Source organism: Hyla sarda, chromosome 4 (genome assembly GCF_029499605.1).
Source record: "Hyla sarda isolate aHylSar1 chromosome 4, aHylSar1.hap1, whole genome shotgun sequence".
Classification (NCBI taxonomy): domain Eukaryota; kingdom Metazoa; phylum Chordata; class Amphibia; order Anura; family Hylidae; genus Hyla; species Hyla sarda.
This window is the reverse complement of record NC_079192.1, coordinates 364,639,119-364,908,927: the sequence shown is the minus strand read 5'-3', so window position 1 is coordinate 364,908,927 and position 269,809 is coordinate 364,639,119. Positions and strand designations below refer to the sequence as shown.

Below are 269,809 nucleotides of genomic sequence, written 5' to 3'. Positions count from 1 at the left end.
AAATTAGTTGGTATGGCCATATGTATTTTAGATATGGAACTGAGCAGACAGCAAAATATAAATTCTTAGAAAGGATTTTTTTTTTTTTTTTTTTACTAATGTTAGCTGTTGACCAAATAAATGCTAACTCTATATTGATTGACAAATAAAATACACTTGGTAGTCAAGTTTTGGGTTTGGGATGTTCCCGATTGGTTACTAGACACAAAGGGGAGAGCTATACACTATATAGAGAGAGGAGAGAGAGAGAGATTGTGAGTATATTGTGAATATATATATATATATATATATATATATAAATATATATATATATATATATATATATATATATATATTCTGCTTGTGAGCTTAGATTTGCCTTGGACTTTATAAAGGGAGGAATCCTGAAAGCTTATCTCTACAAAATTCTGTTAGTACAATAAAAAGGTATTAAAAGATACTGCAAAATTTTTGTAATATATATATATATATATATATATATATATACAGGGTCAGTACTTTCCTCAGGGAGAGGACACCACTTCTGGTGTAAGACGGAGATTCAAGTAGGCCATATAGCACACCGCGGGCTCCTCAATATGCAAATCAGCTCATCACGCCACTTTCACAGGTAGTGTGTCCTGCAAACAGCTCAGGCTCCAGTTAAGAAGTCTCAGAACTGAATGGGATTTATGCCAAGCCAGAACTCTCTCCAGAAGGAAAGAGGACCCATCTGCAGACAGCTGTTTTAGGGTGTTTGCCCCTCGTCAGTACAGAGCAGGGTTATCTGGCTTGGCTGAGGCGAGAGGCCTCTTCTGGAGAGAGTTCTGGCTTGGCATAAATCCCAATCAGTTCTGAGACTTCTTTACCGGAGCCTGAGCTGTTTGCAGGACACACTACCTGTGAAGGTGGTGTGATGAGCTGATTTGCATATATATATATATATATATATATATATATATATATATATATACACATACAGGGTGGGCCATTTATATGGATACACCTTAATAAAATGGGAATAGTTGGTGATATTAACTTCCTGTTTGTGGCACATTAGTATATGTGAGGGGGAAAACTTTTCAAGATGGGTGGTGACCATGACGGCCATTTTGAGGTCAGCCACTTTGAATCCAACTTTAGTTTTTTTCAATAGGAAGAGGGTCATGTGACACATCAAACTTATTGGGGATTTCACAAGAAAAACAATGATTTGCTTGGCTTTAACGTAACTTTATTCTTTCACGAGTTATTTGCAAGTTTCTGACCACTTATAAAAATGTGCTCAATGTGCTGCCCATTGTGTTGGATTGTCAATGCAACCCTCTTCTCCCACTCTTCACACACTGATAGCAACACCGCAGGAGAAATGCTAACACAGGCTTCCAGTATCCGTAGTTTCAGGTGCTGCACATCTCCTATCTTCACATCATAGACAATTGCCTTCAGATGACCCCAAAGATAAAAGTCTAAGGCGGTCAGTTCGGGAGACCATAGTTACATAGTTAATACGGTCGAAAAAAGACATATGTCCATCAAGTTCAACCAGGGAATTAAGGGGTAGGGGTGTGGTGCGATATTGGGGAAGGGATGGGATTTTATATTTCTTCATAAGCATTAATGTTATTTTGTTCCAGGAATGTATCTAATTCTGTTTTAAAGCTGTAAATTTTTCCTGCTGTGACCAGTTCCTGAGGTAGACTGTTCCATAAGTTCACAGTTCTCATGGTAAAGAAGGCGTGTCGCCCCTTGAGACTAAACTTTTTCTTCTCCAGACGGAGGGAGTGCCCCCTCGTCCTTTGGGGGGGTTTAACCTGGAACAGTTTTTCTCCATATTTTTTGTATGGGCCATTAATATACTTATATACGTTTATCATGGCCCCCCTTAAACGTCTCTTCTCAAGACTAAACAATTGTAACTCCTTTAATCGCTCCTCATAGCTAAGATGTTCAATGCCCCATATTAGTTTAGACGCACGTCTCTGCACCCTTTCCAGCTCCACAGTGTCCCTTTTATGTATAGGCGACCAAAACTGAACAGCATATTCCAGGTGAGGCCGAACCAATGCTTTATAAAGGGGGAGTATTATGTCCCTGTCCCTTGAGTCCATGCCTCTTTCGATACATGACAATATCCTGCCGGCTTTGGAAGCAGCAGCCTGACATTGCATGCTATTCTGTAGTCTGTGATCTACAAGTAGACCCAGATCCTTCTCTACCAGTGACTCTGACAGTTTAATCCCCCCTAAGACATACGACGCATGCAGGTTATTAGTACCCAGATGCATAACTTTACATTTATCCACATTGAACCTCATTTGCCAAGTGGATGCCCAGACACTTAGTCTATCCAAGTCATCTTGTAACTTATGCACATCCTCTATGGACTGTACTGTGCTACAAAGCTTGGTGTCATCTGCAAAGATAGAAACAGAGCTGTTAATACCATCCTCTATATCATTGATAAATAAATTAAACAACAGCGGGCCCAGTACTGAACCTTGGGGTACACCACTAATTACCGGGGACCAATCAGAGTACGAATCATTGACCACCACTCTCTGGGTACGATTCATGAGCCAGTGTTCAATCCAGTTACAAACTAAAATTTCCAAACCCAAAGACCTTAACTTACCTGTCAGACGTCTATGAGGGACAGTATCAAATGCTTTAGCAAAATCCAGAAACACTATATCCACAGCCATTCCTCTGTCAAGGCTTCTACTCACCTCTTCATAAAAGCAAATTAGATTGGTTTGACAACTTCTATCCTTAGTAAACCCATGCTGGTTATCACTTATAATACTATTATCCCTTATGAATTCCTGTATATAATCCCTTATAAGTCCTTCAAACAATTTACCCACAATGCACGTTAAACTTACCAGTCTATAGTTTCCTGGGGAAGACCTAGAGCCCTTTTTGAAGATTGGCACCACATTTGCCTTGCGCCAGTCCCTTGGCACAATACCAGACACCAGAGAATCTCTAAATATCATGAACAAGGGTACAGATATTGCTGAACTTACCTTTCTAAGAACTCTTGGGTGCAATCCATCTGGCCCTGGAGATTTGCTTACATTTATATTACTTAACTTACCTTGTACCATCTCCGTCCTTGTTTTTTTTGCATTTATATATCTAAAAAAATATTTAGGATTAGTTTTGCTTTCTTTGGCCACCTGTCTCTCATTCTGAATTTTTGCTGTTTTTATTACATTTTTACAGATTTTATTAAGCTCTTTGTACTGTTTAAATGTTATCGCTGACCCATCAGATTTGTATTTTTTGAAGGCTATTTTTTTGTTGTTTATTGCTCTTTTAACATCATTTGTCAGCCATGTAGGATTTAGTTTTAATCGTTTATATTTGTTCCCCTTTGGTATATATTTAGCTGTATAGTTATTTAGAGTTGATTTAAAGATGTCCCATTTACCTTCTGTATCAGTATTTGAGAACAACTCCCCCCAGTCTATGTCCTGTAGTGCAGCTCTCAGCCCAGGGAAATTTGCCTTTTTAAACTCTTAAGGACCCAGGGCGTATGGATACGCCCTCACACCGCGCGCCGGGCAGAGATCGGAATCGGATGCCTGCTGAAATCCTTCAGCAGGCATCCAGGGCAAACGCCGAGGGGGGCCATGTAGGCCCCCCATGTTGGCGATCGCCGCAAATCGCAAGGGAAATCGCCCTTGCGATCTGCGGCGATACCGGGCTGATCGGGTCTCTGGGACCCGACCGCCCGGTAATTTCACATGATCCCGGCTGTCACAGACAGCCAGGACCATGCTAACGTATAGGAGCGAGGTGGCAAGCCGGCCACCTCCTCCTATACCCTGCGATCTGTCGGTTAGTTAACCGACCAATCGCAGGAGGGGGGGCGGTTACTTCCTCCCGTCCTGCCCGGCCCCTGAAAGTCCTGAGAGGACGGGAGGAAGACCGGAGGACGCGGCGTGGGACGGGGGAGTGCTGGGGACCGGCCCCGGTACTTACCTCGTCCCTGAAGACCCGGATCCCGGCGAGGAAGATGGCGGCGGCGGCGACAGGTGAGTAGATCTTCAGCCGCGGTCGGGCCCTTTACAGCAATGCACGTCGCCGTAAAGCGACATGCATTGCTGTATTGGGACCCTGTAAACTACAACTCCCAGCATGCCCAGACAGCCCTTGGAGTCTGGGCATGCTGGGAGTTGCAGTTTTGCAACATCTGGAGGTCCACAGTTTTAAGACCACTGTGCCCTTCCAGATGTTGCAAAACTACAAATCCTCAGCATGCCCTTACTGTCCAGGCATGCTGGGAGTTGTAGTTCTGTAACATCTGGCCCTTCAGATGTTGCAGAACTACAACTCCCAGCATGCCTGGACAGTAAGGGCATACTGGGAGTTGTAGTTTTGCAACATCTGGAAGGGCACAGATTGAGAACCACTGTATTAGTGGTCTGCAAACTGTAGTCCTCCAGATGTTGCAAAACTACAACTCCAAGCATGCTGGGAGTTGTAGTTCGGCAACATCTGGCTCTAAAGATGTTGCTGAACTACTACTCCCAGCATGTTTGAGAATGCTGAGAGTTATGGTTTTGCAACAACTGGTGGCACACTGGTTGGGAAACATTGTCTGTTTCCTAACTCAGTGTTTCCCAACCCGTGTTCCTCCAGCTGTTGCAAAACTATAACTACCAGCATGCACTGATAGACTGTGCATGCTGGGAGTTGTAGTTTTGCAACAGCTGGAGGTCCCCCCCTGTGAATGTACAGGGTACATTCACATGGGCAGGGGGCTTACAAAGAGTATCAGGCTGCAAGTTTGCGATGCAGCAAATTTTGCGCGGCAGCTCAAACTCGCTGTATCCCCCCGCCCATGTGATTGTACCCTAAAAACACTACACTACACTACCACAAAATAAAATAAAAAGTAAAAAACACTACATATACACATACCCCTACACAGCCCCCCTCCCCAATAAAAATGAAAAACGTCTGGTACGCCACTGTTTCCAAAATGGAGCCTCCAGCTGTTGCAAAACAACAACTCCCAGTATTGCTGGACAGCCGTTGACTGTCCAAGCATGCTGGGAGTTTTGCAACAGCTGGAGGCACCCTGTTTGGGAATCACTGGCGTAGAATACCCCTATGTCCACCCCTATGCAAATCCCTAATTCAGGCCTCAAATGCGCATGGCGCTCTCACTTTGGAGCCCTGTCGTATTTCAAGGCAACAGTATAGGGTCACATATGGGGTATCGCCGTACTCGGGAGAAATTGCCTAACAAATTTTGGGGGGCTTTTTCTCCTTTCACCCCTTATGAAAATGTGAAGTTGGGGTCTACACCAGCATGTTAGTGTAAAAAAATAAATTTTTTACACTAACATGCTGGTGTTGCCCTATACTTTTCATTTTGACAAGAGGTAAAAGGGAAAAAAGCCCCCAAAATTTGTAATGCAATTTCTCCCGACTACGGAGATACCCCATATGTGGGCGCATAGTGCTCTGGGGGCGCACAACAAGGCCCAGAAGGGAGAGTGCACCATGTACATTTGAGGTGATTTGCACAGGGGTGGCTGATTGTTACAGCGGTTTTGACAAACGCAAAAAAAAACTAAACCCCACATGTGACCCCATTTCGGAAACTACACCCATCACGGAATGTAATGAGGGGTCCAGTGAGAATCTACCCCCCACTGGTGTCTGACAAATCTTTGGAACAGTGGGCTGTGCAAATTAAAAATGTTGTACAGAGCACTGTTCCAAAGATCTGACAGACACCAGTGGGGGTAAATGCTCACTGTACCCCTTGTTACGTTCCTCAAGGGGTCTAGTTTCCAAAATGGTATGCCATGTGGGGGTTATTTTGCTGTTCTGGCACCATAGGGGCTTCCTAAATGCGAAGTGCCCCCCGAGCAAAATTTGCTCTCAAAAAGCCAAATATGACTCCTTCTCTTCTGAGCATTGTAGTTCGCTCGTAGTGCACTTCAGGTCAACTTATGGGGTACCTCCATACTCAGAAGAGATGGGGTTTCAAATTTTGGGGGGTATTTTTTGCTATTAACCCTTGCAAAAATGTGAAATTTGGGGGGAAACACCCATTTTAATTAATTTTTTTGTTTTTTTTACGTATGCAAAAGTCGTGAAACCCGTGTGGGGTATTAAGGCTCACTTTATTCCTTGTTATGTTCCTCAAGGGGTCTAGTTTCCAAAATGATATGCCATGTGGGTATTTTTTGCTGTCCTGGCACCATAGGGGCTTCCTATATGGGACATGCCCCCGAGCAAAATTTGCTCTCAAAAAGCCAAATATGACTCCTTCTCTTCTGAGCATTGTAGTTCGCTTGTAGTGCACTTCAGGTCAACTTATGGGGTACCTCCATACTCAGAAGAGATGGGGTTACACATTTTGGGGGGTATTTTCTGCTATTAACCCTTGCAAAAATGTGAAATTTGGGGGGAATCACACATTTTAGTGAAATTTTATTTTATTTTTTACATATGCAAAAGTCGTGAAACACATGTGGGGTATTAAGTTTATTCTTAATTCCTTGTTACGTTCCTCAAGGGGTCTTGTTTCCAAAATGGTATGGCATGTGTTTTTTTTTTGCTGTTCTGGCACCATAGGGGCTTCCTAAATGCAACATGCCCCCCAAAAACCATTTCAGAAAAACGTACTCTCCAAAATCCCCTTGTCACTCCTTCGGTTCTGAGCCCTCTACTGCGCCTGTCGAACACTTTACATAGACATATGAGGTATGTGCTTACTCGAGAGAAATTGGGCTACAAATATAAGTATACATTTTCTCCTTTTACCCCTCGTAAAAATTCAAAAATTGGGTCTACAAGAACATGCGAGTGTAAAAAATGAAGATTGTGAATTTTCTCCTTCACTTTCCTGCTATTCCTGTGAAACACCTAAAGGGTTAAAAGGCTGACCGAATATCATTTTGTATACTTTGGGGGGTGCAGTTTTTATAATGGGGTCATTTGTGGGGTATTTCTAAGATGAAGACCCTTCAAATCCACTTCAAACCTGAACTGGTCCCTGAAAAATAGTGAGTTTGGAAATTTTGTGAAAAATTGGAAAATTGCTGCTGAACTTTGAAGCCCTCTGGTGTCTTCCAAAAGTAAAAACTTGTCAATTTTATGATGCAAACATAAAGTAGACATATTGTATATGTGAAAAAAATTTAAAATATTTTGAATATCCATTTTACTTCCAAAGATAGCTTCAAAGTTAGAAAAATTCAAAATTTTCAAATTTTTCATAAAATTTTCAAATTTTTTACCACTATGTTAAAGTAGAATATGTCAGGAAAAAACAATCTCGGAATCAGATTGATAACTAAAAGCATTCCAGAGTTATTAATGTTTAAAGTGACAGTGGTCAGATGTTCAAAAAATGGCCGGGTCCTAAGGTGTAAAATGGCTGGGTCCTTAAGAGGTTAAAGTTATATGTTTTTGCCTTCCCCGCCTGTCTTTGTTTTCTACATTTTAAGTCAAAAGAAACTATATTGTGGTCGCTATTACCAAGGTTTTCCCGCACAGTTACATTACCAACCAGCTCTGCGTTGTTGGAAATGATCAGATCCAACAAGGCATCACTTCTTGTTGGGTCCTCCACAAACTGGCCCGTAAAATTATCCTGCAATAAATTTAGGAATTGTCGCCCCTTTGTAGTTTTAGCCAACCCCGGACCCCAATCTATATCTGGATAGTTAAAATCTCCCATTATTACCACTGTACCTGCCCGGGCGGCCCTCTCTATTTGTTTATGAAGCCGAACTTCTATCTCTTCAGTTATATTATGGGGTCTGTAGATTACACCAAGTATTATTTTTTCAGTATTTCCCTCCTTTTGTAATTCTACCCACAGAGATTCCACCTCCTCAGAATCATCACACACTATGGCATTGTTCACACTGACTTTCATACCACTTCTTACATACAGACAGACTCCACCACCTTTTCTGTTCATTCTATCCTTGCGAAACAATGTAAACTCCTGCAGATTGACAGCCCAGTCATGCGAGGAGTCCAGCCATGTCTCAGTGACCCCAACTATATCAATATGTTCCTCCAGTATCAAGGCCTCAAGCTCCCCAATTTTATTTGCTAGGCTTCTGGCATTTGTGAACATACACTTTACATTTCCATCCTTTATGTTATTGGGGTTAATGGGATTCAAGGGTGTAAGTTTTATTTTCCTATGAAGCCTATTCCTATTAACTATTCTAACCCCTCCCTCCGCTCCACCCCCAGGTACATTTATAATTCCCACCTCTCTATCTACACTATCTTCCCCCTCTTTGCTGTAGGCTCCCTCCCCCCAAGTCCCTAGTTTAAACACTCCTCCACCCTTCTAGCCATCTTCTCCCCAAGCAAAGCTGCACCCTCCCCATTGAGGTGCAGCCCGTCCCTACGGTAGAGCCGGTAACCGACAGCGAAGTCAGCCCAGTTCTCCATGAACCCAAACCCATCCTTCCTACACCAGCTTCTGAGCCACTTGTTTACCTCCCTGATCTCCCGCTGCCTCTCTGGTGTGGCTCGTGGTACTGATAGTATTTCAGAAAATACTACCTTGGAGGTCCTTGCCTTAAGCTTGCGGCCTAAGTCCCTGAAATAATTTTTAAGGACACTCCACCTACCTCTTACTTTGTTATTGGTGCAAATATGTACCATGACTGCTGGGTCCTCTCCGCCCAGCAACCTGTCAACCCGATCCACGATGTGCCGAACTCGTGCGCCAGGCAGACAACACACTGTTCGGCGATCCCGGTCTTTGTGACAGATTGCCCTGTCTGTCCCCCTAATAATTGAGTCCCCCACCACTAGTACCTGTCTGGCCTGCCCTGTACTCCTCCCTCCCTCCTTACTGGAGGTCAGAGGCGGTATCCTGCTGCAGTTCTGCTAGCTCTGTAATGGCATCCCCCTCATCTGCCAAGCAGGCAAACTTGTTGGGGTGTGCCAGTTCAGGACTAGCCTCCCTGACACTTTTTCCCCTACCCCTCTTTCTAACTGTAACCCAGCTAACTGCCTGACTGTCCTGCAACTCCGTCCCACTGTCCTCCCCCACCTCTATTCCCGAGAGTGCCTGCTCAGTGAGCAGGAGACTCCTCTCCATGTTGTTAATGCTTCTCATTGTTGCCAATCGCCCCTCTAGATGCAGGATCTGGGCTTCCAAACGGACAACTAGCACACATCTCGCACAACAATATGCACCCTCAAACTGTTGTTCAAGGATTGCATACATTGAACAGGATGTACATTGGACTGCATTTTCCAACATGGAGGCCATCTAGTTATGGGGATTTCACAAATGTATAGGAAAAAACAGACAGTCAAAATTACACTTAAAATTTTTTGTAGACCTTGTGGGTTCAGAAATTAACACTCACAGCGATCTCAACCTCCTGCTTTCAAACTCCTGTTTTTGTAACTCTTCTTTCACGCCCCCTCTTACACAACAACACTCAGAAGAGCAAGCTCTCAATAAGAGTCCCAAGCTAAGATTTATACACCTGTGCCCAATCTACTCCTCCTCCCCCTAGAGGTGGAACAGAGAAAAAAAAATGAAAAAGGGTGTTTAAACTCTAACAGTTATCCCACTATGTGCAAAAGAGAAAGACTTACCCAAAATATGAATGTGGACTATAGGCAGTCGCACCCACTCCACAGATTCACTCCGCACAACAGATAATCACAGTTTTTGTAACTCCTCTTTCACGCCCCCTCTTACACAGCAACACTCAGAAGAGCAAGCTGAGCCTTTCAACTGGCCCACGATGACCAATCCACTTTCCAGGAAACTATTCATCTAGGAATGCTCAGACATGACATATCTTTTTTCCAGTGGCACCATCTTGCTGGAAAAACTCAGGGAATGTGCCAGCTTCAGTGCATAAAGAGGGAAACACATCATCATGTAGCAATTTTGCATATCCAGTGGCCTTGAGGCTTCCATTGATGAAAAATGGCCCCACTATTTTGTACCCCATATACCACACCATACCATAAATTTTTGTGTTCCAACAGTCTTGGAGGGATCTATCCAATGTGTGTTAGTGTCAGACCAATAGTGGGGGTTTTGTTTGTTAACTTCACCATTCACATAAAAGTTTGCCTCATCACTGAACAAAATTTTCTGCGTAAACTGAGGGTCCTGTTCCAATTTTTGTTTCGCCCATTCTGCAGCACCTGAAACTACGGATACTGGAAGCCTGTGCTAGCATTTCTCCTGCAGTGTTGCTATCAGTGTGTGAAGATTGGGAGAAGAGGGTTGCATTGACAATCCAACACAATGGGCAGCACATTGAACACATTTTATAAGTGGTCAGAAACTTGTAAATAACTCATGAAAGAATAAAGTTAGGTTAAAACCAAGCACATCATTGTTTTTCTTGTGAAATTTCCAATAAGTTTGATGTGTCACATGACCCTCATCCTATTGAAAAAACAAAAGTTGGATTCAAAATGGCTGACTTCAAAATGGCCGCCATGGTCACCACCCATCTTGAAAAGTTTCCCCTCTCACATATACTAATGTGCCACAAACAGGAAGTTAATATCACCAACCATTCACATTTTATTAAGGAGTATCCATATAAATGGCCCACCCTGTTTATGTATATATGTGTAACACTCACGTTTCAGAAGACAGGAACACCGGTGGGTGTGGATCCGCTGGGCCTGTGTGGCAGATGACTCGGACCGTAACAGGGAGTGGAGTCTAAGGTGCCACTGGTTTTCACCAGAGCCTGCCACAAAGTGAGATGGGCTTGCTGCGGCAGGCGGCACCCAGGTCGCTACCCCTGGCACAGCTCGAACACATAGGCGGCATAGTCAGGAACATAGCAAATGGTCAGTAGGCTGGCGGTAAAGGAGCATGGTCAGGTCATGGAGCAAATGGTATAATACACGGCAAGACAATCACAGGAATGCTTTCTCTCAGGGTCTAGGGAAACAAAGATCCGGCAGGGAAGTGTGGGAGTTGGAGGATTTTATCGAGAGCCAAAGGTGTTACTTCACTAATGGGCGCACTGGCACTTTAAATCTTAAAGCTCCAGCACGGGGGACACGCGCGCCGGAGCAGAGATGCAGAAGCGTCCCATGATGCAAATCTCAGTCCCGCCTCAGTGCTCAAAGCCAGCGTGTGCGGCCGGGGTTCATAATGTAACAGTACCCCCCCCCTTTGGTCCCCCCCTCCTTTTACGATTCAGAAAACTACTGAGAAGGTCACAGTCCAGGATAGTCTCCTCAGGCTCCCAAGATCTCTCCTCAGGACCGTAACCCTCGCAGTCGACCAGAAAAAGAAGTTTACCTCTCACGGTTTTAGTGGCAAGAATCTCTTTAACTTTGTAGACGTCAGAAGAGCCAAAGACACATGTGGGCAGTGGTGTACGAATGAGCGTACTGGCCCTTTAAATCTTAAAGCTCTGGCATGCGCACGCCCTAGGGGACATGCGTGCCAGAGCAGAGAAGCAGAGGCAGGAGAAACACCCAGAGAGTGACGGACTGGGGCTACAGCTGGTAAGGGGACCATGCGCTATAGTCCAACAAAGTCTCTGTTATACCCACTGGCCCTCACTTACTATTGCAAACCCAACATTTTTTGTTGGGTTGTGTGCCAGATTCTGTCGCATTGCACCAGAAATTGTGTCTGCACTAGATTTTGCGGCAGAATTTGCGCCAGAATTGAAAAAACCCTGACTAACTCTCCATTTTGCTTAAAAAAACAACATATTTACTAAGGTTTCCACAGAAAATGTGGTGCATTTGAGCTGAGGAAAACCCTACAGATCAGAGCATGTGTAAAAAAAAAAAAAAAGGAACGTGTAGGGAACGTGTAAAATGTAGGAAAACCTTAGTAAATACAGTGGAAAATTAATTGTAGGGAATTAAAACCCACAAAGAAACCTACACTCCACTCTTAGTAAATAAGGGCCACTATGTCATATTTTTCCTCAGACATCAACCACTACAGTTCCTCTGTTTTATTGGACAGACTTCTGGCATTAGCCAACATGCAATTCAAAGGTGTATGTTTTTTCTTCCTATGAAGCCTATCCCTATTAACAATTCTAACCCCTCCCTCTGCTCCACCCCCAGGTACATTAATAAGTCCCCCCTCTCTATCTACACTATTTCCCCCCTCTACATTGTAGGTTTCCTCCCCCCAGTCCCTAGTTTAAACACTCCTCCACCCTTCTAGCCCTCTTCTCTCAGAGCACAGCTGAGGTTCAGCCCTTCCCTACAGTAGAGCCGGTATCCGACAGCAAAGTCAGCCCAGTTCTCCATAAACCCAAACCCCTCCTTCCTACACAAGCTTCTGAGCCACTTGTTTACCTCCCTAATCCCCCGCTGCCTCTCTGGTGTGGCTCGCGGTACAGGTAATATTTCAGAAAATATTAGCTTGGAGGTCCTTGCCTTAAGCTTGCGGCCTAAGTCCCTGAAATCATTTTTAAGGACACTTCACCTACCTCTTACTTTGTCATTGGTGTCAATATGTACCATGACTGCTGGGTCTCTCCAGCCCCACCCAGCAACCTGACAACCCGATCCGCGATTTGCCAAACTCGAGCGCCAGGAAGACAACACACTGTTCAGCGATCCCGGTCTTTGTGACAGATCGCCTTGTCTGTCCACCTAATATTGAGTCCCCCACTACCAGTACCTGTCTTGCCTGCCCCACACTCCTTCCTCCCTCCTTACTGGAGCAGACACCCCCCTGGTGGCCAGAGGCAGTGTCCTGCTGCAGTACTGCTAACTCTGAAATGGCATCCCCCTCATCTGCCAACCAGGCAAACTTGTTGAGGTGTGCCAGTTCAGGACTAGCCTCCCTGAAACTTTTTCCTCTACCCCATTTTCTAACTGTAACCCAGCTAGCTGCCTGACTGGAACCTCCGTCCCACTATCCTCCCCCACCTCTACCCCAGAGGGTACTGAGCAGGAGACTCTTCTCCAAGTTGTCAATGCATCTCAGTGTTGCCAGTTGCTCCTCTAGATCCATGATCTGGGCTTCCAAATTATCAACTTTCACACAACAATATGCACCCTCAAACTGCTGTTCAAGGATTGCATACATTGTGCGACATGCACATTGGACCGCCTTTTCCAACATGGAGGCCATATTAGATTTGGGGATTCCAAAAATTAACAGTAAAAAAAAATCAAATATTTCAATTAAACTCCCTAAATTTAACCCTTTAAGGACAAAGCCCATTTTCACCTTAAGGACCAGAGCGTTTTTTGCAACTGACCCCTCTCACTTTAAGCATTAATAACTCTGGGATGCTTTTACTCATGAATTTGATTCCAATATAGTTTTTTGGTGACATATTCTACTTTAACATAGTGGTAAAATTTTGTTGATACTTGCATCCTTTCTTGGTGAAAAATTCAAAAATTTCATGAAAATTTAGCAATTTTCGAACTTTGAAGCTTTCTGCTTGTAAGGAAAATAGGCATTCCGAATAAATTATATTTTGATTCACATATACAATATGTCTACTTTATGCTTGCATCATAAAGTTGACATGTTTTTACTTTTGACTGACGCACGGACAGCCTCACTACCCGAACGCTGAGGGACCAGAACCATCCTACTTCTCCTGGGCCTCCCCGCCAGCCCCGGAACCGTACCTTCTGGACTTCTCCCTACCTCTCCCCTTGGGACCCCGCTACCGCAGTCTATCATGTGCCCTAGGGATCTCTAGTATCTACACCTACTCGATTTCATCTATATCAGAGTGGAGATTCTTTTTCAACATCCTAATAGGAGGAGTCACCAAGCACCCGGACCCAAGACTGATATTCATACGCAGCTGTCCAGATCAGTGTGTCACTCTCATCATATCACCATACAAGTATATCTAATGTACGCTTCTTCAATCTACATGTGATGATGCACTGCTACTATATGTACGGTCTCCCATGACCTTATTTCTGCAAGTATTCTCCACAAGAATCCCTGAGGAGCTATCTGTACTCACACGGATAAGCGAAACGCGTTGGATTAATGCAATCTCTATGTAATGCATAGGTATATCTCCACCTATGCAACACACACAATTGTGGGTTTTAAACGTGAATACTACTACATACCCCTGGCTACCCCCCTCGGGTTCTGATACTGTATTATTATTTTTACCACATGTATGTTACACCTCTAAACACCTAAGCGTGATATCTAAGATCAAATACTGTATATTGGATCTGTCGGGCTATTAGCCTCGGTCTACTGTATCTTGGCGACACCACAGTATTGTTTCAGCATCCCCTCTATAGCCCAGGGCCAATAGGAGGTTCCAGTGTAGGCCCAGGTCACTAGGACAGGGGACTTACAGTATCGCCAGGCAGGGCTAATAGATAGGGACATACTAGTCACGCCTTACTCTTGCTCGATCCTAAGTATACTATCTAATTTTTGTGCTTGTTAAAAAATACTGGCCCACACCAGTTGCAACACGATTACAGTGTTGTACTTTAATCAATAAATATATTGCATATGAAATATGTTGTTCTTGATTTTTTAGGATGTTTTTACTTTTGAAAGACATCAGAGGGCTTCAAAGTATAGCAGCAATTTTCAAATTTTTTACAAAATTTTCTAAATCTGAATTTTTCAGGGACCAGTTCAGTTTTGACGTGGATTTGAAGGGCCTTCCTATTAGAAATACCCCATAAATAATTATAAAAACTGCACCCCTCAACGTATTCAAAATTACAATCAGTAAGTGTGTTAACCCTTTAGGTATTTCACAGGAATAGCAGCAAAATGAAGGAGAAAATTCAAAATCTGCATTTTTTACACGTGTATGTTCTTGTAGACCCAATCTTTATAAGGGGTAAAAGTAGAGAAATCCCCCCAAAATGTGTAACCCAATTTCTCTCGAGTAAGGAAATACCTCATATGTGTATTTCAAGTGTTCGGCGGGCGCAGTAGAGGGCTCAGAAGGGAAGGATCAACTATGGGATTTTGGAGAATTTTTCTGAAATGGTTTTAGGGGGGCATGTCACATTTAGGAAGCCCCTATGGTGCCAGAACAGCAAAAAAAAACTCACATGGCATACTATTTTGGATACTACACCCCTCAAGGAACGTAACAAGGGGTCCATTGAGCCTTAACACCCCACAGGTGTTTGACGACTTTTCGTTAAAGTCGGATGTGTAAATGAAAAAAAACATTTTTTCACTGAAATGCAGTTTTTTTCCCCAAACTTACCATTTTTACAAGAGCTAATAGGAGACAATGCCCCCCAAAATTTGTAACCCCGTTTCTTCTGTGTATGGAAATACCCCATATGTGGATGTAAAGTGCTCTGTGGCCGAACTACAATGCTCAGAAGAGAAGGAGCGCCATTGGGATTTTGGAGATAGAATTTGTTTGGAATGAAGGTCGGGGGTCATGTGCTTTACACAGCCCCCTGTGGTGCCAGAACAGTGGACCCCCCCCCACATGTGACCCTATTTCGGAAACTACACCCTTCAAGGAATGTAATAAGGGGTGCAGTGAGCATTTACACCCCACTGGCCTTTGACAGATCTTTGGAACAGTGGGCTGTGCAAATGAAAAATTAGATTTTCCATTTTTGCAGACAACTGTTCAAAAAATCTGTCAGACACCTGTGGGGCGTAAATGCTCACTGTACCCCTTATTACATTACGTGAGGGGTGTAGTTTTCAAAATGAGGTCACATGTGGGTGTTTTTTTTTGTGTGTTTATGTCAGAACCGCTGTAACGATCAGCCACCCCTGTGCAAATCACCTCAAATGTACATGGCGCTCTCATTCCTGAGCCTTGTTATGCGCCCACAGTGCATGTTATGTCCACATATGGGGTATTTCCATACTCAGGAGAAATTGCGTTGCAAACTTTTTTCCTTTTATCTCTTGTGAAAATGAAAAGTATGGGGCAACCCCAGCATGTTAGTGTAAAAAATTTAAAAATGTTTTTACAATGACAGCTGGTATAGACCCCAACTTCACCTTTTCATAAGGAGTAAAAGGAGAAAAAGCCCCCCAAAATTTGTTAGGCAATTTCTCCTGAGTACAAAAATACCCCATATGTGGCCCTAAACTGTTTCCTTGAAATACGACAGGGCTCCGAAGTGAGAGAGCGCCATGCGCATTTGAGGACTAAATAAGGGTTTTGCATGAGGACGCAACCGGGTGCAAGAATTACACTTGCCTCCGATACCAAAAATACCCTATGGCAGGGTTTCCCAAACAGGGTGCCTCCAGCTGTTGCAAAACTTCCAGCATGCCTGGAAAGTCAATCGCTGTGCAGCAATACTGCGAGTTGTCTTGCAACAGCTGGATTCTCCGTTTTGGAAACAGTGTCATACGAGAAATGTTTTATTCTTATTTGGGGGGATGGGGGGTGAAGTGGGACTGTGTAGTGGTATGTGTATATGTAGTGCTTTACTTTTTATTTTGTGTAATGTAGTATAGTGTAGTGTTTTTAGGGTACACTCACACGACCGGGGGTCTACAGCGAGCTTTCCGCTGAGAGTTTGAGCTGCGGCGGAAAACTTGCTGCATCTCAAACTTGTATCATGAAGTTCGCTGTAGACCCCCACCCGTGTGAATGTACCCTGTACATTCACATGAGGGGGGGGTGTCAAACCTCCAGCTGTTGCAAAACTACCACAACCAGCATGCCCTTTGGCTGTCCGTGCATGCTGGGGGTTGAAGTTATGCAACAGCTGAAGGCACACTGGTTGCAAAACACAGTTTGTTACTTTAGGGTACGTTCCCACACGGCGTATTTTGCTGCATATTTGCTGCGTATTTGGTGCTGCGTATTTTCCTACTCATTGACTTCAACAGAGAAAATAAAATGCGCAGCAGCAAATACGCAGCAAATACGCCATGTGGGAATGTACCCTAACTCAGTGTTTCACAACCAGTGTGCCTCCAGCTGTTGCAGAACTACAACTCCCTGCATGTACAGTCTATCAGTGCATGCTGGGAGTTGTAGTTTGAAACAGCTGGAGACACACTGGTTGCGAAACACTGAGTTAGGTAACAAACTTCGCAACCAGTGATCCTTCAGCCGTTGCAAAAACTACAACTCTCAGCATGCAGTGACAACTGAGGGCATGCTGGGACTTGTAGTTATGCAACAGCTGGAGGCATACTATTTAGACTCCCAGCATGCCCTCTGGCTGTCCGTGCATGCTGGGGGTTGTAGTTATGCAACAGCTAGAGGCACACTGGTTGCAAAACACTGAGTTTGTTACTTAACTTAGTGTTTCCCAAAAAGGGTGCCTCCAGCTGTTGCAAAACTACAACTCCCAGCATGCCCAGACCGCCGAAAGACATGTTGGGAGTTAGTTTTGCAACATCTGGAGGGTCACAGTTTGGTGACCACTGTGTAGTGGTGTCCTAGCTGTAGCCCTCCAAATGTTGCAAAACGTCAACTCCAAGTATGCCCAGACTGTCCAGGCATGCTGGGAGTTGCAGTGCTGCAAAAACTGAAGGGCCACATGTTACAGAACTACAACTCCCAGCATGCCTGGACTGTCTGGGCATGCTGGGAGTTGTAGTTTTGCAACATCTGTAAGAGAACAGTTTGGACACCACTGCACAGTGGTCTCCAAACTGTGGTCCTCCAGATGTTGCAAAACTACAACTCCCAGCATGCCCAGACAGCCTTTGGCTGTCTGGGCTTGCTGGGAGTTGTAGTTGGCAACTCCTGGAACGCAGCAGTGAAGATCACTTACCGCTGAGCTTCACAGCTCCGTCCGCCGCTGCCTCCGCCAGTCCCGCGCTGTCTGTCCGGTACCGCAGCGGGTCCCGCTGCGATCGCTGGCCCCGGGACATGATCGCTGGTCCCTGGACCCTCCGCCATCTTCCCCCCGCTCTGCCCCGACATCCAGGGGCGGGGCAGAGCGGGGATTTCACCTTTAACCTCGCGCCCCTCCTGCCATTGGTCGCTAGTCCTAACGACCAATGGCAGTGGTTTAGGAGCGAGGTGGCAGCTGCCACCTCGGTCCTATCCCTTCAGGATGATCGGAGCGGTCTCTGACTGCTCCGATCATCGTTATTTTCCGGGCGATCGGGTCACCAGAGACCCGATCAGCCCGGAACCCCGCAAGTCCTTGTCATTAGTCAGTCACTAACTGACTGACTAATGACAATGATCTGTAGCAGGGGACCAGTCTGATTGGTCCCCAGCTGCATAGTGTCATCGGTCAGCTGTCCAGGACAGCTGAGATGACGTTTCTATCACCATGCCAACGGACATGGTGATCGAAAATGTATTGGACGTGTATAAACGTCCATTTGCGTTAAGTCACAGAAAAAATGGACGTGTATACACGTCCATTTGCGGGAAGGGGTTAAAGTACCTTAATTTTAAGTCCCTCTCACTTTTATACTTACACTCACTTTTATACTTCACACTCTTGTATACAGACACACAATCACTAGCTCAGACAACTGCTTAGAATACTTTATTTTATAGTTACCAGACACCATCTCTCTCTTCCACTGCCTAGAAATTAAGGCAAAGGGCTATCCAGCTGCAATTTAACATCTGATAATTATTTAACTACTCCACCGACTCTCCACCTGTATTCCTCCCAGACAGGATTCATTTCAAAGGATAGGGGAAAAGATGTATGATCGCAGGGGTCCTGCCTCTGGGGACTCCCGCTATTTCGGTTCATCCCCCGCCATTCTTTTGAAATCAGATACAAATACATATGTCCATCATATAGAACAATATCCCTTCCCAAAACAGATACTAAATTATATATCAGAATCTTGGCTAAAATGCTTCAGAAGGTAATCAGTAAGCTGGTCAGTAAAGATTAAAATGGTTTAATTACGAGCATATGGGGAAATTTTAATTGAGAAGGTTATGTAATAACATACAATCTTTTAATGGGGAGGAGTTCCATTCCATCCTTTCTCTGAATGCTGCACACACGTAACACACGTCACACACGTAAATACACTATATTATGAACTACACTAACTTTACAGCCCCTGTAACTTAGTCAAATCAGAAATATTCCTGGAATACCCCTTTAAGCCAGGTCAGTACATTACATGATGTGTTACCAGCACCGGCCCGCTTCAGCTCCTTCCTCGTCCTTTGTATATACAGAACAAAAGAACCCATTTAGTAGCTCTGCCTTCTCTTGATCACCAGTGACCACCTCCTCATTATCATTATTCAGGGGTCCTACATGCTCTGTCATTTTTTTTTTTCTTTGGCATTTATATATCAAAAAAATATTTTGGGATTTGTTTTACTTTCTCTTGCCACCTGCCTCTCATTTAGAAATGTTGCTGTTTTTATTACATTTTAAAAGATTTTATTAAGCTCTTTGTAATGTTTAGCAGACCCCTCAGATTTGTATTTTTTAAATACAAATTTTGTTGTTGTTTATTGCTCTTTTAAAATCAGTTGTCAGCCATGTAGGATTAAGTTTTAATTGTTTACATTTGTTCCCCTTAGGATTGTTGATTTGAAAATTTCCCATTTATCTTCCGTATCAGTATTTGACAACAGTTCCTGTTTTCTCCTGCATGGGTTGACTGGACTAAAAATGTGGTTAAAAAATAGAATTAAAAGGGAAAAAAAACATTATCAAGTATTTATACATGCTATGGAAAGGAGATGAGTTAAGATGTAAGAGTCCATGGAAATAGGAATTAAAGGCGTACTCCACTGCCCCAGCATTCGGAACAAAATGTTCCGAATGCTGGGGCAGGGGAGTGCCCCATTAAAGAGGAGGAATGGGCTCATGTATATAGAAATTTTCAGTTTAAGTAATGTAATAATTATCACCGTTTCATCCAGTTCTGTATTTTGCACAGAATTTATTATAGTCCAGTTTTCCAGTTGCCCACGGTATGGGGAAGGGGATGTGGATTTTATCCCCATGTCATGGAAATGTGTTAAGCCCCAAATATTCTGGAAATAAATATTTACTACAAAAGAGCAAATGGTGGGAAAATAGATTATCCCCTCAAATTGCTATCTTGGGTGATGATGAAAGGGTAATAGCACCAAAACAAGTTAAACATCAAATAATTAGACTACTCTTTTTATGCCAGACTATGAAGCACTGGGAATTGGCTTGCTCCTAAGGTTCCTAACACTACGTCTTTGTTGAAATCCACTAACCTCTATGAAAGTTTTTTGGAGCAGAGGTTTCTTTTTTATTCATCAGAAGTGGGTGGGTGTTGGGAATGGGTAAACTATATTACACTATATGTGATTTGTATTCCTTAAAATTAATTGAAGTTCTAATAAAACTGAATAAAAGAAAAATACAATTGAAACAAAATATCATTGCATAATACATAGAACAAGTCAGGATTAGGTCTTTAAGAGAAAATTCTGACACTGACCTGACATAGTGACCTGAATGGTTGGTGCATTGTGATAGACAGCATCTGCTTCCCAAGTGCTCTTTTACAGTGACAGCTGATCTCTTCTATTCCTCCAGTTATGTTTGCTTTGAAGTGGCCACTTGTTAGTCAGCTACTGTGTCTTTACCAAATGCTATTGATCTTTAGCTTTGATATCTAAGATCCAACAAATTAATTTCACTTATAAGTTTAAACAAACACACACAAAAAAATTATAGAGCATGCATTTAGCAACTATTTTAATAAAAAAAAAATGATTGCAAAATAATATTATACAAAAATAGAGGAACAGTTTAACCCCTTAAGGACTCAGACCATTTTGGCCTTAAGGACTCAGACAATTTAATTTTTACGTTTTCATTTTTTCCTCCTCGCCTTCTAAAAATCATAACTCTTTTATATTTTCATCCGCAGACTAGTATGAGAGCTTGTTTTTTGCGCGACCAGTTGTCCTTTGTAATGACATAACTCATTATATCATAAAATGTATGGCGCAACCAAAAAACACAATTTTTGTGGGGAAATTAAAACAAAAAATGCAATTTTGCAAATTTTGGAAGGTTTCGTTTTCACGCCGTACAATTTATGGTAAAAATGACGTATGTTATTTATTCTGAGGGTCAATACGATTAAAATGATACCCATTATTACATACTTTTCTATTATTGTTGCACTTAAAAAAAATCACAAACTTTTTAACCAAATTAGTACGTTTATAATCCCTTTATTTTGCTGACCTCTAACTTTTTTTATTTTTCCGTATAAGCGGCGGTATGGGGGCTCATTTTTTGCGCCATGATCTGTACTTTTTTTTTATACCACATTTGCATATAAAAAAACTTTTAATACATTTTTTATAATTTTTTTTTAATAAAATGTATTAAAAAAGTAGCAATTTTGGACTTTTTTTTTTTCGTTCACGCCGTTCACCGTACGGGATCATTAACATTTTATTTTAATAGTTTGGACATTTACGCATGTGGCGATACCAAATATGTCTATAAAATAAATATTTTACGCTTTTTGGGGGTAAAATAGGAAAAAATTGATGTTTTACTTTTTTATTGGGGGAGGGGATTTTTCACTTTTTTTTAACTTTTACTTTAAAATTTTTTTTTTTTTTTCACTTGAATAGTCCTCATAGGGGACTATTCATAGCAATACCATGATTGCTAATACTGATCTGTTCTATGTATAGGACATAGAACAGATCAGTGTTATCGGTCATCTTCTACTCTGGTCTGCTCGATCTCAGACCAGAGCAGGAGACGCCGGGAGCCGGACGGAGGAAGGTGAGGGGACCTCCGTGCGGCGTTCTGAATGATCGGATCCCCGCAGCAGCGCTGCGGGCGATCCGATCATTCATTCAAATCGCGCACTGCCGCAGATGCCGGGATCTGTATTGATCCCGGCACCTGAGGGGTTAATGGCGGATGCCCGCGAGATCGCAGGCGTCGGCCATTGCCGGCGGGTCCCTGGCTGCGATCAGCAGCTGGGATCAGCCGCGCATGACACGGGCATCGCTTCGATGCCCGCGGTTATGCACAGGACGTAAATGCACGTCCTGGTGCGTTAAGTACCACCGCACCAGGACGTACATTTACGTCCTGTGTCCTTAAGGGGTTAATACAATAGGATTAGCTCTCCTGACATGTCTTGTAATACTTGTATTCCCAGGAAAAAGCAATCTATGGAGTATCTATTCTGAGAAATCCTATTGTGCCCTTCCTCTTTTTTTTATTCTAGAAATTTGTGAATACAACATTGACAGCTGGATGTTACCATTCCTTATAACAAAAGCGAATGTCCCTACATGATGTGACTCTAGTTGTACAATGTTAGAGTGTGTAGCGACACACCCCACTGACAAGGGAAAATGTTATACTCAAGTTGTTATTCAGAAATTTGCAGGAGGAATAACAGAGGAAGGACCGGATGCCGAGTCCTAAAAACAGATATTCCAGAGTTGTTGTTTTAATATAAAAGTATTGACAAAAACAGACGAGTCAAGACATCTGTCAGGTCCTTTTTAGTGTCCCAAAACTCACACCAGTAGCCTATGTAAGAAATGCAATAATTTGTTTTAATCTAAGTAGTAAATTTTCATGACCAACAGACTTTCAACAAAAGTTCTAGGATTTTTTTTCTACTATGTAATCATTTTCACTACTTAAAGGGAATCTGTCACCTAGAAATATATATATATATAAAAAGAGACGGCCTGACTCACTGACTCATCAACGCCCAGCCGAGACTCTTGGACCTAGAAAGCTGAATTTTTTCACAGGTGATGTTTTTAAGACTTAGACGAGGAATAAGAAAGGATTTTTCGAAATTCAACCCTTAAGGGGGTGAAAAAGGGTTGAAAGTTTGTATGGAAGTCCATTATTTTTGAAGCTAGAAGTTGTTTGTGTGTATGTGTGTATGTTCCAGCATCACATGAATCTTGGCACACATGTTACTTATATGTCAACAACAAACATAGGATAGGTAATGTCACCCTTACTCACCCCCATTTGCCAGGGTCAGGGTTTTTGTTTAAAGTCCCATGCAAATCATTGGGAAATGTATGTTCCCACATAATTTCCATACGGCTGGAGATATTTCAATACCTGGTACACATATTATGGGTCGGGATATGAGGCTGAGATAGGAGGTCGAGATAGGAGGTCGAGATAGGAGGACGGGATAGGAGGACGGGATATCAGGACGGGATATCAGGACGGGATAGGAGGTCGGGATAGGTGGTCGGGATAAGAGGTCGGGATAGGAGGTCAAGATAGGAGGTCAAGATAGGAGGTCGAGATAGGAGGATGGGATATGAGGTTGAGATAGGAGGATGAGATAGGAGGATGGGATATCAGGACGGGATAGGAGGTCGGGATAGGTGGTCAGGATTAGTGTTGGGCGCGAATATTTGCATTTCAAATTTTTATTGCGAATAGCGCAAATTTGTGTATATTGCGAATATATTCACTATATATTTGAAATTACGTATATTCACATTTTTCCGCATATTCGCATATGCGCATATTCCTTCTTTTCACTTTTGGGCCAATTAGACTGATGCAAATACACTTGTCAGAGGTTATCAACAACATCCATAGCAACCAATAGTAAAGTTGCCCACCCCCTCACTGTTTTCTTCCTCGAATATGCGAATATTTGTATATGCGAATATTCGCATATGCGAATATAACGAATACGCAAAACTCACAAATATAATACGAATATTCGTCTTTATATTCGCAAAATATAGCGAATTCGAATATGGGCAATGCCGCTCATCACTAGTCAGGATAGGTGGTCGGGATAAGAGGTCGGGATAGGAGATCTCAAACTGAAAAAAAAAATGCTTTTATTTGCCTGCCTAAGGAGTCTAAGAAACATGTCAGTACTGAGGGCTGAAACAACTCTCCCTGCTCAGCCCATACTTAGCTTACTGACTGCAGCGGTGGCTTCATTATCTCTAAAAGCCCTGGCTGTCAATCATAGAAGGAGGAGGACATAGAAGGAAGCAAGTCGGGAGAAGCATTGCAGCCAGCACATGACCTTTTGACTCTTCATAGGAAACTTAAAGCATTTTTTTAAAAGTGGGCCCACGGATAAGCTGGTAAAAATCATTATAACCAATATTACACAACCATGCCAGCAGTTATATAGTGGATTTCTAGGTGACACATTCCCTTTAATATGCAGAAGAACAAGGAGGAGAAATGGATGAGTAATCAAACCTGTAATGAAATGTCTACGATAAATAGAAGAGAACAAAATTATGAATGAATGAACTGTTTCTGTGACATTTAGAAGCAACCAAGCTGTTCCGAATATATGGCTGCTTCTCCTTCCCAAGAGTCATATTAACATTTATAAGATATCTTTAACTTGCAGAGCTCCTGGAACTTTGACTGGCACATTGCAATTACAAACATTTGTAATGCCACAACCAGAAAAAAAGGAACCTATACTAGTAAGCAGTGATTAAGTAAGCATGTTTTTTCTATTAGAAGAATAATATTTCATTTACATTTTTTCAGCAATGGCTTCAAATCTAACTTGTTCGGTGGTAAAACCAGTCTTCTCCAAGAAGGAAAGAAAAAGAACACAGAAAAGGTGCTGCAAATGCTGTTAGCCTTTTGGATGCTAGTGAGTCGCACTGTGGGCACGACACCAGTTTAAGTCTTCAAAAGTTCTGCCAGGATGTTGCCTGCTCTGGACCACAATCCACAACGGAAGCAATGTGAACAACTGGGGGTAATGGTCTCCAGTTTACTAACATTTTTGGGTTTGTGTCTGCAACTACCTTCTTCAAAGCTTACTAAAGATTTTCTATAGGTTTGTCAGTCCAATTTGATGGTCACTGTAGAAAATTTCAGGACTTATAAAACCAAGCCTTGGTGGACATTGAGGTACTGAATGCTTGGGATGATTTTCCTTTTGGAAGGTCCAATGGTGCCCAAGCTTTAGCTTACCCACAGAAGACATGATGTTTTGTCCTAAGATTGCCTGAAATTTGATTGAATCCATCATGCCAAAGGCCAAGGCCAAAATGGGCTGTGTCCTTAAGAGGCAACCATGCCTCTTCCTATTCCAGCTTTGCAGTCACAACTACTAACAAACAATGGAGGCAGGAATTATTTACTTGTTATTTACTTGTAAATTACTGTCTTCATTGTTTGTTAGTTTGATAGCTTAAGCAATTTGAGATCAGTGACCTGAGCAAGGAATAATCCTTTGTACCAAAGAATGACTTTAATGTTTAAATTGGGTCAAGGTTCATAATTTTTCCAAAAGTTTGCTTAACATATATGTAATATCCTTCAAGACATCTTAGCTGAGTGGCCTCCTTGTTGATCTAAGTAATGGTGGGATTAGAGCTATCTGCCCTGGCCCACTTTATATTCCGAAAAATAAAAGTAATAAGAGGGAATCATATTGGGATATTTCCTGCACTGATGTAGTTAGAGAAGATGGCATTGTTGCAACTTGAGAAGGATAATTTAGTCACTTTAATGCGGTCAGACAAATTAAAAAGGCATTATAGTTAATGCAGATCAACACTGAAACATGAACATAGAATTCCTAAAATAAATTAATTGTTCTGAAATTATAGGTACAACCCAACTAAAATGTACATTAAGAAATTGAGGATGATTTTAGGACAGACAAAATTTCAAAGACTTCGACCTTTTTCACCCTCCAGGAGGTTCACAAGGACACTGCTTTCTGGGAACAAACAATGGCCGTGTTCTTAGGTAATTTGTAACAGGTTTCACATCCTACACCGGGTAAGGCTGCATTCACACTATACTGTTGCTCCGCTAACCCCTTTATTACCATGGATGTAAATGCACGTCCTGGTGCGGCAGTACTTAGCGCACCAGGACGTACATTTTACATCTTGTGCATGACCGCGAGCATCGAAGCAATGATCGGGTCATGCTGATAGCAACAGCCAGGGACCCGCCGGTGATGGGCGACATCCACGATTGCATGGATGTCTGCTATGAACCCCTCAGATGCCGTGATCAATACAGATCAAGGCATCTACGGCAGCTCAGCTACACTTTATGTTGATCTGATCAACCGCGGGGATCAAATCAGCTAACATGGCGGATGGAGGTCCCATCACCTGCCTCCGCCACCTTCCCTTCTGCTCTGGTCTGAGATCGAGCAGACGAGAGCAGAAAATAGCCGATAACACTGATCAGTGCTATGCCCTACGCATAGCACTGAACAGTATTAGCAATCAACTGATTGCTATAAATAGTCCCCTATGGGGACTATTAAAGTGTAAAAAAAAGAAGTAAAATAGAGGGATTTTTAACATACTAATTTGGTTAAAAAGTTTGCGATTTTTTTAAAGTGCAACGGTAATAGAAAAGTATGTAATCATGGGTATCATTTTAATTATTTTGTCCCACAAAAAAAAGAACACATGTCTGTCACGATTCGGCTGGCTGGAGGTGGATCCTGTGTGCCAGAGAGGGATTGGCGTGGACCGTGCTGGTGGACCGGTTCTAAGTTGCTACTGGTATTCACCAGAGCCCGCCGCAAAGCGGGATGGTCTTGCATCGGCGGTAGCAACCAGATCGTATCCACCAGCAACGGCTCAACCTCTCTGACTGCTGAAGATAGGTGCGGTACAAGGGAGTAGACAAAAGCAAGGTCGGACGTAGCAGAAGGTCAGGGCAGGCAGCAAGGATCGTAGTCAGGGGCAACGGCAAGAGGTCTGGAACACAGGCTAGGAACACACAAGGGAACGCTTTCACTGGCACAATGGCAACAAGATCCGGCGAGGGAGTGCAGGGGAAGTGAGGTATAAGTAGGGAGTGCACAGGTGAGAATACTGATTAGGCCTGCTGCGCCAATCAGTGGCGCAGCGGCCCTTTAAATGGCAGAGACCCGGCACGCGCGCGCCCTAAGGAGCGGGGCCGCGCGCGCCGGGACAACACAGACGGGGAACGGGTCAGGTACGGAAGCCGAGATGCGCATCGCGAGCGGGCGCGTCCCGCATCGCGAATCGCATCCCGGCTGGGAGTAATATCGCAGCGCACCCGGTCAGCAGGTCTGACCGGGGCGCTGCGAATGAGAGAACGCTGCGAGCGCTCCGGGGAGGAGCGGGGACCCGGAGCGCTCGGCGTAACAGTACCCCCCCCCCCCCCTTGGGTCTCCCCCTCTTTTTGGAGCCTGAGAACCTGAGGATAAGACTTTTGTCCAGGATGTTGTCCTCAGGTTCCCAGGATCTCTCCTCAGGGCCGCAATTCTCCCAGTCGACCAAGAAGAATCTTTTACCTCTGACCGTTTTGGATGCTAGAATCTCCTTCACAGAAAAGACGTCAGAAGATCCGGAAACTGGAGTGGGAGAAACAACTTTGGGAGAGAAGCGGTTAAGGATGAGTGGTTTAAGGAGAGAGACATGGAAGGCATTGGGAATACGGAGAGAAGGAGGAAGAAGGAGTTTGTAAGAGACAGGGTTGATCTGGCACTTGATTTTGAAAGGACCAAGATAGCGTGGTCCCAGTTTGTAACTGGGGACACGAAAGCGGACATATTTAGCGGAGAGCCATACCTTGTCTCCGGGAGCAAAAATGGGGGGAGTTCTTCTTTTTTTATCAGCAAATCTTTTCATCCGGGATGAAGCCTGTAAAAGAGAATTTTGGGTCTCTTTCCATATGGTGGAAAGATCACGAGTCACTTCATCCACAGCGGGCAAACCAGAGGGCAAGGGAGTAGGGAGGGGAGGAAGAGGGTGACGGCCGTACACCACGAAAAATGGGGATTTAGCAGAAGATTCGGAGACTCTGAAGTTGTATGAGAATTCGGCCCATGGTAGAAGATCTGCCCAGTCATCCTGGCGGGAGGAAACAAAATGCCGTAAATAGTCACCCAGGACCTGATTAACTCTTTCTACTTGCCCATTGGATTGGGGATGATAAGAAGAAGAGAAGTTTAATTTGATCTTGAGCTGTTTACAGAGGGCCCTCCAGAATTTAGACACGAATTGGACGCCTCTATCTGAGACGATATGCGTGGGCAAACCGTGAAGGCGAAAAATGTGTACAAAAAATTGCTTTGCCAACTGAGGCGCTGAAGGAAGACCAGGAAGAGGAATAAAATGTGCCATCTTGGAAAATCGATCAACGACCACCCAAACAACTGTGTTGCCACGGGATGAGGGCAAGTCCGTAATAAAGTCCATACCAATCTGTGTCCAAGGCTGTTCAGGAACAGGCAGAGGATGAAGGAGACCAGCAGGCTTCTGAGGAGGAGTCTTATCCCGGGCACAGACAGTACAGGCCCGCACGAAATCAATAACATCAGTCTCCAGAGTCGGCCACCAATAAAATCGAGAGATGAGTTGCAAGGATTTTTTGATGCCCACATGGCCTGCGAGGTGGGAGGAGTGTCCCCATTTGAGAATCCCGAGACGCTGGCGTGGAGAAACGAAGGTCTTCCCTGGAGGAGTTTGCCTGATGGAAGCTGGAGAAGTGGAGATCAGACAGTCCGGAGGAATGATGTGTTGCGGAGAGACCTCTACTTCAGAGGCATCAGAAGAACGAGAGAGGGCATCGGCCCTAATGTTCTTGTCAGCAGGGCGAAAATGGATTTCAAAGTTAAAACGGGCAAAGAACAACGACCACCTAGCCTGGCGAGGGTTCAGTCGTTGGGCAGACTGGAGGTAGGAGAGATTCTTGTGATCAGTGTATATGATAACTGGAAATTTTGATCCCTCCAGCAGGTGCCTCCATTCCTCAAGCGCCAATTTAATGGCCAGTAGTTCTCGATCCCCGATGGAATAGTTTCTCTCCGCCGGGGAGAAGGTCCTAGAAAAAAAACCACAAGTCACAGCATGCCCGGAAGAATTTTTTTGTTGAAGGACAGCTCCAGCTCCCACTGAGGAGGCATCTACCTCCAATAGGAAGGGTTTAGATGGGTCAGGTCTGGAGAGCACGGGAGCGGAAGAAAAGGCAGACTTGAGATGTTTAAATGCGTCTTCCGCTTGGGGGGACCAGGACTTGGGATTGGCATTTTTCTTGGTTAAAGCCACGATAGGAGCCACAATAGTGGAAAAGTGTGGAATAAACTGTCTGTAATAATTGGCGAACCCCAAAAAACGTTGGATAGCACGGAGTCCGGAGGGGCATGGCCAATCTAAGACGGCAGAGAGTTTATCTGGGTCCATTTGTAGTCCCTGGCCAGAGACCAAGTATCCTAGGAAAGGAAGAGATTGACATTCAAAGAGACATTTCTCCATTTTGGCATAAAGTTGATTGTCACGAAGTCTCCGAAGAACCATGCGGACATGCTGGCAGTGTTCTTCTAAGTTGGCAGAAAAAATCAGAATATCGTCCAGATAAACCACAACACAGGAATATAGGAGATCACGAAAAATTTCATTAACAAAGTCTTGGAAGACGGCAGGGGCGTTGCATAGGCCAAAGGGCATGACCAGATACTCAAAGTGTCCATCTCTGGTGTTAAATGCGGTCTTCCATTCGTCCCCCTCCCTGATGCGGATGAGATTATAAGCACCTCTTAAGTCCAGTTTGGTAAAGATGTGGGCACCTTGTAAACGATCAAAGAGTTCCGAGATAAGAGGTAAGGGGTAGCGTTTTTTTACCGTGATTTTATTAAGTCTGCGGTAATCAATACAAGGACGTAGGGAGCCATCTTTTTTGGACACAAAAAAAAATCCAGCTCCGGCAGGAGAGGAGGACTTGCGGATAAACCCCTTTTTTAAATTCTCCTGGATGTACTCCGACATGGCAAGAGTCTCTGGAGCAGACAGAGGATAGATTCTGCCCCGGGGTGGGGTAGTACCCGGGAGGAGGTCAATAGGACAGTCATAAGGCCTGTGAGGAGGCAAAGTCTCAGCTTGCTTTTTGCAAAAAACGTCAGAATAGTCCATATAAGCCTTAGGAAGACCGGATACAGGGGGAACCACAGGGTCACGGCAAGGAGTACTGGGCACCGATTTAAGACAGTCCTTGTGACAAGAAGTACCCCAGTTCTTGATTTCTCCTGTGGACCAATCAAGGGTTGGGGAATGGCGTTGAAGCCACGGTAATCCAAGAAGAATTTCAGAAGTGCAGTTGGAGAGGACCAAAAATCCATTTTTTTCGTGATGAGGTCCGATGCACATTAGGATAGGTTCCGTGCGGTAACGCACGGTACAGTCCAATCTTTCATTGTTAACAGAATTGATGTAGGGGGGTCTGGCGAGACTGGTCACCGGGATGTTGAACCTGTTGATGAGAGAGGCCAAAATAAAATTTCCTGCAGATCGGAATCCAAGAAGGCCGTAGCAGAGAAGGAGAAGGTAGAGGAAGATATCCGCACAGGCACAGTAAGGCGTGGAGAAGCAGAGTAGACATCAAGAACTGTCTCATCTTTGTGCGGAGTCAGCATACGTCTGTCCAGGCGGGGAGGACGGATAGGACAATCTTTCAAGAAGTGTTCGGTACCGGCACAGTACAGGCATAGGTTCTCCATGCGGCGTCGTGTCCTCTCTTGAGGTGTCAAGCGAGACCGGTCAACTTGCATAGCCTCCACGGCGGGAGGCACAGGAACGGATTGCAGAGGACCAGAGGAGAGAGGAGCCGGGGAGAGAAACCGCCTCGTGCGAACAAAGTCCATATCCTGGCGGAGCTCCTGACGCCTTTCGGAAAAACGCATGTCAATGCGGGTGGCAAGATGAATAAGTTCATGCAGGTTAGCAGGAATTTCTCGTGCGGCCAGCACATCTTTAATGTTGCTGGATAGGCCTTTTTTAAAGGTCGCGCAGAGGGCCTCATTATTCCAGGATAATTCGGAGGCAAGAGTACGGAATTGGATGGCGTACTCGTCAACAGAAGAATTACCCTGGACCAGGTTCAGCAGGGCAGTCTCAGCAGAAGAGGCTCGGGCAGGTTCCTCAAAGACACTTCGGATCTCCGTGAAGAAGGAGTGTACAGAGGCAGTGACGGGGTCATTGCGGTCCCAGAGCGGTGTGGCCCATGACAGAGCTTTCCCAGACAGAAGGCTGACTACGAAAGCCACCTTAGACTTTTCAGTTGGAAACTGGTCCGACATCATCTCCAAGTGCAGGGAACATTGCGAAAGAAAGCCACGGCAAAACTTAGAGTCCCCATCAAATTTATCCGGCAAGGATAATCGTAAGCCGGAAGCGGCCACTCGCTGCGGAGGAGGTGCAGGAGCTGGCGGAGGAGATTGTTGCTGGAGCTGTGGTAATAGCTGCTGTAGCATCACGGTCAGTTGAGACAGCTGGTGACCTTGTTGCGCTATCTTTTGCGACTGCTGGGCGACCACCGTGGTGAGGTCGGCGACAACTGGCAGTGGGACTTCAGCGGGATCCATGGCTGGATCTACTGTCACGATTCGGCTGGCTGGAGGTGGATCCTCTGTGCCAGAGAGGGATTGGCGTGGACCGTGCTGGTGGACCGGTTCTAAGTTGCTACTGGTATTCACCAGAGCCCGCCGCAAAGCGGGATGGTCTTGCAGCGGCGGTAGCAACCAGGTCGTATCCACCAGCAACGGCTCAACCTCTCTGACTGCTGAAGATAGGCGCGGTACAAGGGAGTAGACAAGAGCAAGGTCGGACGTAGCAGAAGGTCAGGGCAGGCAGCAAGGATCGTAGTCAGGGGCAACGGCAGGAGGTCTGGAACACAGGCTAGGAACACACAAGGGAACGCTTTCACTGGCACAATGGCAACAAGATCCGGCGAGGGAGTGCAGGGGAAGTGAGGTATAAGTAGGGAGTGCACAGGTGAGAATACTGATTAGGCCTGCTGCGCCAATCAGTGGCGCAGCGGCCCTTTAAATGGCAGAGACCCGGCGCGCGCGCGCCCTAAGGAGCGGGGCCGCGCGCGCCGGGACAACACAGACGGGGAACGGGTCAGGTACGGGAGCCGAGATGCGCATCGCGAGCGGGCGCGTCCCGCATCGCGAATCGCATCCCGGCTGGGAGTAATATCGCAGCGCACCGGGTCAGCAGGTCTGACCGGGGCGCTGCGAATGAGAGAACGCTGTGAGCGCTCCGGGGAGGAGCGGGGACCCGGAGCGCTCGGCGTAACAATGTCATTTTTATCGTAAATTGTGTGGCATGAAAAAGAAACCTTCCAAAATTTGCTAAATTGTGTTTTTCTTTTTAATTTCCCCACACAAATAGTATTTTGTTTCTTGCGCCATACATTATATGGTAAAATAAGTGATGCCAGTACAAAGGACAACTAGTCGCACAAAAAATAAGCCCTCATACTAGTCTGTGGATGAAAATATAAAAGAGTTACAATTATAGAAGGCGAGGAGGAAAAAAACAAAAATTCAAAAATAAAATTGGCCTGGTCCTTAACCCCTTAACGACAATGGACGTAAATGTACGTCATGGTGATGTGGTATTTAGCGCACCTAGAGTACATTTACGCGCAAACATTATCGCAAGCACCGGAGCAGTGCTCGTGTCATACCCGGAAGGTCCCGGCTGCTATCAGCAGCCAGGGACCTGCCGGTAATGGCGGACATCCGCGATCCCGCAGATGTCCGCCATTAACCCCTCATATGCCGTGATCAATACAGATCACGGCATCTGCAGCAGTGCGGTACTTTGAATGGATGATCGGATCGCCCGCAGCGCTGCCGTGGGGATCCGATCATCCAGCATGGCGGCCAGAGGTCCCTTCACCTGGCTCGGGCTGTCTTCCGGGGTCTTCTGCTCTGGTCTGAGATCGAGCAGACCAGAGCAGAAGATCACCGATAATACTGATCAGTGCTGTGTCCTATACATAGCACTGAACAGTATTAGCAATCAACTGATTGCTATGAATAGTACCCTATGGGGACATAAAAAGTGTGAAAAAAATTGTTAAATAAAAAATTAAAAAAATGTGAAAAATCCCCTCCCCCAATAAAAAAGTAAAACATCCGTTTTTCCCATTTTACCACCAAAAAAGCGTCAAAAAAAATTATTAATGCACACATTTGGTATCATCACGTGTATAAAAGTCTGAACTATTAAAAAATATTGTTAATTATCCCGTACGGTGAACGGCGTAAACGTAAACATTTTTTAAAAAGTCCAAAATTGCTGCTTTTTTGTCACATTTTATTCCCAAAAAAATGTATAAAAAATGTATAAAAAGTAAAACCTAAGCAAAAGTGCTACTGATAAAAACTACAGATCATGGCACAAAAAATTAGCACTCATATTGCTCCATATACGGAAAAATGTGAAAGTTATAGGTGGTCAAAATGGGCAATTTCAAACATCCTAATTTTGTTAAAATGGTTTGAGATTTTTTTTAAGCGGTAAAATTATAGAAAAGCATATAAAATGGGTATCATTTTAATTGTATTGACCCACAGAATAAAGAAAACATGTCATTTTTACCGGAAAGTGTACAGTGTGAAAACAAAACCTTCCAAAATTTGCTAAATTGCGGTTTTCTTTTCAATTTTCCCACATAAATACCGTAATATTTGTTTTGTTGCGCCATACATTTTATGGTAAAATAGGTGATATAATTACAAAGTACAATTGGTGACGCAAAAAACAAGCCCTCATATGGGTCTGTGGATGGAAATATAATAGAGTTATGATTTTTAGAAGGCGAGGAGGAAAAAACGAAAATGCTAAAATAAAATTGGTCTGGTCCTTAAAGGAGTAGTCCAGTGGTGAACGAGTGGTGAACAACTTATCCCCTATCCTAAGGATAAGGGATAAGTTGCAGAGATCGCGGGGGGCCCCCCGCGATCTCCTGTACGGGGCCCCGACAGCCCGCGTGAAGGGGGCGTGTCGACCATCGCACGACAGCTATCACGCCCCTCCCGTAGGCTTGCATTGAGGGGCGGAGCGTGACGTCACACGGGGGCGGAGACGTGACGTCACACGCCGCCGGCCTTGTGGTCATCAGTAATCAGACCCGGAGCGAACACGCTCCGGGGACTGATTACAAGCGGGTGCCGCGTGCAAGATCCCGGGGGTCCCCAGCGGCAGGACTTCCGCGATCAGGCATCTTATCCCCTATCCTTTGGATAGGGGATAAGATGTCTAAGCACCGGAGAACCCCTTTAAGCTTACATTTTTTTTTAGTTCTCTTCTAGAAACCACCTATGACACAGAAAAAAGGAAAATCAACAACAGAACACAAGAAGTCAAATTCACTTTTTTGACAGTTTTGACAATTTTGACTGGCAATGATTTCTGAAAAAAATCTTTTTTTTTTTTTTTCAGAAGTATGTAGTTGTTGAATCCTTCTCAGAGGAGGTGGAGGGTTCTAGTTCAGAAAAAAAGAATTCAGAAGTTGGATCTACACGTTCCAGAAGCCCAAGTGTGAGTATTTTTCTTTTTGAGTAATTATTCTAAATATTTTTCTATAATTTAACTAACCTTTTTTTGCTTATAGTCAGAAGATTATTTGTGTGAGGAATCCGAGGAAGAGATAGTCCCGCATGTGTTGACCCCCCCAGGACTCCCAGGATATGCCTTCCAAAGAGCCTGAACCAGTATGTTTTGTACAATTATATTGCAGTGTTTTCTACATGTTGTTATACCGTAATTAATATATATTTTTAAATAGTGTCCCGCGCCTCGGGCAACCAGGAGAAAAGGTGTCAGGATTCGTGGCAGAGGACGTGGTCGTGTGAGTATTTAATAAATGGATATACTTGTTTTAAGTGTACTTTGCAAGTCAGTTGCCCATAGCAACTAATCACATTGCTTCTTCATTCATTTGCTTGTTTTCTTAAAGCTTTAAAGAGCCATTGTTATTGCTTGCACAGTCAACTGAACACACTAAAGTGTTTGCAAAGTCTTAAAAATTTCAGGGTGGCGCTTGTGCTGGTCGGGCGAACATTAAAGGGGGGCAAGACGAGCAGGAGATCATCATAGACAACGGTCTCCTAATAGTGATGGTCGAGGCTCGTCCTGCTCTGGGGGATTCATCCAACCCACACCAATGTTTGCAGGCTCTTTGGAATGAGATTTATAGTGACATCTTTAACAACTGGGAGGATCTGTCATCTTGTGAAAGATGGTTTGTCGGTAAATATTTATTTATACATTTTTTTAAATGTTTTTATTATAAAAAAAATTTCCTTCTAGGCAAGCAGATTAAAAATCATTGGGCATCCATCAGGGATCGGCACATGCAGGACCTTAGGGAGGAGGAAGAGAGAGCACAGTGGATCCAGGGCCTCCAGTAAAACACCATACTGCCACCGGCCACTCCTCAGATTCCTTCAAAAGTGCCCCGAGATGCAGAAGTACGTTTCAGGACACATTCCAGTGTTTGAAGAAAAAGGGCTCAGACCATCTGAGAAACATTCCCTCACCACCCCCCATCCCCCCCGCCCCAGCTCCCGACACTGCTTATCAAGGGCAAGAACCTTCTCCCCTACCAGCTTCCTCATCGTCCGGACCAAGTCGCCAGAGGATCGAAGTATCCTTTGGAGATATGGTCCGGCTGGTGAGGACTGGTAGGAGACAGCATGGGATCCTTGAACATCTCATAAAGCTTACAAAGGAGAGCTTTATGAGATTGGATGATGAAGTGGAAGTCTGGAGTGAGGAGCATTGCCAGTTATGGCAGATGGGGGCAGGGCCGTCTACTGATCCCCCTTCGGACTCTCTACTTTATCTCCAGAGCCTGGCTCCCATGCTGTAGAAACTGTCTCAAGAAAAGAAGTGTCAGTTCCACAAGGAGTCATTCCAGCTTCTGAGTAGATTCTGCTTTGTAACTTTTCGGGGCTTCCGTTTCTACGCAGTGCATATTTCGGTAAAAATGATGCCTTATCATTATTCTGTAGGTCCATACGGTTAAAATGATACCCTACTTATGTAGGTTTGATTTTGTCGTACTTCTGGAAAAAATCATAACTACATGCAGGAAAATTTATACGTTTAAAAATGTCATCTTCTGACCCCTATAACTTTTTATTTTTCCCCGTACAGGGCGGTATGAGGACTAATTTTTTGCACCGTGATCTGTAGTTTTTATTGGTACAATTTTTGTTTTGATCAGACTTTTTGATCACTTTTTATTCATTTTTTAATGGTATAAAAAGTGACCAAAAATACGCTTTTTTGGACTTTGGAATTTTTTTGCGTGTACGCCATTGACCGTGCAGTTTAATTAATTATATATTATTATAGATCGGACATTTACGCACGCGGCGATACCACATATGTTTATTTTTTTTATTTACACTGTTTTATTTTTTTTATGGGAAAAATGACCTTTTATGTTAAATGACCTTTATTAACACTTTTTTTTAACTTTTTTGCTGTGTTATAGGTCCCATAAGGGACCTATAACACTGCACACACTGATCTCTCATCCTGATCACTGGCGTGTATTAACACGCCTGTGATCAGTGTTGTCGGCGCTTGACTGCTCCTGCCTGGATCTCAGGCACGGAGCAGTCATTCGTCGATCGGACACCAAGGAGGCAGGTAAGGGCCCTCCCGGTGTCCTGTAAGCTGTTCGGGACGCCGCAATTTCCGAAATAGTTTCACTTTCACTTTAGAAGCGGCGGTCAGCTTTGACCGCCGCTTCTAAAGGGGTAATACCGCACATTGCCGCACATTGCCGGGACCGACGCAATATGATGCTTCATATCGCGGGAGCCGGCGCAGGACGTAAATATACGTCCTGCGTCGTTAAGGGGTTAACCTAAAAAAAGATAAAAAAACAGGACAACAAAGTTACATAGTTACATAGTTAGTATGGCTGAAAAAAGACATACGTCCATCAAGTCCAACCAGGGAATTGAAGTGAAGGGTGTAAGGGGATAAGGGGAAGGGATGTAGTTTTATAATTCTGCATAAGCATTAATGTTATTTTGTTCCAGGAATGTATCTATCCCTGTCTTAAAGCTGTTAATTGTTCCTGCTGTGACCAGTTCCTGAGGTAGACTGTTCCATAAATTCACAGTCCTTATGGTAAAGAAGGCGTGTCGCCCCATTAGACTAAACCTTTTCTTCTCCAGACGGAGGGAGTGCCCCCTCGTCCTTTGGGGGGGTTTAACCTGGAACAGTTTTTCTCCATATTTTTTGTATGGGCCATTTATATACTTATATACGTTTATCATATCCCCCCTTAAACGTTTCTTCTCAAGACTAAACAATTGTAACTCCTTTAATCGCTCCTCATAGCTAAGATGTTCCATGCCCCATATTAGTTTAGTCGCACGTCTCTGCACCCTTTCCAGCTCCGCAGTGTCCCTTTTTTGTACAGGCGACCAAAACTGAACAGCATATTCCAGGTGAGGCCGTACCAATGCTTTATAAAGGGGGAGTATTATGTCCCTGTCCCTTGAGTCCATGCCTCTTTTTATACATGACAATATCCTGCTGGCTTTGGAAGCAGCAGCCTGACATTGCATGCTGTTCTGAAGTCTGTGATCCACAAGTACACCCAGATCCTTCTCTACCAGTGACTCTGCCAGTTTAATCCCCCCTAAGAAATACGACGCATGCAGGTATGCAGGTTATTAGTACCCAGATGCATAACTTTATATTTATCCACATTGAACCTCATTTGCCAAGTGGATGCCCAGACACTTAGTCTATCCAAGTCATCTTGTAACTTATGCACATCCTCTATAGACTGTACTGTGCTACAAAGCTTGGTGTCCTCTGCAAAGCTAGAAACAGAGCTGTTAATGCCATCCTCTATATCATTGATAAATACATTAAACAACAGCGGGCCCAGTACAGAACCTTGGGGTACACCACTAACAACCGGGGACCAACCAGAGTACGAAACATTGACCACCACTCTCTGGGTACGATCCATGAGCCAGTGTTCAATCCAGTTACAAACTAAAGTTTCCAAGCCTAAAGACCTTAACTTACCTGTCAGACGTCTATGAGAGACAGTATCAAACGCTTTAGCAAAATCCAGAAACACTATATCCACAGCCATTCCTCTGTCAAGGCTTCTACTCACCTCTTCATAAAAGCAAATTAGATTGGTTTGACAACTTCTATCCTTAGTAAACCCATGCTGGCTATCACTTATAATACAATTATCCCCTATGTATTCCTGTATGTAATCCCGTATAAGTGCTTCAAACAATTTACCCACAATGCACGTTAAACTTACCGGTCTATAATTGCCTGGTGAAGACCTAGAGCCCTTTTTGAAGATTGGCACCACATTCACCTTGCGCCAGTCCCTTGGCACAATACCAGACACCAGAGAATCTCTAAATATCATGAACAAGGGTACAGATATTACTGAACTTACCTCTCTAAGAACTCTTGCTTGTAGTCCATCCGGTCCTGGAGATTTGCTTACATTTATATTACTTAACTTACCTTGTACCATCTTTACATTAAGCCAGTTCAGTACATTACATGATGTGTTAGCAGCACTGACCTGTTAAATGTCAGCTCCTTCTTCCATAGTATATACAGAACTAAAGAACCCATTCAGTAGCTCCGCCTTCTCTTGATCGCCCGTGACAACCTCCCCATTATCATTATTAAGGGGTCCTACATGCTCTGTCCTTGTTTTTTTTGTATTTATATATCTAAAAAAATATTTAGGATTAGTTTTGCTTTCTTTGGCCACCTGTCTCTCATTTTGAATTTTTGCAATTTTTATTACATTTTTACAGATTTTATTAAGCTCCTTGTACTGTTTAAATGTTATAGCTGACCCATCAGATTTGAATTTTTTTAAGGTAATTTTTTTGTTGGTTATTGCTCTTTTAACATCATTTGTCAGCCATGTAGAATTTAGTTTTAATCGTTTATATTTGTTCCCCTTTGGTATATATTTAGCTGTATAGTTATTTAGAGTTGATTTAAAGATGTCCCATTTACCTTCTTTATCAGTATTTGAGAACACCTCCCCCCCAGTCTATGTCCTGTAGTGAAGCTCTCAGCCCAGGGAAATTTGCCTTTTTAAAGTTATATGTTTTTGCCTTCCCCGTCTGTCTTTGTTTTCTACATTTTAAGTCAAAAGTAACTATATTGTGGTCGCTATTACCAAGGTTTTCCCGCACAGTTACATTACCAACCAGCTCTGCGTTGTTGGAAATGATCAGATCCAACAAGGCATCACTTCTTGTTGGGTCCTCCACAAACTGGCCCATAAAATTATCCTGCAATAAATTTATGAATTTTCTCCCCTTTGTAGTTTTAGCCCAATCTATATCTGGATAGTTAAAATCTCCCATTATTACCACTGTACCTGCCCGGGCGGCCCTCTCTATTTGTTTATGCAGCCGACCTTCTATCTCTTCAGTGATATTAGGGGGTCTGTAGATTATACCAAATACTATCTTTTCAATATTTCCCTCCTTTTGTAATTCTACCCACTATGATTCCACATCCTCATAATCATCACACACTATGGCATCGTTCACACTGACTTTCATACCACTTCTAACATACAGACAGACTCCACCACCTTTTCTGTTCAGAACATACGATCCTGCTAAGACACTCTGCCAGCTTCTGTCAGGAAATACTGTGCAAAATCGCCTCTGAGACGCATGATGCCCTGGGTTGATCTTCTTGGTGACTCCTGTAGTCCAGGCAGAGCTGCTTCCACTTTTTCTGTATTACTGGTGGGAAGCTCTATGGTTGGGACAAAGTTGTGGAGAACAGCTGCCTTAACCACCTGATCAACCACGTACGGGTGCAGTTGGATTGGCCATGTGAAGATCCACCATTTGCCCGCAAAAATTCCAAAGGCACACTCCACATTATGTCTTGCATGTGACAGTCTGTAGTTGAAAATCTTTGCACACCTTGGCAACAATGTCTAGATTATTAATTTCTTTAACATCTAATGTGGAAGTTTTAATAATGTAATCGCAATGATTTCCTAGAACCATTACACATTATGCGTTTATTGCTGATTCCGCTGTTGGTGCAGGATATAAGCAACCTAACAGTTTTGATTTACAAACAAACCGAGCGGAAACAGACAATAAAGACTCTCTCATGCAATAGTAAGTTTTAAATATAACCTGTTTTTGTAAGAAGTTTTAAGGTACACGAAGGGAGTTTTACATAAGTCTTCTTGAAGCAAGTGCTCCTCCCTCTTGAACTCAGTATTTAAGAAGTGAGGAACACACAGGTGGTGTGGTGATCAAGAATGTGCATGCGTTCGAAACGCGTCCATAGGAGTAGTTTGCTGACCAGGTGAAGGTGTATGGTGTGTGCTCTGCATTTTTAAGAAAAAGTTCAATAAAGGATCTATGTTTTTAAGGGACTGCTGGACTACCTTTCTTCATTTGCTTACACATCTGGAAGGCCTTGTCCCCAACAAAAACAAAGGGCATTGGAGGTCCATCAGTCCCAGGAAAGGCCCTTGCTTCAGGAAGTCCCATCTCACCAGACTAGATCCTCCTCCCCATGGCAGAGTTCTTAAACACACAGGAGTCGTTGGTTCTTCCATATGACTCTATGTCCACAGAGATTAATTTTTACTGCGCATCCTCAATGGACAAGTATGGTGGAGAAGAACCTCTTGTAATTGTAGTACCCCAACCCAGTGTGTGCCGGCTTCTTGATCCTATTGTGTTTCCCGTCAACTGCTCTAGCACAGTTTGGAAACTGTGTGACTTCCTGGAACTTCTCTGCGATGCCAAGCCAATGTTCTGCTGAAGGATGCGGAACAAAATCTGCTAGAAGGCTATCCCAAAGGACTTCGCAGGTGGTCCGGACAATCCCAGAGATGGTGGAAATTCCCAGGCGAAACTGGAAGTGGAGCGATGAAAAACTCTCACCGGATGCCAGGAACCTGAAATTAATAGATAAAAAAAACACATTGGATGAACACTGGAAAAAAATAGGATTTTGACTACATACCTTAGGGTTACGATGAGGCATTCCTCTGGCAGGATGCTCCTTCTGAGGTGGGTGTCTTGGTGACAGATCCTTTCACTGATGCATGGTAGAAGGTCATCAAACGTTGCTACAGACATCCATAGGTAGCTTGCGAACTTCTCGGGGTGCTGGTGTAGCTCCACATACAAAGTACTGTGCATTCCATGGGTTATACGTGCTGCAGTGATAGGATGGATCCAATATTTTCAGCGACGTCTCTCATCTTCAGATCTTCTCCTTCTTCTTTGGGCATGCCACAGCAGCACATCAAAACTGTAGGAAAGGTGGGTGGGAAACATGGTGAAATTTGCAATGGTAAAGTCTGACAGCAAGAAATCCAAGCAACAGTACTCTTCCTCTCAATGCTGAAATTCAGACTGCTGTCGGATCATTGTGGCAGCTTTTTATACCCTTCCCTTGGAGTAGGAGGCGGAGCTTCAGGTGTTGCAAGGTGTGACAAGTAGGAGAGGTCAAGAAAGGGTTAAAAAATGGACGTTGTGAAAAGTCATAACAGATATAATAAGGGATAATAATGGCAAAACAGTTATCCTTTTCAATAACGGGACTTTGAACCCATTATTAGTGTTGAGCGGCACAGGCCATATTCGAATTCGCGAATATTCGCGAATATATGGACGAATATTCGTCATATATTCGCGAATATTCGCATATTCGTTATATTCTCGTTTTATTTTCGCATATGCGAAACTTCGCGTATACGAAAATTAACATATGTGAATATTAGCATACACAAAATTAACATACGCGAAAATGCGCATATGCGAAAATTAGCATATGCTAATTTTCGCATATGCGAATTCTCGCACGCCAGTCTCACACAGTAGTATTAGAGCCTTCTTTACACCACACAAGCTGGAAGCAGAGAGGGGTGATCACTGTGATGTGTTACTGTGAAAAAAACAAAAAAAAAAACGAATATTCGTAATTACGAATATATAGCGCCATATTCGCGAAATTCGCGAATTCGCGAATATGCAATATTCGCGAATAATATTCGAATTGCGAATATTCGCGAGCAACACTACCCATTATCACCAGTTATTTCATCCGTTGTTATACATCTGTTTTTTAATTATACAATTCAGATAACAGATGTATAATAACGAATGAATACACATAGGGGGAGAGTTATCAAAACCTGTTCAGAGGAAAAGATGCCCAGTTGCCCATAGAAACCAATCAGCTTGCTTCTTTCATTTTGCAGAGGACTGGTTAGAAATGAAAGAAATGCGCCGATTGGTTGCTATGGGCAACTGGGCAATTTTTCCTCTGGACAGGTTTTGATAAATCTCCCCTATAGTGTGAAAGGAGCCTAAACTAGTGATCTGTTAAATGCCCACAATGTTTTCACTACTAAGTCCTGGAATTTATATCAACAAGAGGTATAATCTTTTTTCAAAAGAAGTTTTGTAACCAGCTTAGAGGCACTGTGTGTCCCTTTGATCCTACATAGGCTAATCTGTTCCCAGGCAGGAGGGAGAAATCCGAGGTCTTTGGTTAAAGGGGTACTCCGGTGAAAAACTTTTTTTTTTTTTTAAATCAACTGGTGCCAGAAAGTTGAACAGATTTGTAAATTACTTCTATTGAAAAATCTTAATCCTTCTAGTACTTATTAGCTGCTGAATTCTACAGAGGAAATTATTTTCTTTTTGGAACACAGTGCTCTCTGCTGACATCACGCACACAGTGCTCTCTACTGACATCTCTGTCCAGAGCAGCATGTGTTTGATATGGTGATTTTCTCCTACTCAGGACAGTTCTTAAAATGAACAGAGATGTCAGCAGAGAGCACTGTGCTCATGATGTCAGCAGAGAGCACTGTGTTCCAAAATGAAAAGAATTTCCTCTGTAGTATTCAGCAGTATCAAAATAAGTGAGGGAATATAAAGCCCATAGGAAGTGCTTTTTAAGACGTAACTTTTAATTGATATTTCAATAACATACACCAGTAGTGTGACCAAATAAAATAGGAATAAATATGTGTACCAATTGTACCAATAATGAAATGCTCAACGCCTTTCCACTGCATACAGCAGCTTCCTCAGGGGGAAAGCATTGGCACAATTGATTATCAACAGTATAGTGGATATGATAATCAAATACGCATAGCATCAGTCAGGTCATCTATCACTATCTACAACATCTAAATGCCCTAGGTTGCAGATGTGCACCATTAACCCCTTAAGGACGGAGCCCATTTTCACCTCTAGGACGAAGCCCTTTTTTGCAAATCTGACCACTGTCACTTTAAACATTAATAACTCTGGAATGCTTTTAGTTATCATTCTGATTCTGAGATTGTTTTTTCGTGACATATTCTACTTTAACATAGTGGTAAATTTTTGTGGTATCTTGCACCCTTTCTTGGTGAAAAATCCCAAAATTTGATGAAAAAATAAAAAAATTTGCATTTTTCTAACTTTGAAGCTCTCTGCTTGTAAGGAAAATGGATATTCCCAAAAAAATTTTTGGGATTCACATATACAATATGTCTACTTTATGTTTGCATCATAAAATTGACAAGTTTTTACTTTTGGAAGACACCAGAGGCTTCAAAGTTCAGCAGCAATTTTCCAATTTTTCACAAAATTTTCAAACTCGCAATTTTTCAGGGACCAGTTCAGGTTTGAAGTGGATTTGAAGGGTCTTCATATTAGAAATACCCCATAAATGACCCCATTATAAAAACTGCACCCCCCAAAGTATTCAAAATGACTTTCAGTAAATGTTTTAACCCTTTAGGTGTTTCACAGGAAAAGCAGCAAAGTGAAGGAGAAAATTCAAAATCTTCATTTTTTACACTCGCATGTTCTTGTAGACCCAATTTTTGAATTTTTACAAGGGGTAAAAGGAGAAAATGTATACTTATATTTGTAGCCCAATTTCTCTCGAGTAAGCACATACCTCATATGTCTATGTAAAGTGTTCGGCGGGCGCAGTAGAGGGCTCAGAAGCGAAGGAACGACAAGGGGATTTTAGAGAGTACGTTTTTCTGAAATGGTTTTTGGGGGGCATGTCACCTTTAGGAAGCCCCTATGGTTCCAGAACAGCAAAAAAAAACACATGGCATACCATTTTGGAAACTAGACCCCTTGAGGAACATAACAAGGAATAAAGTGAGCCTTAATACCCCACAGGTGTTTCACGACTTTTGCATATGTAAAAAAAAAAAAATTTCACTAAAATGTTGGTTTTCCCCCAAATTTCACATTTTTTAAATGGTTAATACCAGAAAAGACCCCCCAAAATTTGTAACCCCATCTCTTCTGAGTATGGAGGTACCCCATAAGTGGACTTGAAGTGCACTGCGGACGAACTACAATGCTCAGAAGAGAAGGAGTCATATTTGGCTTTTTGAGAGCAAATTTTGCTCGGGGGGCATGTTGCATTTAGGAAGCCCCTATGGTGCCAGAACAGCAAAAAAAGAAACACATGACATACCATTTTGGAAACTAGACCCCTTGAGGAACGTAACAAGGGATAAAGTGAGCCTTAATACCCCACAGGTGTTTCACGACTTTTGCATGTGTAAAAAAAATAAAAAATTTCACAAAAATGTGGGTTTCCCCCCAAATTTCACATTTTTGCAAGGGTTAATAGCAGAAAAGACCCCCCAAAATGTGTAACCCCATCTCTTCTGAGTATGGAGGTACTCCATAATTGGACCTGAAGTGCATTACAGGCGAACTACAATGCTCAGAAGGGAAGGCGTCATATTTGGCTTTTTGAGAGCAAATTTTGCTCGGGGGGCATGTCGCATTTAGAAAGCCCCTATGGTGCCAGAACAGCAAAATAACCCCCACATGGCATACCATTTTGGAAACTAGACCCCTCACAGAATGTAATGAGGGGTACAGTGAGCATTTACCCCCCACTGGTGTCTGAAAGATCTTTGGAACAGTGGGCTGTGCAAAATTTTTCATTTTCACGGACCACTGTTCCAAAGATCGTCAGACACCTGTGGGGTGTAAAATCTCACTGCACCCCTTATTACAATCCGTGAGAGGTGTAGTTTTCAAAATGGGGTCACATGTGGGTGTGTTTTTTTTTTTTAGCGTTTGTCAGAACCGCTGTAACAATCAGCCACCTCTGTGCAAATCACCTCAAATGCCTTCTGGGCCTTGTTGTGCGCCCCCAAAGCACTTTGCGCCCACATATGGGGTATCTCCGTACTCGGGAGAAATTGCGATACAAATTTTGGGGGGCGTTTTTCCCTTTTACCTCTTGTGAAAATGAAAAGTATAGGGCAACACCAGCATGTTAGTGTAAATTTTTTTATTTTTTTACACTAACATGCTGGTGTAGACCCCAACTGTTCCTTTTCATAAGGGGTAAAAGGAAAAAAAGCCCCCCAAAATGTGTTAGGCAATTTCTTCCGAGTACGGCGATACCCCATATGTGACCCTATTCTGTTGCCTTGAAATACGACAGGGCTCCAAAGTGAGAGAGCGCCATGCGCATTTGAGGCCTGAATTAGGGACTTGCATAGGGGTGGACATAGGGGTATTCTATGCCAGTGATTCCCAAACAGGGTGCCTCCAGCTGTTGCTAAACTCCCAGGATGCTTGGACAGTCAATTGCTGTCCAGAAATGCTGGGAGTTTTTGTTTTGCAACAGCTGGAGGCTCCATCTTAGAAACACTGCCATACAATACGTCTTTCATTTTTATTGGAGAAGGGGGGTGGGGGGGGGCAGTGTACGTGTGTATATGTAGTGTTTTACTCTTTATTTTATGTTAGTGTAGTGTAGTGTTTTTAGGTTACATTCACACTGGCGGCAGATTACACTGAGTCTCCCGCTAGGAGTTTGAGCTGCGGTGGAAAATTTGCCGCAGCTCAAATTTGCAGCGGGGAACTCACTGTAATCTGCCGCCAGTGTGAATGTAGCCTGTACATTCACACGGAAGGGGGGTCAAAACTACAACTCCCAGCATGCACTGACAGACCATGCATGCTGGGAGTTGTAGTTTTGCAACAGCTGGAGGCACACTGGCTGGAAAACCTTGAGTTAGGTTCTATGACCTAACTCAGTATTTTCCAACCAGTGTGCCTCCAGCTGTTGCAAAACTGCAACTCCCAGCATGTACTGATTGCGGAAGGGCATGCTGGGAGATGTAGTTATGCAATGGCTGGAGGCACACAAGTACAACTCCCAGCATGCCAAGACAGCCTTAAGCTGTTCCTGAATGCTGGGAGTTGTAGTTTTGCAAGATTTAGAGGGGTTCAAGTTGTAAATCACTGTCCAGTGGTCTCAAAACTGTGGCCCTCCAGATGTTGCAAAATTCAACTCTCATCATGCCCAGACAGCAAACTGCTGTCTGTGCATGCTGAGAGTTGTAGTTTTGCAACATCTGGAGGGCTACAGTTTGAGACCACTTAGTGATCTACAACCTGAACCCCTCTAAATATTGCAAAACTACAAGTCCCAGCATGCCCACACAGCAAACAGCTGTCTGGGCATGCTGGGATTTGTAGTTTTGCAACATCTGGAGGGCCACGGTTTAGAGACCACTGTAAACTGTGGCCCTCCGGATGTTGCTAGGCAACAACTCACCTAGCAGGACCCGGAAGCCGCCGCCGCCGCACGTGGGGGATCCCCGCATGGAGGATCGCGATCCGGGATCCAGGTAGGGACCTTCGGCGCCGACCCTCCCTTGACGGTTCCCCCGTTTTGCCCGGACACCGATAGGTGGGCAAAGCGGGGGAACCGAACTTTAACCCCCCCTCCCCCGGTCTGCTATCGGTCGGTCGCTCGGCCGACCAATAGCAGGGATAGGAGGGGTGGCAACCCTGCCACCAAACTCCTATCCCTTTAGGGGGATCGAGGGTGTCTCGGACACCTACGATCCCTCTTATTTTCCGGGTCACCAGTGACCCGTATGACCCTGAATCGCGCAGATCGCAGGTCTGAATTGACCTGCGATTTGCGCGCATCGCGGTCATGGGGGGGTCTCAGGACCCCCCTCGGCGATGTGCCGGGATGCCTGCTGTTAGATAACAGCAGTCATCCCGGTCCGATCACCGCTACCGGCGACGCGGCGCTCCCGGAACCCCGCGACGTACATGTACGTCGCCGCGCTCCAAGTGACACTTCGCGGCGCCGTACATGTACGTCGCTCGTCGTGAAGGGGTTAAACACGGACAAGCAGGTACAAGCATAAGCCATCATATATGTCCCTCATAGCGCATTGTTGAAGAAATGTTTTATGTTTTTCACACACCTATCTTCAACAATGCGCTATGAGTTACATATATGATGGCTTATGCTTGTACCTGCTTGTCCATGTTTAATGGTACCCATCTGCAACCTAGGGCATTTAGATGTAGGAGATAGTGATAGATGACCCAACTGATGCTATGCATATTTGATTATCTTATCCACTATACTGTTGATAATCAATTGTGCCAATGCTTTCCCCCTGAGGAAGCTGCTGTATGCAGTGGAAACACATTTGGCATTTCATTATTGGTAAAATTGGTACACATATATAATCCTATTTTATTGGGTCACACTATTGGTGTATTTTATTGAGATATCTATTAAAAGTTACGTCTTAAAAAGCACTTCTTATGGGCTTTATATTCCCTCATTTATTTTTATATTATTTTATCTGGGAAGGTATCCTTCTTACAATACCTGCTGTGGGGTATAAACGATATCACAGTATTTCTAGTAGTATTCAGCAGCTAATAAGTACTGGAAGGATTAAGATTTTTTAATAGTAGTAATTTACAAATCTGTTTAACTTTAATGGTGCCCATATATCTTCGATTTAAATGAAAGGAAGTGGATGATTTCAACCAAAACGTTCATTCTTCAGGTGAAATTAAACAAAACCTAATTTTTTCTTCCCCGCTTTCACATGTCACTTATCTAAACTTTCCCTCCTCCTTCAAACATTCTGTCATAAACCCATTACTGAAAAAAACTGTGCAGTGCAGCTAACTACTGACTAGTCTATAATCTCCCCTCCATCTCCAAACTCCTGGAACACTTTGTTTATTCCAGTCTAATCCGCTATCTCTCTGAGAACTCGCTCTTTGACCCCTTACAGTCTGGCTTCTTCTCCATACACTCCACAGAAGCAGCCCTAACCTAAAGTTACTAATGATTTCCTGAGGGCCAAATCTAACAACAATTACTCTTTATTGATTCCCCTAGATGTCTCTGCAGCTGTTGACACAGTAGATGTCTTCTCCTTTGTAGTCTCTGCTTCATTGGTCTTAAATAGAGATGAGCGAAGTTACAGTAATTTGAATCGTCACAAACTTCTCGGCTCCGCAGTTGCTGACTTTACCCTGCATAAATTAGCTCAGCTTTCTCGTGCTTCGGTGGGCTGGATAAGGCAAGCTAATGTATGCAGGCTAAAGTCAGCAACTGCCGAGCTGCGAGGTTCGTGACAAATCAAATCACTGTAACTTTGCTCATCTCTAGTCTTAAGGACTCTACTCTTGCTTTTATTCAGTCATGCCATGACTATTGAAACTCTTTACTAATAGCCTTACTTATAACCTATATGGTGACCCATGGTGTATGGCAGGGCAAAGGGGTGTAGCGGTGTAGGTGGTGAGGCCAGATGGTATTAACCCCTCGGGGCAAGGTGTTGTTAACCCCCAGTGTCCGTGACGCCAGGATTTGGTTGTATGACGTAGGGTACCGCCGACAACCAACCCAGAAACGGCATACATTAAATGAGAGTCCACAGCAGGTTTTGATGCAACTGGAACTTTACTGAAGAAGGCAGTATAACGTGTCTTACAGACAGCCAACTTCCACAGAGGTGACCGGGACACAGGGAACCTCTCAGGCTTGCTTGGACTTGTAATGGTAATAATGATGATGCTGGCCACTGTGCTACTATTATGACTTTGGTAGGGACAGTAGAGACTTGACTTGAAAACATAGAAGAGACTTACAAATTACATGTGGCTGCAGACTGGTAGGCTTTGGCCTAGCTGTACAGGACTGAACTTGTACAGGACTTGTGCTTGCTTTTAAGAGAGCAGGAACCAAAGAGCCAAGAGAAGAGAACTAGTGTGGAGACTACAGCCCTTTATATATCAGGGGGCTGGACTCTGGGTATAAGGTGATCACATATCACATAACCATGTCCCATGACCTTAGAAAGGCCCTATACAGTTTAAACATCCAAATAACCTTTGCACATAGCTTATATCCACTGTACAATACCTATAATAAACATACATAATTAATCTATATATATATAAAACTCAACGTGTGTGTGTATGTATGTATGGATGTATGTATGTATGTATGTATGTGTGTATGTTCCAGCATCACGTCCAAACGGCTAAAGATATTAACATGAAACTTGGCACACATGTTACTTATATGTCAACAACAAACATAGGATGGGGGATTTAACCCTTACTCACCCCCATTTGCCAGGGGTGGGGTTTATGTTTAAAGTCCCATACAAGTCAATGGGAAATATATGTTACTGCATAACTTCCAAACGGCTTGAGATATTTCGTTAATACTTGGTCACATGTTACTTATATGTCCGCTTAAAATATAGGATAGTTAATTTAACCCTTAACTACTCCCATTTGTGAGGGTCGGGGTTTTTGTTTAAAGTCCCATGCAAATCAATGGAAAATGTATGTTCCCACATAACTTCTGTACGGCTGGAGATATTTCAATAACTGGTACACATATTACGGGTTGGGATAGGAGGTCAACATAGGAGGTCGGCATAGGAGGACGGGATAGGAGGACGGGACAGGAGGACGCGATAGGAGGACCAGGATAGTAGGACCGGGATAGGAGGTTGGGATAGGAGGTCGGGATAGGAGGTTGAGATAGGAGGTCGAGATAGGAGGATGGGATAGGAGGACTGGATAGAAGGTCGGGATAGGAGGTCGGGATAGGAGGTCGGGATAGGAGGTCGAGATAGGAGGTCGGGATAGGAGGTTGGGTTAGGAAGTTGGGATAGAAGGTCGGGATAGCAGGTCGAGATAGAAGGATAGGATAGGAGGACGGGATAGGAGTTTGGGATAGAAGGTCGGGATACAAAGTCGGTATAGGAGGACGGGATAGGAGGTCGGGATAGGAGGTCGGGATAGGAAGTCGAGATATGAGGACGGGATAGGAAGTCGTGATAGGAGGACGGGATAGGAGGTCACGATAGGAGGTCAGGATAGGAGGATGGGATAGGAGGACGGGATAGATGGACTGGATAGGAGGACGGGATAGGAGTACGGAAAAGGAGGACGGGAAAGGAGGATGGGAAAAGGAGGTCGAGATATGAGGACGGGAAAGGAGGATGGGAAAGGAGGACGGGAAAGTAGGACGGGATAGGGGGACGGGATAGGAGGACGGCATAGGAGGACGGGATAGGAGGACGGGAAAGGAGGACGGGAAAGGAGGTCGAGATAGAACGGGAAAGGAGGTCGAGATAGGAGGACGGGAAAGGAGGACGGGAAAGGAGGTCGAGATATGAGGACGGGAAAGGAGGACAGGATAGGAGGACGGGATAGGAGGACGGGATAGGAGGACAGGATAGGAGGTCGGGATAGGATGTCGGGATATGATGACGGGATCGGAGGTCGGGATATGACAACAATATATGAGGACGGGATATGAACTCAAAAGCTTCCTCCCCAACAAGGATTAAGAAGGAAAAACTGGGCAATGCCGGGTACTCAGCTAGCGTACAATAGAAACCAGAATAATGACCTAGGGGGAAACCCTGCAGGAGAGCTCTGTGGACTTGAGGGACTCTACCTGAGGGGACTTTAGGAACTCTATAGAACCATGTTCTGTACCGGGACACAACACCTACTAATAACCTTACCTTCTCTAAACTCTTCCCTAAATTCATTCTAAATGCCACAGCCAGATCCATCTTTCTCTCCAGCCGTTACACCGATACTTTCCCCCTGTCAGTCATTACAATGATTAATTATTCAGTTCAGAATAGAGTACAAAATCCTCACACTCATACTGAAAGCTCTCCACAGTTCTGCACATCTCGAAATCCCCACCCTCATCTCTACCATCCTTCACGTGTTCTCCGCTCTGCTAATGATCTAAAACTAACATCTTCTATAATCTGAACCTCTCACTCCCATCACAAAGACTTTTCTTGTCCTTCACCAGTTCTCTAAAATGTCATACTCCAAGCCCTCATACTTAAACCCAACATCTGCAGTTTTAAACATGCCCTAAAGGCACATTTCTTCATGAAGGCCTAAAGCATGCCCTAATTGGTCTCCCAAACTCTCACTTTATCTCCTAGAGACCTCTGGGTCTTGAAGACATCAAAAGTGCCATCACCAACCTTTATGTAACCTACTCTACTTGTAAAACATGGCTAGACCATTTAATAGATAAAGCACTTTCTGCCTTATGTCTCAACCATATTTCCTATAGTCTGCAGTCTCTCTATAGCAGTGCCCTCACTCCTCTTGTTTAAATGTTTAGTGTGTAATATTGTAATGTCTGACAGTTATTGACAGAAAGAATTCAATTAAGTTGGAAATTTTCGCCTTATAGATGGATGAGACATTTGTTCATAAAGAATCATTCATTCATGATTGCTCTTTCAGGAAAGAATATTCTCAGAATATAGGAACAGTAGAGACAGATAGCTGGCACAGAATAATATGCAATGCAAAATGTACAGGAACGCCACCAGATTTAACAATAGTGGGGCAGTATTCTATTCACAATAGGAAGAACAATTCACATGTCCACAGCAAAAACATGCAGAATGGCCCTCATCCAAATACTTGAAGCAATATTAATGCTTTATTTACGGCATCAAAGTAAAAAAAAAAAATGTAGGACAGTGCAGTTGCTTCAGTCAAGTATTTCAATAAGTGCTATTCTGCCTCTTTTTGCTGTGGACATTCTCAGAAAATTCCCAGAATATTCAAAGAACATTTCCAGAATATTCAATTATGGGTGTAGTACACAGCGACTGTGTGCTGAAGCACTGGTGTGTACTGCTGGTGTTGTGCACAAATACTTTTTTTTAAACAGACAAGTAGTGAAGAGGAGAATGGCGTGGGAGGTGGTGTTGCCAGTGTCCAGGGTCCCGGAGGAGACACTAATAGGAACATGAGGAGGACATCAGTGACATGCAGACACTTATTGATGATGATGAAGCTGATCGCAATTGGGAGCAGGGTGCAGAAGGGGTTTCTTCATCAAGAGGGTTGCAGGTTGCCCGTGAGGCAGCAGCTGAGCCAGAAAGGTGATAGAATGGTTGGCAGTCAGCATGGTGGGGGAAGTGGAAATTCTGGAGCCAAACGTGCTCGGGGGAGACCACCAGGAAGGTAGTGGAACAGGGGTTCCTGGAGACGGCGGCAGTAACAGTCAATTAGTGCGGACTGTAGGTGGGAAAATCAACTACTCTGCGGTGTGGCAGTTTTTCATCAAGCATCCAGAGGAGGTTCACATAGCCGCATGCAAGATATGTTGGCAGAAGGTGAAGCGTGGCCAGGGTCCCAAAGTTGGCACCACGGCCCTGCGTCAACATATGCTGTGCCACCATAAAGCAGCGTGGGAGAACCATGGCTCCGATGTGGTGGTCCAGCCTACTGCATCACCCAGTGGCATGCCGCTCCACCACCTCAGCCGAAGGGAGCTGTGTGTCATACCCTCCTTCTGTCACTTCAGATGCTCCTGTTCCTCCTACTTTTAGTCAGTCATTCTGTCAGAAATCCATCGGCGAAGCCATGTCCAAGATACAACAGTATGCGCCCACTCATCCAACGGTGCAGAAGCTGAACGTGCTCCTGTCCAAGTTGCTCGTGCTGCAGTCCCTCCCTTTTTAAGTGGTGGACTCAGCACCTTTCAGAGAACTGATGGCTTGTGCCGAGCCAAAGTGGAAAGTCCCAAGCCGTCATTTCTTTGCAAGGAAGACAGTACCAGCCCTGCGCAATTTTGTGGAACAGAAGGTGGGCCAGTCCTTGAGCCTTTGGGTGTGTACCAAAGTGCATGGCAGCACCGACGTCTGGAGCTGTAACTATAGTCAGGGACAATACATGTCCTTTACGGCCCACTGGGTGAATGTGGTTCCTGCACAGCCAAAACAACAACATGAACAGGTTATGCTGCTTCCTCCTCCACACTCTCAGGCCGTTAGTCCTGTGACAGTGTGCAACTCCTCCACAGTGTCCTTAGCCTCCACTGCACAGACTAGTCTCAATGCTCCTTCAGCATACCATGTGTGCAGGACACAGCGGTGTCACGCTGTTCTTCACATGGTTTGCCTTGGCGAACGGAGTCACACAGGCTAGAAACTGCTAATAGTCATTCATAAAGAAATCGGAGCATGGCTTACTCCACGAAAACCGTGGGAACCGTGGTGTCTGACAAAGGGAAGAACATCTTGTCTGCGCTGTGACAAGGAAGGCTGAGCCATGCCCCCTCTGGTTATCAAGCAGTTCCTGAAGTGTTCCCCCCATTTGCAAGACATCCTAACAATGGGAAGGAAACTTTGCATGCACTTCAGCCACTCGTACACCGCAAAGCAAACCCTCCTTGAGCTGCACCGTCAGAACGGTATCCCCCCACATAGTCTGATTTGCAACATTGCCACCCTCCATATGTTGGACCCACTATATGAACAGAGAAAAACCATCACCAATTTCTTGATGATCCAAGCGGATAGGGGGACTCCCTCCCTGTGTAACTTCAATGTCAACCAGTGTCAGCTCTTAGGTTACACCTGCCGTTTGCTCAGGACTTTGAGAAAATCACATTATTAGTAAGTCGCCAGGATTATGAGAGGAACAACGTCATTCCACTGCTTAATTTTCTACAACACGTGTTGCTTGTGCAGTGACTGCCGAATTGTCACCATTTGGCAGCGGGATGACTTCTGGCTCTCCATCTTATTGGACCCTCACTTCTGGCACAAAATGGGGGCCTTTTTTACACCCACATAGAGGAAAGACAAACTGACCTACTGCAGACACATCCTATGTAGTCAGTTGGCCGATGCCTATCTGCGCTATCGTCCATCCTCTCGCAGGTCTGATTCGTGGGGCCCCCTGTGCTCACCTTCCACTGTCATGAGTCTACAGTTGCTGTTGAGTACCTTTCTTCACCCGCATAGTGTAGTAACTCATTAGCAGCAGGTATACCTGGAGCAGGACCTGAACCAGCAGGTGGTGCATTCCTTGACATGCCCATGCCAACACACCTTGAAGATCTGCTGGACTTCTGGGCAACCAAACTTGATTTGTGGCCGCAACTAGCAGAATTTGCCCTGGAAAAGCTGTCCTGCCCGGCCAGTAGTGTACCATCAGAGCAGGTGTTTAGTGAGGCAGGGGCCATAGTCCCCCCAAGGAGAACTCGTCTGTCCACGAAAAATGTGGAGAGACTGAGCTTTGTGAAGATAAATCAGGCATGGATCAGCCAGCATTTCCACCCACCAATACCTGATGCATCAGAGTAGATTGACCATGATGCCACACCAAGACTTCACAAATATGAATAGTGCAAAACAGATTGAAGGTGCTGCTCCCCAGTTACAAAAATTCCTCCGCATCAGACCGTTTTTCACCCACCTTCGTCACCGGGTACTGGTATTGTCACCCACTGCACCACTCTGTCACCGGGTTAATTTCAGGACTCCTGATGCTGCTGCCTTCTCCAGGCTGTCTCATTCTGCCACCATATGTTCTCCTCATGCTGCCACAACCTCCAGCCTGCATCCTTCAGCTACAATATGTTCTCCTCATGCTACCGCTAACTCCAGGCTGTGTCATTCAGCCACTATATGGTCTCCTCATGCTGCCGCAAACTCCAGGCTGTGTCATTCAGCCACCATATGGTCTCCTCATGCTGCCGCCATCTCCAGGCTGTGTTATTCAGCCACCATATGTTCTCCTCATGCTGCTTGTACATTACTTAAACATTTTTAAGGTAGCACTAGCTACCATAAATCTTCAATTTAAATAAAAATATTTGACTTTTCATCTCAGGGATTGTGGGGCCCTATGGTCTCCTCATAGTAACATAGTTCATAAGGCTGAAAAAAGACCAGAGTCCATCAAGTTCAACCTATAACCCTAATGAGTCCCTACTCAGTTGATCCAGAGGAAGACAAAAAAAATCTCATACTAGAGGTAAAAATTCCTTCCTGACTCCAAATATGGAAGAATAAATCCCTGGATCAACATTCTGTCCCTATAAATCTAATATACATAACCAGCAATATTATTTTTCTCCAAAAATGCATCCGGACACCTTTTAAATTCTCTTACAGAGTTCACCATGACCACCTCCTCCGGGAGAGAATTCCACAGTCTCACTGCTCTTACAGTAAAGAACCCCCATCTGTGCTGATGTAGGAACCTCCTTACCTCTAAACGCAGAGGATGCCCCCTTGTTATAGATACAGTCCTGGGTATGAATAGATCATGGGAAAGATCTCTGTAATGTCCACTAATATATTAATACATAGTTATTAGGTCTCCCTAAGCCTTCTTTTTTCTAAACTAAATAACCCTAATTCTGATAATCTTTCTGGGTACTGTAGTCCTCCCATTCTCCGTATTACTCTGGTTGCCTGTCTTTGGACCCTCTCCAGCTCCACTATATCTTTCTTGTACACTGGTGCCCAGTACTGTACACAGTATTCTATGTGTGATCTGACTAGTGTTATGTACAGTAGTATAATTATTTCCTTGTCGTAGGCATCTATGCCCCTATTGATGCACCCCATCATTGCCTTGGCAGCAGCTGCCCGACACTGTTAACTAAGACTTCCAAGTCCTTTCCCATGTCAGTTGTCCCAAGTGTGCTCCCATTCATCAGTGTTGAACCTTATCTGCCACCTCCCAGCCCAAACCTCCAACCTATCCAGATCCATTTGTAACAGTAAACTGTCCTCTATTGTGTTTACCACTTTGCAGAGTTTAGTATCATCTGCAAAGATTGCTACTTTACTATTTAACCCCTCAACCAGGTCATTAATGAATATATTAAAAAGGACAGGACCCAAGACTGACCCCTGTGGTACCCCACTAGTAACAGTCACCCAATCAGAATAAGTACCATTAATAACCACCCTCTGTTTCCTATCACTGAGCCAGTTACTTACCCACTTACACACATTCTCCCCCAGCCCAATCCTTCTCATTTTATGTACCAACCATTTATGTGGCACCGTATCAAATGCTTTGGAAAAATCCAGATATACGACATCCAGAGATTGCCCCTGGTCCAGTCTGGAGCTCACCTCCTCATAAAAGCAGATCAGGTTAGTTTCACAGGACCGATCCCTCATAAAGCCATGCTGATATGGAGTCATACATTTATTTTTATCAAGATATTCCAAAATAGCATCTCTTAGAAAACCCTCAAACAATTTACATACAACAGAGGTTAAACTAACAGGTCTATAATTCCCTGGGTCCCCATTTGTCCCCTTTTTAAATATTGGCACCACATTTGCCATGCACCAGTCCTGGGGAACAGTCCCTGTTACTATAGAGTCCCTGAATATTAAAAATAGGGGTCTGTCTATTACATTACTTAATTCATTTAGAACACGGGGTAAATGCTATCTGAACCTGGCGATTTGTCTATTTAGATTTTTTGTAGATGGCACTTTACTTCTTCCTGGGTTAGACAGGTGACCTGCACTGGGGAGTTTACCTTAACTCGCTGTATTTCACCTGGCATTTCATCTTCCTCGGTGAATACAGTGGAGAAGAATTTGTTTAATATATTTGCTTCTTCCTGATCCCCGTTTATAATTTCTTCTTTGATGTTTTTTAAGGGCCTACACTTTCCTTTTTGACCTTTTTGCTTTTTTGTTTTTTAAGGGCCTACACTTTCCTTTTTGACCTTTTTGCTATTTATATAGTTTTGGGGTTAGTTTTACTCTCTTTGGCAATGAGTCTTTCTGTCTCTGTTTTTGCAGCTTATATCAGTTTTTTTTACATATTTAACATTTTATCTGTAGCTTTTTAATTCTTCCTCACTGCCATCCTCTTTTAGTAGTTTAAATGCTTTATTTTTGTCATTTATTGCCCCCTTAACGGTTTTATTCATCCATGTTGGTTTTCTTTTATTTCTGACCCTTTTATTCCCATAAGGTATATACATCTTACAGTGAGAGTTTAAGATATTTTTAAAAGTCTCCCATTTAGTGTTAATATTCTTGTTTTTGAGGAACTCACTGTAACACAGTCGTGTGAACGTACCCTGTACATTTACATGAGGGGGGGGGGGACCTTTAGCTGTTGCAAAACTACAACTCCCAGCATGCACTGACAGACAGCGCATGCTGGGAGTTGTACTTTTGAAACCGCTGGAGGCACACTGATTGGAAAACCTTCAGTTAGGTTCTGATACCTAACTGAGTATATTCCAACCAGTGTGCCCCCAGCTGTTACAAAACTACATCTCCCAGCGTGTACTGATTGTCTAAGGGCATGCTGGTACATGTAGTTATGCAACAGATGGAGGTACACAACTACAACTCCCAGCATGCCGAGACAGCTGTTTGGGCATGCTGGGATTTGCAGTTTTGCAACATCTGGAGTGCTACAGTATAGAGACCACTGCACAGTGATCTCCAAACTGTGGCCCTCCAGATGTTGCAAAACTACAAATCCCAGCATGCCCAGGCAGCAAACTGTTGTCTGGGCATGCTGGGAGTTGTAGTTTTGCAGCATCTGGAGGGCTACAGTTTAGAGACCTCTGTATAGGGGTCACAAAACTGTAGCCCTTCAGATGTTGCTAGGCAACTACTTACCGGCTTCCGTAGGATCGATGGAGCCTGCCACAAGTCATCGCTACCACCAAGGATCGCCGCCGAGGGTAAGTGACCTCCGACGCTGCTCACCGTCGGTTCTCCTGCTTTCCCGGACTACAGTTGGTGGGCAGAGTGGGGGAACCAAGCGTTAACCCCCCGACCCCGATCTGCTATTGGTCGATCGCTTCTGATCAACCAATAGCAGAGATAGGAGGGGTGGCACCCCTGCCACCTCACTCATATCCCTTCAGGGGGATCGTGGGTGTCTTGGACAACCCCGATCCCCCTTATTTTCCGGGTCACCGGAGACCCATATGACCCGGAATTGCCGCAAATCGCTGGTGTGAATTCACAGGAGTCTCATGACCCCCCTGGGCATTGGCATGGGATGCCTGCTGATAGATATCAGCAAGCATCCCGGTCCGGTCCCTGCCCGAAATCCCCACGGACGTACAGGTATGCCCTTGGTCTTTAAGTACCAGGGAGCAAGGGCATACCTGTACGCCCTTCGTCCCCAACAGGATAAGTAACCACATATATATGAAGGCATAGATATGACTGAAAAGTTGAATCGGGTACAGTATTGCAGAAACTGTATCCTTTCTTTGGCACCATCTGATTTTCACAATTACCCTTTCCCCAATCTGGAGGTTAGCTGTATTGGTATGCTAGCCAAAGTTTAGACCAGAACAAGACCTTAGCAACCTTGGGGATTGGACCACCAACAGTATAAGTGCAAATTCTATCTTTACTTCTAGATTCATATTATGGAGTTCAGAAAGAAGCATCTTTTTGATAGACCATATCTGATGCTAATACACTTCTCTATTATTTTCTACTGGGGCATCATAGAGCAGGCCAAAGTGTTACCTGAGCCTAACCAGATAGGGGATGCTAGGGCCTCACCAGACAGGCCAATTGATGCCTGGGCCTCACCATCTGTAGTAGAAGTCCATGCAAAAGTTTAAAAACATTGCTCAGTCTACTTTTTATTTGTCTTCTTAACAATGTATAACATTAAGATAAGCAAAGACAGTTTTCACTTTAGTGAAAACTGTCACCCCTACTGTGCCTCACAGGTGAAGCCTTCCTCATAGTTCGAGAAGCCCTGCCCTAAAGGGCTCCTAAGAGATAATCTTTGGATCTTTGGATGTTGTCACCATTTTTGAAGCAGATATAACAAGGTTAAAATGGTTGTTTTATTAAACAAGTATTTAACACTCACCGCAGTAGTGGATCCGCTGTACCTGTATGGAAGATGACATGGCCCATACCAGGGAGCGGAGTAACCAGAGGCTGCCGCAAAGCGGGGTGGATTTGCTGTGGCACCCAGGTCGCTATCCCTGGTACGATTTGTCCACACAAGTTACAGAGATGATACGTAGCACAGGAGGGATATGGCAACTCATAGTCAGGATAGCAGAAGGTAAGGGCAGGCGGCACAGGTGCCTGGTCAGGAACGTAGCAGGAGGTCAGAGGGCAGGCGGCACAGGAGCAAGGTCAGGTCACAGAGCAGGTAGGTAAGAAACATGAGTAGGGCTAGACAAAGTACACTTTCTCATGGGCACAGGGTACACAAAGATCCGGCAAGGAATAGTGGGAGATGCACATACTTATAAGGGAGGTACAGGTGCAAATCATAATCAAGGGCACACTGGCCCTTTAAATCTTAGCACATCGGCGCTAGGAGGTGGGGACAGGCACGCCGGCAATGGGAGAGCATAGGAGGGACAGGAGACAGGGAAGGTGAGAGACAGACCGAGATTCGCATGCTGGCATGTCCCGCAATGCAAATCCCAGGAGGTGGATGGAGCAGGGGAGCGCTCACGGCCAGCATGTCTGGCCGGAGTGCTAGATATAGCAATGTAGCAATGTTAAAGGGGTATTCCAGGCAAAACCTTTTTTTATATATATCAACTGGCTCCGGAAAGTTAAACAGATTTGTAAATTACTCCTATTAAAAAATCTTAATCCTTCTAATAGTTATTAGCTTCTGAAGTTTTCTGTCTAACTGCTCAATGATGATGTCACGTCCCGGGAGCTGTGCATGATGGGAGAATATCCCCATAGGAACTGCACAGCTTCCGGGACGTGAGTCATCAGAGAGCAGTTAGACAGAAAACAACAACAACTCAACTTCTGAAGCTAATAACTATTGGAAGAATTAAGATTTTTTAATAGAAGTCATTTACAAATCCGGAGCCAGATGATATATAGAAAAAAGTTTTGGTCTGGAATACCCCTTGACTGATTGCCCATTATTACAGTGCTTTGCAGTTCTGCTTTACGGGGAGGATCCTTGAATATTTGTCTTGCTGCCCCAACCAGATGGCTCATCAGTCTGTTAAAACCATAAACATTACACTGCCGTCTCTACTGCACCTGAGCATGTCTCTTGCACAAAGTAGGCTCCTATATAAGAGTCTGAGTGATGTCATGGTCACATGCTCCTCTACCCTGTGTACAAATTAGCTGATCAACTGATGCCAGAAAGTTAACAAGATTTGTAAGTTACTTCTATTTAAAAATCTTAATCCTTCCAATACTTATCAGCTGCTCTATACTACAGTGGAAGTTCTTTTCTTTTTGAATTTCCTTTCTGTCTGACCACAGTGCTCTCTGCTGACACCTCTGTCCATGTCAGGAACTGTCCAGAGCAGAAGCGGTTTGCTATGGGGATTTGCTCCTACTCTGGACGGTTCCTAAAGTGGACAGAGGTGTCAGCAGAGAGCATTATAGTCAGAAAGAAAGGAAATTCAAAAAGAAAAGAACTTCCTCTGGAGCATACAGCAGCTGGTAAGTACTGGAAGGATTAAGATTTTTTTTATAGAAGTAATTTACAAATCTGTTTAACTTTCTGGCACCAGTTGATAAAAAAATAAAATAAATAAAGTTTCCAGTGGAGTAAGACTTTAAGAAGTGACCAATCCCATTCAATTGTGATCTTCATGAAATATTTACACTTGTAAATCTCCTATAACTCATAACTATGGAATGAACAACAGAACTGGTGAGACTGTTTAGGATCTTTTATAAAATGTCTGGATTTTGGGTTATGATTACGGTATATGATTTTGGGTTATGATTACGGTATACGGTATATACATTGACACAGAGAAGAAATAAAATAATGGAGCACACTCACCCACAGAGTTCCTCTTATCTTTCTTTATTCATAGATGTAAATAACAAACAGAGGGGATCAGTGGGTAGCGTTCACTGTAACTACAACCTTTTCACGCCCTTTGGCACTTTATCAGGTCTTTGATGTGTCTTCATGGTGTCATGATGTACAGATAAGTTAAAATAGCCTGTTAGACTAGGTAGCTTCATAACCAGTAAACAGTGAAAGTGTATTAAAATAACATAATACCATAATTAAATACAAACCTATATACATAGGACTCTTAACCCCTTAACGACAAGCGCAGTAAATGTACGTCCTGGTGATGTGGTACTTAACGCACCAGGACGTACATTTACGTCCTAAGCAAAACCGCGGGCATTGGAGCGATGCCCGAATCATGCGCGGCAGGTCCCGGCAGCTGATCGCAGTCAAGGACCCGCCCATAATGGTGGACACCCGCGATGTCCGCCATTAACCCCTCAGATGCCGTGATCAATACAGATCACGGCATCTGCAGCATCGCGGTCACTTAAATGGATGATCGCATCACCCGCAGCGATGCCGCCGCAATCCGATCATCCAGTACGGCAGCCGGAGGTCCCCTTACCTGCCTCCGCTGCCTTCTGGGAGTCTTCTGCTTTGATCTTCCTTCCCGCAGACCAGAGCAGAAGATGAACAATAACCCTGATCAGTGCTGTGTCCTATACATAGCACTGAACAGGATTAGCAATCGAGTGATTGCTATAAATAGTCCCCTATAAAAGTCCAAAATAGCTGCTTTTTTATAAACTTTTATTCCCCAAAAAAATTATAAAAAATGTATTAAAAGTTTTATATAAGCAAATATGGTATCAATAAAAAGTACAGATCATGGGGCAAAAAATGAGCCCTCATACTGCCGCTTATACGTAAAAATTAAAAAGTTATGGGTCTTTAAAATAGGGGGATTTTAAACATACTAATTTTTTTTAAGCACAACATTAATAGAAAAGTAGGTTATCATGGGTATCATTTTAATCGTATTGACCCAAAGAATAAAGAACATATGTCATTTTTACTTTAAATTGTACGGCGTGAAAAGAAAATCTTCAAAAATTAGCAAAATTGCGGTTTTCTTTTTAATTTCCCCACACAAATAGTATTTTTTTGGTTGCGCCATACATTTTATGGTAAAGTGGGTGATGGCATTACAACGGACAACTGGTCCCACAAAAAACAAGCCCTCATACTAGTCTGTGGATGAAAATATAAAAGAGTTATGATTTTTTGAAGGTGAGGAGGAAAAATCGAAAACTTAAAAATAAAATTGTCTGCGTCCTTAAGGCCCAAATGGGTTGCGTCCTTAAGGGGTTAAAGGAATACATTGAGTCCATTGCACTTATTGAGCCCGAGTGGACCAGTGGTGTCAGAGTATAGAGTGCCGATCACCCCGAGCCAATAAGGGATCCACCTTCTCTAACTCTACAAAACGAATATCTCCCACATGCACAAATTCTTCTCCACTGTATTCACCAAGGAAAATGAAATCCAGGTGTAATAAGGTAAACTCCCCAGTACAGGTCACTTGTCTAACCCAGGAAGAAGTACAGTGCCGCCTACAAAAAAATCAAAATAGACAATTAAGGAATTAAGTAATGCAATAGACAGAGCCCTATTTATAATATTTAGGGACTCTATAGTAACAGGGACTGTTACCCATGACTGGCACATGACAAATGTGGTGCAAATATTTAAAAACGGCTCAAAAGGTGACCTGGGAATTATAGACCTGTTAGTTTACCCTCTGTTGTATGTAAATTATTTGAGGATTTTCTAAGGGATGCTATTTTGGAGTATATTGATAAAAATAAATGTATGACTCCATATCATCATGGCTTTATGAGGGATCGGTCCAATCAAATTAACCTGATCATCTTTTATGAGGAGTTGAGCTCCAGACTGGACCAGGGGCAATCACTGGATGTCGTATATCTGGATTTTTCCAAAGCATTTGATACGGTGCCACATAAAAGGTTGGTGCATCAAATGGGAATGCTTGGACTGGGGGAAAATGTGTGCAAGTGGGTAAGTAAATGACTCAGTGATAGGAAACAGAGGGTGGTTATTAATGGTTCTTATTCTGATTGGGTGACTGTTACTAGTGGTGTACCACAGGGGTTAGTCTTGGGTCCTTTTCTATTTTATATATTCATTAATGACCTTGTAGAGGAGTTGAATAGTAAAGTAGCAATCTTTGCAGATGATACTAAACTCTGTAAAGCGGTAAACACTATAGAGGGCAGTGCACTGTTACAAATGGATCTGGATAGGTTGGAGGTTTGGGCTGGGAAGTGGCACGTGAGGTTCAACACCGATAAATGTAAGATGATGCACATGGGGAGGAGAAATCTGGGCTGGGATTAAGTATCAAATAGGAGAACACTTGGGACGACTGACGTGGAAAAGGACTTGGGAGTCTTAGTTAATAGTAAATTTAGCTGTAGTGATCAGTGTCGGGCAACTGCTGCCAAGGCAAATAAAATCATGGGGTGCATCAATAGGGGCATAGATGCCCATGACAAGGAAATAATTCTACCGCTGTACAAATCACTAGTCAGACCACACATGGAATACTGTGTACATTGCTGGGTACCAGGGTACAAGAAAAATATAGTGGAGCTGGAGAGGGTTCAAAGACGGGCAACCAGGGTAATACGGGGAATGGGAGGACTGCAGTACCCAGAAAGATTATCAGCGACCTAATAACTATGTATAAATATATCAGGGGACCGTACAGAGATCTCTCCCATGATCTATTTATACCCAGGACTGTATCTATAACAAGGGGGCATCCTCTACATCTAGAGCAGTGGTTATTAACCTTGTTGGAGGTACTGAACCCAACCAGATTCATATGCGCATTCACCAAACCCTCTTAATTGGAAAAATAAAATATGATTTTTTTAAATTCAAAACATAAGAGGTATATATTTAAGTATATATTTATACATAGGTGCCCAAAATGAACAAAACCATTAAGCACAAAGAACAAAACCATGAAAACATGATTTTCAAACAAAAACATAATGAATATTTACTGCAAATCAGTGTGACTTCTGCTGTTATCTTTCAGAGACCAGTTCAGAAATGCGTGGCTTTACTTCATGTCATTTTCGCAACAATAGCAGTGTTCCCCCACATTAGGCAGACAGAGTTACCCCGCATTAGGCAGAGAGAATCCCCCCACATTAGGCAGGCAGTGTTCCCCCACAATAGGCAGGCAGTGTTCCCCCACATTAGGCAGACAGAGTTCCCCCTCATTAGGCAGGCAGTGTTCCCCCACATTAGGCAGGCAGTGTTCCCCCACATTAGGCAGAAAGAGTTCCCCCATAGGCAGGCAGTGTTCCCCCACATTAGGCAGGCAGTGTTCCCCCACATTATGTAGGCCAGTGGTCTTCAACCTGCGGACCTCCAGATGTTGAAAAACTACGACTGGGAGTTGTAGTTTTGCAACATCTGGAGGTCCACAGGGTGAAGACCACTGATGTAGCCAGTGTTCCCCCACAGACATACAGCCTCCAGCCATATACAGTGAATGGCTGGAGGCTGTATGCCTGTGTACTGCCCACTTCTGTGCTCCGACCACGGCTCCGGCTGTAGCAGTAGGTCTCGGGACCGGTGGTCGGAGCGCCGAAGATGATGTGAGCGCCGAAGAGGACATGCCGCTGGTCACTTACCAAGCTGGCCAGCATGTGTCTTTCTCCTTCTCTATCCTCCGGTCTCCTGCGCCTCGTTTCCATGGGCACACGCACGGGATGTCAGTGATGTCTCGGCGTGCGCTATGTCCCGGCTGCCCTGTGTTTTTAAACTTAATGCGGGGCCACAGGGTGTTAATAGTGATGGCGGGAATTGCCCCATCGCTATAGGACGGGCAAACACCGTCTCTGCTCAGTCAGGCTTCATTGTCGCAGCGCAGACAAGATATTCTTCCCGATGTCGGTCACCATGGTTCTCATTTCCAGTTTTCGTGGAATAAGCCATGATTCGATTTCTTGATGAACTATTTTTAGCAGTTCCTCCCTTGTTTGACTCAGTTCGTCAAGGCAAACCATGCGAGGATCAGCGTGACACCGCCGTGCCCTGCACACATGGTATGCTGGAGGGGCACTGAGACTTGTCTGTGCAGTGGAGGCTGAGGACACGTTGGAGGATGAGGAGGAGTCGCACACTATCACAGGTTCAATGGCCTGAGAGCGTGGAGGCAGAAGTGGCGGGACTTTTCCAAGTTGCTATTGTGACTGTGCAGGAACCATATTTACCCAGTGGGCTGTAAAGGACATGGCACATGTAGTTACAGCTGCACACGTCGGCGCTGCCGTGCACTTTGGTACACACTGACAGGCTCAAGGACTTTCTCACATTCTGTTCCACAAAATTGTGCAGGGCTGGTACTGCCTTCTTTGCAAAGAAATGACAGCTTGGGATTCTCCACCTTGGTTCGGCACACGCCATTAGTTCTCTGAAGAGTGCAGAGTCCACCATTTTAAAAGGGAGTGACTGCAGCACCAGCAACTTTGACAGGAGCACATTCAGATTCTGTGCCATTGGGTGAGTGGACGAATATTGTTGTCTCTTGGACATGGCTTCGCCGATGGATTTCTGGCAGAATGACTTACTCGAAGTAGGAGGAGCAAGAGCATCTGGAGCGACATGCGGAGCTGGGCGTGCCATTGGATGATGCAGCATGCTGGACAACCACATCGGAGCCACGGTTCTCCCAGACCGCTGCATATGTTGACGCAGGGCCATGGTGCCAACATTGGGACCTTGGCCACGCTTCACCTTCTGACGACACGACTTGCATGTGGCTATGTTAACCTCCTCCGGATGCTTGATGAAAAACGCCACACTGCCGAGTAGCTGATTTTCCCACCAACAGTCTGCACTGATTGACTGCTACTGCCGCCGACTCCAGGAACCCATGTTCCACCACCTCACTGGAAGTTAGGCTGCCACGAAGCAGCTGGTCTACCTCGGGCACGTTTGGCTCCAGACTCCACTTCTGCCACCATGCTGACTGCCAACCATGATACCACCTTGATGGATCAGCTGCTGCCTCACGGGCAACCTGCAACCCTCTTCTCCTGATGATGATGAAGCCCCTTCTGCATCCGGCTCCCAAGTGGAATCAGCTTGATCATCATCGAGTTGTGTCTGCATGTCACTGATGTCCACCTCAGGTTCCTTAACAGTGTCTGCTTCAGGAGCCTGAACGCTTGCAACACCACTTCCCACGCCCCTCTCATCGTCACTACTTTCCCGCCTAGCGGAGAAAGCGGTGGATGTCTCCTCCACTTCTTTGCTGGGCAGTAGCTGCTGACTGTCCTCTAGTATATTGACCTCATAGAATAGTGGAGTTGAACCCACAGCATAAGATACTTCTGCGGGGGAGGAAGCAGCATAGGACAGAGGCAATGGGAGGACAAGGACTGCTCATGGGCCATGCCAACTGAGGGTTGTGTCTGAGGAACCCACTGACTGTTGACTGGGGGTGTCAGATGTCACTTATGAGGAAGTGGATAACCATGTTAACTAATCGATGATGGCAGATGGGTTACTGGTCGAGACATGACCGATGATACCGGGCGCTCAGGCCTCTCGCTGCGACTCCTGCTGCCACTTGCCTCTTGTCTGCTGTGACCTCTGCCTGATGAATTTAGGCATCTGCCACTCCTCTGCGCACATCCTGGCACTTCTCTGCTGTACACACTTGCGTATATGAGGGTAGTACAATACGCTCCACTACGCTTTAAACAGTATTTGTCTACAACACCAGCAGGTGTGTACTTTTGCCTGGCCTTTCACAGTATCTAGAGATTCAAAGTTTTGTGTGCCAGCAATAAAATCGGGACTTTGTCCAGGCGCTTCCCCTCAGATGTAGAGATCACGGAACAACCAGTTGGTTATAACGTGGTTCTTTTTTATTTTGTGGTTCTCTTTCACAGTATCTAGGCCCTTAAGACTTTAACAGGAACAAAATGGTACACTACTTAGATGTACGTATGTGGTATGCACTTATGAGGGGAGGACAATGCGCTCCAGTATGCTTAAAACAATATTTGTCTACAACACCAGCAGGTGTGTACTTTGGCCTGGCCTTTCACAGAATCTAGGCCCATAAGACTTTAACAAGAACAAAATGATATCCCACTTAGATGTACGCACAGGTTACACTTAATAGAGGACAATATGCTTTTAGTGCTCTGCTCAATCTAACTGGCTGTCTACTATTACCTTTTCAGTTGTTGTACACACCAGTGCTGCAGAAAACAGTGGCTGTGTACTGCACCCAAAATTGAACTTTTTCTCTCAATCTCCCTCCCTTCCCTATCACACAGAAGAAAAAGTCTTGTCCACAGCACCAAAATTCATGAAAAAAACACACATTTTTTTCATGAATTTTGGTGCTGTGGACAAGACTTTTTCTTCTGTTTGAAAGATGATCCCCTAACCAAGGATCCAGGAGCTGCGTGCACCCCCCTACGATATTTTTCTTCCATTGGTTGTGCTGTTTTTCTTCTACTACTCCCTTCCCTATCACCCTATCAGGCTTCTGGGCTGGATTTGGTATTGAGGTGAATCGTTGCTGTAAAAAAGCTTTTCTGTGCAAAACACACTGCTGTCTGTCCCTCTTTCCCTGTAATAGAACGCTGATGTGAATGGCCCCAAGATGGCTTCCGATTATCTAGGGCTGTGACATCACAGGGATGGCTGGATGCTGATAGGTTGCATGCTGCATGTGATTCAGGGTCATCCCGCCAACCCTTGTCCCAGACTTCCCAGGATTCCTTACCCCATGTCCTCACATGTGGATCTGCCATTTTAGATGCCCTGAAGCCTGGACTGCTCTAAATGGAGTTTAATGAAGCAATTTGCACAATTGAATCTCGGCGATATTCACATTCGTTATGAATCTAATTTTACCTGAGATTTGTAACAATTTCGGATTCATCAGATTCGCTATTTATGTTTATGAGTAAAGAAAAATAAGAAAACTTCTGTGAGTGAGTGTTCATCTCTTCTCTATGTATTTGGAGCCTGACGTTTTCTAATATGTAGCACTACTATATCATGGAGAAAAGTTTCCCAGGAATATTATTTGCTTCCATACAAGTGACTTTACTGGTGGTGCCAGGTGTATTTATAGAGATGTGGTATGTATATACATTATTGTCTGTGTCTCACAGAGTCTAATGGTGACTTCTTTACTCTTGGAGCTTTATACTGTGTATATATTGCTGATCTGAGTTTGCTACATGTGTTTATATATTTTTTTTTTTACTTAATATTAAACTTGAATTTTTCATTATTTAAACTCTTGTTAATACTAATTCCACTTGGTGTTTTGAGGAAGAGATTTATTTCCTTGGGGCTATTGCTGTAAATTCTATAGAAAATGCAGGACAATAGAAACAGGTGACTTCTGCTGACATTCCTACAGTGACATTCTTTTACTCAGCATGGATTTTGTCGGCCTGCCCATTGCCATTACCCATGAGTTAGTAGGTTTCAGCAGGGGGGCTTCTGCTCTTCCCTTTCCCTTTTTTATCCCAGGGTCAGCAGGTGCCGGCAGCTCAGCCTTTGCTCCCTCCTCACTTTAGCCAGTTGCTGTGGAGCACAGGCAAAGGGAGGGGGAGCTGCAAGGAGCAAGACAACAATAAGCATCCCGAGGTTGCTTAGCATCCAGGCTACAGTGCATAGGCTCTGCTACACCATGGTTGTCCTGCAATTAAACACAGAAGTGTCTCGGTGGGCTCTGCTCTAAAGGGTTTACTTTTTACAGGCAGCCTTTATTTATCTCAGGCTGCCCTCTAAAGTGCTTGTTTTCCATGGACTGTGAAAAAAAGGATGTTTGTCAGTCCTGCGTAGTTAATCTGCATTCAGTGTGAGGCACAGATCGGCTGTGTGCTTTCTCCTTTCTTCTCTACGTTTTTAGCTCCTTTTCCCCTCTGGAACTGGTGCATGAGCTGTCGATACTGGAGGGGGAGACCAGAAGGGGGGGTTCTGCTGCCACAAGACTTGGATTCTGTTTCTTAAATATTAATTCTCCCAGCCTGGCGGAATGTATCATTACAGTCAATGCACCTGGTAGGGGGTGGGGGGCACAACGGGACTATTCCATTTGCAAGAAAGAGAGGAGATTGAGGGGGGAATGGCAGAGATGTGTTCACTAAGGAAGCCAAATGTTGGAAACAAGGCGTTATTGCATTTAAAATTTTGTCATCCCAAAATGATCGTGTGGATATTGCTGCTTCATTCATTCATCCAATGGTAAGACCCATGTGTAATCTTTAATTATTTTTTGTCTTTATGATCTGTATATCTGTCCAGAGAAAAGGACTGTATAGTAGTGTAGTATACATGCATACTATATATACATGTTTATATTGCAATCGTTCTGTATACATGTATCGTGATATGTCTTGTATGTAACATCATTGCTGCATTCAGTGCTGGAATACTCTGAGTGACACAGATGATGCATTCTGCCATTAATTGACTACATGTGTCAATGTACTGTGAGCACCTTCAATGAACATTTACCACTCATTATAGGAAACAAAACAGGATACAATCATGGATGGAGCTTGATGCATTTCTCATGCCTGGTTATCCCATCATGGCTTTACCCTTAGATCTCATGTGAATTCTGCAGATTGATGTCGAGAGATAACATCCATAAACAGCATTCTGTGATGCATCCATAAAAGCACAGGAACGTTTCAGCACCATGGACAGCTCAGCTGTTCACTATGCATTCTTTACAAGCTCTGTATTGTCTCAGAGCCTGCTGGATACCCTGTATCTGTTCATTGTGGGTAATGGAACAAAAGGTCTGAGTGTATTTTCAGTTTCTCCCTTTACATCTGCCATATTCCCCCCACCTTTTCCTCCTGGCTAACTGCAGTGATTATAAATCCTGCTGAAGCAGCGAACACTATGGAGAGTGGAGAATACTTGGGCAGGCAGGATGTGCTGTGTAGCTGTATTACACCGCCAGATCATTAATGTGCTGAGCGCAGTTAAAGCTGGTCTTTATTCTATGAGTTAATTAATGCTGCCATCCACATTCCTTTAATTAAGGCTTACCATAGTCTTTAGGGCACTGGTCACATTACGCTGTATTGTGCAGAATGGCTGCCATGTTGAAATGTTTTTTTGTTTTTTTTTTATTAAAGGAAATGAGACCACCGTTTGTAGTGGTTGTCCAGTGGTTATGATGTGAGCACATTATGCATAGGTTGACAATGCATCTCTGAGGCTGCTTAGCAAACACAATGGGTAATACAGAAGCAGGAAATACGTACATTACATATGCATGAACCTGGATAATAGTTTTTTTCCTAGGGAGTATGTTTTTTTTTTATTTTGTTTCAATTCTATCTTTTGCACTAACCTTTTATTTAAATGTATAGATCTTAAAATCATGATATTTTTTCTCTAAATTGTATCTGCAAATATGTTTCACTTCCATAAGCTAGATAGCTTAAAAAACTCTGCAATCCATGCATTACAATTCATTTAGCAGTCAGATGTGGTAAAAGCCCCAGTATGTGTTAATAAAAAATATAAATAAAATATGTATATAAATCAGCATAATCATATAGACAGTGGTTGGATAGATAGATAAATAGATAGATAGATAGATAGATAGAAGAAAATTTGCAGTGAACATACATGATTGGATGAGGCCTGTTCTGATACAAGGCCAGTGTGTTTAGTATTCTCTGTAAAACAGCATGGATGCCTTTGATTTTAAGGGACTTGTCAAATATTTGCATTCTATGTTAGCAGATAGAAGTCTTTTATTTGGGACTTCCACCAACTGGTTATGGTACAGGCTGGTTTTAAAGAGCATATCTGCCTGAAGGACTGGGACGCTCTATGAATTACATATACAGCCTATTGATTTCCATGGGTATCATGTAATACCTAACAGTACCTGCAGTGGTGCTGCTAGGGATTCCAACATGTGATTCCAGGTTTCCTCTCAATAGTTGGTGATCACTTGGGTCTCATCAGCAAGACGCTGTGATCAACTTAGGGGTATTTGTTTATGCTTATACACGGAAATTATAGGCAATTAGGCTTTGGGTAAATATGCCAATTCTAGAAATCTTTTTACTATTACTAATCAAAAACACATTAAATGGGACCAGAGGCATAGCTTGTAGATTTTGGGCCCCAATGCAAAATCTACAACAGGGTCACATATGCCAAATGTTATACTGGTCTCTTATGGGACAGCTTTGGGGCCCCCTTAGGCATCAGGGCCCCGGTGCGAATGTTACCTCTGCTACCTCTATAGCTATGCCCCTGAATGGGACAATACTTGATGTCAATGGCTGTTCCCCTGGGATGCTACAAAGGAATTTCTTTCTGTAGCCTCCAGTTATATCTGAATTAGCTGCATGAAACATATTGAGGCCCTGTCCTTGGTGACTTAATAAAGGTGTCATGAGGGAAATCAAATGTGTATTCATAGCTAACTGAGTATTTCTCTTCTTATCAGACCTGGCTCTGGATCCTAACATTTAGTACAGTATGTACTGATATATGTATTGTTGCATCATCAAAACTGGCTTTTTGGTTTGGTTACTACTTTAGAAAACATGTACTTAACAAAAAATGGCATGCTTTTAGTGTTTTAGTGTTACACCAGGCTTAGGCCTTCTCTAGCACTTCCAGTGTACTGTATATAGGCAGAACATTGTCAGCTATCAACAAAAATGTTGGTCCATTTATGCTGTAAAATTTACTTTTGTAATACACAGATAAATAGATATTTGTGTATAAATGCATCATGTATATATTAACCAAATCCCAAAAATATTTACCCCCCCACCCCTATTACTTAACACAATGGCCCACATATACTATGTAGTTTATACCACTCTTTGGGGAAAAAAAAAAAAGGTATAATAATTTTATGCTAAAAATTGCAACATCTTTCAGCATTTCATTTTCTCAATTTTAGGCAAATGCACCAAATGTATTAAGTGGCATGCATTATATAATATGTTTGAAGCAAATAATAGCTTATTTACATTTAATTAAAACAGAAAATAAATCGTGGAAGTTACATGTTTAATCCATTTTCACATTTCAATGGTATATACATCTACCATAACATGGAGAAAAACATAAGCAGATAAAAACTATTATTTAAAGATAAGCAGCTGTTTAAAAGCAGCCTCAGTCAAATAGATGTTACATGTGCATTGATAAATTGTTCCAAGTGACAATAGTAGAATAACATGAGAAAATATCAAGTGTTTAGTTCATTAGTGAAAAATAACACTATGAAAAGGAAAAAAAACTTCTGAACATGTCTCTCACAAGTCATTTTCACAAGTGAATTTCTTTAGTGTACAGTAGCGCATTTTTCTGCCTTCATAAGTGCATACCACATACCTACATCTAAGTGGTGTACTATTTTGTACCTGTTAATCTGTCAAGGGCCTACATACTGTGAAAGGACAGCCAAAAGTAATCACCGGATGGAGTTTTACTCCAATATGTTTATAAGGCGTACTGTAACACATTTTTCTGCCCTCATTAGTGCATACCACATACCTACATCTAAGTAGTAGACATGTGCAATTCGGTTCGGCACGAATGTCTAAATTAACGAATTTTACAGTTTTCGTGCATTCGGACCGATCCGAATGCACGAAAACATATTTTGAACATTCCCGAATAGCCATGATAATACGAATAGCAAAGTAACGAATATATTCGATATTTCCCGACCCTATTGATGTAAATAACGAATGCATTCGTTATCTGTAAACGAACGTGAAGAATTCATTCTGATAACAAATATAATAAAAAGGATATAGATAGTTTGATTTTTCGGATACATTCGGTATTCGGGTACATTCGGTAAATCTTTTTATTCTTTTTTTGGACTTTAGCGATCCTAAAAAATTATGGAGATACCTTTTTTATAAAAATTTCGTAGGGTATCATAAAAAAATCATAATAAAAAAGATACAGTGGTGATGGAAAAAATTGTATCTAATGAAATGTATCATTTTTATTATGAAATGTTTATTCATTTTTAAACAGGGATCAATTTATGTGAGCGGGTAAAGCACTAAAAATGTAGCCGACAATAATGAAAATGTAGTGTGTGCGTGTTTTTCACTTTTTTTTAAAACATTTTTTAGGTAGTACTACTACTCCCAGCATGGAACACACTCTTCCATGATGGGAGTAGTAGTTACCTGTACTAATTGACAGATTGCAGGGGTCCCTTGCGATCCTCCAGTATAATGTATAGATGCGGCGGCTGCTCTTCTATGGTCCCCTGCACTCACGTATATATACACATATTCATATTTCCCGCAGAGCTGTGATTGGCCAGATGGTTCCAGCCAATCACAGCTCTCTTTGAGAAATAGGAATATGTGTATATATACGGCCGTGCAGGGGTCCATAGGAGAGCGGCTGCCGCATTCATACATTATACTGGAGGATCACAGCGGGTGTCAGGAGTGATACCCACAGTGATCTTTCCTTTACTACAAGTACTAATACTCCCAACATGGAGCACACTCTGCTCCATGCTGGGAACTGTAGTACCTGTATTAATAGACAGATCGCAGCGGGTGTCAGAAGTTACACTGGCTGCCATATGTCTATTAATGCAGGTACTACAGCTCCCAGCATGGAGCAGAGTGTGCTCCATGTTGGGAGTATTAGTACCTGCAGTAAGGGACAGATCCCAGGGATGTCACTCCTCCTGACACCCGCTGCGATCGTCCTTATGTGAATGTCGGGATCAGCTGTTCTCAGGGCTACAGAGCCAGGAGAACAGCTGACGCTGAGCCGTAGGTATACATCGTATATCTAAATCACAAGAAGAAAAGAACAGAGTCGCGACTCACCGCACTGTACTGTAAAACTTCAGGCTTTAATGCAACATGCCACAGGGTCCATGAACAAAGACGTCCGACTTCGGGATGGGGAGCCCAGTATCATGCTCCTACGCTAACATTTTTTTGGCTGCTTTTGAAAATTATTTTATCCTATCCCATCGAAATCCTTACCTCCACCATGTGAAAAAGTATTTAAGATATGTGGATGACATCCTCATCGTATGGGAGGGTTCAAAAGAAACCTTTGCCCATTTTGTGGAACATCTGAATCAAACGAACAATGTGAACATGTTCTTGACACATCAATGGGGAGGTAATACCCTAGAATTTCTAGACGTCAAAATCTTAATAGAACAGGACAAAATCATTACCACAGGACACAAGAAAGATATTGCAAAAAATTCAGTATTACACTATAACAGCTCTCATCCCCCACATGTTCGTAACAGCATTCCGTACAGTCAATTAATCCGTCTGAAAAGAATTAATAATGATCCCATAAAATTTGAAACCCAAGCAGAGACCATGATCAAAGATTTTAGAGCCAGGGGATATCCTGAAAAAGTTCTTAAAAATGCCATGGTAAGAGTTAATAATAAAAGTAGAGAAGAAATTGTACAAAGCCCAAAGAAAAAAGCTATTAATTCTGTAGAAAATAAAAAATTTATCTTCTCTTTTCAAAACACTAACATGAACAATGCGATACGTAATGCTATACATAAAAACTGGTTTTTGTTAGAACATGATGTAGATTTACAAGAAGTAGCTGAGCGTAAACCTATTGTTACCTATAAAAGAAACAACACTATAGGAGGATTTATCAAAAGAAGACAAAGAAATAATGAATGGAAAAAAAAGAATTGGTTGAGCAATATAGCCCCAAACGGTAACTACCCATGCAGAAATTGTTCCCAATGTAACCTTAATTTAGCTAAAAATACTTTCAATCTAGGTGGTTATAATATATATGTAAAACAGTTTATAACTTGCCGCAGCACCCACGTGGTATACTGCATAATATGCAACTGCGGATTATACTACGTGGGTAAAACAAAAAGACATTTGTTTAAACGTATTAGAGAACACTTGTACTCTTTAAAAACAGGAGTAGGAGCATCCCGTTTTATTGCACACATGCGTACTGTACACAATAATGACCCGAGAGCACTTCACTTTGCGGGCATAGAACGCATGTATGATAATATGAGCGATGTGAATAAGGAGCTACGGCTCGCACAGCGAGAAATCTACTGGATAAGTAGACTGAACGCGATAGGTCCAATGGGACTCAATGAAAGGAATGACCTTTCATCGTTCATATAATAGCATGTACGCTAGGTTAGATCCTATTTTTTACCTTATTTTCACTATTTAGGTGTTTTTGGAGGTATGTGTTGTGTAATGGTTTTACCTGTATCACGTGACTTCAGGTGATTTAAGCACACAGGATCACCTGAGTTTTTGAGACCGGATGAAGCATCACTAGATGTGAAACAGTCTGTTGTCTACTCTGTTTTTTCCCCTGCACCCTCCCCGTTTTCTCCCGAAGTCGGACGTCTTTGTTCATGGACCCTGTGGCATGTTGCATTAAAGCCTGAAGTTTTACAGTACAGTGCGGTGAGTCGCGACTCTGTTCTTTTCTTCTTGTGATTTATATGTTCTAGTACTACATGGTTTTTACATAGAGTCAGCACCCCGCCACCCACAGACGCCGACCCTGAGGCTATCTCCCGAGTAAATCATTACACCTGCTGTGCCATAGCTTTTCTTGGTTTGAACTATTTATACATCGTATATCTACTGCCCAGCAAGAACTTACAGTGAGCTTGCAATGTGTATACAGTATACACATTGCTGGCTCACTTAACCCCTTGCTGAGCTGTGCGCTATGCGCAAGCCCAGCAAGGGAAGAGTTAACTTACACTGCTGGACAGTGTAGGTTAACCCTTTGGGCGGTATACACTATATACAGCTATCTATAGATAGCTGTATACAGTGTATACAGAAGACGAAGTCCAGCTTACTTCCCTCGAGTCCCGGGCGGGGTTCGTGTAGCTCCGCCCCCTAGTGATGACGTCATTAGGGGGCGGAGCTACAGAAGGGAACAAGGCTAATTAATCTGAAGCTCTGTTCACATTGTACATTATGTGAACAGACCCTTCTGGCAGTGTCTACCCAGACAGGGAGACTCCAGCTGTTGCTAAACTACAACTCCCAGCATGCCCAGACAGCCAAAGGCTGTCTGGGCATGCTGGGAGTTATAGTTTTGCACCAATTGGTGGCTCCCTGTTTGGGTAGACATTGCATCATGGGTGCTCTCCCCAGCGGACAGCGCCAAAAATGTCATAACCAATTTTTTGTGTTTTTTTCTTCTCGTTTCAGATCCGTGTATGCAGAGGATTACTGCGGATTCGATGGATTACGGCGGATTATTTATTTTTTCCTTTAATAAAATGGTTAACGAGGGCTGTGGGGGAGTGTTTTTTTAAATAAAATAATTTTTCCAATGTGTTGTGTTTTTTTTTTTAATTGAATTTTCAAGGTTAGTAGTGGACGCTGTCTTATTGACGGAATCCATTACTAGGCCAGGGCTTAGTGCTAGCCCCAAAAACAGCTAGCGCTAACCCCCAATTATTACCCCGGTACCCAACGCCACAGGGGTGCCGGGAAGAGCCGGTACCAACAGGCCCGGAGCGTCAAAATGGCGCTCCTGGGCCTAGGCGGTAACAGGCTGGCGTTATTTAGGCTGGGGAGGGCCAGTAACAATGGTCCTCACCCACCCTGGTAACGTCAGGCTGTTGCTGTTTGGTTGGTATCTGGCTGAGAATGAAAATACGGGGAACCCTATGCGTTTTTTTTTTAAATTTTTTTATTTAAATTTAAAAAAAAACGCATAGGGTTCCCCGTATTTTCATTCTCAGCACAATACCAACCAAACAGCAACAGCCTGACGTTACCAGGGTGGGCGAGGACCATTGTTACTGGCCCTCCCCAGCCTAAATAACGCCAGCCTGTTACCGCCTAGGTCCAGGAGCGCCATTTTTGACGCTCCGGGCCTGTTGGTACCGGCTCTTCCCGGCACCCCTGTGGCGGTGGGTACCGGGGTAATAATTGGGGGTTAGCGCTAGCTGTTTTTGGGGCTAGCACTAAGCCCTGGCCTAGTAATGGATTCCGTCAATAAGACAGCTTCCGCTACTAACCCTGAAAATTCAATAAAAATTAAAAAAAAACACAACACATTGGAAAAATTATTTTATTTAAAAAAACACTCCCCCACAGCCCTCGTTAACCATTTTATTAAAGGGAAAATAAATAATCCGCCGTAATCCATCGAATCCGCAGTAATCCTCTGCATACACGGATCTGAAACGAGAAGAAAAAAAAACACAAAAAATTGGTTATGACATTTTTGGCGCTGTCCGCTGGGGAGAGCACCCATGATGCAATGTCTACCCAAACAGGGAGCCACCAATTGGTGCAAAACTACAACTCCCAGCATGCCCAGACAGCCTTTGGCTGTCTGGGCATGCTGGGAGTTGTAGTTTAGCAACAGCTGGAGTCTCCCTGTCTGGGTAGACACTGCCAGAAGGGTCTGTTCACATTATACAAAACGTACAATGTGAACAGAGCTTCAGATAAACTAGCCTTGTTCCCTTCTGTCGCTCCGCCCCCTAATGACATCACCACTAGGGGGCGGAGCTACACGAACCCGGCCCGGGACTCGAGGGAAGTAAGCTGGACTTCGTCTTCTGTATACACTGTATACAGCTATCTATAGATAGCTGTATATAGTGTATACCGCCCAAAGGGTTAACCTACACTGTCCAGCAGTGTAAGTTAACTCTTCCCTTGCTGGGCTTGCGCATAGCGCACAGCTCAGCAAGGGGTTAAGTGAGCCAGCAATGTGTATACTGTATACACATTGCAAGCTCACTGTAAGTTCTTGCTGGGCAGTAGATATACGATGTATACCTACGGCTCAGCGTCAGCTGTTCTCCTGGCTCTGGATCCCGACATTCACATAAGGACGATCGCAGCGGGTGTCAGGAGGAGTGACATCCCTGGGATCTGTCCCTTACTGCAGGTACTAATACTCCCAACATGGAGCACACTCTGCTCCATGCTGGGAGCTGTAGTACCTGCATTAATAGACATATGGCAGCCAGTGTAACTTCTGACACCCGCTGCGATCTGTCTATTAATGCAGGTACTACAGCTCCCAGCATGGAGCAGAGTGTACTCCATGTTGGGAGTGGTAGTACTTGTAGTAAAGGGAAGATCACTGCGGGTATCACTCCTGACACCCACTGCGATCCTCCAGTATAATGTATGAATGCGGCGGCCGCTCTCCTATGGACCCCTGCACGGCCGTATATATACACATATTCCTATTTCTCACAGAGAGCTGTGATTGGCTGGAACCATCTGGCCAATCACAGCTCTGCGGGAAATATGAATATGTGTATATATACGTGAGTGCAGGGGACCATAGAAGAGCAGCCGGCGCATCTATACATTATACAAGAGGATCGCAAGGGACCCCTGCGATCTGTCAATTAGTACAGGTAACTACTACTCCCATCATGGAAGAGTGTGTTCCATGCTGGGAGTAGTAGTACTACCTAAAAAATGTTTTTAAAAAAAAGTGAAAAACACGCACACACTACATTTTCATTATTGTCGGCTACATTTTTAGTGCTTTACCCGCTCACATAAATTGATCCCTGTTTAAAAATGAATAAACATTTCATAATAAAAAAGATACATTTCATTAGATACAATTTTTTTCATCACCACTGTATCTTTTTTATTATGATTTTTTTATGATACCCTGCGAAATTTTAATAAAAAAGGTATCTCCATTATTTATTAGGATCGCTAAAGTCCAAAAAAAGACTAAAAAGATTTACCGAATGTACCCGAATACCGAATGTATCCGAAAAAAACAACACGAATACCCGAATACCGAATGTATCCGAAAAATCTAAACCGAAAACATTGCCGAACCGAAATTTTTTTCCAAAACGAAAAAACAAAACGAAATTAAACGAAAATTTTTCTAGTGCACAAGTCTACTAAGTAGTGTACTATTTTGTACCTGTTAATCTGTCATGGGCCTACATACTGTGAAAGGACAGACAAAAGCGGCTTGTGCTTTACTCAAATAATTTTTGGAAGCGTACAGTAGCGCATTTTTCTGCCCTCATAAGAGCATATCACATACCTACATCTAAGTAGTGTACTATTTTGTACCTGTTAATCTGTCAAGGGCCTAGATACTGTGAAAGTCCAGGCAAAAGTACTCACTGGCTGATGTTGTATTTAGATACTTTTTAAAGTGCACTGTAGCCCATTTTTCTGACCTCATAAGTGCATACCACATACCTACATTTAAGTAGTATACTATTTTGTACCTGGTAATCTGTCAAGGGCCTATATACTGTGAAAGGACAATCAAGTACACACCTGCTGCTGTTCTAGACAAATACTGTTTTAAACATAGTGAAGCGTATTGTACTCCCCTCATATACGCACTAAGTATGTCAGGCTGAGAAGTGCCAGGATGTGCACAGAGGATTGGCAGAGGCCTAAATTCATCAGGCAGAGATTGCAGTAGACTAGGGGCAAGTGGCAGCAGGAGTCACAGTAAGAATCCTGAGCTCCCGGTATCAGCTAGCATTCGTGTTTAGACCAGCAACCCATCTGCCATTATCCATTGGTTAGCATGGTTATCCACTTCATCACAAGTGATATCTGATACCCCCAGTCAACAGGGGGGGCTCCTCAGACACAACCCTCAGTTGGCATGGCCCAGGAGCATTTCCTGTCCTCCCATTGCCTCCTTCCTATGCTGTTCCTTCCCCTAAAGAATTATCTTATGCTGTGGGTTCAGCTCCCCTAATCAGTGAGTGCGATCTAATAGAGTACAGTCAGCAGCTGCTGCCCAGCCAAGAAGTGGAGGAGACATCTGCCCCTTCCCCTGCTAGGCGGGCAAGTAGTGATGAGGAGAGTGACGTGGGAGGTGGTGTTGCCAGGGTCCTGGAGCAGACACTGTTGAGGAACCGGAGAAGGACATCAGTGACATGCAGACACTTGTTGATGATGAGGAAGCCGATCGCAATTGGGAGCCGGGTGCAGAAGGGGCTTCATCATAATCAGGGGAAGAGAGTTGCAGGTTGCCCATGAGGCAGCAGCTGAGCCAGCAAGGTGGTAGCATGGTTGGCAGTCAGCATGGTGGCAGAAGTGGAAATTCTGGAGCCCAATGTGCCCGGGGGAGACCACTTGCTTTGTGGCAGCCTACCTTCAAGGGAGGTAGTGGAACATGGGTTCCTGAAGACGGCGGCAGTAGCTGTCAATTAGTGCAGACTGTAAGTGGGAAAATCAGCTACTCAGCAGTGTGACAGTTCTTCATCAAGCATCCGGATGAGGTTCACATAGCCACATGCAAGATATGTCGTCAGAAGGGGAAGCGTGGCCAAGGTCCCAATGTTGGCACCACGGCCCTGCGTCAACATATGCTTTGCCACCATAAAGCGGCCTGGGAGAACCGTGGCTCCGATGTAGTGGTCCAGCCTGTTGCATCACCCAGTGGCACGCCACCCCTCTTTCAGCCAGCCAAGGCTCCACTACCTCGGCCAAAGGGAGCTGTGTGTCATACCCTCCTTCTGTCGCTCCAGATGCTCCTGCTCCTCCTATTTTTAGTCAGCCATTCTGCCAACAATCCATAGGCAAAGCCATGTCCAAGAGACAACAGTATTTGCCCACTCATCCAATGGCACAGAAGCTGAATGTGCTCCTGTCTAAGTTGCTGGTGCTGCAGTGCCTCCTTTTTCAAGTGGTGGACTCTACACCTTTCAGAGAACTGAAGGCTTGTGCCGAGGCGAGGTGGAGAATGCCAAGAAGGTAGTACCAGCCCTACACAATTTCGTTGAAGAGAAGGTGGGCACACCTGGAGCAGGACCTGAACCAGCAGATGGTGGCATACCTTGACATGCCCATGTCAACAGACCTTGAAGATCCGCTGGACTTCTGGACAGCCAAACTTGATTTGTGGCCGCAACTAGCAGAGTTTGCCCTGGAAAAGCTGTCCTTGAAAAGCTGTACCATCAGAGCAGGTGTTTAGTGCGGCCGGGGCCATAGTCACCCCAAGGAGAATTCATGTGTCCACAAAAAATGTGGAGAGACTGACCTTTGTGAAGATGAATCAGGCATGGATCAGCCAGTACTTCCAACCACCAATGCTTGATGCATGAGAGTAGATTGACCATGGTGCCCTACCAACCCTTCACAAATATGGATAGTGGCAAACAGATTTAAGGCACTGCTCCCCAGTTGCAAACATTCCTTCACGTCAGACCTTTTTTCACCCACCTTCATCACCGGGTACTATTATTGCCACCCACTGGCCACTTATTGGTCTCTTTATGCTGCCACAAACTCCAAGTTGTGCCATTCAGCCACTATATGGTCTCCTCATGCTTCAGCCACCTCCAGGCTGTGTCATTCAGCCAATATATGGTTTACTGATGCTGCTGGGCCCGGGCCTAAAAAATTTTATGGTAGCACTAGCTACCATAAATTTTCAATTTCAATTTCTAAAATCATCTTTTAATCTTAGGGATTGTGAAGCCCTAGTGTATACTCATGCTGATGCCACCTCCAGGCTGTGCCATTCTGACACTATATGGTCTCCTCATGCTTCAGCCAAATCCAGGCTGTGCCATTCAGACACTTTATGGTCTCACAATGCTGCCACAAACTTCAGGCAGTCATTCAGCCACTATATGGTCTTCTCATACTGATGCCACCTCCAGGCTCTGTCATTGTGCTGCCATGTGACATGTTACTCCTTTTTATATTTGGTCCTCTATACCCACATGCTGGGGCCCAGGACACTAAAACTTGGGAGTTAAAATTTCAATTTCGAAATCCTCAATTTCAAGATCTTAAATTTATTTTTAAAAATCTTAAATTTTAATGATCTCTTCATGCTTCTGCCAACTCAAGGCTATGCCATTCAGACACTATGTGGTCTCCTCATGCTTCAGCCAACTCCAGGCTGTGTCATTCAGCCACTATATGGTCTCCTCATGCTTCAGCCACCTCCATGCTGTGTCATTCAGCCAATATATAAATGCATCGATGCTGCTAGGCCTGGGCCTAACATTTTTTATAGTAGCACTAGCTACCATAAATCTTCAATTTAAATATCAAAATTAATCTTTTAATATTTAGGGCTACTCATGCTGCTGCCAGCTCCAGGCTGTCATTCAGCCACTATATGGTCTCCTCATGCTGCCAACACCTCCACGCTGTCATTCAGCCACTAAATGGTCTCTTACCACTGATGCCACCTCCAGGCTCTGTCATTGTGCCGCTCTGTGGCAGTGATTCTAATAGGGATGCCTGTAATCTGCATTTCATACTGAATAACAGTATTATTTCTCTACCACAGCACACTCCATATGCATGATAGAACAAAGCAAAGTTTTCTTCACCCCTCTTGAGGCTCTCTGTAGGCCAGAAATAGCTGTTTTTAATATAGATTTGCAGCAAATAAATTCGACCCGAAACTAATTTTTTCAGAAAATTCGGCAAATTGGCCGAAGTTCTCTACATCTCTACATCAAACTATTTTTTTTACAGATTTTTACATGTAGTATGATAAACTAATATATTTTATTTTAACCCTTTAAGGATCAAGACCATTTTTGGCCTTAAGGAGCAGGCTAATTTTATTTTTGCATTTTTTTCCTCGCCTTAAATCATACCTCTTTTATATTTTCATCCACAGATGAGTATGAGGGCTTTTATTTTGTGTGACCAGTGTTCCTTTTTTAATGACGAGGTGGAAGAGTAGGAAATAGAAACCAGGGAGCACTCCCTTGAAATGTATATCGAACTGGTGTGATCCCTCCACTACACCTAGGTGATATTCTCACCTTTTTGGTGGTGACAGACTGATCCACGGTCCTTCCGGATCATGGTTGTCAGAGTGTCATGGGGTGGAATTGCGGATGGATGTAGAGCTGCTGCACTCCCAACTGGTACTGGACTCCCATAGGGAGTGGTGCAAGTGGAAGTCGAAAAAAATATGGTTTTGGAGGTGGTCAGGAAACAAAAGACTCAAGCCGGCATAGGACAATAAATATTTTATTTAGCAAAGAACGGAAAACGTGTTTCGGCATATACAGAATGCCTTCCTCAGGTCCAAAGAGACAGTACACTCTTCGTTGTTGGTATAGTGGGAGTGTGCTGGTGGGGATCCTGTGTGATCAATGTGCTGGCAAGGTCCACGCCGGCAGCTCGATCACACAGGATCCCCACCTGCACACTCCCATTATACCAACAATTTAGAGTGTACTGTTTCATTTGATCTGAGGAAGGCATTCTGTATATGCCGAAACACGTTTTTTGCCAAATAAAATATTTATTTTCCTGTGCCGGCTTGACCCCCTGTGAGCAGCGCCTCCAAAACCGTATTTGTTCAACTTGCACCTTTGTAATGACATCAATCATTTTACCCTAAAATGTATGGCACAACCAAAAAAATACTATTTGTGTGGCGAAATTGAAAAGAAAAACTGAATTTTGCAAATTTTGGAAGGTTTTGTTTTTACGCTGCCCAATTTACAAAAAAAATTATATGTTTTCTTTATTCTGTGGGTCACTATGAATAAAACTATACCCATGATTACATACTTTTCTATTACTGTACCACTTAAAAAAATCTCTAACTTTTTAGCCAAATTAGTTCCTTTAAAATCCCTCTATTTTGGAGACCTATAACTTTTTTATTTTTCTGTCTAAGCGGTGGAATCAGTCATAATTGTTTGTGTTGTGATCTGTACTTTTTATTGATACCATATTTGTGTATATAAAACTTTTAATACATTTTTTATAAATTTTTTGGGGAATATAATGTGCCAAAAAAGCAGCAATTTTGGATTAATTTTTTTACGTTTATGCCGTTCACCATACTGTATAATTAACAGAATATTTTGATACCTCGGACATTTACGCATGCGGCAATACCAAATATGCTTATTCAATTTTTTTTACGCTTTTTGGGGGTAAAATGGGAAAAATTGCCGTTTTACCTTTTTATTGAGGGAGGGGATATTTCACATTTTATTACTTTATTTATTTTTACACTTTTTATGTCCCCATAGGGGACTATTTATTGCAATCATTTGATTGCTAATACTGTTCAGTGCTATGCATAGGGCATAGCAATGATCAGTATTATCTGTCATCTTCTGCTCTGGTCTGCTCAATCTCAGTCCAGAGGAGAAGACACCTGGAGACAGTTGGAGGCAGGTAAGGGGACCTCCAGCCACCATTACAGATGATCGGATCCCCGCGGCAGCGCTGCAGTCAATCATCCATTTTTCTGACTGCACTGCCGCAGATGCTGTGATCAATTGAGATCACGGCATCTGAGACAGTGCGGTCAGAAAAATGGATGATTGGATCACCCGCAACGTTGCTTGAGGGGTTAATGGCAGACATTGGTGCGATCGTTGATGTCCGCCATTACCAGCAGGTCCCCTAGGAGCTGCCACGCATGACACGAGTACCGGTCCGGTGCTCACGATTATATCCATGATGTAAATTTACATCATGGTGTATTAAATACCACCGCACCATGACATACATTTATGTCCAATGTCGTTAAGGGGTTAACGGCCATAAACAAGGTCATGTGATTGACCGAAACATTGACCACTGTGTACAAAGATTACTTTGGTGGTATTTTTTGTACATATTTTTACAAAGCACTAGAATCTATTTGGAATGTGGTAGTATTCTGTCTATTAACATGTACATTCTTGACAGTTGAAGCTCAACTTTTAACACAAACTGTCACTTTCTTAGCATGTGTTCTTATGGGTTATGAATGGCAGCTTGTTGGCAGATACTGAGCTCTAACTGTAAGAACTTGTTATGCTGCAAATATCAGCAAAACTATATAAATACATAGTATGATTAGAAAAGACGTCTCCTTTAAGTTTAACAAGGGAGGGGAGAGGAAATGGACGAAGGGGAAGGGGATCTTTGAACTTAGTTCTTCCTAATTTTCCAGAAGAAAGTGCAGATACTGGTCATCAATAAAGAGGTGCATGGAGACTTTTTTCAGGCAATGTGTCATTATTCAGGCTATGTCAGTATATAAGACATCTCACTAGCCAAAAGTATTTTAGAGGGGCATGAGTCCTAAATAGCTGTCTACAGATTAGTGAGACTTCCTTTGATTGGAGGTGCTGATTTGGTTAGTATGCAATAGATTTCTTGCTTTTGCTAATTTGCTTTGAAAGAGACCATGTTTTGGTTAGTATACGATAGTTGTCGCAATCCCAAAGGATACTTAATACCTAGTTTGCATGTCTATAACAGGGCAAAACTCCTTCTCGATCCCATGTGGTGATCAGACTGGATCACTAATGGTGCAAAAATTCTGTCAATGTACACTTTTACAAACAATTTTCTTTATACTTGTTACGCCTAGCGCTCCGGGTCCCCGCTCCTCCCCGGAGCGCTCACGGCGTCTTTCTCCCTGCAGCGCCCCGGTCAGTCCCGCTGACCGGGAGCGCTGCACTGTCTTGGCCGTTGGGGATGCGATTCGCACAGCGGGACGCGCCCGCTCGCGAATCGCATCCCAGGTCACTTACCCGTCCCGGTCCCCTGCTGTCATGTGCTGGCGCGCGCGGCTCCGCTCTCTAGGGCGCGCGCGCGCCAGCTCTCTGAGACTTAAAGGGCCAGTGCACCAATGATTGGTGCCTGGCCCAATTAGCTTAATTGGCTTCCACCTGCTCCCTGGCTATATCTGATCTCCTCCCATGCACTCCCTTGCCGGATCTTGTTGCCTTGTGCCAGTGAAAGCGTTTAGTGTGTCCAAAGCCTGTGTACCTGAACTTCTGCTACCCATCCTGACTACGAACCTTGCCGCCTGCCCCCGACCTTCTGCTACGTCTGACCTTGCCTCTGCCTAGTCCTTCTGTCCCACGCCTTCTCAGCAGTCAGCGAGGTTGAGCCGTTGCTAGTGGATACGACCTGGTTGCTACTGCCGCAGCAAGACCATCCCGCTTTGCGGCGGGCTCTGGTGAAAACCAGTAGCCTCTTAGAACCGGTCCACTAGCACGGTCCACGCCAATCCCTCGCTGACACAGAGGATCCACTACCTGGAAGCCGAATCGTGACAATACTTCAAATGCATTATGTTTTTTTTTTTCCCCAAACCTTAAGCTTTTTCCATAAACCTGATTACTTTATACAAACTGGCTATACAAGGCTCTTTTTGTGTATTCAGTTATTAGTAAAACTTTTTTCTCTCTGTCTAATAGAAATGTCAAACTGAATAAAGTAACTTGGTTTATGTCTTTAACCAACTTCAGCTTTTGCTGCACTTTTTTTTATTGCTTAATAGTTTTAGTTTTGAACTAAAATGTTTTAGAATTTTTACTTACATGTTAGATTCAGCCTATTAAAACAGTAAAATTTTAGTTTATTGATGCTTGGTAACCTTTTTACTATTCAATACATTTTACAGTTTTCTATTGTAAAATATTAGAAAGAAAAAAAACATGAATTCTATATTCACATTTCTACATAAGAATATATCAATATTATTTTTATATGGAGTCAAGACATCAACCTTGTGTTATATTATCTTACTTTTACATTTATGTTCCATATGTTCAAATTTTTGTTACCGAGAATATGAAAATACTACCAAGGAAAATACAATACATACACATAAAACAAGGCAAACACATAATAAAAGAAAGGGGTAATTGTACATATTCATAGATTAATAGAGTATTTCATGGACATAGGAACAGATTTGTCATTCATGGAATTTCTGAAGTTTTAAAAGTGAACCTATAAATAACCAATCTTGAAACAGAATAGATTTCCTCAAATAGGTCCAGACACACCATACAGAATAAAAATAGGCTAATTTGTTGCTATCCTGAGCTCGCAACTTCTCCATCCTCTGCAACTGATCTAACACTTCGACCCAAAGTATGTGGTTGGGGAGCACAGCTCATTTCCATAGCCTAGGTATGATTTGTCTGGTTGCAACTAGGAAGTACCCCAACAAGCCACTCCTAGATTTTTTAACAGTTTTTGGATGATGAACATTAAAGTCACAAGGGAGGCTGGCTGTATTTCTCTATCAACCAGATAACTATATAGGTTGAATACCAAACCACAATATATGTGTAACGGAGCTGTATGTTGATCCTCTTACCTGTGAGGCTGATGATTCGGACCGTATGCAGGCGCGTCCCGCGATGCGAATCCCAGCCCTGCCGGCAGACGGGGACCCAAGGACACTTCGCTCATAGCCGGAGCGCAGTGTGTAACAATTTGAAAGATATAACCTGGAGAAATTAGGCATAATCAGCATAGTAAGAATGTTGAGGAATAGTATATGTGAAGTTTCACTGAGGTTTTTGGACCACTGGGCAAGAAGCTGATTGTTAAGTTTGTAAACCTTTGTTGAAACTAACAATTTGTCTGTAAGGGTATGGGCACTAGTCTAATTAATTCCCACATTTTCCAACCCCTATTTCTTCTCCCATTTTGCTTTAAATGCTAACCATTTTAGTGTGTTTTACAGCCATAACACCCAGATCCCTACAACTTTACCAAACTAAACTTTATTCACCATAGGCTTGAAACAGTAATAAAGACCTGAAAGATTGTGCCACATACAGCATTTTGCAAATGCTGTTTGTCCAGCCAAAGTCAGGAGTTGGTTCTCTGAGAATAAGAAATATAAGTAAGGAGTCATACTTCTTCTCAGGCTACATTCACAGATATTCTGGGAGGAGCTTCCATCTGCAGGGGGGGCCACTAAAATCCATGTGTGCCAGAACCTGTGGACATGCGTTATCACCATTGATGGCAATGTATTTCCAAATGGTCTGATTTGTACATTGTTTGTAAGGTTTCTGACTCCAAATCTGGCAATCACAATAAATAGCTGGATCAACGGCCCTCCTCCAGTACTTTGGGGACACAGCGCCTTCATTAGTGGCAGCCACACAATGTACAAGGGTAGTGCCAGCCATACAATGTATATCAGCAGTGCCAACAATACAATTGCCCTATTAGTGCAGTTCGGGTGCTTTGCAATTCACCTTACCACATCTTGTCTCTTTAAGATGGAAATATTTCAAGACGTGAACTGACATCTCTGATCAGCCTAGGGAAGAGAAATCGGTGCTACCATCTCGTGATAAATTTCTGTCCTCTGCATTGGAAGGATACTGCTGTCCTTTAACATTTTTTTCTGAGCTGTATGTGCACACTAAGGAATATTCGCTCTGAGAAATTTGTGAGGAAATTCTGGTGCAGCAGCCTCCCATTGTCTTCAATTGGATTCTGCTTCACTGTGCACACTGCTGAATTTCTACAGCAGAATTTCCACCACGTAAACTCAACTTTTGGACTCCACCTAAAGAATGAACATACTCATCTATTCTGTGGAATACCATGGAGACTGTATTGCCGTCAATGGGGACAGCACAGGTCAGTATGGTACTAGTGCTGATTAATTCAGTGGTGCACACTAATTTTCTCTGGGGGTATATTCCTCAGTGTGCACATACCCTCAGGATATAGAAAAGCATGAATGTGTCCTCTTGGTTGGGGACCAAACAGAACATGATAGATGGCCAGACAGTCATGTGATGGAGACTGCAGCTCTGTCTCATTCAAGTGAATGGGGCTAAGCTCAAGTCCCAGCCAGACCCCACAAGTTAAATATTGTCTTCCTATTCTAAAACCATTAAAATTAAAGGTGTTGTCCAGAATCTATGCATTTTTTTTCTAAAAGACAGACTGATAAAAATTTTTATAAATAAATGATTCACCTGTTTGACCCCCCAGCCCTGCTGCTCTATATTTACTAGCCCCTGCTTCTCACTGCTTCCTGGTCCCCATATCAACACACAGGAAATGTTTACTCAGCCAGGCGCTGGCTAAGAAAAGCCAATGCCTTTAGCTGGATGCACATTTGATGAATGTTGACATTGGCACAAATAAGCCGTGACCAACGGGGCCTGTCAAAGATTCTGTTAAAGATTACGCAGCAGTGGAACACTGGTTTTATTTTATTTTTTGTCCTGACCAATTAAAAAAAGCTTATAAATGCTAGACAAACCCTTTACATTTCCAAAACATTCCTGTAACTGTTTAAGTACATATGTTCAATAAATAATTCACTCAGAAACATTGTTAAATATCTGAAAAATGTGGTGATCTGTGACCATTTTACTAAATGACCATTTTTGCTATTGTCTTTTCTGTAGCTACCAGTATCCTCTTTTTCTATACCATGGGTTACCTTGGCTGGGATTATTATATATGTCTAAGTTAGCTGGTTATATATTTAGAATTTTAATGAATAAACGTGAGTAAAGAAAATAGTAATTATATCCTTAGTAATGTAGCCAAAACAAACCTCCTTACCTTTTATGCTATATAATACAATTCTCATAAGTGATGACTATCTGCTTTACATTAACATAATCATATAGTATAAAGGCTTCCTTTCACTCTAAATGCTTGAAAGTATAAGCATTCAGTCTCCAGCCGATGACACCTTGTTCTATTGGTAGTTTACCTCTGGAGAAATAATGGATATTTACTGAACTATAATTAGTTTCCCAATTTTAAATAACTGCTTGAGATATTGTTAATACTTACATAACCTTAACAAATTTCTAACATGTGCTCACATAGCAGACTGAGGATTCAGTACACACTTCTAAATCAGCATATGCAGTGTATTCATATATAATGCTATATGGAAAAAATTGTTATTGGTTGGCAACTACATACCTACATTACATTACACACTAACACAATAAAGTGTGGTTGAGTATTAAAATAAAAAAAATGCACCAATAAGGAGTTGTTGAAATTGTATGAAACTGTTTGAAAATAATAATAATAATAATAATAATAATAATTTTTATTATTATTATAAACGCAGGTGATTACAATATTGAAATTAAATATTTAGTTTATTTTAGATAACTGTACAGTTGAATTGAGGCTCTATTACCCTTTTAGGCTGCCTCCAGCCTGGATACAAGATGAGATACAATTAGGCATGAAGGTATACAGGTTCTGTATGGCATCCTGTGGCACATTTGCCCACAGATGTTGCAGCTGATCCTGTAGATCCTCTCATAGACACATATAGGTTTCTTAATCTGGCTGGTTGGCTGACTGCTTATAAATGGGGTGACCAGGCACGCCAAGGAAGTGTTGCAATCTGGTGGAGACATTTCTCTGAAACCCTAGCTATGTGTGGGTGAACATTATCCTACTGAAAAATGCCCGTTGGAAGCCCTGCCATGAGAGGCAACGCATGTGGCACACAGGATGTCCTGTACATATCTCTGACCTGTTAGTGTCTCTTGTATCACTACTAGGGATGACTGACTGTCGTATTTGATGGCTTCTCAGATCACCACACCAGCAGTTGGGGCAAGGTGTAACTCCACAGCAAAGGCAGAAATAAAGTGCTCACCACGAGGCCTCCAAACTCTAACCCAACAGTCGTCAGATCCTAAACATGACCTAGATGTGTTACAAAAGACAACATGGTTCCAGTGTGTAGCAATCCAGGTTTCTTGTTCTTGACACCACTGCAAACAAAGGCAATGATGGCAGGCTGTCAATGATAGGATATGTAATGGGTGCTGTGACATCCAATTTCCTTTTGTCGAGCACCTGGAAATTGTCCGTACAAAGACAGGGATGTGTAATAATGGTGCTACCTGTGTCTTGATGGTGGGCAAGGAAACAGTTTGAGCTGCTCATGCTTGTCAGTGAATCAAACAATCCTTGCTACTGGTGGTCTGTCTGGGCTATCCACAGCTACCAGCATCTCCTAACAGCTTTTTCAGAACAGCCAAGATGGAGAACAGTTTGTCATAAGGACCTATGTTCTTATGTATGTCTTTCATACACCTATTTTGGTTGATTTGGCATGCATGGGTTTTCTGCCATCTCAAATCCGGTATTCTGTCTTATATGGCCCTACTAGTACAGCCTAAATTTATCATGATGGTTTTGCAGATGTGGTATCGGGTTAGGGTAATGTGCAATAAACCTTTTCATGATGCCATGGCATGGTTAGCCTATACACCGTCCAAGGTTGAGCCATCTTCTCCTGGGCCAGGCATGGGGCAATAAGTACTCCGACGTAAGGTTAGGGAAAACTTGACTTTACTGAGGCAGGATAGATGGTAAAATCCCTTACAGCTCAGATTGGTATAAAGGGAAGTGCAGGGAAAATCTTGGAAGTTTATCGGCTTGCTTGGACTTATAGTTGTTTGTGCTGTATATGACTTGCAGTATGGCAAACCACACTTGGGGTGCATCAATAGGGGCAAAGATGCCCACGACAAGGAAATAATTCTACCGCTGTACAAATCACTAGTCAGACCACACATGGAATACTGTGTACACTACTGGGCACCAGTGTACAAGAAAGTTATAGGGGAGCTGGTAAGGGTTCAAAGATGGGCAACCAGGGTAATAAAAGGAATGGGAGGACTACAGTACCCAGAAAGATTAATATAGATCTATATCAACTCAGTAGGGACTCATTAGGGTTATAGGTTGAACTTGATGAACTCTGGTCTTTGTTCGACTTTATGAAATATGTTACTATGTTACATGACTTTAGTGACTTGAATGACTGCTTTGGACTGACTTGTATCCCCAGGACTTTATTGCTTACCGCTAGGCTTTGACGTTGGCCTGTGTGCAGGGGATTTGCTTTAGAATATGCGTGATTGCAGTATTAGACTTGATGCCTCCTCAGAACACCTTACACTCTCTCTTCAGACTTTCTCCAAACTGTACCTCAGCTACAACTGAACTCGGAACTCTTACCACACTATATATGGGGCAGCTTTGGAGAATCCCCATTGGGCTGACAAGTCACATGGTTCACTTCTGCACAATCCCATAACAGCAGGGTTTCTAGCAGGCTTAAAGCAACAGGTACACAGAAAATAACAATACATTAACCATAGCATAACATTACTGTAAATTGAGTCCTGAGTAGTGTGGGCCCAAGACAGACACTGAAGACAACATGTGCCAAATAGGATGGGCAGTATGCTATATTCTGTACTGGGTGACCATACATAGAAGTCCTATTACTGCCCTTGTTCTGAGTCCTAAGTTCAGTAAGTGATAAATCAGTGACATACAACTTCTGTACTTTAACCCACATTTTAGACTAGAGTATTTTATGAAATACACTTTCAGTTCTTCTCCATTTCTCCCTGTCAGCTCCTGCAAGCTGGAAAGTGGTGTCAGGTTCGATCTCATAGGCCATATTAGAGAGTTCTATATTCAGCAGCACTTTATGCATGTGAGCCATACAGAGGAACAAGAAGGGTACAGCTGGGTAAAAATGTAATACTGTTGTTCACAGTAAGTCAGTAACACAGGAAAGACTGACACCCTGTCTGCACAATAGAGCATGTGATGTTATGTCGCATTATTGATCACATGATTCAATAATGGAATGTATAGATGCATCTGATTGGGGTAATATAAATCAAAGGAACTGGTGACCATACCGAAGCAACAGGATCCCAGTGGCAAAAAAGAATACTCCCTTCTGCACCAACACGTGGAACATCAAGTCAGTAGATAAGAGATTGCAAACATACAATTCATTTATTCATATTAAAACCAAAGGCCAAGAGGTAAAATATTTGTCACTGCAGAAGTACTAGTGGTGGGTTAGCACTATATGGGCCAAAAACAGAGTGCTTCTTTAATTTTGTGGCTTTATATACTGCATAAAAAACCTACATTCCCTCTTTACATAAAAATGTTGTGTGTATACCATTGTATGGGATGTACTGTGCTTCATGCTTGGTGAGCTACTTAGTATTGTAGTAAGCTTTGTAGGAGGGGCAAAGGGGACTATATATTATGACAGTGTTTGGCAGCATAGAGAAATTGAGCGGTAGGATTACTTTAGGTACTAAGGGACAGATTATGTCCAGTGGACTATATACAAATGTTAAGTGGGGGACTAGTTGTTTGGAGGCAAGTGCAATTGTGACAGGAACAACGGGTCCCTGAAAGGCAAGCTTGGATTAAAGAACAACCCAACCCAATCAGTGCAACTGATGCGATGCATGTTTTGGGGGTTAAATTTAACCTTTGTCAAGTCAATGTTGACCTGTTACAACTAGAGACTGGACTAAACTGAGGCCTTGGGCTTGTATGCTTATTGGGGGAGATGTATCAAACCTTGTGCAAAAGTACAGTGGATCAGTTGTCCAACAAAATAATCAAATAACTTTAACAAAAGTACCACGGTTACTTTGCACAAGGTTTGATAAATCCCCACCAGTGTGGTGACCAATGTGTATTTTTGCATGCTCCCAACCTTGGGTTGTTAGTATTTCACAAACGCTAGGGGCCTGGCAGTAACAAAGACCCATGAAGTTGCTGCAACATTTTTCAACGTATTATTGCCCAATACATTTTGCAACCTTGAAAAATACTTTAAACTTTGTAAACTTTCTTCAATAATCTTTACATTTAGGAGACTTGACCTAGTTGTGCAATTGCTTCTATAGTATATTGCAAAGCCACTATATAACAATGTATTATGCCTGTGGCATTTACACTAGGCAGTCCTGTGGGCCTTTGTGAACCTCTGGCTGCCATGGCAACCAACTAATACATTGAGATCACTTTGTGGAGATTACAATGTACACCTACAGCACAGTGTGAGAAGGGAATTAACTTGCAAAATAGCAAAAACTACATTAAAAAAAAAAAAAAAAAACTATTGTGAACCTTTACAATTACACTGTGTTTATTATACAATGAGTGTCCAAAAATGCTTTTGAACATAGTTTTGTCTCTGTATAAACCACTAGTCAGACCACATATGGAGTATTGTGTCTTATTTTGGGCACCTGTACATATGAAGGAAATGGCTGAAATAGAGAGGGTGCAGAGGAGGATGACTAAGATAATTATTGGTATGGGAGGATTACATTACCAAGACAGGTTATCAAGCTTGAGTTATTTAGTATGGAGAAAAGACATCTTAGGCTACGTTCACATGTACAGGATCTAGCATAGTAACATAGTAACATAGTTCATAAGGTCGAAAAGAGACCAGAGTCCATCAAGTTCAACCTATAACCCTAATGAGTCCCCACTGAATAGATATTGATCTAGAATCCATAACCTGTAATTTTATTATTCTCCAAAAATGCATCCAGACCCCTTTTAAATTATTTTACATAGTTCGCCATGACCACCTCCTATGGCAGAGAATTCCACAGTCTCACTACTCTAACAGTAAAGAACCCCCCTTTTGTGCTGGTGTAGAAACCTTCTTTCCTCTAGATTTAGAGAATGCCCCCTTTTTATAGATACGGTCCTGGGTATAAATAGAACATGGGAGAGATCTCTATACTGCCCCTGATATATTTATACATAATTATTAGGTCCCCCTAAGCCTTCTTTTTTCTAAACTAAATAACCCTAATTCTGATAATCTTTCTGGGTACTGTAGTCCTCCCATTTCCCATGTTACCCTGGTTGCCCCTCTTTATACTCTCTCCAGGTTCCCTATAACTTTCTTGTACACCTGTGCCCAGTACTGTACACAGTATTCTATGTGTGGTCTGACTAGTGATTTGTACAGCGGTAGAATTATTTCCTTGTCGTGGGCAACTATGCCCATATTGATGCACCCCATGATTTTATTTGCCTTGGCAGCAGCTGCCCGACAATGGTCACTACAGATAAATTTACTGTTAACTAAGACTCCCAAGTCCTTTTCCATGTCAGTCATCCCAAGTGTTCTCCCATTTAATACATAATCCAAGCCTGGATTTTTCTTCCCCATGTGCATTACCTTACATTTATCAGTGTTGAACCTCCTAGCTACTTTACTATTCAACCCCTCTACAAGGTCATTAACCCCTTAAGGACGAAGCCCATTTTGGCTTTAAGGACGCAGAAAATAATATTTTTACGTTTTCATTTTTCCTCCTCGCCTTCAAAAAATCATAACTCTTTTATATTTTCATCCACAGACTAGTATGAGGGCTTGTTTTTTGCGCGACCAGTTTTCCGTTGTAATTCCATCACTCACTTTACCATAAAATGTATGGTGCAACCAAAAAAATACTATTTGTGTGGGGAAATTAAAAAGAAAACCGCAATTTTGCTAATTTTGGAAGGTTTTGTTTTCACGCCGTACGATTTATGGTAGAAATGACATGTGTTCTTTATTCTTTGGGTCAATACGATTAAAATGATACCCATGATAACATACTTTTCTATTACTGTTGCGCTTAAAAAAAATCACACACTTTTTAACCAAAGTAGTACGTTTAAGATCCCCCTATTTTGAAGACCTATAACTTTTTCATTTTTCCGTATAAGCGGCGGTATGAGGGCTCATTTTTTGCGCCGTGATTGTTACTTTTTATTGATACCATATTTGCTTATATAAAACTTTTAATACATTTTTTATTTAATTTTTTTTAATAAGATGTTATAAAAAAGAAGCTATTTTGGACTTTTTTTTTACGTTCACGCCGTTCACCGTACGGTATCATTAACAATTTATTTTAATAGTTCAGATATTTACGCACGTGGCGATACCAAATATTTGTATAAAATATTTTTTTAACACTTTTTGGGGGTGAAATAGAAAAAATGGGGCAATTTATGTTTTTATTGGGGGAGGGGTTTTTTCACATTTTATGTACTTTCTTTTTTTACTTTTTCTACTTTTATTTTTACACTTTCATTCGATTGCTAATCCTGTTCAGTCCTATGTATAGGACATAGCACTGATCAGGCTTATCGGTCATCTTCTGCTCTGGTCTGCGGAAAGGCAGATCAGAGCAGAAGACTACCGGAAGACAGCGGAGGCAGGTGAGGGGACCTCCAGCTGCCGTGCTGGATGATCGGATTGCCGCGGCAGCGCTGCGGGCGATCCGATCATCAAATTAAGTGACCGCGATGCTGCAGATGCCGTGATCTGTATTGATCACGGCATCTGAGGGGTTAATGGCGGACATCCGCGGGATCAACAGCCGGGACCTGCCGTGCATGATCCGGGCATCGCTCTGATGCCCGCGGTTATGCTTAGGACGTAAATGTAAGTACAACGTCACCAGGACGTACATTTACGGCGCTCGTCGTTAAGGGGTTAATAAATATATTAAATAGAACAGGACCCAAGACTGACCTCTGTGGTACCCCACTAGTAACAGTCACCCAATCAGAATAAGTACCATAATAACCCCTCTCTGTTTCCTATCACTGAGCCAGTTATTTACCCACTTACACACATTCTCCCCCATCCCCATCCTTCTCATTTTATGCACCAACCATTTATGTAGCACCGTATCAAATGCTTTGGAAAAATCCAGATATACGGCATCCAGCGATTACCCCATGTCCAGTCTGGAACTCACCACCTCATAAAAGGTGATCAGGTTAGTTTGACAGGACCGATCCCTCATAAAGCCATGCTGATTTGGAGTCATACATTTACTTTTATCAAGATACTCTAAAATAGCATCTCTTAGAAAACCCTCAAACAGTGCACATACAATGGAGGTTCAACTAAGAGGCCTATAATTCCCAGGGTCACCTTTTGCCCCCTTTTTAAATATTGGCACCACATTTGCCATGCGGCAGTCCTGGGGAACAGTCCCTGTTACTATAGAGTCTCTGAATATTATAAAAAGTGGTCTGTCTATTACATTACTTAATTCCTTTAGAACACGGGGGTGAATGCCATGTGGACCTGGTGATTTGTCTATTTAGATTTTTTATAGGTGGCACTGTACTTCTTCCTGGGTTAGACAGGTGACCTGTATTGGGGAGTTTACCTTATCTCGCTGTATTTCACCTGGCATTTTATTTTCCTCAGTGAATACAGTGGAGAAATTTATTTTTTTAATATATTTGCTTTTTCCTGATCCCCGTTTATAATTTCTTCTTTATCGTTTTTTAAAATGCCAACACTTTCATTTTTAACCTTTTTGCTATTTATATAGTTAAAAAACATTTTGGGGTTAGTTTTACTATCTTTGGAAATAAGTCTTTCTGTGCCTATTTTTGCTGCTTTTATCAGTTTTTTGACAAATTTTACATTTATCTCTATAGCTTTTTAATGCTTCTTTATTGCTATTCTGTTTTAGCAGTTGAAAAGCTTTATTTTTGTCATTTATTGCCACCTTAACATTTTTAGTCATCCATATTGGTATTCTTTTATTTCTGACCCTTTTATTCCCATAAGGTATATGAGAATTGAAGATACAGTATTTTTAAAAGTCTCCCATTTAATGTCAGTATTCTTGTTTTTGAAGACATTATCCTAATTTATATTGTTAAGGTTTTCTCTGAGTTGATCAAACTTTGCCTTCCTAAAGTTCATTGTTTTTGTGGCCCCTCGAGAGATTCCCTTATTGAAGAACAAGTTATAATATATTATATTATGATCAGTATTTCCTAGGTGTCCTTCTACTTGCACATTAGTTACTCTGTCAGGTCTGTTAGTTAATATTAAGTCTAGTAGGGTGCCCCCTCTGGCCGGGCCCTGCACCATTTGGGACAGATAATTGTCTTTAGCTATAGTCAGAAACCTGTTTCCTTTATGAGATTCACAGGTCTCAGTCTCACAGTTTATATCAGGATAGTTAAAGTCCCCCATTATTATCACATCATTCTGATTTTCTGCCTCGTTTATTTGCCTCAGTAATTGATCTTCTGCCTCTTCCATTATGTTTGGTGGCTTATAGCAAACCCCTATAAGAATTATTTTATTTTCATCTCTATATATTTCTACCCATAATGACTTGACGTTATCACTTCCCTCCTATATATCCTCCCGCAGTGCAGCCTTCAGACTCTATTTCACATACAGACAGACTCCTCCTCCTTTCAATTTTGTCCGATCCTTCCTGAATAGACTATAACCCTGTATGTTGACCGCCCAGTCAAAGCTATCGTTCAACCAAGTCTCTGTTATACCCACTATGTCATAATTCTCCTCAGACATCAACCACTACAGTTCCTCTGTTTTATTGGACAGACTTCTGGCATTAGTCAACATGCAATTTAACCCCTTAAGGACCAGGCCATTTTAGACCTTAAGGACCATAGCGTTTTTTGCAAATCTGACCTCTGTCACTTTAAACATTAATAACTCTGGAATGCTTTTAGTTATTATTCTGATTCTGAGAACGTTTTTTCGTGACATATTCTACTTTAACTTAGTGGTAAAATTTTATGGTAACTTGCATCCTTTCTTGGTGAAAAATCCCCAAATTTGATGAAAAAAATGAAAATTTTGCATTTTTCTAACTTTGAAGCTCTCTGCTTGTAAGGAAAATGGATATTCAAAATATGTTTTTTTGGGGTTCACATATACAATATGCCTACTTTATGTTTGCATCATAAAATTTATGAGTTTTTACTTTTGGAAGACACCAGAGGGCTTCAAAGTTCAGCAGCAATTTTGAAATTTTTCACAAAATTTTCAAACTCACTATTTTTCAGGGACCAGTTCAGTTTTGAAGTGGATTTGAAGGGTCTTCATATTAGAAATACCCCATAAAAGACCCCATTATAAAAACTACACCCCCAAAGTATTCAATATAACATTCAGTAAGTGTATTAACCCTTTAGGTGTTTCACAGGAATAGCAGCAAAGTGAAGGGGAAAATTCAAAATCTTCATTTTTTACACTCGCATGTTCTTGTAGACCCAAATTTTGAATTTTTGCAAGGGGTAAAAAGGAGAACATTTTTACTAGTATTTGTAGCCCAATTTCTCTCGAGTAAGCACATGCCTCATATGTCTGTGTTTATTGTTCAGCGGGCGCAGTAGAGGGCTCAGAAGGGAAGGAGTGACAAATGGTTTTTGGGGGGCATGTCACCTTTAGGAAGCCCCTATGGTGCCAGGACAGCAAAAAAAACCCACATGGCATACCATTTTGGAAACTAGACCCCTCAGGGAACTTAACAAGGGGTAAAGTGACCCTAAATACCCCACAGGTGATTCACGACTTTTGCATATGTCAAAAAAATATATATTTTTTTTACCTAAAATGCTTGTTTTCCCAAAATGTTTACATTTTTAAAAAGGGTAATAGCAGAAAATACCCCCCAAAATTTGAAGCCCAATTTCTCCCGATTTTGAAAACACCCCATATGGGGTTGAAAAGTGCTCTGCTGGCGCACTACAGGTCTCAGAAGAGAAGGAGTCACATTTGGCTTTTTGAAAGCAAATTTTGCTCTGGGGGCATGCCACATTTAGGAAGCTCCTATGGTGCCAGAACAGCAAAAAAAAAAAACACATGGCATACCATTTTGGAAACTAGACCCCTCGGGGAACGTAACAAGGGGTAATTTGAACCTTAATACCCTACAGGTGTTTCACGACTTTTGTATATGTAAAAAAATATATATATTTTTTTACCTAAAATGCTTGTTTTCCCAAAAATGTTAAATTTTTAATAAGGGTAAGAGCAGAAAATACCCCCCAAAATTTGTAACACAATTTCTCCCGAGTACGGCGATACCCCATATGTGACCCTAAACTGTTGCCTTGAAATACGACAGGGCTCCAAAGTGAGAGTGCCATGCGAATTTGAGGCCTACATTAGGGACTTGCATAGGGGTGGACATAGGGGTATTCTACGCCAGTGATTCCCAAACAGGGTGCCTCCAGCTGTTGTAAAACTCCCAGCATGCCTAGACAGTTAGCGGCTATCTGGCAATACTGAGAGTAGTTGTTTTGCAACAGCTGGAGGCTCCATGTTGGAAACAGTGGCGTACCAGATGTTTTTCATTTTTATTGGGGAGGGGAGGGGGGTTGTATAGGGGTATGTGTATATGTAGTGTTTTTTACTTTTTATTTTATTTTGTGTTAGTGTAGTGTAGTGTTTTTAGGGTACAGTCGCACGGGCGGGGGTTCACAGTAGTTTCTCGCTGGCAGTTTGAGCTGCGACAGAAAATTTGCCGCAGCTCAAACTTGCAGCCGGATACTTACTGTAATCCTCCGCCCATGTGAGTGTACCCTGTATATTCACATTGGGGGGGACATCCAGCTGTTGCAAAACTACAACTCCCAGCATGTACGGTCTATCAGTGCATGCTGGGAGTTGTAGTTTTGCAACAGCTGGAGGTACACTGGTTGTGAAACACCGAGTTTGGTAACAAACTCAGTGTTTTGCAACCAGTGTGCCTTCAGCTGTTGCAAAAGCTACAACCCCCAGCATGTACGGACAGCGGAAGGGCATGCTGGGTCTTGTAGTTATGCAACAGCTGGAGGCATACTACTTTGGCTGGGGATGCTGGGGATTGTAGTTCTGCAACAGCTGGAGACACACTGGTTTGCTACTTAACTCAGTGTGCCTTCAGCTGTTGCAAAACTGCAACTCTCAGCAGTCACCGACAGCCAACGGGCATGCTGGGAGTTGTAGTAATGCAACCACCAGATGCACCACTACAACTCCCAGCATGCACTTTAGCTGATTGTGCAAGCTGGGAGTTGTAGTTATACAACAACTGAAGGTACACTTTTCCATAGAAAAATGTGCCTCCAGCTGTTGCAAAACCACAAGTCCCAGCATGCCCATAAGGGAATGCTGGGAGTTGTGGTGGTCTGCCTCCTGCTGTTGCATAACTACAGCTCCCAGTATGCCCTTTTTGCATGGTGGGAGCTTTTGCTAAGCAACAGCAGGAGGCTGTCACTCACCTCCTGCTGCTGCTCCACGCCGCCGCCACGCAGGGCAGTCCCGCCGCCACCGTCGCTCCTGGGGCCCCAATCCCAACAGGAACGCCGGGGATCGGGGTCCCCAGCACCCGGGGTGCACGTCCCGCACCCGCTCACGTCCTCCGGAAGAGGGGCGGGGCGGGTTGCGGGAGTGACACCCGCAGCAGGCGCCCTGATTGGTCGGCCGGTAATCCGGCCAACGAATCAGGGCGATCGTGAGGTGGCACCAGTGCAACCTCACCCCTGCTGGATCTGGCTGTTCGGGTCCGTCTCTGACGGCCCCAATCAGCCAATAATTCCGGGTCACCGGGTCACTGGAGACTCGATTGACCCTTAATCCGCCACAGATCGCTGGACTGAATTGTCGAGCGATCTGCGGCCATCGCTGACATGGGGGGTCATCATGACCCCCCTGGGCGATATGCTCCGATGCCTGCTGAACGATTTCAGCAGGCATCGGGCACCGGCTCCGCTCCAGATGGTTGCGGGGGACCGGTAAAACACATGACGTTCTCATACGCCATGTGTCCTTAAGGACTCGGAAATGGAGACGTATGAGAACGTCATGTGTCCTTAAGGGGTGTATGTTTTTTTTTCCTATGAAGCCTATCCCTATTAACTATTCTAACCCCTCCTTCCACTCCACCCCCAGGTACATTAATAAGTCCCCCCTCTTTATCTACACTATCTTCCCCCACTACGTTGTAGGTCCCCTTCCCCCCAGTCCCTAGTTTAAACACTCCTCCACCCTTCTTGCCATCTTCTCCCCAAGCACAGCTGCTCCCTCCTCATTGAGGTGCAGCCCGTCCCTACGGCTGCAAATTTTGCTGCATATTTTCTGCAGCTGATTTTGCTGCAGAACAATCAGCTGCACAAAATATGAAGCAAAAATATGCAGCAGATCCTGTACATGTGAACATAGCTGTCACGATGCCGGCTGGCAGGAGGTGGATCCTCTGTGCCAGAGAGGGATTGGCGTGGACCGTGCTAGTGGACCGGTTCTAAGTTACTACTGGTATTCACCAGAGCCCGCCGCAAAGCGGGATGGTCTTGCAGCGGCGGTAGTAACCAGGTCGTATCCACTAGCAACGGCTCAACCTCTCTGACTGCTGAAGATAGGCGCGGTACAAGGGAGTAGACAAGAGCAAGGTCGGACGTAGCAGAAGGTCGGGGCAGGCAGCAAGGATCGTAGTCAGGGGCAACGGCAAGAGGTCTGGAACACAGGCTAGGAACACACAAGGAAACGCTTTCACTGGCACGATGGCAACAAGATCTGGCGAGGGAGTGCAGGGGAAGTGAGGTATATATAGGGAGTGCACAGGTGAACACACTAATTAGAACAACTGCGCCAATCAGGGGCGCAGTGGCCCTTTAAATCGCAGAGACCCGGCGCGCGCGCGCCCTAGGGAGCGGGGCCGCGCGCGCCGGGACAGGACCGACGGAGAGCGAGTCAGGTACGGGAGCCGGGGTGCGCATCGCGAGCGGGCGCCACCCGCATCGCGAATCGCATCCCGGCTGGAGGCGGTATCGCAGCGCACCCGGTCAGAGGATCTAACCGGGGCGCTGCCGTAGCGAGGATGTTGCGAGCGCTCCGGGGAGGAGCGGGGACCCGGAGCGCTCGGCGTAACAGTACCCCCCCATTGGGTCTCCCCCTCTTCTTGGAGCCTGAGAACCTGAGGACCAGACTTTTATCTAGGATATTGTCCTCAGGTTCCCAGGATCTCTCTTCAGGACCACAACCCTCATAATCAACCAAAAAAAAAGTTTTCCCTCTGACCTTCTTGGAGGCCAGTATCTCCTTTACGGAGAAGATGTCCGAAGAGCCGGAAACAGGAGTGGGAGAAATAAGTTTGGGAGAGAAACGGTTGATGATGAGTGGTTTAAGAAGAGAGACATGAAAGGAATTAGGAATACGAAGAGAAGGAGGAAGAAGAAGTTTGTAAGAGACAGGATTAATTTGGCACAGGATTTTGAAAGGACCAAGATAGCGTGGTCCCAATTTGTAGCTGGGGACACGGAAGCGGACATATTTAGCGAAGAGCCATAGCTTGTCTCCGGGAGAAAAAATGGGGGGAGCTCTTCTTTTCTTATCGGCAAACTTTTTCATGCGAGATGAAGCCTGTAAGAGAGAATTTTGGGTCTCTTTCCATATGGTGGAAAGATCACGAGTTATTTCATCCACAGCGGGCAAACCAGAGGGCAAGGGAGTAGGGAGGGGGGGAAGAGGGTGACGGCCGTACACCACGAAAAATGGGGATTTGGAAGAAGATTCAGAGACTCTGAAGTTGTACGAGAATTCGGCCCATGGTAGAAGATCTGCCCAGTCATCCTGGCGGGAGGAAACAAAATGCCGTAAATAGTCACCCAGGACCTGGTTAATTCTTTCTACTTGCCCATTGGATTGAGGAAGATAAGCAGAAGAGAAGTTTAATTTAATCTTGAGTTGTTTACAGAGAGCCCTCCAAAATTTTGACACGAATTGGACGCCTCTATCCGAGACGATCTGCGTGGGCAAACCGTGAAGACGAAAAATGTGTACAAAAAAATTGTTTTGCCAACTGAGGCGCTGAAGGAAGACCAGGAAGAGGAATAAAATGTGCCATCTTGGAAAATCGATCAACGACCACCCAAACAACGGTGTTGCCACGGGATGGGGGTAAGTCTGTAATAAAGTCCATACCAATCAGAGACCAAGGCTGTTCGGGGACAGGCAGAGGATGAAGGAGACCAGCAGGCTTCTGGCGAGGAGTCTTATCCCGGGCACAGACAGTGCAGGCCCGCACAAAATCAACAACATCCGTCTCCAGAGTCGGCCACCAATAGAAACGAGAGATGAGTTGCAAGGATTTTTTGATGCCCGCATGGCCTGCGAGGTGGGAGGAGTGACCCCATTTGAGGATTCCGAGGCGTTGGCGTGGAGAAACGAAGGTCTTCCCTGGAGGAGTTTGCCTGATGGAGGCTGGAGAAGTGGAGATCAGGCAGTCAGGAGGAATGATGTGTTGCGGAGAGAGCTCTACTTCCGAGGCATCCGAGGAACGAGAGAGGGCATCGGCCCTAATGTTCTTGTCGGCAGGGCGAAAGTGAATTTCAAAATTAAAACGGGCAAAGAACAGAGACCACCTGGCCTGGCGAGGATTCAGCCGTTGGGCAGACTGGAGATAGGAGAGATTCTTGTGATCGGTGTAAATGATAACTGAAAATTTTGATCCCTCCAGCAGATGCCTCCATTCCTCAAGTGCTAATTTAATGGCCAGTAGCTCTCGATCCCCGATGGAGTAGTTCCTCTCCGCCGGAGAGAAGGTCCTAGAAAAAAAACCACAAGTAACAGCATGCCCGGAAGAGTTTTTTTGTAGAAGGACCGCTCCAGCTCCCACTGAGGAGGCATCAACCTCCAATAGGAAGGGTTTAGATGGTTCAGGTCTGGAGAGCACGGGAGCAGAAGAAAAGGCAGACTTGAGCCGTTTAAAAGCGTCTTCCGCTTGAGGAGGCCAGGACTTAGGATTGGCATTCTTCTTGGTTAAAGCCACGATAGGAGCCACAATGGTGGAAAAATGTGGAATAAATTGTCTGAAATAATTGGCGAACCCCAAAAAACGTTGGATAGCACGGAGTCCGGAGGGGCGTGGCCAATCTAAGACGGCAGAGAGTTTATCTGGATCCATTTGTAGTCCCTGGCCAGAGACCAAGTATCCTAGGAAAGGAAGAGATTGACATTCAAACAGACATTTCTCCATTTTGGCATAAAGTTGATTGTCTCGAAGTCTCTGAAGAACCATGCGGACATGCTGGCGGTGTTCTTCTAAGTTGGCAGAAAAAATCAGAATATCGTCCAGGTACACAACAACACAGGAATATAAGAGATCACGAAAAATTTCATTAACAAAGTCTTGGAAGACGGCAGGGGCGTTGCACAGGCCAAAGGGCATGACCAGATACTCAAAGTGTCCATCTCTAGTGTTAAATGCAGTTTTCCATTCGTCCCCCTCCCTGATGCGGATGAGATTATAAGCACCTCTTAAGTCCAGTTTGGTAAAGATGTGGGCACCTTGGAGGCGATCAAAGAGTTCAGAGATAAGAGGTAGGGGGTAGCGGTTCTTTACCGTGATTTTATTAAGTCCGCGGTAGTCAATGCAAGGACGTAGGGAGCCATCTTTCTTGGACACAAAGAAAAATCCAGCTCCGGCAGGAGAGGAGGATTTGCGGATAAACCCCTTTTTTAAATTTTCCTGGATGTATTCAGACATAGCAAGAGTCTCTGGGGCGGACAGAGGATAAATTCTGCCCCGGGGTGGAGTAGTGCCCGGGAGGAGGTCAATAGGACAGTCATAAGGCCTGTGAGGAGGTAAAGTCTCAGCTTGTTTTTTGCAAAATACGTCAGCATAGTCCATATAGACCTTAGGGAGACCGGTTACAGGGGGAACCACAGGGTCACGGCAGGGAGTACTGGGAACCGGTTTAAGGCAGTCTTTGAAACAAGAGGTACCCCAGCTCTTGATCTCCCCTGTGGACCAATCAAGGGTTGGGGAATGGCGTTGAAGCCATGGTAGTCCAAGGAGAATTTCGGAAGTGCAATTGGGGAGGACCAAAAACTCAATTTTTTCGTGATGAGGTCCGATGCACATTAGGAGGGGCTCCGTGCGATAACGTATGGTACAGTCCAATCTTTCATTGTTAACACAATTGATGTAGAGGGGTCTGGCGAGACTGGTCACCGGGATGTTGAACCTGTTGATGAGAGAGGCCAAAATAAAATTTCCTGCAGATCCGGAATCCAAGAAGGCCATAGTAGAGAAGGAGAAGGTAGAGGCAGATATCCGCACAGGCACAGTAAGACGTGGAGAAGCAGAGTCTCACCTTTGTGCAGAGTCTGCGTACGTCTTTCCAGGCGGGGAGGACGGATAGGACAATCCTTCAGGAAGTGTTCGGTACCGGCACAGTACAGGCAAAGATTCTCCATGCGGCGTCGTGTCCTCTCTTGAGGTGTCAAGCGAGACCGGTCAACTTGCATAGCCTCCACGGCGGGAGGCACAGGAACAGATTGCAGAGGACCAGAGGAGAGAGGAGCCGGGGAGAAAAAACGCCTTGTGCGAACAAAGTCCATATCCTGGCGGAGCTCCTGACGCCTTTCGGAAAAACGCATGTCAATGCGAGTGGCTAGATGAATGAGTTCATGTAGGTTAGCAGGAATTTCTCGTGCGGCCAGAACATCTTTAATGTTGCTGGATAGGCCTTTTTTAAAGGTCGCGCAGAGGGCCTCATTATTCCAGGATAGTTCGGAAGCAAGAGTACGGAATTGTATGGCGTACTCGCCAACGGAAGAATTACCCTGGACCAGGTTCATCTCCAAGTGAAGGGAACATTGTGAAAGAAAGCCACGGCAAGACTTAGAGTCCCCATCAAATTTATCCGGCAAGGATAGTCGTAGGCCGGAAGCGGCCACTCGCTGCGGAGGAGGTGCAGGAGCTGGCGGAGGAGATGATTGCTGAAGCTGTGGTAGTAGCTGCTGTAGCATCACGGTCAGTTGAGACAGCTGATGGCCTTGTTGCGCTATCTGTTGTGACTGCTGGGCGACCACCGTGGTGAGGTCGGCGACAACTGGCAAAGGAACTTCAGCGGGATCCATGGCCGGATCTACTGTCACGATGCCGGCTGGCAGGAGGTGGATCCTCTGTGCCAGAGAGGGATTGGCGTGGACCGTGCTAGTGGACCGGTTCTAAGTTACTACTGGTATTCACCAGAGCCCGCCGCAAAGCGGGATGGTCTTGCAGCGGCGGTAGTAACCAGGTCGTATCCACTAGCAACGGCTCAACCTCTCTGACTGCTGAAGATAGGCGCGGTACAAGGGAGTAGACAAGAGCAAGGTCGGACGTAGCAGAAGGTCGGGGCAGGCAGCAAGGATCGTAGTCAGGGGCAACGGCAAGAGGTCTGGAACACAGGCTAGGAACACACAAGGAAACGCTTTCACTGGCACGATGGCAACAAGATCCGGCGAGGGAGTGCAGGGGAAGTGAGGTATATATAGGGAGTGCACAGGTGAACACACTAATTAGAACAACTGCGCCAATCAGGGGCGCAGTGGCCCTTTAAATCGCAGAGACCCGGCGCGGGCGCGCCCTAGGGAGCGGGGCCGCGCGCGCTGGGACAGGACCGACGGAGAGCGAGTCAGGTACGGGAGCCGGGGTGCGCATCGCGAGCGGGCGCCACCCGCATCGCGAATCGCATCCCGGCTGGAGGCGGTATCGCAGCGCACCCGGTCAGAGGATCTGACCGGGGCACTGCCGTAGCGAGGATGTTGCGAGCGCTCCGGGGAGGAGCGGGGACCCGGAGCGCTCGGCGTAACAATAGCCTTAGGGGCGATTTAATTACAATGTACAAATATATGAATGGACAATATAGAGATCTTTCTAGTGATCTTTTTATACCTAGACCGGAAACCATGACAAGGGGGAATCCTCTACATCTAGATTAATGAAGGTTTCATTATCATCTTAGATGGGAATTCTTTACTGTAAGAGCAGTGAGACTATGGAACTCTCTGCCACTCGACCAAGTGACTATGTCTTGATAATAGACTTTTTCTAAATTTCTTCTTTTGAAGCCTCACTAACCAGGACATGCTGATACATCGGCATCACAAAATGCGTCATCTATATTACTAAATTGCTAAGAGATTCCACCACTTCAGACATTGCACAGATGCCTACCTCACAATTGAAAAAATGATGTTCTATGCTCACAGTAGTAGATACACTGTTAATGCATGTAATCATGGGCACGTCTGTTAATATATAGTGTATAATGCTACAGATGTGTCACTTTTTCTCACTTTTCCTGCTTCAGCACAACTCAAAATGTGCGTCACCAGATGTTTGCTTTTTGGCTTTCATTTAGAATGAATCTAGTACAGGTGCAGGAACTCCTGTTCAAAGCCAGAGTCCCTGCTCCCTTACACTGAGTATTCACTGTATGCCTCACTGATCATGTAACATGTGCTTAGCCAGTGCTGTATGTACCAGCCACCAATATATTCACTATCTCAGTATTCTGCAAACAGTCCAGCAAATGTGCATAGATGAAAATGGAGATTCACCTATCACTAGTCAGAAACTAAAGATGATATTAGGGTAAAATTATAATTTGAGAGGTATCCATTATGACAAAAACTAGAGCCAAGTTGAGAATATTAACCCCTTAAGGACCGGGGTTTTTTCCGTTTTTGCATTTTCGTTTCTTGCTCCTTGCCGTTAAAAAATCATAACTCTTTAAATGTTGCACCTAAAGATCCATATGATGGCTTATTTTTTGCGCCACCAATTCTACTTTGTAATGACGTCAGTCATTTTGCCCAAAAATCTACAGTGAAACGGAAAAAAAATCATTTTGAGACAAAATTGAAAAAAACCCGCCGTTTTGTAATTTTGGGGGCTTCCGTTTTTACGTAGTACATTTTTCGGTAAAAATGACACCTTATCTTTATTCTGTAGGTCCATACGATTAAAATGATACCTTACTTATATAGGTTTGATTTTGTCGTACTTCTGGAAAAAATCATAACTACATGCAGGAAAATTAATACGTTTAAAATTGTCATCTTCTGACCCCTATAACTTTTTTATTTTTCCATGTATGGGGCGGTATGAGGCCTCATTTTTTGCGCCGTGATCTGAAGTTTTTAACTGTACCATTTTTGCATTGATAGGACTTATTGATCGCTTTTTATTCATTTTTAAATGATATAAAAAGTGACCAAAAATGCACTATTTTGGACTTTGGAATTTTTTTGCGCGCACGCCATTGACCGAGCGGTTTAATTAATGATATATTTTTATAATTCGGACATTTCCACATGCGGTGATACCAAATATGTTTATTTTTTATTTTTATTTACACTGTGTTTTTTTTATGGGAAAAGGGGGGTGATTCAAACTTTTAATAGGGGAGGGGTTAAATGATATTCATTCACTTTTTTTTTTTGCAGTGTTATAGCTCCCATAGGGACCTATAACACTGCACACACTGATCTTCCTCATTGATTACTTGTTTCTCATAGGAAACCAGTGATCGACGATTCTGCCGCATGACTGCTCATGCCTGGATCTCAGGCACTGAGCAGTCATTCAGCGATCGGACAGCGAGGAGGCAGGTAGGGGCCCTCCCGCTGTCCTGTAAGCTGTTCGGGATGCCGCGATTTCGCCGCGGCTATCCCGAACAGCCCACTGAGTTAATCGGCAGCTTTCACTTTCGGTTTTAGCCACGCAGCTCAGCTCTGAGCGCGTGGCTAAAGGGTTAATAGCGCGCTGCATCGCGATCGGCGCTGCGATCTGCGCTGCGTGCTATTAGCGGTGGGTCCCGGCTTCACTATGACGCCGGGCCCGCCGTGATATGATGCGGGGTTACCGTGTAATCCCGCGTTATATCAGGGGAGCAGGACCAAGGACGTACCAGTACGTCCTTTTTCCTTAAGGGGTTAATGTAATTCTTAGATTTTGTATACAAAATACACTAAATTTATTCAAAGATCACTGGGAGGTGGATTGTGTTATCAGAAAAGAAACATCTAAGAAAAAAATCTGCACCAGTTCATGAATGATATCTTCTTAGCAGAGAACATAGGTATAATTTTTCATCTTATCTTTTTTTGTTTTCATTTTTGGCTAGTAAATTGCTCAAATAGCCTATTAGTTTTTTGGCCTCTTAATGCAGAGTATTGAGGGAATGTTCCTTTTGCAGCCCATTGCCTTACAGGTAGACACTGGTTTTAGATTGAAAGTGAGAGGGTTAATCAGTTCTCCTGCAATGTGAGATATAATAAGATTATCTCCTTAAAGGGGTACTCCCATGTACTTATTTTTTTTCTTTTAATCAACTGGTGCCAGAAAGTATAACAGATTTTTAAATCACTTCTATTAAAAACTCTTGATCCTTCCAGTACTTTTTAGGGGCTGTATACTAAAGATAAATCCAAAAAAGAAATGCAGTTCCTCTGGAAAAAAAGTTTTCCATGGGAGTACCCCTTTAAAGTGTAGCTGTGATATCAGAAAAAAAAATAATGCTAATATATGATTCTTTACATGTCTTTTTATGTGTCTAGCTTCTGTATTTGCCTCACAAATCCCTCTGTACTGCTGCTTACTCATTGTGACATCCATTGCTCAGGAAGGGGTGTGTGCCAGGCAAGCATTGAGCATGCCCTTACTAACCATGCATTTACTTCCTCCCTGTGTCTGCTGTGCTGGGTCTCTTCATACTATCACTGCAGACTGCTCTGTAACCCCATACTTTGTTTTGAGACAGGAGTCTGATTGACAGGGCAGGGGTGAGCACAGAGAAGTGCTAGTCCTTCCTCACTTCCTGGACTTCAGCTGGGACAAAGATCCTGCTGCAGCTGAACATGATTATGGACTGGATGGTATGAGGACTACTGGTGTTTTTTTTTTTTGTATATATATATATATATATATATATATATATATATATATATATATCATGGTTTCTATAAATTTCTTTTACATATGAAGTATATTAGGAAGGTTTAATGTTTTGGCAAGATTTACAACATATAAAAACTTTTTGATTCTGACAGTGCCCATTTAGAACGCAGGGATTTTTTGTTTCTGCTTTTTCGTTTTTTCATTCTTGCCTTCATATAGCCATAACGATTGCATTTTCCCTCTACAGACCAATATGAGGGCTTGTTTTTTGGGCCATCAATTTTAATTTCTAATGACATCACTCATTTTTCCACAAAATCTATGGTAAAAGAAAAAATAAATATTTTTGGGATGAAATTGAAAAAAAAAAGCCACTTTGCAAATGTTGGCAGCTATTGTTTCCACGCAATGAACTTTACGGTAAAAATGACAAATTATCTTTATTCTATAATACTTTAAAAGAAAAAGCCAGCAGCGCTCACTCATCTGTTGAAACTTTGCCATTCTTTATTTTGTATGCATTAAAATATGCCCAGGGGTAGAGGAAAGGTGGTTAGCACGAGGCTGGCTGAACGAAAGGTGCAGAAAAAAGGATTTAATAATTAAAAAGGCTGATAACGGTAGTAATGTTTAGGTCATGTAATCCTCCTACTGTAAAGAAGCTGAAATGCAACATAAAAACACAATCACTTAAAAGTTATTCTCCTCAAAAAACCTTTACTAAATTGCAGACATTCCTGAAAACATGGGTAGAAAAAGGTTTTATATCAAAAAGAAAAGCTAAACAGCACCTTAAAATACCAAGATAGCAGGGCAACGTGTCAAACGTCTACCAGCCACACCCGCTATTCAGTCAGCCTTGTGCTGACCACCTTCCCTGTACCCCTTGGCATGTTTTAATGGAAATGAAATAAAAGAAAAGAAAAGTTTTAACAGCCGGGTGAGTGCTGCTAGCCTATACTTTTGATGTATCACTAAATAGACTCACTATTTACAGTTTCACACTAGCCTGCCCCCACTCCCCCGCCATTTGTACATCCCTGCAGTTGACAATCTATATACATTCATCCAAGCATAATTGTATTATTTGTATTGTCAGTAGTGTACACATAGCTCTCTCTAAACAGTCTAAATGATCTTTATTCTCTGTCTCAATACAAATACAATGATGCCCAAATCATATAGGTTTTGTTTTATTTTACTACTTTTATAACTTTTTGTAATTTTCAGTTTTCAATATACGGGGCTGTATAAGGACTCATTTTTTGCACTGTGATCTTTCGTTTTTATGGGTACCATTTTTGTTTTGATCAGACTTTTAATCGCTCTTTGTTTATTTTTATATTTTGGTGCATAAAGGGACCACAAATGTGCAACTTTGGACTTACGCCAATCACAGTTTGGTTTCATTACAATATATTTTAATAGTTCAGACCTTTACACACATATATTTATGTTTATTTTGTTTACATTATTTTATTTGAAAAAAAAGGAAAAGAAGGGTTAGTCAAACTTTTACACAATTTTTTAAATTCTCTATAGGAAAATATTTCCTGCAAACTTTCATTTGCATACACTGAACAATGCTGTGCCATTGCAGTGTTATCGGCACACCTTTAGTACAGACTGCTGAGGCTGTCTGCACTGTTGGAGCGCCAATCAGTAGATGGAAGACGGGTAAGTGACCTTCATCTGTCTTCTCCGCTAGTGGCCCTGATCAGCTCCCTGAGCCACTGCATTGATTTTTACTACATTTATACGATGTCCTGTATTAACCGTGGGTCCTAGCTGCTGATAGCAACAGCTACCCACAAGTTTGAAGCGTGCCCAGCTCCTGAGTGTGCTTCATACAACGGGAGCCGACAATGGAAATAAAAGTTGGATGCTGGTGTAAAAAGGAAATAAATTACTTCTTACTCACAGCTTCCAATTCAGCTCCTTTCGGTCACCCACTGCTCATCATGTCTCCCTACTTCAGAGGACCTGCCTGCTCAGCCAATCACTGTTCACAGATAGGATGACACTGCTGTGGCCAGTGATTGGCTGAGAGAGCAGATCCTGCTCCAATATTTTATATCGTAAATAGGGAAAAGTGACAAGCAATAGGGGACCTGAACAAGCTGAAACGGTTCAAAACACTCACTGTACAAACTGTTACTTACAGAGGGCCTTTATATTAAAATTGAGAGAAATATTCTGTATAAAATTTTATTAGAAAATTTTAAGAAAGCCACATAGCTCTGGTAAAAAAAAAATAGATGTTCTAAATGTTAGCAATATCTATTATGTCTATTATTATAATAATGTCTATTATTATGTCTATTATGTCCCTTCAGGACCAAGCCCATTTTCACTTTAAACATTAATAACTCTGGAATGCTTTTAGTTATCATTCTGATTCCGAGATTGTTTTTTCGTGACATATTCTACTTTAACATGGTGGTAAATTTTTGTGGTAACTTGCATCCTTTCCTTGTGAAAAATCCTAAAATTTTATGAAAAATTTGAAAATTTAGCATTTTTCTAACTTTGAAGCTCTCTGCTTGTAAGGAAAATGTATATTACAAATAAAAAAATGTTTTATTCACATATACAATATGTCTACTTTATGTTTGCATCATAAAAGTGACGAGTTTTTACTTTTGGAAGACACCAGAGGGCTTCAAAGTTCAGCAGCAATTTTCCAATTTTTCACAAAATTTTCAAACTCACTATTTTTCAGGGACCAGTTCAGGTTTGAAGTGGATTTGAAGGGTCTTCATATTAGAAATACCCCACAAAAGACCCCATTATAAAAACTGCACCCCCCAAAGTATTCAAAATGATGTTCTTGTAGACCCAATTTTTGAATTTTTACAAGGGGTAAAAGGAGAAAATGTATACTTATATTTGTAGCCTAATTTCTCTCGAGTAAGCAGATACCTCATATGTCTATGTAAAGTGTTCGGCGGACGCAGTAGAGGGCTCAGAAGCGAAGGAGCGATAAGGGGATTTTGGAGAGTACGTTTTTCTGAAATGGTTTTTGGGGGGCATGTTGCATTTAGGAAGCCCCTATGGTGCCAGAACAGCAAAAAACCCTCACATGGCATACCATTTTGGAAACTAGACCCCTTGAGGAACATAACAAGGAATAAAGTGAGCCTTAATACCCCACAGATGTTTCACGACTTTTGCATATGTAAAAAAATATATATTTTTTTTCACTAAAATGTGTGTTTCCCCCCAAATTTCAAATTTTTCCAAGGGTAAATAGCAGGAAATACCCCCAATATTTGTAACCCCTTCTCTTCTGAGTATGGAGGTACCCCATAAGTTGACCTGAATTGCACTATGGGCGAACTACAATGCTCAGAAGAGAAGGAGTCATATTTGGCTTTTTGAGAGCAAATTTTGCTCGGGGGGCATGTCGCATTTAGGAAGCCCCTATGGTGCCAGAACAGCAAAAAAAAAACACATGGCATACCATTTTGGAAACTAGACCCCTTGAGGAACGTAACAAGAAATAAAGTGAGCCTTAATACCCCACAGGTGTTTCACGACTTTTGCATATGTAAAAAAAAAAAATGTTTTTCCACTAAAATGTGCGTTTCCCCCCAAATTTCACATTTTGCAAGGGTTAATAGCAGAAAATACCCCCCAAAATTTGTAACCCCATCTCTTCTGAGTATGGAGGTACCCCATAAGTTGACCTGAAGTGCACTATGGGCGAACTACAATCATCAGAAGAGATGGAGTCATATTTGGCTTTTTGAGAGCAAATTTTGCTCGGGGGCATGTCGCATTTAGGAAGCCCCTAAGGTGCCATAACAGCAAAAAAAAACCACATGGCATACCATTTTGGAAACTAGACCCCTTGAGGAACGTAACAAGAGGTACAGTGAGCATTTGCCCCCCACTGGTGTCTGACAGATCTTTGGAACAGTGGGCTGTACAAGTTTTCATTTTCACGGACCACTGTTCCAAAGATCCGTCAGACACCTGTGGGGGGTAAATTCTCACTGCACCCCTCATTACATTCAGTGAGGGGTGTCGTTTCCGAAATGGGGTCACATGTGGGGTTTTGTTTTTTTTGCGTTTGTCAAAACCGCTGTAACAATCAGCCAACCCTGTGCAAATCACCTCAAATGTACAAGGTGCACTCTCCCTTCTGGGCCTTGTTGTGCACCCCCAGAGCACTTTGCGCTCACATATGTGTTGGGAGAAATTGCGTTACAAATTTTGGGGGGCTTTTTTCCCTTTTACCTCTTGTGAAAATGTAAAGTATAGGGCAACATCAGCATGTTAGTGTAAAAAATTAAAAATTTTTACACTAACATTCTGGTGTAGACCCCAACATTTCCTTTTCATGAAGGGTTAAAGAAGAAAAAGCCCCCCAAACCTTGTAACGCAATTTCTCTTGAGTACGGCGATACCCCATATGTGGCCCTAAACTGTTGCCTTGAAATACGACAGGGCTCCAAAGTGAGAGCGCCATGTGCATTTGAGGCCTAAATTAGGGATTTGCATAGGGGTGGACATAGGGGTATTTTACGCCAGTGATTCCCAAACAGGGTGCCTCCAGCTGTTGCAAAACTCCCAGCATGCGTGGACAGTCAACGGCTGTCCGGCAATACTGGGAGTTGTTGTTTTTCAACAGCTGGAGGCTCTGCTTTGGAAACAGTGGTGTACCGGACGTTCTTATTGGGGGAGGGGGGCTGTGTAGGGGTATGTGTATATGTAGTGTTTTTAACTTTTTATTTTATTTTGTGTTGGTGTAGTGTAGTGTTTTTAGGGTACAGTCACATGGGCGGGGGATTACAGCGAGTTTCCCAGCGCAAAATTTGCTGCATCTCAAGATGCGAGAAACCCACTGTAAAAGCCTCGCCCATGTGAATGTACCCTGTACATTCACAGGGGGGGGGTGCACCAGCTGTTGCAAAACCACAACTCCCAGCATGCATGGTCTGTTAGTGCATGCTGGGAGTTATAGTTTTGCAACAGCTGGAGGCACACAGGTTAGGAAACACTGAGTTAGAAACAGACAATGTTTCCCAACCAGTGTGTCTCCAGTTGTTGCAAAACTACAACTCCCAGCATGCCCAGACAGCTGAAGGGCATGCTGGGAGTTGTAGTTCGGCAACATCTGAAGGGCCAGATGTTGCTGAACTAAAACTCTCAGCATGCCTGGACAGTCAGTGCATACTGGGAATTGTAGTTTTGCAACAGCTGGAAGAGCACAGATTGGAGACCATTATACAATGGTCTCCAAACTGGGGCCCTCCAGATGTTGCAAAACTACAACTCCCAGCATGCCCAGACAGCCAAAGGCTGTCTAGGCATGCTGGGAGTTGTAGTTTTCAGACTCCTAATAGCAGCAGTGAAGATCTTCACTGCTGCCTCTGAGGACCATATAATTACCTGCCGATCCCGTCGCTGCTCGTCCACGTGGCCGGTCCTGCCACTGCTCCTCGGTCCCGCTGCTGCTTCAGGTAAGGCCGCCGGTCCCCTCGTGTTCCCCCTCTACGCCGCTGGTCCCCGCGAACCCCTGCAGCCATCGTTCCCCGTTCTGCCCGACTTCCAGGGGCGGGCAGTGCGGGGGATCTGAACTTTCACCCCAGATCACTGTGATTGGTCCACAGGGACCAATCACAGTGATCGCTGACCAGGACCATCAATGGATGGAAACAGCGGGACTTCTGCCAGTTAACCCGTGCGATGCTGCGCATCGCCGGGTTAACTGAATGTCATTTATAAACGTCGGGATGCGCGAACGCACTGCACAACCCGGCGTTTATATATGACATTCTGCAGGAAGGGGTTAATCTATAGGTCAATACGGTCAGAAGGATACCCAATTTATGTAGGTTTTATTTTATTTTACTACTAAAAAAAATCCTAACTGCATGCACCATTAGTATGTTTAAAATTGTGATCTTCTGACCCCTATAACTTTTTTATTTTTCTGCATATGGGGCTATATGAGGGCTAATTTTTTACACCATGGTCTATAGTTTTTATCGCTATCATTTTTGTTTTGATGGGACTTTTTCATAGCTTTTTATTAATATTTTTATGGTACATGAAGTGACCGAAAATGCGCAATTTTGGAATTTAGTATTTGTTAATGTGTACGCCATCAACCAAGCGGTTTAGCTAACCTTATATTTTAAAAGTTCAAACATTTCTGCACCCGGCAGTACCACATATGATTATTATTTTATTTTAAAATGGGAAAAGGGGGGGGGGGGGGGCTGATTTTAACTTTTATTAGGGAAAGGGTTGATTCACTTTTATTAACTTTTTTTTACACTTTTTTTTTTAGCTAAAACATGCAATCTTCTGAGTGCATATACTGGTTAGTGCTCTACCATAGCAAAGCACTGATCAGTGTAACCAGCGATCTGCTGCTCTAGCCTAGGCTAGGAGCAGCAGATCGCCAAACGGACGACGAAGAGGCAGGTGAGGACCCTCTCGTCCAGTAAGCTGATCGGGACATTGAGATTATGTCGCGATAGTCCTGATCAGCTCTGCTGAGCTGCCGGAAAACTTTTACTTTCTTTTTTGATGCCGTTATCAGCTTTGATTGTAAAGGGTTAATGCCAGGCATCGGCCCAATCAACAGTTCCCGGCATTAGCTGTGGGTCCCGGCTGCCCATAGGTAAGAACCGTTTAAGCCCCGTTAACAGGACCAGGGTGTACAGGTATGCCCTTGGTCCTTAACCCCTTAAAGGGGTACTCCGGGACTTACACATCTTATCCCCTATCCAAAGGATAGGGAATAAGATGCCTGATTGCGGGAGTCCCTACAGGGTCACGCGTGTGACATCACGCCTCAATGCAAGCATATCACGCCCCCTCCCGTAGGCTTGCATTGAGGGGCGGAGCGTGATGTCACACGGGGCGGAGGTGTGACGAACACGCTCGGGGGACTGATTACAAACGGGGTGCCGCGTGCATGATCACGGGCGTCCCCAGCTGCGGGACTCCTGTGATCAGGCATCTTATCCCCTATCCTTTGGATAGGTGATAAGATGTGTAAGCACTGGAGTACCCCCTTAAGGACCAAGCCCATTTTCACCTTAAGGACCAGTCCAATTTTATTTTAGCGTTTTTGTTTTTTCCTCCTCACCTTCTAAAATCCATAACTCTATTATATTTACATCTACAGACCCATATAAGGTCTTTTTCTTTGTAATGTAACCTCTCATTTTACCATAAAACGTCCGGCGAACCCAAAAAAATATTTTTTTAGGGAAGAAATTAAAGTGAAATCCAAAATTTAGCACATTTTGGAGGGTTTTATTTTCTCACTGTACACTTTACGGTAGAAATTAGATGTGTTCTTTATTCTGTGGGTCAATACGATTAAAATGATACCCATGGCTAGATACTTTAATATTTTTGTACTGCTTTAAAAAAATCTAAAGCTTTTTGTACAAAATAAGTACAGTGACCCCCCGACTTATGATGGCCCCGACATATGATCATTTCAACATATGATGGCCTCTCAGAGCCCATCGTATGTTGAAGGCAGCATCGACATATGATGCTGCTGTGTGTCGGGTCCATCGTACAAACAGCTATCTGACAGCGCTGACAACTTCAGCAAGTGACAGATAGTTGTTTAATGTGCCCCGTGTGCCCCGTTCTGCCTCCTGTTACTCACATGCTGTCCTGCTAACTCACCAGGCTTCCACTGTGAGCTCCGTGTAAGCTCCGCCCCCAGTGCAGCTATAGCCAATAGTCTACAGCATCTTGCTGAAGGCATCCAATGAGCTGCTGGCTGCCCTCCCCTTCCTTTCCTATAGAGCTGTAGTCGGCAGGATCGTAATGGAGGACATTCTGTCCCCCCTGAAGGTATTTAACCCCTTAAGGACTCAGCCCATTTTGGCCTTAAGGACAATTTAATTTTTACGTTTTAATTTTTTCCTCCTCGCCTTCTAAAAATCATAACTCTTTTATATTTTCATCCACAGACTAGTATGAGGGCTTGTTTTTTGCGCGACCAGTTGTCCTTTGTAATGACATCACTCATTATATCATAAAATGTATGGCGCAACCAAAAAACACTATTTTTGTGGGGAAATTAAAACGAAAAACGCAATTTTGCTAATTTTGGAAGGTTTTGTTTTCACGCCGTACAATTTATGGTAAAAATGACATGTGTTCTTTATTCTGAGGGTCAATACGATTAAAATGATACCCATTATTATATACTTTTATATTATTGTTGCGCTTAAAAAAAATCACAAACTTTTTAACCAAATTAGTACGTTTATAATCCCTTTATTTTGATGACCTCTAACTTTTTTATTTTTCCATATAAGTGGCGGTATGGGGGCTCATTTTTTGCGACATGATCTGTACTTTTTTTTGATACCACATTTGCATATAAAAAACTTTTAATACATTTTTTATAATTTTTTTAATAAAATGTATTAAAAATGTAGGAATTTTGTCCTTTTTTTTTTTTTTTGTTCACGCCGTTCACCGTACGGGATCATTAACATTTTATTTTAATAGTTCGGACATTTACGCACGCGGCGATACCAAATATGTCTATAAAAAATGTTTTTTACGCTTTTTGGGGGTAAAATAGGAAAAAACGGATGTTTTACTTTTTTATTGGGGGAGGGGATTTTTCACTTTTTTTTTACTTTTACTTTTACATTTTTTTACTTTTTTTTTTACACTTGAATAGTCCCCATAGGGGACTATTCATAGCAATACCATGATTGCTAATACTGATCTGTTCTATGTATAGGACATAGAACAGATCAGTGTTTTCGGTCATCTTCTGCTCTGGTCTGCTCGATCACAGACCAGAGCAGGAGACGCCGGGAGCCGCACGGAGGAAGGAGAGGGGACCTCCGTGCGGCGTTATGAATGATCGAATCCCCGCAGCAGCGCTGCGGGCGATCCGATCGTTCATTAAAATGGCGAACTGCCGCAGATGCCGGGATCTGTATTGATCCCGGCACCTGAGGGGTTAATGGCGGACGCCCGCGAGATCGCGGGCGTCAGCCATTGCCAGCGGGTCCCTGGCACGGGCATGACACGGGCATGACACGTAAATGTACGTCCTGGTGCGTTAAGTACCACCTCACCAGGACGTACATTTACGTCCTGCGTCCTTAAGGGGTTAAAGAACTGTACAGTACTGTATGTGATGTCACACATCACATACAATACATATACACACAATACACCCCATACATCAATGTTTCCCTATCAGTGTGCCTCCAGCTGTTGCAAAACTATAACTCCCAGCATGCCCAGACAGTCAATGGCTGTACATGCAAGCTGGGAGTTGTAGTTGTGCAACAGCTGGAGGCACCCTGGTTTGTTAAACACTCCCCATACACTCCACATACAATGGTCATCCCAGAGCCAATTGGCAGTTTCCCATAGAGATATGTATTCAACATACAATGGTTCCGAGGCCCCAGAACCAATTACCATTTTTATATAGACATATGTACTCAACATATGGTGGTTTCAACATATGATGGTTCTCCTGGAACCAATTAATATCATATGTTGAGGGACCACTGTAATCTAAAATTGCCCTATTTTGACCACCTATAGCTTTTTAATTTTTTCGTATATAGGGCGGCATCAGGGCTAATTTTTTTGTGCCTTCATCTGTACTTTTTATTGATACAATTTTTTAGTAATTTTTTTTGAATAAAATGTGACAAAAAAAGCAGCATTTTTAGACTTTTTACATTTTTAAAGTTTACGCCGTTCACTGTACGGGATCATTAAAATGATATTTCGATAGATCAGACATTTACGCATGCGGCAATACCAAATATGTTTATAAAAAAAAATGTTACGCTTTTTTGGGGGTGAAATGGGAAAAATGGACAATTTTCATTTTTATTGGGGAGGGGATTTTTTCTTTTACTCTTAATTTTTAAATTTTTCAACTTTTTTTAACACTTTTTATGTTCCCATAGGGTACTATCTTTTGAAATAATTTGATTACTAATACTGTTCAGTGCTATGCATAGGACATAGCACTGATCTGTGTTATCGGCTATCTCCTGCTCTGGTCTGTTCGATCTCAGACCAGAGCAAGAGACGGGACATGGACGGATGCAGGTGAGGGGACCTCTGTCTGCCATTGGAGATGATCGGATCGCCACGGTAGCGCTGTGGACGATCCGATCATCTGTTTTAATGTGTGCATTGCCGCAGATGCCGTGATCTGTACTGATCACGGCATCTGAGGGGTTAATGGCGGACATCCACGCGATCGAGTATGTTGGCCATTATCGGAGGGTCCCCGGCTGCTATCTGCCGCATATGTAATGAGCACACCCCCGATGCTCGCGGTCATACACAGGACGTAAATGTATGTCCTGGTGCGCGAAGTACCGCCAAGCCAGGATGTACATTTATGTCCGTGGTCGTTAAGGGGTTAAGTACCAGGATCCGAGGGTGTACCTGTACGCCCTTGGTCCTGGATGGGTTAATGATGTTATACAGCATTCCCATGATACTGCATATAGTGATTAAATAATACCACCAAACAGTGCTGCGAAACAATGCACAAAAAATGACATACCACGCTAAACGGGGTTATCCAGCCTCGGGATAAGATTGGTGAGGCTCCAAAAACAAACTCTTATTCCAATCAGCTGGTCAAAGGGGCTGTTATTTCCAAATGCTTTACAATTAACAGCAGGTACTGTACTGTTCACTTAGAGGGGTACTAAAGTGTTTGACAACTCATCTACTATCCACAGAACAGGGGATAAGGGTCTGAATGCAATGGGCCTGAATCTCCCTGTGCACAGAACAGAGTTACCACATCCCCTCCATGCACCCCGTCCCCCAGTGCTGTACTATAGAATCCATGTTGACCATTCTCTGTTTGTCCTGTTCTGGAGATCACAGGGGTCCAAGTGTTCAGTCCCCCCACGATCAGACTCTTACCCCCTAAATTGTGGATAGGGGATGAGTTGTCAAACGCTGGAGTACCCCTTTAAATGGAATGTCACTGCAGTACCTAACACAACTGCTACTAATCAATATGGTGATAGCAAGGACATGAGAGGCAAACATTGAAGAAACTGCAACCCTTTTAAACAGCTGAGGTTCCTGAACCCAGACTGCTGTTAATCTGATACTGTTGACCTAACATGCATATATCTTAGTACTTGTAGTGTAATCTCTATTTTGGTACAAAAGCTACATACAAGCTTGGAAAAGTAATCTCTACATAGATATGAATCTTACTCCATTAGCAGCAGCAATTTATTAACAAGCCAAATAGTGGCAGAGAAATAAAACTATTTATCAATTACACTGCAGAAACTGTTCAGCTCATCCATTAGTTTTGGTTGAGCTGTCAGGAAAAAAAAAAAGAAAACCAGAAACTAATTTAATTGGAAATTTGGCTTGTAGAATCTTATACTATAACATTTGATATGAAAAATTATGTTAATTACAGCAATATTTTGTGTTTGAGACAATTAAAACCAGGAATAATTGTGGCTCTTGTATTCTTGACATTCTGTAGAGTTAGAGAATTCCTGTCGACCTGATATCTGTGACTTTTGGCTTGACTTTTAGACTTCTCTCTGGTATCAGTGTTTTTGTACTTAGACAACTCCTGGTATTGGCTCAGCTAGTAGACATTGACTTAGTGTGTGTGTGTGTGTGTGTGTGTTAGATATTATTTCTGTTAGTCTGTGTGCTTCCCTACTGTATCCTGACCTGTGTCTGTATTGTAGTTTATTTTGTCGACAGTAACTTCCTTCACATATTTAGGGAGGGATTGTCACCATGGTTCTCGATCCGCTATTTAGGGCAGATAGGCAAGTAGGCAGGGATAGAGGGAGTGGGTGAGATCAGTACTGCACTCCTTCCCTGCCCATGTATGACATTTTTGGCAGGCCAAAATATCTGCATTTGCTAAGATGGAGGCTATGATGGCTCTAGTGGAGAAAATGCAAGATCTCACACATTTGGTACAGTCTCTTGTCGAGCGGGTTCAAGCCCAGCAATCAGCTAATGTTCGGGCAGTGGTCTGTCCTTCAGCTGTTTCTAGTGAACTGAAAATCAATCATGCTGACTGCTTTTCAGGTGACTGAAAGAAATTTGTGGTGTTCAGGGAAAGTTGTAAGCTGTATTTTCGCTTAAGACCTCAGTCAGCTAGTACAGACGTTCAGAGAGTAGGAATTGTCATGTCTCTGCTTCAAGGGGATCCCCAGGAATGGGTATTTTCATTGCCTTCCTCTGCTACTGAATTAACTTCTGTGGATGTACTTTTTTATTCTATGAGTCTCTTTTATGATGAGCCTAGCCATGCAGCCTTTACAGAATGTCATTTGGTTAGTCTTAAGCAGGGTCGAAGAATAGCCGAGGAGTATTGTGCAGATTTTTGTGAATGGTGTACAGTCTCAGGATGAAATAATCCAGCGTTTAGGTGTCAGTTCAGACTGGGATTATCTGATGCTATTAAAGATGTCCTGGTTAGTTATCCCTCACCTGACTCCTTAGAACAGGCTATGACTTTAGCAGTACAACTTTACAGACGCTTAAGAGAGAGAAGACGTGAATGGTCCATTTCTTCTGTTTCTCACTCTTCTTTCTACATGTTGTCTTCTTCACCTATCTCTCATGTCCCTTCTTAGGAACCCATGCAGCTAGGGAAATTGTCCTTACAGGAGAGAAAATCTATCCAGCAGAAGAACAACACATGTTTCTTTTGTGGATAAGTGGGACATTGGATACAAAATTGTCCCAAAAGTCTGCAACCGGGAAAGCTCCAGTGCCTAAATGACAATTTGGGAGATAATTTAGGTGCACAGGTATCTCCGAAATTGTCTTCTAAATTCTTGTTACCAGTCCAAATATTTTTTTTATTTTTTTTTAAATGTATAATTGGTAAAGCATTTGTTAATTCAGGTTCTGCTGCCAATTTGTTCATCTGAATTTTATTAAGTCTTTGAATCTTCCCTTAAAATTGTTGGAAAATCCTATCCCCATTGCTGGAGTGGATCACACACCTTTGTCTGGGGGTTGTGTCTATTCTTCCTCTCCAGAAGTAGGATTACTAGTGGGCTCTTTGCATTTGAAAAAATTAAATTCTTGGTTTTGGAAAATGTGTCAGTAAATGTGATTTTGGGTTTACCTTGGCTAATAAAACATAATCCTGTTTTTGATTGGTCCTCCAGGGACATCATCAAGTATGGTCCTGACTATGTTAACAAATGTTTTTCCACTTGTGTTTCTCTCAGTGTGGCCCAAAGTAATCTACCTGAATTTATTTTTGATTTTTATGATTTTTTTTTTTTTTCTGAGGAGGCCTCCTCTGCTTGGCCCCCACACAGAGATTATGACTGTGCTATTGAACTTGTACCTGATGCCAAGTATCCTAAGGGGTGAATTTATAATTTATCTGTTCCTGAAAGGGGAGTTATGAAGGATTATATTCAGTCAAGTTTGCAAAAGGGTCATATTTGTCCATCTCTATCTCCTATGGGAGCAAAGTTCTTCTTTGTGGCAAAGAAGGATGGAGGGTTAAGGCCGTGTATTGATTAAAAATCAATACCCATTTCCTCTTATTCCAGATTTGTTTAATCAAATACAGGGAGTATGTTGGTTTTTTAAACTTGACCTTCGAGGGGCCTATAACTTAATCAGAATTAAAAAAGGTGATGAATGTAAAATGTCATTTAACACTCCTGAAGGTCATTTAGAATTTCTGATAATGTATTTTGGTCTCAGTAATTCACTAGCAGTTTTTCAGAATTTGGTCAATGAAATTGGTCAATGATATTTTTCGAGAATTTTTGGGAAAATTCCTAGTGGTTTATTTAGACGACATTCTAATTTTTCTTGTGATTGGTCATCTCTTGTAAATCGTACGTTCTATCCTCCAGGTACTTTGTCAAAACAAATTATTCATCAAACAAAAGATGTGTGTCTTTTGTGTCAAAGAGGTACAATTTTTGGGGTGCATCTTAACTTCAGGACATTTCAATGAGAAGGCTAAGGCTGTTTCAGACTAGTTGCGGCCTTCTTCTTTTAAGGCATTACAACGGTTTCTGGGCTTTTCAAACTACTACAGAAAATGAATTAAACATTTTTCTATCGTCACAAAACCATTGACTGATTTAACTTTCAAAAAGGCATATCTGGTCTACGGAGGCGGAGGAAGCTTTTGAACATTTTAAAGGGTGTTTCATCTCTGCTCTGGTATTAATCCAACCAAATCAGACCAAGCCCTTTATTGTTGAAGTTGATGCTTCTGAGGTTGGTGCTGGAGCAGTATTGTCTCAAGGAACTGCTTCTTTGAAGTTAAGTCCTTGTGCCTTTTTCTCTAGAAAATGTTCTACAGCAGAACAAAATTGGTAATTGAGAACTTTTGTCAATTAAGTGGGTTTTTGAGGAATGGAGACATTTTCTCGAAGTGGCATTCAGTTCATCTGGTTACAGTATTTACTGATCACAACAATTTAACTTTCCTTGAGTCTGCCAAACGTCTCAATCTGTGTCAAGCTCATTGGGCCTTGTTCTTTACTTGATTTAATTTTGTCAATACATATTGTCCGGGTACTAAGAATGCCTTATCTCGGAGTTTCAATGCTTTTCAGCCTATTGATTCTAATGCTGAGACAATTCTTTCAGAAGGTGTGGTTATTTCAGCAGTGTCCTCAGATTTAACTTCTGAGATATTGAACAATCAAGGCTTAGATTATCTCTGAATTATCAAAGAATGTAATTGTTCCCCATTGGCAGGTCATCCTGTTATTTAGGTACAAAGAAACTGCTTCGAAGGAAATTCTAGTGGCCAACTCTTTACAGGGATGCCAAAGCTTTTGTTGTCGCTTGTGAAATTTGTCCTCGATCAAAGACTCTTCAGATATGTCCTGCAGGAGAGTTGTGTCTGTTGTATATTCCCAAGAGCCCGTAGACTTCCAAGAGGAAGACTGTGTATGATTGAGTTTCACCTCTTCCACTGAATGCCTAAACCCAAAATAGCAAAATATTTAAATGACGACTGAAATTTTTTTTATACTGAATCTTGAAAAACAACACTATGTATCAGTTGGCTGAGCTTCTCCTGCTCTTCCACATGTTGGCCACATGTTGTGGCTTGACAGTATTTTGAAAAGCTCTATTTATGTTGCACAAGCCCTCCTTAACGTTTTTTTTTTTTTTTTTTTTTAGAAATAGGCTAGATCAATTTTAAAACAAACAAACAAAGCAAAAAAAAGCTAATTTATTGTGGTTCAATAAATCAGGAACATAGTTGTGGGGAGTGTGGCAGGACATGTGCCCCGGGTGCTGGGTACAAGAATTTTAGGTGCTGAGTGACAAGATGCCTATTTATATCTTCATTTATACATACAATAGCCTACAGAAACATTTAACCTGTTGGGGACCACGGGCATGTGGTTACGCCATTGAGCCCTAGTACTTAAGGACCAAGGGCGTACGTGTACGCCCATGGGAATTTCTATCCCCGCCGCTAGCTGGACAGGGATCGGACTGGGATGCCTGCTGAAATCATTCAGCAGGCATCCTGTGCAAATGCCTGGTGGGGGGGGGGTCCCGAGACAATTCAGATCGGCAATTTGCAGAGATTCCGGGCTGATCGGGTCTCTGATGACTCGATTGCCCAGAAAATAGGACTGACCGGCGAATCTCAGGGCAGGGGTGGGGCTTTATTTCCCCCACTCTGCCAGCCCTTGTATGTCGGGGCAAAGATGGCGGCAATGGTGCGGCGGGGACCGGCGGCAGTTACCTCATTGCGCTGGGACCAGGAACGGCGACTGTCCGGAAGAGGCAGGCAAGTGGCGGCGGTGTCAGATGCAGCTGTGAAGATCACCGTAAAGTGATCTTCACTGCTTTATCTAGGAGTATCAAAACTCCCAGCATGCCCAGACAGCCTTTCAGTTCTGACATAAACGCAAAAAAATAAATACCCACATGTGACCCCATTTTGGAAACTACACCCCTCATGGAACGTATTAAGGGGTATAGCGAGCCTTAACACTCCCCAGGTGACTGACAGATTTTTGGAACAGTGGTCCGTGAAAATGAAAAAAAAAATGTCATTTGCACAGCCCACTGTTACAAAGATCTGTCAAACGCCAGTGGGGTGTAAATGCTCACTGCACCCCTTGTTACGTTCCTTGAGGGGTGTAGTTTCCCAAATAGTATGCCATGTGGGGTGTTTTTCGCTGTTCTGGCACCATAGGGGCCTCCTAAATGAGACATGCCCTGCAAAAACCATTTCGGCAAAATTCGCTTTCCAAAAGCCCAATGTTGCTCCTTCCCTTCTGAGCCCTCTAGTGCACCCACAGAGCACTTTACATCCACATATTATATATTTCCTTACTCGAGAGAAATGGTGTTTCAAATTTTGGGTGACATTTTCACCTATTACCCCTTGTGAAAATGAAAAATTAGGGGTAACATCAGCATTTTAGTGAAAAAAATAAAAATTTTCATTTTCACGTCCAATTTTATTGAAAATTCATCAAACACTTGTGGGGTGTTAAGGCTCACTGTACCACTTGTTACATTCCTTGAGGGGTGTAGTTTCCAAAATAGCATGCCATGTGGGGTGTTTTTGCTGTTACGACACCATGGGGCCTTCCTAAATGTGACATGCCCACCAAAAACCATTTCAGCAAAATTCGCCCTCCAAAATCCCATTGTCGCTCCTTCTCTTCTGAGCCCGCTAGTCCACCCACAGAGCACTTTATATCCACATAAGAGGTATTTCCTTACTCGAGAAAAATTGGGTTACAAATTTTTTTTTTTTTTTTGGGGGGGGGGGTTCTCCTTTTACCCCTTGTAAAAAATAAACAATATAAAATAAAAATAAAATATGTATGTATATGTAATGTATAAAATAAAAAATATGGGTCTACAAGAACATGTTAGTGTAAAAAATGAAGATTTCGAATTTTCACCTCCACTTTGCTGCTATTCCTGTGAAAGACTTAAAGGGTTAACAAACTTTCTGAATGTCATTTTGAATTCGTTGAGGGGTGCAGTTTTCACAATGTTGTCCATTAGGGGTATTTCTAACATAAAGACCCTCAAATTAACTTCAAAACTGAACTGGTTCCTGAAGAATTCAGATTTTGAAATTTTACTTGAAAAATTGGAAAATTGCTGCTGAACTTTGAAGCCCTCTGATGTCTTCAAAAAGTAAAAACATGCCAACTTTATGATGTCAACATAAAGTAAACATATTGTATGTGTGAATCAATATATAATTTATTTGGTATGTCTATTTTCCTTACAAGCAGAGAGCTTCAAAGTTATAAAAATGCTAAATTTTCAAATTTTTCATGAAATGTTCACATTTTTCCCCAAGAAATGATGCAAGTATCGACTGAAATTTACCACTAGCATAAAGTATAATATGTCATGAAAAAAACTGTCTTGGAATCAAATTCATAAGTACAAGCATCTCAGAGTTATTAATGCTTAACCTCTTAAGGACCCATGACGTATGCATACGTCATGGGTCCCGGTCCTGCGATATAACGCGGGGTCACACGGTGACCCCGCATCATATCGCGGCGGGCCCGGCGTCATAGTGAAGCCGGGACCCGCCTCTAATAGCGCGCGGCACTGATCGCTGTGCCGCGCGCTATTAACCCTTTAGCCGCGCGCTCAAAGCTGAGCCGCGCGGCTAAAAACGAAAGTAAAAGTGCCCGGCTAGCTCAGGGAGCTGTTCGGGATCGCCGCGGTATAATCGCGGCATCCCGAACAGCTGTAGCACAGGAGGAAGGTCTCTTACCTTCCTTCCTGCAGTCCGATCGCCGAATGAATGCTTCAAGCCTGAGATCCAGGCTTGAGCATTCAATCGCCTAAAACACTGATTGATCCATTCCTATGGAGATGGATCAATCAGTGTAAAAGATCAGTAAATGCAATGTTATAGCCCCTTATGGGAGCTATAATGTTGCATAAGAAAAGTGTAAAAAAATCATTAACCCTTTCAATTATCCCTTCCCCTAATAAAAGTTTAAATCACCCGGCATTTCCAAAAATAAAAAAAACATTATGTAAATAATAATAAAAATAAACATATGTGGTATCGTCGCGTGCGGAAATGTCCGATTTATAAAAATATACCGCTTTTTAAACCGCTCGTTCAATGGCGTACGCGCAAAAAAATTCCAAAGTCCAAAATAGCGCATTTTTGATCACTTTTTATACCACAAAAAAGTGAATAAAAAGTGATCAAAAAGTCTGATCAGAACAAAAATGGTACCGCTAAAAACTTCAGATGACGGCGCAAAAAATGAGTCCTCAAAGCGCCCTGAACACAGAAAAATAAAAAAGTTATAGGGGTCAAAAGATGACCATTTTAAACGTATAAATTTTCCTGCATGTATTCATGATTTTTTTCGGAAGTGATACAAATTCAAACCTATACAAGTAGGGGATCATTTTAACCGTATGGACCTACAGAATAAAGATAAGGTATCATTTTTGTCAAAAAATGTACAGCGTAAAAATAGAAGCCCCCAAAACTTACAAAATAGTGTTTTTTCATCAATTTTGTCGCACATTGATTTTTTTTCCCGTTTCACCGTAGATTTTTGGGTAAAATGACTAATGTCATTACAAAGTAGAATTAGTGACGCAAAAATTAAGCCATTATATATAATTTTAGGTGAAAATTTTTAAGAGTTATGATTTTTTAAAGTTAAGGAGGAAAAATTGAAAATGAAAAAACGGAAAAAGCCCGGGTCCTTAAGGGGTTAAAGTGACAGTGGTCAGATGTGCAAAAAATGCTCTGGTCCTTAGGGTCAAAATGGGCTCGGTCCCCAAGGGGTTGAAAGCCAATGTGTAGTATATATTAAAAATATGAAATGAGGCAAATGAGAGATAAATGAGAGATTGATGAGAACAGGATATTATCCATTAGGCACTAAGGAAATTACATTACAGTGAATCTTGCAAAGTGCAGTTTCTCATGTGGTAATTATATTTTATAATGGTATCAGAGTACACATTTATGCTTACACTGCCATTGTTCCTCTTTTATAAGTCCTCTAGTAAAGCATGGTGTGGAAGCAATCCTCCATTTCCTGCATTACTTGACTCTCATACATTACCTAAACCATTTAAATACATTAACTTAAAATATATAATCCTCCTTCTATCGTATTTAATTATAAAGCTATCAGTAATACTACTCACTATCAGCTCATGTAAATGGTTTTTACAGGATCATAACATTAATGGCCATTGGCAACAGTGTTTGATCAGTGGAGTTTTATATCCTCAATGAGCCTATTTTATCATTTTTGTATGTCTTTGTGCTGTTTGGTTTCCTACTGCTTGCAAGATCCACAAGCTTTCCTATGCACCACTTATCAAGACATGGCATGTCCAAAGTTTTAAATTGGTCAGGGTGTTATTGCTGAGACCCCCACATATTGTTGTATATAGATAGGAGAAGCGCTTGGCCAAGCTTTTAATGCTCAAACTTGCTGCCTTTTCCATCTGGCTCCAGGACACAGTCTCCTAAGTCTATGCTTCTCCCAGTGCTTCTCCCAGCTGTATGTAATGATTGGTGGGGTCTCAACAATGAGAATCTGATCAGTCTAAAATTTTGACATATTGTGAAATATGTTTTAATGAACAAAAATCCCAATGGACAAAAAGCACAAAAATCAGGAAACTACAAAGCAATATTACAGAATCAGGTATACCTTTTTTTTAATAAGGGAAGTCAATAGCAGACTTCTAAACATATAGGCATACATTTGCAAACATCTGCACAGCATATATGTTTGTATTTTTTGAGCATTGAAAGAAAGAACAGCTAAACTAATATTTTTCTTCCCCTTTAAGGCTAGGATTCCACTTGTTTTTTTATTTGGAAAAATGCCAAAAAATGCTGTGGCCAGATGTTAGCTGTAAATCAATAAGAAATCGCAAAATTCTTTTTCCACTTTGCGTTTTTCAGTTTGGCGTTTTTTTTTTTATCCTTTTGGCATTTTTTCACTCTTTTTCAGCTCCTTGGCAGATTAGCAAAATCGCAGCATGTTGAGCCTATGATGTTTTCTTTTCCCTGAAATCGTGGCATTTTTCTCCCATAGAAGTCTATGGGAGTAAAAAAAACGCCAAGAAAAAAGCCATGTGGGTTCTTTATTTCTCTTGAGTAAGGAAATACCTCATATGTGGATGTAAAGTGCTCTGTGGGTGCACTAGAGGGCTCAGAAGGGAAGGAGCGACAATGGGATTTGGGAGAGAAAATTTTGCTGAAATGGTTTTTGGGGGCATGTCACATTTAGGAGGCCCCTATGGTGCCAGAACAGCAAAAAACACCCCACAGGAAACGTAACAAGTGGTACCGTGAGCCTTAACACCCCACAAGTGTTTGACGAATTTTCAATAAAGTTGGACGTGAAAATGAAAAATTCAATTTTTTTCACAAAAATGCTGATGTTACCCCAAATTTTTCATTTTCACAAGGGGTAATAGGTGAAAATGTCCCCCAAAATGTAAAACACCATTTCTCTCCAGTAAGGAAATACCTCATATGTGGATGTAAAGTGATCTGCATGTACACTAGAGGGCTCAAAAGGGAAGGGCTTTTGGAAAGCGAATTGTGGTGAAATGGTTTTTGGGGGCCTGTCACATTTAGAAAGCCCCCATTGTGCCAGAACAGTGAAAAACACCCCCCATGGCACACTATTTTGGAAACTATACCCCTCAAGGAATGTAACAAGGGGTGCAGTGAGCATTTACACCCCACCCCACTGGTGTTTGACAGATCTTTGTAACAGTGGGCTGTGCAAATGAAAAATTACATTCTTCATTTTCACGGACCACTGTTCCAAAAATCTGTCAGTCACCTGTGGGGTGTTAAGGCTCACTATACCCCTTGTTACGTTCTGTGAGGAGTGTAATTTCCAAAATGGGGTCAAATGTGAGTAATTATTTATTTTGTGTTTACAGTGGGGATCAAAAGTTTTGGCACCCCAGGTAAAAATTTGTATTAATGTGCCTAAAGAAGCCAAGGAAAGATGGAAAAATCTCCAAAAGGCATCAAATTACAGATTAGACATTCATATAATATGTCAACAAAAGTTTATTTCCATCATTTACACTTCCAAAATAACAGAAAACAAAAAAATGGCATCTGCAAAAGTTTGGGCACCCTGCAAAGTTAATATCTTGTACTGCCCCCTTTGCAAGTATCACAGCTTGTAAACGCTTTTTGCAGCCAGCCAAGAGTCTTTCAATTCTTGTTTGAGGTATCTCTGCCCATTCTTCCTTACAAAAGTCTTCCAGTTCTTTGAGATTTCTGAGCTGTCTGTCATGCACTGCTCTTTTAACCCCTTAAGGACGCAGGACGTACTCAAACTTCCCCTTTTCCGAGTCCTTAAGACAATTCAGTCCACCGATCTGCGGCAGATTCCGGGTCAATCGGGTCTCCAGTGACCCGGTGACCCAGAATTACAGGCTGTTTGGGGCCGTCTCTGACGGCCCCGAACAGCCATAGCCAGCAGGGGTGAGGTGGCACTGGTGCCACCTCACGATCGCCCTGATTGGTCGGTCGGTTTCCCGGCCGACTAATCAGGGCGCCTGCTGCGGGTGTCAGTCCCGCAACCCGCTCCGCCCCTCTTCCGGAGGGCGGGTGCGGGACGTGCACCCTGGCAGCTGGGGACCCCGATCCCTGGCATGAATGTTGGGATCGGAGCCCCAGGAGCGGCGGTGTCGACGACGAGGGACTGACCTGATGCGGCGTGGATCGTTGGTGGTGAGTGACAGCCTCCTGCTGTTGCTTAGCAACAGCTCCCAGCATGCAAAAAGGGCATGCTGGGAGCTGTAGTTATGCAACAGCAGGAGGCAGACCACCACAACTCCCAGCATGCCCTTATGGCAAATGGGCACCAGTGCCTCATGACAATGCTACTTAGGTAGTGAAACATGTTGAGGGGGGACGTTTAAATTTGAATACATATGCCTTGTCCTGTAAATTGCATCAGCGCAGGAGTTACTGCAGGCACCGCGGACATCTGATGTGCATATATCATTAGACCGATAGGTCAGTGTAACTGTTTTCAAATCAGGACAGTATTAGCATATGATAAGTTTTAAACCTTCTTTTGTGCAAATATAAAAAATAAAGATTGCACTTTTATTAGGGTGTATGGAAAACAAGGGTATTTTTGGATTGCCTACGGGCAATCTATAAGTTAGTGGTTCAATAATCCACCCTCCATACGCCTGTCTCTTTTAGGGTATATGAATTCGCTTTTAAAAGTCATCTCCAAAATTCCTGTGAAGCAGAGTGCTATTGATGTCAATGGGATCTGCTGCACACACAGTACAATTAATGGAATCTTCAGCCAATAAAATTCCGCTGACGAAATAATGATCTTGCTCATTCTTTTCAGCCAGAGATTCCATAGTAGAAACCTAGCCTTACAGTTTTAAATCTACTTTGAAATTTTTTTTCAAGGTGGCATAACATTAATCTATTTAAATCTTAGTTCATGGCCCATAAATAACCTGGTCACAGATATTCCTTTAATATGATTTTTATTGGGTTTTTTAGATATTAGTACAACAAATTAATGCAGCAAATTAGCACTAAGAATCAAGGTGCCATATATCATACATTAATGTTCATATAGCTACTTGTGCTACATGTGAATATAGACATGTTACATCATATATGCATGAGTAAAATGTAATAGACGGTAAGTATGATTTCTTTAATATCCATATTATTGCTTCTTGAATATGGCCACCTAAAAGAAACAAAGAACTTTCTAATATATATGAACATGTGCATTTCAATGACAATCTGGAAAGTTCTCACAGATATCCCTATTCTATTCCTCTATGTCCTCTACTAGCTATAATTATATACCCATTTATAAAACAAAGGGCTGATCTCCTAGATTAGATTAGTAACACAATGAATGTCCCATAATTTATTTTATTGAGACACGGATCGGTTAGTTTTTTCTTAATTTTACACGATAGTTATCTATGTGCATATTTATAAAGCGCTGTAAAAATGTACTCACCAAAAAAATGTAATGAACATTATCGTTGATATTTCCTTTTTAAAAAAAATACTGAACCAAAGATATAAAATGCTTACAAGAAAAGAGTTAACACGTGCAAGAAGGAAATGACTAATACTTCAAGGGATGCTGAAGGTCAATGCTAACAAAATTGAAACGTTTTAGCAATTGATGAAGCTATTACCTTGCAGTATATAGTATAATCCCTTCCTCTTTATGAATACAAGAAAATGCATCTGACAGGCAGAGTATCTACCTATTAGTATTAAACATCAGATAGCATGGATTCAGATGCTGCTCCACAGATAGACTTGGTTGGAGCCTTTTAAGTGCTTTCAGAATATTTCCAGTCGAGAATTATAGCATATAAGCATGGGATTATTTTAAACCAGGGAATTCATTTGAAAATCCTCCCTTCATCTGTATACAATAATGTATTTATTTACTACCAGAATAAACCAAGAAGCATTTTATTTCCTATTTCCCATTTTTCAACATAGCAGAAATCCGGGTCTTGTGCACCGACATGCAGTGTTTTTAGAGTTCTTTCTAATGTCTTTATAGCAGGACAGATATTGGGACTTGAAAATGCGTGAAAAGAATTTTGAGCTCAGATTTCTGTTTGTAATTTTTATATCGAAAAAACTACAATGACATTTTATACATTTATTTTTGTATTTTATTTCTTATAGTTAAAAATGTTACCTTTGACCGCTACTGTAGGCTGTGTGCGCACAAATGGGGATACATAGAGTGTGGAGCTATAGACACTTTTTGTGCCTTTGTGTGGTGCTCCTTTTTGCATGTTTTTTGTATTATTTTGTTCATTTTTAGCTTTGATTTATATTATGACGTGTGGCAAATTTCCATACAAAATATATAAGTGTAGCTTTCATTTAACCCCTTAAGGACGCAGCTCATTTTTACCTTAAGGACGCAGCCCTTTTTGGCAAATCTGACCACTGTCACTTTGAGCATTAATAACTATGGGATGCTTTTACCTTTCATTCTGATTCAGAGATTGTTTTTTCGTGACATATTCTACTTTAACATAGTGGTAAATTTTGGAAACTGCACCCCTCCAGGAATGTAACAAGGGTTACAGTGAGTACTTACACCTCACAGGTTTTTTGAACAGTGAGACGTAAAAGTGAAATTTTTTATTTTTAACACTAAAATGATGGTGTTGATCAAAATTTTTCATTTTCACATGGTACAATAGGAGAAAATGGACCCCAAAATTTGAAGCCCAATTGCTCCAGATTAAGAAAATGTCCCTTATGTGGATGTAAAGTCGGGGCCATGTGCATTTACAAACCTCCCATGGAGTCAGAACAGCAGAAACCCCCCAAATGTGACTCCATTTGGGAAACTACACCCATCCAGGAACATAACAAGAGTTACAGTGAGTACTTACACCTCACAGTTTTTTTTTGAACAGTGGGCCGGAAAAGTTAAAAATGTGATTTTTCTGACTATATTGATAATGTTACCCCAAATGTTTCATTTTCACATGGGGTAATAGGGCAAAAGGCCCCCAAAATGTGTAGTGCAATTTCCCCTGAGAAAGAAAATACGCCATATGTGGATGTAAAGTGGTCTGCAGGCGCACTGCAATGCTCAGAATAGGAGGAGCGCCATTGGGCTTCTGGAGTAAAAAGTTTGTTGGAATTGAAGTCAGGGGCCATGTGCATTTACAAAGCCCCCATTGTGTCAGAACAGCAGTAACTCCACACATGTGACACCATATTAGAAACTACACCCCTCAAGGAATGTAACAAGTGTTATAGTGAGTACTTACACCTCACATGTTTTTTTGAACAGTGGGCTGTAAAAGTTAAAGAATTGATTTTTAACACTGAAATGCTGGTATTAACCAAAAAAAATTTTGTTTCACAAGTAGTAAGAGAAAAAAAGCTCCACAAAATTTGTAGCTCAATTTTTCCAGAATAAGAAAATACCCCATATAAGGCGGTAAATCACTATGCGGGTGCAAAACAGGTACTGCAATGGTTGAGGTTCAAATTGTCGCCTGGAAATACGACAGGGCTCATGAGGCAGAACTCTTCGCTTTTGAGGCTGATGTTTCTTACAGACCTAACAGTTACATACATTCCACGGAAAATACAAGAGAGAAACACCCACATGTGAGCCTATTACAAACAGTACACCCCCTAGGGAAAGTGTATAGGGGTAAAGTGGAGTTTTGGAACAGACAAGTGTTCCTTCTTTCCAGTGTGGGGGACCTCACCTGGAAAGTGTTGACCGGGGAAGATCCGGAGCCCACAGTTCCAGAGGTGCTCTGACCTGCTCTTCGGTGGTCACCAATGATGAGGGCCTTTAGAACTTCCTCTTGAAACTGCAGGGATGTCCCTGTGTTGCCAGCGCACTGGGACAGTACAAAAGAGTTATACATGTCAACCTGTACCATGTAGACCACAACTTTTTTGTACCATGCCCGTGTTTTGTGCATGGCATTATATGGGTTGAGGACTTGATCAGAAAGATAAACTCCCCCCCCATATACTGATTGTAGTCCAGAATACAATCAGGCTTGAGGACCGGTCCCTCGGTACCTCGCACAGGGACAGGGGTGCTGCCGTTCCCATGAATTGTGAACAGCATAAGGATATCCCTCTTGTCCTTATACCAGAGCAGCAATAGGTTTTCACGGGAAAAGGCACGGGACTCACCCCCCCCCCCCCCCAGGGGTTTTGGAGGGGATAGGAAGGAAGGCCTCTTTGATTCATCCGGACTGTCCCACAAGCAAGCGTGGATCTGGAGGAGAGGAATGTGAAGAAAGGGATACTAGTATAAAAGTTATCCACGTAAAGGTGGTAACCTTTATCCAGCAATGGGTTTAAAAGGCCCCAAACGATTTTCCCGCTAACACCCAGAGGGGGGGGGGGGGACATTCTGGAGGTTCAATACAGGAATCTCGTCCCTCAAACACCATAAACTTGCAAGTGTACCCTGAGGTACTCTCGCAAAGTTTAGACATCTTCACGCCATACCGCGCTCACTTGATTGGGATGAATTGCCAGAAGCTGAGTCTCCCGTTAAAGCTGATGAGAGACTCATCAATAGCGACCTCCCTTCTAGAGACATAGGCCTCCCAAAATTTGGCCCCGAAGTGATTGATGACCGGCCTGATTTTATTCGGGCGGTCATAGGCAGGTTCAGTTCGGGGAGGACATGCCGCATTATCAGCATAATGCAAACATTTCCAACTGACCTCGAATCGGGGATGTGCCATGGCAATATTGTAGAGCTGGGTCAGGTAAAGGACGTCCCCACTCCAATATTGCCTGACACCAGGTTTTTTGACCAGGCCCATATGCAGCACAAGGCCCCAAAATATCCTCATTTTGGCTGCTTCGACTGGGAACTAGCCATTGGGCCTAGCCAAAAGTGAGCCCGGGTTTGCAGCGACGAACTGTTGGGCATACAGGGGCATCTTATCAGCCATCAGATTGACAAAGTCATCACTGAAAAAAAAACTGAAATCGTCCATTTCAGTGAACGTGACGATGTCAATGTTGATTCCTGAGTCCCCAATAAACTCAAAAATCACGGGCTCGTGGTCCACTGGCTCAGTCCAGACAAGTTCTCCGGTACATTTAAAAGAAGTTCTGCGCCAGTAGGGCTGGGGTCTTTGTGCCAAGAAGCCACAGAAAGGGGGCACTTTTTTTTCTTATTTTTAACACTCAGGGGGACAATGGCTGTACGGGGCTCTGTCCTGCACACCAGATCTCTCAGAAATGTGGGCAGAATGGAGCAACATGCTCCCCCCCAATACTGCTGTGATTGGTGGGGTCACTACAGCCGCCCAATCACAGCTGTACTGGGGAGTGGCAACACTGCCACCTACCAGTACTGTACGGATGATGATTGGTGGTGTATGTTACACCACCGATCATCATCCTTATCCGGGTCATGGGGTCACACGTGACCCACGTGACCAGGAAGCGCCGCAGACCGCTGGTGAGTATTAATACCCCGTCCGGCGATGTGCTGGGATGCCCGCTGAATGATTTCAGCAGGCATCCCGGTCTGGTCCCCGACTGGCTAGTGGCCACTGGCTTATGCATACGCCCTACGTCCTTAAGGACTCAGGATGCAGGGCGTATGCATACGCCCTGCATCCTGAAGAGGTTAAAAAAAACTGTTGATGTCATAGAGGCTTCAGTGGGGATCACTAAAACAAGCCAGCAGTAGTGTGCGCTAAGCATTCCAGCGAAGCAAAGAAGTACAGAAAGGGGGCACTCACCAGGTAGGTATGTTTATGCAGGTCACTTAGACATGATGCAGGAGACAGGCGGCGAAGCTGCGGTGGAGGACGGGGTTACCAGAACATGTTATTTAGTGTGACTCGAGCACTTCCTCTAGCCGTAATGTTGTCTGCGTGTGTCGCCTCCCTATTCATGGAGGCTGCGCTCTGCAGTCGCCAAGCAACCTGGTAAACAACAATCTTATTGTGTGACAATGTGGGGTCGTGTGACCAACTAATAAAAACAAACACAAACACAGCAGCAAACAGCCATTGGAAGCTAATTTACAAAAAAGAGCTGTATTCATTGCGGTCATTCAACCCAATGTTGCCGGTGGCATTCAACCATGCAACCCATCGGGCTTCCCTTTGAAGCAGAACTCTACCGCTGTCTCCATTATGAAGGCGTAGAACTCCTTCCAAACCCAGAAATTTTAAATCGCTCTGGACTCCGCCATGTACTTGGTTCATGGGGGCAATAAACCTAGGAGCTTCAGTTCCGGTCTGGATAGACCGGACATTTTCCCGGAATCGGACCTGGAGCTGCCTAATGGTCTTGCCCAAATAGAACCTGCTACAAGGGCAAATCAAAGCATACACCACAAACATAGATCTGCAAATTATCAACTCAGTAACTTGGTGGTGTAAACCTCCTAACCTAACGATGTTCCCTGTAAACATATGTGTACAATGTGGGCAATATCTTCAGGAGTAATTGCCCTTTAAGGGTGGTTTTGTTAACCACCTCATATCCAATGTCTGGTGTTCTGTCCTATTGTTCAGTCTCTTCAGTTTTTCCCCTATGGTGATGTTCTTCCTGTAGGTGATAAGGGGGGGATACTGGGATTGGATTCCAAGATTAACCAGTTGTGGCATATAGCACTGACCACCCTCTGGCTCATGTTGGAATTTGCTAGGGAGAAGGTGAACCTCTTAGGGGAGATTTCACATCTTTTCTTATTGTCAATTAAATGAAATCTATCAATAGACTTAACGTGTAGAAGGCTAGACTCAATGATGCTCACAGGCTACTGTCGGCCAATAGCCGCTTTTTTAACTCCTGAGCTTGGATGTTAAAGACCTCGTCCTCACTGTTGATCCTGCATAACCGAAGAAATTGAGAATAAGGGATGCTTTGCTTGACGTGCTGGGGGTGGGAACTATGAAAATGGAGTAATGCATTTCTCACAGTGGGTTTCCGAAAGCCCTCAGTTGTGAGGGTAGTACCCACTACTTTGAACTGAACATCCCAAAAATCTAGCTCACCTCCCTCAAACATGGCAGTGAAAACAATATTCTCTGTGTTAGTCTGAGGTAAGTGACAAAATTGAAGAATTCCTCTTAGGATGAATCCCAGATGACTAGTATGTCATCAAATACCTAAGAAAGATTTTAATGTACTTAGCAAAGGGGTTAGTGGGAGAGACAACCTGTCTGCGTTCAAAAACGGCAAGGAAGAGATTGGCATAGGTACAGGAGACCGGCGTGCCCATTGCCGTGTCGGTCTCCTGCCTAAACCAGGCCTTGCCGTCCTTGAACTCATTATGGGTGAGGATAAAATGGAGGGCCTCACAGATGAAGGACACAAAGTCCTCTGTTTTGTCCGTCTCGGTAAGAAACTAACAAAAAGCCTGTACGCCCGCATCATGGGGGATGCGGGTGTACAGGCTCTCGACGTCCACTGACGCGAGTCTATAAGACTCCTGCCAGTGGAAATCCCTGAGTGTAGTCAAGAGGGCCCCTGTGTCCTTTATTTAAGTAGGAGTGGAAGGCAGGAGGGGTTTTAAAAGCCACTCAATGTACTGTGAAAGGTATTCAGTGGCAGAGCCTATCACCGCCACAGGGATCAGCTCTGTGACTTATGCACCTTGGGTAGATAATACCATCTAGGGTGTCGTGGGGCAGTTGGGAGGAGTTTTTCAGTGGTTTTACTAGAAATCGCACCTCTCCCACAGTTAACCCTGAGGAAGGTCCTGAGCTGGTTGAGGGTTTTGGCAGTAGGATTAGATGAGAGGGGTCTATAGGTGGTGGTGTCGCTTAACAGACAATGCTTTTCAGTGTCATATGCTTCGGTGGTCATTACAACAGTGCTGCCACCTTTATCCGCTTTGACAATTTTCAGGTCAGGTCTAGACACCAACCACCTAAGAGCCCTCTCTTCCCCTGGAGTGAGGTTGCCTTTCATATGGGGGTAAAACAAGGCCTTTACGTCCTTGGTCACCGCTCGGACAAACAAGTCAATAGGACTTCCCGTCGGAGTGGGAGGGGAAGATCTAGAGGGGCTGTCTAGGGGGGCAGGGACAGCCTCCCTCTCTCCTGCCGGTTCGCATAGTGTGCCTAAGGTATTCCTATCTGCAAGGGTGAGGTGCAAAATAGGGAAAAATCCTAAAGGGATCACCACTGGTGAGACATCTCCCTCTTTAAGATTCTCTGATGTATTAGGAGCAGGATTTTTATTGAACATCTTATGCAACCACATTTTCCTTGTGGTTTTATAAAGATCCAATTGGGTACAATATAAGGGTTGGCATAAGCCAAAATTGAGGCCCTTGGAAAGGAGTGACAAACACACGTCTGTGAGGGAAACATCAGTCAAGTTCATGACATTGTTAGTCTCAGGAACGGTGACTAGTCCCTCCATGTGACGCTCTTCCTCTTCGTAGGAGCCGTGGAAATGTTTCTTCTTACCTCTGCCCCTCTTGATTTTTCTCCTAAAGGGAGAGGACCTGGGAGTGGGCATTGCTGGCGATTGGTCTGGATGTTAGATGTCTCGTCAGACCCAGTTGCATCCGAATCAAATGTTCAGTAGTCAGACGGTTGTCTCCGGAAATGTCCCCGTAACCGGTTGGAAGGGTATCTCTGGCGTCTGGCAGACTTCTTGTTATTCCATGTGAACATCTGAGCTGAGTCATAGTCTGCTTTGTCCCTCAATAATTTCTTCCTCTTTCGATCTTTGGTCTCCGCTTGGGTCACCATCAGTTTCTTGAAGAACGTGGAGGCTGTAGACTCACTCACATGGGTACGATATTCCGTTTTCGTTTTGCAAAGCTCCGTAGTGTGCGCTAAGCATGTTCTCTCCCAGCACTGTTACTTGACCGAAACGGACTCCCAAAGAAATTCTATTGTATTGCCTTGGTTGTGTGCACAGAGAGCAGCAAGAAAGGTGCTCAGACGCACTGTTCTCTGCCCACTGGTTCTAGTGATCGGTCAGGGTCTGACAGATCAAAACTATTGACATATCTGCAATGACATTTATTTATTTATTTCACCATATTTTTCTTAGTTTTTTGTTTCTCTCAAATCCATTTAAATCCTTTCAGCACATTGATGTTGATAACACAGTACATTTTTGGTGTCAACTAGCTTAGGCACCTTTACGTATTTTTACATAAAGGTGACCATGTGGGTACTGCCACTGTGCCCTCGCAATCTCTAGTGGAAAGACTGCTGTAGTACACAATAACCAATATCAGAGAAAACTTTCAGTGACATGATTGAATCTAACTTTAACATGGTACAAGCTGGAGACCCCACTTGTAGTAGTGTGTGCCAGCCTCAATGACTTGTTCCTCAGATCATCATTATGAAGACAGGATAGGCCCAGATAAAGATCTCAGGGGTGTTTTTGGTACCACCTTGCTAAAATGAATAGTATGCACTTACTTATTCATATACACAGACGCACTGGGGAAGACTTACTGTCTACCTACGTATATGCCAGATTTATCAAAGAAGCTCATTCTATTTCCTAACTTTGGTAGCTCTTTAGAACCTTTTTTCACTTTATACCACCATGGAGGTGTCACAGAGCTTCATTTCCTGCTGTGCAGTGCTTCATACATACATGACAATTGTAATGTGAAGAGATAATCAGCAACCGATAAGCTGAGTGGGCCTATGAGATCACAATCCCGAAGTCAGTTGCGCACAGCAGCAATTGGAGCTCCATGATACCAGTGGGGGTGAAGCCAAGTGTATATTAAAAAATATATATATTTACTACCTCTATGAGCATAATTATACCAATAAATGTAATTGCTGCTGGGCTATCCCCTTTTAGTTTTGCTAAAAAAAAAAAAAAAAAAAAAAGTTAAATACCAATTAACTAAAATAAAATACCAATAAAATTTAAAGTAATTTTGTTTTATAAAAAATACAAGTATTTTAGAACACACATGAAAAATTTTTGTACCCAACATATTTATAATCCCTATAACCATCACCATAATTAATACAAAAATATATACTTACTTATATATTACTTACTTATTTTAGTAATAAAAATGGTAAATAAAACTTAATGGAACAGTGTTTTCTTTTTCTTATCTTCCTAAAAAAATAAATGACTAAAAATGAAACTTTTAACAAACATGTATCTCAAAATAAGTTGCGTAGAAATTAGAACTTAAAGAGGGACATATTCAAAACTTTTTTGCTGTAAAATTTTGGCTACTAAATATGTAAAGGGTTTTACATGAAAATGATCTGAGGTTTACACTATTCAAGTCAGTTTTTTTTTTTTTTTCCAAGTGGGCATGGTGTTGTAAATTTCATGTTTTACATGATATTTTCAAAGTGTGAGAGTCTGTTTTACATAAAAAAATTCACACCAGCTCTTTGCTTGTGTGAAAGTCACAAAACATTTTTTTTATTTTATTTTTTTGTAAATGATAATAATAATTAAAAAAGAAAAACAGGCTTAGACTACGTTTTTCTTCAGAGGGTTGCAACAACACATCCTTCTGTCATCATGGTTGTTTCTGAATAAAATTGCAGGCCATGTTTTACTACCTGACTAATAGTCACGACACCTGCACTTTTACCCATATACATATATATGTATTATCCCTGTACCGTAGGTGTTGTAAGGAATGGCAGGGGCCTCGCACAGTATTTATACTTTTTTTTTTTTTTTACCTTTGTAACCTGACAGCCCTGTGGTAATTTCCTGTCCTTCTGCTGTTGCATGGCCTCTCATGTTTATTCTCTCCTCTGTGTAAAACATGTGACCAGCAAGGGGAGGGGGTTGGCAGAAAGATGAACAGATTGACTGTATGGCAGTGTTTTCCAACCAGTGTATCTTCATATGTCTTAAAACTACAAATCCCAGCACACCCGGACATCCTATTGCTGTCTGGGCATGATGGGAGTTGTAGAGGCACAATGCTGTATGGAGTGAAATTCGGCTGACAGCTGACATTCAGGGCACTTGTCTTTTGATCCGAGGCACAAGCCCCAAATGTTTTAAAGGAAAACTGTCAGCTTGCTCCCCCCCCCCGCACTAACCAGCCGTACTGGCTGGTAGTGCGGGGGACGCTGACCAGTTGGATGCATAAAATGCCCGGATACACCGCACCGTTCGCCCGTTATCTTCTTTCCTCTTGACATGCAAATTTCCTGCTAACTGGCACAGGCGGGGATACTGACTTCATCTGGCACTGTGACGTAACCTCCGCCCAGCCCACAGCACTGCCCAGCTTATGAATATTCATGTTCTTACTCATCATCTCCCTCTCCTCCCCTCTGACTCCACTGCGCTGAAGCGGCTTCCAGGTGTAGACAGGAAGCCAGCACATGTGCAGTGGAGTCCTGAAAACAGCAGGGAGGAGAGGGAGATGATGGTATGCATCAAACTGATCAGCGTCTCCCACATCTGCCAGTACCGCTGGTTAGTGCGGGAGGGGCAAGCTGACAGTTTTTCTTTAATCTAGTGCTGCCCCTGGCCTTCAGGCATGTTTCATCCACACAGTTATGGCACTAATAGTGGAATCAGTGAATATTACATGGGATTAGCTTGTTCCCACCTGAATATTCAGAGATTTATAATTCGGCATATAACTTGACAAATTTGGTGCAAAAATGTACTCTCACTGCTTTGAAGCACAAGGGATGTTTGAAAATGTGAGGGTAAAAAAAATATGTGATTGATATTGCTGTAACAGAAATTAAAGTAGTTTTTGAATATGTCTCCAAAAGTTTTTTTCTGGAAAGCTGGGATGAAATGTGACAGAATTCATGATAAAGTTCAAATATGACCTGGTCTTAAGGCATTAAACAGGGTGTCCTTCAATGATCTGTGTATAATTCATGCCATCCAGAAGAAATTTATAATATATTGAATTGTTTAAGTATTGTATGTCAGTGTCATTAAAGTCCTGGAGCAAAAGTAAAACTTTATGCACAATAATTCTGGATGACTGCATAATTTAGCTGGCCCTTCCATTCTCTATCAGATTTTAAGAAGATAATATTTCAAATGCAATTTGTATTACTATAGAATCTAACTAAAATATATTACTTCTACTGACATTATTAGATTGTACAATATATGGATGTACATATATCCATCTTGAGACATACAGTATCAATGCTTTTTACAGATATAGCAGGCACTTCTACCACACAGTGTATAATGTGATCCAGCAGTGGACACAGATAGCACAGGTCCCCTATGCATCCTCAGAATTTGGGCCCTTTCTCTCTGATAGATAATCATAAATAGACACATTTATGTCTCTCTGAATCTCCTTCAGTAACAGTGAGCTATAAAAGTCATTAGGTCAGTCTCTTACATGCAATCTATTAGGCAGCAGGTAGATACTTATTGATGGCTTTGCCCCCTTAACTACTGGATTTTGTGCAGTGGCCTGCCATAAATATCTTTTAGACATTGTTCACATCACACTTTTCATCTATGTTTGTCATATACATTATACGTACGCATAACATATGCAAGCGTAGTTGTTTTGATACATTTAAAAAATGTATACATGGAACTTAGTGTCAAACGTTGCATACGTTTGTGCAAAATAATCATATACATTGTTTTGATGCCCTATTTTTATCCCTAAAATAAGGTGTGAAAATTCAAGATTAGATTTTGAGTGTGGTGTGTTTTTTTTTTCCATGTACTCGAGAGAGTGGCACGAATGGCAGGGATATGTGTTGCAGTTACATGGTGTTATTTAACCTTGACAGGGGTCACACAACCAAAGGTCATACTGTAACCCAAAAGTGGCAACAAACATAACCTGGCAGATGCAAGAAATCCGTCCAAGAGACATTTACTGTGACTTTTGGGTCACAGTTACAGCCACTTGTAGATTGCAACATGACCCATTCACTAACCTTAAGTGCGATGCAAACAAAATACACACAGAGCGATCTTTGGTCACTTGACCGCTGTCATGGTCGATATTGCTGTGTAGCCCCAGCCTACTGGGAGGTCTTTGTGTTCCCTTAGGAAGGATGGTCCATATGTAATTATAAGGGGAGATTTATCAAAACCTGTGTAGAGGAAGAGTTGTGAAGTTGCCCATGGCAACCAATTAGATTGCTTCTATCATTTTTAAAGAGATGTGTGGAAAATGAAAGAAGCTATCTGATTGGTTGCCAATTGCACCACTCTTCCTCTATACAGATTTTGATAAATCTCCCCCTAAGTGTTTCATCCCCTATATTTACACCCCTACTTTTAATCCCTTAAGGACCAAGGACGTACAGGTACGTCCTTGGTCCTGCTCCCGTGATATAACGTGGGGTTACACGGTAACCCCGCATCATATCACGGCGGGCACGGCATCATAGTGAAGCCGGGACCCGCCGCTAATAGCGCGCGGCGCCGTTCACGGCGCCGCGCGCTATTAACCCTTTATCCGCGCGCTCAGAGCTGAGCCGCGCGGCTAAAAGTAAAAGCTGCCGGTTAACTCAGTGGGCTGTTCGGGATAGCCACGGCGAAATCGCGGCATCCTAAACAGCTTACAGGACAGCGGGAGGGTCCCTACCTGCCTCCTCGCTGTCCGATCGCCGAATGACTGCTCAGTGCCTGAGATCCAGACATGAGCAGTCAAGCTGCAGAATCATCGATCACTAGTTTCCTATGAGAAACCAGTGAGGAATGATAAAGATCAGTGTGTGCAGTGTTATAGGTCCCTATGGGAGCTATAACAGTGCAAAAAAAAAGTGAAAAAAAAAGTGAAAAAAAAAGTGAATGAATATCATTTATCCCCTCCCCTATTAAAAGTTTGAATCACCCCCCTTTTCTCATAAAAAAAACACAGTGGAAATAAAAATAAACATATATGGTCTCACCGCGTATGGAAATGTCCGAATTATAAAAGTATATCGTTAATTAAACCGCTCGGTCAATGGCGTATGCGCAAAAAAATTCCAAAGTCCAAAATAGTGCATTTTTGGTCACTTTTTCTATAATTTAAAAATGAATAAAAAGCGATCAATAAGTCCTATCAATGCAAAAATGGTACCGTTAAAATCTTCAGATCACGGCGCAAAAAATGAGCCCTCATACCTCCCCATACACGGAAAAATAAAAAAGTTATAGGGGTCAGAAGATGACAATTTTAAACGTATTAATTTTCCTGCATGTAGTTATGATTTTTTCCAGAAGTACGACAAAATCAAACCTATATGAGTAGGGTATCATTTTAATTGTATGGACCTACAGAATAAATATAAGGTGTCATTTTTACCAAAAAATTTACTGCGTAGAAACGGAAGCTCCCAAAAGATACAAAACTGCGTTTTTTTTTCAATTTTCTTGCACAATTATTTTTTTTCCGTCTCACCGTAGATTTTTGGGCAAAATGACTGACGTCATTACAAAGTAGAATTGGTGGCGCAAAAAATAAGCAATCATATGGATTTTTAGGTGCAAAATTGAAAGAGTTATGATTTTTTAAATGCAAGGAGCAAAAAACTAAAATGCAAAAACGGAAAAAACCCCGGTCCTTAAGGGGTTAAAAGATGCTTCTCTTTTGCATGTTGGGGTCTACAGAACCATATAAAGAGATGTAGTTATTGATCAACGGGGTCCACGTCTTTCCCAATGTACCATTTAATCATCCAGCATAATCGCAAATATATAGGGCAGTTACTATGTGCCAGGGATGTGCATATATAAAACTTAGCTTTTAATTTATCAAAATAAAAAAATTTTGTTTAGTATTTTGATAAATTAAAAGCTAAGTTTTATATATGCACATCCGTGGCACATAGTAACTGCCCTATATATTTGGTCTACAGAACCATACATATTATTTCTGTGTTAGGACTCGTATCAAAGTAAGTAGAGACAAAGAGGCTTCCATGTATAATAGCATTTTTCCATGTGACAGTTTTGAAGTATGAAACAAGTATAATGGTGACACATCTCACCACAAGAATCTTCTGAATGGATACCACCAGTTACCAGGGCCTTAGGCTACTTTAAATATAACAAAACAAAATAAAACCTCTAGTGAAAAAGAAGAGGTTGATGAGGATGTTGGTGAAATTTCATCCAAATACACTTTTTTTATGATCTAAAACCATTTATTTCTGCGGTTTTTTAATGGCTGTAGGTTTGTGCATAATCAACAGATTTTAATAGAAATGCAATTATTTTCTTGTTTAGTTTGAAACATTTCATACTTTATTCTGTTGTTCCTGCCAACATTATATTGTGCAAAATAAATGCTTTAGGATTGCCATTATATTACATTTTTCATATATACTTAATGAATAAGTGCATACAATTACAGTACCTACCAGGCTGGAGTATGCAAAAAAAGGAAAAGGAACAACACAGGCTTTAAATCCTTAATGACCAGGCCATTTTACACCTTAAGGACCAGAGCATTTTTTGCAATTCTGACCACTGTCACTTTTAACATTAAAAACTCTGGAACGCTTTTACTTATCATTCTAATTCTGAGATTGTTTTTTCGTGACATATTCTACTTTAACATAGTGGTAAATTTTTGTGGGAAATTGCATCCTTTCTTGGTGAAAAATCCCCAAATTTGATGAAAAAAATGAAAACTTTGCATTTTTCTAACTTTTAAGCTCTCTGCTTGTAAGGAAAAGGGATATTCAAAATAAAAAAAAATTTTGGTTCACATATACAATATGTCTACTTTATGTTTGCATCATAAAATGTATGAGTTTTTACTTTTGGAAGACACCAGAGGGCTTCAAAGTTCAGCAGCAATTTTTACATTTTTCACAAAATTTTCAAACTCACTATTTTTCAGTGACCAGTTCAGTTTTGAAGTGGATTTGAAGGGTCTTCATCTTAGAAATACCCCACAAAGGACCCGATTATAAAAACTTCACCCCCCAAAGTATTCAAAATGACATTCAGTAAGTGTTTTAACCCTTTAGGTGTTTCACAGGAATAGCAGCAAAGTGAAGGAGAATATTCAAAATCTTAATTTTTTACACTCGCATGTTCTTGTAGACCCAATTTTTTTATTTTTACAAGGGGTAAAAAGGAGAAAATTTTTACTTTTATTTGAAACCCAATTTCTCTCGAGTAAGGACATACCTCATATGTCTATGTAAATTGTTCGTCGGGCGCAGTAGAGGGCTCAGAAGGGAAGGAGCGACAAATGTTTTTTGGGGGGCATGTCACCTCTCGGAAGCCCTTATGGTGCCAGAACAGCAAAAAAAACACATGGCATACTATTTTGGAAACTAGACCCCCTTGGGGAACATAAAAAGAGGTAAAATGAACCTTAATACCCCACAGGTGATTCACGACTTTTGCATATGTAAAAAAAATAAAAAACATTTTACCTAAAATGCTTGGTTTCCCCAAAATTTTACATTTTTAAAAAGGGTAATAGCAGAAAATACCCCCCAAAATTTAAAGCCCAATTTCTCCTGATTCAGAAAACACCCCATATGGGGGTGAAAAATGCTCTGCTGGCGCACTACAGGTCTCAGAAGAGAAGGAGTCACATTTGGCTTTTTGAAAGCAAATTTTGCTCTGGGGGCATGCCGCATTTAGGAAGCCCCTATGGTGCCAGAGCAGCAAAAAAAAAAAACACATGGCATACCATTTTGGAAACTAGACCCCTCAAGGAATGTAACAAGGGGTAATGTGAACCTTAATACCCCACAGGTGTTTCATGACTTTTGCATATGTAAAAAAAAAAAAAAAAAAAGATTTTACCTAAAATGCTTGCTTTCCCAAAAATTGTACATTTTTAAAAAGGGTAATAGCAGAAAATACCCCCCAAAATTTGTAACACAATTTCTCCTGAGTACAGCGATACTCCATATGTGACCCTAAACTGTTGCCTTGAAATACGACAGGGCTCCAAAGCGAAAGAGCACCATGCGCATTTGAGGCCTAAATTAGGGATTGCATAGGGGTGGACATAGGGGTATTCTATGCCAGCGATTCCCAAACAGGGTGCCTCCAGCTGTTGTAAAACTCCCAGCATGCCTGGACAGTCAGTGGCTATCTGGCAATACTGGGAGTAGTAGTTTTGCAACAGCTGGAGGCTCCGTTTTGGAAACAGTGGTGTACCAGACGTTTGTCATTTTTATTGGGGAGGGGGACTGTGTGGGGGTATGTGTATATGTAGTGTTTTTTACTTTTTATTTTATTTTGTGTTAGTGTAGTGTAGTGTTTTTAGGGTACAGTAACAAGGGCGGGGGTTCACAGTCGTTTCTGGCTAGCAGTTTAAGCTGCAGCAGAAAATTTGCCGCAGCTCAAACTTGCAGCCGGATACTTACTGTAAACCTCCGCTCATGTGAGTTTACCCTGTACATTCACATTGGGGGGGGGGGGGACATCCAGCTGTTGCAAAACTACAACTCCCAGCATGTACGGTCTATCAGTGCATGATGGGAGTTGTAGTTTTGCAACAGCTGGAGGCACACTGGTTGTGAAACACCGAGTTTGTTACCAAACTCAGTGTTTTGCAACCAGTGTGCCTTCAGCTGTTGCAAAAGCTACAACCCCCAGCATGTACAGACAGTGGAAGGGCATGCTGGGACTTGTAGTTATGCAACAGCTGGAGGCATAATACTTTGGCTGGGGATTGTAGTTATGCAACAGCTGGAGACACACTGGTTTGCTACTTAACTCAGTGTTTCACAACCAGTGTGCCTTCAGCTGTTGCAAAACTACAACTCTCAGCAGTCACCGACAGCCAACGGGCATGCTGGGAGTTGTAGTTATGCAACCAGCAGATGCACCACTACAACTCCCAGCATGCACTTTAGCTGATTGTGCAAGCTGGGAGTTGTAGTTATACAACAGCTTAAGGTACACTTTTCCCAGCATGCCCTTTTTGCATGCTTGGAGCTGTTGCTAAGCAACAGCAGGAGGCTGTCACTCACCCAACTGCTGATCCACGCTGCAGGTCAGTCCCTCACCACTGCTCCTGGGGCCCCGATCCCATCAGGGACGCTGGGGATTGGGGTCACCAGCTGACGGGGTCCTCTTCCCGCACCCGATCACGTCCTCCGGAAGGGAATGCTGATAGTTGTGGTGGTCTGCCTCCTGCTGTTGCATAACTACAGCTCCCAGCATGCCCTATTTGCATGCTTGGAGCTGTTGCTAAGCAACAGCAGGAGGCTGTCACTCACCCAACTGCTGATCCACGCTGCAGGTCAGTCCCTCACCGCTGCTCCTGGGGCCCCGATCCCAACAGGGACGCTGGGGATCGGGGTCACCAGCTGACGGGGTCCTCTTCCCGCACCCGATCACGTCCTCCGGAAGAGGGGCGGATCGGGTTGCGGGAGTGACACCCGCAGCAGGTGCCCTGATTGGTCGGCTGGTAAACCGGACGATGAATCAGGGCGATCGTGAGGTGGCAACAGTGCCACCTCACCCCTGCTGGCTATGGCTGTTCGGGGCCCTCAGAGACGGCCCGATCAGCCAGTTATTCCGGGACACCGGGTCACTGGAGACCCGATTGACCTGGAATCCGCTGCAGATCGCTGGGCTGAATTGTTCAGCGATCTGCGGCCATCGCCGACATGGGGGGTCATCATGACCCCCCCTGGGCGATATGCCACGATGCCTGCTGATCGATATCAGCAGGTATCGGGCACCGGCTCCGCTCCAGCTGGCTGTGGGGGGGCGGGAATGGATTCGGAAACGGGGGCGTAGGAGTACGTACATTGTCCTTAAGGGGTTAAAGAAATATAAGATTTTCTATCCTTTGTCAGGTTCCTTCTGTTCTTGTACTAAACTAGCAATACATACTGAATTGAAGTTCACTGACATAATTAATATCTAAATTTCAATAATGATGGCTGAAAACTACCCATAAAGCACTGAAATGTTGCCTGTGGTGCCCTTGAAGTCATGTATTCAATTAAATAAAGCTTTAAAATGTGGAAGGAAATTCTGATTTCCCTATTAATGTTTTTTTTTTTCAATATAACTTTTATTGAACAGTTTTCAGACATCAAAAACAAAACACATACAAAAATACAATCATAAAAAGGAGTGCAAAGAGTCAATACAAAAAGGGACAAAAATCCTCATAAAAGGAAAGCAAAAACATACAACACAATCTGGTCTTACCGCAATACTATAACCTCAAAAAAGTCCAGTCCGGCCAAAGGCTTACATCCTCCGTAATCCCGTGTGAGCCCACCCCCTAGTCAGACAATCCCAATACATGAAGTGCAATGAAGAGATGCTGCAACAAAGAGATACATATTCTGTTCTGTTTCCAGAATCACAGGTTAAAAAACTTTAGTTGCTCCCCTGACTCCCAAGGGACCTCAAAAGAAAAGAAAAACTCATAAATATCTATAGGATGGAGAGTTAGGCCTCCGGCAAGCGCAGCCTATTAGTGGTTTTACGTGAAGGAAGGACGTATCACTTAAAACTCTAGCATAAAAAATTACATTCTTAAATGAGAGTGGCGTAGGACAGGAGAGAGCTCAGAGGAGAGCTATCAGACAGGAGAGAGCACAGAGGAGTGCTAGCCCACCCTGACTTACTGGACTTTGTCTATGCCTGTGCTTCAGCTTGCTAAAGCCATGATTTCTATAGAAAGGATATAACATTTTCTTATGAAGTATATTAGAAAGGTTAACGTTTCACCAAGTCTGACTGTGCAAATTTAAATGTAGGAAATAAATGAAAGCATACCTAATTAATTATTTTACTATGTTTTTTGTTTTTTACAATCTATTGGTTTATTCAGTGTATTATTAAAGATTGTAATTTATGTGTATAATGTAAACATATAACTACAAACAAGCCAAATTAAGTCTACATCTAGAATGTTATTTTTAATGACACAGTATAAAATTGCCTTTAAATTTTTACTGCTCCGCTCCAGGCATTTCTTTTATTTAATGTAAGACATGATACACAAAAAAATTTGAAAAACACACAAAATGTGCCAACTTTATAAATAACCCTATGATTCTTTAGATAGATTGTTGATGAAAATCCCACTGATTATATATGCTAAGAAATTCACTTGTCTAATTACATCCTACTCAGTTTGACAATAATATAGCCTTAGCAGACTTTTTTTCTTTATTCTAAACAGTACCTTCTAGACTAGCAAGTAAAAAGCCATAACTTGAATAGTGTTTGGAAACCTAACCAATATGCTTAATATAACTAGTAAATCTCTCTCTCAACTGCTTTCGACGTCTGTGTTTATCTTTTTATAGAACTTAATTATCGTCTCACAGGATCTAGGCCAAGAAAAGAAAAAAATACTCAATGCATAGCATAAAGAGTGCCATATTACATATTACATCCCCATATGCAATGCTCCGCAAGACACTGTAATAAACCTTTGTCTGTCTCCATACAAAATAGGAGACACACCAAGGATGAGTATGGGTCAATATTATGTTAAAGGCTTCATTCAGTTATTTTCATCAGGCTTGAGAAGGAGGTATCCACTGTTTACAGTGCAATTTATTAACTTGTTCAACTTTATTTTATTTTGTTCACCTGTGTGACGAATTCAACAGGAGCAGCTGCTCAGCATTTATTAAATGTCAGCTAATGTTTGCAGAGCTAATGTGAAATGCACCTGTTAGTGAGCCGGGCATGGCAGCCTGCTCCCGGTCTCAGCTTGAGTGACCATTGCACAAGACTGTGTTCTTAGAAAACAACACCAAAACCATGGCCACAAAAATGCCCACTTCATTCACTGGCACGTAAAGCCATATATACTGATAAAAGTCCCATCATAAATACGATGATTGCTGTGCACTGCCTCTTGTAAAAAATTAAGGCCGATTAAGGTCTTTGATTAATGACTGACTTAATTTTCAGCTCAAGAGTCTATGTAGGAGTCTCGGAGGCTAATATAGGATAACAATGTTTTCATTTTTTTTCTCTTTTTATTTTTCCTTAGTTTAAAGTCAAGCGGTTGTACTTAACTCAACTTTAGGAGTGCAGTACTGAATCCTAATGCATCAGGGATTAAGATTAGGATGGTTGTATTTGTATGCTTTAAAGTCTTTAAATAAAAAAAACATCCTATGGATTCTTCTTACATTTGTACACAAGGCTCTGCTATATGTTTGAGGCCCTTGTCTTCTCTGCAAGGGTACTAGGTCAGAGCATGCGTCTTAAAAGGAATCTGAAGCACTTTTGAGCCATTTGTTGAAATGACACGCTGTGAACATAAACCTCAGTGTGAATTGGTTTCCTGCGGAATTACAGCGGCGGACAATTCTGCCATTGAAATTGTTCCGCACAAAGAAAGACCATGTTCATTCTTTGCGCGGAAGTCCGCGAACACTGCATAGCCATCAATGATGATGGTGCAGTGCCGCACGGTCCTACCACCGAAGTATTGCTGCGGTGGCCGCCAGAATGGAATCTCCGCTCGTGGAATTCTGCGAGCGGAGATTCTGTTCATAGTCCGTAGTGGGAACATACCCTTGAGGAGGCAGGCTCTTCTAGTTGGGTTCACAGAGCTCACCACATTGAGTTTTCCCTGCCCTTTTTCTTAGCTATGATTGGCATATCTAGAGTCTAATCAGGAGTAGAGATAAGCAAACTGAACCAGTAGAACCAGAGTTCTGTCAGAATTGTGGCCAAAATATTAAACAATGCTTTTCTTGGCCATGCAAGTTGCATGAACAAAACGGCAGGCATGGTTATGACGCCCTCACCAACCCTTGATGGCTCCAAAGTGCTGAAAGACTCTCAATATCTATACTGTTTTATAGAAAATACATTTTTATGTGAAACTTTTTGTAAACTTTATACTATACTTTTTGTAAACTTTATACTAAACTGTATACTGTATACTAAAAGCTCATGGGGATCAAAAGAGTCTCTTAGTTGGGAAGCTAACTGTGCAACAATGTTTAACTAAACAGTCTTGTCTGTTCCCAAAATAATAGATTGCTCTTTACAGCACTTACATATGAGGCGCACTCTGATTAACATGAATATAATATCAAAAACATACAGGCAGCATTGATTAGAGAAATCAAGACAGTACAATTTGGTCTCTATTATCGACTTAATAAATAATAGATCTCCTACTGTATATGTTGTTTTCCTAGAAATTTTGCACAGGCTGTTTATTGACAGTATTGCGTTGATTGTAAACTGCTAATCACATAACATTGTAAACAATGATGTATATTTCGGGCACAATGACTAAGAATTCCTACAGAAAAATGTATATTAGGTATTGTATGTTTTCTATAGTATGACGGCAGGTAGTCTAAATTGCCGGTGAGTTGAGTAATGAGTTGCTAAGTAACAGAAGGCAATGAACCTTAATGCAGAGTCATGTCACAATCATTCAATCTCAATACGTCTATCACTTACTCATGACTGTTGTATCCAAGATTAAGTGCAGAACTCATGATTTTTCAAGGAATTAAAAGTTTAACATATTTCAATTACTAGCAATTATTCAAGCGGTGCATAATAAGGGGTATACTAAATAAGGACAAAAAAAGACCACTTATAGTGTGTTTTTAGATAAATTAAATATTATATTCCTCTGACCAATCACACACAATGTGCTATTTAATTTGTAAAATGGCACTCTTCACTGTCTTGATCTGCACAACGAGCCCTTTTGTAACACTCATGTTTCAGAAGACAGCAACCCGGGTGGATGTGGATCCGCTGGACCTTTGAGGCAGATGACTCGGATCCTACCAGGAAGTGGAATCTAAGGTACCGCTGGTTTTCCCCAGAGCCCGCCGCAAAGCGGCATAGACTTGCTGCGGCAGGCGGCACCCAGGTCACTACCCCTGGCACGGCTTGACCACACAGGCGGCTGAGGAGATGCGAGGCACAGGAGGGATAAGGCATCTCGTAGTCAGGATAGCAGAAGGCCAGGGCAGGTGGCACAGTAGCGTAGTCAGGAACGTAGCAAATGGTCAGTGGGCAGGCGGCAAGGAGCAAGGTCAGGTCACGGAGCAATGGATCAGATACACAGCAAGGCAATAACAGGAATGCTTTGTCTCAGGATCAAGGCAACAAAGATCTGACAGGGAAGTGAGGAGGGTGGAGGAATTCATCAATGAGCCACAGGTGAATTACACTAATGAGCGCACTGGCCCTTTAAATCTGAAAGCTTCAGCGCGTGCGCTGGAGCAGGGAGGCAGAGGCGGGGGCAGGAGAAACACCAGGTGAGTGACAGACTGGGGCTTGCATGCGTCCTGTGTGCGGCATTATAACGCAGCTACATTTACTTCAGTGAAAGTAAAGTGCAATACCCCACACAAACTCAGTACAAAAAAGGCGCTGTTCTGGAAGAAAGCAACTATGGTTTTCTAATCCTGCATAATCCTTTAACTTTCCACTGATCTACCACTTAGAATCAGGGGATTTTTTGACTCTGCTGGGGGGATCTACTTAAAATTTAACTTAAAGGGGTACTCTACAGTTTGTTCCAAATGCTGAGCAGCAGAGTACCCCTAATAATTACTAAGCGTAGATATGTTAGGTCCCATGTCAGATCGCGCTTTAGCGCAACTCCCCCCAGCATTCAAATATATCAAAAGAACAAAATTATAAGAGTGTTCAGGGTAGTGCCTAAAAAGTAACTTTTATTTGGATCATTAAAAATCACCCAAAAATGTGTTTAATTATAACACCATTAAAATAAATATATACAGACCACCGGGAGCAGAATCCTTCTTGGAACAAAGGAAACGCTCAACCTGTGCCACAGATAATTAGCAACTGTTTGTTACCAATGTTGAGTAGCAATGAATCATACCACTAATATATTATACCACCGACGCGTTTCTGCCATGTGTTTAAATGGCGTCCTCAGGGAGGCATATAATATGTACAAAATTGGCATGTCAGATCAATACAAGAGATATTATATGTACAAAATCTGTATATCAGATCAATACAAGAGATATTATATAGATCCTTGGCATGGGTGACAGGTCATTCAGCTGCAAAAAGAAATTCTCCTATCCCTATGTTTCCTGTAGGGAAAAAGGGAATGGCAGCAGATATACATAAATGGTAATACGCTGTCCCTATATTGTATGCCAGGACTCTGTCCGTTGGTCCACCTGTAAGAAAAGGAAAGTGCAGTATTCAAGTGGCGCCCTGCAAGAGAAAGATTGGACCATGTATTAACATTGATCCAAAGGTTTACTCACGGAACCCTGGTTAACGGGGCGGGCGCGACAACCTGTTGTGGCGCAGGGAGCTGGCTCCGTCCAGTTCTATTCACTCCGGTGGGTGAACTGTCAGCGTCTGTCGTCACTTCCGGCAAGGGCCGGAGGTTGTATGCACGCCACTGCGCCCGTCCGTGCATCAATTTACACAGTCATGGATACTGAGGCTTATGCTCTGTAACTATATTGTCACAACCAACCCCAATTAAATAAATAGGGGATGAGTTGTGACTATTCTCCTGGGGTTAGTTACAGGCTCATTATATGTGAATGTAGCTGTTATAAATGTGTGTGCAATACAGCATTCCTAAATAGAGAGAGACGCCTATATCTGTCATGAGTAAGGGGTATGTTCAAACCAAAGTTGGGGTATATATAGTGGTACCACACATATTATCCTGAGTGAGGATGGTAGGTGTTGTAGAGATAGGGGCAACCTCTGGAAACGGATTCACCCCCATATCCACAAGCAGCCCAATCTGAACAGGGCTTGACAAAAATGGATGGGATGGTCCCTGTAATGTGGGTCCCTAAAGGGGAGGAGGGAAGGAGCAAGGTGTGGGCCTAAATGATCTACACTATCCCTAGATTACCCTATTACATTAACCCTAAGACCTAGGCGGGGTGGCCGCCCTAAAAAGGCCGGTCCCGCTCAGGAACCTCCTCTTGGGTGACTATATACCCTGGAGTAGACTAGGGGAGACTGCTATCTCCTATCGACCCTCTAAGGTCGTCCCTGTCTACCTAGGAGTCACCCAATATCCCACCATATACCATTTATAAGAAGCAGACAAAATTCAACTGTTCATTTAGGCCTTTGGGAGCCACTGAGTCAAGATGATAGATCCAGCGGCATTCCCGTTGGAGTAAAAGTATATCTATATCCCACCCCTCTGGGAGGGAATAATTTGGTCAATCCCCATGAATTTGATTGATCTTAAATCACCGAGTGCTGTTGGTTTATGTGGGTTGCCACAGATGTTTCTCAATGGTTTCTTATGTCCCCGATGTGCTCCAAGATTCTTTTTCTAAATTCTCTCAAAGTCTTCCCCACATATATGCGGGGGGCAGGTGCATATTCCCATATATATAACGCATTTTGATGAGCAGTTAATGAATTCTCTAATGGGTATCACCTCTCCTTGTATATTGGGTACCTTGTCACTCTTCTCCACATATTGGCACGCTCTGCAATGGCCACATATAAAGCAGCCTGAGATGTCTGATAGTCTGTTAAGCCAGTTTTGCGGTGTCTGTTCTGGTTCAAGATGGCTCCGGACCACCAAATCTCCTATACTCTTGCCCTGTCGGTATGTAATTTGTGGGCTCGGGCCAACAATATCCCGGAGGTCCGGGTCCATCCCAAGGATATTCCAATGCTGGTTGATAATTTCTCTCACCTGGGGTGCTTTTCTGTCAAAAGTACCAATAACTCTAGCACTTGTGGATGTATCAGTCTGATACATCCACAAGTGCTAGAGTTATTGGTACTTTTGACAGAAGGGTACCCCAGGTGAGAGAAATTATCAACCAGCATTGGAATATCCTTGGAATTAGAGGGTCGATAGGAGATAGCATTGGAATTAGAGGGTCGATAGGAGATAGCAGTCACCCCTAGTCTACTCCAGGGTATATAGTCACCCAATAGGAGGTTCCTAAGTGGGACCGCCCTTTTAGGGCGGCCACCCCGCCTAGGTCTTAGGGTTAATGTAATAGGGTAATCTAGGGATAGTGTAGATCATTTAGGCCCACACCTTGCCCCTTCCCTCCTCCCCTTTAGGGACCCCCATTACAGGGACCATCCCATCCACATCCATTTTTGTCAAGCCCTGTTCAGATTGGGCCGCTTGTGGATATGGGGGTGAATCCGTTTCCAGAGGTTCCCCCTATCTCTACGACACCTACCATCCTCACTCAGGATAATATGTGTGGTACCACTATATATACCCCAACTTTGGTTTGAACACACCCCTTACTCATGACAGATATAGGCATCTCTCTATATTTAGGAATGCTGTATTGCACACACATTTATGACAGCTACATTCACATATAATGAGCCTGTAACTAACCCCAGGAGAATAGTCACAACTCATCCCCTATTTATTTAATTGGGGTTGGTTGCGACAATATAGTTACAGAGCATAAGCCTCAGTATCCATGACTGTGTAAATTGATGCACAGCTAAACAGCCTTAAAGCCTTGTTTACATACCTGTCATCTTCCGGAATGGAGACTTTAGAGTGAATGCCACTGTGTATCCTCATTGGATACGCCCCCTCTGTCTAGAGCGTCGCAGAGGACGGGCGCATTGGCGTGCATACAACCTCCGGCCCTTGCCGGAAGTGACGTGAGTTCCGTGAGTAAACCTTTGGATCAATGTTAATACATGGTGCAATCTTTCTCTTGCAGGGCGCCACTGGAATACTGTATTTTCCTTTTCTTACAGGTGGACCAACGGACAGAGTCCTGGCATACAATATAGGGACAGCATATTACCATTTATGTATATCTGCTGCCCTTCCCTTTTTCCCTACAGGAAACATAGGGATAGGAGAATTTATTTTTGCAGCTGGATGACCTGTCACCCATGCCAAGGACCTATATAATATCTCTTTTATTAATCTGATATACCGATGTTGTACATATAATATCTCTTGTATTGATCTGACATATCGATTTTGGACATATTATTTTCCTCCCTGAGGACGCCATTTAAAGATATGGCAGAAACGCGTCGGTGGTATAATATATTAGTGGTATGATACATTGCTACTCAACATTGGTAACAAACAGTTGCTAATTATCTGTGGCACAGGTTGAGCGTTTCCTTTGTTCCAAGAAGGATTCTGCTCCCGGTGGTCTGTATATATTTATTTTAATGGTGTTATAATTAAACCCATTTTTGGGTGATTTTTAATGATCCAAATAAAAGTTACTTTTTAGGCACTTCCCTGAACACTCTTATAATTTTGTTCTTTTGATACAGCAGAGTACCCCTTTAAGGCTAAGATTGTCCAATTTAGTGGCATGATTGTGGTACTCTTCACTTTACTTTGGTTGAGCATAATATCAATTTTATTCCATGCAGCCAGAGACAATTCATCATAAGGCACATGGTCTCATGGTCCCCAGGGGCATGGTTATGCTGTAGTGGGTGGCTGAATAGCAGAATGGGAAGGATTTACTGAAATAATGTCATCCACCCACTGACACATAGCCACGCTCCCTGGAGACCATTTGCCATTTAACATATCGTCTTTGGCCACATAGAATGCTGGGTAAGGAGACAACAGTAAAATGAAAATACTAACACTGCAGCACTTCCAGGTGGGGAAATAAGATACAGCAGCACACTGAAGCAGTAGAAGCATATTAATTGGCAATGGTATCACTTGGCAATGCATCATTGATTTAAAGGCTGTAGAAAAAGAAATTCTGGAATACCCCTTAAAATATATCTGATATGGCTATCAGGCTTTTATTGGAGTTTTGAAGAGTTTTGGTACAGAAATGGCTCATATCATTGGTCCTTTCTAATATTATAACCACAACTCCAAATGAACAGCACGCTGATGTTATTAGAAAGTAATTGAATAAGTATATTTATATATGTATTTATGTAAATTCAGCTTATTTATTCTCTTTTTGTAGTTCTGTTCAAAAAGAAGATGAAGATTATGAAGATGCACCATCTAATAAAACATGGCTTTTGACAAGAAAATTCCATGATAATGATGTTACGTCTATTCTAAATGGACTGTTAAAAGGTTATGACAACAAGCTCAGGCCTGATATTGGAGGTATGAAGTATGTACTACATGATATAATACAATGTGCTCAATACACTATTTTATCTTGTCCCGTGGAATGGGTTGTCCGTTACATCTGATCTGATCTGTTAGCAGACATCTAAATAAAAAGAAAGGCTAGAATGCCAAAAGTACTCAAATAATATAAAAATTAGACCTGTTCTATATGTAAAAATAGCTCATCCTTGTGGTCATATCTTCAGGCTTGTTCTTCTCCCTTGTCCACCCATAATCAGCCTTATTTTATTTTATATGTAGTAGATAATAAGCGTGAAGAATGTGGAAGACACTAGAAAGAAAAACTTTTGCCCTACTTATCCTTTATCTATCGGTATCAAGACTTACAATATAATTATTGAGACTGAAATATGGAAATTACTTGACTAGGGAGGTAATTCACACAAATTATGCACAAAAAGTACCGGTCCTGCATACGACCGTTATTCTATGCCTACTTGCAACGCTGTTCCATGCCTTCTTTCAATGTCTTCTTGCAATGTTATTCTATGCCTTCTTTTAATGTCTTCTTGCAATGTTATTCTATGCCTTCTTGCAATGCTGTTATTCTATGCCTGCTTGCAGTGGCAGAAGGGTCATCTATGTCTGCCTGACCTGCACGCAGGTCAGGCAGACATAGCCAACCCTTCTGCCACTGCAAAAGCGCGCCACCGCTATGCAAACCACAGAACAATTAACAGTCACCGCCAACTTGTGGGGTCATGTTCTGTCAGTAATAATCTGCCTCAACTAAAGTGTCCCTGGAGGTTTCAGGGCAATAACAATTTATAACAACCTTTAAGGGGTTGCCCCCTGTCGGGGAAAACCCTTAAACTAGAAAACCTCCCCTAAAATGTAACCTTTATTGGTTTGTTTAAAATTATACCCCACAAGAACATTTAAAATCCCAGCGGAATTGTCATAACGTGTATGCTTATTGACTGACATACACTTATTGGGACTGGGAACCAGTAGCTGACATGTGCAGTATTCACTGGCACACGAACTTACAAGCGCTTAACTGGACCCTAAAATTTCCCAATAAGTGTATGTCAGTCAATAAGCATACACGTTATGACAATTCCGCTGGGATTTTAAATGTTCTTGTGGGGTATAATTTCAAACAAACCAATAAAGGTTAAATTTTAGGGGAGGTTTTCTAGTTTAAGGGTTTTTCCCAACAGGGGGCAACCCCTTAAAGGTTGTTATAGGATGTTCTGTCAGTGACCCAGGTTGGATGAGTAGTCCTGTCATATCTACCTAGCAATGCATGTGGTGTAATTGTGTGATTGCCAGGTCACTTTGCTGCTCTTTTTTTTTATAAAACCTCCCATGAATAATGTAACATTGGAGGGTTGTATATTTAGCCCCATCTGTTAATCTAAAGACACTCCCCTGATGACATCGCTGGCACAAGCAATAGAAATGCATTGGGAGAATATGTAATATATGTGGGGATCTGTGATGTGCATATATGCTATATTGCACTTCACATAGTTTATTTACATATCTTAGCAGCTTTAAATAAGGATTGCTTTATAGATACCATTATATCATCACTTTAAGATAACACTGAACCTTTTTTGAGCTTTTAGAGGAACAATAAAAGTTATATTTTAAGCACCTTCTTCACACTGGTAGGGTCAGCTGGTGTTTTGAGATAGGTTACCTAATTCCCCTTGTGGGTCAGGAAAAAATTCTCTCACTATCAAGGAAAACTGGCAACAAACATCTGAAGGAAGGGATTATTTTAGCCATGGATCAAGAAGCTAGGTTCTCAAAAGAATTAATTTGACAACACTTTGTTTTATAATATGTAAAGTAGGGATATTTCCTTTCTTCTCTTTCCTGTTTTTAAACATAAACCAAAGTGGTACAAGGTAGCTAGCTTATAAAAAAAAAAAAACATGGTTTCACGATAAACTGTTGGTAGATCTATATTCTATATACAGTATGTTTGTATGTGGCCACCCAGTCATTGGTGGTATGAATTGTAGCTTTTTAAGAGTCTTGCTGACATGCTGTGATATTGTATTGAATTTTATTATAATACATAGGAAGGAAAGTAAGAGTGGAAATATCTGTCATTATATACAGTAATTCAATAGAAAAAAATGACTTAAATTTACAGTAATTTATAACCTCATGCCAGCACTCTTTTCAGACATTTTCAAAATATTTCACAATATAGATAAGTGAACTTTCTAAGATTTGTTTCTAGAGGTTTCACTTTACATCAGGCCATTAAATGGTATGTGCTATCAGAAAATAACCTACTGTTTACATAAAGATTTTATTGGAAAAAAAATTATTTGATTTTTTTTGTTTCTAATTTACCATTTTATTATTCATAATCTAGGAAATAAACCTGAAATAATGCACTTTTAGTTTGGCCACTAAACCTAAAACTAAGATGAGACTTCCTGTTCTGTATGTGATGAGAAGGAGGAGGCTGCAGGGAAAGGATCTGTACAGCATTACAATGAAAACTGACACCAGTGTCATGTCTGTCCTGGTCTGTGTTCACACACAGCTTTGGATTTTCTGTGTGTGAACAGTTTTATGTTCTCTGGTCAGGGAATAGTTAACGTCTCTGGCTTTTTCAGCCAATAACCTTTAAGGTGTGTCTACTTAATATCAGCTCGGCCTAGCCTCAGCGTTGGTAATTGACTTCATTTCATCCTGACTTGCTAACATGCTGCACATGCTGATGGTAGCTACTGGGGTGACTTAATTTACTAATGGACTTCCTGATGTCTAGCTGCTAACATGCTGACTATGCTGCTTGGTGAAACACTCTTTGTTTGAGCTTTTAATCTACTATCTTTGTTTTAGCATGTGCTTTGTATTTTCTGGTTTTAGCCATGCTCTTCCTGGATTTTAAGCTGGGTTTGTTTAGTCAGTTTTAAGATTTGTTTATCCTTTCTGCTATGTTTCTGTTCACACTGTGTTTTCTCTTGTATCCGTTTATGTGAAGTTCTGTGTTTTAAATTTCTGTTTCCCTACTGGGCCAGCATTCTGACCACACGGTGGAGTGTGCCTCTGGCCAGTAGTCTATTTGGATTTATTATTAATGGCTACTCCTATAGTGGAGTGTCCTGTTTGTGTGTTCAGTGTGAACAGTGTTCTACAAAAAATATCCTGTGTATCTAGGCATCCCCGTTACCGCCCCATGGGACTCCTTGTCTACTGGAGGTGTTCTGAAGGGATTATGATTATTCCTGTCTTGTGTTCAGTGTGAACAGTGTTCTATAAATATATCCTGTGTATCTAGGCATTCCTATTACCTGTCTATAGGGACTTTGTGTCTACTGGAGGTTTTGCATAGGGAATCCAAATATTCCTGATTAGCAATAGATCCCTGTTTCTGGTCCATGGGGACTTTGTGTCTTCTGTATGTTCTGGGGGATTATGCTATATTCCTGTCTGTTCCTAAAGTCTGTTGACTTATCCGTTTTCCTGTCTGGTGTTTTGAACTCTATTTTTTTTAGTTCTTGATTTCATCTTTGGAGTTCTGTAAATGACTACTGATCTATAGTGTCATCTGTTCACGACCATGGATCGATAGTGTCTTCTGTTCATGACCACTGAGTCCTCTGTTCATGACCACTGATCCATAGTGTCCCCTGTGCTGCTCACTGATCTGTGTCCTCTGAACTTATACTATTGAGCTATATGCTCCTGTTATGTTTCCGGTTTGTGACCAACTATTTATTAGTATGTGTTTTTATTAGGCCCCTGCACTTTAGTTCAGGAAGGGACTGGCGCCCAGTTGTCGATGCACCTGTTAGGGTGGATGGGCAAGTAGGCAGGGAGAGCAGTTTTAGGGTCAGTTCAGGGCTCACTCTCCCTGTCCCCTGGTCGGTCCCTGACACCAGTAGGTAGTAAAGGCAAGAGGAACTCAGTCCCCCATCCCCTGTAGACTGACCTCTGCACAGATCACAGAGCATGTTTACAAGCCTCTCCCATACAAAGAATAGGGTATGGAGATATTAATTGTGTCTATGTCCATGGGGCTTGCTGTAAAGCATTTCCCAAAATTCTATTAAACACAGCTCAGGCAAGATGGCTTACCCCATAATAATGTACAAAAAAAATCACAATCAGTAATAGAAACAGATTTGAAGAAAAAAAATGAATATGTTTCAGCATAAAGTTCTTATCAGAAAAAAAAAATCACACATTTACTTTCATTTCATTTTGGATTTGATGAAGATTTGTATTTGGCCTTACAGTTCTGAGCCAGGTTTGAAACGCCTGTCCCAAAAAGTGTAAGGAGTTAAGTAGAGATGCATAGCAATGCCACTGACCTTTATGGTTTAAACAGTAAACAGCATAGCCCATCACATTTACTGTGTAAGAGTAGGGATTCCTGTCAAAATGACAGAAGTCCCTGCCCTCTGTGTAATTTACATGGTGCCCCGCAGAAGGGCTTCATGGAAACTACATACTGGGCAGAAGGCATATGTTGGATTTCTCCTGCTCAGTGTATACTCACTAGGCCAAACAAAAAGTGTCTTACACAGCAAGTATTAGAAGTATACATATAAGGCAAGTACTCAGAAACTCCATTGCTGTTTACTGTAGAGGAGCAGGGACTCCTGTCAAAATAACATTTGTCCCTGCATCTCTGTAGGGTAGTGTTACTTACCTGCTCCTCGCTCCAGGCTGTGGACAGACCACAGTCTTCCTCTTTGGCCTCTAGTGAGAATTTAGTGATAACTAGAGCAAAGCAGAAGAAAACCATGCAGCACTCTAGTGATCACTAGAAGACAAAAACATTCATCCAGTCCTGGCCCCAGACCAAAGTGGGACGCAGATATTTTTACACAAAAATAAATATTTTAAAAGCCACCTCCAGTGTGGGTGCACTTTGAGGCATCCTCCCTCACACAAATAGTCTAATTTACGTAACATTCTACACTCTACTTTTAAATTAAATTCTTTATGTAAGAATGTAGACATTACATTTCTTAACAACACCCAACATATGTGTCTTATAGAGTCCAAACCTTATGCTTGCATACATTTTCTCCGGTCATCCATACAAAGCTTCCAGTCCCCGTCTATGCGGCATCAAGAGACTTTTTTTCATAGGCGAGTGGATCACATCAGGCCATGCTGCATTGTGTTATGTTTTAGAAAGCTATACCTTCTTCCTCAGATGTGCTCTGTTGATCACTTATCGTTCTTATACTCATTGCCTGTCCTGCATTTTCAAGTATCAACAGACTAACTGAACAGCTGCAAACCACCTTCACCATTTAAAACAATAAGTTTAGACCTATAGAACTACTTGTACTACACATACTAAACTATGCATAATTAGAATTAGTTTACCACATTGATAACAATAACAAATAGGTCTAGAATAAATACATTCCATATTGAGAACACTACAAATATTTAAATAGTATAAAACTATATACCTGCTATGCCACATGTTTGACCTGAATCTTTCATGATATATTACAAAAATGCAATAAAGTGACACTCTTTATTAAGTCCTGGAGGGCTCAATGTGTCAAACTTCCCTATTCACTGTACCACTTTTTTTCAAATTTCCTTTTTACTTCTTATTTACTCTGTCCTTTTGCTTTCTCTGGCCTTTTTCAATGATTTTTTTTTTACCATTTTCATTACATCTTCATTGTTGCATAATCCACAAGCCTGTGGAAATTGGCCCGTTGGTATTACACTAAAAGTCTGAGGGTCATGGAAACTATCTTTGTGTTACAAGTTATTAGTATGAGGCTGGATTCACACCATGTTTTTGCAAGACAATTCCGTATACGTTTTCAATGTGAAAACCATATGGAACCGCATTGAAAACCGTATGCATTGACTCTCCATTGAAAACCGTATGCCAATCGATGCATCCGGTTGTGTCCGTTTTGCATCTTGTATGGTTTTGTCCATTTTTTCACCTGCCCAAAACCGTAGCTTACCACGGTTTTTAGTCCGGGTGAAAAACCGTATGAAAACCATATACTTTTTTTTAACATGGGAGTCAATGGGAACTGTACAGAACCATATGTGAGTACGGTTCCATACCAAGTGGAAACTTAACCTTAGTCGTCTTAGAGTGTACAGCTGTATTCAGATTACATGTGTTTTCTCTCTTTTCCACCCTTATGTCCAAACAGTGGATCGCATGGGCGGATACTTCAGAATTAAATCTTATTACGGCATGTTGTTTATTCAAATAACTAAAGAACTCCTCCAGATTTTCTTGTGTACCCCTCCATAGTAGCCCAACATCATGAATCACAAAAATATTTTTTGCAATATTTATTTTGTAAAGTTTAGAATGAATCTGATTCATTCTTAATTGGTTCTTTCATCACTATTTTGCATAAGCAAGGAATCCCTCACTAGATTTATGTTGCCCTATCTGAGTGCGATAAACCTGGTGACAAGGACCATGAATAAAATACTGTTTAAATCCCAGTTTATCACTGTAGAGTACTGAGCAAGCGTGAGCTCAGTAGTTCAGAATATATAGAAGCGGCTATTCTGTCCTGCCCACCAGCCAGTAATTGGCAGCATTTTATCAATACTGGTTCACAGGCAGAACACTGCCAGTCATTGGTGGGTGATCAGGCTGGAACAGTCTCTTATGCTTACTACTGAGCAAGAAAGCACATAAGTCTGGAGTGGTACACAGTGATTTAATCTGATGTACGGCACCTACAAAGTGTATTTACTCAGGTTCCGTTTCACCAGGATTATACTTTCTGATGACAGAGTCTCTTTATGCTCTATTCATGTTGTCTGTGTACTTTATCACTCATACATCAGTATTAGAGATAAGCGAACTTTTCAAAAATTCGATTCGGCCGATTCGCCGATTTTCCGATACAGCCTCTATAGTGGTATAGAACACTTTGCTGTGTTCTAAAACGCATATGGAGTGTGCTGGGTTAGTGAAATAATACTTTTATTCAGAATAACATGCAGATTACCGGCCTCGCTTTTAGAATCACTGGCGCACAGCAGCACAATTACAGAGCCTGGTGGTGGCATCAGTGTCAGGAGACCATATAGTGACTGAATGACACAGCGTGGAGGTGTTGGCAGCATGAGGACACCATATAGTGGCTGAATGGCACAGCGTGGAGGTGTTGGCAGCATGAGGAAACCATATAGTGGCTGAATGACACAGCTTGGATGAAGCTGAAGCATGAGAACACCATATAGTGTCTGAATGACACAGCGTGGAGGTATTGGCAGCATGAGGAGACCATATAGTGGCTGAATGACACAGCGTGGAGGTGTTGGCAGCATGAGGACACCATATAGTGGTAGAATGACACAGCTTGGATGAAGCTGAAGCATGAGGACACCATACAGTGTCTGAATGACACAGCGTGGAGGTGTTGGCAGCATGAGGAGACCATATAGTGGCTGAATGACACAGCATGGACAGCTTGTCAGCATGAGGAGACCATATAGTGGCTGAATGGCACAGTGTGAATGTGTTGGCAGCATGAGGACACCATATAGTGGCTGAATGGCACAGCATGGAGGTGTTGGCAGCATGAGGACACCATATAGTGGCTGAATGGCACAGCGTGGAGGTGTTGGCAGCATGAGGACACCATATAGTGGCTGAATGGCACAGCGTGGAGGTGTTGGCAGCATGAGGACACCATATAGTGGCTGAATGACACATCGTGGATGTGTTGGCAGCATGAGGAGACCATATAGTGGCTGAATGACACAGCGTGGAGGTGTTGGCAGCATGAGGACACCATATAGTGGCTGAATGACACAGCTTGGATGAAGCTGAAGCATGAGGACACCATATAGTGGCTTAATGACACAGCATGGACTGGTTGTCAGCATGAGGAGACCATATAGTGGCTGAATGACATAGCATGGAGGTGTTGGCAGCATGAGGAGACCATATAGTGGATGAATGGCACAGCCCGGAGTTGCCAGCAGCATGAGTAGGCACTAGGCCTTCACAATCCCTAAGTTTAAAAGATGAATTAAGAAATTTAAACCGAAGATTTTGGATAGCGGGTGCTACCTATGAGAAAATTTTTAATTCCCAGACCCAGGCCCAACAGTGGCATCAGTAACCCATATATTGCCTGAATGACACAGTCTGGAGTTGGCTGATTCACGAGTACACAGCAGGGTTCACAATCCCCCCCAAAAAACACAATTTTTTTTGAAATTTTTGAAAAAGATTTTGGCTTCCTATGAGAAAATTTGCAATTCCCAGACTCAGGCCCAGCAGCGGCATCAGTAAACCATATATTGGCTGAATGACACAGCCTGGAGTTGGCTGATTCATGAGTACACAATAGGGCTTCACAATCCCCCCCAAAAAACACAACATTTTTCGAAATTTTTGAAAAAGATTTTGGAAAGCGGGTGCTACCTATGAGAAAATTTGAAATTCCCAGGCCCAGCAGCGCCATCAGTAAACCATATATTGCCTGAATGACACAGCCTGGAGTTGGCAAGCTTCACAATCCCTACGAAAAAAGACAGACATCTTTGATGGAAATTTTTTACGAAAATTTAGGACAGTGGGTGATACCTATATATTGCCTCAATGACACAGCCTGGAGTTGGCTGATGCACAAGTATGCACAAAAGCTTTACAATCCCCAAGAAAAAAGACAAACATTTTTGCCGAAAAATTTTTACGAAAATTTAGGACAGCGTGTGCTACCTATAAATTGCCTCAATGACACAGCCTGGAGTTGGCTGATGCATGAGTACGCACCAATGCTTCACAATCCCTACGAAAAAAGACAAACATTTTTGATGGAAATTTTTTACGAAAATTTAGGACAGTGGATGATACCTATATATTGCCTCAATGACACAGCCTGGAGTTGGCGGATGCATGAGTATGCACAAAAGCTTTACAATCCCCAAGAAAAAAGACAAACATTTTTGACGAAAAATGTTTGTGAAAATTTAGGACAGCGTCTGCTACCTATATATTGCCTCAATGACACAGCCTGGAGTTGGCTGATGCATGAGTACGCACCAAAGCTTCATAATCCCTACAAAAAAAAGACAAACATTTTTGACGAAAAATTTTTTAAAAAATTTAGGACAGCGGCTGCTACCTATATATTAACTGAATGACGCAGCCTGGAGTGGGCTGAAGCATGAGGAGACCATTGAAATGTCTAATTTTTTTATTTAGATAAAAATTTCTGTCCCAGACCCCGCCGTGTGGGTACAAAGGACGTAATGTCACAAGCACCCACAGGGCTCATGTGGCAGTGAGATGTAGGCGTAATGTCTCCATTGCCCTGACCGGCCATTGCCCTGACCAAGCGCATACCCAAGAGTCCAGAAGACTCACTAATGCAGGACGGTGGACCACCAAAAGACATTCTTCTTTAAAGTAATTTTTTCTGAAATAAAGAAGCAGAGTTCATCCCTCTCTGTATTATTTTTGAAAATGTAAATTAAAAAAATCATACACTACAAGCGTTCCATGGTGTAATGGTTAGTAAAATTCAAGTTTATTACCAAAAATAGCATCAGAAACTTTTGAAAAAACAGTACCCAAGAGGGTTTAATAACCCAATACATTGCACCATAAATGTTGAAATTTAAATTAAGCATGTATGTATCTATTTCAAAAATCCTAAAATTGAAGGGCCAAGCCCAGAAGCATCATGAAGGCAAGTAGTTCCTGAAAGACACAGGAGCAGTCAGGAGTAGGCATCAGCAGTAACCAAGAGGCTTTCATAACCCCTTACATTGCACCATCAATCGTGAGATTGAGCAATAACAGGTGTGTTATTCCTTAGATGTCCGGGGCTGCACGCGCGCTACACAGAACGGACCAGCCTGCGTGTATCCTTCAAGCGACAGATGCGGGTAACCTGCTGAACCATGTTGGTGATAGGGATAGGGGATTGCAATTATTTGCCATGAAAGAAGAATTCCAACTAAGTGCGGGTCATAAGCTCGGGTTCATTAAGTCCCTGACCTTTGTACACACCGCCTGTCTCTACTACCGATTGGATGGTTTAGTGAGTTCCTCGGATCGGCCCCGGCAGGGTAGGCCACGGCCCTGACAGAACGCCGAGAATTTAAAGATCATTGTTGAAATTTGCATTAAGCATGTATTTAGCTACTTCTAAACATCCAAAAATTTAAGGCCCAAGGCACCAAGCATCAGTGAGGCAAGAAGTTCCTGAAAGACACAGGATGAGTCAGGAGCAAGCATTCGCTGTACCCAACAGGGTTTCATAACCCCTTACATTTAAAGATCAATGTTGAAATTTGCATTAAGCATGTATTTAGCTACTGCTAAACATCCAAAAATTAAAGGCCCAAGGCGCCAAGCATCAGTGAGGCAAGAAGTTCCTGAAAGACACAGGTTGAGTCAGGAGCAAGCATTCGCAGTACCCAAGAGGGTTTCATAACCCCTTCACTAAAGATCAATGTTGAAATTTGCATTAAGCATGTATTTAGCTACTGCTAAACATCCAAAAATTAAAGGCCCAAGGCCCCAAGCATCAGTGAGGCAAGTAGTTCCTGAAAGACACAGAATGAGTATGGAGCAGGCATTCCCAGTACCCAAAAGGGTTTCATAACCAACCCTTACATTTAAAGATGAATATTGAAATTTGCATTAAGCATGTATTTAGCTACTGCTAAACATCCAAAAATTGAAGGCCCAAGGCCTGAGGGCAGGGAGGCTAGTAGTTCCTGAAAGACACAGAATGAGTATGGAGCAGGCATTCGCAGTACCCAAGAGGGTTTTATAACCCCTTACATTTAAAGATCAATGTTGACATTTGCATTAAGCATGTATTAAGCTACTGCTAAACTTCCAAAAATTATAGGCCCAAGGCCAGAAGCATCCGTTTCTCCCATATTAGGAGCATAGTTGTCCCCAGATTAGGCAGCATAGGGGTCCCCCAGATTAGGAGCATACTTGTCCCCCAGATGAGGCAGCATAGATGTCCCCTAGATTAGGCAGCATAGTTGTCCCCCAGTCAGCGGGGGCCGGTCAGAGCCAATCAAAGGACCGTATATGGCAAGCGGGCCATACAATGCCCAGGTCTGCCCCAGAGGGTTTCATAACCAACGTTAATTGAGAAATTTTTGTTGTAGGAGCATGGTCAATCTACTCTGAGCCATCTGGCATTGGTGGCTGGAAATCCTGGCTGATCCATCCCTGATTCATCTTGACAAACATCAGTCTCTCCACATTTTTAGTGGACAGACGAGTTTGCCTTGGGGTGACTATGGCCCGGCCGCACTAAACACCCGCTCTGATGGCACACTACTGGCCGGGCAGGACAGCTTTTCCAGGGCAAACTCTGCTAGTTGTGGCCATAAATCGAGTTTGGCTGCCCAGAAGTCCAGCGGATCTTCAATGGTTGTGGGCATGGCCATGTCAAGGTATGCCACCACCTGCTGGTTCAGGTCCTGCTCCATGTCTACCTGCTGCTGATGAGTTGCTTCACTATGTGGGTGAAGAAAGCTACTCATCAGCGACTGTAGACTCAGGGTGCTGGTGATTGAGCTGGTACTGCTCCTGCCACCCCTCCCCTCCCCAGCAGCAGTTGCAGTGGAAGGTGAGCGCAGAGGGCCCCCCGAGTCAGACCTGCGAGTGGATGGACCATGTGGCCGATAGGCATCAGCCAACTGACTACGTAGGAACTCTCTGTAGTAGGTCAGTTTGTCCTCCATCTCAGTGGGTGTAAAAAAGGCCCCCATGTTGGGATGGTAGCGAGGGTCTAATAAGGTGGATATCCAGAAGTCATCCCGCTGACGAATTTTGACAATTCGGGGGTCACTACGCAAGCAACTGAGCATGCATCGTGCCATTTGCACCAGTGACTCGGAGGGACTACCTGCCTCCATCTCCACTGCATACTGCCGCGGTGTGTCTGGGTTCTCTGTCTCAACTTCCTCATAGCCCTCCAGCTCCTCTGGCTGCTCCTGCTCCTCCTCTCCTGTACGAAGACTAGAAACACCGGCCATCTCATCCAACCTAAACTGTGCTCCGCTCTGCCCCTCATCATCCTCCTCCTCCAGTTCAGCCCCCTCAGGGCCCATGTAGCCTGGAGATGTAGGCGCAACGTCTCCATTGCCGTGACCAGCCATGGTTTCAATCATTTGTTGTAGGAAATGTAGGAGTGGAATTACGTCGTTCATGGCGTAATCCAGGCGACTCACAAATAATGTGGCTTCCTCAAAGGGCCTCAGCAAACAGCAGGTGTCACGTATGAGCTGCCACTGGTTCACATTGAAGTTACAGAGGCGAATACTCCTATCTGCTTGGATCATCAAGAAATCGGTGATGGCTTTTCTTTGTTCGTATGTTCTGTCCAACATATGGAGGGTGGAATTCCAACATGTGGCGACGTCACAAATAAGACTATGTTGTGGGATACCGTTCTGACGCTGCAGCTCAAAGAAGGTGTGCTTGGCGGTGTACGAGTGGCTGAAGTGCATGCACAGTTTCCTTGCCATTTTTTAGGATGTCTTGCAAATGGGGTGAAGACTTGAGGAAGCGCTTGACAACCAGATTCAACACGTGTGCCATGCAGGGCGCATGTTTCACACTTCCTTGTCGCAGCGTGGACACAATGTTCTTTCCATTGTCGGTCACCATGGTTCCCATTTCCAGATTTCGTGGAGTAAGCCATACTCGGATTTCTTTACGAATGAACTTTAGCAGTTCCTCCCCTGTGTGACTCCGTTCGCCAAGGCAAACCATGTGAAGAACAGCTTGACACCGCCGTGCCCTACACACATGGTACGATGAATGGCCAACAAAATTTGGACGTGCAGTGGAGGCCGAGGACACGGTGGAGCATGAGGAGGCGGCGTTGCACACTGTAACAGGACCAACTGCCTGGGAGCGAGAGCGTGGAGGAGGAAGCGGTGTGACCTGTCCAAGTTGCTGTTGTGGCTGTGCAGGAACCACATTTAGACAAGTATTGTCCCTGCCCGTAGTTACAGCTCCACACGTCGGCGCTGCCATGCACTTTTGAACACACCGACAGGCTTAAGGACTTGCCCACCTTCTCTTGTACAAACTTATGCAGGGCTGGTACTGATTTCTTCGCAAAGAAATGACGGCTTGGGACTCTCCACCTCGGCTCGGCACAAGCCATCAATTCTCTGAAAGGTGCAGAGTCCACCACTTGATAAGGGAGGGACTGCAACACCAGCAACTTGGACAGGAGCACATTCAACTTCTGTGCTGTTGGATGAGTGGGCGCATACTGTTGTCTCTTGGACATGGCTTCGCCGATGGATTGTTGGCGGAATGGATGACTAAAAGCAGGAGAAGCAGGAGCGACAGAAGGAGGGTTTGACACACAGCTCCCTTCGGCTGAGGTGGTGGAGCCTTGGCTGGATGAAAGAGGGAGCGGATGGCCACTGGGTGATGCAGCAGGCTGGACCACTACATCGGAGTCACGGTTCTCCCAGGCCGCTTTATGGTGGCGAAGCATGTGTTGACGCAGGGCCATGGTGCCGACATTGGGACCCTGGCCATGCTTCACCTTCTGCCGACAGATCTTGCATGTGGCTACGTGAACCTCCTCCGGATGCCTTATGAAAAACTTCCGCACCGCCGAGTAGCTGATTTTCCCACCCGCAGTCCGCACTAATGGACTGCTACTGGCGCCGTCTCCAGGAACCCCTGTTCCACTACCTCCCGGAAAGGTAGGCTGCTGTGAATCAGGTGGTCTCCCCCGGGCATGTTTGGCTCTTGAATTTCCACTACTGCCACCACGCTGTCTGCCAACCGTTCTACCGCCTTGCTGCCTCAAGGGCAACCTGCAACTCTCTTATCCTGATGATTATGAAGCCCCTTCCCGGCTCCCGATTGCGATCGGCTTCATCATCATCAACAGTTGTGTGCACGTCATTGATGTCCTCCTCAGGTTCCCCAACAATGTCTGCTTCAGGACCCTGAACACTTGCAACACCGCCTCCCAAGTCACTCTCCGCATCACTACTTGGCCGCCTAGCGGAGCAAGCAGCCCATGTCTCCTCCCCTTCTTGGCTGTCCAGTATCTTGGCTGTCCAGTAGCTGCTGACCGTGCTCTATTAGATCATCCTCAGTAAATAGTGGAGCTGAACCCACAGCATAAGACACTTCTTTAGGAGAGAGAACAGCATAGGACAAAGCAATGGGAGGACAGGGACTGCTCCCGGGCCATGCCAACTGAGGGTTGTGTCTGAGGAACCCACCGGCTGTTGACTGTGGGTGTCAGATTTCACTTGTGATGATGTGGATGAGCGTGTTAACCAATCCACGACAACAGATGGGTTGCTGGTGGAGACACGACCGCTGGCTGATAAAGGGAGCTCAGGCCTCTCGCTGCGACTCCTGCTACCACTCGCCCCAAGTCTACCGCCAACTCTGCCTGAAGTATTTAGGCCTCTGCCACTCCTCTGTGCACGTCCTGGCACTTCTCTGCCTGACATACTTAGTGTGTTTATGAGGGTATTACAATACGCTACACTACTCTTTAAACAGTATTTGTCTAGAACAGCAGCAGGTGATTACTTACGGCTGTCCTTGAACAGTATGTAGGCCCTTGACAGATTAACAGGTACTAGATGGTACAATACTTGGATGTACCTATGCGTTATGCACTGATGAGGGCAGTAATATGCCTAACTATTAGCAGAAAAAACTCTATATTTTTGTAAAACACCAGCCGGTGGATACTATGGTTTGGAATTTGACGGTATGGAGCACCTTGACAGCTTAACAGGTGCTAAATGGTACAATACTTGGATGTACCTATGCGCTATGCACTGATGAGGGCAGTAATATGCCTAACTATTAGCAGAAAAAGCTCTGTATTTTTGAAAAACATCAGCCGTTGGATGCTATGGTTTGGACTTTGACGGTATGGAGCACCTTGACAGCTTAACAGGTGCTAAATGGTACAATACTTGGATGTACCTATGCGCTATGCACTGATGAGGGCAGTAATATGCCTAACTATTAGCAGAAAAAAACTCTGTATTTTTGAAAAACACCAGCCCGTGGATACTATGGTTTGGACTTTGACGGTATGGAGCACCTTGACAGCTTAACAGGTGCTAAATGGTACAATACTTGAATGTATCTATGCGCTATGCACTGATGAGGGCAGTTATATGTGCATAACTATATGCAGAAAAAACTATTAAAAAAAAAAAAAGACAGTGAATAGTATTGTTTGGACTTGCACAGTATGTAGCCAGCCCCTTGACAGATGAACAGGTACAAAATGGTACAAATGCACTACAGTCCACTGAACAATCACGTATTTCTGAACAGCAGCAGGACCCAACAGTGCAACACCACAAAAAAAAAAATCCAGGGATTAAACCCTAAATTGCACTCTGTCACACAATTCTGAGCAGCAGAAGATTTGTGGAGCAAATAAAAATAAACTCAATTGTGCTGAAAAATGAGGACATAAGTTCTCCACCTCGAAAAAGTTCAGGCAGCTCGGAGATCTGTATGAGGCAGCTGACAGCTATCTGCCCCTCTCTGCTGCAATGCTCAATAACGTGAATAGGAGGTTTAGCTATCAATGATCCTTCTCAGTGTGAACAGCAAAGCACTCTGCACTCCTGTCTTTCCCTAATGCTGATGTGACTAGCAGTTGCAGTGTAACGCTGTGGTATGAGCTATTCACACACACGCAGTCCCGTCCTCTCTATCTGACTGCATAGATGAAATGAAGAGAGGCAAGATGGCCGCCAATTATATAGGGCCTGTTACATCATAGGGGTCAGTGAACACTGATAAGCTGCATCTCACATGTAATTCAGGGTCAGCCCGCCTACCTTCATTCCCGCCGCTGTTTCCTGCCCTCCTATAATCCCCTGCCCCATGTACTCACATGTGGATCCGCCATCTTAGCTCTACAATAGCCTGGAACGCTGTAAAATGGAGTTTAATGAAGTGATTCGTGCAATAGAAACGCGGCGATATTCGCATTCGTTGCAAATCGAATTTTTCATGAAATTCATAACGAATTCGGGTTCGTCAACTTCGATTCGCTCATCTCTAATCAGTATGTTTAGGTACTAAAACAGAGTCATCCCACAAAAATGTATGCAAAAAAAGTATACCTTATAGATGTTATGTATTTTCTTCCTACAAGAGATGTCAATACGCAACCTATACAATTGTAAATACTTACATGTGTCTGGGCTAGATTTTCAGTGTATACTGTATGTCTATTCAAAAACAGTGTTAGATGAATCTGACAAAGGGAAAATCATGTACTTGCTGAGATAAAATGATGCAGACTACTCCAACTGTTCAAAATGTGATATCAATGAATTATATGAAAATGAAGATCAAATTGATATACATTTCTCGTATCATATTTAATGCATAACTTTGAAATATTTTACATTATTCTTGTTAACAGTAAAGCCAACAGTTATACATACGGATATGTATGTCAACAGCATTGGACCAGTAAATGCCATCAATATGGTGAGTATTGTAAATTTCTTTTGTAAATTATTATATAATGGAACTATATTTTGTTGTCATTTAGCATAAAAAAAACATTAACTTCTACATCTGCAAAACCATGCTACATGTGTATTGAGGGATGGCAGGGCCAGCCCAAGACATTGTGCTGCCTGGGTCCAAGAGTGCTGCCCACATTAGGTTGCACTTTCCCTGCAGTGGCCTGATGAGTGACGTAACTGACATCCTCCTGTGCAGGTCTGCGGAGGATCCTCACTTGCTCGACGTCCCTCGTCAAACCCAGGCTGGCCAGCCACAGGCTCTCTGTGTTAAAGTGGGTGCTGCGCTATTAAGCAGTTCTAGCTGCGGCAGCACCGTGGACACTTTAGAACAGTAAGCAGCAGTGGCACAGCCGCAGGGCTGGCCCTACCAAGGTGGCACAAAAATGGCACAAAAAATACGGGGACCGCCCCTGAAATGTGCCACCTGGGACCATGGTAAGGCTGGCCCTGAGGGATGGGCCCCTTTCTTTCATGTTAGCTTACATGTATGGAATGTTGATAACACAATGGGATGACCTGCTTGAGAGTAGTCACCTCCCTACATCTGGGATCAGAAGATAAATGTTACATTTAACCCTTTGAGGACCGGGCCATTTTAAATTTTTGCACTTTCGTTTTTTTCTCCTCCCATTCTTAAAATCATAACACTTTCAATTTTCCACCTACGGGCCCATATGAGGGCTTGTTTTTTGTGCCACCAATTTTACTTTGTAATTACATCAATCATTTCACCACTAAATCTACGGTGAAGCAAAAAAAAAATACTTGTTGGACAAAATTGAAAAAACAACAACGCCATTTTGTTAATTTTGGGGGGCTATTAATTCCACGCAGTGCATTTTTTTTTGTAAAAATGACACCTTTTATTTATTCTGTAATTCCATATGATATAAATGATACCCAACTTATATAGGTTTGGTTTTCTTCTACTTCTTTTAAAAAATTCTAACATTTGCATGTTTAATAATGTCCTTTTCCGACCCCTATAACTTTTAAATTTTTTCATATATGGGGATTCGTGAGGGCTCATTTTTTACGATGTCATCTGTATTTTTAATCGGTACCATTTTTGTTTTGATTGGACATTTTGATCATCTTTGATACATTTTTTAGGGTATAGAAAGTGACAAAGTGCAATTCTGGACTTTTTTTTTTTTTTTACATATACACCACTGACCGTATATTGGATTGGGGTCTCAGCAGTAAGATTGAGTGAGTTCTCACTGACAACTCTGAACAACATACTCTTCTATATGCTCGGCCTAAACACAACCAGAAGCAGCCCTTTCGCAGAACAGGGGCATGCAGTCACTCTGAATTACATAATCAAGGAATGTGTTGAGAGACTATTTGTACCATCGGAGGCTTCCACTGACTACAGAACAGTCTTCTGCATGCAACACGCTGTATTTAAGGATATTTACAAGGTCCTGCGGACCATACAGATTTCCAAGCAGAGCTTGAGGAGGTGGGATTCTCATGAATAACAAGTAGAGGGCATCATTGTGATGTCTGGTAACTGGAGTACCATGTGGAAAAATGTAATGAATGAGCTTCGTCATGGGGTCAGTCTCCTCACCATTTTGGACCTGATTCATACACATACACTGAAACCGGCATCAGAGAGAATGCTAAAGGAATGATCCCAGGAAGAGCCAAGCTTTCATGACCTGTTGATGTTCAAGATTAAATCTTCCAAGACTCTCAGATCAACCTTGGATGTACACAGAAATGCAGTGCAAGATTAAGAATTTCAAATTCCAGCAGCTTGTGTTCTGTGCAGCATGAATATTCTTCTTACAGTTGCCGAACGGGGAATAAGTGGAGTATGCTTCCTGTCGTTGATCCGCTGGGCAATGAAATTTATGGCAGAATCAGCTGGCACCCTGAATTCGGCCCTGAATCCTCACCTGAACACAAGTTTTTTTTACCTAATGTCAAGCAGCACTAATTAGTCCTTTTCCCTGTTCTAACGTCCTCCCGAGTGGACCTAAGAAGGAACAGTATGTCAAGTTGTGAACAGACATCATACACCCACAAGAGGTCAAACTCCTGTGACAGCTCCTTCCAACGCTGCAGCTCTAGGCAGAGTCGGCATACGCCAAAGATTCGCCTACCCCTCACCATCTCAGAGTTCATCCCTAAAGGAAGCGAAATTGTGAAAACTGAGATACTGGCGAAAGCATTAAGTAAAGATTTCCCTTGGTACAAGACTTGTTCAAGCTGCTACCAGAAAAGACTCTTCTTCACCGGGCTGCTCTCCTGGAAGTTATGTGACAGGACTATTTACCCCGATTGTAATGTTGAGATGTTGGTGGCTTTCAAACAATGCATGCATCTGCCAGTCAACTTCTTTAAAGGGGTACTCCACCCCTAGACATCTTATCCCCTATCCAAAGGATAGGGGATAAGATGTCTGATCGCGGGGGTCCCGCCACTGGGGACCCCCCGCAATATAGCGTGCAGCACCCACCTGTTACTGCTCCAGAAGCGCTGTAGGGTCTGGCTCCCAACCACGGGGACGGAAGATCGTCACGCCCACTCCCATAGACTTGCATTGAGGGGGCAGAGTTGAGAAGTTCTCACTATCTTCCGTCCCTGTGGTCGGGAGCCAGACCCTCCAGCGCTTCCGGAGCAGTAACAGGTGGGTGCTGCATGCTACTTGCGGGGGTCCCCCGTGGCGGGACCCCTGTGATCAGACATCTTATCCCTTATCCTTTGGATAGGGCATAAGATGTCTAGGGGTGGAGTACCCATTTAAAGTTCTAGTGTTGATTGGAAGCAATGATCCTTTCTCCCAAGCACAGAAGAAACAGATGTTGTACCGGGAGGTCATGCATTGGGATTGCTCCAGTGTCCCCCTGATCTTTGTCTCCAAAGACGAAGCAGATGATCATTCCTTTCGCAAAAGGCTTCCTCACAACTGGACTTCCATGGACATTTGTATAAAATGTGAGGAATTTATCTTGAATGTTCTAGATAAGAGCCACCAAAGGAAATTCCCAGACAGCTTCTGAAAGTCTCGAAGCATCTCCGAATCCTCCGCCATCCTGTTAAGACATTAACAAAAAAACAGTCAAGAATTGGGGCCTTCACTTCGCGAGTGTAGATTTGTTCTAGAGTAACCTTGTTTTATGAAAATTCTACTGACCTTTATCAACTCAAAAGATTAAGGTTACCCGACCACAATGATCTTTTTTAAAGAACTTTGTAACTTTATTTGTCACTTTCTGATGATGAGGCCCATCTCAATAAAATTTGAAATTTTTACTTCAAGATTTTCAAAACTTTTTTTAGTTTGTTTTTTGCTTTATCTTCGACATTCCCTACACCCTGGTGGGTTGAAGGGTCCAAAATTCCAAAATGTAAATTATTTATTTATTCATAGCCTAATAATCCATAATGGCTACTTACTGACAACACATGAGGGTGGGGTAGGGGTAATAACATGGTGATGGGGCGGATAACGTCAGTAATATCTTCACAATATTTAGGAAATGATATTAATAATTTGTGTCTAATATATTATAAACACATATTTTATAGTCCCCATAGACTATTACATGCAATCTTCAGATTGAATACACTGTTCAATGCTATGCCATAGCAGTGATCAGTGTTATTGATCGGACAGCGAGGAGGCAGTTAAGGGTCTTCCCGCCATCCTTTTAGCTTATTGGGAAACCATGGTGGTCCCGATCAGCACTGCTGAGCAGCCGGGAAGCGTTTTTTTTTTTACCTTTTAGATGCTGCGATCAACTTTGATTGTGGCGTCTAAAGGGTTTATGACAGGCATCACCATGATTGGTGATGCCCGGCATTAGCCATGCAGGACCACCCTGCTCAGCTCCTAAACGTGCATCATAGAAGGGGAACGGGACAAGGGCATACAGGTACACCCCACGCTTCTTCCTCAAGAGATTATAAGTGTCCAGGGTGTCATTTTAAAATAAAATAAATAATTCTTATGCTTCCTATACCTTTGCTTGCTATTTTTCTCTGCTGCCAGTGCTTCCTCTTCTCTGTCTTGAGAAGCAGGAAATGCCCATGCACGTTGGTGACCCAAGGATCAGGCATCAAATAAGCACAGTTTGTTTTTTCCATGTCAGAATAGCAGCCAGTTTAAATTTGCATACCTGCACATGTACATGTCCTGAATGAGAGAGAGGAGTAAGCTGCTGCCAGACACCTCTGGCATAGGCTAAAAAATGGCTAAAAGGGTAAAGTTTCTCTTGAGGAGTGCCAAGTTGCTGTCCAGAGACTATAAAGCAATTCTCCACTGGGAAAAACAAAGTTGTACAAAGTGGTTTCCAGAAAGAGTGAGAGCTTGCCCTTCTTTGGTGCCCCCTATTGGCGATAATATTTTTGCAAGTCATTGTTTTTCCATTAAAGAGCCTTCAAACATGACTGGAGATTATCAGCCAAGCCAGAATCTTCTCCAAAAGTAAGAGTAACCCGTTTTTTTCATAGGACTAAAGAGGTATCGTTTTTCCATGAGAAATTTGCGTAATTAATGTGTGAAGTCTTAAAGGCCATGCATGCTCCACTGGGGGGGGGGGGGGATAAAAAAATTGTAAGTTGGGCTTCTTCTGAAAAGAAGAGGGCTTGCTTTTTGCTGCCACCTATTGGAGGACAAGTTTATAACCAGCTGCTGGGTCCTTCCCTTTCTTAACTTCTGCTGTCAGAATAGAGTTTGAGGACACATACACATAAAATGATCGGTTGGTCCTGTTGACATTGGTGGCTTTGGCTGACATTAATCTAATATGGCTGGCCTTGATATTATATTCTGTAATATTCTATTGCCATCCATGAAGAAATTAAAAATGGTCCATGTTTTCCTGTCTTCTGTTTATCTAACTATATATTTATGCATTTACAGGAATATACCATTGATATATTTTTTGCACAAACCTGGTATGACAGACGCTTGACTTTCAATAACACCATAAAAGTGCTTCGACTAAACAGTAATATGGTTGGAAAGATTTGGATTCCAGACACATTTTTTCGCAACTCAAAGAAAGCGGATGCTCACTGGATAACTACACCTAATAGAATGCTTAGGATATGGAATGATGGAAGAGTACTTTACACACTAAGGTATGGCATTATAAAACTATATTATACTTGTATGTAGGGATGTCCTGGTACCCATCCAAATACCTGCAGACCATTAAAAAGAATCCCTCTCACCTTTCTTACACTCACCAATAAGGCCATTTTCATCTCCTGCTCTGTTACATGGAGTGGTGCAGGACCTGCGCTGCAGTGGAGGGAAAGTGAGTTGGATTTTCATTATTTTCTTTTGGAAAAACTACTTAATGCAGCATCTACTGAATAGGAGGTTCTCTACCTAAATACAAAGGATCCCCTACCTACCTACCTACCTACACAGCAGTGCAATGCACGTCAGGGAAACAGGGAAGGATAGCGGGAGAAAAAATACATAATGCGGCATTTACTGAATAGGAGGTTCTCTACCTAAATACAAAGGATCCCCTACCTACCTACCTACACGGCAGTGCAATGCACATCAGGGAAACAGGGAAGGATAGCGGGAGAAAAAAATACATAATGCAACATCTTTTTCTCTCGCTACGCTACAGACCCCAAAATAGTAAATGGGATCTGTTGGGACCCATTGTTGCCCACTGTGCCCCGTCCAGATAACGGATGTTAAATGCCGAAAAAAGATCCTAATGGGCGTTTTCTGCTGGGGTGCAATGGCAGTGTGAAAGGGACCTAAAATGGGAGGATTCCTTACTTAATAAAGGTGATTTCCTACCTATCTTCTGAGGACTTCTAGCTAATAAGGGGGATTCTCTATCTACTTGCTAAGGTATTCTACCTAATAGGGGGAAATTACCTACCTACTGGAGCCTTCTATCTAATAGGGGAGGATTACTCACCTACTAGGGATTTCTAACTAATAGGAGGATATTCTCTACCTAACTACTGCGGAAATATATTATATTTTGATCTTGCATTCATCGGCTGAGCTTCATGAATTTGCCTGTATGGAGACTCCTGCTGCTGTGTTGTACATTGTGGTTTGTGAAGTATTTTTACATTAAGCCTGCTTGTGGTGCTGGTCTCCCCTCCTCTACTGAATATCTTAATGAGCGTCAGTAATCGCCTCATGTTCAACTTTTGCCTAAGGCTTTATAATGTCTAGAGCCACCCTTACTGTCACATGACATTATAAAAGTATTGGAATTTTGTATCAGTGAGCAATTTTTTTGAAAAAAATTATGTGTATTTGTACTTGGTCTTCTAAAATGGAATCAGAAAATCCTTACTTTTGTGTTAATATTATTTTACTGATGTGTGCCTATGAATACTGCATCGGTGCAACTCTCAATCAATTCTGAGTTATTGGGCATAATTCTATACATGTACATATATACAGTCAATAAGGGACTTTATACGGATGAAGTTGGCAGAATCATGACTACAATTATGGTAAAACAGAAGAATATAAATAACAGTGCACTTTAGGTAGCTACATTAGGATGATGGTTACATTAGGATGATAATAGTAGAGTTTTTCAGAGCGCAAAGTACAGAAGTAACTGTGTTGTCTTAATGGATTGTCATGGTATTGTCTGTGCAGATGTACAAGTTTGGTTGTATTTTGAGGTATTGTGTTACATCTGTGTTACATCTGACAGGTGCCTGAAATTGTCTCATAATATAAAGAAATAACTTCTAATTCTGCTTATAAAACCATTTGAGCCTTATTTTAGCCCTTTTTTCTGTTCACACACAAATTATTAATTTTTTTGCTTTTGGTCCCTTTTTTTTTTTTAAGCAATTCACAGGTAACTATGAGGCAGCTTAAAACCCTATGTGGACATATGAAATTAAAGGGAAAAAACTGACTAAATAGAAGATTAGCTGTTTGTGGGTTCTCCATTTTTTCTCTCAAGAAAAAAGATTATCATTAATGACCTAGATGTCCAACCTACGGCTCTCCCGCTGTTGCAAAACTACAACTCCTAGCATGCCGGGGCAGCTGCTGGCTTTCCAGATATGCAAGGAGTCCTAGTTTTGCAACTGCTGGAGAGCTGCAGGTTTGACATCTAGAATTTATGACATTGGTAGCAAAAATAGGAGTCCAGGGTTAAAAGATCATTAAATCTTAAGACATTAAGATATTGAGTTATATAATTATTACTGGCGTCTTGTCTGTATATTGGTGTTCCAATTCATCCACTTAAATGGGACTTTGTTACATTTGCCTGCTACGCTTAACAAGTGTTGCAGCTTCTTCATTGTAAATATCAGTAGAGGATTCTGATCACTGCCATTGTTCAGGTGATATGTTACAGCCTCATCTTTCAGCTTAACCTTATCTATAATTATTAGCCTCTATACCACTGTGAAAGGCCATTAAAAGAATACAGAAGAAGATTTGTATAGTCCACAATTACTTTACTGTAATTCAATTTTATGCACAAGGCTGTTTAAAATTGGTTTATTATTGAGTTGTTCTAAGGATACTACTAATGTGAAATTGAGCTATACACTTGATATCTGGATGGATGGCCAAAATATGTCTAATTAGTTCTATACAGTAAGCACTTAACAGTAATCTGCTGTGTGCATGCCTGGCCTTAAAGAGTACCTGTCACCAAACCAAACTTATAATATTTTGTTCCTTTGCTATTTACTGTCACGATGCCGGCTGGCAGGAGGTGGATCCTCTGTGCCAGAGAGGGATTGGCGTGGACCGTGCTAGTGGACCGGTTCTAAGTCACTACTGGTGTTCACCAGAGCCCGCCGCAAAGCGGGATGGTCTTGCTGCGGCGGTAGTGACCAGGTCGTATCCACTAGCAACGGCTCAACCTCTCTGACTGCTGAAGATAGGCACGGTACAAGGGAGTAGACAGAAGCAAGGTCGGACGTAGCAGAAGGTCGGGGCAGGCAGCAAGGATCGTAGTCAATAAGGTAATAGCAGGAGGTCAAGTACACAGTATGGACAAACACAGTAACGCTTTCACTAGGCTCTAAGGCAACAAGATCCGGCAGGGGAGTGCAGGGGCAGAGATCAGATATAGTCTGGGAGCAGGTGGAAGCCAATTAAGCTAATTGGGCCAGGCACCAATCATTGGTGCACTGGCCCTTTAAGTCTCAGGGAGCTGGCGCGCGCGTGCCCTAGAGAGCGGAGCCGCGCGCGCCAGCACATGACAGCAGGGGACGGGAACGGGTAAGTGACCTGGGATGCGATTCGCGAGCGGGCGCGTCCCGCTGTGCGAATCGCATCCCCGACGGCCATGACAGTGCAGCGCTCCCGGTCAGCGGGACCGACCGGGGCGCTGCGGAGAAAGAGACGCCGTAAGCGCTCCGGGGAGGAGCGGGGACCCGGAGCGCTAGGCGTAACAGTACCCCCCCCCCTTAGGTCTCCCCTTCTCTTTGTCCGGTAACTGCCTCCCCTGGGATGAGGACACCGGGAAAGAATGGAGGGATTCCTCAACGGTAGGCAGTACAGCAGGAGTGGGAATGGGGAGGGAGGGCAGAGGGCGAGGCCTGGCACGGGGCAGTGTGACACCAGGACGGGGGCCATGAGGAGGCACCGAGGCTTGCCTGACTGGACTGGGAGGGGGGGAGAGGCACTTCTTATGGCAGGCAGAGTCCATAAAGACCTTAGGGAGACTGGATACAGGGGGAACCACAGGGTCACGGCAGGGAGTACTGGGAACCGGTTTAAGGCAGTCCTTGAAACAAGAGGTACCCCAGCTCTTGATCTCCCCTGTGGACCAATCCAGGGTTTGGGAATGGTGTTGAAGCCAGGGTAGTCCAAGGAGAATTTCGGAAGTGCAATTGGAGAGGACCAAAAACTCAATTTTTTCGTGATGAGGTCCGATGCACATTAGGAGGGGCTCCGTGCGGCAACGCACGGTGCAATCCAACCTGACTCCGTTGACCGCGGAAATGTAGAGTGGCTTGACGAGACGGGTCACCGGGATGCGGAATTTATTCACCAAGGACTCCCAAATAAAATTCCCAGAGGCACCAGAGTCCAGGCAGGCCACGGCTGAGAGGGAGGAGTTGGCTGAAGGAGAAATCCGCACGGGCACCGTGAGACGTGGAGAAGCCGACTTTGAATCAAGAGACGCCACACCCACGAGAGCTGGGTGCGAGCGTGCGTTTCCCAGACGTGGAGGACGGATAGGACAATCCACCAGGAAATGTTCGGTACTGGCACAGTACAGACAAAGATTTTCTTCCCTACGGCGATTCCTCTCCTCCTGGGTCAGGCGAGACCGATCCACTTGCATGGCCTCCTCGGCGGGAGGCCTAGGCGTAGATTGCAACGGAGACTGTGGGAGAGGTGCCCAGAGATCTAAGTCTTTTTCCTGGCGGAGCTCTTGATGTCTCTCAGAAAAACGCATGTCAATGCGAGTGGCTAGATGAATGAGTTCATGCAGGTTAGCAGGAATTTCTCGTGCGGCCAGAACATCTTTAATGTTGCTGGATAGGCCTTTTTTAAAGGTCGCGCAGAGGGCCTCATTATTCCAGGATAGTTCAGAAGCAAGAGTACGGAATTGTATGGCGTACTCGCCAACGGAAGAATTACCCTGGACCAGGTTCAGCAGGGCAGTCTCAGCAGAAGAGGCTCGGGCAGGTTCCTCAAAGACACTTCGAATTTCCGAGAAGAAGGAGTGTACAGAGGCAGTGACGGGGTCATCGCGGTCCCAGAGCGGTGTGGCCCATGACAGGGCTTTTCCAGACAGAAGGCTGACTACGAAAGCCACCTTAGACCTTTCAGTAGGAAACTGGTCCGACATCATCTCCAAGTGCAGGGAACATTGCGAAAGAAAGCCACGGCAAAACTTAGAGTCCCCATCAAATTTGTCCGGCAGGGACAAGCGGAGGCTAGGAGTGGCCACTCGGTGCGGAAGGGGTGCAGGAGCTGGCGGAGGAGATGGTTGCTGCTGTAGCAGAGGCAGAAGTTGCGACTGAAGTTGCTGCACCATGGTGGACACTTCCGACAGCTGGTGGGTTAGATGGGCGATCTGTCGGGATTGCTGGGCGACCACCGTGGTGAGATCAGAGATAGAAGGCAGGGGAACCTCAGCGGGATCCATGGCCGGATCTACTGTCACGATGCCGGCTGGCAGGAGGTGGATCCTCTGTGCCAGAAAGGGATTGGCGTGGACCGTGCTAGTGGACCGGTTCTAAGTCACTACTGGTGTTCACCAGAGCCCGCCGCAAAGCGGGATGGTCTTGCTGCGGCGGTAGTGACCAGGTCGTATCCACTAGCAACGGCTCAACCTCTCTGACTGCTGAAGATAGGCACGGTACAAGGGAGTAGACAGAAGCAAGGTCGGACGTAGCAGAAGGTCGGGGCAGGCAGCAAGGATCGTAGTCAATAAGGTAATAGCAGGAGGTCAAGTACACAGTATGGACAAACACAGTAACGCTTTCACTAGGCTCTAAGGCAACAAGATCCGGCAGGGGAGTGCAGGGGCAGAGATCAGATATAGTCTGGGAGCAGGTGGAAGCCAATTAAGCTAATTGGGCCAGGCACCAATCATTGGTGCACTGGCCCTTTAAGTCTCAGGGAGCTGGCGCGCGCGTGCCCTAGAGAGCGGAGCCGCGCGCGCCAGCACATGACAGCAGGGGACGGGAACGGGTAAGTGACCTGGGATGCGATTCGCGAGCGGGCGCGTCCCGCTGTGCGAATCGCATCCCCGACGGCCATGACAGTGCAGCGCTCCCGGTCAGCGGGACCGACCGGGGCGCTGCGGAGAAAGAGACGCCGTAAGCGCTCCGGGGAGGAGCGGGGACCCGGAGCGCTAGGCGTAACAGTACCCCCCCCCTTAGGTCTCCCCTTCTCTTTGTCCGGTAACTGCCTCCCCTGGGATGAGGACACCGGGAAAGAATGGAGGGATTCCTCAACGGTAGGCAGTACAGGAGGAGTGGGAATGGGGAGGGAGGGCAGAGGGCGAGGCCTGGCACGGGGCAGTGTGACACCAGGACGGGGGCCATGAGGAGGCACCGAGGCTTGCCTGACTGGACTGGGAGGGGGGGAGAGGCACTTCTTATGGCAGGCAGAGTCCATAAAGACCTTAGGGAGACTGGATACAGGGGGAACCACAGGGTCACGGCAGGGAGTACTGGGAACCGGTTTAAGGCAGTCCTTGAAACAAGAGATACCCCAGCTCTTGATCTCCCCTGTGGACCAATCCAGGGTTTGGGAATGGTGTTGAAGCCAGGGTAGTCCAAGGAGAATTTCGGAAGTGCAATTGGAGAGGACCAAAAACTCAATTTTTTCGTGATGAGGTCCGATGCACATTAGGAGGGGCTCCGTGCGGTAACGCACGGTGCAATCCAACCTGACTCCGTTGACCGCGGAAATGTAGAGTGGCTTGACGAGACGGGTCACCGGGATGCGGAATTTATTCACCAAGGACTCCCAAATAAAATTCCCAGAGGCACCAGAGTCCAGGCAGGCCACGGCTGAGAGGGAGGAGTTGGCTGAAGGAGAAATCCGCACGGGCACCGTGAGACGTGGAGAAGCCGACTTTGAATCAAGAGACGCCACACCCACGAGAGCTGGGTGCGAGCGTGCGTTTCCCAGACGTGGAGGACGGATAGGACAATCCACCAGGAAATGTTCGGTACTGGCACAGTGCAGACAAAGATTTTCTTCCCTACGGCGATTCCTCTCCTCCTGGGTCAGGCGAGACCGATCCACTTGCATGGCCTCCTCGGCGGGAGGCCTAGGCGTAGATTGCAACGGAGACTGTGGGAGAGGTGCCCAGAGATCTAAGTCTTTTTCCTGGCGGAGCTCTTGATGTCTCTCAGAAAAACGCATGTCAATGCGAGTGGCTAGATGAATGAGTTCATGCAGGTTAGCAGGAATTTCTCGTGCGGCCAGAACATCTTTAATGTTGCTGGATAGGCCTTTTTTAAAGGTCGCGCAGAGGGCCTCATTATTCCAGGATAGTTCAGAAGCAAGAGTACGGAATTGTATGGCGTACTCGCCAACGGAAGAATTACCCTGGACCAGGTTCAGCAGGGCAGTCTCAGCAGAAGAGGCTCGGGCAGGTTCCTCAAAGACACTTCGAATTTCCGAGAAGAAGGAGTGTACAGAGGCAGTGACGGGGTCATCGCGGTCCCAGAGCGGTGTGGCCCATGACAGGGCTTTTCCAGACAGAAGGCTGACTACGAAAGCCACCTTAGACCTTTCAGTAGGAAACTGGTCCGACATCATCTCCAAGTGCAGGGAACATTGCGAAAGAAAGCCACGGCAAAACTTAGAGTCCCCATCAAATTTGTCCGGCAGGGACAAGCGGAGGCTAGGAGTGGCCACTCGCTGCGGAAGGGGTGCAGGAGCTGGCGGAGGAGATGGTTGCTGCTGTAGCAGAGGCAGAAGTTGCGACTGAAGTTGCTGCACCATGGTGGACACTTCCGACAGCTGGTGGGTTAGATGGGCGATCTGTCGGGATTGCTGGGCGACCACTGTGGTGAGATCAGAGATAGAAGGCAGGGGAACCTCAGCGGGATCCATGGCCGGATCTACTGTCACGATGCCGGCTGGCAGGAGGTGGATCCTCTGTGCCAGAAAGGGATTGGCGTGGACCGTGCTAGTGGACCGGTTCTAAGTCACTACTGGTGTTCACCAGAGCCCACCGCAAAGCGGGATGGTCTTGCTGCGGCGGTAGTGACCAGGTCGTATCCACTAGCAACGGCTCAACCTCTCTGACTGCTGAAGATAGGCACGGTACAAGGGAGTAGACAGAAGCAAGGTCGGACGTAGCAGAAGGTCGGGGCAGGCAGCAAGGATCGTAGTCAATAAGGTAATAGCAGGAGGTCAAGTACACAGTATGGACAAACACAGTAACGCTTTCACTAGGCTCTAAGGCAACAAGATCCGGCAGGGGAGTGCAGGGGCAGAGATCAGATATAGTCTGGGAGCAGGTGGAAGCCAATTAAGCTAATTGGGCCAGGCACCAATCATTGGTGCACTGGCCCTTTAAGTCTCAGGGAGCTGGCGCGCGCGCGCCCTAGAGAGCGGAGCCGCGCGCGCCAGCACATGACAGCAGGGGACGGGAACGGGTAAGTGACCTGGGATGCGATTCGCGAGCGGGCGCGTCCCGCTGTGCGGATCGCATCCCCGACGGCCATGACAGTGCAGCGCTCCCGGTCAGCGGGACCGACCGGGGCGCTGCGGAGAAAGAGACGCCGTAAGCGCTCCGGGGAGGAGCGGGGACCCGGAGCGCTAGGCGTAACATTTACTTGCTGTTAAAATTCTCAACCTTTATAAGTTTTTAATGTGATTGAAAAAAAATGGCCACTAGGTGGCTCTGTTATGTTCCCTGTGCAAGCCAAACAGTTAGTCTTGTCTCCTCCCGGCCTGGCAGGAGACCAAACTCAGAAAGTGCATGCGGGGCATGGCGAGGCACATCTCTCACAGGCTTCAGTGATGCCGTACCTGGTGGGGTATGCCCACTTTCTCTTGCTGGGAGCTCACACAATGTGAGCAAGGGGAAAGGTGTGATACAGAGCTTTTTAAAGCTTTGAAAAAAAAATTAAGGGCAGGAAGACTGTTAGGAGTAGTTAGGGAATGTAATCTGAGTTAGTTTAGAAAATATGGTTTGATGACAGGTACTCTTTTAGATGTATAGAAGCTTGTGCAGAGCTATCTGTTTGTGCTTCCTCATATATATATATATATATATATATATATATATATATATATATATCTTATAATATTTTCTGTAGTTGATTTCGCTACCTATTGATCTCAATGGGTAGCAAAATCAGCTGCAGAAAATATGCAGCAGATCCTGTATGTGTGAACGTACCCTAAAAGATTATTGTGATCAGCCATCATCAGACATTAAGGGGGAGATTTGTTAGGACAGGAGTATTATACGCTAGTCTTATGGAAAACTGTTACTGTGCTCACTGCACTTTATTTACTGAAAGGGGCACACTTTTAAATAAATTATGGCCATTAAAGTCTATCTAAAAACCGGCAATGGCAAAACTCCCTCCCTCCCTGCCGGGTAGCTCTGTGTGTTTGTGTGACTCTGGGCTTCCGGCCCGCCGCAGCAAGGAGCTCGCTCTGCCACTCTGTGACTGCCGGTGCCACATCTGCACATGAAATACGCTGCAGATGCTGTGTTTGACTCTACCCTAAAGAAGTATTCCAGTAGCAGATAGGGATGATCCAACGCAGAATTCCCCATGAAGATATATACCTTTCACACAAGTACACACAATCAAATAAACATTCCTCCTTTGCGATGCTTTGGTGCAAGACTATTGTCATGTGATCCTGTTGTCCTTCAGTTGCAATTTTGCAGCAATTGCACACAATAAGGAATAGTTATCAAAACCCATGAAGAGGAAGAGTGGTGCAGTTGTCCATAGCAACCAATCAGGTTGCTTTTTAATTTTTTTTTAAAAAGCCTCTAAAAAAATGAAAGAAGCAATCTGATTGGTTATTATGGGCAAGTGCACCACTCTTCCTCTACACAGATTTTGATAAGGCTTCCTCAATGTTAACGAAAACATGTGCCAGAACTTACAGTATATGCATTGAAATCCATAGAACTTTACAACATGGTATTCTTTTCACAATAGGAACAGTGGGATGCTCCCATTGCACGGCTAACACTCCCCCTTCTATTGTGCTGTCAGTTTGCACATTTCAGTTTAGTGACCTATCAATCATCATTTTATTATTTGATGTTACTTAATTTGGCGTTAGACAGAAAAATGTGTAATAATGTGTATCTTAAATGGTGTATCTATATTTGTAACAACCTACAAAGCGCTATTTTAGATTGAACATAGAAACTGAGTCATCAGTCCTAGAAAAGTATTCCATTGTAAAAGATAAGCAATGTTTGACATTTACAATTCAACACAGTGCGTCAGTACTCACCACCATGGTCACCACTGCTACTCTCATCCCCACCACCACTGATTTCCTCTCTGTGTTTCATGTTCTCAACCGTATGTATATGTAATGCTTCCTTTGGCCTCCTGCCAGTATTCTCTTCCTGTTGGGACCACTAGTTCTACATAATACATATACATGTTGCTCCTGGCCTCATTAAGAGTCATTATCAGGTCTGGGTAGGGTCACACGTACCATATTTTGATGCATATGTGCTGCTGTGTATTTTCTAGAATCAACACAATATGCTGCAGGCAGTAAATTCTGTCCCATTCACGTCAACACTGCAATTTAACAGCAGAATCCAACTCCATGTTCAATCTTTCGGTAGAATCCAATCTCAATATGAAAGTTCTGATACAGACTGCTATTAAAATCAACAGGAGTCTGCTGTAAGTGGAATTTTCTTGTGGAAATTTCCCTGCTTGTCAACGGGCCAAAAATGGCACAGTCAGATGTCACCACTTTGTCTGGCAGTAGAGGGGAATGGTGTGTTTTGACACTGCAAAAAAACTGTGGTGTGGGTTTCAGTGTTACCTTTGGAGGCCCAGTGTCATTGGGCATCCCACATGGAGTTTTCAGGAGAGACCTGTCAAGTGTCACACTTGGTGTGGTTGGCAGGATTGCAGGAGTGAGATGTCACCGACTGCTGGAATGTAGAGGGCAGTGGAGGAGTTGCCCTTCAACCAGTTCAAGACTGATGTGCCTTGGGCCTACCAGGGAAATTGATTGTCATGCCAATTTTCTTTATCTTACCATTACTGTCTTTGATTTTTTTATTTATATTAAATGTTTTACAATCTTTTTATTAGAATTTTGAAACACAAGAACAGTTACAAACATAGAATGCATTAAAGTATCAAAACTTTTTCAAGGGAAGATCTGTCCACATATTACACACATCTATTACAAATAATTGTTATCACTGTTTTACAAGTGTACACCGATCATCCTGTCAAGTATTATAGTTCAGAGCTGTTTTTTATTTAATTTTTTTTGAAACACTAACATTGTGTGGGTCACAAATGTCATGCACTATGTATGGTGGAGATATGTAGTCAATATGTAGTCACTATGTCCTGATAATATGTGGGTAACTGTATGACTATTACTGTATGTAGAGGCTTATAATAGTCTACATGGTACACTGCAATTTAAACCTGCTGCATAATTTTTTTAGCTTATAGATATTGCATATGGTATGTGTTTGTGTGTGTGTGTGTGTGTGTGTGTGTGTGTGTGAGTGGGTGGTGGGGGGAGTGATGGTGCAGTTAATTTTACACTGGCATTGATGAAGGAGGGAGGTGGGGGGCTTATCACCCTCTGGATGCTTCAATGTCTAACCAAAGAAGACAGAAGTTCTACAAGAAGTGAAAGTACATTGAGATATGGATATCAGAATGTATAATTTCAGTGAATTCCAGTTAAGAGGATTAGTCTTCCCCTATGAAATAACATATCGTCCCATCACTCCAGTAGAAAAAGAGGTGCAAGAGAACAGCCAGAGACCAGCATAGGTGGAAACATTTTGTTGATGGAAGAAAAACCTTAGGAAAAGGTTAGTAGTCATGCCATCTGGGTATGGTTATTTTGCAATAATGCAGTATTAGCACAAGCTTGTATAAAATGTAGAATTATGAATAAATCCTAAAAGGATACAGCCTTGGCTGCTCTTATCAGGACCAATATATACAATACAGAGGTTGATGAAGACTAACAGTCCTAGATGGATGTGTTAGAGCCATTACCCTCTGAAGCCTAATGTGAAGTAATCAGCACAGTTTGAAATTCCAGTTTTTGATCCCAGGGGCATATTGTGCTGTCCTGTCTAAATAACAGAAGTTCATGGGGCCGCTTGCCTGCAGTACTTAGCGGTGCTGCCGGACACCACCACACTAGCCAGGAGTGGAGTTGATTCATTACTCAACTGTCAGCTGGTTGGATTCATTTTCAAGTGATAGCTTGGGCCTGGAAACTGTCTGATGTTAATGGGGAAACACATGTCCTGTGACTCTAAAGCACGGCATCATAATGCTGTAGGAAAGAGCCATTAGAGTGTGCGTAGTGCTGTGTTCTTATAGCCAATTGGTGGTACATAGTATACTTTTGTGTAATGCGTACAAAGCTTGCTGTTGGTCTGCGCTTACTAGTATGCAAAAGCCTGTCTGCAGTGCAAGTTAGGCTAAAGGAGCTGACCAGTGTCAAATATAAGTAGGCAGCAAGGTCCTAGGAATGACAATAGCATAAATGTTGATTTGTGGTCCATCTTTATTAAGATTAGAAATCCAGTATATCCATTGATATCTCAAGGAATGAATCAGCAAGGCCAGTAGAGTGTCATGGAAGAGGTCTCAGAACACAACCTTACATAAGTACACCAAAGTAAAAGCCATGGCTTGTAATCACTTCTCCAGCTATAGCTCCAGAGAGGGAGAAATCCCTCTACTACATTTATGGGCCCTAAAAATACACATGAACACTTGTGTCATTAATCCATGTAATAGCAATAAAGTAAAGTTATCAGATTTACCTTTGTGTTATTTATGGTAGATATATTTGTGTTTGTCTTGCCCTATCAAAAGAAAACCATGATACAACTCTATTTGGATGCCCTGATCTCCCCATACCTTACTAAAATGGGGGGGCTCTCCCTTAGGCCAATCCATTCTTCCTTGTTTCATAACATTGCAATGGTAGTTATGCACAATAACCTGAGCTTAACCATTTCTTGGCCTCACAGCATTGTCAGAGGTAGCTTGTGGCTGTCAGGGCCCATTGGGGGTTACAGTTGCACACCAGCTAAAGAGATACATGTATAGAAAGGGAACAGAAAAGAAAAAGAGGCACTCTCTAAGTGTAAACGTTTCCTTAGAGGTTGTCAGAAAATGCACATAGGCTGATTCTTGCTATCAGATAAATGGTGAGATTGCACACTCACCTTTCAGTTGTCACAAATTCACGGAGGGCAGCGGAGGTAAAGCCGTTTGGGTCTATTGAATAAAATATATGCAGAGACAACGCATTTCGCAAGGATCCCCTTGCTTTGTCAGGTCTCACGAAGCAAGGGGATCCTTGAGAAACGCGTTGTCTCTGCATATCTTTAATCAATAAACCCATTTGATTTTACCTCCTCTGCCCTCCGTGAATTTGTGACAGGTAGCCACCCCACAGCGCTGGATTGCGATCCACACCAGCGAGGAGTGCACAACTCTCCATACCTTTGATAAAGAGCCACATATTGCAGCTAAAGAGCCACAGATTGCAGACCATTGCTCTAAATGTCCTTAAAAGTTAAAACATAACTTGATGTTGACAAAGCCTTTGAGCAACAGCAACCAAGTGAGTAACAGATTTGTGACTGATTTATTCAAATTCAGTTCTGTGGAATGTCAGTCATCATCCATCAATATAACTGACAGAACACAGGCATTTCAACAATTATATAAAATGCTGAAAATGTAATACAGACAGTTCATTCTACCAGAAATACATGGCATCTTGTCACACATTAATGGACTGAAAATATTACCCCTTAAGGACCAGGCCAATTCTATTTTTGTATATTCGTTTTTTCCTCCTCACCTTCTAAAAATCATAACTCTTTTATATGTCCATCCACAGACCCATATGAGGGCTTATTTTTTATTTCACCAATTTTACTTTGTAATGGCATCACCTATTTTACCATAAAATGTGTAGCGCAAACCAAAAAGTATTATTTATGTGGGGAAAATTGAAAAGAAAACTGCACTTTAGCAAATTTTGAAAGGTTTTGTTTTCACCCTGACACTTTATGGTAAAAATGATATGTGTTCTTTATTCTGTTGGTGAATATGATTAAAATGATACCCTTGTTATATGTTTTTCTATAATTGTACCACTTAAAAAAAAATCTCAAACGATTTTAACAAAATTAGTATGTTTGAAATTGACCAATTTTGACCACCTATAACTTTCTACATTTTCCATATACGGGGCGGTATGGAGGCTCATTTTTTGCACCTTGATCTGTAGTTTTTATTGGTACCACTTTTGCTTAGGTTTTACTTTTTATTAATTTTACTTTTTGTGGAATAAAATGTGACAAAAAAGCAGCCATTTTGAATTTTCTTTTTTGTTTTAGCATTTACACTGTTCACCGTACAGCATAATTAGCATAATTAACAATATATTTTGATAGTTCAGACTTTTTTTATGCTTTTTTGGGGTAAAATGGGAAAAATTGATGATTTATATTTTTATTGGGGGAGGGGATTTTTCACATTTTTTTTACACTTTAATAGTCCCCCAATCATTTGATTGCTAATACTGTTCAGTGCTATGTATAGGACATAGCACTGATCAATGTTATCAGTGATCTTCTGCTCTTGTCTGCTCGATCTCAGACCAGAGCAGAAGACCTCTGGAGACAGCCAGAGGCAGGTGAGGGGGCCTATGGCCGCCATGCTGGATAATTGGATGCCTGTGGCAGTGCTGCGGGCGATCCGATCATCCATTCAAAGTATCGCAGTGCCGCAGTATTGATTGTATTGATCACGGCATCTGAGGGGTTCATGGCGGACATCCATGCGATCGCGGATGTCCACCATTACTGGCGGGTCCCTGGCTGCTGATAGCAGCCAGGACCTGCCACGCATGACGCGAGCACCGGACGGTTGCTAGCGTTCATGGCGGAGCGTAAATGTTTGTCATGGTGCATTAAGTACCACAGCACCATGTTGTGTCAATTGTCGTTAAGGGGTTAAAGACAAAACATCTGCAGCAACAATTTTGTCACATAAGTAAATGCCCTCCGGGTATGTTTAATTATTGTAAAATGTTAATTAGTGACAGTGACTCAGTTAGCTAGTGTAAATAGATTACATCCTAGTTCTAGTCTCCTCACTGAACCGTTCTGCTGGAAATTGTCACAGTTGATCTTAATATTTGTCAACACGAAAGTCTAGTACCTAAGTACTAGATAAAGGGATGAGAAAATTGACCTTGGCAGCAGGTGCTCAGGATCCCAGTAGGAAATGTCACACTCAGGTCACAAAGTGGTGAAGTTCATCAACTTTATTGGATGTCCAACGATACAGCAATGATGCATTTCGGGGTGAAACAACCCCTTCTTCAGATTGACAGTGGTACATGCATAACATAACACATAGGGGGTTTAAATAGACATGGTGATTAGTACACAAAATGGAGGTTGGTGCAAAGGTGAAGGGTCACAGAGTTACATAACAGTATAAAGTTAATGAAATGAACATAAAAACCAGCCAAGAGACTGAGGGGGGAGCGCAGAATAATTCATATAATTAGCAGCAGAGAGAGAAGACAGGGTTTATTGTAAGATTGAGGAGATTGTTATATAAATTGTTGTATAATATAGAATTGTGTCCGGGAGGCATGGGAAAGAGGCTTGAATCATGTTCTCACAGTGTTTGTGTGTGTCACGGTGATAAACACCGGCACGCTAGAACTTCGCTGGTAAGCAGGAGTTAGTTGATAAGGACGCGTTGCTAATGCTCCGGCAGCCAATAGAGAAGAGCGGCGTGGACAAAGGTAGTGTCTGCTGTGTGCAGCATGTAGTGAATACTGTGTTCGCATATCTGCCCCTGGGAAAGCCGGGTGCAGTGAAAGAAAAGGTATATGGATATAAAAAGACTGTAGGAATGGAACAAAAATAGGTAGAGGTGTGATTGATGTTATGTATCCCTATTTAGGTTGGATGGAGTTATATGGAGATCATTTCAGTATATACAATATATGAATGTAAAACCTGTTGCATGTGAATAAATAAATAAAATATTGCATGAAATTATAAATAGATGGATGAATATAGTAAAATGGGTACATAAAATAAAATATACTGTAGTTAGAACATGGCTGGATATAAATAGAGATAACATTTGGAGTGCATATATGTAAAAAGTGGGGATTGCATATATAAGAATATAAATATGTAGGTATTTAGCCTATAAGTCTATATAAATAAATATGATAAAAATCAAGAGAAGATAAAAACAATATTAATTATAAGTTGCTTTCTATACATTCATTAAGATCTGAGGGGAATAAAGTACGTAGTTTGAATTTCCAGAAATTCTCCTGCTGACATAACCTATTGAACCTTTGGGGGACATCAATACAAGTCACTGTAAAATCCGAAAAATTACCACAATGGCGAGTAGAGGCATGTCTTGAAACACTGTGCAATTGGTAATTTAAACTGATGTTGCTCCGATGTTTGTTAATACGGTTGCGAAGGCACTGGATGGTGCGGCCTACATATTGTAGGCCGCAAGTACTCTCGAATAAATATATAACATATTGGATATAACAATTGAAACAAATAAACACTATTTCATAGAAGGTGCCCTATCCAAACAGGAAGCTGAATATGTACTCATACAGAAACCCGCTCTCCCCATTTTTCATCATCTTCCCAAGATACATAAATATATAAAACAGCCACTGGGAAGACCGATTATATCGGGCATCAATTCCCTCACCTCAAACTTATCCCACTGTATTGACATCATTCTACAGAGGTATGTTATTAAATTGAATTCATTTCTAAAGGACAATACTGATTTTATTAAATCAATTTTAGAGATCAAATGGGAGGATCATTTTAAATTTATAACCATGGATATATCATCTCTTTACACTATTATCAACCACAATCTGGGCCTAGAAGCTGTCTCACATTACCTTTCTTGTGACAATCTTATACCCCCAATCCAAAAAGAGTTTGTTCCGAAGGGGATCCATTTAATCTTAACTCATAATTATTTTTCTTTTTAAATAAAATTTATACGCAGCAAAAAGGAACTGCTATGGGGACGTGTTTCGTGCAGTCTTGCAAATTTATTTGTGGGAAGTTTTGAAGAGACTTAATCACCATTTATTTCACCATTGCAAGTATTACAGACTTTATATCTGATATTTTTATTATTTGGGACGGTCCCAATACTGATCTAGACGAATTCATACAATACCTCAATAACAACATGTGGGGTCTAGAATTCAGCAATGAAATTTTTGACAACCATGCCGAATTTCTAGATGTCTTGGTATTCCATTTAATCGATAGAAAAATAAGTACTAAGACTTACTTCAAAAAAGTAGATAGCAATAGTAGATAGCAATATGAAAGTAGCATTTTAAAATCGAGGTTTATAGGAAAAAAATATCCCTCAAGCATTCTTCATGCAGCAAACAAAAGGGCTAGTTCATTGACACAAGCCGAATGCCCTCTAAACCTAAGACAAATACCGAGAATAGTGAAAATCCAGTGAATGAGAGATCTTGCAATTTTATTACAACTTTTTCTAATAATGCTATTCAAATCAAAAACATTCTTACCAAACATTGGGACATTTTATTAAATGACCCTTTTCTTTGGTCCGTTCTTCCATCCAAACTGAGAGTCACATACCGGAGAGCAAGATCTTTGAAAAATATCCTTGCTCCCAGTAATCTGAAAAATTCAAGTAAAGAAAAAAGCCCACATTCCTAGCACACGCTAAAACTTCATTACATCAAATAGCACAGGAGACACCTTTCAGATAAAAATTCACATGACATGCGAGTCCCAATATGTTATATATTTATTAGAGTGTACTTGTGGCCTACAATATGTAGGCCGCACCATCCAGGGCTTCGCAACCGTATCAACAAACATCAGAGCAATATCAGTTTGAATTACCAATTGCACAGTGTTTCAAGACATGCCTTTACTCACCATCATGGTAATTTTTTGGATTTTACAGTGACTTGTATTGAACTTATTGATAATGATGTCCCCCAAAGGTTCAATAGGTTAAGAATTTCTGGATATTCAAATTACGCACTTTATTCGCCTCGGGTCTTAATGAATGTATAGAAATCAACTTACAATTAATATTGTTTTTATCTTCTCTTGATTTTTATCATGTTTATTTATATATACTTATTGTAAGGCTAAATACCTACATATTTATATTCTTATGGATGCATTCCCCACTTTTTACATATATGCACTCCAAATGTTATCTCTATTTATATCCAGCCATGTACTAACTATATCTTATTATATTTATCCATTTTACTATATTCATCCATCTATTTATAATTCCATGCAATATTTTATTTATTTATTCACGCTCTACAGGTTTTACATTCATATATTGTATATACTGAAATGATCTCCATATAACTCCATCCAATCTATATAGGGATATATAACATCAATCACACCTCTACCTATTTTTGTTCTATTCCTTATAGTCTTTTTATATCCATATACCTTTTCTTTCACTGTACCCAGGGGCAGATATGCGAACACAGTATTTACTACATGCTGCACACAGCAGACCCTACTTTTGTCCACGCCGCTCTTCTCTATTGGCTGCCGGTGGACACGTGACTGCTGCATTAGCAATGCATCCTTATCACCTAACCCCTGTTTACCAGCGGAGTTCTAGCGTGCCAGTGTTTACCACAGTGACACACACAAACACTGTGACAACATGATTCAAGCCTCTTTCCCATGCCTCCCGGACGCAATTCTACTGTATGTTAAACAACAATTGATATAACAATCTCCTCAATCTTACAATAACAACTGTATTCTGTCTCTGCTGCTAATTATATGAATTATGCTGCGCTCCCCCCTCAGTCTCTTGGCTGGTTTTTACATTCATTTAATGAACTTTATACTGTTATGTAACTCTGTGACCCTTCACCTTTGCACCAACCTCCATTTTGTGTACTAATCACCATGTCTATTTAACCCCCCTATGTGTTATGTAATGCATGTACCACTGTCAATCTGAAGAAGGGGTTGTTTCACCCCGAAATGCATCATTTCTGTATCGCTGTACATCCAATAAAGTTGCGGAACTTCACCACTTCGTGACCTGAGTGTGACATTTCCTAAAGGGATCCTGAGCGCCTGCTGCCATGGTCAATTTTCTCATCCCTTTATCTAGTACTCCACAGGACACCAGCAGGTTGTTCCTGGGACCTTCGGGCTGCACAGATCCACACTATCTTCACAACCCCTATACGGGGTGATATGCATATTTTTATTCGTTCAAGGTGAGCGGCCAATCTATAGAGCCTGCACCCCTCCCTCTGGTCTCTTTTTTTCTATTTCTATACTAGTACCTAAGTAGAATTTGCTATTTAATCAATTTAACTTCTAAACAAGCACCTTTACAGCAAAGGGTTTGGATCTACTCACAAGAGTAAAGGGTCATCTAAACATAGCCTGTATACATTGAAAAGACAAAGATTTATGAAGACTGGTACCTCCAAATTTTTCCTTAATATGAAATTGTCCTTTCCTAGAGGCAGTGTTTCCACCATTAGAAGGAACATGCCTATGTATATAATTAGAGCCACATGACAGTATAGTATGGGTGCATAGATTGCTGTAATGCCCACGGGTGTGTACCCATTGTGCCACAAGTGGTAGCTGGCCAGGCAGGCAAAATGGGGTAAAACTGACACTAAAATAGTGTCAAATGCAGCAATGATGATAAAGGTGTTTATTTACAAAGCAGGTAGAGAGTCCAAAGGATAAGGCAAATGGCATGTCCAATAAACAGGCAGGATCAAGATCAGCAGACAGAACAAATATCCAAAGACCCAACAGAACAGGATACCAGGACAGAAATACAATCTTGCTGAACCAAGGAACTGCCAGACAGGGAGAGGAGGTACATTCCATTAGGAAATGCATGCTAGCTCTATAAGATTCAGCCAGTGCTCCTGTGGCCCTTAGTGGACAGAGTGGAAACAGCAGGAAACACACCAAAGCAGGAAGACCAGGAAACACACCAAACACAGGACACAAAATGCTGAAAAACCCAGGGCACATGGTACGCTGGTGGTTTCCAACCAGCAGTGTTACAGGTGCTCTGTTAGGGGTAGTATTTCATAGGCAGACTGCTGACTAATGTAAGTGCCAACAGAAGTATACTGGTGCTCATATTACAAGCCTATTGCACTGCTCGGTTATCATGTGGGCAGAGCTGTATGAACGATTGCAAGGATTTTTTGACAGGGCAAAACCATGCGATTAAGCTACAAATAAGCTTTTGCTTTGCTGGGCTTATTACACAGGGCAGTTATCAGCCTGTTCACTCCATGTAATAGGGTCATTAATGACGCTGGATGTGGATCCACTAACCTGTGTGGCTGATGATGCAGGCCGTATCGGGGAGCGTAGTCTAAGGTGCTGCTGGTCTTCCCCAGAGCCCGCCACAAGGTAGGATGGGCTTGCTGCAGCAGGCGGCATCCAGGTCGCTACCCCCGATACGACTTGACCACACAAGTATCTGGGTGAAGTGAAGTACAGTAGGAAGAAGCAGAGACATAGTTGGACTAAGCAGAAGGTCAAGGCAGGCGGAAAGGTGCGTATTCAAATAATGTAGAGGAAGGGTCAGAATACGGGCTAGGCAAGCAGACAAAGGGTACGCTTAATCTCAGGCAAATGGCACTGAAGATCTGGCAGGAAAGAGTGGGAGGTGCAGGGACTTATAGAACAGTGTCAGGTGTTGCACATAATTATGGGCGTACTGGCCCTTTAAATTTCAAAGCTCCGGCAGTGGAGGAGGCAGCAGAGGACCATGGTAACTGACGGGCTGTGATTTTTATGCGGGCGCGTCCCGCGATGCGAATTCCAGCCCCGCCGGCAGAAGGGGGAACGAGACAATGCACTCACGGCCAGCGCTTGCAGCTGGAGCGCAATGTGGTAGAGGGTCCTTACAGTGCTGTACTCAACTAAAAGCATATGAGGATTTAGAATTTGCTTATGTGTCAACAGTATTTTTTGAAACTATATACAGTGATCCCTCAACATATGATAGTATTTCATTCCAAATGAATCATGGAATGTTATACTCACGTGTCCCCGCCACTCCGGACAGTCACTGCTGCCCTGGATTGTCGCTGTCATCACATCCCCGGGGTGTCCCCGCCGCTCCGGACCGTCACCGCTGCCCTGGATCATCGCTCTCCATTGCCATCATCACGTTGATGTGCAAGCCGTACCTATTGGATGATGGGACGGCGTGCAGGGCGACATGATGACGACGAAGGAGAGCGACGGCCATGCAGCGGAGCCTGAATAGGATGGTCCAGAGCGGCGGGGACAAATGAGTGACACTCACTGGAGCACACAGGGCACATTAAACGGCTATCCAGCATCAGCTAAAGCAGTTTGCACTGCGGGTTAGCCGTTTAGGCAATGGCCCCGACATACAAAAGCATCGTATGTTAATGCTGCCTTCAACATGCGATGGCCTCTGAGAGGCCATCTTATGTTGAAATTATCGTATGTCGGGGCCATCGTAGGTCGGGGGATCATTGTATATGACTCCATTTATACATTACCACATTTTTCCTATAACCTAAGTAAATCAATTACTTTTAAAAACGAAGTAAACCTGAGCTATAATATACATAAATTACTCCATTGGATCCTCACTGTCCTATGGAAACAAAACAAAGAAACAATTGTCAAACACAATAAGGCAAGATAAGGCATAAATATAGAGCAAAGAAGTGGCTGGGCCAAGCCACAAGATACCATAATTAAGTAGCCATGTAAACAAGAGAAGGGCCATTCAGTAAGAGAGTAAAGCTAAGCAAATAGCTAAGAAAAGAGAAAAAGAGGAAAAGAATAAGGGAGTAAAGAGAATAGGAAGAAGGTACAGAAGCAAGCAGAAAAAGGGATAAGCCATGGAGAACCGTGTCATTTAGGCTGGTTGAAGAAGGGAATGGAAAAACGTGACAAGTGGCCTGCAGCGATCTCCAGAAAATCCAAGGAAGTGAAAGGAAGTTGAGCATAGCCAAGCAGATTGAAGATCAAGTCATCACTTGCTTTGTGAAGAGCAAATGTCCAGCCAGGGACACCAGGTAGCGCCATAGTGGGCCTGCACTCCAGCATTTTCAGGCAATTATTTTTAGGATGCCAGGAATATTTAATAAACCCTATGTATACATTTTTTTAACTTTAGCATACCATAAGACTTTGCAGGCATCTTATCTGCATACAGTACTTACTAGCTAAACATATCCCTTAGGCATAGGCGTGTGCACGGGGTGTGCCACGTGTGCCCGGGCACACCCTAATCAAGCCTCAAACTTGAGGCTCCATCACCAGCCAGATAGAGGAGCGCCTGTGATGATGTGACTGATGTCACGCTCCTATAATGTAACAGTGCGCCCCTGTCATTCACATGGAGGAGTGCTGCATGCTCCTCCTCGGCATTGTCCGGGCACCCTTATCACTCACCTCTGCGGCCGCAGCCAGACTGACAGCGCTGAGAGAGATCTCCAATGTTTTCCTTCCTCCTCCCTCTGCCAGTGAGGTGAAGGGCTGTCAACACACAGAGCACATGAAGGCTGCACAATTTAACCCTCTCCTGGCAGCCTGGATCACAGACACAGGGACTGAAAGTCGGTGTAAGTACAGTACTTTGTCACTGGTATGCTGCCATTAGGTCTCCATATAGAGGGGGGGAGGGGGTATATTAGGCGGCTGAACACAATGGCTGCTGTTAATACTAGTTTTGTAAAAGCCAGGACCTTTGTGTTTAACAGTTGAGTATTGTAGTTCTTCAGGACAGGACTGTGTTTCTCACATTTCAGAGTGTAAATTCACTGTGTTTTGTCTGTACAGCCTGTACCCCTCCAAGTATGGGAGTTGTAGTCCCTACAGTATTTATTCTCTGAAGTTACCCTATGACTGAATCAGGAAAGCCGGAGGCCGAGCGGCTCCTATTTTTGTGCCCGGCTCACCTGTAGTTGCCGGGAACTCAGGATGTCCCCGCCCCTAGTTAACCCCTTAAGGACTCAGGGTTTTTCCGTTTTTGCACTTTCGTTTTTTCCTCCTTACCTTTTAAAAATCATAACCCTTTCAATTTTCCACCTAAAAATCCATATTATGGCTTATTTTTTGCGTCGCCAATTCTACTTTGCAGTGACATTAGTCATTTTACCCAAAAATGCACGGCGAAACGGAAAAAAAAATCATTGTGCGACAAAATTGAAAAAAAAAACGCCATTTTGTAACTTTTGGGGGCTTTCGTTTCTACACAGTGCATATTTCGGTAAAAATTACACCTTATCATTATTCTGTAGGTCCATACGGTTAAAATGATACCCTACTTATATAGGTTTGATTTTGTCGCACTTCTGGAAAAAATCATAACTACATGCAGGAAAATTTATACGTTTAAAAATGTCATCTTCTGACCCCTATAACTTTTTTATTTTTCCACGTATGGGGTGGTATGAGGACTCATTTTTTGCGCCGTGATCTCAAGTTTTTATCGGTATGATTTTTGTTTTGATCGGACTTTTTGATCACTTTTAATTCATTTTTTAATGATATAAAAAGTGACCAAAATACGCTTTTTTGGACCTTGGAATTTTTTTGCGCGTACGCCATTGACCGTACGGCTTAATTAATGATATATTTTTATAGTTCGGACATTTACACACGCGGCGATACCACATATGTTTATTTTTTTTAGTTTTTTTACACTGTTTTATTTTTTTTATGGGAAAAGGGGGTGATTCAAACTTTTATTAGGGAAGGGGTTAAATGACCTTTATTAACACTTTTTTTTTACATTTTTTTTGCAGTGTTATAGGTCCCATAGGGACCTATAACACTGCACACACTGATCTCTAATGCTGATCACTGGCGTGCATTAACACGCCTGTGATCAGCATTATCGGCGCTTGACTGCTCCTGCCTGGATCTCAGGCACGGAGCAGTCATTCGTTGATCGGACACCGGGGAGGCAGGTAAGAGCCCTCCCGGTGTCCGATCAGCTGTTCGGGACGCCGCGATTTCACCGCGGCGGTCCCGAACAGCCCGACTGAGCAGCCGGGTCACTTTCACTTTCACTTTAGAAGCGGTGGTCAGCTTTGACCGCCGCTTCTAAAGGGTTAATACCGCACATCGCCGCGATCGGCGATGTGTGGTATTAGCCGCGGGTCCCGGCCGTTGATTAGCGCCGGGACCGACGCGATATGATGCGGGATCGCGGCGCGATCCCGCTTCATATCGCGGGAGCCGGCGCAGGACGTAAATATACGTCCTGCGTCGTTAAGGGGTTAAGTGCCGTACAGCTACACGTGTCGGCCTCGTATTGACGTTCGCTCACGTCACATCATGCTCCTAGAATTCAAGGGCTACGTTCTGACGCCGGCCCTAGGTATTCTGAGAGCGTGAGGTGCGCGAACATCATTACCGCGCGTTACGCGTAGCTTTGCAAGCCCTTATCTGGGGACTGGGGAAAGTTCTGCCCTGAATTCCCAGCAACTGCAGCCGAGGTATCAGCTGGGGGGGGTCTAATCTAGGGGTACTACCTGCCTACTGGGGGGAGGGGGTTAATCTGGGAGTACCACCTGCCTACTGGGGGGTAGGGGATTAATCTGGGGCCCCCAGTAGGCAGGTAGTACTCCCAGATTAACCCCTTCCCCCCAGTAAGCAGGTAGTACCCCCAGATTAACCCCCTCCCCCAGTAGGAAGGTACTACCTCCAGATTAACTCCCTCCCCCCAAGTAGGCAGGTAGTACCCCCAGATTAACCCCTCCCCCAGTAGGCAGGTAGTATCCCCATATTAACCCCCTCCCCCCAGTAGGCAGGTAGTACCACCAGATTAACCCCCCCCCCAGTAGGAAGGTAGTACCTCCAGATTAACCCCATCCCCCAGTAGGCAGGTAGTACCCCCAGATTAACCCCCTCCCCCAGTAGGAAGGTACTGCCCCCAGATTAACTCCCTCCCCCCAAGTAGGCAGGTAGTACCCCCAGATTAACCCCTCCCCCAGTAGGCAGGTAGTACCACCAGATTAACCCCCCCCCCCAGTAGGAAGGTAGTACTTCCAGATTAACCCCATCCCCCAGTAGGCAGGTAGTACCCTCAGATTAACCCCCCCCCCCAGTAGGCAGTTAGTACCCACATATTAACCCCTCCCCCCAGTAGGCAGGTAGTACCCCAAAATTAACCCCCCAGTAGGCAGGTAGTACCCCCGATTAACCCCCTCCCCCCCAGTAGGCAGGTAGTACCCCCCGATTAACCCCCTCCCCCCAGTAGGCAGGTAGTACCCCCAGATTAGTCCCCTCCTAGTTCCGTGACGTCACACGGAGGCAGAGTCATGGCAACGCAAGGGTGAGGCACGGCCAGGTGGTTACTGCGCAATACTCTCCGTATCCCATTCTCCCAGAACGACTTACGGCAGCTAACATCTGCTAGAGGGCATTTTTTCATTTTTAAATCATCAATTTGTAATAAATTGTGTAATTTATTGGTTGTATAATTATTATTATTATTATTATTATGATAGTGTACGCTAGCACTACCATCTTTCTTTTGATTCTCTACTTAGTTAGTCACCCTAATGTGATAACAGCTATTGTTTATTTATTTTATAAATATGTTCAGATTATTTTTTCTCAGCCATCTACACTTTTATTTCTTCTTCCTTCATGCTGCATTTTTATTTCATTTACTCATTCGTTCAGCCTCAGACAGACCCATCTGTGTCACATATTAAACGGGCAAATGGCTACCTACTGATAGTTTAGGTTCAAATACAGAATGTTCTGATGTATTGTTTCAAACTTGCATGATACTACATATTGATCACACAGAGCACCTGACCTGGGCTGGTTTACTGAGTGCAATTCACATAGAGATCCTGAGCAAATTGTGCAGGTCTGTTTATTTATGTGTGCAAGCAAGCAAGAGTGTATTTGTATATGTGTGTATATGTGTGTGTGTAAATATATATACACGCATGCGTGCGGCGTGAGTTTGTGCTTTAGGGTGCACACCCTAATGCAATAGGATGTGCATGCCTATGCCTTTAGGCACTCGCCAGGGTGCTGAATATAAAAAAATATTAGTATTCTCTGCATGATAAAATCTAGATTCACACATTTGGAAATGTTTGCCACTGTCCCATTCACTTCAATGGAACTTTCAGCTATAACCCCATTCAAAGGTACAGAACCAGTTTTCAAATGAAGAAATCTGTCATGTGAGTATAATCTATGGAGGACTGTTCCTATGCAAAAATCAAGTCTTAAATGTTTTCTTTTATTTTGGGTGGAATACAGGATAAGGTTAGGTCCAAATGATAGACATACTTTTAAACCCTTTTTCTCTATTTAAGCAGAAGTGTTTCATACTTGGTTATATTTTTTCATTCTAATGCTTTTGATTTTAGGACATTGCAGATTGTTATGTTGTTATGTGTTTACCGTATATACTCGAGTATAAGCCGAGTTTTTCAGAACAATTTTTTCGTGCTGAAAATGCCCCCCTCGGCTTATACTTATTCTCAGTGGTCTTCAACCTTTGGACCTCCAGATGTTGCAAAACTACAACTTCCAGCATGCCCGGACAGCCATCAGCTGTCCGGGCATGCTGGGAGTTGTAGTTTTGAAACCACTGGAGGTCCGCAGGTTGAAGACCACTGTGGCCTTCGTCATCATCCAGACCCCCCCTTCAGTTTTCTATTCACCTCCCCTCAGTGGGAAGGAAGGGTGAGCTGGTCCGGGCCATCTATGCTACGGGGACGAGGGTTAGTCGTTCCGGGCTATCCATTTTCACCGGGGGGCCCTCTTCTCCGCGCTCCGGGCCTGCCCCGGACTAGTGATGTTGCCTAGATGACGACGCACAGGGACGCGCATGAACGCGGACCTACAGAGGTTTCAAAACTACAACTCCCAGCATGCCTGGACAGCCAATGGCTGAAGGGATTGACGGGCGGTGATGATGAAGGGGGGGGGATGATGACCAGGGTCTGGATTATGACGGGGGTCTGGATGATGACATGGGGGGGATGATGTATTTCCCATCCTAGGCTTATAGTCGAGTCAACAACTTTTCCTGAGTTTTTGGAGTGAAATTAGGGGCTTCGGCTTATATTCGGGTCGGCTTATACTCGAGTATATACGGTATGTTACTTATTATATAATCAAATATCCACATTACAAAATTGCTACAAATACTGAACTACTTTATTATAGAAATGCAGGTTATTAAAATGTATTTCTATTTATGTGCTTACAGGCTTACCATAGATGCTGAGTGTCAGCTTCAGTTACATAACTTTCCAATGGATGCACATTCATGTCCTCTGGAATTTTCAAGCTGTAAGTATTGGAATGTATTTTGTAGTATTTTTTATTATTTTACTTTGTTTTGCCATTTAGTGAAACAGCATACGTATCAACATTCTTATTTTTATCTTAACAACTCTGTTGTCAAGGATATGCACAACCACATTTCTTAAATTCAATGATTTTAGGTGTTCTTAAAGGGTACTCCGGCGCTAAGACATCTTATCCCCTATCCAAAGCATAGGGTATAAGATGCATGATCTCGGGGGTCCCGTCGCTCCGGGTCTGATTACTAGCGATCACGGGGAGGGAGCATAGTGATGTCACGGCTCCACCCCCGTGTTATGTCACGCTCCGCCCCCTCAATGCAAGCCTATGGAGGGGGCTGTCACGCCCCCTCCATGGGCTAGCATTGAGGGGGCGGAGAGTGACGTCACTATGCTCTGTCCCCGTGATTGCTAGTAGGGTCCAGCGTTGAAGATCACTGGGGGTCCCCAGTGGCAGGACCCCCGCGATCAGGCATCTTATCCCCTATCCTTTGGATAGGGGATAAGATGTCTTAGCGCCGGAGTACCCCTTTAAGGTTTTTAATAGAAAATTTATCATTAGATATATATTATTCTAAAGATTAAAATTGTGCACTTCTATACCATATAAAAGAGCCTATCCTGATTATCTGTAAGAAGCTTTGGTAAAATGAAAACAAAGCTGTGAAAAATCACTCCAGCCTTTGTTCTTGACAGGTTGATAAATGTAAGAAATAGTGTACTACCACAGAAATGATGATATAATAAAGGCAATTCTTACCTTTAACATGCAGAAACATCACAAAAACTGCAACAATTCCAATGCAACAATTCACAAACTGTCAATGTTTCAGATATAAGATAACTATATATATATATATATATATATATATATATATATATATATATATATATTACTGTATATGTCTCAGATAACTATATACTTCATCAATGGGTTCATCCTCCTCTCTGAGATACAAGATACATTAGAACAAACTACTGCTGCTACATCTCCAATTGAAGACATCAAGTAGATAAATCAAAACCTGTGTAAAGGAAACGTTGACCAGTTACTCATAGCAACCATAGCAATTTCTGAAAAGGTCTTTGAAAGATGAAAGGAGTGATCTGATTGGTCGCTATAACTGGGTAACCTTTTTATGTATAGGTTTTAATAAATAGATTTATCAAAACCTGTCCAGATGAAAAGTTGTTGAGTCACCCATAGCAACCAATCAGATTGCTTATTTCATTTTTCATAGGCCTTTTCAGAAATGAAAGATGCAATCTGATTGGTTGCTATGGGCAACTCAGCAACTGGACATGCTATAAAAAGGTCCCCCCACTAAGCTAACTTGAAATTTCACTAACTCATTTTTTTAAAGAATGAACACAAGTCCTCTTTAACCCCTTAAGGACATGCCCATTTTGACCTAAAAAACAAGGCCAATTTTATTTTTGCATTTTTGTTCTTTCCTCCTCACCTTCTAAAAATCGTAACTCTTTTATATTTTCATCCACAGACTTGAGGGCTTTTTTTTTTGCGCGACCAGTTGTCTTTTGTAATTACATCACTCATTTAACCATAAAATGTATGGCACAACCAAAAAAATACTATTAGTGTGGGAAAATTAAAAAGAAAAACGCAATATTGCAAATTTTGGAAGGTTTTGTTTTCACGCTGTACAATTTACGGTAAAAATGACATGTAAAAGGGACATTTTACATTTTTATTGGGAGAGGGGATCAGCACAAAATGTAGCCGCGCTTCCACAGATGCCTTCATCTGTATTGATCACAGCATCTGAGGGGTTAATGGCAGGCATCCATTCGATCGCTGATGTCGGCCATTACTGGTGGGTCCCTGGCTGCTATCAGCAGCCGGGACCTGCCGCACATGACCCAATCATCGCTCTGATTCTTGCGGTCATGTACAGGACATAAATGTATGTCCTGGTGCGCTAAGTACTGCACCAGTACGTGCATTTATGTCTGTGGTCATTAAGGGGTTAAAGGGGTACTCCACTGGCCAGCGTTTGGAACATTTAGTTCCACGATCCCTCATGATGTCAGGCCACGCCTCCTTAATGCAAGTCTATGGGAAGGGTCATGTGACCGTCTTGCCCCCTCCCATATACTTGCATTGATGGGGTGTGGCATCACGAGGGGGCATGGCTGACCTCTGCAGCGCACACACAGCATTTGGAAATAAATATTCTGAATGCTGGCAAGTGAAGTACCCCTTTATAGTATAGTGTCCCCACTGTAAAGCCTAACGAAAACATGCAAATGAACAGACGTACAATATACAGCATTTGAACTCTTGTGAACATTGGATTACAGAAATTTAAAGGAAACCTATCACATTGAACGAGTGTGTAATACTGCTTAGACCACATTATGGGCAATAACTTCCTCATCATGTATACAGGTTTTCAACCAAGTACTATAATTATGAGAAAGAACTCTCCTTGTAGCCATGTGTCATATGCTAATTAGTCCCAAGGACCCCAAGTCTGATTTGCTAACTGGGATTAACTGGGAAAGTTGCTTCCACAACACATGCTGCTTGCACATAGAAGCCTCCTTACCTGTCAATCACGCCTGAAGAGCATTGTCACAGGCAGAAAGAAATACCTAACTGTATCTCCACACAATGCTTACTTAAAGGAGATGTCCAGTGGTGAAAAACTTATCCCCTATCCTAAGTATAAGGATAAGTTTCAGATTGCGGGGGGTCCGACCGCTGGGGCCCCAAGCAATCTCCTGTACGGGGTCCTGGCAGCCCGTGGGAAGCAGGCATGTTGACCACCACACGAAGCGGCGGATGACACGCCCCCTCAATACAACTCTATGGCGGAACCGGAGCGCTGCCTTCGGCAATCTCCGGCTCTGCCGTAGAGTTGTATTGAGGGGGCGTGTCGGCCGCCGCTTCCTGCGGTGGTCAACGCGCGCTATCTGGCCAGTGAGCCAGGGCCTCGTACAGAGAGATCGCGGGAGGCCCCAGCAGTGGGACCTCCCAGATAGGGAATACGTTTTTCCCCACTGGACTACCCCTTTAAGGCTCATATCCACAAAGTGCACAGCAGCTGCAAAACAAGTTATTTCTCTGAATTGCAGTACAAGGTTAAAAATCTGAGTACATTGAAGGAAAGTTGGTTTTATTGGCCAACGTGGTCGGAGCGTGACAGGTTCCCTTTAAAGCAAAAAATATTCCAGACAAAACTTTTTTCTCTACTGTATATATAGAAGGCCTTCCAGTGATTCTGATGCATTCTTTTAATTGCACTGAAGATGGGTACCCAAAAGAAGAAATCATCTATCAATGGAAGAGAAGTTCAGTTGAAGTTGGAGATGTACGATCATGGAGACTTTATCAATTCTCATTTGTTGGGCTACGAAATACAACAGAGGAGGTGAAGACAACATCAGGTAGGCAAAATGGAGTGTGATATGTAACCGATACAACATAATCTCTGCCTAGTTGGCTATTATATTTTTTTTTACCATTTTCTTGTACATGTTTTGTGAAGAGTTACTCACTTTTTATTTTACAGTTTTTACATACACTGCTTAAAAAAATAAAGGGAACACTTAAACAACATAATGTAATTCCAAGTCAATAACATTTCTGTGAAATCACACTGTCCACTGATTGACAATCAATTTCACATGCTGTTGTGCAAATGGAACAGACAACAGGTGGAAATTAGACAATTAGCAAGACACCTCCAATAAAGGTGTGATTCTACAGACCACTTCTCAGTTCCTATGCTTCCTGGCTGATGTTTTGGTCACTTTTGAATGCTAGCAGTGCTTTCACTCTAGAGGTAGCATGAGACTGAGTCTACAACCCACACAAGAGGCTCAGGTAGTGCAGCTCATCCAGGATGGCACATCAATGCGAGCTGTGGCAAGAAGGTTTGCTGTGTCTGTCAGCGTAGTGTCCAGAGCATGGAGGCGCTACCAGGAGACAGACCAGTACATCAGGAGATGTGGAGGAGGCCGTAGGAGGGCAACAACCAGCAGCAGGAACGCTACCTCCGCCTTTGTGCAAGGAGGAGCAGGAGAAGCACTGCTAGAGCCCTGCAAAAGACCTCCAGCAGGCCACAAATGTGCATGTGTCCACTTAAACGGTCAGAAACAGATCCTCAGACACCTTGTGAGACCATATGCTGGTGCAGTTGGCCCTGGGTTCCACCTATTGAAAGACAATGCTAGACCTCATGTGGCTGGAGTGTGTCGGGCAGTTCCTGTAAGAGGAAGGCATTGATGCTATGGACTGGTCCGCCTGTTCCCCAGACCTGAATCCGATTGAGCACATCTGGAACATCATGTCTCGCTCCATCCACCAATGCCACGTTGCACCACAGACTGTCCAGGAGTTGGTGGATGCTTTAGTCTAGGTCTGGGAGGACATCTCTCAGGAGACCATCCGCCACCTTATCAGGAGCATGCCCAGGTGTTGTAGGGAGGTCATACAGGCATGTGGAGGCCACACACACTGCTGAGCCTAATTTTGACTTGTTTTAAGGACATTATATCAAAGTTGGATAAGTGTGTAGTGTGGTTTTCCACTTTGATTTTGAGTGTGACTCCATATCCAAATCTCCATGGGTTGATAAATTTGATTTCCATTGGTAATTTTTGTGTGATTTTGTTGTCAGCACATTCAACTATGTAAAGATGAAAGTATTTGATACGATTAGTTCATTCATTCAGATCTAGGATGTGTTATCTTAGTGTTCTTTTTATTTTTTTGAGCAGTGTATTTTATGATTTTCTATGTTGTTGTCAAAAGAGGCATAGAGGGTCATGGGACAGGAACATAGATTTGCCTTTGTATGAATCATTAGTCAGACCACATATGGAGTATTGTGTTCAATTTTGGGCACCTGTATATAAGAAGGACATAGCTTAACTGGAGAGGGTACAGAGGTGGGCAACCAAAGTAATTAATGGTATGGGAGGATTACAGAACCAAAACAGGTTATCAAATTTGGGGGTTTTAGTTTGGAGAAAAGACATCTTAGGTGCAATTTGATCGTAATGAATTAACATATAAATAGTGATCAAGTGATCTTTTTATACCGAGGCCTGTAACCATGACAAAGGGCATCCTCTAGGTCAAAAAAAAAAAGGTTACACCATCAGATAGAGATTATTTACTGTAAGAGCAGTGAGACTATGGAACTCTGTCACATGATGTTGTGATGTCTGACTCAATAAACAAGTTCAAGGGAGGACTGGATGATTTTCTTGATACTAGATTTGTAGAGGCAGGGTGTTCATCCAGGGACTTCTTACTGTCATATTTAGAGTTGGGGAAAAAAATTCCCCCCTGGGGCAATATATTTTTTTTTTGCCTTCCTCTGAACCACACAGTAGGTGCTGTAGGTTTTTTTTTTTTTCATTTCCATCTGACGGTGTGCGAATTACAATATGTGCCTTGTGTAACAGTGCAGGCTATCTGGGTGGGGCGTGCAGATATAATTGCGGGGCTTGTGTAGCGCTGCCTGTATTGAGATACTGTTGCCATGTTCCCATTCATTAACCCCTATTGACTGCATTAACACCTATTCCATCATACCATTTGGCATCCTGGGCACAGTTGTTCTCTGCTGCATTGTAATTTTTTGCTGCCAGCGCAGTATGGTCCCCTGGTCTTCCTGAGTTCAGAACACTGTTCGTTCTTCTTCACAGTGTGAAGCACTCTCTCCTTCTTTGCATCTACTCTGTGTGCAGCGAACGTAAAAGAAAACACCTCCCAGCACTATGAGGAAGATCTGAGACCGCACACTGCTGTGAACTCAGGCAGACATAACATTGATGCATTAATTAGCCATAATATTAAACACAAAAGAAAAGGAAAAAAATATAAAAGCAATGAAAACATTAAGTCATTCTCATACTTGCTTGAAAAGGGACAAAGGCCATTTATTTATTTGTTACTAGCTGAGTACCCGGCGTTGCCCGGCTTTTCCTTCCTCATCCTTGTTGGGGAGGAAAATAAACAAAGGAGGAAGCTTTTGACTTCAAATCCCATCCCCATATATTGTTGTCATATCCCAACCCCATATCCAGTCCTCATATCCCGTCCTCATGCCCTGACCTCCTATCCCAACCTCCTATCCAGTCCTCCTATCCCGTCATCCTATCTCGACTTCCTATCCCGACTTCCTATCCCGTCCTCATATCCTGTCCTCCTATCCTGTCCTCCTATCCCGACCTCCTATCCCGACCTCCTATCCCGTCCTCCTATCCCGTCCTCCTATCTCGACCTCCTATCCCGTCCTCCTATCCCGACCTCTTATCCCGTCCTCCTATCCCGTCCTCCTATCTCGACCTCCTATCCCGTCCTCCTATCCCGACCTCCTATCCCGTACTATCTCGACCTCCTATCCTGACCTCCTATCTCAACCCCCTATCCCGTCCTCCTATCCGACCTCCTATCCCGTCCTCCTATCCCGTCCTCCTATCCCGTCCTCCTATCCCGTCCTCCTATCTCGTCCTCCTATCCCAACCTCCTATCTCGACCTCCTATCCCGACATCCTATCTCGTCCTCCTATCTCCACCTTATATCCCATCCTCATATCCCGACCTCCTAACTCGACCTCCTATCCCGACCATCCCGTCCTCCTATCTTGACCTCCTATCTCGACCTCCCATCCCGTCCTCATATCCCGACCCGTAATATGTGCACCAGGTATTGAAATATCTCCAGCCAAACAGAAGTTGTGTGAGAACATACATTTCCCATTGATTTGCATGGGACTTTAAACAAAAAACCCCACCCTCACAAATGGGGGTAGTTAAGGGTTAAATTAACTATCCTATATTTTAAGTGGACATATAAGTAACATGTGACCAAGTATTATCGAAATATCTCCAGCCATTTGGAAGTTATGCAGTAACATGTATTTCCCATAGACTTGTATAGGACTTTAAACATAAACCCCGCCCCTGGCAAATGGGGGTGAGTAAGGGTTAAATTACCTATCCTATGTTTGTTGTTGACATATAAGTAACATGTGTGCCAAGTTTCATGTTAATATCTTTAGCCATGTGGGGTTTTTGGGGAATATACATACTTACACACACACACACACACACGTTGAGTTTTATATACCGTATTTATCGGCGTATAACACGCATTTTTTAGGCTAAAATTTTTAGCCTAAAGTCTACCTGCGTGTTGTACGCTGATAAGCCGCTGCAGTTCATTGATTTAAAGCGGGCGCTTTAAATCAATGAACTGCAGCGGCTTTGCAGGTGCAGAGACCTGCCGTCACTGCTGGCTTCTCTGCCCCTGCCTATCCTGGGGTCTAGAGCCCTGCTGCCGGCCCTTCTCTCCCCCTGGCTATCGGTGCCGCTGCCCCATTGCTGGTGCCGATAACCAGGGGGAGAGAAGCGGCGCCGGCAATGGGGCAGCGGCACCGACAGACAAGGGGAGAGAAGGGGCAGCGGCACCCATTGCCGCCGCTGCCCCTGTGCATGAACGTCCCTGCAATGCAGCATCACTAGTTCGGGGGCCGGCCCAGAGCGGAGAAGAGGGCCTCCCGGTGAAGATGGACAGCCCGGAGCGACTAACCCTCCCCACCGGATGGTCCCTGCAGCATAGATGCACGAAGATGGACGGCCTGGCCCATCCCCTCACAGCTAAGCCAAAATTGTTCACTCGAGTATAAGCCGAGGGGGGGGGGGGGCGTTTTCAGCACAAAAAATCGTGCTGAAAAACTCAGCTTATACTCAAGTATATACGATAGTTTAATGTTTGATTTACACAGAATGTTTTGCAATAGTAAAACATCAACGCTTAAGGATACCTTGGAGAAGTCTGAAAGAAGGTCAGGCGAGCTGGAGTTATACACTGGTAAAACCACTATAACTTCGACAAAGTCCATGAAGTAGTACCCTTAAATGGTCCAGTATGGCAGGATATAGTGCAGCCCTGCTCCCACCCAGACCCTCTTTCCCTCCCTTCTAGCAAAAGCACCCAATACAACAATTCCACAACTGGTCGACAAAACCCTGCACTGGAAAATGTGCTAGGGCATCACAAGTCAGAACACCACAACAGTACAAGTCAGGGGAGAAAGGTCAGGATACAAAGAGGAAACAAGCAATAAACAAAATACGAACACATAGACGAAGAATAGTCAACTAGCTGGGTCAAAATCAAAGATGACTGCTAAGGTACTGAATCTAGAGTGAGAGAGAATAAACGTTTAAAGATAGCCAAGGTCAAAATACACAGGATCATATACACAGGAGCAGGAGCAATGGAGCAAAGGAAAGCTTGGTGCAGTACAGACGAACACCATCAAGAACTAAGTGGAAAGGAATGGTATTTATGCACATGGGATGGGCGTGGACCCTGAAGCCAATTTCATAGGCTTCAATTCCAAGCAGGCTGATTGGCCCAGGCATCGTCATAGAAACACACAATGTCATAGAAAACCTTGGAAGAATTAACTCAGAATGCCAAAGCTGGTCCAACTCATAACATAAATAGTGTGCGCTTGACTTTGATCTGAGGCCATCTGGCATCTCTACCTGCCCTGCCATAAGACTTATAAAAGTTGTTCTTACCAATAGACTCCTAGCACGTCTATGCTCTATCCAAAGTTGTACTTGGGTTGTACAACATTACCTGGTAAGCGCACATTACACTTTGCGTTAATTGGTTATCCAAGGATAACACACCATGGAGCCTTTTCTGTGATTCTATTGTAGCTGCCATAAGACTTTACAGCAGGATTACAAGGTATATATTTAAAAATTCATGTATAATAATCCCGTCAGACCTGGGCCAATTTTCATTTTTTCATTTTTGTTTTTTCCTCCTTGCCTTCTAATAGCCATACCCCTTTTACTTTTACTTTTATAGACTCATGTGAGGGCTTGCTTTTTGTTGGACTAATAATCCCTCATTTTTCCATAAAAAATACAGCAAAACAAAAAAAATGACTTACTCAGTCATCAAACTGACATGTTATGTTGATTCTTCTGTATATATACAGTATAAACAGTATATACAATATATATATATATATATATATATATATATACAGGGTGGGCTATTTATATGGATACACCTTAATAAAATGGGAATGGTTGGTAATATTAACTTCCTGTTTGTGGCACATTAGTATATGTGAGGGGGGAAACTTTTCAAGATGGGTGGTGACCATGGTGGCCATTTTGAAGTCGGCCATTTTGAATCCAACTTTTGTTTTTTCAATAGGAAGAGGGTATGTGGCACATAAAATTTATTGGGAATTTGACAAGAAAAACAATGATGTGCTTGCTTTTAACGTAACTTTATTCTTTCATGAGTTATTTACAAGTTTCTGACCACTTATAAAATGTTTTCAATGTGCTGCCCATTGTGTTGGATTGTCAATGCAACCCTCTTCTCCCACTCTTCACACACTGATAGCAACACCGCAAGAGAAATGCTAACACAGGCTTCCAGTATCCATAGTTTCAGGTGCTGCAGAATGGGCAAAACAAATATTGGAACAGGACCCTCAGTTTACGCAGAAGATTTTGTTCAGTGATGAGGCAAACTTTTATGTGAATGGGGAAGTTAACAAACAAAACCCCTGCTATTGGTCTGACACTAACCCACATTGAATACATCCCTCCAAGACAGTTGGAACACAAAAATTGATGGTATGGTGTGGTATATGGGGTACAAAGACAGTGGGGCCATTCTTCATCAATGGAAACCTCAAGGCCAAAGAATATGCAAAATTGCTACTTGATGATGTGTTTGCCTCTTTATGCACTGAAGCTGGCACGTTCCCTGAGTTTTTCCAGCAAGATGGTTCACCACCACATTATGGGTGTCAGGTCCGAGCATTCCAAGATGAACAGTTTCCTGGAAAGTGGATTAGTCGTCGTGAGCCAATTGAATGGCCCCAAAGGTCTCCTGATCTGACCACTTTAGACTTTTATCTTTGGGGTCATCTGAAGGTAATTGTCTATGCTGTGAAGATACGAGATGTGCAGCACCTGAAGCTACGGATACTGGAAGCCTGTGCTAGCATTTCTCCTGCGGTGTTGCTATCAGTGTGAGAAGAGTGACAATCCAATACAATGGGCAGCACATTGAACACATTTTATAAGTGGTCAGAGACTTGTAAATAACTCATGAAAGAATAAAATTAAGTTAAAACCAAGCACATCATTGTTTTTCTTGTGAAATTCCCAATAAGTTTGATGTGTCACATGACCCTCTTCCTATTGAAAAAACAAAAGTTGGGTTCAAAATGTCTGACTTCAAAATGGCCGCCATAGTCACCACCCATCTTGAAAAGTTTTCCCCTCACATATACTAATGTGCCACAAACAGGAAGTTAATATCACCAACCATTCCCATTTTATATTTTTTACTGATTTACTAGTATGCAAAAAATGTCCCTGTTCTGACCACTATAACTTTTATTTTATTTTTTTCGCCGGTAGAGCTATGTTGGGACTCCTTTTATGGCAATTCTGGAAATTAGATTTTTTGTTTTTTTTGTTTAAACTGTTCATCTTGTAGGATTAATTATGTTAAATTTTAAGAGTTTGAAAAAGCTTGCACATGGCAATACCAAACAGGTTTCTTTTTTATTATATTAATTTTTTTTTTACTCCAAAAATGGGAAAAGGTGGGTGATGGGATTTTTTTTTTACTATGAGCAAGGTTTATTTATATATTTTTTTAAACATTTTTCTTCTTTTAATTCTTTTGTACAACGTACCCAAGGTACTTGTATGAGCAGTCTTTAGATTATTCAAACAAATCAATACAGGACATATGTCCTGCATTGATCCATTAGATATGCCCTCTGATGGAGTCCCGGTGGTTGCAAAGGCCTAGCAGAGGCCTCAGGTAGCCAAGACAACAGATCTCCTCCAAGCAATCACATCAGCTGAGGGGGGTGGAGGGGGTGTGAGTTCTGAACCTGCTCCTTACACCTCAATGGCGCGATGACTTATCCCATCTGTCATGGGTCGTGAAGGAGTTAAATGTATATATTTTGAGATTCATTAGTAGCCAACAATGACAATGCCTCATTTCCATAAAATATACAAGAAGAAACAGCTTAAATCTTTGCTCACTCATGAATAATAATGGCCATTTTCATCTTCTTCTGTACGGCCTCATTATTTCATTTCACAGGCCATCATAGAGATTTATCCCATTAATATGGTGATGTTGATTCATTTCACATATTTTTTAATAAAGTAATCACAAGATCTTTATGAGAAAAGGGAGGTTTTGAAATATTTAAATAATAGCCAAGTTAGAAAAGTTGGCATGCACATTTCTAGCGCGGCACGGGAGATAGTGGCTATTCCACCTTAAATATTGCTGAAATGCAGCAATTCTTAAAAATACCAGCTTATTATTCCTCATTTGGAAATCCATTCAGCAATGTCTTTGAAATTCAATGTTCCTCTGAAGTATAAATCTGAATATAAATTGCATTGTTCTGTGCACTGGGCTGTTAAATCCTCGCAGCAGGTGTACTAAGAAATAAGTTCATATTCAAAATTACTAAATCCAAAATGATTTGTACACATCAAGCCTTTGTGTTATCTTCCAAAATACATTGATGAACAACAAGAGGGACAACATCCATTCCAAATGTCCATTGTGTACAGATTACTATATTCGAAGAGAGGAGCTTTGAATAATCTTGACAACTTCTGACAAATAATTTCATGTACCGTATTTATCGGCGTATAACACGCCCTTTTTAGGCTAAAATTTTTAGCCTAAAGTCTGTGTGCGTGTTATACGCCGATACACCCCCAGGAAAGGCAGGGGGAGAGAGGCCGTCGGTGCCCGCTTCTCTCCCCCTGCCTTTCCTGGGGTCTAGAGCGCTGCTGTCGGCCCTTTTCACCCCCTGGTTATCGGCGCCGCTGCCCGTTCTGTCCCCCTGACTATCGGTGCCAGCGCCGATAGCCAGGGAGAGAGAAGCGGCGCCGACAGCCAGGGGGAGAGAAGGGGCAGCGGCACCCATTGCCGGCGCCGCTGCCCCGTTGCCTCCCCCCATCCCCGGTGGCATAATTACCTGAGTCGGGTCCGCGCTGCTCCAGGCCTCCGTCGTGCGTCCCCGGCGTCATTGCTATGCGCTGAACGGCGCGGCGCATGACGTCAGAGCGCCGCGCCGTGCATAGCAACAACGCTGGGGACGCACGACGGAGGCCTGGAGCAGCGCGGACCCGACTCAGGTAATTATGCCACCGGGGATGGGGGGAGGCAACGGGGCAGCGGCGCCGGCAATGGGTGCCGCTGCCCCTTCTCTCCCCCTGGCTGTCGGCGCCGCTTCTCTCCCCCTGGCTATCGGCGCCGGCACCGATAGTCAGGGGGACAGAACGGGCAGCGGCGCCGATAACCAGGGGGTGAAAAGGGCCGACAGCAGCGCTCTAGACCCCAGGAAAGGCAGGGGGAGAGAAGCGGGCAGCGACGGCCTCTCTCCCCCTGCCTTTCCTGGGGGTATATCGGGGTATACACGCGCACACACGCACCCTCATTTTATCATGGATATTTGGGTAAAAAACTTTTTTTACCCAAATATCCTTGGTAAAATGAGGGTGCGTGTTATAGGCCGGTACGTGGTATACCCCGATAAATACGGTATATATTTTTTTATATGGAAAATAAATATTTGTAATATCTGGCATAGAAGAATCAATGCTGTGCAATATATTGATGCAATTTCCACCATCAGGTTGGTTCACATACAGTAAAATGGTATTTAATGATTTTAAACATGATTTATTTAACAGTGACTTCATAAAAGTGACTTTTAGTTTTTGGGCCAGTCTTGCAGCAAAATGTTTGCAAAATATGTCACTAAACAAGCCTTTGTTTACATTCATCCTAGTTACTCCTACTGTTCTGCTACAAACTAGCGCATAACATCTTTTAAACATTAGCATATTGTCACGCCGAGCACTCTGGGTCCCGCTGCTTCCCCAGTGTGCAGCGCTCCGGTCGGCACCGGTTCTATGTTTCCCAAGGGCACGCGATCCGAGGTACAGTACGTGCCCGCTCTCGGATCGCGCCCCATGTCTCTCACCTGCCCCGTCCTCCTGCTCAGTCCTGGCGCGCGCGGCCCCGCTCTCTAGGGCGCGCTGGGTCTCTCAGATTTAAAGGGCCAGTGCACCATTAATTGGTGCCTGGCCCGATTAGTTCCTAACACTCCCTACACTATATAAACCCAATTCCCCTTCCTGTCCCTGCCGGATCTTGTTGCCTTGTGCCCTGTGAAAGCGTTTCTGTGTGTTCCATTGCCTGTGTATCCAGACCCTTGCCGTTGCCCCTGACTACGAACCGTTGCTGCCTGCCCTGACCTTCTGCTACGTCTGACCTTGCCTTTTGCCTAGTCCTTCTGTACTGCCTGACTCAGCAGTCAATGAGGTTGAGTCGCTATCGGGTGGAACGACCTGGGGGTTACCAGCCGCAGCAAGTCCATCCCGCTTTGCGGCGGGCTCTGGTGAAAACCAGTAACCCCTTATATTCCGTTCCCCTTGTACGGCCCACGCCATCACCTCACTGACACAGAAGATCCACCACCCGTGTGCTTCCCGCATACCAGCCCGGATCCTGACACATATCTTCTAATGGACATGAATACCTTCCTCGTACCTGCTTCTCAATGTGTGACTAGCTTAGTTATACATGTTTCTAGGACTAGAATAAACAGTTCATCCTAGTTCATTTAATTGTAAAGTTTTCAACAGTTTTAGTAAATCTGGGCATATATTTTGAATTGATATGGAAGAAAAAGGATCCCTGGCATTGCCTAGCCGCAACATTTGTATTTTGGCGGTCCAACTAAATTATTTTAGCAGTTGGGCTGATTCTTCCTGTGATGGTTTTCCCCCTAATATTCATACCTGGATGAGACTTTAGAAATGATTAGTAGCACTTTTCTATGGTGAACCTTAAGAATAACTTATGGTGGAAGGTGAGAGAGTTACAAAACGTTAAGGGGATAAATCCTACACACCGAAGCTTTGTAACAATATCTGGCTACCAACATTTGGACGATCGACATAAATAAAAACAAGCATATGTAAACTTGTTTATTTTCATGTGAGATTAAAGATTACATTCAGTGTTTTATGGCCCAAAAAACAGGCAAAAATATATTGTGTGAAAATATATGACCTATGAGGGTATGTGACCTAATTTACCTAGAACTCCACTTTTAAGTGCATAAAAGGGAATGCGTTGCCTAGATTATTTTCCTGATTAGACCCAGATACTAAAACATACTCTTTTTTTTGTTATCAGTTTCTACAGGGGTGGGAGGGGGGTTTGATTTCTTCTGTGAAAAATGGTTGATCCAGTGTTATCTCACACCAGTGGCCACAGGGGAACGACCCACTGGCAGAGCAGCCCCAATGTCACTCAAACCAGTCCCTGGGTCACACCTCCCCACACACACGTTGCCACGGCAGCAACGGATGCCGCACAGCACCACACCAGTGTGAACAGGGTGTAAAAGCTAACATAGCATGTGCTCTCAGTCAGACTGGGAGGCTGTGCTCCCAGTTAGACTTGGCATCCGTTACTGCCGTGGCACTGTGTCTGCAGGGACAGGTTTGAGTGGCATTGGGGCCGCTCTGCCAGTGGGTTGTTCCCCCTGTGGGCACTGGTGTCATGGCGTGGGCGGTCGCCACCCAGCGCTACGCCATTTTATGTTAGGGACGATAGGGACCCACTCTAATTAGGTGGCCTTGACGTAGTGAGTGGGCTTTTACCTTTTGATCAAAATGTATATTAACAACCTGCTAGTTTTTGAATTTATGCTGCTAGTTTTTGAATTTATATTGTATATTGATCTAATTGCTTATGAAGCAATTAGATCAATATACAATATGTAGATGTGTGACCAAGTCTTTTTTCTACTTGAGTTCACATTGTGTTTTGTATCCGCTTTTTTTAATTTTTTACTTTTGTCTGTACTCTGCCCCACCCCCTCAGCCCAGCCCTATATAAGTAGTAATTAGCTGCACAAGGACTGTTTTCTTTCCTAGCAGCCTCCCAGTCTGACTAGCTTTTTGTGAACTGGTATTTCCTGTTTGATTTCCTTCTTTGCCTACAAATCCCATAATTCCATTTTCCTTCCTCCCACACATCAGCCACCCCACCCATTGAAACATAAAAGGCCTGTGTGTTTCAATCAGGGTGCCTACAGATGTTGCAAAAATACAATTAGTTTCAGATTGATCTCTCTCCCACCAAGCGATTCCTCCACCCATTGAAGCAGACAGGCTCTCTGTCTTCAGCTGACTAGTGATGTCATGTCTCGGCCGCATTGCAACCTGAGACAACAGCCATTTTGTCTGCTGTTAAAAATAAATAAAGGGGTGGAAATCACATAAGAATTGTGAGATGACGTCACACACAGGTACAGACACTATATTATGAACTACACTAACTTTAAAGCCCCTGTAGCATAGTCAAACAGTCAAAAATTCATGGAATACCCCATTAAATCTAAATCTATTTGGCTATTTATGAATAACACACACCTTACTGAAACCAATGGGATGTATACATGATGTTTGCCCAGTAAATCATTGGGAAAAATAACTTGGTTTACACAAATAATAATCTCTCCATGTGAATGAAAGAAATCCTCTCCTGTGGATACATCATTTTGATGTATTTGTGTTTCCTTTAAATCTATCTTGAAAGGTTATATTTAGCAATTGTAAAAATTGAGAGCTTAAATCAGAATAGTATGTTAGGAAACAGGATGACTATTCATTGACTTTTCCCTAAGAATAATTATCCACATCACACGACAAAACTGGGTTATTTTTAAACACTTCAGAAATATCTCACCAAATTCTGTCTGTGAATGATACCAGTGCTGATGCTGATGTTATGTATGAACTGGTAGAATAAAAAGACCCAAAGTCAGTTAATGAAAGGAAGTGACACAGAACAGATATATAAAGCCACAGATTTGCAGCCTTTAGGAAAGGAAGCTTGCTAGTGGAAAAATGAAGATATTAAAGTATATCTGCATATTTATATCTAAAGATTGGAAGAGATGTATAATTACTGCCCTAAATTTAGACGAGGTGAGAAACTGGGCCAAATTTATCACTGTGGTGCAAGCTATAGTTTCTTATGCCACCTTCTGGCCATGTTCACACACTATAAAAAGCTGGCTAATTTTGTTTTCTAGACATTATTCCAGCCATGAACAGATGGAAAAATAGCCAAAATATGACTTTTAGTCATGGTGAATGAACATGGCCTAAGGCTGGGTTACTTAATACTGGAAATTTTCTGTTAAGATAATGGCTCATATCATTAGCAAATTAAAAGTACATATTATGGGTCCTTTTAGCTACTTCATTTTTCTATTAGACACTTTCAAAACTGTCTAGTGAGACATAATAAGTGTCTTAAACACATAATAAATTTGGCACGTCATATAAGAAGTGCCATGATAAAGTGGGAACACGTGAAACAGTCGTTGGCTAAATTTTTATCCTCATCCTTGTTTTGCTGATCTTGACATAAAGAAGAGTTTAGCGGAAAATCCAAAGAGTGCCACAACTTGTTTGTTATTTACTGGCTAAATAAAAAAATATTGGCATCACATACACAGTAGATAAATAGATAGATAGAAACAATTGAGGCTTAGAGTTTAAAGGGATATTTCAGCTTAAAACACGTACCCCCCCTCACACACACACACACACACTGCCACTCTATTCCTCTATTTATTGCTTGTAGAACTGCTGCAGGTAGCCGAGTGCTGTATTCAGCTATCTCCGACAGCTCCATGGAGAATAAATGGGGGGCAATGTGCATGTGCAAATTGTCTCATTGCGAAGTGAATAGCAGCTATCCGCTCCATTCTTTCTGCACATTAATTTGTTGTAACTTCCATCTGTAAGCTGCCAATAAGAAGATGTTTAAAATAGAAATAATAGTTTTAGTGATTTCTATGTCTGTACCTGTTTATTACGGCTCAGTTTTGGTTCCCAGTTTTTTGGTGGTCACATAATATAGACATAGTAATGTACAGTATACCGAGTCAAAAATCAGCTTTTTGTTTGCAACTAGCCTCAATAATATAAGGCTGTGCACATGTTAAGCTGTTAAAGACACATGTAATCCCCTGTTTTTTATGTTCCCTTGTCCTGACACAAGATATTTACTGTCTGAGGGTTATTCACATACTTAAACCCCTTCTGATCCTACTACTCCTTACCACCTGTTTCCTTCTCCTCCTTTAGTGGAATTCCTTTTGTTTCTTCGACAGTTTCCTAATGTGGAAAGAAAAGAAGATTTATGTTCTTAAGTAACCTTCTTTCTTAAAGACCAGAAGGGCACTAACAGCTTCTTTCATTTTTACAATCTGTGTGAAATCATCAATCCAGTTTAAAGCATTTTGGCAACTGCCTTTGTACACCGTATATGGTCTCCACAAAATACAGCTTACTTATAGTTAAATACTTAAGATGTTTCAATGTGTCTTAGTCTCTTGTTTGTAATTTAAAGGGGTACTTTGGTGGAAAACATTTTTTTTTTTTTTTTTATCAATTGGTGCCAGAAGGTTAAACATATTTGTAAATTACTTCTATTAAACAATAATTAGCCTTCCAGTATTTATTAGCGGCTGTATATTACAGAGAAAGTTCTTTTGTTTTTGGATTTCTTTTTTTTCTCTGCTGACACCTCTGTCTGTATCAGGAACTGTCCAGAGCAGCATTAGTTTGCTATGGGGATTTTCTCCTGTTCTGGGCAGTTCCTGATACGGACAGGTGTCAGCATAAAGCACGGTGGACAGAAAAAGAAATCCAAATCCAAAAGAACTTGCTCTGTAATATTACAGACGCTAAGAAGTACTGGAAGGATAAGGATTTGATTTAAAAAAATCCACCGCAGTACCCCTTTAACCATGAACATTCTAAGAAGGAAATGTGTATACATTACTTCATGATCACATTATGTACAACCAGTGGGTGTATGTTTTAAAATATGAAATATAAATTTACAGCTGTTATATATATATATATCACACAAGAAAAACGTCCGGCACTCGGGAAGATGCAGGTAAAACTTGTCAATGGCTTTATTCACACGCTTAAGGCAGGACACAATCTGACACGTTTCGCACGCTCAGGTGCTTAGTCGTAGATCTACGACTAAGCACCTGAGCGTGCGAAACGCGTCAGATTGTGTCCTGCCTTAAGTGTGTGAATAAAGCCATTGACAAGTTTTACCTGCATCTTCCCGAGTGCCGGACGTTTTTCTTGTGTGATTTCTACTAAGCCGGGAGCGGTACCGGTGTCCGTAGCACGAGATCGTGCAGCACACGCGGGAGTGGTGAGCAGCCTTACCTCGTCTGCATATATATATATATATATATATATTTATATATATATATATATATATATATATATATATATATATATCAGAAGACTCAAAAAGCTTTGTTTGTATCCTTTTATTTGAATTTCTCAGATAGTGTTTGTAGATGCATCTGTCTGTTATCAGTGTTGGAGCAGATGTGATAGTACCTGGTAGCTTGGTTGCATCTTCCCACCTTGTTGCATTTACAATTCATTTACAGTTCAAGGTTCCCGCTTCTCCCAAGTTTGCAAACAGTTGTTATTTTAACAACTGGTGTCTGTAAACCGAGGAGAACTGGCTGAATCTCCCCTTTCTTTTTTTGTATACCAAATGCCAGCCTCTGGGCCAATGATTCATCAAGGTAAGAATTACCCGTTTGCCATTAATGGTTAAATACAATATTAATTTATATGCCTAATTTCATTTTTTTTTCTTTATACAGGAGATTATGTTGTTATGACAGTGTACTTTGATCTTTCCAGAAGAATGGGCTATTTTACCATACAGACATACATACCCTGCACTCTTATTGTTGTACTGTCGTGGGTATCCTTTTGGATTAACAAGGATGCTGTTCCAGCTAGGACATCTCTAGGTAATTATTTGCTTCTTGTTGAATAAAAAATATAAACTTTATCTGTATTGGTTAAAGATATACAGTAGTCCCCTTGTATGTATATCCTAGTAGGGGACATGGTGGTGATATTCTTGTGAACCCTCTCCACAAATGTAACCTGCAGAATTCGTAGCGTGCAGGATCACCCATACAGACAATCACATTATAGTTAGCTACAATGCTGTGTGCATTGCTCCTTGCTTCATACATTATGGCACCCTATACCACTTGCATCAGAGAAAGCCGTCCCTGCTTCTGTATAGTAAGTGGCCATAATGTATGCTCTGTTCCTGGCCCAATGAACATGTACAGAGCCCCAGGGGCTGAATAGTAATGTTATATATATATATATATATATATATATATATATATATCACCAGTTACACTAAACATTAGCTCAGTACCATATACAGCAAATTAAAAGTGTTGTATGTTCTATATACACTTTCATTTTGTGTACCAGCACTTCTTGTGTTCTAGAATTACAGATTGCCTATCAAATATAGTTTGTATGTATTTTATGACTGCAACTCCTAGCATGCAGATCGTGGGGGCTGTAGTCTTACAACAGCTAAAGAATGCAGTGTTGCCTTTGATGGGACTTGAATCAAGTATCTCAGTTCTGCAAGGCAACAGGGTTACCCACTGGCCACTGGGAAGGAGCATGCGTAAGAGTAGTCAGGCAGAGGTCTGTGTGATAAAGGGTGTACTGGGAGGAGTCTAGGGCAGGTAGAAGGTGGTCCTGGGCAGATATCAGAGCATAGACTAGAGCCTAGCCTTTAGGTATGCTATGTACAATGATAGATGAGGCAGGAAGAGGTGGTATAGCATGTATACATACAGTTCAAAATTGCAACAAAAAAGATAACAAGAAAATGTACATGATGTAATTTGTCTAGGTATCTGCTTTAACAGCTTGTGTTTTATATATTTAAGTCCTGAAAAACCTCTCTAGCTGATCAGTGAGACATAAAGGGACATTTATCACAGTCAGTGTAGGTGCACTGATGTTATGCACAGGTTTTGAGGTGTAGTTGGAGTGTGCATGCACCAAATGTATTAAATGGTGTAGGACATGTGATAAATAGGATGCTAGTACACATTTTGGATATTTTACTTCTGCGAATCACAGAAAAATAGACAATTTAAAATATAACTTTTAATATGAGTCTATAAAACGAGGGATACCACTCTACATAAATCAATATTACTTCCAATATGGTAATAGGAAACAACAATAATCACAGATGCATCCGATACAACAAATAACACGGATTGCATCAGCCACTATAGATACACAAAGATCCAAAGGTAACTGATAATACCAGAATCACAACCTAAAAGGGTAAGTATACACAATATGTATATAATGGACCCTAACCCCCAATGACTCAGGGAGGGAGACAGGTAGGGACAACAGGGGGGGCTGGGATAGGGAGCCTATCGCTCTCTACACTAATCCCTAGATAAAGCCCTACCCCTAGGCGGAATTGTCGTCCTAAAAAGGACGGTCTCGCACTGGAACCTCCTACCTACAACTATCCTATACCTGTAATAGACTGTCTAGCTAACTAGATATAATGCTAGCTAACTACCTGGACCTATCCCTAATACTATGTGTGATGAGTAAATAGCAAGGGATAAATAAATGAACAGACAAATCTGTATCAGGGATGGGCAGTTGCAAATAGAGCCTCTCACGATGTTTTATAGAAAAAGGGATATCTGATATCTAACAAACAATAGGCTATGTGTTCACTAGTGTTGAGCAGCATAGGCCATATTCGAATTTGCGATATTTTGCGAATATATGGATAAATATTCGTCGTATATATGCGCTAAATTCGCATATTCGTAATATTCGCGTTATATATTCGCATATGCTAAAATTCGCATATGCGACAATTAGCATATGTAAATTTTCCCATATGCGAAAATTCGTATGCCAGTCTCACACAGTAGTATTAGAGCCTTCTTTAGACCACACAAACTGGAAGCAGAGAGGGGTGATCACTGTGATGTGTACTGTGAAAAAAAAAAAAAAAATCTTCGTAATTACGAATATATAGTGCTATATTGCGAATATTCGCGAGCAACACTAGTGTTCACAACGTGGGTCACTTTTTGCTGCATCAGTTGTGAATTGGGCTGTAGTCTCTGACACATATATGTTATAAGCATTAAGGATTGCTTTGTGCTTTGTTTGCATTGCTTGCAATATATGTTGCCATGGTCATCTTGGTAGCATGTCATTCTGCATTTTCTATGCTTACCTTTATGCATGATTGTTGCTTCAGTATTTGTCTGCAAGCTGTATTGTCTGTGGACCTGCTATGCTTACCTCACATTTGTAACATTATATTGTATACAGCTGAGTATTTCAATACCTCTGCATTCATTACATCATTTATGTGTGCCCTTCAGCACTATCAGCTGTATCCACAGATCCGGGCATATCTAGCCCTTTTTCTATAAAACATCGTGAGAGGCTCTATTTGCAACTGCCCATCCCGGATACAGATTTATCTGTTCATTTATTTATCTCTTGCTTTGTACTCATCACACATAGTATTATGGATAGGTCCGGGTAGTTAGCTAGCATTATATCTAGTTAGATAGCCAGTCTATTACAGGGATAGGATTGTTGTAGGTAGGAGGTTCCAGTGCGGGACCGTCCTTTTTAGGACGACAATTCCGCCTAGGGGTAGGGCTTTATCTAGGGATTAGTGTAGAGAGCGATAGGCTCCCTATCCCAGCCCCCCCTGTTGTCCCCACCTGTCTGCCTCCCTGAGTCATTGGGGGTTAGGGTCCATTAGATACATATTGTGTATACTTACCCTTTTAGGTTGTGATTCTGGTATTATCAGTTACCTTTGGATCCTTGTGTATCTATAGTGGCTGATGCAATCCGTGTTATTTGTTGTATCGGATGCATCTAAGATTATTGTGGTTTCCTATTACCATGTTGGAAGTAATATTGATTTATATAGAGTGGTATCCCTCGTTTTATAGGCTCATATTAAAAGTTATATTTTAAATGGTCTATTTTTCTGTTATTCATAATTTGGTTGACTACATATCCTAATCTGTGAAAGATATTTTACTTCTGAACACCACCTTGCAATTTTTTTTTTTTTTTTTTTTTTTTTTTTACAAATGCTATCTATAGCCAGTTTTGCAAGCCAAGTCTAGGCTGGTGTATGTTTGTGGTGTAATTGAGGGCATTGCAACAAAACTTGTCAGCTTTGTTGTATAGACTGAGACAGCATGAGCAGAAACATCTCATTATTATTGGACAGTGATTTACTTACCATATTTATCGGCGTATAACACGCCCTTTTAAAACTTAAATTCAAGGCAAAAACTCTGCCTGTGTGTTATATGCCGATAAATTAGCAGCCTGGCCGCGGCCACTTTAAATCAATACCAGCGCGCGGCTCCCGCTTTTTTTTTTTTTTTTTTCCTCCTTTTCCCCCTGCTTTTTATTGTATTGTTTTTTGTTTTTTTTATCTTTCTTACCTAACCCCGCTCAGCAGGCCATGTCCGGTGTCGGCTGCGGTCAGTGAAGCAGGATGAGTGACGTCCTATGCTAGCTCCACTGCACAGAATCAGGGACGTCCCTCATTCAATGCTGCTGCCGCTGCGTAAAAATAGCTGTCAGCGCTGCGGCCACTCTGACCAGCAGCGGCTGCAGCGAATGATGAGTGACGTCCCTGATGCTGTGCAGCTGGCAGAGGACGTCACTCATCCTGCTTCACTGACCGCAGCCCACAAGACCCGACACCGGACCTGGCCTACCGAGCGTGGCTAGGTAAGGAAGATGGGGAAAAAATATATATATCAAAAACAGGGGGGAAAGGGCATGATGAGCAGGGGGGCATGAAGAGCAGGGGGGCATGATGAGAAGGGGGCATAATGAGAAGGGGGCATGATGAGACAGTGGGGGAATGATGAGACAGTGGGGGAATGATGAGACAGTGGGGGAATGATTAGACAAGTGGGGAATGATAAGACAGTGGGGGGAATGATGAGAGGGTAAGGGGGGGGGGTGGGTGTAAATGTGGCACAGGGGCTGATAAAAGGGGAGGAATGATGTGGCATTGGAAGGGGGGACCAAACTGGAGTTCAGACAAAATCAAAGTTAGAGGCGTGATATGGCATTTAGTCTGTCATTTATCTTATATGTATTATTTTTTTTTTACTTAAATTTCTCTATTAAAATGGGGGTGGGTGTTATACGCCAGTGCGTGTTATATGCCGATAAATACGGTATTTACTACTGTATTGTACTGCTGGAGGTCTAATAAGACAGTAAAGCAATGCTATGTACCATACACACAGATAAACAGGTAAGGTTCTGCATGCTTCTTTTCTGCCACTGCCTTGTCTCCAAAGGAGGAGAGGTTGGGCCAGAGAAGATTATATAGGTCTATGCCTATTTAATTGATAATATTCATTTGCATTAACTGCAAATGTAATAAAGCACTTGCTATACTTTCTGCATAGGCAATACAAGAAGTGTGTGCTCGCAACTAAATTATTATAACTGTCTTAAGTTATTAGTCTTATAGTACATGCATGTAATTTATGAAACTAAAACAAGATACATTATACATTCCTTTTTAACGGGAGAACAAAAAAAAATCTTATATATAATCTCTCTGGTTGGGATAAGAACCCTTTCTGTTTAACTGTTAGCCTCTGTTCTACTAATCTCCAACAATCCCCCATGTATTTTAGAGCATTCTTTAAAAATCTGTTATATGATGCGTCATTCACAAGGTTATACATAGATATTGCTCTTAGGTTTTCATTCCAATGATAACTGTATTAGGTGTTATCCTGTTAAACTTGCAATGTCAAGTGCCAGCTTTTTATTGTACTTAATAAATTCAAATGTTTTTTTTTTTTATAGGAATCACAACTGTCCTCACAATGACCACTCTCAGTACCATCGCTAGGAAATCTCTGCCTAAGGTGTCCTATGTGACAGCAATGGACCTATTTGTCTCTGTCTGCTTCATCTTTGTATTTTCTGCCTTGGTGGAATATGGAACACTTCATTATTTTGTCAGTAACAGAAAGCCAAGTAAGGACAAAGAGAAGAAGAAAAAGAATCCAGTAAGTATATTGAAAATATATTCTGTTTTTATCACTGGCGGGAGTCTACACACAGCAGAAAAATGCCTTTGTGGATGACACCACAAATCTACAGTGAATTTTCCTGATTTTGCATTAGATTCACTGCAGAGTTCACAATACCACATGAGGGAAGAATGTACGCTTCTTCCATAACTAAATAAGCATGCTGTGGAATAAAAAATCTCCAGCATGATCTTTTTTGTTGGTGAAAAATGTCAGCAGCATGTGGATAGATTGACAAAATCTTTTACTTGGCTTGTACATTAATCTGTTCCATTTTCTCTCTGTTAAATGGATGGACTCATCTGATTTTTGTGAGAGTTGTGCTGCATTCTATTAACCAATCAGATGCGTCTCCTCTTCTGCCTCATCTCTTGTCATGAGACTAAAACAATGACACGCAACCACTGCAAATAAATTTTTCCTTTTGTCGAGTATTTTCTGTAAAATTAAAGAATGATTTCTTTTGAAACTGTAGAGGTTTATAAAAAGTTACAAAAATGTAACATTTACAGTAAGTCCTCTCCAGCCCTCTAAATTCTACACAGTAGTATTATATAATAGAGTTATGCTCATATAACCAACTTTGGGGTAGTACTTAAAAGGAAACTGTCATCACCATTTTTTTGCTGCAAGAAGCAAAAGTCAGTGGGGAAGTCCCTGGCGGCTTCTTCCCCCTCTCTAGCCTACATTGATGGATATCTCCCTGTTTGGGTTTTGAATTAAGTGAGCTATATCAATTAAGGCACGTGGGCAAAAGCCAACGTGGATCACCCCAATGACTCATAGTTCAGGTAGCATGCATGAAAGGTATAGTTTACCTTTAATGCCTTAGCTTCAGTTCCTCACTGTAGAAAACTACTGCCCTAGCCAGTGCCAGGCTGGGGACATAAACCATTGTTATTGTGGCAGCTGCCGGCCAGAGGGGGGTGGTGGGTTTGTGGGGGGGGGGGGGGGGGGGTGCAGAGAAGCCAGGCATTTGATTTGCCAGGCTTCTGTAAGAGGATTCTGTGCCAGCTGAGCCATGATGTCACACAAGGTGAAAGCCACAGCGCAGCTTGCAGAAAGCCTGGCATTTGATTTGCCAGGCTACTTTACAAGAACTATGTTGTTGCTGTGCCCTAAACTCAAAGTACGCAGCTGGAACATACAAAACAGAAACCTGGTAAATCAAATACTAGGCTTCCGCTACACAGGCTCTAAATACTGCAGACCATGAGGGAAGCCTGGATTTTGATTTCTCCTAGGCCTGCATTCCATTGTGTTGTAGTCTTGATGATGTGCGCCCTGACACAAACTTTGAGACAAAGGGCACAGCAACAAATGTGCAACACAACATAATTAACATTAATAAATAGTGGTGCACCATATGAAACATTTTGGACCAAAACTGAAAATTTAGGCTGTGCTTGGCCAAAAATACATTGTCCTGCTTACTTTTTTTAGTTGTTGTAGAGGATTTCATTACACATACTGGGCAGATTACTTAAAAATTCTCTGCAGCTGACCCTAAACTACTAGTTTTGGGGCAGCTGCAGAGCATTGGGCTGTTTCAAGGCATGCTGGATGTTGTAGTTAGCTTTTAACTAACTAGCTCTGCAGCTGACCCTATATATACACTGGGGGAGGGGGACAAGTCTTTATACTCACAATGACAGGACAGGCTGGGCAGTGACAGAAGGGGACTGGGCAGAGCTGTCACCTTAGCAGTAGTTATCCGGTCTCACTCTGTGCTGCTTGCAGTGTATCACTAATAATAAATGGGCATATATATTACATATATATATAAAGATAAATGTAGGCAGCACACCAGGATTCGTGCAAAATGAAAGTGCTTTTATTCCAAGGAACAAGACAACGTTTCGGCGATCTCACACCGCCATTTTCAAGTGAAAATGGCGGTGTGAGATCGCCGAAACGTTGTCTTGTTCCTTGGAATAAAAGCACTTTCATTTTGCACGAATCCTAGTGTGCTGCCTACATTTATCTTTATTGGAAAACGGACCAGAGCACCGAGGTTTTAGGACTGGCACTGTTACGCCGAGCGCTCCGGGTCCCCGCTCCTCCCCGGAGCGCTCGCTTCACTCTCCCCGCTGCAGCGCTCCGGTCACATCCTCTGACCCGGGGCGCTGCGATTCCGCTGCCAGCCGGGATGCGATTCGCGATGCGGGTAGCGCCCGCTCGCGATGCGCACCCCGGCTCCCGTACCTGACTCGCTCTCCGTCTGTCCTGTCCCGGCGCGCGCGGCCCCGCTCCCTAGGGCGCGCGCGCGCCGGGTCTCTGCGATTTAAAGGGCCACTGCGCCGCTGATTGGCGCAGTGGTTCCAATTAGTGTGTTTACCTGTGCACTTCCCTATATCACCTCACTTCCCCTGCACTCCCTTGCCGGATCTTGTTGCCATTGTGCCAGTGAAAGCGTTCCTTGTGTGTTCCTAGCCTGTGTTCCAGACCTTCTGCCGTTGCCCCTGACTACGATCCTTGCTGCCTGCCCCGACCTTCTGCTACGTCCGACCTTGCTTCTGCCTACTCCCTTGTACCGCGCCTATCTTCAGCAGCCAGAGAGGTGAGCCGTTGCTAGTGGATACGACCTGGTCACTACCGCCGCAGCAAGACCATCCCGCTTTGCGGCGGGCTCTGGTGAAAACCAGTAGTGGCTTAGAACCGGTCCACTAGCACGGTCCACGCCAATCCCTCTCTGGCACAGAGGATCCACTACCTGCCAGCCGGCATCGTGACAGTAGATCCGGCCATGGATCCCGCTGAAGTTCCTCTGCCAGTTGTCGCTGACCTCACCACGGTGGTCGCCCAGCAGTCACAACAGATAGCGCAACAAGGCCAACAGCTGTCTCAACTGACCGTTATGCTACAACAGTTACTACCACAGCTTCAGCAGTCATCTCCTCCGCCAGCTCCTGCACCTCCTCCGCAGCGAGTGGCCGCTCCTGGGCTACGCCTATCCTTGCCGGATAAATTTGATGGGGACTCTAAGTTTTGCCGTGGCTTTCTTTCCCAATGTTCCCTGCATCTGGAGATGATGTCGGACCTGTTTCCCACTGAAAGGTCTAAGGTGGCTTTCGTAGTCAGCCTTCTGTCCGGAAAAGCCCTGTCATGGGCCACACCGCTCTGGGACCGCAATGACCCCGTCACTGCCTCTGTACACTCCTTCTTCTCGGAAATCCGAAGTGTCTTTGAGGAACCTGCCCGAGCCTCTTCTGCTGAGACTGCCCTGTTGAACCTGGTCCAGGGTAATTCTTCCGTTGGCGAGTATGCCGTACAATTCCGTACTCTTGCTTCAGAATTGTCCTGGAATAATGAGGCCCTCTGCGCGACCTTCAAAAAAGGCCTATCCAGCAACATTAAAGATGTTCTGGCCACACGAGAAATTCCTGCTAATCTACATGAACTTATTCACCTAGCCACTCGCATTGACATGCGTTTTTCCGAAAGGCGTCAGGAACTCCGCCAAGATATGGACTCTGTTCGCACGAGGCGTTTCTTCTCCTCGGCTCCTCTCTCCTCTGGTCCCCTGCAATCTGTTCCTGTGCCTCCCGCCGTGGAGGCTATGCAGGTCGACCGGTCTCGCCTGACACCTCAAGAGAGGACACGACGCCGTATGGAGAACCTCTGCCTGTACTGTGCTAGTACCGAACACTTCCTGAGGGATTGTCCTATCCGTCCTCCCCGCCTGGAAAGACGTACGCTGACTCCGCACAAAGGTGAGACAGTCCTTGATGTCTACTCTGCTTCTCCACGTCTTACTGTGCCTGTGCGGATGTCTGCCTCTGCCTTCTCCTTCTCTACTGTGGCCTTCTTGGACTCTGGATCTGCAGGAAATTTTATTTTGGCCTCCCTCGTCAACAGGTTCAACATCCCGGTGACCAGTCTCGCCAGACCCCTCTACATCAATTGTGTAAATAATGAAAGATTGGACTGTACCATACGTTTCCGCACGGAGCCCCTTCTTATGAGCATCGGATCTCATCACGAGAGGATTGAACTTTTGGTCCTCCCCAATTGCACCTCGGAAATTCTCCTTGGACTTCCCTGGCTTCAACTTCATTCCCCAACCCTGGATTGGTCCACTGGGGAGATCAAGAGTTGGGGGTCCTCTTGTTCCAAGAACTGTCTAAAACCGGTTCCCAGTAACCCTTGCCGTAACTCTGTGGTTCCTTCAGTAACCGGTCTTCCTAAGGCCTATATGGACTTCGCGGATGTTTTCTGCAAAAAACAAGCTGAGACTCTACCTCCTCACAGGCCTTATGATTGTCCTATCGACCTCCTCCCGGGCACTACTCCACCCCGGGGCAGAATTTATCCTCTCTCTGCCCCAGAGACTCTTGCCATGTCTGAATACGTCCAGGAGAATCTAAAAAAGGGCTTTATCCGTAAATCCTCCTCTCCTGCCGGAGCCGGATTTTTCTTTGTGTCCAAAAAAGATGGCTCCCTACGTCCTTGCATTGACTACCGCGGTCTTAATAAAATCACGGTTAAGAACCGCTACCCCTTACCCCTCATCTCTGAACTCTTTGATCGCCTCCAAGGTGCCCACATCTTTACTAAATTGGACTTAAGAGGCGCCTATAACCTCATCCGCATCAGAGAGGGGGATGAGTGGAAAACGGCATTTAACACCAGAGATGGACACTTTGAGTATCTGGTCATGCCCTTTGGCCTGTGCAACGCCCCTGCCGTCTTCCAAGACTTTGTCAATGAAATTTTTCGTGATCTGTTATACTCCTGTGTTGTTGTATATCTGGACGATATCCTAATTTTTTCTGCCAATCTAGAAGAACACCGCCAGCATGTCCGTATGGTTCTTCAAAGACTTCGTGACAATCAACTCTATGCCAAAATTGAGAAATGTCTGTTTGAATGCCAATCTCTTCCTTTTCTAGGATATTTGGTCTCTGGCCAGGGACTACAGATGGATCCAGACAAACTCTCTGCCGTCTTAGATTGGCCACGCCCCTCCGGACTCCGTGCTATCCAACGCTTTTTGGGGTTCGCCAATTATTACAGGCAATTTATTCCACATTTTTCTACCATTGTGGCTCCTATCGTGGCTTTAACCAAAAAAAATGCTGATCCCAAGTCCTGGCCTCCTCAAGCAGAAGACGCCTTTAAACGACTCAAGTCTGCCTTTTCTTCGGCTCCCGTCCTCTCCAGACCTGACCCTTCCAAACCCTTCCTATTGGAGGTTGATGCCTCCTCAGTGGGAGCTGGAGCTGTTCTTCTACAAAAAAATTCTTCCGGGCATGCTGTCACTTGTGGTTTTTTCTCTAGGACCTTCTCTCCAGCGGAGAGGAACTACTCCATCGGGGATCGAGAGCTTCTAGCCATTAAATTAGCACTTGAGGAATGGAGGCATCTGCTGGAGGGATCAAGTTTTCCTGTTATTATCTACACCGACCACAAGAACCTCTCCTACCTCCAGTCTGCCCAACGGCTGAATCCTCGCCAGGCCCGGTGGTCTCTGTTCTTTGCCCGATTTAATTTTGAGATTCACTTTCGTCCTGCCGATAAGAACATTAGGGCCGATGCTCTCTCTCGTTCCTCGGATGCCTCAGAAGTTGAACTCTCTCCGCAACACATCATTCCACCTGACTGCCTGATCTCCACTTCTCCTGCCTCCATCAGACAGACTCCTCCAGGAAAGACCTTTGTTTCTCCACGCCAACGCCTCGGAATCCTCAAATGGGGTCACTCCTCCCATCTCGCAGGTCATGCGGGCATCAAGAAATCTGTGCAACTCATCTCCCGCTTCTATTGGTGGCCGACTCTGGAGACGGATGTTGTGGACTTTGTGCGAGCCTGCACTATCTGTGCCCGGGATAAGACTCCTCGCCAGAAGCCCGCTGGTTTTCTTCATCCTCTGCCTGTCCCCGAACAGCCTTGGTCTCTGATTGGTATGGATTTTATTACTGATTTACCCCCTTCCCGTGGCAACACTGTTATTTGGGTGGTCGTTGATCGATTCTCCAAAATGGCACATTTCATCCCTCTTCCTGGTCTTCCTTCTGCGCCTCAGTTGGCTAAACAATTTTTTGTACACATTTTTCGTCTTCACGGGTTGCCTACGCAGATTGTCTCGGATAGAGGCGTCCAATTCGTGTCTAAATTCTGGAGGGCTCTCTGTAAACAACTCAAGATTAAATTAAATTTTTCTTCTGCATATCATCCCCAGTCCAATGGACAAGTAGAAAGAATTAACCAGATCTTGGGTGATTATTTGCGACATTTTGTTTCCTCCCGCCAGGATGACTGGGCAGATCTCCTCCCATGGGCCGAATTCTCGTATAACTTTAGGGTCTCTGAATCTTCCTCCAAATCCCCATTTTTCGTGGTGTACGGCCGTCACCCTCTTCCCCCCCTCCCTACTCCCTTGCCCTCTGGTCTGCCCGCTGTGGATGAAATTTCTCGTGACCTTTCCATCATATGGAGAGAGACCCAAAATTCTCTCTTACAGGCTTCATCACGCATGAAGAAGTTCGCGGATAAGAAAAGAAGAGCTCCTCCCGTTTTTTCCCCTGGAGACAAGGTATGGCTCTCCGCTAAATATGTCCGCTTCCGTGTCCCTAGCTACAAGTTGGGACCACGCTATCTTGGTCCTTTCAAAATTTTGTGTCAAATTAATCCTGTCTCTTATAAACTTCTTCTTCCTCCTTCTCTTCGTATCCCTAATGCCTTTCACGTCTCTCTTCTCAAACCACTCATCCTCAACCGTTTTTCTCCCAAATCTGTTCCTCCCACTCCTGTTTCCGGCTCCTCGGACATCTTCTCTGTCAAAGAAATCTTAGCTTCCAAAAAGGTCAGAGGGAAAACTTTTTTTTTAGTGGACTGGGAGGGTTGTGGTCCTGAAGAGAGATCCTGGGAACCTGAGGACAACATCCTAGACAAAAGTCTGCTCCTCAGGTTCTCAGGCTCTAAGAAGAGGGGGAGACCCAAGGGGGGGGGTACTGTTACGCCGAGCGCTCCGGGTCCCCGCTCCTCCCCGGAGCGCTCGCTTCACTCTCCCCGCTGCAGCGCTCCGGTCACATCCTCTGACCCGGGGCGCTGCGATTCCGCTGCCAGCCGGGATGCGATTCGCGATGCGGGTAGCGCCCGCTCGCGATGCGCACCCCGGCTCCCGTACCTGACTCGCTCTCCGTCTGTCCTGTCCCGGCGCGCGGCCCCGCTCCCTAGGGCGCGCGCGCGCCGGGTCTCTGCGATTTAAAGGGCCACTGCGCCGCTGATTGGCGCAGTGGTTCCAATTAGTGTGTTCACCTGTGCACTTCCCTATATCACCTCACTTCCCCTGCACTCCCTTGCCGGATCTTGTTGCCATTGTGCCAGTGAAAGCGTTCCTTGTGTGTTCCTAGCCTGTGTTCCAGACCTTCTGCCGTTGCCCCTGACTACGATCCTTGCTGCCTGCCCCGACCTTCTGCTACGTCCGACCTTGCTTCTGCCTACTCCCTTGTACCGCGCCTATCTTCAGCAGCCAGAGAGGTGAGCCGTTGCTAGTGGATACGACCTGGTCACTACCGCCGCAGCAAGACCATCCCGCTTTGCGGCGGGCTCTGGTGAAAACCAGTAGTGGCTTAGAACCGGTCCACTAGCACGGTCCACGCCAATCCCTCTCTGGCACAGAGGATCCACTACCTGCCAGCCGGCATCGTGACAGGCACCCACTCAAAGCAATTATTAGGAGGTGCTGCTTCAACTGGGATTTCTATATATATATATATATATATATATATATATATATATATATATATATCCAGGGTAGTAATCCGCAGCACTCCAGGGGTGGGTGCAAAAATAAAGTGCTTTATTCCATACTAATACAGAGCAACGTTTCAGCTGCCATGCAGCCTTTCTCAAGCATGCTTGAGAAAGGCTGCATGGCAGCTGAAACGTTGCTCTGTATTAGTATGGAATAAAGCACTTTATTTTTGCACCTACCCCTGGAGTGCTGCGGATTACTACCCTGGATGTGTGACTGCCTGGACCGGGCTATATCGCTGCTGGCACCGCTCTTATTTATCTACCCCTTTGGATGTGCTGCTCTGTTGGTATTTTGGGTATATATATATATATATATATATATATATATATATATATATATATATATATACATATATATATATATATATATATATATATATATAAAACAATAGCAGGAATCACATCACGTTACCAAGCAAAAGAGGGTGCAGACAGTCTCTGAGGGACTGGGTCCAAAGTCCCAATAAGGATCCAAAGCAACCAGCCCCCCCTCATATAACAATACTTCACTTTCTCCCCAGCAGCCCCCCCTCACATAACAGTACTTCACTTACTCTGCAGCCCCCACATAACTATATACAACTTACTTCCCAGCCCTACCCCCCTCAAATAACAATACTCCACTTACTCCCCAGCACCCCACCCCCCACATGACAGTACTCTACATACAACCCCCCCCCTTAAAAAAACAGGACCCCACATACTTCCCAGCCCCCCACAGGACCCTACTTGCTCACCAGCCCCCCCTTCCCTCACATAAAATGACCCTTCTTACTCCCCAGCCCCCCCTTCCCTCACGTAACAGGACCCTATTTACTCCCCAGCCCCCCTCCCCATATAACAGGACCCTACATACTTCCCACCCCCCTCACATAACAGGACCGTACATACTCCACTGCCCTCTCCCCACATAACAGGACATTACATACTTCCCAGCCCCCCCTCACATAACAGGACCCTACATACACCCCAGCCCCCCACCTCTTAACAGGATCCTACTTACTCCTCACCCCCCCCCCCCTTACATGACAGGTCCCTATTTACTCCCCAGCCCCCACATAACAGGACTCCCAGCCCCCTCCCCCACACAGTGATAGCATTAGGCTTCCCTTTCCTCTCACCCAGTGCAGTACATCTTCCTCCAAGCAGCTCCGGTGACTATTTGTCGGCAGGAGCAGGAACCAGGAGCAGTGATATATAAAGTGATATATAAAATGTCTCAGTTCTTGATTAGGAGGTTCATAACAAGGGATGTCCCGATGCCAATACTGGTATCGGTATCGGGGCAAATACTAGCCATTTGCATGGTATCTGGAACTCGTTTAATGTCCCCGATACCATGCCTGATACCTGCTGCCGCTCTGCTGCCCCATTCTCTCGTCCTCCGGTCCGTATCATGTTGTCCTATGGAGGAGCATGTGACACACACGTCACTTCACCTCCTCCCCTGCGCACAGCGTAATGCTACGGAGGAAGCAGAGTGACGTATATGTCACATGCTCCTCTATAGGACGCCATGATACGGACCGGAGGATGGGAGAACGGGGCAGTGGAGCGGCAGCACCCGACAGAGGACAGCCACAGGTGAGCTGTCTGCAAGGAGGGGGCTGCTACTAAAGTCTAAAGGGGGGGGGGACTGCTAGTGTCTACCCTGGGGGCCCTGCTGCTGCTGTCTAAACGGGGGGCCCTGTTGCTGTCTAAACAGGGGGTCCTGCTGCTGTCTAAACGGGGGGCCCTGCTGCTGTCTAAAGGGGGAGGGGCCTGCTGCTGTCTAAAGGAGGGCCCTGCTTCTGTTTAAAGGGGGGCCCTGCTGCTGTCTAAAGGGGGGGGGCCTGCTGCTGTCTAAAGGGGGGGTCTGCTGCTGTCTAAAGAGGGGCCCTGCTGCTGTCTAAAGGGGGGCCCTGCTGCTGTCTAAAGGGGGGCCTTCTGTTTAAATTGGGGGGCTGTGGTCTACAGGGGGACTGCTACTTATGTAGGTGGGCCTGCAGTCTACAGGGAGGGGGTTGCTGTCTACAGGGGGGGCTGCTACTAATGACTGCCGGGGGGCTGCTGTTAATGTCTGCAAGGGGAAACTACCTACTTGAATTTATAGGTAGATAGTGCAGGTGACCTGGTTTCTACCGCTGCTCACCATGTGTACATTGTTCTCACCACCAATGCAAATTACCTGTTCTGTCATATGGAGAAGAGAGAAATCTTGGCTCATACTACAGCAGCCGCCTCCATTGTACACAACAAGGAACCTACATATCAGCACGGTAAACAGCGCCAGAAACCGGGTCACCCTGGTGTCAGATTCCATTTATAATATAAGTACTCGTACTTGGTATCGACGAGTACTAGAGTTAAAGTATCGGTACTCGTACTCAGTCTTAAAAAAAATGGTATCGGGACATCCCTATTCATAACCATAGAGTATTTGCTTATTGTAGTTTTCTGCATAAGATATATATATATATATATATATATATATATGTATATATATATATATATATATAGAGAGAGAGAGAGAGAGAGAGAGAGAGAGAGAGAGACCCCACCTCATAAATATAGAAACAATAGAGAAATCATGGGTTTGACTGACAATTATAATACTTAACCATTAATGTGAAGTTATTGGATAAAAAAACATCTAACCACAACAGATTTCAAAATACAGAAAGGGTAACCCCCCCCCCCCGTTGATTACAAAATATAGAAAGGGTGACCCCCCCCCACATGCCTCAGGACCCTGTAGGTTACTCTGCCCAGTCCCTGTTCCAAATGTACAGCTAGGGAACATAACATATAAAAAGTGCAAGATACAAAGGGTAAAGTGGAATAGGCATATACAGTAGATGTGCAAATGTAACGATAAACCTGGTCTCCTACACAGCATTTTGCTCGTTCAGCTCGTCAGGGAGAGTCTCACATACAGGTAGTTACGTCTGGATGGATAAAGTGGCAATGGCGGCAGGGGTTTCCCTTTCTAGGGCGAGTGCCCCAGTTACGTGCCACAGAGCTGGGGTGAGGTGTACTTAGGGATTTACAAGCAATATACAGTAGGGATTGAAAGAGAGTGTAGGGATAGGTGCTCACTAGCCATCACTCTACTGTATTGGTATTATTGACTTACCTCCAGCTTATTTTTAATTCACTACGTATGTGGTTGAATATGTTAAATGTGGTCTGTTCTTTCACTGTGCAATACAAAACTATTTGTGATAGATACAGCAGTTTAACTATAACGAAGTGCAACAAAAATATTGTGAAGGTGGGACAATTTTTTTCCACCTATGAACACAAGCGTTGTGTAGATAGTGATGTGTCTATAATTGTATGTCACGTTATCTGATGTATTTTGTAATGTGTTTGGGTTATATGTTTTTTATTCAGTAACTGTAATTGTCAGTCATACCCCAGATTTCTCTATTGTTTCTTGTTTAGGAGGTTCCCTCAAATACTCATTTAGCACTGTAGGTACTAGAGTCTTTAATTTCAAAAGCCAATACATGTCATATGAGGTGAATATCCTGTCACCTAGTTTCATGTAGCATTGCCTTGCCAACTAGACATTTTGTGGTCAGTTGGTTGACAACATCACATAATCAAAATCTTTTGGTTTTATCACTTTACTTAACATTCTTCTTTCAACCAGGGATGCTGTTTCTTGTCACGCAGTATAATGATATACTGTAATATCTCAGGTGTGTAACACCCACGTTTCAGAAGACAGGAACTCTTGTGGATGTGGATCTGATGGACCTGTGCGGCAGATGACTCGGACCATACCAGGGAGCAGAGTTAAAGGTGCTTCTGGTTTTCACCAGAGCCCACCGCAAAGCGGGATGGACTTGCTGCGGCAGGCGGCACCCAGGTCGCTACCCCTGGCATGGCTCAACCACAGAAACGGCTGAGAAGATGCCAGGCACAGGAGGGATAAGGCAGCTTGTAGTCAGGATAGCAGAAGGTCAAGGCAGGCGGTAAAGTAGCGTAGTCAGGGCGTAGCAGGAGGTCAGTAGGCAGACGGAAGAGGAGCAAGGTCAAGTCACATAGTAAAGGATTAGATACACGGTAAGGCAACTCACTTTCTCTCAGGCACCAGGCAACAAAGATCCGGCAGGGAAGTGAGGAGTTATGAGGAATTTATCAATGAGCCACAGATGAATTACACTAATGAGCACACTGGCCCTTTAAATATTAAAGCTCTGGCATGTGTGCGCCCTAGGGGACGGGGACACGCATGCTGGAGCAGAGATGCAGTGGCTGGGGCAGAAGAAGCACCAAGTGAGTGACAGACTGGGGCTCGCGATGCGAGCCCCAGCCCAGCCGGCAGCAGCAGGTAACGGGAGCATGCGCTCACGGCCAACGTGTGAGGCCGGAGCGCATAACGTAACAGTACCCCCGCTTTGGTGTCCCCCACCAGAAAACTCCTGAGAAGGTCACGGTTCAGGATATTCTCCTCAGACTCCCAAGATCTCTCCTCAGGACCGTAACCCTCCCAGTCGATCAACAAAAAAATTACATACATAACATAAGCCCTGATGTTCTTGTCTGCTGGACAGAAGTGAATGAAGAAGTTGAACCTGGAAAAGAACAGTGACCATCTTGCCTGGCAGGGGGTTCAAATGCTGAGCAGACTGAAGGTGTTACGCTATGCGCTCCGGCCACACACGCTGGCCTGAGCGCATGGTCCCCTTACCTTCCGCTGCCGACGGGGCTGGGACTCGCATCACGGGACGCACATGCATGCGAGTCCCAGTCCGTCAGTCTCCGGGTGTTTCTCCTGCCTCTGCCTCCGCCTCTCTGCTCCGGCACATGTGTCCCCGTCCCTTAGGGCGTGCGCTCACCGGAGCTTGAAGATTTAAAGGGCCAGTACGCTCATTAGTGTAATCCACCTGTGGCTTGTTATAAATTCCTCCATCCTCCTCAGTTCTCTGCCGGATCTTTGTTGCCTTGTGCCCTAGAGAAAGCGTTCCTTTGTATTGCCTTGCCATGTACCAGATCTCCTGCTTTTGTGACTTGACCTTGCTCCTCTTCCGGCTGCCTTCTCAACTCCTGCTACATCCTGACTACGCTACTGTGCCGCCTGTCCTGACCTTCTGCTATCCAGACTATGAGTTGCTTCATCCCTCCTGTGCCTCGCATCTTCTCAACCGCCTGTGTGGTCGAGCCGTGCCAGGGGTAGCGCCATGGGTGTTGCCTGCAGCTGCAAGTCCATCCCGCTTTGCGGCGGGGGCTGGTGAAAACCAGCGGCACCTTAGACTCCATTCCCTGGTACGGTCCAAGTCATCTGCCACACGGGTTCAGCGGATCCACATACACCGGAGTTCCTGTCTACAGAAACGTGAGTGTTACAGAAGGTATAGAAGATTCTTATGGTCGGAGTAGATGCTGACCAGATGAGAAGAACCTTCCAATAAATGTCGCCATTCCTCCAAATCTCAATTGAGTAATTCCTCTCAGCAGGAGAGGAGGTCTTGGAGAAGAACCCACAAGTAACAGTCTTGCCCTTGGCGTTTTTATATGTAAGAACGGCACCCGCTCCAATAGATGAGGCATCAACCTCCAAAGCAAAGGGCTTCTTCGGATCAGGTCTTGTAAGCAAGGGAGCAGAGGCAAATGCAGACTTTAAATGGGAGAAGGCCTCTTCAGCCTCTTGAGGCCAAGACTTAGGATTAGATGCCTTCTTTGTGAGAGCCACAATTGGCACAACCAAGGATGAAAAATGTGGGATAAATTGACGATAATAGTTTGCGAATCCCAGAAAGCGTTGCATAGCACGTAGGCCCGAAGGTCATGGCCAATCCAATACTTTCAGACAATTTATCTGGATCCATCTGCAGGCGCTGGTGAGAGACAATGTAGCCAAGAAATGGAAGACTAGATTTCTTGAGCAGGCATTTCTCCAGTTTGGCGTAGAGATGATTCTTCTGTAATCACTGAAGAACCAGACGAACATGAGTACGATGCTCCTCTAAGTTGGAAGAGAAGATCAGGATGTCCTCTAGATACACGACAACACGTGTAGAGAAGATCCCAGAAGATATCATTGACAAACTCTTGAAAAATGGCTAGAGCATTGCAGAGACCAAATGGCATTACTAGGAACTCAAAATGTCCGTCACAAGTATTGAAGGCCATTTTCCATTCATCTCCCTTGTGGATACGAATGAGGTTATACGCTCCACGTAAGTCCAATTTGGAGAAGACTTTTTCACCACTTAGATGGTCAAAAAGTTCTGAGACAAGAGGTAGAGGGTAACGGTTCTTGACGATCATTTTGTTAAGTTACCTGTAGTCAAGGCATAGACGGAGTTAGCCATCCTTCTTTCCAACAAAGAAGAAACCAGCTCCAACAGGACTTATGGATAAATACCTTTTTGAGATTCTCCTGGATATTCTCAGCGATGGCTTTGGTCTCAGGAACCCATAGAGGGTATATCCTTCCACAAAGAGGAGTGGTACCAGGCAGAAGATCAATAGGGCAATCGTAAGGACGATGTGGAGGCAGAGACTTAGCCTGTTTCTTGCAGAAAACGTCAGAGAAATCTTGATATGTTGGAGGCAGACCAGGTAAAGGAGGAGGACGAAAAATTATTTTAGACTGAACTGATTGGAGGCTAAGATTTTGACAGGATTGTCCCCAGCGAATAATTTCTCCAGTTCTCCAATCCAGGTGTGGAGAATAGCGATGCAGCCAAGGAAGTACAGTGTGGTAGTACATAGAATTCAATCTTTTCTTTATGCAATAAACCCACTTGCATGACAAGAGATTCAGTACAGAAGTGAACCATACAGTCCAGATTTTGTCCATTAACAGAGGAGATGAACAAGGGCTTGGCAAACCGAGTGACAGGAAGATGATACTTGTGGACCAAAGAAGCATCAATAAGGTCACCTGCTGATCCAGAATCCAAAAATGCTGTAGCACTGAAGGAAGACTTGGTAGAAGCAAGCAAAGACTTGTACAGAAATAGTTAAGCGAGGAGAGGTGGTATTCACACCTAGGGATGCCTCTCCTTCGTGCCCTAGTTGTGAGCGTTTTCCCAGATACTGGAACAGTACAGAACAGTCTTTGAGGAAGTGGTCGAGGCTAGCACAATACAAGCACAAATTCTCACTGTGTCGTCGTGATCTCTCGTGTTGCGTAAGACGGGAATCATCCACTTGTATAGCTTCTTCGGCAAGAGGCACAGGAAACTGTAGAGGTGGACGTTGAAACACAGGTGCCAGGCGAGAATATCTCCGTGTTCGTGCAGGTTCCCTATCTAACCGCAGTTCTTCCTGCCTTTTGGCAAAACGCACATCAATACGTGTGGCCAAGTGGATAAGTTCAGTCAAAGAAGATGAAGGATCATGTGCAGCAAGGGCATCTTTAATCCTGTTAGACAGTCCTTTTTTGAATGTGGCACACAAGGCCTCATCATTCCATGCTAGTTCGGAGGCTAGAGTGTGGAATTGAACCGCGTAGTCAACAACTGAAGAATTTCCTTGACATAGCAGAAGAAACTATACACCATGTTCCTGATGTCATGTTCCTGATCTTGCTATCTGCTCGTGACTAAGATGGAAACCTTGGAATGACGCCAAGATGAGATGTTAGAAGACAAAACATTTTAGGAAGAGACAGATTGTATAAAAGGACAAGGATCTGGAATTTTCCAGTATGAGAGCGAGAGGGCCGCAGAACTGAACTTACTACCCTTGGCATGGCTCGACCACACAGGCGGCTGAGGAGATGTGAGGCACAGGAGGGATAAGGCAGCTCGTAGTCAGGATAGCAGAAGGTCAAGGCAGGCGGCAAAGTAGCGTAGTCAGGACGTAGCAGGAGGTCAGTAGGCAGTCGGTAGAGGAGCATGGTCAAGCCACAGAGTAAAGGATCAGATACACGGTTAGGCAACTCTCAGGAATGCTTTCTCTAATGCTCAAGGCAACAAAGACAGGGAAGTGAGGAGGGTGGAGGAATTTATCAATGAGCCACAGGTGAATTACCCTTTAAATCTTAAAGCTCCGGCACGTGCACGCCCTAGGGGACAGGGACACGCGTGCCAGAGCAGAGAGGCAGATGCTGGGGCAGGAGAAGCACCAGGTCAGTGACAGACTGGGGCTCACATGTGAGCGTGTCCCACAATGCGAATCCCAGCCCCGCCGGCAGCCCAGGTAACGGGACCATGTGCTCACGGTCAGCGTGTGTGGCCGGAGCCAACGAGTTGATCCCCTTGTAACTGTTCCAGAAAACTGGCATTAATTCCTTAAATATACACATAGTTTTATCACATATAAAAATATACATTACAATAACTTGGAATATGTTTCTGTTTCTTTTGTAATTATATTAATGATAGGCACAAGTATCAAGTCACTGATGTTGGTAAAATATGCACTTTACTTATTCTCTAGGTAAAATAAATAAATATATGACGTTTTTGTTTTTTTCTTTTTTCTTATTTTTATATTTGTTTGTGTTTATATTTATTTAACGGACGGAGACCACATGTTTTACTGTATACATTTTTTTTTAAAAAAGCATAGTTGTTAAGGATTAGTTTCTTTTGGGCTAAGAACCCAGCAATGTTGTTCGTTCATAATTAAACTCAGGATTGTCCACAAATTTCCAGACAATCAATAAAAATAAGCAGGGGTCAAGTCCTGGGGAAAAATTGTGGGAACTCACCCAAGATATCCACTCAAAGGCTTGTCCTCAGGACTTCTGCTAATAGGAATAGTGTTCCTGCTGTGGAAAATGTGCAGGGACTTCATTCCCATGTGTTACAGCAGGACTTGAGCCCTGAAAATAGGGGACATTTTTCTTGCATTTATACAAAGAAATAATTTTTGGCCCAGATTTCTCAATCTGTGTGAGGGAAAAACTGGAGTGATTTAACAACCAATCACAGCTCAGCTTTCCTTGCATAACGAGCTCTGGTAAAGTGAAAGCTGAGCTGTGATTGGTTGTTGTGGGAAAATCCCTCCAGTTTTTCTCTCACTTAGATTGATAAATCTCCCCCATGTGGTTTTATTTTTGCAAGCTGGAGAAACTTGTACTGGTTAATGTTATTGTTATTCTAATCATTTTACTGTTCACAGTGAATGCTGCTCATGATTTCATATAATTATTCTGATCTATAGACATATACATTTTTATGATTCATTATGGTTTTACAATTTGTTCATGAATAGTTATCACTCCATTGTTTTTGGACAAGTTGTCCCGAAAAAAAGAAACCCAAATTTGAAACCTTTCACATTGCAAAGGCTTAGGGTAAAGGCTTAAGCCATGATGAGTATGTGAATAAAATGAATAGGGTAAAGTATGTTGTTTTTACATAAATGAGATTGAGCATTGTCTTCTTCACTGGTATGCACATCTTAGAAAACCTTTTCTAAAGGTTTGGAGGTATTTTTGGGAATACACATTGATCCCCATTAAAGGCTATTATTATTGTTGTTGTCGTTAGGGGTTTAGAGGGTCAGTCCATTACTGACCACGTGTTAATAGCCAACATACACATGCACATGCAACATACTGCTGCGCTTTCATAATACATCAGGGTGGGCCCTTTGGTACAGATCCTTAATCATGGCCTATCTGAAGCATGTATTACGGATAGTACTTTAAAAATAATCAATACAAACTTTTAAATAATTTTGTGTCCCATATTTATCTGTTTAAAACTGCCTTTCATTTATTTTTTTCATTACGGATTTTATGTTCTTTTTTTCTCCTAAAGTCTTATTTTCTTTTCTTATCTATACAACAAAAGCTTCTCTGGATGTTTTCCTTCAAGGTATATTGTTTATGGAATGGACATTCACTGCATGTGTCTGCTGAATTGAACTTAGAGCCCAAATTCTGATTGTCATAGCAACTTATTTGCTTTTTTTTTCAAGATCAAGATAGGATGTTTATTTCTGACACAATACTGTATCTGTTATAACTTTCAAAAGTTCATTCAGCAGCATTACTGAAACATCACTCTTGTTCGATCAGAGATTGGATAGTAATCATCTATTATTATGACACAAAAGTAATTTATCATCTCATTCTTGTTGCACCACACAAATGTGCCATTATACGAATGATGCAAACCTGTAAAGCCTTATGTCTATCATTTGCAAAATCTTGCCTGCAGCTTACACAAAGCCTTTTGAGTGCTGTTAAGGAATATATTAGAAAATTACATACTGCATATTTTAAATCCACTAAAAAACAAACACATTTCCTTTCGCTATAGGAATGCAGGAAGGATAGGATCCAAGGCCATCGACAAGACAGTACGCTTGGTACTGCATTCAAGGAAAAAAGAGCGTGCGGCCAGAAATCACCTATAAAATAAAAATCTAATTAAATTAATCTAACTTTATGGCATGCACAGTAGATGCCTAATGGTGACCAAGATAAAATGTGGTAAAATAGGTGAATTTGTCATAGTAGGATCCTGTTCATTGTAGAAAATTAACTGCACAAAGCCCTACTAGAAGCTTGTGAGACATTTATACTATTAAGTCACTTTGCTTGGCCAATGGTTCCCTTGTTAGGCTCCTTTCACACTATGAACATTCATCCGTTATTAAACATCTGTTTTCTGTGTAAAAACGGATGTATAATAATGAATGAAATAATGGGTGCTAATGGCTGAATAAATATTCATCCGTTAAGACCCATTTTAACATCCCTCATGTATGGCCATTTTCACACCTCTGCCTACAGACTCCCACAGCCGGGGCTACTACTACTCCCATCATGGAACAGACTTGTTTCCATGATGGGAGTAGTAGTTCTCCATCTGTGGGAGTCTGCGGGTGGCTGGGGAGGCTACATTAGTGTTTGTACTACTACCCCCATCACGGAACAGACTCTGTTCCATGATGGGGGTTGTAGTACAGGGGCTGAGGGATTGACCGCACTGGGTCCCACTTCAGAGACCCAATGTGATTATAAGTTATTAAACAGGGGAGCGGATGGCATGCTCGACTCCCCTGCGATGTATGGTGAATTTACTTTAATTTTTAAATTCCCGCTGGGAGCCCTGAATGGCCGGTAGTGAGGAGCCATTCAGGGCTCCCGGCGGGGTTTTCAAATTGAAGTGCTGCAGTGGAGAAAGATATATAGAATGCACTTCTTTCTATCTTCCCCCCGCAGCACATTTATATATGTTCCCCCAGCAGGGCATATGTATGTTCCCTCCGCAGCGCATATATATGTTTCCCCCACAGCGCATATATATGTTCCCCCCCAGTGCTATCATAAGCCCCCAGCAGCACTATGAATGAAAAGTATCCTACAGCAGCGCATCTACCCGGCACCATGTGCTGCTGAAAGAATACTTGTCATTCATAGAGATGCAGCAGCATCTGTATATAGATGCGCTGCAGGGGCCAGATATATCAATATGTCTGGCCACCACAGCGCTTCTATAATCAAATGCCGCTGCAGCATTATGAATGAAAAGTATTCTACAGCAGCTCATCAGGCCAGCGCAATGTGCTGCTGAAAGAATACTTGCCATTTGCACTGCAGCAGCATTTGTATATAGATGCGCTGCAGGGGTCTGACATATAGCCATATGTCTGGCCCCCACAGCGATTCTATAATCAAATGCCGCTGCAGCACTAATATGTATGAAAAGTATTCTTTCAGCAGCACATTGCGCTGGCCTGATGCCTGCTGTAGAATACTTTTCATTCATAGCACTGCCGGGGGCTATATGATAGCGCTGCAGAGGAACATATATATGTGCTGCGTGGGGAACATATATATATATATATATACGCTGCAGGGGGAACATGTATAAATGCGCTGGGGGGGGACCATGTATATGCGCTGCGGGGGAACATATATAAATGCGCTGCAGGGGGGCAAGATATATAGAAGCGCTGTGGGGGCCAGACATATACCCCCCCCAGCGATTCCATATATCATTCCCCACTGCAGCGCTTCTATTTGAAAACCCCGCCGGGAGCCCTGAATGGCTCCTCAGTACCGGACATTCAGGGCTCCCGGTGGGGAATTTAAAAATGAAACTAAATACATTGTACATCGCAGGGGAGAGCAGCATGCCGCCTGCTCCCCTGTTTAACAACTTCTAATCACATCGAGTCTCAGAAGTAATAATGGATATTATAAACCTGGTGCAAACGGATGACATAAAGGCTCATCTGTTTGCCATAGACTTCAATGTTAGAAAATAACATCCGTTAATTTATCCATTTCTTGTGACGGATGAAAAATTTGTGCATGTGCCGTTTTGTCTTCCTTCACAATTAACGTCATTCATAACGGGTCATAACGGATAATCAAAAAATCCCATAGACTTAGCAGGTTAATATATAGTTTTTAGCCAAGAATGATAAAATACAAGTTGTATACTGGATATTTTTCAACAAAATATACATCAATCTTCTAATTTTTTCTTACCCTATAATATGAGGCCTGTAGATGAGATTGTATTTTCATGGTGACACAGTGGGTTCCCGTTAAGTTATTCCTCATAGGGTACAACGGAGGGGTATTATATGTGCCACATTATCCACCCCCAATTTATACATCTTTTGGCCTCGGTTGATTATGCATTACATTGAGTCCACACATATTAGTTGTATGGTCCCAGAATTTCTTACTGCAGCTCTGCAAGTATCACCTAAAAGGTCTAAAAACTTATTATAGTTCAGATAGTTTTCTTATAGCATTCCTACATCTAAAGGCAATAATAATTCTATTCAAAATACCTATTTATGACATTTCCTAGTATATTCTTTTAGAGCATCTCCACCTCTTTAAATGTTTAATTTAATATTAATGATATTTTTCTTATTCAGGGCAGTGTCATAGATTTTTCAGCAGTGTCACTGTAAGTGGGATTGCATTGATATGCATGAATTCTCACTGGAGGATGCACTTTAGTGATGTCCCCATTTCATCAGCAACCAGCAAAGCTTTATTCAAAACGATATCTTTATTGATATGAGTGTTGTCCCACGAACACCTATTGTAGAAAAAGAAATCTATTCCATAATTTCAAGTAGTATTTTGGAAACTGAAATTGCTAATTTTTTGACAAGAGTATGTTAGAAATTGCTCTCAAACAAGTCAAGAAAAAAAATGACCCTATAGAAAGCCACAGCTGAAAAATCAACATTGTGATGCTACCCATAGGGCAGAATTGCAGATGATTGGTGTGATCACTTGAGCTGCAGAGCACCTTGGTCATAACATTCATTCTCTTTTTAGCCTTTATAATCGATATGGGCGAATTCTTGAAATCGGAGATATGAAGTTACTCATTTCTATCATAAACCAAGTTATTTTATTATAACGCACCATATTTTATTATTTAAATAAGATAATAAACAGGAAAAATGCATTCGCCCATATTTTTGCAAGTATTAAAGTATAGTAGAGCTACCGTAGTAATTTATGATTGTAATTTATATTTAAATTGCAATTATTGTAGTCCTTTGTTATTACTAGTAATGAAACGATGTATAAAACTAGTAAAAATGAGGATTAACAAATTGGTATGATATATATATATGTCACCATTTTTTAAACTCTTTTTAACTTTTTGGGCATATTTTACTTACATTCATAGTTTATTATAATTAAAAAGTTATTCAAAGTTTTTTTTCTTCTTTTCCAACAGCAGGGTTCTCAACATTTTTTCTCTTCATAGCACGATAAAAAATTAGGTGTAAAATCTTTTTTTAAAAATCGAAAAATATGTATCAAAAATTTTATATAATTATCTAAGAGTCTAGGAGAGTGAATTAGGCCATGTTTACACAGTAAATTCTGCAAATTTTGGAGAAGTAAATGGCTAAAAAAAAAGGGAAGCTTCATCCTTATGGTCCATTTTTTCAACTGTTTATGGCTCAAAATGAGTCTCAAAAACAATGTGTGAGCATAGCTCAATAAAGTAAAAAAAAATGCTATGCATGTTTGCTCTTATTTTTTAATGTTTTTATTGGAGTAAGTTAAAATCGGGTAAGTAGCCAATACAATGGTAAAAATATTAACAAATATAATTGAACAATGGTAGCAGTGAAAACTATAAATATTTTATATTTTACAGTATTATTCCTAATCTACAAGTCTACTACTAACCTATAATGCTTACATAAAATAGCTGTTGGTGAAACTCTTGTTTGGTTGAAAGCTTTCTCCCATAACCCTCTATACACAGGCATTTGGTTTGGCTAACACGTGTTCTCAATGAGACGGGGAGACAGTGGCTGCCAGATGCTTCTGGTGGTGGCATATTTAGTGAGAACAAAAGGATTAGACAGTTAAAATTGAATATGCCTAAACCTTTTCTTCCTAGACATCTGCCATTAGAGAAGATTTCGGAAACCACCATACACATTAGATAGTAAACCAGTCCTGACAAATCTATTAATCTTATAAACCACTATATGTGGGTTGCAGATTATAACATTTGAAACCTTTTTTATTGTTTACATTTAAATGTGGGCATCTTATTCCATCTATATTCTAGTGCCTCTTACATTTTTTTTATCATGTATCATCAGGCTCCAACAATTGATATTCGTCCTCGATCAGCAACTATTCAGATGAATAATGCCACACATCTGCAAGAAAGAGATGAAGAATATGGTTATGAGTGTCTTGATGGAAAAGATTGTGCCAGTTTCTTCTGCTGTTTTGAGGATTGCCGAACTGGTGCTTGGAGACATGGAAGAATACATATTCGTGTTGCAAAAATTGACTCGTATTCCCGAATTTTCTTCCCAACTGCTTTCTGCTTATTTAATTTGGTTTATTGGGTATCGTATCTTTATCTTTAAAAGAAAAGAAAATATGCCGCTGGAATGGATATGCGACACAGGCCTTATGAAGCATAAATATTTTTCATTTAAGAAGTATTATGGTTTGTGTACAGCACCAATGCACATTTTATCGGTTTATTCAATTTATTGAGTGCCATAAGCTGGTATTACATGACAACTGAGACAGTGGATCTGATCGGTCAGATATTGGTTAAGCCTGCTTCACTGTATAAGCATTATAGGGAATTAGAGATAAGAGACAGCTTCTATGGAAATGCTGTTTGGCAGATCATAACATGCCAACATTTGAACATGACATAAATCTATCATTGCATTACAATAGTAGTATTTATTACATTGCGATATTACAACTTGTCTATAAAGCTAAAACTTAAAATACTTTTTTTTTATAACATTAAGAGATATTCACTGTCCAGTTGGAGAGCACATGTAAAATGATGTAAATATTTTAATACCTTAAACCCTGTAGTGCATAAGATAATGCATGCATCCTCTGAGGCCAACACAAAGCAAATGGACTATACCACACAGTGTTATGCTTTCTTTGTATGTCTGCCTGTGCTATTTTAGGTAAACAATCTTATCAGTTCACTCTAATTGTTTAACCATAGCCACCTATGTCATGCATGAAAACTAAATAATTCCTGCACTTTCCTGGGTACCATTACACATGCCTTAAGGAAATGAGTACCAAGAAAACTTCATTCCTGGGTTTTTATTTTTAGAGTCTTACAATACCTGCCAAAGGTATGATCAAATTAGTAAGAACTTAAATGTTTGGATTTCTTCTATTAGCCTATTCCTTTGTATTTATGTTAATAATAGTCTTTCATTGAAGAGTTATTTCAGCCAATTGCAACTCTTTTGTGTAGCCTAAGAAGTAACCATTTAGCAATGCGATAACATACAAATCTTGGTAGAAAGGATTTCTTCTTGGTTGAAAGCTGGACCATTGAAGCACTGATCTACACATCTCATTGACTTTGTTGGAGCTATTTCTCAACTAATGGAGCTATTTGTCTTTTGCATAATGAATTATCCTCAGTAAAAAAACGGCTCGCACTCTGGAGGACTCAACAATAACCATGTGGCCAATTTTGGGAGCAGTATGTCTACCTGCAAATTTCCCTGGTTATAATAGCAGATGATTAGGGTTTTCAGCTTCTGGACACTTAGAGATCAATTAAACAATTGTCTGGGATGACAAGAAATTCAACTAACTGTAGGGAATATTATAAAGTTAAAAAACACTTACCAAACAATACTTACCTGTTTAATCCTCTTTCCGCTCCACTGCCCTTTATCTGGTGGTTCCTGATGGTCTTTACTTCCTGACATATGATCACTGCATCAACACCTTAACTGCATCGGTCTCCGCCATATATGCCAGCATCAATGCTAAGGTCAGTGATTGGCTACAGTGATAACAAGTCAATGCGATGCATCATTGCTTTAGGGAATAGAAGAAAGTCAGGTGGAGACCACTGGAGCTTTGGAGCTAGAGCTGCATTCTCTTCAGTCTTGACATCTGCTCATACTTACAAACTGTACTATTTACAGTGGTGGTACAAATTACTGCAAAACTGCCTTTTGGCTCTTCAAACTGATCGGCAGGGATACAAATTTAATATTTCTGGCCTATTCTGATGAAAACCAATAATTCTTAAAGGAGGTTCCCAGACAGGGAAGGTTTCCATAAGAGGCTCAGGCTCCAGTGAAATTAAAGCAGTATATTTACCCATCCTGCCCCTCCCCCCTCTCCACTTCCATATATATTCAATCACCTAGTCTCTGCCTCGGTGCTATTATTTCTCCTACCTGATACACACCATGCAGACAGGAACTGCCTACTCAGCCAATTATTTGCTGTTCCCATGACATGTTACAGGAATGAGGAAAAAGAGGACCTCGGAGGAGACTGGGTGCTTGGGAATACAAACTTGGATGATTCCTTTATCAAGTGAATATTGTATTTTATTTTATAACATTTCCTGCAGCTAGTTTTATTTTTGTTTTCTCAAACAACTCCTTTAAGATAAAACATTTCCATGCTTTGCTTTTCAAAGCTACATAATTGCAGAATCAAAGACCAATCATAACTGAAAAGGTTCTGAGGACCATTAGCAATTTCTGATAAGTAATTTTCTGATAAGCCTAAACATCAGAAAATGTTAAGTTTTGATGACCTTTTAAACATTATAAATACATTTCTGTTAGTTTTGCTATTGACAAGCAAGTCAAACTGTACTTTAAAATTGCTAAACAAAAGTTTCAATAAAAAAATACTAAATTATCGAATAATCTAAACAAAACAGAATTTAATATTTTTTTAAAGATTAAAAGAAACTTTAACAAATACTAACAACTGTACAAAGAAAAACTGCAAAACTAGATAATTATCATGTCTTCATATTGATTTTAAAAATGTAACCTCTAAATGATCGATAGACTTATTTTTATACTAAATTATAGTGACACTTTAGGTGGTAGTTGGCAGAGATCGCATGATTACTGGAAGAAAAATGACAGTACAGGGCTATACTCCCTAGTAGATAGATTAGCTAAATTCCAGTTATGGTTAACATGTAGCAACAAAAATAATGACAAGGTAAGACCATGCTTTTTTTTTTTACATTATATTTAGATTATAATTAGATTGTCTTTCAAAGTGTGTAATAAGATTGAATATTTTTTTCTAATTTTATAATTAGATACTTCATATTTGTACCTATTTCAGCTCCACTAAAATATTCTCTTTAGGCTTGGGTATACAAACTTGGATAATTCCTTTATCAAGTGAACATTGTATTTTATTTTATAACATTTCCTGCAGCTAGTTTTATTTTTGTTTTCTCAGACAACTCCTTTAAGATAAAATGTTTCCATGCTTTGCTGTTCAAAGCTACATAATTGCAGAATCAAAGACCAGTCATAACTGAAAAGGTTCTGAGGACAATTAGCAATTTCTGATAAGTAATTTTCTGATAAGCCTAAACATCAGAAAATGTTAAGTTCTGATGACCTTTTAAACATCATAAATACATTTCTGTTAGTTTTTTCCTACTGACACTGTACTTTAATCTTGCTAAACAAAAGTTTCAATTAAAAAAAGACAAAATTATTGAATAATCTAAACAAAACAGAATTTAATATTTTTTTAAAGATTAAAAGAAACTTTGACAAATACCAACAACTGTACAAAGAAAAACTGCAAAACTAGATAATTATCACGTCTTCATATTGATTAAAAAAATGTTACTTCCAAATGATCGATAGACTTATTTTTAAACCAAATTATAGTGACACTTTAGGTGGTAGTTGGCAGAGATCGCATGATTTCTGGAAGAAAAGTGACTGTACAGGGCTATACTCCCTAGTAGATAGATTAGCTAAATTCCAGTTATGGTGAACATGTAGCAACAAAAAGAAATGACAAAGATAGACCATGCTTTTTTTTTAGATTATGATTAGATCGTCTTTAAAAGTGTGTAAAAAGATTGAATATTTTTTCTAATTTTCTAATTGGATACTTCAGATTTGCACCTATTTCAGATCCATTAAAACATTCTCTTTAGGGTAAATTCACACACAGCAGATTAGAAATTTCTCCAACTGTCCCATTTAGCTAAATGGGCCTTGCGGAAAAGCATATGCTTGTTGCCAAAATAAATTTATTTAAAACAATTTAACTAATTAATTCATTTCAGTAATAGTAATTTTTTTAAACAAACCTACAAAGAAACCTACAGTATGTGAATATACCCTTAGGATAATGTGTGTATGTATATGTATATATATATATATATATATATATATATATATATATATATATATATATATACACACACAAAGTAGTGAGAAACAGACTGTGTAGTTATGAATAACATGTGCCAACATGCTTCCAATGCATCCACAACAACTAAATTGTTAGAGCCATTAAATGTCAAATGTATTACTCTGAAATCTATTCTCTTAAAATGTTTATAATGGGACTTGTTTGTTACATTAAATGAATTTATACATTAAAGTTTCATTATAAAAGGGTTTGGATGGTCTAATCAAAAATCATAGGTTAAATGCAAACTATATTGTGGAGGTAAAAATCTGCATTCTGGCCTAGATAAGAGAATGGTCTCTTCAAAAAGGAAGAGATTTTACTCTAGATATATGTGCCAAAACACAGCCAAAACAGTATAAAATACAATGAAAAGAGCAATTTTAGAAGACACAGGTTACAATAAATACAGTAGAGAAAATGAACAAAGGAATTTATAGGGCATTGAAAAAAGATCACTTTTTTCACTCAATTGTGCATATTATAGTTGCATAGTATTTAAAAAACATATCAATAAAATGTGCTTGGTATAATCATTCTTTTATTTTTATTTTTCTACATGCTAAGGAAGTTGGTGCTCAAGACAAACCTGTGCCATGTTTTGCATAAAATCAACACAATATGCTATAGTTTCGATTTTTAAGAATTTAACATTATTATGTTTTTATTATTATCATGTTCCCTTCTAATAGCAAAGGTGTAATTTTTTTTTCTGCCTTACTCTCTTTGAAAAAATCAATCAATCTCATAATTCAAGAATCTTTCCTCCTTTTGTATCTCTAAAATTAACCCTAAATGCCTTACCTCATCTTACCTCAACCCATAAATACTTTACCTTATTTACCTCAGTGTACTTACCATATTGCCAAAAATTACAATAAATGATCATAATATAGATACATTTTTTAGTTTTTTTGCATTATCCATTTGTCACCTTAATCATGATTAGGTTATAATATTATTATCCCAACTATGTTAAATAAAACTTTTATTGGGCAAGTCAGCTATGTTACATAAATAAAAAGGATGGAAGGTACTAAATCTCTAACAATTGGAAAAGTACTGAATTGTAAAAAGCATCTTGACCTACCCACAGTATTATGGCTGCCATCAAGCAATCTGTGCTCAAGCTGGATTATGTTTAGCATTGCTAAATGAAAGTAAATGTGGTCACGTTACAACCTGAAAGTTACCATCACATAACAGTTGGCAAAATCCGAAATTTATTGGCAAATTTTGCCATACCAACATTGCAGTTTTATGTCAAATGTCTACAAGATGATATGTAGCCCTATCCTAAGGGGAACTACCTTAAGTAAACAGGAAGAAACAGCAGAAACAAGTGAAACTACAGTAACTGTGTCCAGTCTGATGAATCAGCCATTAATTCATTTAGTCAATATAGATCATGGTCCTAGCGTTTTACTGATTCAGTCAGGTCTGGGCAACTCTCTGGCGGGATTTTTTCCGGACAGAAATTCGGCAATGTGAACCTATCCTAACTTTTTTCCAAAAGCAAAACTGTTGGCTTGGCTGCTAATTAATTTTGTCTGCATAAATTAGTGCTTCTTTTGCCCTTAATAGATGGATTCAGTCCTAGAAGATCTCTGTCACTTGTCACCCTAGTCTTTTTAATAGCCAAACAACCTGTGCACTATGGAAGCGACACTAATTTATGTGGACTAAATTAATTAGCAACTGAGCTGTATTGTTTTTGGAATACAGTCACATTACCAATTTTCCGGTTGGACAAAATCCGGCCAGAGATTCGCCCAGACCTGACTGAATCAGTCAACACTAGGACTATGAAGACATTGGCCTCGCCAATGACTGCAATGTCCTCAGTGCGGATTCCGCCTAAAGAATAAATATGATTATTCTTTTGGCAGTGGAATGCACTGTGCAGCAGAACCTCATTGCCAGCAATGGGATTCTGTTGCACCAGAATTTTGGAGTGAAATTCCATAGTATAAACCTAGCCTTACTGTAGTTTTGCTCAATTCTGGTTCATATTTTCAGATTTGTCCATATTTTCACATTTAGGAAGTTGGAATTTAGAAAGTTAGACAAGAATGAACCAAGCCTAAATTACACTACATACAGTATATCAGGACCTAAGAAAGAATTTCTCAGCTTGAGATCAATGTTTTTAGAAAACAGAAGGTAGGATATGTTTACATTCAATGTAAAGTAATTGAGCAAGTAATTTAGTTCCCTCAATGAACTGTAATTATATTTAAAAAAAAACATGAACTCTTATGCACTGACAAAGTAAGAAATTTATTAAATCTGTCTTTTATATGCCAGTAAATCTGTTACATCACATATCAGGTGAGAAAAGACCCGATTGATTGCCACATACATACAGTACCAGGAAATGTCTAATCTTTTATATGAATATTTTATACATGGTATATAAAAAAATCCTCTTCAATTCCCAGTTCTCAGTCATTATTCACTATCTTCTCTGACTAACGATATTGAAACACTCAGTCCTTATGAATAGGTGAAGTCACCTTTATGTCAAAATCAATATGAAAACATGATTTATCTGTATAGCTGGGTTGTTTTATTTCTGTTCTATTATACATGGATGACCCCTAGTATCATGATTATTCAGTGAAGATCATGATCCATGACCCAATATATCAATCCTTTCTTGGAATTTTAAGGATTTCATAATTATATTAAATTGCAAATCAACTAAATTTTTCCTTCTATAGACCGAGGTTGTTGTTAAATTTGGAGCAATCCTCTAATAAGACCATACTTGTGCTCACGACTCCAAAGGTTACATAGAGATAAAATAGAGACGCTATGTAAGTAGTTTTTCTCAAGCTTATTAGTGCCTATATAGGATATTATAAACAGAAATCTCTTACCATTGCGTATCTACACTATTAATGTATTACATTAAATTATTTAAAAAATGCCATACCATAAGAATACATTCGAAAATTGCTGTATTTGTAACTCCATATCATAGTGTGTAAGGGTTGGTTTACCAAAATTGAAGCCTCTTTTTAAGTTTTATGTAAAGAATTCTGTGAAAGGGAACTTGGTATCAACACATGGCATGATTTCCCATGTGTAAATGTCCCCTTACAAATGATGTATTTGACATCTGTTCTACTGTTGTTTGGTTTGGGTCAAAAACCCAACGTTCATTGAGATTTCATTAGAAGTGTTATTAATCCAATTTTTTTTAATGAGATTTTTCAAAAATAACATAAAAGGAACCTTAATATTCAGCTCAGATTGCTTGATCACAGCTATGCAATTGTCATCTTTCTGTATTATTTGTTTCTATAACTTACAAAGCATTAAACTATCTTAAAGTGGATCTGTCAGCCCATCAGCATGCTGTGAGCTGTAGACAAGTAGTGACAGATATGGTGCAATAACACTAAATGTTACCTTTTCTAAAACTAAGGGCCTTTACAGAAGTGTCAAGGAGGCAGGGCCAAGTGCCAATTCTGTAACATATCAGCAGCCCCACACCGCCTCCTTGACACTTAAAGGGGTACTCCGCCCCTAGACATCTTATCCCCTATCCAAAGGATAGGGGATACAATGTCAGATCGTGGGGGTCCCGCCGCTGGGGACCCCCACATTCTACCATGCGGCACCCACCTGTAACGGCTTCCGGAACCGCTGTAGGCCCTCAGGCTAATACCATCCCGACCACGGGGGTGGAAGATCGTGACATCATGACTCCGCCCCCGTGTGACTTCACACCCTGCCCCCTCAATGTAAGTCTATGGGAGGGGGTGTGACAGCTGTCATGCCCCCTCCCATAGACTTGCATTGAGGAGGCGAGGTGTGGCATCACACAGGGCGGAGTTGTGATGTCATGATCTTCCTTCCCTGTGGTCGGGATGGTATTAGCCTGAGGGTCTCCAGCGGTTCTGGAAGCCGTTACAGGGGGTGTGCCGCATGGTAGAGTGCGGGGGTCCCCTGTGGTGGGACCCCGCAATCAGACATCTTATCCCCTATCCTTTGGATAGGGGATAAGATGTCTAGGGGCGGAGTGCCCCTTTAAGCTCCGAAAATTTTTTTACTTTATGACTTCTGCGTAGGCCCTCCCCTTTAGAAAAGGTTACGTTAATTTTAGTGCACCATTATCTACTAGTCTGTGCCACGCAGATGGGATGACAAATTCACTTTAAGGGAGAGAGTACTATATACTGTAGCTTATGGTGTAGATTGTGACATTACATGTTGATCATTAATCAAAGTGCACTAACTATTTTAACACTATTAAGATTGTACAGGCCTTCTTTTTTGTTTTGGTATGAATGATAATCAATAGTGTACATATCATAGAGGCAGAGAATGTGGACTCTGTTCAGACCAGAGATAGACATTAATGGATGGCAGGAAACTGTGCAAGATTCAGAGGTACTGCATTGTGAGAGACTAGGGAGAAGGTTCAGGCCAAAGGTGAATGAATATTTTGATTGCTGTATGGTAAGCACCAAGCTATTCCACCCTGGCTGACAAAACATGGCACTATTTTGATATTAGTCATGTGCACCGGTGATTATAACCCTAAATGAAATAGACACACAGAGGTTCTATGAACTTTATTTTCTAAGTTTGCATTGTTTAATATCAGTACTAAATTATAGTTATATTTTAGAAGACATATTTCTGTATTACTTTGTCCTTTATCATATGGCTTACAACCAAGACATGTAAAGATGGACCTTAAATTAAGCAAATATTCAGCTTTTTTTTTTTAGGGTATGTTGATGTTGAACAACAATGTGTTGCAGGGAAGCTTACAAAGAAACATATTACTCTCTACAAGTATGCCTGAGAACGTCTGGAGCTTTGCTTGCCTTTTGCAGAGAGTAATGCTTGTGGAAGGCGGAATGCCTTGATAAACTTGTACCAATACAATTTCTCTGTCTTTGTTGATGAAATGACATTATTAAAAGACCAGAGAGCACTTGCTGTAAAAACTTTAGTTTTTCATGACCATAAAATATTTGTCCTGTTTCCTGTTCTTTGTAAATAGACATAGAAAGTGTTGATGAAAAGTATAAGGAGAAGGATACAACTTATTTTTTTCTTTCTTTCTTTTTTTTTTTTTTTTATAAAATTATAAAGAAACCTATGTGTACCTGTAATTGTTGCTGTCTGTGTTAGTTCTGTGTTACATGTAATGTTTAAAACTTTTTTGGTGTAAAAGAGCAATATTCTGAAATGCTGCTTTTTGTTTGAAAGCCTATGTAAACTTTCATTAATTTTATTAAATTGTGTGACCCAATAGTAAATATTCACTATGTATAAATGATCATGTATTGTTTTTCTAACTATATTGCAAAACAATGAGGAAAATTATGAGTGCAATTTCAATTCATATCAGTAATCTTAATTCATAAATATGTTATTATAAGCAACTTGGTAATCAAACTGTTAAACATATGATGAAACTTTTTAGTCAAATCAGATACACTATATATATATATATATATATATATATATATATATATAGTTGATTTATAGATATAGATGCTGAAATATCCAACAGGTCCATATATTTATGTGTTATATGCAGTGTATGGTGCTTAACAAAAACTGCTGATTGAAACACTAACACTGTCTAAACACTACATTTCACCACATACATGGTGTTATCATTGAGAGAACAGTCAACACTAAGTAAACCATGAGGATGCCCAGTTTTTATAAACTTTGTTTGGGTGTCGCGACTGATAACTTCCAATACCATCTATTATTTACAATGATTTACAATTATTACAATTATTATTTACAATACCATCTATTATTTACACAACGATTTTTATTATTATAAAATAAACAACCATTGGTTGTGAGAAGAGCACTGCCAAAATTAAGCACACATATTTATGCATATACGATCACTCCTCCAAAGGGGTGTATGAACCTTTATTACAACATCGCCCTTCAATATCCGTTTGTCTCACAAATTCTCATTCGGTTTCTAAGCATAGATTGTACACCTTTCCAAATTCATTTAAAAAGACCCAATACAAACTAGAAGGACTTTATCCTCCACACTGATTACTATAAAAGTATTATAATTCCAAAATGTTTCTGGGGTCTTATAATTAAAATTGCTCCATGTTCTGAGAAAGATAATTTTTATTGGATCCTTTTAAAATGGAGAGTTGTGAAATCTATGGAAACTGGTATTTGTGAGACAAACGGGGGAAGGGGATGGTTTTGACAAAAGTTCACACACCCTCTTAGAGAACTAAGTATATAATATATATATATATATTTATATATATATATATATATATATATATATATATATATATATATATATATATATATAGATCTTCCTCCACAAGGAAACAGCACCCAACACAAGGTCCAGGTAAAGTGCAAGCTACAGGGTCTTTATTGCATCAAAATAAACAATGCGACGTTTTAGCTGACAAGCCTTTTTCAAGCAAAAATATGCTTGAAAAAGGCTTGTCAGCCAAAACGTCGCATTGTTTCTCTTGATGCAATAAAGACCCTGTAGCTTGCACTTTACCTGGACCTTGTGTTGGGTGCTGTTTCCTTGTGGAGGAAGATCTATGTGGATCCAGTGTGGCACACTGGGGGTTACACTGCACCACACCTGAGCAGTCCTGTGCTGGAGTTTCCATAGTGACTACTATATATATATATATATATATATATATATATATATATATATATATATATACACACACAGTATATCCCTAAATACTTGTACTATATCTTGGCAGTGCTCTCCCCACAACAGTGGTTGTTTATTTTTTTCTATTTGCACAATAACTTTACACCTGGATCTTAGTATATGATGGTACTGGTAACTTTGGTAGATATCATGCACGCAGGGATATTCTCAGTGCTCTCTTGGATAAATACTGTAGGTGTGAGGATGAAAAAGCCCCAATATTCCCCAAACACGATGAATAATTTACCCAGTACAACCAACCTTTTATAATATTAGGAACAGTTAAAGGGGTACTACCGTGCTGTCTTGCACGCAATCTCGCACGCAGCACCCCACTGTCATAAGGCCCCGAGGAGAACATAAGCTCCAGGTCTGATGACGGGGCCGTTCATCATGACATCACAGCTCCGCCCCCATGTGACTTCACGCGCCACCACCTCAATGCAAGTCTATGGCAAGGGCGAAACAGCTGTTTCGCCCCCTGCCATGGACCTACATTGAGGGGGCGGAGCGTGATGTCACATGGGGCGGAGCCGTGACATCACAATACTCCAGCCCCGTGATCGGCAGTAATCAGATCCGGAGCGATGTTCGCTCCGGGGCCTGATGACAGCGGGGTGCTGCGTGCGAGATTGCGGGGGTCCCCAGTGGCGGGGCCCCGCGCAATCAGGCAACTTATCCCCTATCCTTTAGATAGGGGATAAGTTGTCAACACGGTAGTACCCCATTAAGAAGAGCTAGTTGTCACTTTTGTTGTTGTTTTTTGTTGTTGTTGTATTAGGCATATATTGTCAATAGTGACCAATCCATTACCTTGTAGATGACCAAGAGATAACACTCCATATGTAACCACAAAATATACAACATCTGGTTTGTTGTCAAAAAGAGATCTGTTATCCGCCAATAAGACCTTCAGACCAATAACTGAGGTAATTTTGCGAATGATTGCAACCAGAGATGAGCGAACTTTTCAAAAAAACGATTCGGCCGGTTCGCAAAATTTTCCCAAAAAGTTTGTTTCGATACGAATTTGTTCGCTGCGAATCGATATTAAAAAAGGCTATTTTTAGCCTACATACAGCCTCTATAGGGGTATAGAACACTGTGTCGTGTCCTAAAACGCATATGGAGTGTGTTGGGGTAGTGAAATAATACTGTCATTCAGAATAGCATGCAGATTACCGGCATCGCTCCTAGAATCACTGCCGCACAGCAGCACAATGACAGAGCCTGGTGGTGGCATCAGTGTCAGGAGACCATATAGTGACTGAATGACATAGCGTGGACATGTTGGCAGCAAGAGGAGACCATTTAGTGGCTGAATGGCACAGCGTGGAGTTGGCTGCTGCACTGGTACACTACACACCAGGGCTTCACAATCCCCCCCCCCAAAAAAAACCAACACAATCTTTGAAATTTTTGACAAAGATTTCTCATAGGTAGCACCCGCTATCCCAAAATTTTAAATTTCCAGACCCAGGCCCCACCTCTGTGGCATCAGGAACCCATATATTGCCTGAAGGACACAGCCTGGAGTTGGCTGATGCACCAGTACACACCCGGGTTTCACAATCCCCTCAAAAAAACAACAACATTTTAGAATTTTTTTAAAGAAATACCTTTGTGTAAGAACAAGCGCATATCCAACAGTTCACAAGACTCTATAATGCAAGACAGTGGACCACCCAAAGACATTCTTCTAAAAAATAATAAACCACACAATGTTTGAAATTTTTTTTACAAAAAATAATTCAATATGTGTGTAAGCGCATCTGTCTCCAAAAGATCAGATCACCAAAGGACTTTTTTCGCCCAAAATGATGAAGCAGAGTTAATCCCTGTCCGTATTTTTATTTTTTTTTTCATTAAAAAAAATCACACACAACAAGCGTTCCGTTGTGTAATGATTAGCATTCTGGAAAATTCAATTTTATTACCGATAAAATTATCAGTAAATAAAAAAAAAAAAACACTACCCAAGAGTGTTTAATTACCCCGTACATTACACCAGGAGCAGTCAGGAGTAGGCCTCAGCAGTACCCAAGAGGCTTTAATAACCCCCTACCTTTGCACGATCAATTGCGAGATCGAGCAATACCAGGTGTGTTATGCCCTCAGATTTCCGGGGCTGCAGGTGTGCTCCACTGAACGGATTAGCGTGTCTCTATCTTTCATCGACCGGTGCTGGTAACCCGCTAACTCCCGGAAAGGTAAGCTGCCGCGAAGCAGGTGGTCTCCCCCAGGCACGTTTGGCTCCAGAATTTCCACTACTGCCACACCACGCTGACTGCCAACTGTGCTACCGCCTTGCTGACTCAAGGGCAACCTGCAACTCTCTTCTCCTGATGATGAACCCCCCTTCTCCTGAGATCGAGCAATAACAGATGTGATATGCCCTCAGATGTCCGGGGCCGCAGGCGCGCTCCATTGAACGGATTAGGGTATGTCCATCTTTTTTGGTAGCACCCGCAATCCAAAAATGTTAAATTCCCAGACCCAGGCCCCACCTCTGCGGCATCAGGAACCCATAGATTGCCTGAAGGACAAAGCCTGGAGTTGGCTGATGCACGAGTACACACCCAGGCTTCACAATCCACCCAAAAAAACCGCAAAATGTTATTGAAATTGTCTTAAAAAATACCAGTTTTTTTAAAAACAAGCGCATATACAGCAGTTCAATGCAGGATGGTGGACCACCAATAGACATTCTTCTCAAAAATAATAAACCACACAATGTTTGAAATTTGGTTAAAAAAATTACTACATGTGTGTAAGCGCATCTGTCTCCAAAAGATCAGATCACAAAAGGATTCTAATCGCCAAAAATGATTAAGCAGAGTGAATCCCTCTCCATATATATATATATTTTTTTTTCATTAAAAAATCACACGCCACAAGCGTTCCGTTGTGTAACGGTTAGCATTCTGCAAAATTAAATTTTATTACTGATAAAAGTACCAGTAAATTTAACAATAACACTACCCAAGAGTGTTTAATTACCCCATATATTGCACCAGGAGCAGTCAGGAGTAGGCCTCAGCAGTACCCAAGAGGCTTTAATAACCCCTTACCTTGCCCGATCAATTGCGAGATCGAGCAATAACAGGTGTGTTATGGCCTCAGATGTCCTGGCCCGCAGTCTCTATCTTTCAAGAACAGGTGCGTGTTGCACGTTGTAACCAGTTCGTGATAGGGATCTGGGAAAGCAATTATTTAACCTTAAAACGAGGAATTACCAGTAAGTGAGGGTCATAAGCTGGCGTTGATTAAGTCCCTGCCCTTTGTACACACCGCCCGTCGCTATAAGCGATTGGATTAGTTAGTGAGTTGGTTAGTGAGGTCCTCGGATCGGCCCAGGCGGGGTAGGAGAAGGCCCTGGCAGAGAGCCGAGAATTTTAACGATCATTGTTGAAATTTGCATTAAGCATGTATTTAGCTACTGCTAAACATCCAAAAATGTAAGGCCCAAGGCCAGAGGCACCAGGGAGGCAAGTAGTTTCTAAAAGACACAGAATGAGTCTGGAGCATGCATTTGCAGTACCCAAGAGGTTTTCATAACCCCTTACATTTAAAGATCAATGTTTACATTTGCATTAAGCATGTATTTAGCTACTGCTAAACTTAAAAAAATTATAGGCCCAAGGCCTGAGTCACCAGGGAGGCAAGTATTTTGTGAAAGACACAGAATGAGTCTGGAGCAGTCATTCGCAGTACCCAAGAGGGTTTCATAACCCCTTACATTTAAAGATAAATGTTGACATTTGCATTAAGCATATATTTAGCTACTGCTAAACTTCAAAAAATTATAGGCCCAAGGCCAGAAGCATCAGTTTTCCCCATATTAGGAGCATAGTTGTCCCCCAGATTAGGCAGCATAGATGTCACCCAGATTAGGCAGCATACATGTCCCCCAGATTAGAAGCATAGTTGTCCCCCAGATAAGGAGCATAGTTGTCCCCCAGATTAGGCAGCATAGATGTCCCCCAGATTAGGAGCAAACTTGTCCTCCAGAGTAGGCAGCATAGATGTCCCCCGGATTAGGAGCATACTTGTACCCCAGATTAGGCAGCATAGATGTCCCCCAGATTAGGCAGCATAGATGTCACCCAGATTAGGCGGCATAGATGTCCCCCAGATTAGGAGCATACTTGTCCCCCAGATTAGGAGCATACTTGTCCCCCAGAGTAGGCAGCGTAGACTTCCCCCAGATTAGGAGCATAGTTGTCCCCCAGATTAGGCAGCATAGATGTCCACCAGATTAGGAGCTTAGTTGTCCCCCAGATTAGGAGCATAGTTGTCCCCCAGATTAGGCAGCATAGATGTCACCCAGATTAGGCAGCATAGATGTTCCCCAGATTAGGCAGCATAGATGTCCCCCAGATTAGGAGCATAGTTGTCCCCCAATCAGCGCAGGCCGGTCAGAGCCAATAAAAGGGCCGTATGTGGCAAACGGGCCGTACAATGCCCAGGTCTGCCCCAGAGGGTTTTATAACCAACCACAATAGAGAAAATTTTGTTGTAGGAGCATGGTCAATCTACTCAGACCCATCTGTCATTGGTGGCTGGAAATCCTGGCTGATCCATCCCTGATTCATCTTGACAAACGTCAGTCTCTCCACATTTTTAGTGGACAGCTGAGTTCGCCTTGGGGTGACTATGGCCCCGGCCGCACTAAACACCCGCTCTGATGGCACACTACTGACCGGGCAG

General features: G+C 42.9%; 1 protein-coding gene across 2 annotated transcripts; it reads left to right on the top strand.

Annotated features, from left to right (window-relative positions):
- Positions 1-68,272: 68,272 nt before the first annotated feature.
- On the top strand, positions 68,273-262,062 carry GABRG2 (gamma-aminobutyric acid type A receptor subunit gamma2). 2 transcript variants are annotated; one of them, XM_056516664.1, is made up of 10 exons: positions 68,273-68,899; positions 159,117-159,265; positions 175,672-175,739; positions 180,663-180,883; positions 207,776-207,858; positions 211,146-211,283; positions 226,692-226,844; positions 231,781-231,986; positions 249,518-249,541; positions 254,283-262,062. In XM_056516664.1, the coding sequence occupies exons 1-10, from the start codon at positions 68,781-68,783 to the stop codon at positions 254,556-254,558; spliced, it is 1,437 nt and encodes a 478-aa protein (XP_056372639.1). In that variant the 5' UTR covers positions 68,273-68,780; the 3' UTR covers positions 254,559-262,062. The 2 variants fall into 2 exon arrangements, with proteins under 2 accessions (XP_056372639.1, XP_056372640.1); XM_056516665.1 differs by lacking the exon at positions 249,518-249,541 and having other exon boundaries at positions 68,275-68,899.
- The last annotated feature ends 7,747 nt before the right edge of the window (positions 262,063-269,809 follow it).

Coding starts and splice junctions, on each gene's coding strand:
- GABRG2 (XM_056516664.1), top strand. CDS start 68,781: ATGGCAGAGATGTGTTCACTAAGGAAGCCAAATGTTGGAAACAAGGCG. Junction 68,900..159,116: donor CTTCATTCATTCATCCAATG/GTAAGACCCATG, acceptor CTCTTTTTGTAG/TTCTGTTCAAAAAGAAGATG. Junction 175,740..180,662: donor CAGTAAATGCCATCAATATG/GTGAGTATTGTA, acceptor ATGCATTTACAG/GAATATACCATTGATATATT.